At 32.8% G+C, this 288,358-nt stretch overlaps 2 protein-coding genes across 2 annotated transcripts; one reads left to right on the forward strand and one right to left on the reverse strand.

Annotated features, from left to right (window-relative positions):
- Window positions 1–19,707: 19,707 nt before the first annotated feature.
- On the reverse strand, window positions 19,708–138,602 carry LOC128992264 (IDLSRF-like peptide). Its single transcript, XM_054415750.1, has 4 exons — window positions 138,453–138,602; window positions 27,075–27,206; window positions 23,672–23,824; window positions 19,708–22,901 (listed from the first exon to the last, which is right to left on the reverse strand). The coding sequence occupies exons 1-4, from the start codon at window positions 138,583–138,585 to the stop codon at window positions 22,708–22,710; spliced, it is 612 nt and encodes a 203-aa protein (XP_054271725.1). The 5' UTR covers window positions 138,586–138,602; the 3' UTR covers window positions 19,708–22,707.
- A 74,119-nt stretch (window positions 138,603–212,721) lies between these two features.
- LOC128992262 (bromodomain-containing protein 8-like) lies at window positions 212,722–265,267 on the forward strand. Its single transcript, XM_054415748.1, has 19 exons — window positions 212,722–212,845; window positions 214,503–214,600; window positions 215,785–215,981; window positions 217,901–218,033; window positions 218,661–218,760; window positions 219,192–219,318; window positions 219,621–219,704; window positions 233,677–233,859; window positions 236,332–236,414; window positions 239,437–239,580; window positions 241,058–241,147; window positions 245,147–245,329; window positions 247,358–247,484; window positions 249,694–249,805; window positions 250,940–251,033; window positions 251,888–252,012; window positions 260,894–261,034; window positions 261,670–261,847; window positions 263,478–265,267. The coding sequence occupies exons 2-19, from the start codon at window positions 214,509–214,511 to the stop codon at window positions 263,643–263,645; spliced, it is 2,361 nt and encodes a 786-aa protein (XP_054271723.1). The 5' UTR covers window positions 212,722–212,845; window positions 214,503–214,508; the 3' UTR covers window positions 263,646–265,267.
- Window positions 265,268–288,358: the final 23,091 nt, after the last annotated feature.

The following is a 288,358-nucleotide window of genomic DNA, read 5'->3' on the forward strand; positions in this document are numbered from 1 at the left end:
GTGTATAGGTCGAGAGCTGGATCTTTAAAAAAGTGGCCAAAAAAAGCTCTTCCATTTTTTTCTCATTTTTCCCCTATAAAAAGTGCCCTAAAAGTGCCTCTAAAACGCCGAAAGTGAGGTCATATTCTGGTATTACCTCTACTTATTATAACATTTTATAATATTCTCCATAAGAATAACATGGGAATTTTAAAAATTTACCCCTTAACCAATAACCGTACAAAAACACTTTGATATACTAAATTATTCTTTTTTTTAAATGGTCTAAAGGTAAATTGGGAAATTTTGTGTTTTGAGGGTAAAAAATTAGAAAACCCCATTTTTACCTCAAAAACCTCCCGTAAATCCCTGTTCCCATGGCACGATCATGCTGGTTCGCAAACTAATTCAAGTTTATCCCACCATACACATTTAAACCAAATTTAAAATCAAAATCGGAGAAAAATTACTCACGTTATCGCGTTCACAGACACATATAACATTTTGAACGATGCTGTTTTCGGCCTCTGGGGACATGAAAATGAAAAAGTAAATCGGCCCCGGGCCTAAGTATTACCATGAGACTGACGGTAACAGCTACTTCCCTATAGGAAAATTCGTTTAAACTGCTGTGATGTGATGTGTTCCTACTTAGTTTTCTATGGCATCACCCTGTTCTTGGCCGAAATAAATAAAAGAACACTATATGGCATTTTCCAAAGATACGTTATCGGATTTCCCTTAAATCGCTTCCAAAACACCAGGCCATAATTATCATATTGCATATTTTCGATAACTTAGAAAGCAATATTTAATATGTTTGTGACTCAAAAAGATCCCGAAAAATTATCTTTGGAAAATATAGTGTTCTTTAATTGATTTTGGCTAAAGACTATGATAGTAACTTTAAGGTATAGAAGATAGTTTTATGTCAGAAGACCTGTATATTTATTATACATTAATCTCCAAGTGAAGTCATCGAGTAAATTAATAAATTAAGTAGCTGGAGAATAAAGGTTGTATTGACTAGTAGTTGTAGTGGATGTACTTAAAACATGTTTAGCAATGTAGCAACCAACGCAGCCCACATACACAGAGCTAAGTGTTCCAACGTCCATCAGTGTTCTGGATGTATCCTGAACAATCAGTATCACTTTGAGTAACACGGACTTTTGTATCAATATACCTCACTTGGAAGTGATATAGAAAAAAGTATACGTAAATATAGCTTAAGACGTTTTAACCATCAATAAATATAAATATAATGTTGCAATGTAAAACCTGATGGTATAAATATCATTAACGCTCAGCTTCACATGGTAAAATGATGTTAGTAGGAATTCTGCTGCAGATTGTAACAAAAATGTGTTTATTTTTTACGTATTGGATGTGTCCCAGCTTTACCAAGGAAAACTTCAGCCTACTCGAATACGGTATAAATGTCAGATTCAACATATTTACAACATGATTAAAGTAATTTCAGCAAGAGAATGCACGCGATCTAGTTGTACAAGACCACACCACTTTGGAGTATTAATTGAATTACCAAGTCTCAAATCTGTTTCCGATTGTCAATTTAAATGTTGAACCAGCTTAAAATAATTGGCATATTCTTCATTTTGTAAAATGTATAAACAAATATAAATGAGAAGATTTTGTGAACGAAGTTCTAAACATGAAAATACAATTTATCCAGCAAAGTGTTTAAGAGAACAAGCAGAGCGGATAATGAACGAGCCAGGAAATAGAGGAGGAACAATGGATCCTAGAGAGCCCGAGAAATACGATATATAAAATTGGCATGGAGGAGTGTTGAGGTTGAAAGTAGGCTTAGTACGTTAAAAATCAGCAATTAAAAAAAATAAATGAAATCTTTAGACCTGCATCCTAAATAATAACTTGAAAACAGTATACGAATATTCTAAAATATCTAGTGTACAGCCTTAGCGAAACTAAATTTTAATTTAAAGCTCAACCTGTATTTAAAATCAAGAGCGTTTAGTGTTTTTTCTACGCATATATGAATACATGAATATAACAAATGTGTCAAAATTTTCTATGTAAATCTTTAGTTTTATTTCTTGCACTTTTGGTGAGCTGTTGACCCAAATTTTAATTCACAAGGGTAATGATTGTCATGGGCGTCTCTTACTGGTGCAAGGTATTAGTAGTGGAACTTCATTGCATTGGCTAGACTTACTAATGAAATCAGTGTGGAAATGGTTTTCAGATCAGACCAACCTGATCAAGATTTATTATTTTTCTTTCAGCAGCAAGTGCTAAACACAGAATGATCACTTCAATATCCTCTGCTTTCAAACAAAACCAAGGTTCACAAATTTGATAGAAGTCGTGTATTTTATTGTGTTGTTTTGTTAGTTGATTGTTGATAATTTAATAAGAAAATTCACAAAGGGTATATAGTAATTGTTATTTCTAGACTGTGGGTACAGCATTTTACTGCAGAAGGTATGGACTGAATACGACTCAATTCCATAACTACTGTATAAAGAGGTGAGCCTAATTAACGTACCTTTTTCCCTATCACCCTCACTTATGTTATGAAATGAATTATTTTAAAACTACCATCGTCTAGAGGTTTGACTCTCAGAGTTGTTGTGAACCTTTCCCTTGCCTCTCCCTACAGCGTGATTAGAGAGCAATGTTCTTAATTGACAATAGTTAAACTGTTAGTGAAAGATGAGTATGGTTTCTCCAAAAAAAGTCTTGCACAATTTTTACCTTGGGATATAATGAGATTTGAATGCTATAAATGCAATTTTCCTTAACGGGTTTGTGTAATTTCGAATATGTAAAGTGGATTTTCTAAATAAATTTGTTATTTTAGTAAAATTTAGTATTTTTTTCTTAGGTAGCCTAATATTAATTTATAATGCAGTTGGATTTTATTCTTGGATGCAAAACGTTAAAACTTGTTCAGTTATCAAAGAATTACTCTTTACTTGATGAGCTAGTGAAGTAATAACTACGTACGAAGATATTTAAGTGCTTAGGAGGAGGAAAAATGGCAAAAAGTAAAGTTAAATACATTAAAAAATTTTGATCTGATATACAGTATTCAAGTATTCATTTCAGAGAAACCAGAAATTTTGTAACCAAAAACTACGGCAATGGACAGAGCGGGCTAATATAAGGGAAAGTGTGGAAAGGATATGAAGTTAATGAGAAGAAAAGAGATGAACGTGTTATTCCCTTACCTAGGTGAAAACCTCTCTGTTGAAGTCTCTAGCCAAAGGAAATTCTTATATTATGTTGGTTGTAGATATGTCATGTAACTAGTTATTTTATTTGGATATCTAATTAAAGTAGATAATTTAATACGCTTGCTATTACTTTTTATTTGTAAAATATTCATAATTTAGATTTAACATAAATCGTTAGTATGACTGCACGACTTACACGAAAAATACAGGTCACATTGTGTTCGGCTTGGGTAAAATAAAAATAAAAAACAATGCAATATCACAAGATGCACATAGAATATTCGTTGTCACACACACACATTCAGTAATTAACATAAATTAACAATAAGAACACGAAAATGTGTACTCTGAAAATTAAAAAGCTTCTCAATGAAAGTTTGCAGTTGCAGCAAGGAATCTGATATAATAATCTATATTTTTAATCGAAGCATTGAAAGTTTAACACTGAAATATACAACTATACTGTTTACGTAATGTATATTTCGTACCTAGGGCCGAAATTTTGGTTTTGCCGGTTCGAGATAGTTTTAAAGTTCGAGACGAAGTCGAGAACTTAAAACGATCGAGAGCTGCAAAACCATTTCGGTCCGTGGTACGAACGCAATTTTTCACCACAATTTACCCTATTACCACTATTCACTACAATAATAATGCACACTGATAGCCAACACAACTACAACTTTAAGGTTATGCGAATAAATAATTTGAGGATTTGAACAAAAATAATAATAAATAGTTGCTAGACAACGGTGACAATAAAACAATTCTATTGCAATGCTATGGATACTGATTGTGTTTAAGTAAGTAAGCGGGCAGCTGATTTTGCGGCCCTAGGGATGTAAAAACCTGCTCGGTCCCCAAATAACGACGGCAGCTGGCATGGCCAACAAAACGTAACTTTCAGCCACCAATTAACGTATGTAAAACAGCTAAAAACGTCATAGTGTGGTGAAAAATAGGTTATCATTACTAACATGTTCTTTTAGCCTTATAAAGAGGCTATAGTATTTTTTATATTTGAAGTAAACCTGGTTATTCACTGTATTATCACATAGGCATTTCTAAGAGTGGTTTAGTTTAATAAAACGAAGAGTGAAATACATCTTACAAATTCTTTGTTGTTAAATATAACAGCAAACAATTTACTCTAGGAAACTTGTAATCATACACTGAGTAGAACTTTAAAACTACATTGTTGAACTCAATATTTACACAGCCACTATTTTGATTCCATTCCAGAAACGAACAGTTTGTTCAAGAGTGTTGCAATATCGAAACATCAATATTTGGTAAACAAACACTTCTCTGGATGCGCGAAGATTTGTTGACAGATTGCACATGAAATATTAACTAGTAGGAAAACAAACATGAGTTTTGTAATGTTTTGGTGTGTTTGATATTCCTGTGATAAATTGTACCGAACCGTAACACATAACTGAAATAACAGTTACAGAATACTACAATGCCACTCAAAAATGTAGTCTTGCTGGATTAATTATAAATGAACTAAAACAAACTATATTATGTCACATTCCAGTAGGTGATGAATACAGTAGCTTGGGTTGTGAGGATAGGACAAAACATCAGTTAATACATCTATAACTATAGCAACTGTTACTTGCACATAACATGCACTGTATAGCAAAGAATAAAAATACCAAATTTAGGACGAAAACATAGTGTTAGCATTATCAAATAGTTTAACACATTAAGGCGAATTCCATGTGGGTGTGTAAATATTATTTTACGCCCGGCAACGTAATTTACGTTGATGGTGTTCGAAGCTAATGCAAAAGGTTCACAAGCGGCCGGCGTTAATTGCATATTGAAGCCGTTGTAAGGGAACTGTAAGTGCTCTAGGCTCCCAACAGTACTTTCTATAACACGTCTGTAGCTTGTAGCTCCTGTAAAATGGCAAATAAAGCTATTTCAGAATTTAGCATAACTTTAAAAGCAACATATTTCAGTGTCAAACATCGAAGTATAATGTATCAATTTTCTCTAATGTATCGTTTTCAGAAGTAAAGGTATGGAACTGGCTATAGAAGTAGAGACTAATCTGTAGACAGTTTGTGAACTTGAATGTGTTAAAACTAAGCCAGTGCACTAAGCCAATGCACTAAGCCACTGCACTAAGCCAATGCACCAAGCCACCGCACTAAGCCAATGCACTAAGCCAGTGCACTAAGCCAGTGCACTAAGCCACCGCTCTAAGCCACCGCACTAAGCCAATGCTCTTAGTGCACTGATGTAAAATATTAGTTTATACGTCTTTTTTTAAGACTTCATTATAAATTTAAAAAAATATTAAAAAATCAATTACATTGGAACCCAAAAATAAATGAGACAATCGTGTTTTTACTTCACTGCTTGCTGTAAGTGCCTCATTTAACTATCTTAAACTATATTAAACAGAAATATGTTTAAAATAGTTTTGAAAAACGGTTCAGTGGATTAGTAGTGTAGTAACAATCATAAGTTATTGTAGAAATAGCCAATGATATAGCCAATGAAATAGGCGATTATGTGGACATATTTTAAATTCTTCAAACGCTTCATAACAACTGTTTTCCCTATTAGACCTATAATATTTTAATCAAATCAAATCAAAATAAAGTTTATTTCCAACCAAAAGTGAACAATAGAAATCATGAACATCAATTTCTAGTGGAAAAAATACAAAGAAACCTACTTACTATTGCGCAAAAAAATTACTTATAAACTTGAAATAATTCACAGAAAGCAATGTTCAATATAAAAAAAATTGGGAAATAAGCCTTCATGGGCTGGAAGCCTGTGCGTAGGCTCTATCAGTGGATTATTTTTTGTTGGAAAGACAAGAATAGAATGTTCGGTGGAATATTTATGAATGGAATGTGATTTTTGTACGGTTGAAGCTTAATGACTGAATTTTGGCAATTTTGAGGGAATGGAGCAACACGGAGGGAATGGACCTAATTTTCATTAAGTATACTGTATTACTGTAACCTTTTGTTTGGGGCAGGCTTTTCTTAAAAGAATATTTGCGAAAATCACAAGGATGTTAACAAAAAAGCTATAAATATTCGTACGTGCTAAATTATATTTTACGTCAAACTGCGTAGTACGTAATGCTCTCAACTTACAGGATGTTAGTTTCACTCACACGTTTTCCTCGCGTGTATTTAAAAAATCTATAAGAACGATATAGTTGTATTACTCACTTAAAGATCTTCTTGGTAATGCCACTAGTAACAAACCTTTTGGTTCTGTCAACTAATGACATGTTATTATTAAAATAATATTTGCAAAAATCACAAGGGCGTTAGCCAAAGATTATAAATATGCAAATCAACTAAACAACTTTATAGTGATCGTATTTCTATTTGGCCCAAGAATCAATTTTCTTCAACTTCTTTGCACAGCCTCGGTATGTTTCTGACAGTTCAATATTTCACACTGATTCATCTCAGCAACATTCTATCAATCTGTTGGTTTAAAATATGTTTCACACCTAAAAAATTAAACTATCACACTGTGTTAGCAGTATTAAACTGTGTATAGTTTCCAAAAAGGCTTGAATTAAAATAATCCTCAAACATTTTGTGAAGGAAATTTTCTACCGCAGTGCAAAGAGGAAAAAATAAATATTGAATTGGAGAGGAAAGCGTAAATTAGGCCTCCAGTTTTATAAATGATGACAATGTTGTGTATAATTTCCATGTTAATGTTTGAAAATGTTTCCATGTTGTAAATGTTTGAATTAAGATATTACTCAAACAATTCTTTGGAGGAAATTTTCCATTGCAATGCAAGGAGAAAAAAAAGAAATTTTGAAGTGGATAGGAAAACGTAAATTAGGCCTTCAGTTTTACAAGAGTTGACAATCTTGCTTAATAATGAAATCTTGCCATTTATTGACGATCTATTCCAAAAAGATTTACGATAATCAATATCATTTATGTTAAGCAATTAAAAAAATCACTGAAAATTACTTTTGTTGTTTGTAAATTAATCAATAATGTAAATTCACAGTGGTAATCTCATTAATTAGGCCTGCTTGTAAGTTTGAGAAGCTCAACTCAGACAAACAGCAGTGTCTGGAGTGTTGAGTGTTTGAGACAAGCATTTCCCTTAACAATGTAAACACATCAATACCAACCTCATCAATTAACCAAGGCGTCATGTTGTATCGTGTTAAACCCGATCTCTAGCTTGAGGAAATATACTATCGTGGGTGAAAACATTGCCGTGACAAAGCTAGTAATAGAATAATGATTTGTCGTAACAAATTAATGATGCTGCCCGAATATAGGTTAAATGGGGGTTTGATATGATCCATTACAAATTTTAAAACTGCCACCAAAATTATTATACCCTTAGCAATATGGGAGTGCCCCTAAGCAGTATTTTAAATGGTGGTTAGTTGCACTGTATATTGCCAAGGGTATAATTGCGTCCATAAAGGTAATAGTTATGCTAATAGGCATTATTAAGTTACAATAAATGGCAATTTCAAAGGTAAAACATGTTAGAACACAAACTAAGATCATGATGGTAATATTATATGAAATAGTTGTTAGTTTTTCAGAGGATTCTGGATTTGGCAGGATTATTAGTTTGTATTGGATTGGACACGTTTGTTTGTATTGTGTACACTTTGTTTGTATTAGATACCCTAGTTTGTATGTGACAAATCCAGCACTAATGGTAAACATAATTTATGTGTGGCATCATGTTGACCTTGCAAATAGCCAATTACAGTAATTATAACATGATTTTGAACATGCTTCATAGTTGCCTTTTCCTCAATTAGTGAGTTATTTCCTACTTAGGAAAATAAACTAGTACAAGTACTTTTATTTGGCAGGAATGTCTTTATTTTTTTAAAAATAGATGATGCCTAATGATGTCGTCTAAAATGTCAGTATACGAAGTTCTTGTACAGGACAAGAAATTTGTTAAATAAAAAAAAATACAAATTTGAAGTTATCAAGAGATATTAAATATACATAAGTCTCATTCTAGAAAAAAATGCATAACAACCCAATTTTGCTAACTTGTAGCAAAAATATCCCACGGAATTAGTAATTTATGGACATTTTATGTCGTTGGCTACACGTTTTCACATTCACGTTTGATGGCAAAGATTTCAAAATTTCTAGAAAGATTTAATACCAGTTTCGCATACTTAATAGCAATATTAATGGTATTAGCAAATTGTTAAATTACTGGAAAATATCATAAATCTGTAGACAATTTAAAAATGATTCGTAAAAATTTAAATTTCATAGAGACATACGCAAAAGAGAAAAAGTGGTTTCTTACTGTCTTTGTATAATATAAAGATACAAAATTTTCTTTTGACTATACAGGGTGTCCCGGAACTCTCTACCACTATTTTAGAGAATTGTTTCTGAGTAAGAAACATTTATAAAAATATCATATTTAAACTTTCCGGAAGTCCTTAGTTACTCACACAGCCGCCATTTTGTTTTTCACTTGTTAATGTTTTTCAAAAAAATAGTTAATTAAACGAAATTGAAAATTTGCACAATTATTTATGACAACTAGGTAAAGCTACAAAAACATTATGAAAATTTTTCAAATTCATAAAACAAAACTGAGACTATTTAAAATTTTATTTTTCAAATAACTCAAAAACCGTAGATTTTACAAAAAGTTTTAAATGACCGCTATTTTGTTTATGAATTTGAAAAATTGTCTTAATGTTTTTGTAGCTTTGTCTAGTTGTCATAGATGTTTTTGCAAAGTTTCAATTCCGTATCTTTGACCACTGAAAAAAATATTAAGTGAAAAAACAAAATGGCGGCTGTGTGAGTAACTAAACACTTACGGACAATTTCAATATTATATTTAGATTTGTTTCTTACTCAGGAACAATGACCTAAAATATTGGTAGAGAGTTCGGGTACACCTTGTAGATTGCTCAGTTACATCTAAAATGTAATGTATCTGTAAGTATAACTACAAAAATTTTCTAATTCTAAAAGCTACATAAACTGTCAGATCAGTTTGAAGAATCTGATTATGATAATCATTAAAGACTTTAGAGTTACTACATTTCTGACGGTGATATGAGTATGATATGGTATTAAAAAAACTTGTATTACCTTTTAATATGATCTTAAAAAAAAAATACAACACTGCCTAACATAACTTACATTTGTATTACTAAGAAATAGACGTGAATGTTTCAAAGTTAGGAAATATTCAATTTAATCAATGTCTACTTGATTGTTAAAACTTTGAAAGTTAACTTGGAACTTTTCTGGAACTTCACAATCCTACTTTCATGGGATCCAATTTATAAGCGAATAGTTAGTTTTGAATTAGTTTTGCAATAAGTTTTGAAGTTAAACAATTGTTATACTTTTTAATTCGGTAATCATCACTTCGTCTATGTTGATTTCTAGGATAATATCAATAGCTTTATATTTTATAACTGTATGAAAATGCATTGGACCTTACACTAAAGTACTTACAGGGAACAAATTCAACATTTTTTTAGATATAAACTTATGCTTGACGAATAATTTATCTGATCAATTCAAGTTTAAATATGGTAAAAAAACTAAAATAAATTTAAAAAATGTTGTGGTAATATTGTTTGTGGAAGCTAAACATATTCAATTCCAAAATTACTTCCTTCAATTCAACTTCCTCAATTTCCTTATTGTACGTGGCTATTGATATGAAATACCTCTGCGAATAACCTTTGACTAAATTATAGATTCTTTCAAACCACGTTAGCCCACCAGCTTTGAAAATAAGCTATTAAATTCACACAGGGATTAACAGCTATCAACAAATTTAATATAACAACCATTTCAAAATGTATCATAGAAAGAATTAGCAAGATATGTACATGATTGAAATCGATTTAATGATAAATCGTTACCGATACAACTGATATACAATAACTGTTATGATAAGATAACATTTTATTATCAGTATTGTGCACAACCTACCAAAGTTGAGGTAACATAATGCAGGTGTTACTCAGAGGTGAATGCAGTACGTTGATCCCATTTCTGCCCATAATCGTAAACAATAACTCCGTCTTGTGTTCTCTCAGCGTTTAGGATCATTACATTATGACCGCAGTGTGTATTTTCCTCAAACTTGGGTTGTTTGTTTAACGTTTAGCTCAATGTTAAGCTGCTTAGCTTATCCACTAGTTTTAGGTGGACTTTTGTTGAAAACATATTACTAACTATCCTAATTATAATTTTCATCCTGAAATTAAAAATTGGCGGGGAAATGAAGAGGAACTACACGGATTTTATGTTGTATTATTTTCGTTTGTTCGAGGATGGATGCTATATTGGTTGTCGTGTGGTATACCTGTCCTAATGTTTAATTAACTTTGCTCATTGGTTGTATGGTAATACCGTAATTCAGTAGCTTAGCGTCAATCTTAAGGTGTTTGAATTGAAGAGAGCTGCCTCTGATCTCAAACAAAACCTTCAGTAGTAGACACGATAATTTAGAAAGTTATCCAAAAAGTTGTGATTAAAATGTTGCTACAAATTCACAATCGGTCAATATGACTTGCAGGGAATACCGGTTACACAATTTTTGGTGCAGCTGAAAGATATGGTTTTTTTTTCACCGTAGAGGTGGCTTTATCCTGTGTATTTTAAAGCCCTATATTTTTAGCCCAGCTACGCTTCGTTGAAGGCTAATCTGATTTATTTTGGTTGGAAATAAAGGCAAAAATAGATGCAATTAATTTTACTGAAATTGCTTTGTGAAAAGCTTTATTTAAAACTTGTTAGCTAACATAAAGCATTTATTTATAAATTCGTATCTAACCTTGTTTTATTTTATTGTTTAGCACAATGTGCTACTTAGCTTATGCACCAGTTTTAGATGTACATTTGTTGAAAATAGATATTGAAACATCATAATTATATTTATACTCTGAAATTAAATATTGTTGGGCAACTGAAGGTGAATTATACTTTATTCATGGTATATTACCATTATTATACGTGGGACGGATGGTATACTGGTAATAGTGTGAAAACAGCTCACTCAAATCCGGACAATCATCGTTTATGCGTATAGTTGTGTGATAATAATTGGTGATTAACTAGTTTCAGAGTCTATGTGAGAAGAACCATATAAAGTCAATGGTAGAACTGGCAATGTGTTTAAAGATCAACGAAAAACTAAAACAATGTTGTATTATTATATTTGAAACTATTCTCCATCTTTAAGTTCACATTTTCAATAGAAATATGATAAATTATAGAAATAGTATCCAAGTTTTTAGTGGCGGATCTCTAATTAATTTACAAATAATGTAAGTTAACAAGATATACAACTAATATCGATTAAAATGTCTCATTCCCTAATAGTTAATACAACTTGCTGGTAAATTAAAGGTGACGTCATATTTTCTTTCAGCTGATACATAAAATTTTTCTATTTTCACCATAGCAGTGTTATACTCTGTATTTGAATGTCCAATATTTTAGTCCAGCTACGCTTCGTTGAAGGCTAATCTGATTTACACGGGTTGAAAATAAAAGCGAACATAGAAGTAATGTATTTTGACTTAAATTGCTTTGTGAGAAGCTTGATTAAAAACGTTTTAGCTACCATAAAAATGTCCTTATAAACTCTTATCAAACCTTATTTGCATCATTCTTAATACGACTGTCATTGTGTTAATCTTGGATGACGATGAATTTAGATTGACAGATGTGAATTGTTTTTTACATTTTTAAGCCTTATTTATGCAGTCAACCAATTTGAATCATTGTCAAACTCACAGGTTTCTCTGTAAATTTATACAATAATTTCAAAATAAATTTTGATTGCTCTTTTTGGCTATTTAGTTTAATGTCTTAAAGGTCCTTTCAATGATGCGTGTAGTGGGGCTTTACTTAAATAATCAACCGATTTCACAAACCAGTGTATACATTTTAATATCCATAAATATTATATTCCCTCTAAGCCTCAAAGTTTTGTCCCATTTCAAAAACCAGCTTAGTTAAATTTACGCGTTTATCTTTGATTTGAATCCACCATTACAATACATAACCACATTTTGGTAATATGTTTTACATAGAATGGGTATAAAATTGAGATTATATTGAACTGGACTTAATACAATTTCGGAAAATGCAAGTCAACGACACTGAGCCAGAAAAATGTATAGCTGTTATTTATTGTATTTGAAAACATCCATTGAAACTAATCACTACATTTAAGGACAAAAAAGGAAAAAAAGTAGTTCAAATGTTCCTTTTGTGAATACAAATTTCACACATAATAAGACAAATTAATTTTCACCTTAAACAAAAAGAATTTACTACTCCATTTAATAAATTAATCGTTTTTCCATTATAAGTTGAGGTCAAGCCCTGTTATATTTTGCTTGGACTTTACTGGTGATCTAAAATGTTCCATTTGATAAAGCAGAGACAGACTGTCACAGAACAACGCAGTCTGACTTGATTATGAAAAAATAACACACTGCACGGACAAGCTTTGTAGAGGCTTGACTAGGGGACCTTGAAACATCTTAGGAATATATGAGTGTGTCAGTGGGAGGAATATATGAATAATTGAGTTTGTTTATGGCTGAGAAGTTCAAACTAAAAAGGTAAACTATTCGGCTATTATGTTTGATTATTCAATGTCTTTATGTATATTGAAAATAGTTTGGCTTAGAACAACATTTTAAACTGAACTGGTAAAGTATTACATTGAACATAAATCCTGTAACGTTGCAATATTCAAATAAAAACTTGTAAACTACTAATTAAATTTTAAAATAGATATAAGATCTTGAAATGATTTTAAACGGTTTTTAAGATTTAGTTTTGTACGTTAGCCGACGAATTTAACAATAAATGATATACTAGTTTAAATTTTCTTTCATATGGTAACCAAACATTACTCAATTATTCCATTAGGATGTACTATTTATTTTAATTATACTTTAATTTTGATTAGTTCTAAATACTTAACTATTTACATCCTATATGTCTTTACTCTACCTACCTCTTACCTGCATATCACAATCTTATGGGTTATAGGATGAGTTAAAGAATTACTAATGCCATAAAAAAACATTAAATTTTTATTAAAAACTACAGCTGCCCTATGTGTTAAAATACTGAAAATGTTGTGTTAGATGAATGTCAGTAATTCATTCAAATATATACATGACATATTTCTTGTATACTCTATCCTTTTACAAAATCCTTTGGTAAGAATTAATGAAGCATTTAAGGAGAAAGGTCGAGAAATCAGCCTCATCACAGCCTACCACTACGAGTTGCCGCTATTAGTGGTTTCAACCTCAATTCTGTCGCTTCATGTTACCTTGTTTAGCTTAGTGGATGGTTTAATCAATTTCCAGAAATTTGTTTTTTGACATACAGTTGTGTCATAAATTTTTGGTGGTACTGTTTTTATATTTTTTTGCATTTGTAACAATTAAAGTAGTTGTTCATTTAACCAGTAAAGTGTTAAACGATTTAGTTTTTAGTAGACCTTAAGTTTAAATAGTTGTCTGGATTATCCACGAATCTAGAAAAATACCGTTATGGATCATAAACATAAACAAATGACGTTGTTGGCCCGAATCCTATACTATTAGCATTGAACATATGTTTTGGCAGTTCCATTTAAGCAATGTTAAATAATGTTTATTTTCGGGCCAAAACGTCGTTTGTTTGTGTTTATGATCCATACCGGTATTTTTCTAGTAATCGTGGGATTATCACATCTCAGAAGCAAGTAAACAAAAATTTCCAGTTGTTATGTTGGCTCTCATACGCCAAAATAAACTTTGTTGACCCAATATTTCCTTGCAATGATTTTCTGGAACTATCTCAGCGTGAATATCAGGCTATATTTGCAATTCTGATAGCACCTGCATGATATTCCCTATCACGATAATAAGAGATGCTTGTGTGTTACCACATACTGACATATATGACCTCACTAATTGTGGTTAACCACATCCCTTACTGACTAAATATAACCTTGGGTATAGGGTATAAACTGAGAAATAAGCTCACAGCAGGGATGCACGTGTTAAAAAGATACGTTTACGTTACAAAACAACAACAAAATATTTAAAACAATGTATTATATCTAAGTGATGTAATTGCAAAACTAAGCACTGTTTTAGGTTTAGAACAAAAAGTTTCGTACCAAAAGACCCACGTTCAAATCAATGATTTTGCAAAAAAACTATCGAAAATTCAAAAGCAAAATCCAAAAAGCTTGGATGGTTTACAGCTGACTTGTTAACTTATACACTTATCCCTGTTTTTAAGATTTTCCTTATAAATATAAACTTTTGAAGTATTTTTAAAATTTTGTAAAGGTTTAAAGCTTTGCTAGGCATTTTCAAAAGTGTTGGAAGCCTTTTTTGATTAAAATGTTTTTAATTTAACAATTCTGTAACTAATTTGATTTTATTAGAAATAGGAAAGTAAATAAAGATACGTCTTATAACACTTAAAACATATATTTACGCTTATACTGTTACTCACAAGATGGTAAATATACAAAAGATGGTAAGTGGTGATCGATTTCGATTGGACACTCCAAAGCGTAAATATATGTTTTAAGTGTTATAAGACGTATCTTTATTTACTTTCCGTAAATTTAATAACACGTACAATGCTGATCAAGAAGTTATTTAGAAATAGGACTAAAAGTCACTCACATTACTTTAAATACACTTTGTTAAATTAAAACCACATGGCGTCTGTTTAATTCTAACAGTTCTATCTAATATAAAAGTCAGAGAAACACTAAAGCAGCTGAAGTACCTAATCTACCCAAATGTTACAAATGTTAGTCTCCATTACCAAGATATGAATGTTGTTCTTGTTCCATTTGTCTTCATAACAGAGAATAATGCGGTTCTTTCATTTATTTTACGGTCATTTGCAGAATATTTTTACAACAACACTTATCACTAAATTAGGATGGTCCCCATGTTTAGTTTCATTTTTATATTTATTTGTTTAGTTTAGAACATTTAATATTAATTTACGTCTAAATTTTAGTAACATTAACTTTCTATAGAAATATATGGCAGTAAAATATCGTTTTTAGCGAATTTCCCTATAGGGAAGTAGCTATTACCGTAGGTGGCACGGTAAGACCTAGACCCGGGACCGATTTACTTTTTCATTTTGATGTCCCCAGAGGCCAAAAACACTATTCGTTCAAATTTTTATATATGTATATATATATATATATATATATAGACTTATATATATATACGTCCGTGAACGCGATAACTTGAGTAATTTTTGTCCGATTTAAATGAAATTTGGTTTAAAAGTGTAAAGCGGGATAAACTTGAATGAGTTCGCGAACCAGCACGATCGGACCATGGGAACGGGGCTTTACGGGGGGTTTTATGGGGTAAAAATTGGGTTTTCTCACTTTTGACCCTCAAAACACAAAATTTCCCAATTTCTCTTTAGACCTTTTTAAAGAGCTTAAAAAAAACAAATAATTTAGTATATAAAAGTATTTTTGTTCAAATATTAGTAACGGAGAAAATTAAAAAAATTGTAAATTTAAAATTCCCATGTTATTCTTATGGAGAATATTGTCAAATGTTGTAGTTTGCTTGTTTATGAATATATTTTGATGAAACTTGGCAAATTTATTTATTTTGTACTAAGCTATCAATATTTTACTCAAAAACACACTTTATTAGTTTCCTTGTAGCAGCAAACCTAGGTACTCGTTAAACCTAATGTTATTAAAATATATTTAACTGAAAATCAATTCAGACGAATGGAAATTCGCTTAGTCGGCAGGTTTGCTGCGGCGGGGGTATTACTATATTATTTTAGAAAAAAACTGAAATGATTACAGATATACCAAACGTGATCAAATTTAATCTTAAATCATTTATTAAGATAGTTCTAGGGATGATATAAATTCAATAAATGTATGAGAAACCCAAAGAAAAACATTATCTGTCCCTAGAGGAGCGGTCAAGTTGAAACAAGTCTTCCTAATTGTTTCATTTCGGATGAGAAACAGTAGGAGGTGGTGAAATACAGGGTTTAATATTACTATCGCAGGGGTTTTGGCAAGTTTAGTCAAGGAAAGTTCTTTCAATTTCTCCTGTAAGTATGAATTTTTGAATAGTCATAGCTAATAAATGCTATATTACATTCGTCTGTAGATTGTGGTAATAAATGGATTATTATTAATACAACAAAAATTACAATACATGTAATAATTTCATCGTAATTTTTGTTAAATTTGTGTACAGTTCTATAATGTTTAGTTTGTTATAATCTTTTTGCTGGAATAAGAATTTTAAATACGTTCAAATTTACTGAGATTTGAATTACCTTGCAAAGAAAAAATACTTCAAAATTTGTAAACATAGGATAGTGAAGGAAAATTACATAAAACATTTCAGCAGCTTACTCTCGATGGAAGATGATGAATGAATATTAGTTTTATTCAAGCCTTATTACTTCCACTAAGGAAAATATTGCTATTAAAATGTTGTATTTTATTTTCTCTATATACTGGAATAGCTAGTTAAATATGCCCGTAGATTTTTTAAATCCGGAAATTCAGCATCATGAAGATTTACCACAAGTACCTTTGCAAAAGAACATATCATGAAATATTTGAACGAGTATATAACGAATGGATCAGCAAATAAAATAATTCTAACTAGTTGGAAATAAGGAGAACTATTTAACTTGAAGTTTTGAAGAATGAAAAAACACTATCCATCATATTGAAACATTTTGAATTTTAAAATTTGTTAGTGAAAAGATAAACGCAATGTTAAAGGGCCCACTTCTCAAGAGACTGTAAAATCGAAACAAGCCTTGTACATCGTTCATGTTACGTCGTTCAGAATCTGCTGAATAAGATTTAGAAGTGCTATTAGTATTCGTATATTATTTCATAAACTTAGATAAAAATCCATTTTTATGAAATTTGTCTCCAGTTAAAGTATTATAGGTCTACCGTTTTTGAAATTAATATTTTCATTGTATGACATTTCCTATCTAGTCACCATAACATGATAAGTTAACAAATAACTACTTAAGGCAGACATATTTTACCAGAAGTAAGTGAGGGAAATCATAATTTATTTCAAATACAAATAACAAATGTACCCATACCATACATAGAGAATTATTTTCCATAGTTAAAATATCTCTTTTGACTAACCTAAGTCCAAAACAGAAATCCGAAGATACCATGTATTGATGTTATGCAGACAAACAAATTTTCACAGACATTTATTTACTAAGCCAGTTCTTATTGTTTATGTGCCACAGCTGGAAAATGTATTACTAAGCTACATCACTGATCATCTAGGAATAAGTTTAAGTTGTGTGATAAATAGGGTACCAGAATTTTGAAAATTTAAATTCACCATCTCTTTCTTTGTTTAAGAGACATGTAGTAGCGTGGCTTGTAGGACTGAGTTCAGAGGACACCGAGGCTGTTATCGCGTCGGGCTGACCTGACCGTTGACCCTACACTACAACACACAATCACTGATACACCACCTCAATGACTAACTAATACACAACCCGCCACTCCTCTCCGCTCAACCTATCACTTGATTTTTGAGAAGCACTTTAGATTCTACTTAGTTTAAGAGTAATATCGCAGTCCAGTTCCAAGCAAGACAACATTTATTTTCAGACGTGATAACAATCACTTCCAAAAAAAAATTCCCATTCACTAAACAAATTACCCGCAACTCATGTCTACGCACAGGCCCTGCCTATGTTTCATACATTTCCATATAAGTTGATAAGGTATTTTTTTTTCTCTTTGTGCCATTTAGTTATAATATTATTTTGTAAGTTATTTTAAGACAAGGATTAAGTAATTTATTATGTAAAATACTACGAATTGTATTTTTCAGTTGGGAAATAAACATTATTTCATTTCATAAAGGTTGTTTTGTAACAAGGTTGCGTGAGCGTCGTCACCAAAATTAACTGTGTGTAAGTCTCCAGTTAGCCTTTTTACACAGTTTACGCATATTACTCAGCAAAGACCTTGATAACAAAACTGTCGTACCTCCTTGATAGTGTCAATCTGTGATCAATTTGAACAATACATTGCACCAGTCATTGATGACAAGTTTAGGTGGAGCATTCATCGAACCCTTTTTTTGAAAGGCACTGTTAAAAATCCGCAGCTCCAGAAATTTGTTTCCGAGTGTTCTCTGTCTCTATTTTCCCATAGTATGGAAATTTTTGAGGCATTTTCTCACTGCATCTTACATTTCTCGTTAACAAATCAATGAATGTTGTTTACTTAAAAAAATTCTAGTTTTGGCAAAATTAAAATAAATGATGCTTATCATAATCGATTGCCATTATAGTGTAATTATAGAGGAAATCATGAAACTGTCTGATATACATGTTTAAGTTGCCTTTTTTTTATGGATATACCAAAGTTAATATTACTAAATTTTTACTCACTATTTTTTGTCTAAAGATAAGTTACTACGTTAGACCTAAAAAAATCAGCGTTTACTATTTTATCATCTAATAAAAATACCGTTAATGCATTGAAGTACAGTATAACATTGAAAATTATAAGGATCAACTTTTGAATGACAAAGGTATGTAAATGTCATCAACAGAGTGAGCGTTTGTCTCCGCGTATCAATTGAACATTCGTTACACCTCTACAAAGACTTTGTCTTGGTTTTATGAATTCATTTTCCAATAAAAAACTCATGATTTAATTTTGAAAATACGTTATCTGTTTAATTTAGTGAAAAACACAAATAAGTAGCAACACATATAATAAACTTAATGTTGAATGCAGATAGCTAGCTTAGTAATATACGTTTTTGTCGAGTTAGTAATCTGCAGAATATTTATCGGAAGGTTCCTCTTATTCATACAAACAATAACATAACCCTTATATATGTTATTATAATTGAGTTGTATTAGGCTGTCATTTATGACATAGACTAAATCATTTTATTAAAAATTTTATCAAAATAAGCATCAGGTACGCCACATCAGGTTCAATCCAGAATGTGTCGGCATTAAACATAATTGGTTTAATTAACTCACAGAACAAAAGACTTCCTTGAAACTAACTTGACAAGCTCGCTACTCCAGTATTTTTGGCTATAGTGGCTTTATTATTAGAGATGCAGGAAAAAGCTTTGTATATAAAATGTAGTCCATCTAAAAATACACATTTTTGGTATTTATAATTTGTTCCTTGCTTGTGCTAATTTAGTTTTTTGGGGTTTATGGAATTTTTCGCCTATTATTACTGTTCTATACTTCTGAGAATGCATTATCGGAACTTGTTTAAAGCATTATTTATTAAAAAAATAGCTTTAACTCCTTTTCTCTTATCTCAGAACGATTTTTACAAACAACTTTCATCTATAGATGTTTAAGTTTTACTTTTGACACCCCTATTTTCATTGTATAGCTATATTCTGTACAAGGAATTCTAGTAAAATAAAACACAGAGCCTGTAAACATAATGACTTTATTGGCAAAATATACATCGGGTCCACTCTGGGCTACAGATTAAAACTGTAAAATCGAATGCTGAAGGGCAAATGTTGGTGTCTTAGCTAGGCAAGGCCGGCACGGTAGGCGGCCCCCCGAGCCTCAGGCCTTTATTACAAGGCCTCAGGCCTAAACCTTTACCACTACACGTAAAGCGGGTCCCAAGCAAAGGTAAAAGGAGAAAACATTGACCATAATAGTAATATACACAAGTACATATAGTCAAGAAAATAGTATTCTCATATAGTACATATAGATTTCAAAAGCAACAGTCAATATATATCTTATAATATAAAAATACAACAACTAGCCAAGCAATTTTACAGTCAAACTGAATTTGTTTGAAAATATTTCCAAAAGACGTTACCGAAGTGACTAGACAATCTTTGTTTAAAACAATATGTTTTTGAGTTGAAATTTTTTTGTTATCTGCGAATAATATTCATAAGAAATACTCGTATTTATGAGGTGAGTCCTCTATAAACGAAAAAAGTTCATTCCCATGATAGGATAATTGACCAAGTATCACAACAAACTCTCATAAAATATACTTACTGTTGATTTCTTAAATCAATTTGATGACATAAATACACTTCAATTATTTGTTTTAGTTTTATTTTGGGTGTTAACAAACAGATAAATTTGATTATGTTTGTAAAGAAATACAATTGAAATTTTGAAATTTATATTTAAAAAATATTCGTATACAAGTGTGTGTTTTGTTTAATGTAATCAGAATAACAATGATAGTTTAATATTGTGCACAACTCCTTTTGCAATAGATCTGATGCTCATTTATTAATTGTACTAAAAACACACATTTTAATGTTAAAATAAATATCTTAATTATAAGTATAATTTATAATTCTCAACATGAAAAAGTAATACTCCTTTTAACATAGTAGTGCGCTGCAAATATTGTTCGAATATAACAAAATTTAAGCTAAAACACTAGGCTACATCCCATATTTATAAAAAAATGATATGTTCTCCACTTCTTAAACACTAGCTTATCCTATACTTGATATGTTAAAACCACAGACAATATTCCAAAAGTGATATGTAATGATCAGACTTACAGTCAAATGTTTTAAATAAATCCTAATATCCTAACTACACATTAGGTGTGGTCTGCAAATTCGGCGTGCATAGTTGAAATAAAAATCCATTCAAACTTTTGCCTCTAGACCCATTTACCTCTTAAATTAGTCAATACAAAAAGCATGTCTAAACTATGTGAAAACTAGGTTTTTGTGCACTGTTTTAGGTTTCGTTGTAAAACAAATGTACGTATATTTACGAGTAGCAATGGATCCCATCTAACCTGAATATATTACAAAATCGTTTAAACTATAAACACCCAGACGAGTACCAAATACTCCATTTGGCTCCAGTAAAATCAAGTGCGTCACAGTTTTTTAGTGTAAGTGTGATATTTTTCACCAAGAGACGAAAATACGAAAAGTCTAGCCTTAAAAACGTACAGGAGGCACCGTACCGCCCTTGCACCTAAATGTACAGGGAAATACTGACGAGGGGAATCAAAAACTTCCTCCGTAAACTTGGATACACATACAACACGTAAAACTAACTGAGTAAATATATTTACAAAAATACTTTAGAAAAGTGGAATTTTGATGTTTGAAACGTGGAGTGGAGGATGCGGCTCGGCCAAACGGCCATTGGGGCTTTGACCGTGGGGCAGAGCCTTCGCTGCCTGGGGTATACATCAACGCTTAACCAACCAGTAAAATATATGATCCGTTGAAATATCTGTAATACATTGCTTCATATATCTTGACTCTCTAAATGATCTACCATTTGGATTCAAGCAAAATCAACTTGTCTATCAGATTTCGCTTCTGCTTCATACTTACATAATAGTAGCCTAAACGTGTAAGATGCACCAACAAATATAATACAGCTATTTAAATATTATCTGTATTTATATTACCTTATGTCTTTTGCAAGCTATGATATGTCTTTGTTACTTCGTGATATGACTTTGAAGGCGTGTATTTAAACTATTTATTAATAGGCTAGCTCATGGTTTCTTAATATATCTATGACATTTTATGCAAATAGTCTAATGTACCATTATAATGTTGTATAGAATATCTGATATGTTTCATTTTTTAAATCTACGTCCAAGCTATGTTTAGTATAAATCTGTAAACATACTTTATGATATGTCTTTTTACGTATTAACGAGTTCAAAGGCGAGCTTTTTAAGCTAAACGCCTTTTTAAAATTATAAAAAAAATATTTGCAAAGTTTTTATGTACTTTCTATAGTTTACTAATCACTGATGGGTCAAAAATTTACGACACGATCAAAAATTGTTGAGAAATACAGGTTTTACTATCAAATCCTAGGATTTTCAAAGTATATTTTTCTTACAAGCTAAGTGTTGTAAATCAAAGGGATCTTAAAACATTAAAAGCACGATTGCTATAAACCAGAGTAAACAAATGATATCGACAAATGTTTATAAAAACCTACCCTCACATTGATAGTGTAGCCCAAGCAACGCGTTTTATTGCTCTTTGAATCACATTACCATTCTATCTGTAATGTTTTCGTTTCTGTTCCGTTGGTGGAATAGCTTTGATACGCCTGATCATAATATAATACTGTAGTTTTGTTTAAATCTCTTATATTTTTGCTCAAACTCTTCTTAAGATCTCAAAGAAGCGTGACAAACCTCCAAAATAAAATATTTAGTAATTTTTCGTATTGACAGAGGGAAGTCACTGTCAATTTTGGTCTCAGACTAAGCGGAGACTTCCCAAACTCTAGATACCTAAAGAAATTCCAACCCTATCTAGAGACTTTTAAACCTTAACTAAGATGAGCAGACACAGACATGATTATCTCCACGATGTTTCTTATTTTTGTATAAATATTTTATTCTATGTCTAAACCAAGGTAAACTAAGGGCCGGTCTGCTATCTGGTCGTCATCTAGTCCAGGAATCCCGTGTTGACCAGCTTCTCCAAGAAGAACTTGACGTCGCCGAGCTCCGAGTCTTTGATGCCGAGGCTCTTCAGCATGCCGAGGTCGCCATTCTCCACTGCCATGAACACCGAGCGGAGATGCTCCAAGTCGGACCTCATCAGGTGAAGGGCGGCGCCGAAGTCTTCGATCGTTTGTGATTCTGCAACAGAATGGTGTTCGTCATGGTCGGAGATATAAGTATTTTCCATTGTTTGAATGAGTGTGGCCCCTGTCGCAAGAGCACCTTTTCATCTTGTTTGCAATGCCTTGACCAGTGGATACGGAGCTCTTCTGAAATAATCGGAACTAGAAAACTACATGACTGAAAAAAACCATTTAGGCAGAAAAGCATCTGTATTTAAGAATTAAAGTGTATTTGTGAGAACGTAACCTTTACAATGGAAATAGCACATTATAGCAGTAAGGTTGGTCACCAAGATTTAGTTGAATAAACTTGTATCATTATGATTATTGATTTCTATCAGTACTTAGCTGACTATACAACATCAAATATACTATAATTAACTAAACTTGTTCAGTTTAACAAATCGTAACTGATGTGTGTAAGAAACAAACTGTGTTTGACAGTGTCACACTTTATCAGGGTTTGTGACTCTTTCAACCATATGTTATGGTTCTAAAAGTTTAACAAAACTTTACTCTATTGAATAGTGATTTTTTAGGTATAAGCTTTTACTATATCCAATACTGGATATAGTATTGGATGTATATAAATGGTGTATGTAGTTGACTTAAAATTTGAAATAGTTTAACCAACACAGTTGGAAGTTATGTAGGGAGGCACATATCACAGTTACTTATATGATTGAAAACGGATACCGGGTTTTAACTAAAATACGTAACTTTGAGGAGATACGTAAGTTTTGTGAAGTTTTGTAAGTACTAATTTGACTTGACATTTTCATTTACCTGATAAAGTGATGGCCACCTTATCCACCCCGCCTAAAGGAGCCAGTGCGTCTCTTGCCTTGCTGCCAAACAGCTTCTCCAGGTAGTTAGGGCCGTGGCTGGCCAGCAGCGACTGCAGGAAACTTGACGTCTCTTCAACAGGTGGTCTTTTGGCTGTAAAATCACAAACTGCATTCAGTGGTGAATGTTGATTAGTTGATTACATATTGTTCGAAAATAAAACATAAACAGCCTCCTAAATGTATCAAATAAACGCTATATACAGGGTGAGTTTTAAATGAGTTCCCCCCCTACTTTTTTCTACATTTCGTAAGATATCAACTCCGGACCACGTCAGATCATTGTAGAATAGTAAGTACTTCATTTTGGCTGGGTATACATTTTTGGCCGCCATCTTGGATCCGCCATATTAGATACAAAGTTTTTTTTTCAAATGTAAAGGTAGGGTTGTGACCCATCGTTTTAAACTATTTTTTTTTTGCTGAATACGATGCTGCAATTCGTTTTTAAAAATCTTGATCCATTCTAAAGTTATGAGAACTTTGTATAACATTATTTTTAGCCCATTTTAACATTGTGCATTTAGAAACTAAGAACATAATCGCAAAATAGTGCTAGATAAAGATAAGTATACACCACATAATATACATAAATCTTTATCTAGCACTATTTTGCGATTATGTTCTTAGTTTCTAAATGCACAATGTTAAAATGGGCTAAACATAATGTTATACAAAGTTCTCATAACTTCAGAATGGGTCAAGATTTGTTAAAACAAATTGCAGCATCGTATTCAGCATAACAAAGTTGTTTAAAACGATGGGTCACAACCCTACCTTTACATAAAAAAAAACTTTGTATTCAATATGGCGGATCCAAGATGGCGGCTAAAAAAATTTTTCCCAGTCAAAATGAAGTACTTACTACTCTACAATGATCTGACGTGGTCCGGAGTTGATATCTTAAGAAATGTAGAAAAACGTAGGGGGGGAACTTATTTAAAACTTACCCTGTATAATAGATTTGTTGGTTGGTTCGATTCTTGGCGTATGCGAAAAACATTTAATTTTCGTTTGCGATAGAAGAGATTGTTTCACTGTTTAGTATCTCCTTTCCGAGAGTAATTTAGCATAGACAAAAATAATGAAATATAGACCGTCAGCTGTGCTGTGGTTACCATATGTTCTGGCGCACACCGCTTGGAGCGCCATGTAGTTACGGCGTACGGACTACGTAACTACACGGCGCTCCCAGTGGTGTGAGCCAAACCTATGGTAACAATAGTAACCGCAGCACCGCTGTCTATATTGAATTCTTGTTGTCTATGAATTTAGTAACAAAAAAGATTATCATTATATTTTTATAGATAGTAATTAAATTGCTCAACTATAGCTATACTCTAATAAGCGTCTAATATGATAACAACATTTAAACTATGTTTTTCTTCCTCTTGTAAATTGAAGGTATAGTGGTTTGGAAACGGAAACATACATTACGTACGTTCAGTTTATCAAAAGAAAGGTTTTTATTTCATTTTATAGATTCCTGTACTTGGAGAGGTTTAGTAATTTGTACCAAAACAAGGATAGCTGACTTTTAGGTTATTAGTCATCGTTAAAGTATATTTATTACCAGTGTTTATTTGTAATAAAGACACTTCAAAAATTACGAGGAAATGGTTGGGTTGTACGCAAATGTAGTATGGTTTCTGCAAGTTAAGATGTAAGGAGAGGATGTAACAAAGCTACAGAAATACAGACACATTACATCAGAACACAAGGGATCTACATACAAATGTTCACCTCCACACTACTGCTGTGGAGCAGCAGGTGTGTGTGTGTGTGGCGTCTATCTAGTATTTATAGCCCAAGTTGTATAGGTATATAAGAATGGTATTTATTACACCTCATCGGTGTGATAAAAATGCATTTAGTTTCCAAACTGAAAGGTTTACTTGCCACACTTAATGTTCTTTTGTAACAAATTTTAGACAAAAGGAAGTTTCATAATACCTAAATCATGTTTATGTTTCCATAAAGCATTTTTTTAAATAAAATTATCATCATGTGTGTGTACCTATGCAATTTAGTAAGCAGTGTTCGTTTCCGGTGACTTTTGATGTGGCGATCCAAGTAGTTAATCAATGAATAAAGAACTCCTAACACTTCAATATTTAATTAATTCAAAACATTGTTCTTAATTGGAAGAAACAAAATTTGTGTTTTGAATAAACTTCCCCAATACATATCGAAATATAATAATATTTTGTATAAAAGGTGGAGTTAATAGTGTATGTTTGAAAACGGCACTGTCATAATAAGCATGCGATAACTCAAAATATAAAATGTATATTTTTGGTTTCTCACCTTCAATGCAGTTTAAGGAAGTTACCTTGTGGTGAAGTGCAGGAAATAGCAGGTGCCTTTAATCAAAAACAAATCCAAAACACAAACGTACAAAGCAAGATGTATATACAGTAAGATAAGTTCTCTAATGTGTTGCGGAAGTGGGACAAACTACCAACTCAAAATTAAATGGACACAAAATAAATTTAAGTAAATAAACAATTCTTTGGTTACTTTTCTTGGAAAAAAAATTACATTTTGAATTGGTCAAACCTTAAGTAATTGTTATTACGTCTGTAATCAGCTGCTTGTTTACCATTCGAGATACAGTGTTAACAAAACTACGTTAACCTAACGTTGGGTGGAACTATTAAAGCTGTGGATCCAATATTAGTCCAACCACGTTTGATTGATAGTTATTGATGGAATGAGATGATTGGCAATCAATTGACCAATCATAACTCAGGACAAACCACTACGCTTGGTATACATCTGCTAAAGTTGGAAACATTCATTAGGGATTTTCTATGACTTAAAAATTTAAAATCTATTTTAAAATGTTTTGAGAACATATGATATTTTTATTTTATTTATATAAATAGATAATTGTTTATATACTACTAAGTGTATCTACACATTCAATCCGAGGAGTTTAAATTCTCTGCATAATTTATCTTATACGGTATAATAAAACGCCAACAACGTATCATTAAGAACAATCATGGTTGAACAACTATATTGTTATCTACAAAATAGTAATACATGGAAACTACACTAGTAGAGTAATCAGATTATAGTTAGTAACCAGACACAACCAACACAAAGCTAAGTGTTCCATGTATACTAATGTGCTCTAGATGTATCCAGCACATTCGGAATCACTTTGTGTAACAGTGGGTGGGATTTGTATTCTGTGCATGCTCTAAACTAAATGTACATCGAACTAGATCTACCAGTACAAGATACTTACATTATACTTGTGTAATATATTACTTACGATACACCTGAAACCTAGTTTGTACTATTTTTTTAAATTACAGTATGTTTGAGTGGGTTACCAGCGGTACAGAGTCTGGAGTCTTCGTCGTATCCGTCCAGACAGTCAGGGGCACCGTCGCAGAGGTACTGGATAGAGATACAGGCACCATCTCCTGGACATTTGAATGGTTCGTATGGATGGCATGCCTCACCTGGGGAAAACATTGTATGTTAGAAATCATGTCAATCTTTACCTAGCCAAAAAGAGAATCAACATAAGAAATAATGAAACCACGGTAGCCCAAATAGGACGTTATCAGAACGTTTCTGAGTAGCTAATGCCTTCTGTGGTCAAGAAAGTACCACAAAAGTGTGTCGTCAGGACCTACTTGACAGAAGAAGGACTCGGTGACTCAGAAAATTTTGGATAAAGTTATACTCGGGCTACCCTGGTTTCAGGGATTCAAAATATCTTACATAAAGTCCTATGTGGCCAGAAATAGAGTCTAGAATATAAAATACATCAAATCAGGTCCAAATTTGATAGGAAGGACTCAAAGAATAATTATAACAGAGTATCTTAATATATACAAATTGGCACCACAATCATCAAGTAGGTACAACACCGTTGTTAAATCATGGATGGCAATCATCAAGTGAAGATGAAACAACATGTAAGTTAGAGTTGATGTATTGCCTTTGAATGTTTGACTATCGATATCATTATTGCAATGACAGCTGTCCATTGGTCTCCTGTTATGACTCTTACTGTAGGATACTTTATATGACGTGTATCTATGTCCAACTGTATTATGAATTAGTAATATGCCAACCACACACTAACTGTCGTAATCCATTTCTAACATATTTGACTTTCTTAATTATTTTACAGAATAATAGCGAGATCGATAAGTTGTGAGGTTTCATGTGCCATGTAAAAAGTACCATAAAAGTATTAGAATAACACATTAGTGTAATCTATGTTGTTGAAACAGTAATTTATTGTTCAAAACAATGTTTGTATCTAAATTACGAAAAACCAAAGTCTTTACTTTGGATAAAACAAGTATACGTCTTATTCTACAGTAAAATGTAAAATTAAACTTATTTTGGTTTCTGTTTATGTCTAAGAACTCTTTTGCGCCTTACCAAATTGCGTTTGTAAACTATTCTTTCTAATTTCAGGGTACATTTAAGGCGCAATGTTTAAATTTGCTTACAATTCACGAGAACAAGTGGCAATTGTCTTATGCAGTTTTTATGTAACAATTTTAAAGTTGAACATGACCTAAAAATAAAATAAAGTCAACTACAGGGTCAAACATTACGGAATCTAAGAAGACTTCATGATGATATATTTCTATCTATATATTTCTATTAAACTTAGCAAATCTTTCATAGGTTTATTTATCTTAAAAAAAGATGTAGCGTTATCTCGTGTTCCTAGAAATAGAACAACCTATTTAGATCATCATCATGTAATACGTTCAGGGTGGCAAGAGTGATGGGTTCCCTGACATTGAATGATCTGTCTAGAGAAAAGACTAACTCAAGGTATGCTGGGAATGTCACTCACTTCTTTCTCGCCAACGTGTTCAGTTTTTGTAATTTCAAGCTAGCCAACCAGATAGACCAGATAGCTTGATCAGATATCTAGTGTAACTTGATGCACATTTCATTAAAAATAACATATTAAGTAGTTAGTAGATGTGATAGTTAGTAGATATATATTAAGTAACTATATTATCTGGTTCCCACAGTAATTTTAATATGTATTTTTAGAATTTCGTTTCTATTTCAGTTTCCAAGCAAATAAAAACAAATTGCATTTACTCAAACAAAAGAAAGTCATTTGGCAACAGATGTATTATAATATTTACACCGTTTCAAATAAAAGTCATAGCTCGAACATTTTTTGATAAAATCTCTAACCATCCTTTGAATGATAATGAATAGTGATAATATATTAGCAATCAAGTCTTAGTATTATTAGTTTTTGTTCAGAACGTTTGAGTATTAAAGCCATACTGCAATAGTGTAGTGTTTTCTGTTTACAAGGGTTATGTAAAAATTAATACCACTTTAATTACATTTACGACAATAATTATTACATTTGCATTATTACTTTAATACATCGAGGTACCTTAATTAATTTTGTTTGACGCAGAGCATAATGTCAACAAACTCGTGTGGATTACATTCGATTTTCAATAATTAAATGTGAACCTTTTTTGACCATGATAATTATGTTGGTCATAAAAGTGTCGTGTTAAAATGTGGTAACCAAACCCAACCTGTTGCAGTGTAAACACATGATCATTAATGAAACAAGTTTGAACGTTACTTTTAATTACAATGAAAATCCTTCCATATTAGTTTACATGATATTATTATGTATAATATATCTAACGATAATATACTGATGCACAATGTATTTGATTACTAATCATAGTTTAAAATATACTGAGAGTAATCCGAAATCCGATACAAATACCCCCGCCGCAGCAAACCTGCCGTCTAAGCGAATTTCCATTTGGCCGAATTGATTTTCAATTGATCTATTTAAATAACATTAGGTTTAAAGAGTACCTAGGTTTGCTGCTACAAGGAAACTAATAAAGTAGTGTGTTTTTAGTAAAATATTGATAGCTTACTATAAAATAAATAAATTTGCCAAGTTTGATCAAAATATATCCATAAACAAGCAAACTACAACATTTTACAATATTCTCCATAAGAATAACATGGGAATTTTAAATTTACCATTTTTTTAGTTTTCTCCGTAACCAATAACCGTACAAAAACACTTTGATATACTGAATTGTTTGTTTTTTTAAGCTCTTTAAGAAGGTTTAGAGAAAAATTGGGAAATTTTGTGTTTTGAGGGTAAAAAGTGAGAAAACCCAATTTTTACCCCATAAAACCCCCCATAAAACCCTGTTCCCATGGTCCGATCATGCTGGATCGCGAACTCATTCAAGTTTATCCCGCCTTACACCTTCAAACCGAATTTCATCAAAATCGGATAAAAATTACTCAAGTTATCGTGTTCACGGACACATATATAAATCTATATACAGGGTGTCTCAGACCACCCGGCCGGCTTGTATAGCTCCAATATGAAAGCAAATGGAAACCTAATTGCAACTGGAACCCCCTATTTTGACCCCAAGGAATTCAGCTAAATTATTTTCAACCCCAAAAAAGCACCCCAAAGGGCAGATTTTGGGGGGTGGGGGTGGTTTTTGGGAAATTTTCAAATGTAAAGGGGGGTCGTGTTATACCTCTTTTTAAAGGTCCTTTAGTCCTGAGTATTTTAGTGGAAAAAGATTTAAATTATCTTCATCCCTATTTACAGGGTGTTCAAAAACGTACAAAAAATAGACCTTTGAACAACTTTTCACTGTAAAGAGGTGGAATTTTGTGGGTGGTTCAAATTTTGATAACACTTTAATTGCTAAATGAGCTTTCAAAAAACTCTGGTTTCAACCCTTTTGCTATCTTTTTACTTATGTTACGCATTTTCAAACTTTTTGAAGTTTCAAAAGCTGTTATCTCAAAAATTTCAAATGGCAACATGGGTTTCATTACAAACCCCATTGTAGCCCTTGAAATTTGCTATAATTTTTGTATTTAATGTTTTTTGGTATCTTCATTGGTTAAAGAGATATAACGAAATTAATGTATTTTAATGTTTTATTAAATGGTATTCAAAGTGTTTGCTGTTGTAAATGTACACTTCTAGGTCTCAATTAAAACTAATTATGTTAAAAAATTAAAATACTACCCAGATTGTTAAACTTGGAGGATTAATAAAGGGAAAAACACAACTGCAAATATTCTTAGTTATTTTACAATTACAAAGTTCTAATAGTGCTTTGAATGAATACTGTCTATAAATGCTACTGGTAAATAAAAAAAATCATCATGAAATCAATGAGCGTGTGCATGAAACTGGTCACGTTTGATTAGATAAATCAAATGATAAGGAACTTACTGGATTTGTACGAGAGGTGAATGCACCTGCGGTAGTAAAACAGCAATACAGTACCATAATAGTGGAGAAGAAGTACTACATGCATAACAAAGTTGGGGTTTGCATGGAACAAAATGGAAGGCAATTTAAGCATTTGTAGAAGTACATCAGTATGTAGGCTATTAATGCTGATTCAAACAAATTATTCATTCAAAGAACTATTAGAGCCATGGAATTGTAAAATAACTAAGAACATTTGCAGTTGTGTTCTTTCCTTTATCAATCTTCCAAGATCAACAATCTGAGTACTATTTTATTTTTTTAGACAAGATTTGTTTTAATTGAGACCTAGAGGTGTACATTTGCCACAGTAAACACTTTGAATACCATTTAATAAACCATTAAAATACACTAATTTCGTTATATCTCTTTAACCAATGAAGATACCAAAAAACATTAAATACAAAAATTATAGCAAGTTTTAAGAGCTACAATGTGGTTTGTAATTAAACCCATGTTGCCATTTGAAATTTTTGAGATAACAGCTTTTGAAACTTCAAAAAGTTTGAAAATGCGTAACATAAGTAAAAAGATAGCAAAAGGGTTGAAACCAGAGTTTTTTGAAAGCTCATTTAGCAATTAAAGTGTTATCAAAATTTGAACCCCCCACAAAATTCCACTTCTTTACAGTGAAAAGTAGTTCAAAGGGCTATTTTTTGTACGTTTTTGAACACCCTGTAAATAGGGATGAAGATAATTTAAATCTTTTTCCACTAAAATACTCAGGACTAAAGGACCTTTAAAAAGAGGTATAACACGACCCCCCTTTACATTTGAAAATTTCCCAAAAACCACCCCCACCCCCCAAAATCTGCCCTTTGGGGTGCTTTTTTGGGGTTGAAAATAATTTAGCTGAATTCCTTGGGGTCAAAATAGGGGGTTCCAGTTGCAATTAGGTTTCCATTTGCTTTCATATTGGAGCTATACAAGCCGGCCGGGTGGTCTGAGACACCCTGTATATATATATCTATATATATATATTTATATACATATATAAAAATTTGAACGAATGGTGTTTTTGGCCTCTGGGGACATTAAAATGAAAAAGTAAATCGGTCCCGGGCCTAAGTCTTACCATGAGACCTACGGTAATAGCTACTTCCCTATAGGGAAATTAGCTAAAAATAAATATTTGTAAAAAAAATTCGCCTATTGGATCTGATGATGATTGGAGTGTCCAATCGAAATCGATCACCACTTACCATCTTTTTTGTATATTTACCGTCTTGTGAGTAACAGTATAAGCGTAAATATATGTTTTAAGTGTTATAAGACGTTTCTTTTATTTACTTTCCGTAAATTTAATAACACGTACAATGCTGATCAAGAAGTTATTTAGTAAAACAATCTAATTGTTAATTAACAAGAGGTTTATTTTGAAAACGAACTAGATAAAATGAGTTGGATAGCTAAACAGTTATAAAAAGTAACAACATTTACATTCCAAAGTGTAACCGTTGTACATACACTTTGTCTAAACATACGATACAGTGAAGCTTTTGGGTGCAAACAACCATGAATTGCATTGAAACATCAACCAGCTGTTTACACGTGTGTAACACACACACACACACACGCACACACACACACACACACAATGTTTTTGTTTGGAAATTGCATTGTTACAACCATATAATGTATAAACAATTTTCTTGTTGTGGATTTTTAGAACGAATATTCTCCTTTTGAGTTAATTGACAAGATAAACTTATATTTGCAGAACAAATGAACACTTCTTTATCTTATGGTTTAGTTTTGTCTTAATTATTTGTATAAATTGTTGTGACACATTTGATTGATAAACAATATAACTTTTGTAACAAAACGAGAGCTCGCCCCGTGGTCGAAAACTCGACCAAAAGTATGTTTTGTGCAAACTTTTATATTTTCACCCTACGCTGTAAATAAAACATGTAATTGGAATTTCTACCATTTGTTTAGATTTTCTGTTTATATTCTGTTGTTATTCCGTTACCAATAATAAATTAATAAAACAACTTTGGTAACAGTTTGTAGTCTGGTATAGCAATGTTATTACAGTTATTACAGTTAATACAGTTATTCCTGGTAACGCATAGATATAGGTGGTATATAGAATAAATAAGGTTGGACACAGAAGATAGAAGATAGACTGACGTCAAGATGATTTAACATTAGATATGCTACAGAAGTTTGTGCTCATTCAATTAAAAGTTGGGCTTATTTTGACTTTAACAAACTTTTGGCTTACGGCTAACTTAGCATACATATTTTCTGTAATGAGTCAATCATTGAGTATAAATTATGTTGAGAAAGTTTTGATTTAGATATGCCATAGTTAATTTCAATATATGTTTTACCCTATCATTAGCTCCATAAATGATTGGATGCCAATAAACGTTTTGAAAGGTTTTAAAATTGTTTTTACAGTTTGACAACTAATTGATATAGTAGTCTGTGGCAGTAGTTGTTTTCGTAATGTATCAACATGTATTTATCTTTTTATTGGGGATTCCTATACAATATCTTCTTCTTTGATATGAGGTAATTTAATCAGCATTTTGATGCCCTGCAGATTAGGCCCAAAAAACATATTTCACGGCAGAGTAAAAATTACAAGACGTTGAGCAACTTAATTCAATAATGATTACTAAAACATCTAAACAACTTACTTAAGCAATTCTCTAAGAGGATTGCTCATTTCGCTGGCTACAAAATATACAGGGTGATTGATATAAGTGTGCCAGCCGTTTTATTCGAAAACCATAAGACATATAAAAAAAAGTTAAAAGGTAAGTGCCTTGGACTTTTTATTTAAAAAATTGTAGCCAAGTCGAAAAAAATATTTTAGCCACCATTTTTCCAATATGGCCGCCAACTTTGATTTTTCTTATGGAACACCCTGTATTTTATGATGTATTCTGGTAGAAAATATAATTTTAAGACGATTTCATTCTTATGATTTTTTTTCATACACCCAACCGTTTCAAAGATAATAATGGTTTAAGTTGTGAAATTTTGTATGGTTTTCGAATGAAACAGCTGGCATGCTTGCTTAGGCCTTTATCGAAACTCTTTCTCATACAGTAATTTCAAAACTTTAACCATTATTATTTTTGAAACGGTTGGGTTTATGGAAAAGATTACAAGAATAAAATCGTCTTAAAATTACATTTTCTACCAGAATACATCACAAAATACAGTATGTTCCATAAGAAAAATCAAAGTTGGCGGCCATATTGGAAAAATGGTGGCTAATATATTTTTTTTCGACTTGGCTACAATTTTTTAAATAAAAAGTCCAAGGCACTTACCTTTTAACTTTTTTTGATATCTCGATAGTTTTCGAAAAAACGGCTGGCACACTTATATCAATCACCCTGTATATCTCTAGGTTTAAGTTTCAGCTTATAAGAAGTACCAATTGTATACAGAAGTGGTTCCCAAAGGGAGGGCTAACCTAACATCGAACAGTTTAACCTACGTTCAAAGTTGCCTTCCAGGCAACTTTTAAACGATTCTTTGTAAAAATCCGTGACTGTTTTCAAATGTACGAACTATTTAGTTTTAGATATTGTACAGTGTTAATTATTTGATACATGAAAATATATTATACTATACAACATTATTCACATAACTTTGGTTATGACCCTTAGACTGCCTTGTGTTAATAATATCTTGATCGCTGTAATTGGTTAACCACCTTTAAGAATATATACACATTAAAAAGTATCCTTGTAAATTCCTTTGGACACATAAATAACAACTCTTATTGTACTGAACGTTTAACGCTGCAAATATATTGTTCAACAATATTTGAGATAGATATTTTTCATACCTGTAGAACTAAATCTCAAAGAATTAGTAACACGTTCATCCAGTAAGAGAATTTTTACTCGTAATTTACTGAGAAAATCTTTCCACTCCATAGGGTGGAGAAAAGAAACATGTATGAAAAGTCAGGTCATAATAAATTTTCTAAAGTACCAGGGATTATATAATTCATTTAAATACTGAAAAAAACTCGACAAGGTAAACAGAAGTTACCGCAAGTAAAGGTGAGTTTTATAAAGTGTAGTCGAGAAGGTCTAAGTTGTTCTCTTGTCGGAGAGGAAAGGAATTTACGCGGCAATATTTTGGCAGAGTTTTCCCGACGAAGGGAAACAATGAAATGTAATTTGTACGTTTCTGGCCCGGAAAATTGAAAAAGATTAAGTTTTAAACTCTGCAAGTTTACAGTTTAAATAAAAAAAATAAATTATTGTAATGAAATAATATTATAATTCAATATGTAACATTATATGAGTTTGTGAAATAAAATAGTTCGTTTAAAGGTGCTGAGTTAGTATGTTTGCTATAATATTTACAATAGTAGCCTTTTATTTTCAGACGTGATAACAATCACTTAAAAAGAAATCCCATTCACTAAACAAATTACCCGCAACTCATGTCTACGCACAGGCCCTGCCTATGTAGACACATTTCCATATAAGTTTATTAGGTATTTTTTTTATCTCTTTGTGCCATTTAGTTATAATATTATTTTGTAAGTTATTTTTAAGACAAGGATTAAGTAATTTATTCTGTAAAATACCATGAATTGTACTTTTTAGTTGGGAAATAAACATAATTTCATTTCATTTCATTTCATTTTTTACCCAAACAATTCAATATGTAACAAATATTTTTTGAAATTATAAATATTCGTCGAACCGGCTAATCTATATAAATAAAATTAGTATATTTTACTAAAATAGTTCAATACTCAACACAAAAACACAAACACGGATGACGATTTTACAAAAAATGTTTTAGATTGTTTGATGTGTCATAGAAGATTTGTAGTAAACATTTTTCTAGTTTTAAAACCTTTGGGTTTATTTTTAACCCCCATTGGCTCAAACACATATTTTTGAGTTTTTATTCCCTACAGCCAAATTTATGCTAATACAACCTTACCTAGTTTGCAACTACTGTAAAATAAATACTCCAACGAAACAGTAAATACTGATATTTACAGATTCCTTGCTATACTTCAATATTAAATAACAAATCAATAATTGTAAAGGAGAGTTAATTTACTTTACTATATACGTATTGTGCTGGCCAACTTAAATATTCAATTCACATTGTTTACACCATTATAGAGACGATACCTTCAACATTAAAACACATTTCTCTTTTTATGATGTTCATTAATTAAACTCGCATTGCATCACTAATGAGAACGAAGGACATGTGGTTGTTATTGAAATTCATTCATTACTAAATAACCGTGACCAATAGGAAACTCTGTTTAGCTTGATGAATGAATAAATTTCAATGGAAAGTTGTTTTGAATGAACAATTCTTAGCTACAATATAAAAAAAAACCTTTGATTGCCATCGCCTTTATCTGCACATACTTTAGATTCAAATAATATTCTAAGGTACAAGAAAAATGATTATTCCGGATTATTGTCACAGAATTGCATTGAAACCATCTTGTTCTTTAGCATCCTGTTTTTCCTTAGAGGCCCGACCACCTAATTTTCATACTTAAATAGCAGACGTTTGATAAAATAATATACTCGTATTTAATATGATCGTGTAATATAGACGTATTTAAAAAAAATCGCAAAAACATACTAAACGTAGTTTTGTTATTAACTACTAAAACGTTGTGCCTTATCAAACATTTTGACTTAAGTTGACCTTTTTTCTATGTAGAAAATTGTATAGATCGGTTGATTACTAAACTACGTTTATAACGAATACTGCCACCAAAAACATTAAATATTTAGAGAAAGCTACTGAAAGACCAAATAGTAGCCTAATATATTTCGAACGGAAGGAAACAGCCTTAGTTTATTGCCAACGAAAGGTTACAACGGCGGAAAATTAAATTTGCGCGCAGTAAGATAAAACATCTAGGTTTATGAAGTTATAAAATTGGATATTTCTTCGTCTTTGTTGTATAAGGACTGACCGTGTGCTGGTATTGAGTGGGTAACATCTTTGAACTTTATTGAATACATATTGTATTAATTATGAAATCTGTTTTAGAGACACGGTTTTAAAAGGTTTGAAAAATGCTAAACCTTTTACAATTAAAAATTTTCAGGGTTAAATTATTTTTATGAATGTCACACTCAAATATGTCTGTATAAATCAAAGTAATCCCAATTAAGTACTATTTTGTTAACTTTGCTAAAAATGTACATTAAAATCAACAATATAAACCCAACATGACAATGAACTTCATACAAACTGCACTAGTACAAGTAAAATGTTCGATCACTTTAGTTTTTCTTGGAGTATTTTGAACGTCGCAAAACCAGGAATCCATTTGAAACATTTCACTCTTCCATTGCTCCCTAAAGCAGCATAAAACCTGACTCGTGACAGTGGGATTGCTTCAAGATTAGAATGGATTCTCCAAACAGTGACAGTTTGCAGAAAGGTCATACGACAGTCTTTAAAATACTGTAGTTACCAAATCCAAAAAGAAAATAAATTGATCCATACAGTATAACCAGAAAACTGTATTTTTTAGTAGTTTTCAATTTAATTTCTAACTAAACTGCAATTTAATTTATATCCAGAAAAACATTTTACTAGTTGAACTAAGATATCCGTAAGAGTTTAAGTCTTTGAACATTTACAATACATTGTTTATTTTTTATGTAATTACGACCTATCCCATGATTCCGCTTGATACGCAAAGTTTAAACACATTTTTATGATGAAAAATAAAGAAAATGTTTTTATAAACACAAGTCGTACATATATCTTTTATGTGGTAGTCACGTACAACGTACTTTGTGATAACTCAAAGTTTATAATTTGGCATATTAGTGAAGTTTAAATTTATCAACGCAAAGCAATATTACGTTTAAAATACTTATACAATTTATTTTTGTTGTTTATTTTGGCATAATTAACAAAAAATAAATGTACATCTTTTCAAAAAACCACTACTTAAACGTAAAAGGCAAATTCTAATTTAATTATTTACTTAAACATGCTATTTAGTGATTTAGTCTATTATTCTTAATCCAATCGATAGAATACCTTATGGCCGCATATCATCAATTATTTTAATTACGAGTAGGTCAATGATATTTCAGAGCAAAAGAGGTATACGGTTACTATCATTGACTGTAGTCAATAATATAATCTTGAAATAAATCAACGGTGATTTTCTTATGATAAATACCAATTTCACAGTAAAGTAATATGCGGTAGTCAGGTTGGGTTAGTCCTTTTTTCAAATCATCATTATGTCAATAACCCATTATTTTTCAAACTGCCCGTTTTAAATATCTCCAGTAAATACAAAAGATAAATAATCTATACAACCAATAGAAATGGATTTACGTTGAAACGATTATGCCATCAAGCTTTATTCTTCCTTAGTCACTTGATTTAAAACATCTAAAACCAGCAAAAGAGAGGATGTTACAAATTCTAAAGTTAAACAACTTGGGTTTTTATTTTACCCTCAATAGAAGTGGAATTGAAAAAGAATGCACTGCAAGTGGCCAAAGAGCAATGGTGTGTGTTTACCCTTCAGGTTTTATTGCTACATTTTACCTTGCACACTTTACAACGCTACAGATATATGTTTTCTGCTGTTTGCTATGAAATATATAGCTCGTATAAAATGATGGAAAGTTTTAAAATTTGATACTGTAATATAACGTACATTGAAACAGTATTATGTACTATTAAAATTGTATGTTTTATATTATTTAATTATTAAATATAATGGAATTGATTTTATTTTACTCTGAGTACATACTCGAAATGTATACACGTACATAGATGCCAGAGAGAAAAAGATACGATAAAGCGTATTTACACATTACAAACAAATCAAATGTAAGTTATATATGGTCAGACATTTTTATTACATCCGTGCCATTTTTACAAAATGTAATTACTCGTAGAAATGTATTGGCAGAAGCATTTGTTCTTCGTAGCAAAGGCAATATAGCCCTCAAGTCCATGTTGGTGGCGGGATTGAGTTTATCCAGCTAGAATGCTAGATTATCGTAAGTGTAAGTATGTTTAATGATGGTTTCATAAAGCTAGATTTTATATGTGGTTTTAAAATAAACGTGTACACAGTTTCCCTACAACATTTGGATGAACAAAGTTTATTATCATGAACATGTAAGGAAAAAAACACAAACAATTTAATGAAAGAAGTTATTTTGTTGATAGTAATCATTTTTATATAGGTTAACTTGTTTTAGAATTTCAACCATTTTGATCCAGTAATGTTTCTATTTTGTTTTTGTTAGGCCTAACTTGTTTCAAATTCTATTATTTATCATCTAGCCATGTTAAATCTTGTTTCTATGTACAGTACACGTTTTTTTTAATTGTATTTTACTCACATTTATTACAGTGTCTTTCATTTCGTACCTGTCATTAGCATATTTTAAACTAGGCCAGCTTGTCTTAACTTATTGAATTAAATTAAATTTGTTACTGTTTAATGTGAAATATTTAATTACATTTTAATATTATGTAGCAATTTATTATGAAGCAAAATGACGAACCCTATTGCACTGTAAATTGTTTAAAGGGTAATAAAGGTTCTTCTTCTTACAATCCTTATCTTAACTGTTGTCTGGAGATAGTATGTTTCTCATAAATACGGGGTATTAAAAAAAGGCGGAGACATAATTTACGTAGTGATTCCTTGGGTCAAAATAAAGAAAAAATCAAGCCAAATTTTTTTTCAAAATTGCTTCGTTAACCAGTTATCCATCATTTGGATTGAACTTAAAATTTTTAAATGGCGACCATTTTAAATTTTTAAACTTAAATTATTAAAAAAAGCTGATTTTATAAAAAAGTTTCCAAAACATTTTTCAACATTTTTTCCCCTATTAAATGACACAGAAAGATCGAATAAGAAATAGCTAAAATATTAAGATTTTTAGTTGTAAAATGGATAGAATAAGTTCGAAACTAGTCAGGTTTGCCCCATTTTACAACTAAAAATCGTAGTATTTTAGTTATTTCTTATTCGACCTTTTTGTTCTCGGCATATTTTGACAGGGAATTAAAAATGCTAAATAAAAGTGTTCGTGACATTTCTCATTACGTATTATTTGTTCAAAATAATTTCAGTCTTTTTTGTAAATACGTGACAAAGCCACTTCAACTTCTGAGTTAATTTTACGCATGCAAAATTAATGAAAAGAAAACACAAAAAATACACGAAGAAAGTGTCTGGTAAGATATTCAACGAAGAACAATGCAGATCCGATAACATTATTAGTTTGTATTGAACATACAATATTGGATACACTGTTTGCATTTGATACAGAGCGGCACTAATGGACAAACATGGAGAATGTTGGGCAACTTGTTGATCCTAGTAATGACAAATTAATGTAATCATTACACTGTGATCAGTCTTATAGTGAGTTTATGTTTCGTAACAACACTTTGGACAAAAAGTAACATTGCTTGAAGAAAGTTTCCATTTTATGAGTAATTTGATAAGTATTTAGCTAAATATACTATTTATGTCAGAGGTGAATATAAAAATAAACATAATGAAACGTTCTTAAGAGAATAATAAAACTTATTGTAGGAATCTCTCAAACGTTGTAATCGAGTAGTACTTACATAATACTTTTAGAATGTTAGGCCTAATAAAAGTAGATTTCAAAAAAACTATTATAAGGATTTATAGACTATTATGGTAGTTTCTGCTTTTTTATTTCACGTTAAGCCTAGTATATATCGTATGTAGTGTAGATGGTAATAATAAAGTAATACACGTTGTAAGGTGAAATATTTTATGTATAGATTATTATTGTAATTTGTTTGTAGTATTATTTTCAAATTAATTTAATTTGATATGACTGTCGAAGTAATATAATACCGTAATCTTTACAATAATGTGATTAGAAGAAGATGAATCGTTTCTCCTTTTGAACCGTATGTGTATTCTATTGCTGAATTTTAATTGGTTTATTATGGAATGAGTATGTATTTACTATAATATTCTACTTAGCGGTAGAGTACACGGCAATCCTCTACTATTATTAACTATAATGGAACTAATTTAAGATTACAAAGTTTAAGACATTTTTGCCTCCGATGTATATCATATGGGGTTTTATTTACTAAATAGTTAATAATATAATAACAAAATGTATAGATTTATTCTTATCATAAATGTATAACATTTTCAACTAAATCAAATGAAGTATTTATAAAACACTGATTATACTTTCGTACTGTACCAAACTTGGTACAGTGGTACTCAGTGTATGTCAGACTGAAAAAACCACCCTTAGAACAATTTTTGAATTAATATCAACAGCCACAAACGTAACCAATCATGGAACAATTTTACATTAGGATATATGTCTAATTGGACCACTTAAAGTATATCCCCACATTAAAAATATATAATTGACATAGGTTTAAAATGTTCTAGTTATTTATTTTAACTACACCGACTGAAAAGTAGAGTTATATTTTTATTAGAAAAAGAATATAAGTACAACACCAGTTTGAGCAAGTTGAATATCAGTGTAACGTTTATGTCCAAAACAACCTCTAACTACCAAAGTTGGAACAATCGTGTCTGTTAGGCCCATAACTGGCTCTGGAGCTTACGTAAATGAACCCCTCTGGAGGCTATCATGACATGTTTTTACTTCGATATCATTATGTTTCACAAACTTCTTAGTATTCTGGTTTGTATGAACATACACAGACTCTTACAACATTACAAACGTAACAAAGTACAAGAAGGTCCCGTTTGGTAATCAGCAGTAGGTGCATCAATATATTATATACATTTCAATTAATTATCAATAATTGAGATGGAGACTATGTGCGTGTTTTAACCCAAATATGAGTGGAGGTTGAGTATAGATGAAGTGTGATGATCTTTATAGTTTTGTTACTGACTAATATCATCTGGTTTATCAGTCAGGATAATAATGATTCATTCTATAGAGTGAAGAGTGCCACTGTGATAGTAGGGTGATGATAAATATAAAATAAAGGATAAATAAATACATTAATGAATTAATAATGAGAAATGAAAAATAGGGAAAAACAAAGGTTGTTTGGTAGAGGATTGTAGTAGTTTTTCTGAATGCTCAGGTCAGATGTTGACCTTTTGTGTGACACAGCAAGACACAGTGATAATCAAATAATTAACTAGACTTGATCACTTTACATAGCGACTTAATGTACTTTTTAAAGCTGAAGACGAGTGAAGAATGATTGTGGAATGAAGTAAGGTGACCTGTGTTGCTTTGTTTACTGACTATTAATATTTCAACAATGGATAACGTTTTTCTTTATCCTGTGCAGCTAACTATAAGTCCAATGATCCTTGGCATCACAACCTGTTGTTACTTATAATAAGTTTTACCATCAAAAGGGTACATCACTGAAGATAATGGTACATACTTTATATTTGAACATCAATAGAGTGAAACTTTTGTCAAGTTAAATTTAATTATAACTTCAGCTCAATCGATCAAATATATTTGCTGTATTTCAGCTTCTAGTACATAGAAGTGGAATGTCTACTTTGCGCGATTCTATAGACATGGCTGCTTGAGAAGTTCACAACTCGAGTAATGTGATTTGTTCAAGAACAACTTGAAGTTTGATACGTAGTTGCACGGCAGACAGAGGTTCTTAATTAGGTTGAAAATGCTTCATTGTGAAGCTTTACGTTTCAAAAGTTTAGGATCTGTGAGCTATAGCTGATAATGTAAGTTCATAATTTCAAAAGCAAAGCGAGAATATGATTCCATGTCTCAACAACGTTTGATTGTTATTGCATGTACGCCCCTATATTTATGGGTATTGAGTTAGCAGCTACGTTATTTTAAATGTAAAAAATATTATTTAATGTACTTTTCATATATGTAGTGTCAAAAGCTGTAAGAAAATCCTCATAATTTCCACAATGTTTATCAATTGAAGGAAATGTTTTCAAAAGTAATTGTTATGTTGAGCGATCCGATAAACACCAATATTCTGGGGATTGTTGAACCCCTTGTAGCAAGGACAATTCTGCCAACAAAGACGCTGGTATTCAATTCCATCGGATTAATGTTTTTTCTTCAACACGATATTGTGAAAAAAAGGTTTTGAAGAATAATGCGTTTAAATATTATTTTAAATCTATTTTACTATGTAAGATGTAATTACAACATACAGGATATCACGTATATTAAACACATTTGTTTCCACACGAGGTTTTTGTTCCCTAAAAACTGTTTTAGATACATAACAACCACACGCAAAGAAAATGTTAACAGAAATGAATACACGCTCTGTTGGTAACAAAATAAGGGCAAAACTTAGAATCTATTATTAGGTAAGAAAATTGTAACAGAGTTTTCAACTGCCACACATGAAACCAAACTAACTTCTTAAGTATAATTTAATTTGGTTTATTCATTATAAGAACATAGAACATGTCATCGAAGAAACGTGATAATTTCAATTTTTATATGATTGACGAAATGAATATGAATAACGAATCTAGAGGAAAATAACTCAAAGTATTCATGTTCTTTCAGATATCGATAACGATAATTCAACCACCAATAGCGATAATTACCAGTACTCAACACTTAATTAATTTAAATCAATACTGATTCTTCGTTCCCTAATATCAATAATCAATTAACAATTATTTAAGACATAATAATAAGAATAATAAGACAGCTTGAGATTATTTTACCAACAGCTTACTGATTACGATTGAACTAGAAGTTTTACAAATTAATAATTTCATAATTGAAATATAAAAGAATCTCAAACCTTTCAGATAAAAAAAATTATACAATTTTTCTGTTATACCGGTGATTGATCCCGTCACTGTCAAAGTAGTCCCAAAAAACACACACAAATATAGCAATTTTATGTATTTCATTTACTTTTAGCGAATTTCCCGGGAATAAGCAATTACCGTGGTCTCATGGACACCCAAAAACATCATCTCCTGTAGCGCGATATCTTAATGATCTAATTTTGATGTTATTTTGGTATTTACGTGTAAAACTTAGTAAAATTTGGTTCGCGAACCTGCATTATTATTAACATTTATTATGTAACATGCATAATGCTTATAAGACTATGGGTATATAAGGTAAAAATTGGGTTTTCCTATTTTTACTCCTATATTTGTAGTTTGCATGTTTATGGATATATTTTAATCAAATTTTGCAATTTTATTTATTTCCTACTAAGCTATCAACATTTCAATAAAAAATCATCTCAATACCTTCTCTGTAGTACCAAACCTAAGTACTCATAAAAATTAATTTTATTTAAATAAAAAATAAATCTGACAATTTTAATGGAATATTTTGGTAGAAATCCAGCCAGGTAAATGGAAATTCGCTTAGTCTGCAGGTTTGCTGTGGCGGAGTTATTTTAAATCTTATTGTTGAGTTTAGATTCTAAAAGTTCTGTTTGCCTTAACTTCAGTCGAATCTTTACACAACAAACAGTCTGCCTGTTGTTCTTCGCCTCGTGTGACTAAAGCTCATTTATTTCTGACAGATGGGAAGTGGTTAATCTTTACGACAAAGGTTTATTAAGACAAAGATCTGTATAGAGTTTAGGTACAGTGTTGATTATAGTTGCTCGGCACGCTAAAAACCTATTGAGAAACTCACTGGTTAATCAAATTACAAGAAAGATTTACTTCTTGTTTGTTTTTAAAGCAAGCGCACTGTTTCTTAAGTAGTTTTGAAGTAGTAACTCTAAGAAACCATTTACATAACTATTTTATCAAATGCATTATTCGCTCGGGTTTCTTTAAAACTACACATCAGGTACAGCTAGGTAACATGGTGTTGTTTTTATGTAAATTCTTTAAACAATATAAATAATCTTAACTACCTAAACCTAAAAATAATTACAGTTGTAAAGATTAAAAGTAGATTTTCACAGTTCTGCCAAATTTAACAACACTTGTATTGCTCTACTTTATTGGTTACGACCGATCAAATATTTATAGGTATGCAAATTAATAGAGTGTTTTGAAAACAACCAATATTTACATGATCAGTTCAAAAAAGGATAAGTAATGTATAAGTGTTGTCCTTGTATCAATAGTTTACAGTAGTAACTATATTATACATAATTATATTGAACTCAAAGTAAGATTTAACTTATGATATTTTACTGCACTGACTATCAGTGTATACTATGAAAGATTTTAAAATTCTAAAATTTTTAAATTAAAAATATAAAACGAAACTACAGACGAGATTCTGATTCTGTTTATTCTAGCAATCTAGTTTAATGAGTCTGATCTATTTCAGCGAGTAGAAACACAAGCATTGCACATTTTCCATCGTCGAGTTTAGTTGTGCTAAATTATAGCCTAGCTACTTGAATTTAAATGAAAAAGAGGATAATTGTCCATATTTCCATTATAAATTAAGTAGTCTGAACCTCTAACAAATGAATAAAAATTTAATTTTGTAATAACAAATCTATAACCAAAAAGGTATTCTATTTACTTTAGTTGCTAGACTGGGTGAAACTGATGTGACGATAGTCCACATTAGTTTTCAATTGAAATATTTTAAAACTGGATAAAATTATACCAGTGCTTCTCCCGTTGAGTGGTATATCAGTTTTTTCATGAGAAATTTTATTTACAAGAAAAATACTTTATTTGTTTGAAAAATACTTTTTATATTTTGCAATGTTGTATGAATAGTTACTCTATAAAACCTCGAACCAATCCGACTTCATGTTGTATAAAATGACAAAGGGAAATTTGCCATAATTGGTTGAATTTGGTTGATTATTAAGTAAGAAATATCGATGGGTAATCTTCCCTCAGATTAAATTTAAATGTCAAAACCTACTCAAAAATTTGAATAGGCTACAATAAACATTTAAGTTATGTATTTTCTGTTTATAACTGGCGACAAATCGTCTTCAATATGCATAATTTAAGCAATAAACTGAGATATCAACAGCAATACCTTATAATGTGTTCGCATAGGTGAATATAACGTCACTAGTCCCAGCAGTATTTAAATAATTTTTCCTACAGTCACCCGACAAAGTTGGCTTCCCTGTACTGTTTATAGTACAGAAAGCTGCTAATTGCTGCATATTTATACTTTGCCGTACGGTTTATACTTTGCCGCACGGTTTATACTTTGCCGCACATCAGGATTCCAACCAAACAACACAAAACAGCGTGGTTTTATTATGCACGTAATCCGTGTACGCTTGGAAATAGGTTGGCAACACTTAAAGATAATAATACTATGAACAGCTGATTGACTATTATAACTACGATTTAACCTGTCATTTCGTGTTTATAGTTTTGGTATTTCTGAACTTTCTGGACTTTTCTTTTAAACGTTTTTAAAACATTCCTACGGTCTTAATAAACAAGAAAATACCTTTAAAGCCTTTTTTTTAGGCGCGGAAACCACTTCAAATTACAAAAACATACGGAACTATATTCTCAAAAGACGGAGCACATTTCTTGCCGAGGAAAAATAGCGGAGTGATACGGACCACGGGTACTACTTTCTCCAGGGCACCATTTGTGTAATTGTGTCGCTAGCTGAACCTAAAAACGTGTTGTATAGGGTTTGAAAGACTGATTATTTATGTTTTATAGTGACTGTAGGAAAAATATAATGTGTAACACGAGTGAAAAAGGCCTTTGCTGCACTCGAGATCATTCCGCACTCGCCTGCGGCTCGTGCGTAAACATTGCTCTCGTGTGCAGCAAAGTGCCACTTTCACCACTAGTTACACAAATAACTATTGAGATGTTGAGAGGGTGTTTTACATTTGATTTTTAAGTCAGCATTTTCGATACAGACAAATATTTCAAAGCTAAGTTCATCGCATGTTAATCTATATTATAATTGTTTTGGGAGAGGCACAACATGTGTTTCCACTCACAGGTATTTAGACCAGTAGTTGGGGTTAAGACACAAAAAATACCCAAAACTTCGGGATTTTCTCTGGGGCTCTAGACTGTATTTTACACATGACGTTTACATTATATAAATTCGTCGTAGAATGAGTATTTAAGCTGACATTGAGCTAAAAATATTATTAACTCTCTACTCTAGAAACTTGTTTTTTAAATGTTCCAAACTTATAAACTATGTATCTCAAAGTCTATAATACATAAAGAGCTGAAACTGATACCAAATTGTAGGGAATTAGGTTTACTCCAAAACAGGTTATAACGCTATCTTTCGTAAGATAAATGGTTTTCAAGATTTTCTTAAAAAAGGGAAAAATACAAGAAATTTGTTTTTTTCTACCACCAAGCCAACTTGGTTTTACATTACTCTCATGAATCCTAACAACATACTAAACAATTATATCTACGCAACGTTTTACGATCTTTGCCTTTAAGATAATGTTTAAATGTTTTAGATAACTTTAGTATTGCCGTTTTCAGTATAAGCAAGAAATATATAGGAATTGTATATTAATATTATGAAACAGACAAATAGTCGGTATTCTGCTAAAGTCTGATAAAATGAACGCTTCCATCCGCATTTTTATTGTTTAAAGACAGTTCCCTTAAACACAAGGAAAGTTGTAAAAGAAAGGTTGATAGATGAAGCTGTTAAATACGAAGAGCCAAGTTCATTTCTGACCTTTCCAGAATGTTTCTATACTATTTCGTCCCTTCTATTTTACTTCTCGATTTTCCAATGGTTTTATTTCCTACTTGAATTGAGTACCAGGAGACCCCAAAATAAAGTGTCGGTCTCACATTCATGCTATGCAACTATTTACGAATAATTTTGTATAGTGTAACACCAAAGTAATTGTTACAATTTCAAACTATTTGCCCTCTTGACTAGTACTGATTTTACTTTTAGGACTGTTGTAGAATGAATAATCATTCATATAATACTAAAAGTGGATTGATTTGTCTACTTTTTAACAAATTTGTAATACGTTTCATCCAGCCTGTTTTATTTTATTAATTTGTGTCGACTAATATATGTTATCTTAAATGTATTATTTGCACATCAATATCTATTTACCTATATAATATACTGAATCTAAATAACTCAAGGTATAGCTCAAGGCTGAGCAGATTTATTTAAATATTAAATATAGTAGGAAAATGAGTCTAGAATAGTACTTTATTATGATATAGTTAGTTTAAGTGGTTAAAACAAATTAATTAAATACGTCTCATAACAATCCTGAATACAACCTGAATTAGTTATGGAACCAAATACTTTATAACCAAAGTAGTTATATACTTTGCCTTTGAACATGTCCTTTTAGTTTGAATTTGTTGGTAAGAAATACAATAGAGAAATACAACACAATAATAATGTCAAATGCATGGTTGAAATAAACGATTTGTATAACGGTAAAACCCCATCTGCAGATTGCCTTTTATGGACGCCTATCGGCCTTAGCGCTTTAGGGTTTATTTGAATGGCTGTTTTTAGCTTACCTTATTGTTGTTTTTGTTGTAGGTTCCGTTAGTAGTATTGCGTAATTTATGTCTGTTTGTTGAACTTTTATCCATACCATTTGTGTCCTGTTAAGTTGATTCGTATTTTAATTTAAATACAAGTTATTTTTTTTGGAAATTGATTAAAGTATTTTTTTTTATACGAGTATGTCCAAAATATACATATTTACAAGAACAGTTTTACTGGTCTCTTATAATGGCCATAGATTATGAAATTTAATATATTAAAATTCCGCAAAGTGAACAGAATCATAACTCTTTTGTTGTGTACTTTTTATCATGTTCGGTTCTACAGCATGGTTATAAATGTTCAAATTAAGGGATATTGAAAATAGATAAAATAGGTTTATTTAAACAGTTAGCTGTAATATATGATGCAAAACGTATCGAATGGATGGTGTTATACATTCCAATCTCACATTTTAGGAACAATAGCTTATTGGACTCTGGTCATATGTCACTGGTGAAATATCATTTCTGTAACTGATGGAGACACGGTTATCACGTATTGTTAGTGAGGGATGATACATTTGGATTAATTTCAGCCAATAATAATAAAATATCTCAGTGGCATATTCTTTGTTACTTTCTTGTACTTATACGAGATTTACATACAAAAGTGTGATTAACTACATCAGCTGGGTACATTTTATTATTATTAAGAAAATATATTTCCATAGTAACTAAGACCACATTCGAACGAACATTTCTACCGAATTTGCAACTAATTTATTTAGTCATGATTTTCGAAGCTATTTACGAATTTTTTAAGGGTAGTTATGTTCGATCTGGGATTCTGTATGTTGTCATTGACGTGTTGATTGTTGGAGCCATCGTGTATTTCTGCTAGGATTCAAGCGTAAAGGAAAAGAACAGTAAGAGGGAAAAGGAAAGAAGCCTGAAGAAGGTTTCCAGGAGGGAAAAGGAAAGAAGCCTGAAGAAGGTTTCCAGGAGGGAAAAGGAAAGAAGCCTGAAGAAGGTTTCCAGGAGGGAAAAGGAAAGAAGCCTGAAGAAGGTTTCCAAGAGGGAAAAGGAAAGAAGCCTGAAGAAGGTGTCCAGTTTTCGTCCTCAAGGACGAATATCTAAAGGAGTTTGAGGTGCAAGTTTTGATTGAGGCTTCAGAAGAAGGAAATGAAGGAGTTTCTGCAAGGATGTTGGGATGCTGGAGAAGGTGGAGGAAGGAAATGATGGCGAAGCTTTTAAGGATTAGGATGATCAATGTTAAAATTTCTGGAATATGGGAAATAAAATTTATGTTTTTTTTCTATAAAAAGAATTTGTATTTAATTTTTTTCAGTCATGGGTTTACTTTTTAAGTACTAAGTCTTTCAAAATTCAATCTTAACTCCTTTTGAGGTTTAGGTTTTACACGGAAATAAAACGTTTGTATGGTTGAATGACAAAAAATTATTGTAAAACTTATTTTCCTCGTCCACGAATAAAAAAGAGTTAACGTAAATAACACTGGATAAAATCACAAACCCTGAACCAAATTAGTGAGTTACAATGGAAACGTTCTACTATTTGACAATACTTTGTCTTTTGTTCAAATAAATACAAATTCTGTATTTTGTATTGACGCTGTTAATTGAAATACACTATTACTACTGGGACCAACCTTTGTCTTTTATTGCAGCACTTTACCCATAGTCTGTGCATCTAATATCTACAGGTTGAAACACATGAAGATAACACATGATTCAAGCCTATTATTCAAATATGAGAGAAATATTATTTTTCTGTTAACTTAAAAAAAAAATGCAAAACCTAGAGAAGAGCATTACGGTGTGTACTAACAATAATTATATAATTGATGAGTGTTTTCATTTACACAATAATTGACCAAAGGAAAAGCTTTTTTTTCTAATTTTCCTTCCATTCAATGTAATGGTTGTTACATCATTATAGACATCACATTAAATTACCAACAAAAATGTACGTGTAGCTCCTTGTAGCTTTGTTACTTTTTTGTAGCTTTATTCAAGCTTTTTTTTAGACAGGTATATTGACCTTATAATCCATTCCATCAATTGTTAATATCCACACATTTCTGGTTTCGCTAACCAACTCAGTTATCAAGCTAAATCTCTAGTAGTTTAGTTGATTTGTACATGACTCCTTCCTTAATGAACTGATCTTAGTTCAAAAAGATGATCATAGTTCATAGAAATTCAAAATATCACAAAAAATTTAATTATCTCCTGTTACAGCATAAAATGTTTGAACATAAGAAAACGGGAATATGGTCCGGTAAACCCCGACACGTATATTAGGAGTAGGCTGCAAATTCGTGTGTATGGACTGTTAAACAAGTGTTCGCAAACAATGTTGTTGTATCAAGTGTTGTTTTGAAAATATTGGTGAAATTTATATTCATTCCAATATTACCAGTTCTTGGAGATTTAGGCATGTGTTTACTTATCTTTGGCTGAGTAAAATTATTTGATTTTCATTTGATAATATAAATATGTTCAGGAAATGTTATTTAGCAAATACAACAATTTTTACTATTACAAAGCATAATATTAGCATTTCGCAGGGAGATGTCACTTGTACATGTCCTAGTGAAGCTTATTAAAGGGTAGACGGCTCCTAATCCTGCTTAAGCTAATTGGGTTCAGCCCAGCCTGCCACTCCATGTAATGGCCTCTGACTGGGAACAGTTTCCAAACTTTGCTTAACATATGATAACTCTTTAATCCAGTTATCTCAGCCTAACATATACAAAATATAAACTATCTAATGTAGCCTATAATTTTACGGATTTTTTAAGTAACACTTTCTACATTTTTAAATTGAATACACTTTTGACAGTCTTTGAACCTAAATTCAACTTTGGACAGCAAAGTTTTAGCCCTATTACAAGTAGAAAATATTTACAAAATTTGTACGAGCTTTAAATCAAATTGCCAACCAAATTAAAATCATGGTGTTGCGAGTTAAATTAGGGGTTTTTTAAAATTGTGTATTTTTAACGTTGGATATTGTTTAGTATTCTATGGTTTATTTTATTTCAGTCTGGCTTCAACACATGTTTTGGGGGTTTTCAATTTTACTACATGTGATTATTGTTTTGATAATATTATTGTTGTTCAAAATGGTCAAGAAATACATCACAGTTTTTTCCTAATTCATTTTGCATTTATTTGTTGGTGATTTTCTCTATAGATTATGTAATTGTATTTTAAAGTTATATAAAGGACTTTCTCATTCTTCGACAATATTAACCTCAAGACTAAATTCAAGATTGGTAAGATATAATTAATTATTCATGGTAATCTCTATTCAGTTCCATTACATCAAGCCTAAAACTATTCTCTCCACTTTAAATTCCCTAATAATTTCAGGATATATTAGACATGTTGTTCTACATAGAACTGTTTCCATACTAGAATTGCTATCCTAAATGATACAACCTTTTAGACTTAAATGTCAGTTATGTTCATTACAATCGAGTTGAAGCAGCTGTGTGGAAGTGTATGCATTAACAAAATAACAAGTAACATAAAATTATATTGGATTTGTACCACGCCAACACACAAGGGAGTATATTATGTAGATAAAGTCAACTGAAGGTGACTCATATTTTAGGAAGTGTTAAGGAATTTGAGATTAGAGAGTGTTTTTCCCGATAGATTTTTAATTTTAGTTTTAAACATTTTCTTTTCTTTAAGTCTAGAAGTTAATTCTTTGATAAATTTTAGTTCAGTTACTCAAAAAACGAATTTAGGCTGTTCGAAAAAATTGGGTTAGGATAGGTTAGAACAGTGAAACTAAAAATACCCCCGCCGCAGCAAACCTGCTGACTAAGCGAATTTCCATTTGTCTTAATTGATTTTCAATTAAATATATTTTAATAACATTAGGTTTAACCAGTACCTAGGTTTGCTGCTACAAGGAAACTAATAAAGTGTGGTTTTTTGTAAAATATTGATAGCTTAGTACAAAATAAATAAATTTGATCAAAATACAAAATATATCCATAAACAAGCAAACTACAACATTTGACAATATTCTCCATAAGAATAACATGGGAATTTTTAATTTAGATTTTTTTAATTTTCTCCGTTACTATTAACCGAACAAAAATACTTTTATATACTAAATTAATTGTTTTTTTAAGATCTTTAAAAAGGTCTAAAGAGAAATTGGGAAATTTTGGGTTTTGAGGGTCAAAAGTGAGAAAAACCAATTTTTACCCCATAAAACCCCCCGTAAAGCCCCGTTCCCATGGTCCGATCATGCTGATTCGCGAACTCATTCAAGTTTATCGCGCTTTACACCTTTAAACCAAATTTCATCCAAATCGGACAAAAATTACTCAAGTTATCGCGTTCATGGACGTATATATATATATATATAAGTATTTTGTTAGTGTATACATCAATGAGGGCTACTTTAAATGTTACTAAGTAAATTACATATATAAAAATTTGAACGAATGGTGTTTTTGGCCTCTGGGAACATCAAAATGAAAAAAGTAAATCGGTCCCGGGTCTAGGTCTTACCGTGCCACCTACGGTAATAGCTACTTCCCTATTGGGAAATTCGCTATATGGCAAAAACTTAGGTAAGAGCCTAAAAAATAGAGATTTGGGCACGTAACGGACTTTGACCAACTAGTGTATCTTTTTACTTTATTATGTATTCCTCTTTTTATATGTAAATAAAGTGGATGTTTATTTGATAAATACGGGAAAAAATATTAATTTAACAGGAAAAATCTGAATCAAATTTGTAAACTGCACAATTTTGTAGCAATGAAATAAGATAGCTAATTGCTGTTATCGTATACACTGTAGGTGTCGATTAATAGTGTTATTATTGAGTTAAGGCAAGCGGTTTATTTGACAGTCTTGTCTGCCTGTGTAATTTAGCAGGCTGTGGTATGGTGGCGATCAGGCTGTTCTATCATCACTTAGTTTTAATCACTTCAGCAAACTTTGCTAATGACGATATAATAGACAGGTAATGATTGCAATTTGTGGGATGAAATATAAGCTAATTATAAAGTGCTGGCGTTTACTGAAAATCAAATGATCTTACATTTAATACCTAAGCTAAAACTAGCCATACAATAGTTTCAAAATACTATTTCCAGTTAAAATATCAGCAAATATTTTAACTATCCAGTAAACCGTTACATAATTCTTTTAGGCTGAGTTAAGTACGTAAAACATATGTATACTTGTATTGTATGCCACAGTAATTCTAAAAATGCAACACCATTCGTTACAAAAACACCAGTAGTACTTTGTGTAATTTTAAAACCAAGCGCCAAGAAGATTTATGTTAAATTTCCTTTTCCAGTTAGATTAAGACCACGTGTTCTCTCTTATTCTACTCCCTATGCACCTGACAGGAGAATCCTTTTAAAGATACATAAGGTCCCTTGATGTACCTTTGCTCCGGTCGTTCTTTAATGGATTTTAGGATAGCGAGAATGGGGATTAGATGGACTAAGAATGATAACATGAATGATGACTAAGAAGGATAACATAGAATGATTAGAACTGTTCCATTTGCTGATCACAATCTGTTTCTCATATTTAGTGAGTTAAAAATTGAATGTGTCTTGAAAATAGTTATTTGTGCAACTAGTGAGAAAAGTGAGCAATTGACTCACTCGAGAGAAATCCTTACTCACGAGCCTTAGGCGAGTTAGGAATGGTTTCTCGAGTGAGGCAATTGTACTTTGCACTCGAGTTGCACATTATACTTTGCCTACAGTTACCATAAAACAAATAAATTGGTGATAAACATAACCTATTTTTACTCAGAAGTGAACTTTTAATGTGAAGTGACAAATACAACAATACAACAGCTGACCAGCTGATTTACAGCCAGTGCTGCCAACGTATTTCGCGCGCATACAACGTTGCCTGCATGTTACACGCTCACTATTTCGTGCCTTCACGTTGCAAATCAGGAGTGAGACAAAGTAATTAGTGTGAGACAATGTTAAAATTGTCTCACTGATGAGCGAATTGGCCACTTTGCTTTCTCAAATCAGTTAGAGAACATGTACATTGTTAGGTAACTGTAGGAAAAAATATAAATTAAATATTTCATGCAATTAATGGTATTTGTTTCTTGTTAGTGTTTTTATTGATTGCAATATTATGTAGCTCATGAACACGAGTGTATGTTGTATTTTAATACATATTACGTGTATCTTTTAGAATTACTTGTTTAGCTGTTTTGTAGCTGAGATTGAAGTGAGTCGGTGGCTCAGTCGGTAGCGTTGCGGACTTCGGGCCCATGGCAGCGATGTCGTGGGTTCGGATCCTGGTCACTGCCGATAACATTTTATCAGTACAGTTCACCTTTGTACTGTACCGGCTCACTCCTTGCTTTGCTGTAAACGATCCACGCACGGGCGCTTAGTCTATGTGGACGGGCAAATGCAAGGTTACAAGAGGCCGCCAACCTCTTAAAAAAAAAAAAAAATATATATTATTCAGTAAAAAAATTAACGAAAACATACAAAAATCAAATTGTGAGAATGAAGTCAAGTTCTTTAACCAAACTACGGTTCCCATTTGTCAGCTGAATTTACTACAAATGTAGTGACAAATGGTCAGCCTTGGACACGGTTGGTTGATTGAATGACGTCACCAATGTTATTGATTAAACTGCTAGATTATGAAACATTCGACATGTCCCGCTTCAAGTTGGTTTTGCGGAGCACAAAGGTCAGTTTTAATTTGCACGATTTTTATCGTGTTTAACTCATCATTTGTCTCAAATTTAACTATATTTCAGTGGACCTTAGGTCTCTATCAAGGTTTGATTATTTGTTTTGTACACAGTTAATAATAGTAATTAATTGCCATATTGCTTTTAGTGGAGGATGATTTCGGGTGGCAAGACATTTCTCATCACTAGAGGTAGGCCCTCAGCTTAATTTGACCCACAAGTCGTTGTTTGTGGTATTATCACGATGCTTTAAGATATATGCTATTATTGGGATTAGAACCGTAGACTCTGGATTATGAGTCTCGAGCTACCAGACCAGCCGAGCTTCTCCACATTTGATCGAGTGTTTTATTATTTAATGTTTTAGAATTTAATGTTTGACTCTTTTTCAAATGTACTATGCATGCAATTCAACAAGTTTTATAAGATAACGTTTAGTCTAGTGATTGGTTTGAAAGCTAGCTTTCTGTACCACTGGTAGCTTAACAAACAATATACTGTATAGGCTACTTAAAGATATTCTGTCTTACTAAGTGTCTCTTACTAACCACACTAGCTCAGCAACAATACTCACCTAAAAAAAAACAACATATTATTAGAACAAAACAATGACTTTGGTTAAAACAACAGCATATTTTTAGGTAACTATTGACAGTAGGAAATTTATAAAAGAAAAATAAATATGACAGACGTATCAGTTCAATGTTGTGAATCAATTCAAGGCTCTTCTTGACAAGCTGTAACCATTTCCCTTGAGAAATTCTAGCCCGAAAGTGTAAGGCATAATACATAATTCATATGGATCCGTCGTGTAGGTTGTTGTGTGAGAGAGTTGATTTTATTATTATTGTAAAGTCATATAACATATTAATTATTATAAGTAATAATCTAGTCTGTCTCGTCTTTTAACCAGTTGTGTGGTTTGTATTGCTCGCAGATTGCGTATTGCAGTATAAAAAAAGTTAATTAATTATATTATGAATTTTAATCCACACGTATGCTCCGGTTTATTTTATTTGTTTGGGGTTAAATTTTTTTTTCAAGGTCCAGTATGCCATTATTTAATATTTCAATTTAATATTTTAAGAGCTTTGAGATTCAAGAATTTACATTCTATTATATTAGTCACACTCTAATGAAAATTCCAAAAAATAGGATGCTATGGAAAGCGTATTAAATAACATAATGAAATAAAACCTGAGCTTTATTGTATTAACCAAGACGTATGATTGTTATTTAAATTTAAGTCACGTAAATATAACACAAAATTGCAGCGGAGGAAGAAAATATTGCACAAGACGTACGTTTTTATAGTAGGCTAATAATTTGATTGATAGGCTACTATAAGGGGTCAGTATTAAGGATGATCAAAAATAGGTAGTATTTTGAATATTTAATAAATTAAATACTTTATACTTTGTATGTTAGTAAAGTTGAATTGATGTGATAAAAAAACTGGTACATTTTCTAAACTGTTATGCTATAATACATACATGTTTCAATAAAATACCAAGTACACAACTAAAGAGGGAATAAAAAACGGGTCTCTTATTTGAGAGCTGGTTATTTGATAAACGTTGTTTCTCTGTTTAAATTTGTAACAACGAGCTATTCTTAATCATACAACCTGACGTCTAAAATTGTACTGGGAAATTACCACCATTGAATAAATAAAAGGAATGAATATGTTAATTAAATGTCAGGTCCAACAAAGTATGTAGGGACCTTTACTGGCGTTGACATAAAAGCATTAAGTCTTTTATAGCAGTTTATTTTTGAAAAATATAAAGGAAATGGTAGAATCCGACTTAACCATCTGAAAGGTTTTGAACATATTTAAATGATACTTTCATAACTATGTTGAAAACCTACGAAAAAGTTGAAAAAACCTTGAAAGTCTAATTGTTATTTTATTAAAAACATGAACTCAAGCACTAAGTGTGAATTATAAATATAATTTGATAGTCAAGATTTGGACCTCAGGCTTTTGGTAACTAGTAGAATAATTTTTCAAATTTTTATCTGCATTTTCTTAGATGAGTATTAGAACTGATGATTAAAGAAAAATGATTTCTAGATTCTTTTTAAATCAATTAACTAATACTATTATCGTCAAAAATTTTACGTAACAAATGTTATTTAAATTAGCCCAAATGAACTAAACATTTATGTGTAAAATTAACGTAGACTACATGCTTTAGCTTTTATAATTTATTAAATAATTTCAAATTTATGTATAAGAGAGTGAACAAAACAATCTTTAATCATATCCAAAAAAAATCTTTGAATATAAGAATTTACCTTATTTTAAATTAATCGTTCCCTTTTCTTGGTGTTAAAGAAGTTAATTACTAGAAAGTTGAGATTCTCTAATTGTTATTATTGTGAGATTTAATTTTTCCCCATGAGTTGGGGAATATTCAATTTTGGATATTCAATTTTCCCGAGGAAAATACTAAACATTTCATACAATTGTAACTGTAGTCTCTGAGGGTTGCTGGGATAACTTGTAGCTGACTGTTGTAAACTAATAATTGAACACGGACAAGTTCCACAGGAGATGAGTTAATTCCACATAACGCTATTGTGGTTTGACTTGTTATTTCTACAACGTTATGTAACTACTTTGGCAGACACAGCAGCAAAGTTGTCCAACTACTTATAGAAATAAATATTTATTTTGTACACTTTTATTTTATGTGTTGAAAAAAAAATAAGTATGATTCACATTTATTTAAATTTATTTTAATTGAGAAATACATACACAAACCGGTTCTTTACTTAGTAGTGGCTTAGCGATAAACATGCAAAATTATCTTTTGAGAAAAGTTTAGGATTCCATTAGATATTTGGACGTAAGATTTGTTGCAATATACAAGGTCATAAAGGTTCCCGGTGGAAATATTAAGGATACTTTATGTAGAAACTTTATGGTTTATGTATCGAGAATAACATAAAACACGTAACCTGTTACATAAAGTTAGAATAGTGTAAGCTTAACTATAACGTATTTAGTTTTACCACGTAGCACAATTACTAGAAAAATACCGGTATGGATCATAAACATAAACAAATGACGTTTTTGGCCCGAAAATAAACATGATTTAACATTGCTTAAATGGAACTGCCAAAACATATGTTCAATGCTATTAGTATAGGATTCGGGCCAACAACGTCATTTGTTTATGTTTATGATCCATACTGGTATTTTTCTAGTATTCGTGCGACGTAGTTTTAAGTAATTTTATACGTGGTCTAACCTCGTCAATCGTATTCTAAAAACAAATTTTGAGAAAACAGAAAGAATTTAGGTTGCTTAATAAAACACATTTTTCGATCATCAACAAAAAGGTTACAGATAAAGGGATTTATTCGTGTGTCTCAATTGAAACACATGATTTGGCAAAGCCACACAAAAAGGCTTTGTTCCTAAAAAGGCTGTTTAACTGTTTACGACAAACAGACTTTTATGGCTCAAACTATTTGATTTGCAATAAGAGAACAGTACAGTTTCAATCTAAATAAACGTGTTGATTTATTTACCATTTCCCGTTCCTAAAACCTTTTATGTATTGTTTGTTTGATTTTATTCCAATAAAAAAAATCTTTCAGAACATTTAGTACAGCCATCTCTATAGTAAGAGTTACGAATGGTTACATTTGCTTAATACAGGCTATCTTAACGGTATATTTAAATGAAAGTACTACTTCAAGAAATTTTAACTACTGTAAATATAACTGATATTCTATGATTACAATCAACTGCTTAACTCATGAGTAAAACTATATTTGTAACTCTATTGTGTAACTTTATTTGTAAAACCCATATTGGTATATTTTTCATAGAGCTACCCTATCCTTATGTCGTTATAGCAATTGAATTACGTTATTAAATTTCATTGGTATTAGTCATGCTAATAGTATGGCATCATATGAACATTAATAACGGTTGGTAGGTTCATAATCCCAAATCGTTAATCCATTTTATTTGCAAAGGACTAGTAACCGATTTCAACATTTCATCGAACATAATGTAATTTATAATTTCTGATAAAAAAAACTGAATCTATTGTAAAGAATGAATTTTTTTGAAAGACACTATTACCTGTATATTCGTAGTAAGGTTTAATTACTAAACAAATATTATTTTTCGTAACCTTATACTTTACTTGTATGTTAAGGTCGAAATGGGGTACAGTATTCTGCAAGTGGATTCAACATAAAAGAATACAACAAAAATATTTCCAGGATCTTCTTCTGATGATACTATGGTAGTATAACCGAATGTATAGACCCTTTTTTCGTGACAGCTACAGGGAAATTTACTGAGTCTATTCGGCTAAAAATAAATAAATTAGGGATTTCTGTATTTCCAAATTGTATTGCCAAAGTTTTTTTTTAATAGGAATGTACCTATAATTATTTGATTTATTGAATGCTTGTCGTACTACTACCACCCCTAATGTTAATGATCATAATACAAGCCCACGTCGTTCGTACAGGTCAATATGAGCTCTGCTTCTGAATATTTCATTCCGTTAATGATACCGGGACGAATTGTCATGTATTTGTTGTGTTGAATTTTGCTCCAGCCCCAGGGCGTTTTGGTAAATATCTCGACAGCGATGTGCAATGTTTAATTTGTTATTCGCTTGTGTAAATATTTAGTAGTTCAGTATTCAGCCAAGCATGCGTTACCCTCAAAATATTATTAAAGCAATGAAATGGTATTAGTTAAGCAGGATTGAAGTAATTTTCTAAATAAAATAACATTTAATAACGTTAATTTATCATAAACATGCCATGATGAGCTAAAAAATTACATATGTTAACGTCCTTTAAAGTTAAAAATTAAACAACCAGAAACGTAAATTTATCTGTGCTTAAATGTAAGAAATCTTGTATGATGGGCAATTTGCAATAGATATACAAGATATGGCTAAGAATAATAACGAAGAATAAAATATAATTTATCGTATTTTAATACGTGAGTTCTTATAATATTAAAAATATCCATAGTTTATTGATGAAGTTAAACTCAAAATAAATTTGGTGTTACTCACGTGAAGGCCAATTGTAAGAACTAACCGGTTTGGAAAATAATTGATGATTTGTGAGTTATAATTGAAGACTTTTCAACTCGTACCTAAAGCGAACAGAAGGTAATTTTCGATTCGTCTACAACAATATGGTTTTACATTAGGTTAATATTGAATATAATACTTACAAACATGTACTAATACTTAGATACAGACATAACCGAGTTCTACTTCGAGGTAAAAAGTTAAATTTAATTTTTCTTTATCTTAAATTATCGTGATAGATAACTTTATATCGTTTGATGAAATTGTCCGCCACGTAACAACAAAGCCAATTGGAGTGAAGCAAGACAGGTTGCAATTGCCATTTTCTGCTACAAACACAATTTTATCTAATCCTTTCTACCCTATTGCTTATACCTAAATCTCTTTTATTATTTTAAATTATTTTTCTTACAGCCATCGATTGATGATGGATTTTAAATTATTTTTGATAAATTGGGCATAGAAAATAAAACTGACTGATTTTTTTATATACATTATGAACACACATGGACGTTAGTCTATATATTTTATATAATCGAGATTTATGAAATAATATTAGTCTTTAATTGAACACAAAGTTGAATGATATGGCAAATCATATAAAAAGTTCAAGATAACAATAATTATTATTTGTAATTATAAGTAAACATTTTATTTATCCACTTAAGTGTCATCAGTTTAATACATATTGAAAACTAAACTCATTTGATTAACAAATTCAAATTCAACCATTTTCTTAAATCTCATAATACTTTAACGAACAACGAATTTTTTAATTGGAATAATTTAGAATTGCTTTAATTCTAATAATATGAACATGTGTTGTATATAAACTCAATATATTATATTTGTACATAGCCAAGAAGTATTTAAATTATATTTTATGATAAAAGAAACATAAACGTCAAGTGGAGCTATTCAAAGCAGTTTAATTCCCTGTATGTTTATAAACATACAGCATTACAGCCTGGAATTAAAATTATTATTTTTTACAAGATTTTACACTAAGTAACAACATCATATTTTTATAGGGTACAACCTAAAACATTTTCATCAAAGATTAAATTTTTACACAGTTTACATTAATTTTCCTTTACCTTCTCGCAGGCATGTGTTGGCCACGGGAAGGGACGAGTGGTAACTTAGTTATGTCTCGGGCAAAATTGAACCTTTTGGAAGCAGCCTAAATCCAACAGCCACCGCAACTGCTTTGCCTGAGTTGTGTTAACTTGCAACACTTCTCGTAACGCCCAAAGTGAAAGTAATATCACCTTGTAAAACTTTATAGTAATATTCCTTTCCACAATATGTATTTATATTTTTTGTTCATTTGGTTAACAGTTGACAGGCATAATTAGTTTTGTGTTTCATTTTATGCAACATGAAAAGTAAAGATTATCTTGATAGAAAAATATTTATAGTTATTGCCTTCAAATCTGAAGGTCTTTGGTTAATTTTAAAGCGTGGTTGATTTTCAGAGGCCTTTTATTATATTAAGAACTGTCATCAAGGAATGATTTTTGACAAAGTGTTAAACTAGGATTATTCCCTTAAATACTTTTACAAGAAATTTGTTTTATGGACTAGGAATAAATCAACGATATATCTAACATAGGTACTCATAAGTAGATTCTAGATAATTTAAAATTAAAATAAGACATAAATTCTCATGCGTTTTTACATAAACATAGTACAATTATATTATCCTTTCCCATTATTTAAGCAAACGTATGTCGAAATAAAAGATAAGTTTCCTCATAAAATAACGCCTAACGGAACAAACCCGCGTCAAGAATAACAAATGGCATGTCAATTCTCATAATATTTGCATCCGTTACAAAAACATTAACAAAAACGTCGACTGCACACAATAGCTGAACAAATTAGTCGACCGGGAAAGAAAAATGCTCCATTGTATTTCATCAGCAAACAAACATGATGCATTTTCATTAAGTTGCTATTTGTGTTAGTAAAAAAATAAATTCAATAAATGTCAATAAACTCTACATTAAACTATTGTTAGGATATCAATGCAGAAAACACCTTTTAAGTAGTGACAATAAGAGAAATGCAATAAGATAATTTATGGTGTTATTCTGCTCATAGGCATCTAAGGGCATTTATTTGGTCTAATCAAAATGTTACCTAAACACGTTGGAACTTTAAAATGGACGTTAGTAAGGTTTTATGAATTTATGAAAACATTATACAAACGTTTTACTTTTAATAATTTTAGGTTTGCTAAGAAGTGATACCCTCATCTGAGTAGTTTTCTCAACCAACACTGGACCAACCCTACAAGATCTGTAATTTCGTTGTTTGCACCATCACGTACAAATTAGATCTTAGCTCTCCTGCTTCCAACTTTCGAGGGAGGTCGTTAGGTTGAGAATTCATCTCATTGTTTCCTTCTTTCATACTTTAACTTTTCTGTGGAACAAACAAGCTTTTTTCAGCATCCAGTAAGCGGACTTTGTTCTATACTTTTAATTTGAGTAAATAATGTATTGAATATATTACATTTTTATAAAAATTATGTTGATTAATTTTAAAACAGTACCTGGGGACCGAGCTTTGCTCGGGGAAAATCATTAGTTCACTCTGAAAGCAGTCTTAGTATTGGAGATACATAAATCCATTCCCAACCTCCACACGGCTCGCCTTTACTACGTCCTACACCATTTCCTACGTCATGGACCTGTTTCCCTCCATTCCTATAGCACTTTAGGATTGTAGATACCTTAATCTAATCGTTATTAACAGTTCCCACACTCTGGACAGCTCGCATTGACTACTTCCTTCACCACTTCCAACGTCGCGGACCTGTTTCCCTCCCTTCCCATAGCATTTTAGGATTGCAAATATCTTAATCTAATCGTCATAAACAGTTCCCACACTCCAGGCAGCTCACATTGACTACTTCCTTCAACACTTCCTACGTCGCGGACCTGTTTTCCTCCCTTCCCATAGCATTTCAGAACTGCAGACACCTTAATCTTATCGTCATAAACAGTTCCCACACTCCGGACTACTCGCCTTGACTACTTCCTTTACCACTTCCTACGTCGCGGACCTGTTTCCCTCCCTTCTAATAGCATTTTAGGATTGCAGATACCTTAATCTAATCGTCATAATCAGTTCCCACACTCCGGACTACTCGCCTTGACTACTTCCTTCACCACTTCCTACGTCGCGGACCTGTTTCCCTCCCCTCTAATAGCATTTTAGGATTGCCCATACCCTAATGTTATAGTCATAAACAGTCCCCACACTCCGGACCGCTCGCCTTTATTACTTCCTTATCACTTCCTACGTCACGGACCTGTTTCCCTCTATTCCCATAGCATTTTATGATTGCCTTTACTACTTCCTTCACCTCTCCCTACGTCGCGGACCTGTTTCCTTCCCTTCCCATAGCAATTTAGGATTGCAGATACCATAATCTAATCGTCATAAACAGATCCCAGTCTTCGCACTGCTACCCTTGACTACAATAATATCGAGTAATCTTCAGTATAATCTTTGCTAAATATTAACAAGGGATTATTTTCCTTTTGTACTGTATTTATAATTTGCTAGTATACTGTGGGTAGTTGGCTTATTACGAACACATGCCACAACTTCAAGTCTTTTGTTTACTTTTTCCTTGTTATTTAATTCAGCCAACATGGTTACCTAGCAACCCATAAGACTAATGTTAAAAAAATGTGATTTTCAGTTTCATTTTTCTACGTAATTAGATTTTTGTTGGCAGTTCTAACTGCAGTAAACTCGTTTTTAGGCCAGAAATAAACTATTTACAACATTTGAAGAAAATCGTCGGAGCCGTATTCGAGATCTTTTTTGCAAGCAAGCAAGCAAGCAAGCAAGCATACATACATACATACATACAAGCAAACATTGCTCGTATTAGAGTATAGGATTATCAAGACATTTTTGTAAAATCCAATAGTGTTTCGTAAGTTGTATGAAAATGGTTCCAAACCTTATTTAATAAAATTAAGAAACGTTAAAACAAAGCAAAGGTTGGAAAATAGCTTTATACAAAGCTATGCACTTATAAGAAATTTATCAATAGCAGCGTTACAAATTGAACTTAGATATAAAACAAACGATAAACAGTATACCAAAACGTAGAAATAGAAAAATAAAAAATAGATAAGCCGGAGTAAATTCGTCCTAAAAGAGTTTACACGGCGACTTAACACAATTAAAATGCATAACCTCTCCAGCCGGGCTTGAAAGCAGAGTTGTGGGATTTTATTGACACCGAGTTATTTTTTTTTTTTTAAATAAACTATCCTAAGGTATAATAAGTTTTCGTAATAAGTTTTCTTAGTATAAGAATTTTTCCTTCGTTCATAAATGTTATTTAGCGTTGGATAGGAAAACGGCAATGACAGAAATAATTTAAAACATTTATTCAGTTACAAACAAAATTTCATATACAGTAAAATAAATAACGTTAAAAAAAGGTAATTTCCCCACTAAACAAGACAAGGTAAGATTACAAGGTGAGACATTTAAATTTTTAACACATATATAAACTATACTTGTACATAGTAATTTTGCCCAACACAAATAAACTAAACATTTTTTTTTTCTCAGAGTATGAGTAAAGTAAAACAATGTGGTTTGAATTTCAATGAAATTCGTGGTGCTGAAAGTAAAGTTTAAAGTTTTTAGTTTTGATATGAGTAAGGGAATAGTAAAAAATGAAAAGTACATTTAAAATCTATATATATATTAGGTTTGATTTCTTGAGAGTTAAAATATCATTTTTGTTGCAACTCTTCATCATAACTAATCATGTTTTTAACAATGTTTATTTCGTAATTTTACATGTAATATGCATAAAAAATAATGAACAATTCCAGGAATCATTGATGTTTTTGGTTGGTTTTTTGTTATAGCAAAGTGTTCACCGTTTACTTAAAGATTAAAAATATTAAATTTAATATATTTGAAAATGGAAGATAAACTATGGAAAAGCATTCATTGTTAGATCTCCAGCCTATTAAGAAAATACTTAATAACATTGCCAACAAATAGTTATAAATGCATTATTATTGATCATTGGTTAATATAATAAAACAAACGAATTGGCTGAGAAATTAGAGAATTATATTGCTCAGTGATGGAAATATCGGTGATCACGTCCGACCAAGCCTGATATTTTACTTCTCCCCTAGAAAAAAACAAAAAAACTGTTTACCTTGTCTAGTAGCAAATATACAACCTTAACCTTGTTTAGTTTTTCTTTAAACTACAGAGGGAAGACCTTGATACCTTACATTTGGCCTTACATTTACCTTACATACATTACATTTGTATCTAAATATCTATTTATTTTTAGAATACATATTAGACGTTCCAACATTCATAAAACAGGTGATTATTCACTTACATTTAAACATAAATAGTATCATGTGCACACAGAAAAATTACAAACGATGAAGATTGATTTACCCTACTGTCATAATATTTTCACTCTCTTTTAGTTTGTGCTAGGATGATTAATCTTTTCAGTGTTTATGCTCCCCACGTGGTCCTCTATTGTCTTCGGGTAAAGTTTATATTTCTAATTTCATTAATTAAATATTTTAAACTAAATCCATAAGTCCTAAAGCGTTGAAGGAGTGGAAAAAGGTGTTCACGATGATATTGGCTAACCGAAAAGATTTATCATTTTCTACACAGATTAAACAACTTGACTTAGTAAATCCAAATAGGAAATAATTGATAAAAGATTATGTATTCAATAAAAAAATGTTTGGGAAGGGGTTTTGAGCTATTGTTTACTGTATTCACATAATTTTCATAGCAAAATAAATGTAATAATGTTATGTATTTGTTTTGATAATTACTTCTCTATTTTTGCAATGTAAAAGTTGCATGTAGTGAAATTGTATGTTGGTTCACGTGAAGCTTATCATTTGAAAAAACAATAAACGTAAAATATGTCTAATTCCAGATCAAATTAGATTGCTTTCATCTTAAAATCTGACTAAAACTAAGTTCATCATAGTTCACAGAACTTTACTCGCATAATGTAAACGGTACAACTCATTGAGTGCGCTTTTGAATATTAGTATGAAGTAAAAACCAACCCCGAAAATTGAGGGATTTGAAGTGTATAGTTTGGTTTTAAATTTGTTATAGTTTTAAATTATATTAGTTGCGACTTTTTGAGGGTTTATGATATTTTATACGTCCTACATTAATAAAAATCCACCACATGCGCTGCAAATGCCAGAATCTTAAGGGCAACACTGCGAGTTAATAAATACGATAGCGACGTTTGTATAAAAATAATCAATTTCATTTGGTTGTTTGATTAATCCATAATCAAAATCCATATACATCCACGTAACATTACAGTTTTTCATATAAATTAATAGTCGTCTCCGCAGTAAAATGTACGTAATTCTGATCCAATTTTAAGGATGGCCAAGTGATTTAATGAAGTTTTTTGTGATATTGTTCGTGTTAATAATATTTGCATGTTTATATCTCAATTATGTCAAATATGACAATCGGTTACTTGACCCACAACTCGTAATCAAGTAGATAATTTAAAAGACTGAAGACGGATAAGGTATTAATGTTTAAACATTTACATTTTTAATTCGTAAACAAGTAATAATAATATACTAAAATCCCATTTTTGAAACATTTTTTATTTTACTATAGATACTTGATTTTTCCAGTTATACTTTTTCAATCATCAAATAATCGAAATTTTGTTACTTAAATACTTTACATATCTATGTAGTGAATATTTACTGACTTATAAAACTATTGGTATACATACAAATAAACCATTTTCATAAATGCATAAATGCATGTATTGAAAATTGAAAAAAACCATACCATCGTCCATAATAATTGTTAACTGAACAATTTAGTAATCCTAGAGTTTCCTAAACTATCGTTAAATGTCAAACCTTGAACGATTTCATAACCAACCCATCTCAATGTTTGAAACGGAACACTTAATCATCAAGTGCCAAATTATAAAATCTTTTATAGCTCAAACATCTAAGAGTATAAAACGGAATGCTTCATACAAAACATTACGTGTTAATGATGACAGAGAAAAGCTTTCCAGCTGGTCACGTTGCTTAGGTTAGGTCACGTACTTTGCTACGTGATCTGTAACTTTTCTACTAACCTCTTTCAGTATTTTTAGTCTCTTGTCAGCCCTTCTTAATCTGTCTAGTCCATATTGCTTTTTGGTGTCGTTTTATCAAATTATAAAACATGTTTCATGATAAGCTTTTTAACTGTATGTTTCTTAATACAATTAATTGTAAATCGGTTTCATAGTGGTGTTTAAAATAAATAAATAAATGGTCTACTGGAAATTGGTTCGTCAAACTAAAGTAATATTGTAAAGCAGTTAGTTTTGTCAGCTATAAAGGCTCTGGAATTAAAGAATAAGATTTAAAAATTACAATTTTGTTTACTCCGCATTGCAAATCTTATCACACACATGTGTGTGTGAATAAAAAAATGAAAATACTACTACTAAATAATAATAATAATAATAATAATACTATTGTAAGCATTCAATTACGGGAAACATTATCACCAAAGTAACTTTGGCCATAAATAGTAAGTAGGTAAAAAAGCGTTTTACCTAACATATGTTTAATTAATCCGTTTATCTGATCACACAATATGTTTTAAGAAGCAAGATATTTAAGAGTTCTACAAAGACATTTTTTGATTGAACTAAATGATTATACAACACATTTATACGCAAGACTACATTGTGAGAGTAAATATTTATGTTCACTTTTCACAGTGAAAGATTTGCGAAAAAACCGAATAACTCTCCACAAAAAACTAAAATGATATTGTCAAAGTAACTTACATAATAGATTGTAATATTTAACCATTATTATTGCAGAGAGAATACACCAAAGCAATACACCGTGCAATAATAGAGCCTGTAAATCTCTTACATTCGGTTATTTTGTAAAATCTACAATAACCCAAGAAAAAAATACACATCTTGTTGAAATAAATTCTTTTCCATTTCTTTCACAACGTTGGGTCTGTTTTAACAATATCCAGAGAACAACGTATCTGTCATTTACGCCCACTGGATTCCTCCTCCCAGGCCAATAAGTTGGCTTTCTCTCTTATTTTATCTTTATGACTACAAAAATGTTGTAAACAATTACCTTCTCCGTGTCAATAACCGAAAATGTAACATGGAACTTGAGTTTTGCTAACAATAAAGATGTTTATCTAATATTCTCAAACAGTTAACGATTTTGGATTGAAATAAGAAATAATAAGGCATACATTTGATTAACTTCAGTCAATACTCGTAACAAATCTTAGTATTCTTTATCTTATGCATCTTCCTAAGATTTATTTGTCATAAATAATGCATCGGAAGTCATAATTATAGCATAATGATTATAGATAGACGAGTTTGAGGAGAAAAAAATAAAACTTGACCTGTATCATCTTCTTTTTATAGTTTCAAAGATATGGTATTTTGTTTCCTAAAGCTAGGCACATGTTTTTACAAAAACTTAAAAAAACATAATTACTAGAAAAAAAAACCCTATTACATCCAGTATATAGACAAGGCTCCTCCCTTACTACCGTACTACATTGTTTAGCCTAATCAATATTGAACAGTTTTGATTAAATAATAACAAGTTTGTAAATATAACTAAACAAAATACTTACATCCACAACAAAGAAAGATAACAAATTTGTTACAAACTTTCATGTACGGTTTAATAACGATTAATCGCACGTAAAACGACTGTTTCCCCAACCAAGGAATAAAGACAAATTAACGTAGAAAAACGCTGGCTAAAATCACAAACCCTGAACCAATTAGTGAGTTACAACGGAAACGTTCTATCATCTGTCTGACAATGCTCTGGCTTTTGTTCAAATGAATACAAAATAAGTGTTTTTTGTTGGCGCAGTTCAGACAAAACCAACTATTGGGACATATCTTTTGTCTTTTTTACACAATGTTGCTTTCCTGTAAATAGTTTTACGCGTAAACGTGAACTAATGCAAATTATTGACCATACAATCTATACTGTCATTGACAAGCACAAAGGATTTAGTTGTTGTATCGAACGTTTTATTGTATTCATGTAAATCAGGATTTAAATGCACGCATTACTGGAATTCGTAATTTGAGATAATGGCGTTCGGCTTTAAATCGTTATACAGGGAATTGCAGCAAACCCAAGTACCTATTAAATTTTATGTTATTTTACAGAGAATAAATCTAACAATTAAGGTCTTATTTGAATAAAATCCCTATTATGAAATTGAAAAATTCACTTTTGTAAGTCTATAGGTTTGCTGCGTTGGGTGTATTTACATTATACTCTGATATATTAATAGCACAAAAAGCACACAATCATTGGAAACCGATTGGTTTTAGAATGTTGTAGAGCTTTTACAATAGAGGCGTGTTTAATGCCAAACTGTTTTAAAACATATAATCCGGCATCTTGGATTGACATTTAGTCTACCGGGTAGAACCCTTTAAGTTGAATATTGAATGAATGATAATTTAAGAGTATGGGATTGTCAAAGATAAATTTACATTTTAGAGTCAGATTTTTAGAAATGTAATATTAATATAAAAAATGTCTAGCATTCAATTATTTTATTTCATATGTTTACATTTGGAGTTTGTTTGACTGCAATAAAAAAATACTGGTAACATACGAAAAAGACAAAAAAATAAAAAAATAAAACTATTAAAATTATTTTTGGTAAAACTATTGTGCATTTAGTATTACCCTAAGTCTTACTAGCAACTGACTTTTGATAAATAACTTCCATCAATAACTTCACTTTTTGTTTGTCGTCACAAATCAGGCTAAGGCTCTTATTTGTTTGCGTAAGTCTATAATATTATCATGTCTAAATAATGTTTTGTATAATCTCCGCGATAACTCTAGATACTCCTAAACAATTATCGTATAACTTTACGTAATTTATCAAAGAACGTTTTGAAAATGTTCTCATACATCGAACTTATTTAAATATGGGTGTAAATATCGAATAAAGGTGGTTTTCAAGCAGCATTCTAGTTCTAGTATAGTTAAATTAATACATATGCTAGTCAAGATGAATCAGTTAAGAAAATATGTTTTAAAAAGTTTAGCAAATCGATGATGTATAAAATAATTATTAACTCGAAAAATAAACCAACTACTGATATTAATTTTTTCTCGTAAATTCAAAACGGTTGTGCAAAAGCTACACTGGTGATGAAAATGCTAATCTAACTCATAAACACTATATGAAATTACAATGACTAGCATTATTGTCAAGAAATATAGCAAAGGTAATCGATCAATACAATTCACCGTATGAATAATTTACTTAAACATTACCCAGAATAACGTAAACGATGTGATGCATAACAAATGAGAGAGGTCTGTCATTACGACTGTATTTTGCCGGTAAATTATAAGCAATTATCCAAACAGATATTTCTTGAAGAATTTTTTGCACAGTATTACAATTTTAACTGAAATTATAAAATCAAGAATTATGTTTAATGTAAAGGTATTTCACCTAGTAGCCTAAAGCTATGTTTGAGGTTTGTCATTATTTGGTTTTTATTTTTCTACTACTTAAACAACTACTAACCGATTAAAAGATATGAACTATCTGTAAAGAATATTCATGGTAATAATGGGATTTTGCTTACAAAGTCACTACTGTACAAATAAGGGTACAAGCAGACAATTGTTGTAGTATTCTTATGGGAAAATAGAGTGATTTATTGATTGTTTTTGTTTGTTTAATTGGTGATTATAGATTTTTTATGTGATCAAGAGAGGATTTAGTTCTTTTTGTTTCTCGAATATCCAGCTTAGTCATAATTGCAACATCATGCAAAACAACTATTATCTTTTACAGTGCGTGGCAAATATATAGGTTCAATTAATTTATGCAAAATCCCATTTTATTGCCTAAAAATTATGAAAAAGAATTATTTTTTAATCTAGGGTGTTTGTACGCTATAAAGACTTGACATTTCCTCAAAACGTAAGTATCTAACTCAAAATTCAATAGCCAGTAAGATCTTTGTTATGTGGATATGTGTTCTAAATTTGATATCATAGAAAAACCCAGGTGTTTGTACTTACAAGCGGGACAGCTGTACATTATCGGGTACTTACCTGAAAATATTACATAATAGTTTAGAAAAATGGGAAAATTAAAGTCCAAGCAATATTGCATTGCAGAAATACATTTATGAGCAAAAGGACGTTGTAAGATAACCAATTTGCATAACATAGTCTGATTTGACCTAAAGATCTGTCTAGTTTAGTTCTGATTGATTCATAACGTATTGGAGAAACGGTAGTATACATTCCAATCTCGCAAATAACTAGTGGCAATGGCATATTGGATTCTGGTCATATGTCACCGGCGAAACATGATTTCTGTAACTGATGGAGACACGGGTATCACTGTGTTGTAGCAAGGGATGATACAACTGTATCCATTTCAGCCAATAATTGTAACGACTCACGGTAATGTATGTTACTTTAAAAGAAAAGTTTGAGAAAATGATGGTTAATTTACAACAGAAATAATTATTATACCTTTATCTACAAACATACAGGGGGATTAAAAAAGCAATAAACAACTTTGCTGATCTTTTATAGTTATGTTTAGACGACAAGGTTACTACTATTCACATTTTCAGAAAATATAGATTTTCAAGTGTTTTACCATGTAACAAAACTGTTGATCGCCAACAACCAAACTCACAACTGTCACAACTCTGTGAAGTTAAGTAGGCTTGTCAACACTCCCCACTGTAGGGAAAGCCCTTTATTTTTACTGCAACAGTTCAGGAGGGAGAGGTGATACACATACTTCAATGTTAGTTTCTTGTTTACTAAATAGTTTAATCACAAGGAGTTGAATCAGGGTTACACTGAGAGCATCGCAACATTAGGTGTATGATGTCAGTGTCAGTCAATCCAGCGCGGTGGGAAATTCCAATCGAGGTATTCCCCTACACCATGGTACAAAAAATAGATTGTAAGGTAAATTTTCCATCTGTTTTCTCATAACTTTCTAAACCATCGATTCGGAGTTTGAAGGTATTAAGTTACCTTTTTTCTCGACTTATTTAAATTAGATGCAACCGTTGTACGAACTAACTTCACTTGAGCATTAGTTAGCGAAGGCCTCCCAGTGTTACGTCCCCAGTTCAAAAACCTGTTTGGCTAAACGAACCATACCACTCATTCATAAATTTCTTTTTAGCACAATAAAATTTATACATTGACGGATCCTAAATCAACTTTGAAAAACATTAGGTAAGCGAGTGTTTTTCAAACTCAAGGACACAACAGAATTTACCCTAAGTGTATGAGCCCTCTATTATAAAACACTTAGTAAAAACTTAGTAATTTAACACGTTGATTGCATTTTGGACGAAAACCTATTTCAGAAAAAGATATTAGTTATTTTACTGTCCATAAGTAACAAAACTATTAGTTTTTATAGAGTGATGTATACATTTGTTACAAGCGTTTAGGCATCCAGTGCAACTCCGAGGATCGTGTGTCAGAACACCCCCCTCCACCGCACTATGACGTACGCTTCCGAATCATACCGGTGCATCAGCGTAGCCTAACCGTTGGCGGAAAATTGTTATCCCTATCACTGTCGCTGTCAAAACGTATCTTTTGTAGATTAAATAGTTAAATATAATTAAACTGGCATAACCTAACCAAACTTGCTGATAATGAAAAACTCGAATGAAGGTTTACTAATAAAAAATGTCTCAAATTCAATTTTATATTTTTTTAATTATAAAATTAAACCGCCATAACCTAACCAAACCAACTAAACTTGCTGATATGAAAAAAAAATGTAGACAAAAAGTTGGTGCTACCAGCGGGATTCGAACCCGGCACCTACAGATTATCAGCCCGACACACTCTCCATTACACCACCATGGCTCATGAATCAGCTTCGTATCGTTGTGGTATTGGTTGACGTCACGCCATCGGCACGGAGCGGTGGTGGGGGGTTTTTCCGATCTAATCCACGATCCTCGGAGTTGCACTGGCTGCCTAGACGCTTATAAATTTGTTTAATCCTATCTATGTATTACCATAGTAACAACAATCACAATTACAAAAATTAAAATTCCTAACTGGAGGTAAATTGATCTGTTCCGTCATGATTTTTGATATAATAATCGAATTTTTGAATGGAAGTTATGTAAGATCTTGGCTCTGGTATGGTATAGCTAACGTAGTGATTGTGGGAGCACTTGTATACTTTCTGTAAGAAGAGGTGAGAGGGAAAGGAAAAGAAGAAGGAAGAAGGAAGGTCTCCTATCTCCCTAAACAAGGATATAGTTGAGAAGTCTACGACGAAGGACGAAGATTCAGAAGGAGGTGATAGGACCAGAGGATGCAGGGATGAATGAAGGAGGTGGGCGGGGAGTGATGGCGAGGTTCTGAAGGAGGAGAAAGAGATATGTGATGCTGAAGAATTTGCAGTAGAAGAAAGTAGTTGGTGATGACGGAGCTTTAGGAAGATGCATGGATGAGATGACCCTTGATGTCTGCATTTATAAAAATGTGGAAAATATATGTGTGCTATCGATTGAGCTTATATTTATTTGTAATTGTTCTGATCTGTTAAATACAGTAATGCTCTAAGACTACACTTATAGCAGCATAACATGATTAATCATTCCCTCAGGAAACTTTATATTAATAATTGAATATTCTGTAGCTTATGGGGAAAATTAAAATCTTATAATAATAACAACAACAGAGACTAAATGTTCTTGGAATATACTCAAAGAGAAGAGGAAAATTTATTAATAGTAAAAGAAGCATTCGGGTATTCAAATATCTTAAACATTCAAAGTAGATTTTCCTTAAGTATTTTAAAATCATAGATGATTTAGTATTTTATAAAACACTAACCATGTGGACTTAACTAATAAATATACTAATCTTACACTTTTGTACATGTAAAAATATAATTCAAATTTCAATTGTATAAATTTGACACCTTGATTTTTGTTACTTTATTTTTTGTTGATTTTAGCTTCAAACTTACGATGAATTTGTCGTAAGTAGTTAATGTTTAACAGCTTTAAATTGAAGAGTTAAAAGAATAAACAAATCTGTAAAAAAGTAACTATGTGATTATTTGTGAGCGTACTTTCGATACGAAGAATGCACTTTTTGACATTTCGAGGAAATGTGTAGCTTCATCCTACCAAATATGTGATTATAGACGAAATCACAAACTAAAATAACTTACTTAGCTAAGGACAACATTTTCTTTTATTATGAGGTGAATATTTACATTTAATTTTATTTTGGGTAAATTGTGGACAAAATTAAATAACTTCTGTTTGGTGAAATTGTCGGCCACGTAACAGTTACAAAGCCAATCTAAGTGATACAAGACAGGTTGTCATTGCCAGTTTCTACAAGAAATACAATCGTATCCAACCCTTTTCTCTCTATTTCTTCTTTAAAAATGTCTATTAATGCCTTTATATTACTTCACCTGCAGCTATGGATTGTTAATGGCCTGTGTTTGTATGGTATTGGGATAGTACAACGGTCGTGGCTGTATAATTATTTTTTTTTATTATAAGACTCATAAGAATGACAAATCACATATTTATTCATCGCTGTAAGGAAAACAAATATATGAAGGTTAATCGATGTATAATTTATTAAATTCGATTAAATTATACAGGATGTAAATAAAAAATACTAGAAAATGATCTTAACCATTCAAGGTATCGCCTGAATTATTTGGAATAATTTCAGTCATCAACTTTATTGTCATCAGTTTTAAAGCGTAAACATGTACTGTTTATATACTTAATATTTTATATTTTTACATTACCGTAACTTCATATTAGTTTGAATGATGCATACAAACTATACTTCTTGTCAAGCAAAACTGGCGAAAATAAATCAAAATTTTAAATGCGTTGAGTGTTTATTAACATACATGATAAAACAATTAGGTATTACTCATTGTATTTTTTATACAACAAAACAACAACCATGCAAAAAAATCAAGTATATATTGTATAGGGAACCTAAAACCTTTTCCTCAAAGATTTCATTTTCCACACAGAAGTCATTCGATTTTCTCCTACCCTGAAGGTATACATAAGGTAAACCTTCTCGCAGGCATGTGATGGCCACGGCAAGGGACGAGTGGTAACTTAGTTATGTCTCGGGCAAAATTGGATCTCTTGGAAGAAGCTGAGATCCAACAGCCACCGCAACTGCTTTGCCAGAGTTGTGGTTTAATTTCAACTTGCAACACTTCTTGCAACACCAAAGTGGAAGTCAGATTGCCTTCTAAAAGTTATTAATATTCTTTTTCAAGCATGGTGTGTTCAACGTTTTGATATGTCTAAACAATAATTTGTATCTTTTTTATGTTAATTTAAATGAGAAAATTGTCTGTAAATCAGTGTTGTTGTGATTACCTTCTATCATAAAATCCACTGGTTATAATCCTAGATTTTTGACCCATTTGTTTGTATGAATGTGACAACCTTTATACAATGCTAGAACATTAAAGTGATAACGATGAAGATATTTCCAATCGTTACAAATAACTTAAATAAAACCATTGACTGCACACAATTGCCAAACGAATTAGTAGATCGGGTGAGAGAAAAAAATACTCTTAAGTTACATGACAGAAATATCCATACAACACAGTAATAACCGTGTCCCCATCCAGAAATAATATTTCGCCAGTGGAAAATGAAAAGAATTCAATATTGCTACGAGTAATGTGCTAGGCTGGAATGTATACTACCGTTCCTCCATTACGCTTTGTAATAACCATATTAAAACTAGATGAAACCTTGTGAAATAAAATTATGTCATGCGAATCATGTCAATACTATGCAACATTGAATTCTCAGTTAGATTTTCTTACAGCTACACAGACTGTCCGTGAGTATGCCTAGAAGAAAGTTTTATTGGTTAGTAAGCCTACATTGCAGTGTAGGAACTTTCTGCAAATTCTTATATCAATCGTAGTTCAATATTGTCTAGTCCATTCGTAATTTCTCTGTATTGATACTCTATCTTGGTCAACAGTTAAATTACACAAGATATATATATATAAATATGGCAAAAGTTACAATACTTCCGGATCGTTTATTAAAATATAAACGTTGACAATAAAATCCCACGACTCCACTTTGAAGCCCGGTTGGAGAGGTTATGCATTTTAATTGAATTGAGTTCCCGTGTAAACTCTTTCGGTACAATTATACGCCAGCTTATCTAAGTTTTGATATTTTATACGTAACTTTATGTCAAAATTGTAAAACAATTTTCATTTTTGCTTTATGTGTAGGTTCAATATTATTATATTATTCATACATTTGTTGTAAAAAAACATTTTTTAATAAGGTATTGGCATAAGAAATCATTAAATGTCATGTTTTTGTTGTTTTCCTGAATAACTGATGATATTATATGATTGCCAAGTGATTATATTATGGTTTAACAATTACGCTTTGTCGTTGAAACGCGTAATGTTGTTCTTTGGACTACAAGAATAACATGGTGACCAGAGGTAATATAGCCTTATATATATATATATATATATACAGTGTGTAAATTAAGTATTGAAACCAATCTATATTTTTAAAAGAGAAATATATAGAATTATTCTGTTTGTGGCAATAATTGTTAACAAAGGTTCCGCAATTTTGGACATCAAAAATATTTTTTTACCCCCCTAACAGGGTAGGTGGAAGGGGGTGACATACCTTTTTTCAAATAGCAACCCCCCTCATTTTAAAGCGTTTTTCAAAAGAAACACAATGACGCAAATCCGAGGTGAACATCTCATAGCTGGTGAATACCCCTATCCAAAATGGCGGATATACCAAAATGGGTGTTTTTTTACAAAAATTAAATTTACCCGCAATTTAGACTGGGGGTGAGATATCCACCTCAGGTTTGCTTCGATGTTTTTAATTAGAAATAAACAGTAAAATAATCGTTCTTATAATTATATGATATTACAAAGACTAGCTGACATACCTGCAGGTCTGGCTCATTCTAATTTGTCTGATTGTTTTTTTTTTTACTAAATATGAGACATCTGTAGACATAAAAATATAAAGTAAATCATTCCTGAGTCTAGTAAACCTTTGATAATAGCTTTGGTTCTGTACGGGAATTTCCTTAAACAATATACTGCTTAAAATATGTTTTGGACAGTCATTCTAAATGTGCTTTATTTATATTATATTCTTTGACAAAATGAAACCTGATAAGAGACTAATATTAGTTTTATTGTTAAATTAAATTGGCTCTTTTAGACCAGATCCTTCTGTAATCCTTCTGGTTCATACTCTTTAATCCTTTAAAGAGTTTTTTATCTTATAACTTTGGTATATGTTAGTTTATGTTTACAAGAGCCGTAGCTGAATTTACAAATCAAGCAAAACTAAAGTTTCCAGTTGCACGGTAATTACGTTAACTACGCAGCCGTTATCGGATGGGCGTAGTTGTTAAACAACTCATTAACCTAAGAGCTGTGATGACCTTTCATCATTGTAGTAACGCTACGACATGATGTAAGTGGTTACAGTAGGCCACATATGTCTATACACGTACTGTAGATAAATGAATATAATTTATTTAATATGCAATTCTATGACATTCATCTAGGCTATTTACATTACAGTAGGATTTCAAAATCAATGACAAAAGGATTCACAAATACTACCATATTGAAAAAGTTTGTACAAAACAAATTCTTCATACTATTATTCATATTATTATTCATACCCAAATATTTGTAATGTAAAGATCTAATGTAACTTAGTAGAAGAATTTTATCTTCCCCCATTGAAAACATCAACTCAACATGAAAAAAAAAAATAGTTTCACAAACGTTTTTACGGTTCATTAACGAAAAACGGACGGTAAAACGATTGTTCCCTCTTCCACGAACAAAGTCGAAATAACGTAAAAACGCTGGCCATAATCACAAACACTGAACCAATTAGTGAGTTACAACGGAAATGTTCTACATTTGTCCGACAATGTTTTGTCTTTTGTTCAAATGAATACAAATTCAGTATTTTGTGCCGATGCAGTTCAGCCGGATAAATAATTACTATCGGGACCAACCTTTTGTCTTTGGTACAATACGTCGCTATACTGTGAACGGTTAGAGTAAAACGTTGATTGATGAAAACTATTGACCGTATTTGCACTGCCGATTGACGAGGTAGAGGTTATTGAATGCACGTAAATCAGGATTTGAATACAATCATTACTGGACTACGTCGTTTTAGCTTAATGAATGTGGGATTTGAATCGTTCAACACGAAATTTGTTTAATTTATGACCAGTGCTGCAGTTTATTTTTTACACGGTGTATTTAGTATTTTTTTCTTTTGCACTGTAATTCGAGTCCAGTTTTATTATTTTCGTTTAAAAGTAAACAAACTGATTCATATTTTCGTCTCTAAATATAACACGGAGACCTGTATTGCAGACTCAAACTTTAGCCTATTCACAGGCTTGACAATACCATTCATAAAGTTCATCCACAGTTTGAGTTGATCAGCCAAGCGTTATGCGCACAGTTAAACACTCGAAACTCAAGATTTCTTAGACAGGTGAGATTATAATGTAAATCATGTGCATTTTACGTTGTCAGTGATAAATTGAGAGAGAACCTTTATCTTGAAAGGCTATTAATAATTACAGTTCCACCTTTTGACCAGTGCTTTCAACAAAAATTAAAATTAACTACATTGAACAAATAATTGTTTAGAGATGAATTACTCGAAACTAGCCAGGTAAATTATTTTCTTGAATTTTACCTTCAGTATCCAATAGTCAACGATTTTACTAAATTCGTTTTGTCACTTGTAAACTTGTAAATGAATTATTGAAATACAGGTGAATATAATTGCTAGTTAGTATCTGTTGAGGATTGTATATAGTATTGCTTTGCTTGTGCTATATAATCAAATATCTTTTATCATGTATCTTTTTATATCAAGTGCTTGATAATGTTGTTGTTCTAATATGTTCACAGTGAAGTGTTGTTTTAATACTTTTAAAATTTTCTTTAAATGATTAATAAAGTATTTTATGCATTTAATTCCCTCGTTTCATCGGTATCTAAAAGGTTGGTCCATGTAAGATGTTGTCAAGCTCAATTATTGTTAAACGTATTATTTTTACGTTGATTTTTTTTTAGCTTGACACATTACAGAAGGAGATAAGAAAAATACATCCATCAAAGAAGATTATTTAAAGTAAAAAACTAATACACATTTCTAAAACTGAAATTTATAGGTTCGTGTGGAAAATGGAAACACTTTGGACGTCCGTTTCAAAGAGGTAACTGTCACGTAGTCAGCAAAAGTCTTGAAAGCACGTTTTGTCTTTTCCTCTTTCTCTATTCCCTTCAACAACCATTCAACTGACATTATCATTGTATGTGTAAATTTAACAGGAGCTCTCGTTGAAATATGTTTGTTTCACAATGTTAGCTAAGTTAGCTTTGATTGTGTAATTCAAGTACTAATTCATTATTATAACAAATGGATTACACATATTGTTTTAATCATTTACAATTTTTTAAGCTTTATTTTCCACTGACTCAAAAATTTACATTTGAAGGTTTGAGGGATATTATTTTTTTTTTCTAAACTAACCATTTTTAATATTCACTTAAAACAGTTGCAACCATTTTCGTTGCAAAGGACACGACTATCAAGTAGCCTAATTAAGCACCAGGTTGAAATTCATGTTTATGTTTATGACTTGGGGCAAAACCCGTAATCAAGATTACAAATATTTTAACGGTAACTGTCACTCGTCGCATTGCTACATATGTTTGACAACTTTATTCAAGGTTCATCTGTTGAATGGACGGAAGGAAAATAATTCTTTATTACTATACATATTATATTTTTCAGCAAAACATACCAAAAGTTACTAGCTTCTAATTCATATTTGGTCTAGAACTTAAAACCTCTGTACGCAAATTAAATTTCCCAAATTATTTCTTAACTGTCTTCAACCACGCAAGAACATCGTGGGTGAAAGTTTACGCCCAACAACTTTGACCAAACTAGTTCAAGTATGTTTGTAGAAGGTTTCATGAAGTAGTTTGGAGGCAAAGAAAAAATTATAAGTGATGGTTCGTGCACTTGAATTTCTCTATAGGTTGGTACTTTACCTTGAGAGACTGACAGAATAAACTGTTATTGGAAATTTGGTTACTATCATTGACTATACATAGAAATTAATTGAATCTATTATTACTTAAAACATATTTTTTAGAAATGTGATATAAAAGTTACATTTGCAAAAATGGGTACTTTCCTGTCAAAGGGAACATTCATTATTATCGATGATTTTTCTCGATGTATCGATATTAACAAATTAAAACATATCAGCTGACAACTACGATAAATATTGTTCAGTACAAACGAACAATAATGAAATGAAACTGTTCTAAAAATATAACCTAACAAAACTAACCAAACTTGCTGTAACATTTAAAAATTCCGTGTTTGACTTGCCTTTTCAGTTGCCAAACGGAGTTTTTAAATGGTACAGCAAGTTTGGTTGGTTATGTTAGGTTAGCTTAGAACAGTTTCATTTTTTAATTCATATAATAGACCATTTTAGCTTAAACAATATCAGTTGTTAATTTGTAATGTATTGGAAAACAAAAATAGGTACCGGTATCGATATATCAAAAAAGTTCTCGATAATAATGAATGTTCCCTTTAACAGGAAAGTACCCAAAAAGGTATATCCCCAATGTATATTCCTGCAATGATGTAAATCCACCAATCCAAAATCAATCTACGACCATAAATTTGACAAAACAGTTTTACTGCATTATGTTTTCTTGATTGATATCTGAATGTCCATAAAATTATATATAAATACTTAAATATTATATTGTTATTTTGAAAATATTTCAATTTACGTTCAGCCTGCTACTTATACATTATGCATAAGGAATGGTAGTATGACTTAACCATACGACGAACATAATATAGTAATCGACTAATGAGCTTATGCAATATGTTGTTTGAACTGAAACCCATATAAGCCTGTGTATTATTGAATAATTATATTTTACGTCTCCAAGGTATGATTATTAACTTTTTGTTTACAAAATTTAATTTTATTAGTTTTTATAAATTGGCTGAATTTATATTGTGGTAATTATGATCCAATTTAAATAAAATATTTTACAATGACTCAAGCATAAATTCTAAAACGATGGAATTTGAATATGTTTAAACTAAAATACTCGTTTTACTTGTAATTTGTCAAAAAAAAAAAAAATACAATTTGAAGTATACATTTCGTTAGTAAATCGATTTATGTTTTAGTTGGTTTATCATTATTATATTGAGAATAAGCTATTGATATACGATTTTAAAAATGTATTCAATGCAGTTTGGTCTACTTGATCTGTATGCAGCGAAATGTCCAGTCTCTTTGTATTCTTTTATTTTCTCATGGAAATCGGTTTTCAAGATTCTATTTCTAGCAAAAGTACATATCTATATCTATAAAAGAGGAATATACATTTATATTTATTGCTAATAAATCATATTGGCAAGTTATATTGTGAGTATATTTTACCATCGAATTCTCAGTACGCAGAAGGTTAAAGACCAGATTTTTATTTTGCCTCAATTCACCTCGGTTTAGAACAAGAAATAACAAAAGAAAAAACTGTTATTTTAGAAACTTAAATTACATAATAAAACAGATGTATGCAAAATATCTTTTTCTTCTTTTAAGCTTATATAAAACGTTGTATGTTGGTGAAAGAAAAAGTAAGAAAATATTTTCACACATAAATCAACTAGGAAGTTATAATTTTTTAATTGGAACAAACATAAAGTTAAATGAAAATATAACTAGAGCAAACCCGTTGACTGAGATAACTACAGGTCACCTTCATGTGTGTTAAACTCAAACAAGTTCAAAATAACAGCCTATAAAATCACACTTTAGCCAAGCCAATGCTAAAGCCAAGTAAAAAGACCCCGCTTCAAAACTTCATGTTTAATTTAATACTAAGGTTGGCTGCTACGAAAAACATAATTGCAGTCTGGAACAAGTTAATCCATTCTCCAAGGAGAGTGAATCTGGAAACGACCAAAGATGGCATATCTAAAACTCATTTAAAATTTGGAGGGTTGCTTCAGTTTTACTTATTCACAACAGTACGGGCACTTAACTTCTCAAGTCACGCTCACTCTAAGCATTCACTTAAAGAAAGAAACGTTTCTAAGTAAATTAGATTTTCCAAGATCGCTTTCTTGCAAAGAATTTTGATTATCTCCCATTCATACCCTCCAATGTTTTTCAAGTTTAATCAAGACTCAAATCATGTGTTGTACAACTTAAACCTTAGGCAAATGTAATATTTAGTTATACATTTCTGAAAACAGAGCCGTAGTAGTCACAGTTATACCTACTAGTCAGAGGCTATGGCAGTCCTCAGATATATTTGGTGCCGTTCTCGAACCAATATTGTCCGCCTTTTCTGTCCAAATTCAACAGCTGAACTACCATGTTCAGCAAAATCTTTAAACCTACAAAACTTGTGTAGTATCGTTTTAAGCGAATTATTGGATAACTAACCCCTCGATTTTCTGTATTAGAAACCTAACTTAAGTATTTTCATCAAAAATTTAAGCTGTCTCTATGTGCGGGTTGGGTAAAGTACGTTTTTCATTTGTAGTTGTACACTAATATATTATATTATTGTATACTCATGTATACTAATATACTGTATACTAATATTATATTAGTTGTTTCATATAGTATCTGAAACGTATACAAAAATTATAGAAATGAAATAGGAGTAATAAGATTTAATTTACTTTATTTATATTCGAAAGGTCGGTGATGAAATTAATATGGCTTCCACTATAGCATTCACAACACACACTATAGTCATTAGCAACCAAACCTAATTCCTAACAAGTATCTTGCATCAAAACTCAGCCATATTATAATTTAACATTGTAAACATAGTAGATAATAAATGAACCTCTGCCATATTATAATTTAACATTGTAAATAGTTGATGATAAATGAAGCACAAGTTAAACATAAATTCAGACAGTCTAATTAGGAAATGGCAATTTTATTGGAGCTTTGTGACATTATTAGCTAACGAACTGTGCTATCCTCGCTCGATTGAGTTTATTCATTCTGATGGAAAGAAATCACTTGAGGGTTTCAAAATGAAACTTTTGGCGTATGGAAAAATACTAATCAATGCCATTAAAATACCCAAGGGGGTATTTATAATCTAACTGAATGTGACATTAGGGTGGAACAAAGTGGAATTTACGGTTCCAATAAATATAACGGAGCTACAGCGGGTTCCGTGGCGAGTCATGTCATAGTAAAATATTGTTCAATCTCCCTAAGTATCCTTCCGTCAAAACACACCAAACATCCACTCTTTTAAAGCAAGGGATAGAGAAAAACTATCAAATAAATAATAATTTGATATATTTGCAATCAACTTTGTAAATACACCCTTTGGCAAAACGTTATAAAACTTTATAAACACGTTAAACATTAACAATTATTTTAGAACAAATACCTACAATGGGCATGATCTATTGATAACGAAATGTAAAATAACACCTGATTTATGCTAAACTCATAGAATTTGTAATACTTTTCATAGTAAAAAATTGCAAAAACTTTACCTTTAATGAATTAAATAGTATCACTTTATATGTTTTATTCACTACCAATAATATTAAAAGCTAATCAGTTAGAGATCAAAAATGTATACCGGTATTTTATTGTTATATTATTCAATCGCCTGAACTAAGAATATGGAGAAAAATAAATCTAAAAATGTCATACTATTCAGACATCAATACAGTGTCCAGTTCTTCCCACCTCATTGATTTTTTTAAATAAATTGTATAATTCTATAATAATACTGTTTAAGTATGTGTTACTTTTATTTAAACATGCTCATGATTATCGAATGAACATGAACCATACACAGCAGTATTCCTTGGAGGTCACCTCGTGTGACTAAAGTTAATTTATTTCTGACAGATGAGATGTGGTTAATCTTTACGACAAAGGTTTTAAGACAAAGATCTGTATAGAGTTTAAGTACAACGCTGATTATATTTTCATAGCACGCTGAAAACCTGTCCAAAAACTCACTGGTTAATCAAATTAGAAGTAAGATAAACTTCTTGTTTGTTTACTGCAGTAAGCGCTTTGTTTCTTAAGTAGTTTTAACTTGAAGAAATTCGTTTTATTATTCGATAATCAAATACTTAATTTTAGAGTTTGTAAAAAAGCTTAATACCGGTAGAATTGGTTAATGCATATTATAAAACAAATTAAATAACACAACGTTACTAAACAAAGAATAATGTACTATATAGTTTAATCAATAGGCAAAAAAGGTTCATAAATTATGATTTATGAAATCAAACACTTTACAACTTGAAGAACCTTTTACAACTTCCTTGTACATAATGTTGTCAAAAGAATACAAACAAATAACAATTTCTTCCTATTCACTACGTATAAAATAACATAATAAATATAAAATGTGCATATTCAACATGCAGTAAAATATCACTATACTATTATTGCCGTAACCAATTGGGTAAAGTTGATAAAATACACATAGAAAACATAGTCAAAAATAACAAAAAAGTAATTATTTTTATTAATTATGTACATACAATTCTATTAAACTAAGGTATACCTGTTTCGATAACAATTCTTATTCAATATGTTAAAATAAAACTACTTTAAAACTAAAATGAATTATTTCTTTTAGTACTTTTTCTGTTAAGGGATATAAGAAAATACTACTTTTCGCCAGAACTTCTTGCTGTACTGGTTAGAGTTTCAGAAATTGTCTTTTGGGAAATCTACAATTGTTTATTCTCCTACCAGCAACCGGACTTAAGTAGGGTTTGGGTATTTGCATTATCGTTAGGAAAAGTAATGATAAAACGTACTACCCACCCAAAAATAAAATTACAACGACAAATCTAATGCTGGAAAATATTTTCCTTGGCTGTTTTGAAAATAATAATTATAAAACACTCACAGAAAATACCAAACTGTTTTTTAAATGAAAAATGAAACATTACAAGTTTTGTTATGTAATGTTTATATTGTTCAAGGGTAATATATTAATATACTACTATGAGTTTTGTGTGAATGTTAATTCGTGTGTTTATTATACGAAAGTATTGTGTATACAATATCATCTCTCATATTTTTCTTTTACTATTTTTTCAACGAGATGGAAAACAAGCGCTGATACAGGATATAGGTCAATGTTTTTTGCGTGAATTTGAAAGGAAAATGCATTTTGATGGAAGCAATTTCCCTTTACATTTCTAGTATATCCTACTTGGATGAACGGTTTTCATACCATATCCGGTTTTCATACCATATCCGGTTTTTACCATATCCGGTCTCTGATGTCTTAATATTACAAAAAAGTCCTATGCACAAAAACTAGAGTTAATCCTAAAGGAGTATTGTCACCCCATTTTAATGGATTTTAATAATTTTAACAGTTAATTTATATATCTATAATATAATGTTAACTGGTTAAAAAATATGGAATCCTAGGCCACAAGGGTTGAATATCATAATTTTGAATCTAGAAACATACATCAATTTGATATACCCCACGTTAGACTGAATAAAAAAAGAGTCAGAAAATTCTGGGCCTAAAATGACTAAATAAATTGCCCAACAAAATTTGTATCACTTCTTTACAAAGTTGTTTAAAGGAAAATCATATCTGGCTATTAAACAACCAGTTCTACAACCTTCTCGAATTTCAAAAACTCCCTAGACCTTTAAATATTGAGTAATGTATGTGTATTTTTCTCTTGAAGTTATCCTCATCTGCATGTATTTTTTATTCTCTTTGTATTTTTTGTTTTGACCTGAAGTCTTTGACAAAATGTAAACCAACGTATTACCTTTTTTGACTTTTCCACATGCATTAGTATTATATCAACTGGAAATAGACATTTTATTTTTCATTCTTGATACAAGCAAAAGTATTGCATTTGGTTTTTTAGTGTTGTGCAACGTTAAGCGTTAAAAATTAATACAAAATCACGCCAACTTTGACTTGGCATTGTTGTACGTATGTTGTTCCACGAATTGCAATGGACATATGTTTAATTGGTTTAGTTAGATTTAAAATGCAGGTACTTGATTTTTAATAACCACAAAAATTAATATGATATTTAGTTAATTTGACATTTATACATTTTTATTATTTCCTTTTAATGAATGGTAAAAAGTCTTCATCAAAAGTAAAATTCACAAAGTAAAATTATATATCAATGAAACCCCACATATGTTGATCGTAAACAGAAACATTATCCCTAGTTGTATCTCAATCAATTCGGATTTACAGTTTTTCAAATTGTCATGATAAAAATAAAGAAAGTTGCTCTTTTATCTTCGATGACTGTAAAAGTTTGCTGTGTTAAGTTTGGATTTTATCGTCAGTATACACAACACAGACAAATATTTTGAAGGTATGCTCAGCTCAAATAATTGAACTAAAACCTTTACTATATTATGAGATACATTACTACTACTATTACTACAACACAACCGTATTTCGTGTCAGTTATACCTAAAGTGATACACACAATAAGGATAAGGAACTAATATATTATTTATCGATAATTTGTCTGAATTGGATCAAATAAACGTATCTTTTAGTGTTTATATTATTGAAAACTATTCATCTTAGCACGAGAAATGTCGTAAAAGAAAGGATTATAAATTAAGTTATAAAATATGAAAAACCAAGATCATTATTGACCTTTCTTGAATGTTACTGTTTCGTCTCTTTATTGATTCTTTTGTTCTGAGTTCCTCATTACAGTTGTATTTCCTATTTGAATTTCAAACATGCCAGTTTGACCTTATACGAAAACATATTTCTAAAACAAAGTGTTGGTCTCACCTTTCTATTATGCATCTCTTAATACACTCTGTATAAATAAAAAAAAAACCTATACAATTAAATGAAATGCTGTAGGTTCAGAATCTTGATGACTGAAAATGGTATTCATTTCATGAAATTTTTTCCCCTAGGTCGCAAGGCAGCCTGGGATTTTGTTCACATTGATTCAGACTAGACCTAGGGGTTGTGGCATTATCAGTCCCCATTTTATGACAATAGGAGGAAAACTTTATATGTTTAACAATTAAAATTTGTAAATTCAGTTTTGGTAATTTTGTTTAGTTTTGTTTGTGTCAACATTGTTATTTTGATGACCCTAAAACACTAATATACCACTAAAACCAGTACTCCACTATCATTACTACTACCTCAACCTATTCTACCTCTATAATTGTTTTTGCGATAACATCCAAATAAAATATTACATTTCCGGTTTTGATATTAAAGCAATAGAATTAAAGGCATATAAAGTATGGAAAAGAGTCACGTGTAATTATGGTATGGTTAATATAATTGTTATTTCCTACGAAATTAATAGCATTTTACATTTATACGTATAACTAAATAGTAATCACGAAAAAAATAAGTTTTTGTAAACAATATTATTTTTAAATTTTCTATTGAACACGTTAATAAAAAAGTTATGACTTGCAAGCAGAGAAAATACAACAAAGACCAAACAATAAAAGCCAAATGAAAATTGAAATAAATGCTTTGTAGCACCGTAAAGGCACATCTGGGATTGCCTTTTACAGACATCCATTGGGCTTTGCGGTGTAGGGGTTAGTTCAAATGGTTGTATTTAGCTTAGCTTGTTGCTTAAATTGTGGATTCTTTTTGTAACATTGCATGCTTTATGTATATATTTATACTTCCACCTCTAAAAAATGATTTGTAGCGTTTCCTGAATCTACAAAAATATTCGTTTAAAGTTCTTTGAAATAATTATTTTCGATAGCTCCCTTTATATAGTAGTAAAATTAAACAATACATAACAAAAATAATACAAATAATACATCAAATAACACATCAAATAATACATTGGCAATTTTGTTGTCAGTGGTAAGGATACTTTTCACCAACAATAAAATATAGTAAAATCTCAAGACGAGTTAAAAATTTACTATGAATGTTTGGTAAGCATAGCTAAAAATTGGTTGAAAAATATGTTCTCTAAAAACTATGATGTTTAACACTTACTAGTTAAATTTATAATATTACTGATGCTGTGATTACCATTTGAAACGTTACACTTGTATTTTCCTACGCATAAACAAATCAACTTGAAACAATTTTACAAAAACCTACTATATATATCAATCTAAAATATAAACCTTTTGAAGCACATTTTTAGTAAGATAAACCATATTTTCAAGTGCACTAGTTCCGGAATTTTTTGTTTCGCTGTGAGCTGTATATTCGTAACTGTAAAAAAATATTAACATATATCATGCATTTATAAAGTTGTTTAATCTTTTTCAATGTTACTATAGTAACCACAATCACAATTATAAAAAGCAAAATTCCTAACTGGAGGTAAAACTGATCTATTCCGTCATGATTTTTGATATAATAATCGAATTTTTGAATGGGAGTTATGTAAGATCTTGCCTCTGGTATGGTATAGCTAACGTAGTGATTGTGGGAGCACTTGTATACTTTCTGTAAGAAGAGGATAGAGGGAAAGGAAAGGAAGAAGGAAGGTCTCCTATCTCCCTAAACAAGGATATAGTTGAGAAGTCTACGACGAAGGACAAAGATGGTGAAGATTCGGAAGGAGGTGATAGGACCAGAGGATGCAGGGATGTCTGAAGGAGGTGGGTGGGGAGTGATGGCGAGGTTCTGAAGGAGGAGAAAGTGGTATATGATGGTGAAGGTTCGGAATGAGGTGATAGGACCAGAGGATGCAGGGATGTCTGAGGGAGGTGGGTAGGGAGTGATGGCGAGGTTCTGAAGGAGGAGAAAGTGGTATATGATGGTGAAGGTTCGGAATGAGGTGATAGGACCAGAGGATGCAGGGATGTCTGAGGGAGGTGGGTGGGGAGTGATGGCGAGGTTCTGAAGGAGGAGAAAGTGGTATATGATGGTGAAGGTTCGGAATGAGGTGATAGGACCAGAGGATGCAGGGATGTCTGAGGGAGGTGGGTGGGGAGTGATGGCGAGGTTCTGAAGGAGGAGAAAGTGGTATATGATGGTGAAGGTTCGGAATGAGGTGATAGGACCAGAGGATGCAGGGATGTCTGAGGGAGGTGGGTGGGGAGTGATGGCGAGGATCTGAAGGAGGAGAAAGTGGTATATGATGGTGAAGGTTCGGAATGAGGTGATAGGACCAGAGGATGCAGGGATGTCTGAGGGAGGTGGGTGGGGAGTGATGGCGAGGTTCTGAAGGAGGAGAAAGTGGTATATGATGGTGAAGGTTCGGAATGAGGTGATAGGACCAGAGGATGCAGGGATGTCTGAGGGAGGTGGGTGGGGAGTGATGGCGAGGTTCTGAAGGAGGAGAAAGTGGTATATGATGGTGAAGGTTCGGAATGAGGTGATAGGACCAGAGGATGCAGGGATGTCTGAGGGAGGTGGGTGGGGAGTGATGGCGAGGTTCTGAAGGAGGAGAAAGTGGTATATGATGGTGAAGGTTCGGAATGAGGTGATAGGACCAGAGGATGCAGGGATGTCTGAGGGAGGTGGGTGGGGAGTGATGGCGAGGTTCTGAAGGAGGAGAAAGTGGTATATGATGGTGAAGGTTCGGAATGAGGTGATAGGACCAGAGGATGCAGGGATGTCTGAGGGAGGTGGGTGGGGAGTGATGGCGAGGTTCTGAAGGAGGAGAAAGTGGTATATGATGGTGAAGGTTCGGAATGAGGTGATAGGACCAGAGGATGCAGGGATGTCTGAGGGAGGTGGGTAGGGAGTGATGGCGAGGATCTGAAGGAAGAGGAAGTGGTATATGATGGTGAAGGTTCGGAATGAGGTGATAGGACCAGAGGAAGCAGGGATGTCTGAGGGAGGTGGGTGGGGAGTGATGGCGAGGTTCTGAAGGATGAGAAAGTGGTATATGATGGTGAAGTTTCCGGATGAGATGATAGGACCAGAGGATGAAAGGATTGTCTGAAGGAGGTGGGCGGGGAGTGACTGCTATATACTGAAGGATGAGATGTCTGATAGTGATGTTTCTGCAGGAAGAAATTTGATGATGATGGAGTTTTAGGATAAGACTTTGTTGGGATGATACTGTATTTAGATCTGCATTTAAAAACTGTGGAAAATATATGTGTGTTATTGACTGAACCTACACTTATTTCTATTTGTTATTTTACGTCTTAAATATTGCTCTAAGACTACATTTACAGGAACATAAAATGATAAATCTTTTACTCAGGAAACTTTATATTAATAATAGAGTATTCTGTAGCTTATGAGGAAAATAAAAATCTTATAGTAACACCAAAAGTGGTTAAATGCTCTTGAAATGAAAAAAAAAACGTAAAGATAAGGAGAAAATGAAAGAAGAATTCAGGTATTCAAGTATTTTATCACTGAGACATGGAATTCAACAAACTATGTTTAGGAAAGCGGCTGAGGGGAGCCTCTCGGGATGAAGATGATGACGTCATTGTTTCTCGTGTAGTTAAATTCACCTGCTTCTTTGTTTGCTGGTCTGTGATGTCCAGCCATCGGACCATAGGATAAATGCTTAAAAAACCTTTAATTAAAATTAACAATAACACCACGCTTACGAACTACTATTTATTTGTATGGAAGATCATACCTTTGTAATGTATATTAATTTTTCAAATAGCATTTCGCAGGGAGATGTCACTTGTACATGTCCTGGTAGGGCTTATTAAAGGGTAGACGGCTCATAATCCCGCTTAAGCTAATTGGGTTCAGCCCAGCCTGCCACTCCATGTAATGGCCTCTGACTGGGAACAGTTTCCAAACTTTGCTTAACATATGATAACTCTGTAATCTAGTAATTTGAACTCAGCATCTATAAAGCCCTCACTGACTCACTCACTCACTCATCACTAATTCTCCCACTTCCCATTTACCTAGGAGGCTGAAATTCGGTACACCGATTCTTTGGGCATTAAATAGGAAAACTAAGTAGTTTTTATTTTGATCGGGCTTTCGGGCTCCGCCCCAGTGGCTCTGGAGTTTCCCATGTTAACCTTATGATTTTTCATATTTAAAAGGTAATTATGAATCTTAACAGCTGTTTCAATTAAACAAGTTGGTTCTGTCCTATGATTTTCAATAGCATTAAAGTTGCAAGGATTACCAACAGGGTGCAGCACTATTATTTTTTTAAATTTATGACAACAGCTAATTTGCAACCAAAAGGTGAGTGAGCGTAGCGAACGAACTTCAACCTGGAGGCGAGTTAGCGTAGTTAACGAGCTAACCTGAAGGCAAGTGAGCGCAGCAAACGACCTCCAACCTAAAGGTGAGTGAGCGTAGCGAACGAACTTCAACCAGAACGTGATTGAGCCATGAGAACGAGCTCACGTATGAAGTTAAACGGGGCAAAGCCCGAGGGTACAGCTAGTACACTTATAATCGTAGTTTACACATAACAGAAGTTTAGTCGATATGTTAGGTAAAGGCCTAAACCTCTTTACTATATTACATATTGGAGAAAGGTGTAAATATATTCTAGGTAAAATAATCATGACATTGGAAGGCACGTGATGCGTGTGTGTGTGTAAGAGAGAGGAAGTCACGCAACACACGTCACCCACTTTATCGATTATGTCGTCGACTTCAACCACTGCGTAGCTAAAAATGACAACGTATGAAAGCCTAACTAATCCTTTTTAAATCTACCTTAACATCTACACATTTACGTCTTTAATAAATAGTATCTGTAATTTTCAAGTAAACAAATCAAAAAAAGTTTGGTGTTCGTTTACTGTTTCACTCGTTGCTTCGATGACACTTCTAAGCATAAGTTTGTAGTGTATACAATTCGGCTGCACTTTACTTTAGGTCCTACACTCATTCGAATGAAAATATCGCTTATTCGATTGTTTCATTCGATATATCGTTTGGTTAATTAGGTTAGGTTAATCTTACCTAACTAACCAAACGATATATCGAATGAAACAATCGATTAATCGATATATCGATATATTTTCATTCGAATGAGTGTGGGACTTAAAGTAAATTGCAGCCTACAATTCACTCCCTTGTGCTATCACGGTTGAATCATCATCTGTGAAGGTGGCGATTTGAGCGGTGTTTTCGATCAGTATCTTTCGTATCTATGCCTTTCGGACTAAAGCCGGGATCTCCCTAGATAGGGAGGGCCGGAGGTTTGGTCGAAAAAAAAAGACTGAATGTCCGATTTACTTTTAATGTTTAATGTTTACTAAATTAAGTATAAAATCAATAATATGATTCGTATTATAAATTTTAAGCATATTGATAAAACTTCCCCCGTAACGGATTCCGAATTGTTCGAAAAAGAGTGAAAAGTATGATCCTTACCATTTAGTACTATCTTGGCAAATATTCGATATTCTGGTAGAATTCAAAATAAAGGTGAACTAGATGTATACTGAACCATGCCAGATAGTAAGTATAATTGTTCACACAAATATTAAATTTGAGTTGTAGTATATAGCCTACTATTGTATCAACATAAAGCTATTTACAAACTGTAGGTTACACAAACAATAATAAAAAATAAAATAATCAATTAACAATGAAGATGAGTATGAGTTCATATTTTGGTTTGTTTTGATTTTGAGAAATTTATCTTTAACTTATAAGTTTATTCAATGCATAAATGTGTATATTTTCCACGATAGTATTGTTTTTATTATATGTAAATAAATAGAAAGCTTTCGTGACTAATCTGGGAGGAAAAGAAACTGTTAATTTAATAAATACAATAAAAAAATTAAACTCTTGAAAATAATGAAAGAGGATACTTAACTGTAGACACACCAGATATAACGATTAGCAGGAGTATTATTGAGTTAAGGTAAGCAGTTTATTGGACAGTCTTGTCTGCCTGTGTAATTTAGCAGGCTGTGGTATGGTGGCGATCAGGCGGTTCTATCATCACTTAGTTTTAATCACTTCAGCAAACTTGCTAATGACGATATAATGGACAGGTTCTGCCGGCAATTTGTATAATGAAATAGAAATGGATACTTAAGTAGATGGGTTTTATTGAAAACAACATTTTTTCATATTTTAAAATCTTAAAGAATGTTAGCTATACAATTTCCGATTGTGTATTATTTCGATTTTCGATATTTACTTTAAATATCTTTAAAAACTTTTTCCAAAAACGGTTTCATATTGTTAAATTTGTAAAAATTCCAATTGTATTGGATGACACATCTGTCTAGCTTGTGAACGCATAACAGTGCAAAACTAGTCAGTTTAATAATTAAATGCACTTTACTTCATTTTATATCAAGTGTTAAATCCATGGAACCAGGTGATAAATAAATCACATAAAACCCGGTTCTTCATCAGATTAAGACTACGTGTCTCCTGCTATTCCCTATGCGCCTGAAAGGACAATTCTTTTAAAGATACATAAAGTCCCTTGGTATATCTTAGCTCCAGTCGTATGTTAATGGGTTTCAGAAATAGCAAGAGATAAGTAGGTTACAATGAATTCTATTTGCATTAAAGATAATATCTTTAACGAGGGAATGAGAGTTTTTTAAGAACATGATATACTTTCTTCGTGCATTTACATTACTACTTTTCTATACTTCTATTTATGTATTACCTCTTTATTATTACTTCCTCACATCATATAGTGTTTTATTAGTTTTGCTGAATAAAGCTGAAAGGAACAGTTGAAATATAAAAAATAGAGTGGTGTGCTTGAAAAAACAGCTAAAAGCCTGACAAATTCTTCCACTGAAAACTTAATGGTTGTTATTATTCAATAATTTCAGTCTATCATAAACTTAGGTTACTAAAGCTATCACGAAAAGATTAACATACTATCATTAACCTGTATTTAATTTTACAGTTTGTGAACCTATTCTAATGTTAAAAAGTTTCTTAGAATTATAAGCTTTACAATTAATATAAAATAAAATAAAATTATTAAAGACATTCAAAATAATTTTGTTGTTTGTAAAGGTTGGATTAAGCAGGTAAATTGAGGATCCCATTTTCTAAGAACGTAATATTAGGTCCATAGTCCTATATACATATTTAAAAAAACTAAAAACTTCTAAACGTAAAACAAAATCTATCTTGAGTTTGTACATATTGATTTAGTTGATAAAAAATAAATTCCAAATCACAGTAAGGTTTCTCAAACAAAGCTCAGGCACTATGTACAAACTGAATTTAGACAAATGTAGTGACAAATTGTCAACCTTGGACACGGTTGGTTGATTGGATGACGTCACCAATGTTATTGATTACTTCGTCAGCTTATGAAACATTCGAAACCCAAGTTCCAACGTCAGGCTAGTTTGGGTGACTAGTTATAATTAGCACGTTATTTCATTCCTCCATAGTCGTTCGTTCGGATTCAATTACATTTTATTAAAGTGTTTGGTACAGTTACCTAACAAAAAGCTATTCAAGACAATGTTAAATACGTTTAAGTTAAACGGTGCCGTCAGTTAGTGGCAATATCTCGCAGCTTAAGTCATTTGTGGTTATCAGGATTAGAATCGGGGACTCCAGATCATGAGATTCGTGCTCTAACCATTATACAGCAGGCTCTCTGAAAATTGTGTCCTGTTTTAGTACCTAGTACCTAGTACCTAGTACCTAGTACCTAGTACCTAGTACCTAGTATCTAGTACCTAGTACCTAGTACCTAGTATCTAGTACCTAGTACCTAGTATCTAGTACCTAGTACCTAGTACCTAGTACCTAGTTCTTTAGTACCTAGTACCTAGTACCTAGTTCTTTAGTACCTAGTACCTAGTACCTAGTACCTAGTACCTAGTACCTAGTACCTAGTACCTAGTACCTAGTACCTAGTACCTAGTACCTAGTACCTAGTACCTAGTACCTAGTACCTAGTACCTAGTACCTAGTACCTAGTACCTAGTACCTAGTACCTAGTACCTAGTACCTAGTACCTAGTACCTAGTACCTAGTACCTAGTACCTAGTACCTAGTACCTAGTACCTAGTACCTAGTACCTAGTACCTAGTACCTAGTACCTAGTACCTAGTACCTAGTACCTAGTACCTAGTACCTAGTACCTAGTACCTAGTACCTAGTACCTAGTAAATAGTACCTAGTACCTAGTACCTAGTACCTAGTACCTAGTACCTAGTACCTAGTACCTAGTACCTAGTACCTAGTACCTGGTACCTAGTACCTGGTACCTAGTACCTAGTACCTAGTTTTAGTACCTGTTTTAGTACAAGCTAGCACACAACATGCATACATAAATGTTACCTTACCAGCCAGGGTGAGGTACTTAGGTTGGGTGTGACAAATCACATTTCGTCAGCAACAGTACTTACCTAAAACAAACCATTATCAATAAGTAACGGTAACAATGGTCGAAAATAATGACGTTCCTAGTGACTATTTGCAGTAGAAATTGTTTTTTCAACGAACGAAAAATCTTGAAGACGTATCAGCTCACTGTTGTGAATCAATTCAATATTCTCTTCGACAAGCTGTAACAATTTCCCATGAGAAATTCAAGCCCGGAAGTGTAAGGCATATACATAATTCATATGGATCCGTCGTGTAGGTTGTCGTGTGAGATGGTTCAGCTTCCTTCATGTTGTTTTGTGATTATTTAGGAAAATATTAATACTTAAGTATATAATAATCTCAAAGATCCTGCCAACCTCGATGTTATAATAAACCTAGATCTGTGGTGATGTTAGATTAGTGAAATGTAAGATTTTAATTGTTTGGAGATTGCATATTGTAATTTTTGGAAAGTCTTATTGGAAAAGGTTTGATATGTTATGATTTTTTAATCCATACTTAACTGGTGTTCCATAAGTTTTTCCCATTGGCTGGAAATTATTAATAATTTAAATCTTTCATATTTTTTTTGTTCTGGTATTGTTTTGGGATTAAAGAGCTTAGAGAACAAAAGCATAAGTCTGAAATAATTATCATTCTTCTTTTAGGTTATTCATTATTCAGGTGTTACTTTAGAGGGTGAATAAAATCATTTTATGAGTTCTACGTTTCTATTTCATAGACATAGTGGAGCAATAATTCAATTATGACTAAAATAGTGCTAGCATTTAGGTGATATAAATACGTAGAATCTTTCATATGTTTACTATATTTACCTTGTGTGCTAATAAAAATTCATTGACTTGCTAATACATTTTTGTACAGAATTTATTTTATAGCTATTTCATTCATAATAATAATTATATTTCCTTTGTAAAATATTAACTGGCGAACTCATTTAGTTACAAATAACACTCAGGAGTATATTATTCGTTAGTAAAACATAGCCGGTTATTTGATGAACAATTCTTTCCATGTTCATATTCGCAACATGAGCTATTATTAATCACAAAACCTGACGCCCAGAACTCTCTGGGGAAATTAACACTGTTGAATATATAAAAGTAATGAATATAGTGTTAATGAAACGTCAGTAACGGTAAGTAAGTAGGGGACCTTTACTGGTGTTGACATAAAAGTGTTTAGGCTTCAAATAGCAATTTATTTTAGTACAATTTAAATGTTTTAACATTCTTTCACCTTTATTAAAGGAATATTATACCATATCTTGGATTGAACTTGGATTAGACTTGGATTGAAGACGTAAATGAAGTATTTAACCAATTATTATTAATATTAGACCCTAAGTTTTCGGTAGCCTAGTTAGTAACGTTATTTTTAAAATCTGTTATGGGCATTTGGTAACGTAAAAGTTATTATGAATAGATTATACAAAATACTAATTAATCAACGCGAACACAAGTTATAATCACCAAACATTAAGCCATATTGCGAAAAACGTCCTTTTTACCAATTTATTACTTTAATCGGCATACCTTAGTTTTCAATAGCTTTTATGAGCTATTCAATCAATTTATTTTAATATAGTTTTTTTATATTGTAATGCTGCATTATTACTTGTTAAAATAAAGATAGATTTGATTTGATTCGATTCAATAATGTCTAACCAAAATACAGGGTGATTTGTACTCAGTGTGACAAAAAGTTTTTGGTGTAAGTACAAAGTAAATGAAGTGTGATGATGCATATCAAATGTTCCAAGTCTAAAAATTAGCTTCCCAAAAAATTATTTTATGTTTTTCAAAAATAACCATGTTTTTAAACTTAATACAGCGATTTCTCAATTACCTGTATATGGATTTGAGTAGATAATGTAATTTTCGTGTTCTACATTAAATTTTGAACAAGAATAATAGAAAATGACGGAGGATCAGTTGTAAAAACTCCATTGTAAATAGATTCAAAGATAAAAATTAAGATGTTTGAAAAAATTTTTAAAAACAATGGTCTATTGCATTTTTCACACCCTGTATACAAGAAAGTGTCGGAATATATTAAAAACTGCGGCATTTTATAAGCTTTCCAACCATATGCTACACTAATGAGGTTTAGAAATTTTTTTGTTTGTTTTAGTGGTTTGAATACCAGAAAACAGGGAACTTTTTTACTGTTTTTACTGTTCAAGCTGAATCAAAAATACAACTTTTGCTTAATACATGCCGACTTTCTACGTTTTAAATGTTAAAGACACCATGCTTTGTAGTCTTCAAACCATTAAAGCGTACAAGCAGACATAAACCTCTTTATCCGAACAAAAGTGAGTTAATAAAAAAAACTTAGTTTCTTGAAATAAATACCTGTTACTCTTCTGTAAGGGATGCAAATTTTTATTCCAATCAACCTTAGTTACTCTAACTTTTATTATTTCGAATTGTTGCTTTTCTATAAGTAGCAGAATATTAATTAAGCTTATGTTTCCCAAAGAAAACATTTAACATTTAATACTACTGAAACTGTAGTCTCGGTGGGATACAGGGATAACTTGTAACTGACTGTTGTAAACTAATAATTGAACACGGATAAGTTCCACAGGAGATAAGTTAATTCCACATAATGCTATTGTGGTTTGGGATTATTGTTCTACCGTGTGGTGCCCATTTACCAATGCTTAAAAATATTACCTCTACACTTTTGGATTTATAACTGCACAAAAATATTGAAAACTAAATATCTTTCAAATCTTTTTATGAGAAATGTACAAAAGAACCGGTTTCATAACGAGAAGTAGCATATCTATTGGCAGTTAAAGTCACCTGTTGAAAATTATCAGGTTTGGGATGTCCATTAGTTACCCGCAAGTAACATTTGTTTCAATATACAAGAACATAAAGGTTCCCGGTGGAAATATTATGGATACTTGATGTAACAATTTAAATAAAAACATCTCAGGCTTAGGGAAAAACATAAACATGTAGCTCTTTACCTGAAACTAGAGTTGTGTAAGCATAAGTTTCTACGCATTAAAGATTATCCAATGTAGTTCTCATAAAACTTATACTCAGTCTAAATCAAATAACATGCATATTGAGATTTTTTAAATAATTAATCTTTTGACTGAAGCAATAGAATGATGAATATAAAACTGATATCATGTTGTCAACAGTATGTACTGTATATAAATAATAAGGTTTATTCGTTTTAGTAAAATTAATATCCTAAATCACGTTTTGTCAATTCTATTTAAGTAGGCATAGTTGATTAAGTCTGTATGGTTGTATTCGACAAAGATAATTTTATAGCCCAAACAATTTGATTTACAATGACAGAATAGAGCTGTTTCAATTGAAATAAAAGTGTTAATTTGTTTGCCCTTATCTCGTATTTTCACTAACACTTAAATGCCATTTATTTTTTACTTTTTCCTCACAGTTTACTTTACATTTCTCTAACCTTAAAGGAAAATCTTATCGTAGGTATATGCTGACCACGGGAAGGGACGAGGGGTAACTTAGTTATGTCTTGCACAAAATTGGATCCTTTAGAAGTAGTCTAGATCCAACAGCCACCGCAACTGCTTTGCCAGAGTTGTGGTTTAATTTCAACTTGCAACACTTCTTGTAACACCAAAGTGGAAGTAATATTGCGTTGTTAAAGATATTGATATTCCTTTCTACATGTTGTGTTTGTTGTTTCGATTCGGTTATAAGTTGACAATGATGATGATTTTTTATATATTTTATGTAATTTTTTTGGAATTTGTCTGAACAGCAGAATAATTATAATATTTCCTTTAAAATCTGAAAGTCACTGGTTCGAATCCAAGCAAAGACGTTTCATTACACAAACACCTTTTATTATATAGAAATGTCTTCAGGATATTTTTTTTACAATATTTTAATTCCAAAAGGATAAAATGACAAAGTGCTTTTGTTAAAACTATTCTAATGGCCTTAAAACTGAAAGAATCCAGAAAATCTACATTAAACAAAAACTATACTCTATTGCATTACGTAAACTTAATTTAATTTACAATTCTTAAATTAAACTAATGCATGTTAAAATTACTCTATTATTGTATCTATGTAAAACGAATAACTAAAAAAAAACGCGTGGAGAGTGACAAATGGCGTTCTCTTAATATTTTCATTTCAATAATATTAACAAAACGTCGACTATTCACAATAGCTGAACAAATTATTCTACCGGGAGAGAATAATACTCTATTGTATTTTATCAGTCAACAAAATCGAATGGTGTTTCATTCAAGTTGTTTTTAAAGTTAATAAAAAATGACGAATATATTACCTTCCAAATAACTTAAGATTAATCTATAGTGTGGAAATTAATTAGGCCTACGCTTATAATAAGGAAAGATTTGCTTCATTACTTATGTTAAAGTTACCTTTTAAATTTTTACGATTTATAAACGGTATCAGTAAACTGACTCATACTTCTCACATTATGTGTCAACAATCCTTATAATAGGTAAGTGATGGGAATAAAATGGACATTTTAAGGGTCTAACCACAAAAATTTCTTTACATTTTGATTCGCAATTGTTATTCGTAATTTTTAAGGTGTATAATTTATTTTAGGGTTAAAAGGACTACAACTTTCTTAATTAAAATTAAAGTCGTTTGTAAAGTTTTTGTATTTTATAGGTTTAATGTGAAAATCTCTTTAAAAAAATTAAATAAATGAGAAAAAATGTCAACAAAATCGAACCACAGATCGTCGTCTTTAGCTCTGCAATACACCTTTACATATTCATACAACACAAAATTCTCTCTGTCGAAAACAACCATACAGACCTTAATCAACAATGCCTACTTAAATAGAATTGACAAAACTTGATTAAGGATTTTAATTACAAACACACACTACACTTTGAAACCAACTTTTTTGTGTCCGGGAAAATATTTCAAACTGATATTTAACCTCAAAAATAATGCTGACAAAAACATCATTTTCATCATACTGTCCGGGTAACAGCAGTTATTAGTTCTCTTTGTCTCTAAATTCTCTGGTGAAGAAAACTAAAATTCTTAATATACTTGGGGGTGAAAGTAAAAATGTAAGCAGGTAATTTATTGCATTTATTACCAATTATTACCATTTATAACCAAACTCAAAAACGTTATAACCAAAGTTCCTTAATTGGATTTTCTTCTTTTTAATATTATGAAAACGTTTTATTTTTGAACTATTTAAGGATATTACAATTGTTACCCCATATATGTAACGTATGAGTAGTTTTCTCAACCAACACTGGCCCAACCCCACAAGATCTGTAATTTCGTTGTTCACGCCATCACGTACAAATTAGATCTTAGCTTCCCTGCTTCCAACTTTCGAGGGACACCGTTTGGTTAAAAACTTATTTCCTAATTTTCTCTTTCTTCCTTAAAATTTTCTCAGTAACAAACAAACTTTTTCTAGCTTTGAATTTACCTTTCTTTCAATGCTTTACAGCACCTTAGTAAAAATGTTTCACTCGATGAATGTGTGAACTTCGGAAAACTTATATATAGGCCTACTTGGCATTGGATATAAAACTATAATTTTCTCACAAAAATAAGTTTTTTTTATAACAGCCAATCATTTTCCAGTGATCACATGTATATAATTTCATAAAAAGCTGCAAAGCAGAAAATAAGGCAACGAATGAAAAATAACTTCAGCCACGTTGATCATTAAACTTAGATATAAATAAAAATATATATGAACCTCTAATATAAACGCGAAGAATGAAAGATTAAAGCCGGATAAGCCAGTGTATATTCGCCCTGAAAGAGTTTATGCGGTGACTTGAAACAATTAAAATGCATAACCTCTCCACCGGGGCTTGAAAGTGCAGATGGGGGATTTCATTGTTAGGCCTACCGAGTGTTTATTTTAATCAACGAACCTGTAGTATCATACGTGTTCTTAATTTATTCTTTGACGCATGAATATTATTTTGCGTAAAATGAGGTTCTAATAAACTATTTTGGAATAATTAATACTCATAATAGTATAACCAAAGTTTCCAAAATAATGATTAACATTATTTTTATAAAAGTATAAATTATATTGTCACGGCCTTAAAAATAAGATTGGTATGATAGTCACATTTACACTGTTTTGTTGGCCTATATCACGTAAAATTGTTGTGGATACATGGTATAAAATATTCGTCATGCTATTAACGATTTTTATTTGGGTATCTAATTTCTAAATAAGCCTAATCCCGAATCCAATTTTATTCTGTTATCTCAAAATCTGACTAAAGCTAAACACTGTGGGTTCACTGACCTTTATATGGTTTGTTTTTAAATTTGCAATACCCTAAAAGGGGGTTGGTTGACTATTAAAACGTTTATAAAAACTCAAACGTCCCACACGGCACTAGGTTACCACCCACATGTGCTGAAAATGTCAGAGATATTAGGTTAACATCGCAAGTAAACATTTACTGAAACAACGATTTATATAGAAATAAGCTACTCTATTGGGTAGTTTGACATCACGTATCTGCATCAGACGAATGTTACAGATATTATAGTTATTCATTTATGTTTTAGGTAAAAAGGTTATCACAATTCATGGTTAGAAGTTATGTGACATGCCTCCCTCTCTTAAAGATAAGTCCCATATACTTTTATAAACATATTTATCTCTTACTAATTATCCTTATTAGATCATTCAGCCAGACACATTTTAGTAGCTTGGGATTTAACAATGTGTTTCGAGTGAAGAATATTGTTTGCAATACAAACTTTGATATTTTCCAAGTCACTTATGGATACAAGCAAAATGTCATTAAGATGTATTAAAAAATCAATTTTTACGATTAACTGAGTGTCTTTGAGGCATATGCTCCTTGCCCAAAGGAGAGTAGAACCTTAAAAACCCCCGAAGCCTTTTTTGCAGTTAAATAACTAATCAAGAGGCAATGCCAGCATGTTAAATACTAGCAGCTGGATTGATTTTTGACCATTAAGACCCACTTCTTATTACCCATTTCTAAAACCCCCATTTTCTTGTATCAACACTGCCTTAGACAAAAGTTGAGTGGTAAATTTTACAGTATACGCAATTTCTTAAAGCTTTGCGTCACAAAAATTGTTCTAACTTGTGGTATGAGCTCATATAGCACTGTAGTAAAGCTTAAGAAGTCAACCTTTCTAAGAAGTGTTATTCAACAATCTCCACGAGACATACAAAATCTGTAAAAAAATGTTTGTCAACATAAAACGAGACTAGCAAAGAAGCAAACGGCTGTTGTAAGATAGCAAAGTAATTTGCATTAAATACCCTAATTTGAGATAAGCATCTGTTAAGTTTTGATTCCATTGATGCAAAAAATAATAAAGGGATGGTAGTATAAATTGCAATATTACACATCTAGTGGCAATGGCTTATTGGATTTGATCATATGCCACTGGTGAAATATGATTTCTGTAAATGATGGAGACACATGTTATCACTGTATTTTTAGCGATAGATGATATATTTGGATTAAATTCAGTCAATACATGTCCCAAACCACAGAATTCTAAGTTAATGCATGCACCTTTCAAATAAAAGAGTAAGAAAGTTAAAGGAATAAAAGTGGCATTAATAATATCTATTGTGATAACTACGATTATAATTATCAAAACTAAATTTCTATCTGAGGTTGTAAATTATTTCTTCCGCAATGATTTTTGATATTATCTACGAATTTCTTAACGTAAGCTATCTGAGATCTCGTATTACGTACATTAATGCTAACATTTTGATTGCAGGAGCAATCGCATACCTCGCGTAAGTTTTAAACTAAGAAAGGAGATAAGAGGGGATAGGAAGGTTTCCCGTTTACCTACTCAAACCGAGTTGAAGAGAAGTTTGAAGTTTTGAAGGAAACTACAGAAGAAGGTGAAGATTGAGGTTTAGAAGGCGATGAAAAGACAATACGATGATGGGATATCTTAAAGGGGGTGGAAAAGTGATGACAAGGTTGGACAGGAGGATGAGAAAAGTTGGTGGATGTTGTACAGGAGAGGAATGTATGGGATGGTGGAGGCTTTGAGGAAGAAGCCACTAGGGTGGTCTAATTTTTTAAAAAGTATAAAATATATGTATGTTTTTTTATTGGGCTTATATTTATAATTAATTTTTCACGAATACTGCTTCTAGATGAACTCCGTGGGTTTGATAAGAAATGTAAATTAAAAAGTAAAATATATATTATTGTAAACATAAAATGTTGAGAAAATATCCTTACTACAGCAAACTTACGGACTAAGAAAATGTTTTTCTTGCCTAATCCTATTGTACTAATGGGAAGATATTTAATATGTGTAGTAGTCCCTATATGAGAAATTCACTACAAAAGACAAACTTACAGTAGAAAACACCTCTGCACAACTGACATTATATTTATTATCTCTCTTTTGTTGCATCTTTAAAATTAATAAGTTGTTTTAGTGATTCTGTTTTCTCATGTGGACAACAAACACAAAAACAACTCATCCATTAAACAAAATTATGTTTTAAATTCCATTCCTCCTAAGTTGTAAACTGAAAGCTTTAGTCGTAAAGCATGGAAAAAATTATATTTTTAATCACTATTGGATTGCAATCAATTCATAGCATAATATAGTTCAAATATTCAGAAGTTTAAATATAACCTTGAAGTAGCTACATCTGTGTTGAAAGAGAACCTGGTTAAGTAAATAAAAAAATACTTATACAAACTTAGCATGTTTAAAAAAAGTATTTGAAATAAACCTAAGGGTGTGTTCCATTTACCATTTGTTTACTGTATTAACTTGACATTCAGTAAAAAAATAATATAGTTATACTTTCGTCTTAAGAAATATATGTATGGTTTCGCATTATAATTGTAATATGTAGTTGCCTGCAGTGAAGTTGTATGTTGAGTCGCGTGAAGCTTATCAGTCGTAAAAACAATCAACGTAAAATATGTCTCATTCCAGATCCAATTTGATTCCATTATCTTAACATCTGAAATATATTCAGTAATGTAGGTGTCGGTTCAACGACATTCATGAGAGAGTAAAATTTATTGTATACGGTTAATAATATATGTACGAGAATCAAAATATTTTGGCCTAATTAGGTTTTAATTCCATTAGTTAAGAAAACACATTTGTTGTAACTAGTAAAGTGTTTTTAATACCCATACACCACACAGAAAGCTAATTTACCCCCCACATGTGTTGCAAATGTCAATGATATTGGGTCAACACTGTAAGTAAACAAATTCGATATCGACGATGTATAATTCCAAACGTTTTTACTTTGTAGTTTGATACCCTAACCAACACATATCATATCCATCACATTCACGACGTGTATAAAGAGGTAAATGATTATTGCCTTTCATAGTTAGAAAACTATTGGGCATGCATTTTAAATAATCGTTCATATTATATTGATATGGTTAAGCTAAGTACCGTCTTTTAACTAGGCACTTAATATACATACAGTGGACAAGAAGTGGTTTATAAAATATGGGAATTTTGTACATATAATCCATTTTCATGGAAAATAATAATTTAAACTTGCTATATTGCAGCCTAGACTTTCACAAAATCACCGTAAAACTTCATAATGTAAATATTTTGTGGTAAAACATCTTAGCGTTTAAAATGACACACCTCCTACATAATTAAATGGCAAGGTCTAAAATCTTTTTTAGTAAAACATCTTCGCTTAAAACAGATTACTTTACACATCACCAATACGTGTAAATGATGACAGATAAGAGCTTTCCAGCAGTAGGTCACGTTGCTTAGGTTAGGTCACGTACTTTGCTACGTGTTCTGTAATTCTTTCTACTAACCTCTTTCAGAATTTTCTAGCTTCTTGTGCACCTCATTTATTCTTCCTCGTTCATATCATTTTTGCTGTTGCTTACTTAGGAAAATAAAACAGTTTTATAGCTAAAAAGACAATATTCTAAGTACAGGGTGGCGCAGATGGATCGGGTGATTTTAAAATACTTGTCAAACTGTCAACTTTAAAGGTATTGGATTGAAATAAAGTGCAAAACGTGTAGTTACAATGGAAGTTTATTGACAAAAAAAATGTTAAGTTAGTTTTTAAAAATTACACCCATCAAATCCTTCCTTCTCGAGCGACGTATTCTTGGAGTTGGTCCTTGAGGTTCCGCATTGCTCGCTCAAGCACATCACCAGGAATTGATGTGATTTCGTTGTGAATTGCAGCCTTCAACTCCTGAAGCAAGGGTCTACATGAACAAACCCCGGACCATTCAGGAGATGAAGGCTGCAATTCACAACGAAATCACATCAATTCCTGGTGATGTGCATGAGCGAGCAATGCGGAACCTCAAGGACCGACTCCAAGAATGCGTCGCTCGAGAAGGAAGGCATTTGATGGGTGTAATTATTAAAAACTAACTTAACAAATTTTTTCAATAAACTTCCATTGTAACTACACGTTTTGCACTTTATTTCAATCCAATAACTTTAAAATTAACAGTTTGACAAGTATTTTAAAACCACCCGATCCATCTGCGCCACCCTGTACCACTATAAAAGCTTTCACAGTAGTGGTTTAAGTCAGTAAATAGTCTTTTGAAGACTTTTTGTAGGGAGAGGTGGGAAATTGCATTTATGCAAACAGATGGCCAGCCTGTATTGTGGGACTCCAATGGGCTTTAAGGGCCAGAGACTACCCACTAAAAACCTCCTCTACTCTCCGGACACTAGCCTGGGAAAACCTGGGAAGCCTTGTCGCATTTCATCAAAACTAGGCCTAGAGGACTAGACTAGAAGTAGAGAGGACTAGGACTAGAGTTTGCCTACGCCCAAAGGGCTTACTGTCTAGCCGTCAATTTCTTACACGATCTATACTGTGATCCGATCTAGATCGTTCTTTTTTACTTTAAGAATTTTCCAGACAAAGGGTGTCCAGCAGTCCCAGTTGTTCTCACCCTCCATCAAGGTCTCACAAATCGATTCAACCGACAGCACCCCAAGATGTTGGGTGGCCTCCCGTCATATTGGGGTGCTGCCTTTTGAAGACTAATTAACCAGTCTACGTTAGTACTTTAAAGAAGTATTTTTAGTCTTTTTTTAATATTTTAAAGAATTGTGGATTTTCCAACGAAGGACACGACTCTAATGTCTGCTGTAACGTTCAGCAAACAATGAAAAAACTTACTAATGGTTTTGGAAGAGCTAAGAGATAGGGCAATACCAACAATTTTATTTCAGAATGAAAATATTTTTCTTTCACTTACGACTTCTAAGATATTCAATCTAAAACATATTAATTGTTAATGTGTGAGGTTCTTGTTATTTTTCTAAAGTAAAAATAAACATTAATTTTACACAATTGAATAGGCTTGAACTTTAGCAGTTTGATCGACTATTTCTTGTTACGACTCTGCCAAATTTACTTACAAACCCCATTTACTTGCTTTAAACATGGACTTCGACATAGCTAGTTGTACAGTTAGTTATGAAATATGTTAAGGAATGTCGTTGCGATCTCGGTATTTGCAGGAAAATACGAAACAAACCATATTGCAGGGTTGAAAGAACCAAATTTTCTTCTTGACTTATGAATAATAGTCTGTAGAGAAGAATATCTATTACAATGCAAACGGATATTGTAAAATATTGACATAATTTAATTTGTAATTCATAACCTCACTTAACATAAGATTTAGTATAATTGTATTATGATAGATACAAAAAGGAACTGTATTATACATTCCAATCTCGCACATTATCCGTGGCAATGGCATATTGGGTTCTGGTTATACGTCAATGGAGAAATAGAGTTTATGTAACTGATGGAGACAAGGGTCATGTATAGGTAATGAGGAATGATACCATTGAATATAATTTTTTTGGATTAACTTCAGCCAATAATCGTGACCCATCTCATTAGCCTATTCTTTGGTACTGTATCCATGATGTAATTAATCAGTTTCAAAGGAAAGTCATATTTAACTACATCAGCTGAGTCAATTTTATATTATCATTAGGGAAATATATTTCCATAGTAACTAATACCACATTTGAACGAACATTTCTACCGCATTTGCAACTAATTTATTTAGTCATGATTTTCGAAACTATTTACGAATTTCTTAAAGGTAGTTATGTTCGCTCTCGTCTTCTGTATGTTGTCATCGACGCATTGATTGTTGGAGCCATCGTGTATTTCTGCTAGGTTTCAAGCGTAAAGGAAAAGGACAATAAGAGGGAAAAGGAAAGAAAGTCTGAAGGTTTCCCGTTTTCGTACTCAAGGATCAAGATCTGAAGGAGTTTGAGGTGCAAGTTTTGATTGAGGCTTCAGAAGAAGGTAATGTAGGAGTTTCTGCAAGGAATTTGGGATGTCTGGAGAAGGTGGAGGGGGAAACTGATGGCAAGGTTCTAAAGGATTAGGAAAGTCAAAAGTTTGAATTTCTTGAATGTAGGAGATAAAATTTATGTTTTGTTTCTATAAAAAGAATTTGTTGTTTCAATTTGTTTGTTCAGTTATGGTTTTACTTCTTAAGTACTAAAAATTCGTTATTTACTTCTTGAAATGTTAGGAGTTTACACAGAATGAAAATAAAAAGGCGTTTTTTTGGAAACACAAAAATACCCTACACAGGATGTTTAGTATTCTATGGTTTATTTTATTTCAGTCTGGCTTCAACACATGTTTTGGGGGTTTTCAATTTTACTACATGTGATTATTGTTTTGATAATATCAATGTTGTTAGAAATAGTCAAGAAATACATCACAGGTTTTTCCTAATTCATTTTGCATTTATTTGTTGGTGATTTTCTCTATAGAATTTGTAATTGTATTTTAAAGTTATATAAAGGACTTTCTCATTCTTCGACAATATTAACCTCAAGACTAAACTCAAGATTGGTAAGATATAATTAATTATTCATGGTAATCTCTATTCAGTTCCATTACATCAAGCCTAAAACTATTCTCTCCACTTTAAATTCCCTAATCATTTCATTGGTCCTTCGAGCCGGATGAAAGAATCAAGAATATGGATATTCAAAACTACTAATAGTGTACATTATTATTTGTTATTTCATCAAGATATTTAAAATTCAATCTTAAAAATCTACTAATGTACTCTGAAAAATTGGAATGTTTGATTCTGTTGCCTTAGTAACAATATTACTACCCCTTTCTATCTTTGCCTTTACAACCACATTTTTCCAATCAGCTCATTAGTACATTCCTTTAATATACAAAATGAAGTATCAAACCTTTGTCAGATTTTCTAACCTAATCAAAGTTCGTCTCAATAATATTCTTTCATTTATTGACACTATATCAGAAAATGATCATGTTGAATTAGTTGATCAACAAAAAGTTAATTCCTATAAAAGTGAAGTCAATGAAAAGCGTTGTGAATTTAATGAACACATTAGAAAATTACTGGACGTGCCGAATCTGCCTGGTGACTATGATGAACAAGATCTAATTGATCGACAGGAGGAAATAAATGAACTTTGTATCAGCATAGAAAGTAAAATAAATTCTTATCTTTTGGAAAGTAAAGGCAATGATGGCAATCAATCTATTACCTCTCATCTCAATGAACGGGAACACTCTAACATGTCTGTGGTGCGCTTACCGAAAATAGAATTAAAACACTTTAATGGTGACTCTCAAACTTGGTTAGCCTTCATCAACCTCTTTGATACCACAATTCATTCAAATTCATCTCTCTCGAATGTGGCTAAATTTCAATATCTACTTAGTACTTTATCTGGTGAAGCACTCAATCTGGTCAAATCCCTACCCATCTCTGAAGCAAACTACACCATCGCGTACAACATGTTGCGAGATCGTTACCATTCAGTGCGAAGGCTTTCATCTCTCCACATCAATAAAATCATTGATTTGCCTAGTGTTAGTTTTTCCTCTACTAAGGATCTCAGAAACTTGCTAAACTCTTTTAATGAAAATTCCCAAGCTCTAACAGCATTAGGCTGTGATGTAGTGGAAAACAATCCTCTCTTAGCATCAATGCTATTACGAAAACTAGACTCAAAATTGTTAAATAAATATAAATCCTCAAGAAAAGACTCTGAATCTCTACCCTCAGTCAATGAGGTAATAACTTTTCTGTCAAATCATTGTGCACATGCTGAAGATGTTTCCATGCACTCACCCAATAGTAGTAAATGGGTCAAACCTCACTCAAATATACCACCTTTGTCCAACTTCAACCGCAAAAATGAAATGACTCATCCCAGACCATTTACCCTAGCATCAACACAAAGCTCCACTGATTTCCCTTGCTTCGTTTGCTCTAAACCTGGACACAAAGTATATTCCTGTACTTTATTCAAAGAAAAATCTCCTCAAGAACGGCATGAACTAATCAAATCCAAGCAACGTTGTTTCTCTTGTCTTGGAAATCACAAAGTCAGTATCTGCAAATCGAAAAACTCTTGTTTTAAATGTCATAAAAATCACCACACCCTGTTACATTTAGAACCATCGAAAAACCTCACATCAAGAAACTCAGTATCAAACTCTCCTCTCACCTCCATGTTAACTGTCTCTGATTACGATCATCATTCCTCCTTTCCACGGTTTATCAAACAAGAAGAAACTCCCTCATTTTCTAAACAAACTGAAGACAACATTTTGAGAAAAAGACATTTTGTGAAGACTTATTCTAGACAACCCTCTAGTATATACCACGTAAAGGGTTGTCACCCTCCTCCTGAAGACTATTGTAACACCACTAAAACAAGATTTTTCCCACTAGAAAAGAAATTCAAACCTCGACTGTCTTATAAAGAAGCAATCCAGAACTCTCAATTTCTAGCTCCTCTCTCAGCAGATCCATCAGACCTATCTTCACCAACACCTGAACACTTTCTGCATAGTACACCTCATGCGATAAAAGTCAAAAGATGGCATCGATGGAGACTACCTTCATCTTGTTGTGATTCAAGACATCCTTACACCTCCAATGTGTTGGCCACTGGCTAGAATTGTTGAAACACACCCTGGTTCAGATAACATTACAAGAGTTGTCACAGTGCGTACGAAGAGTGGACTTCTCACTAGACCGGCAATCAAGGTTTTCCCACTGCCTGTACTTGAAGACTAAATTTTATTACAGTTCTGCCCCTTTTGTTGCTTTAACTTTCTCTGTTTTAATTAGGCCTACTGTTTCTGTACTCACTTGTTAAATTAATTAATTGAACCTGCGGTTCAAGGGGCCCGGCATGTTTAGTATTCTATGGTTTATTTTATTTCAGTCTGGCTTCAACACATGTTTTGGGGGTTTTCAATTTTACTACATGTGATTATTGTTTTGATAATATCAATGTTGTTAGAAATAGTCAAGAAATACATCACAGGTTTTTCCTAATTCATTTTGCATTTATTTGTTGGTGATTTTCTCTATAGAATTTGTAATTGTATTTTAAAGTTATATAAAGGACTTTCTCATTCTTCGACAATATTAACCTCAAGACTAAACTCAAGATTGGTAAGATATAATTAATTATTCATGGTAATCTCTATTCAGTTCCATTACATCAAGCCTAAAACTATTCTCTCCACTTTAAATTCCCTAATCATTTCACAGGACATATTTGCACTACGCAAATATTCATTTGCCTGATTGGTTTTTCAAAAAATATTTTATACAAAACATGGAACTAATAATTTAAATTGCTGTTCCAAAAATTAAACCTAACACTTTATCAGTATATGTTGTAGTTCTTCAGAACGAAACGTAACATGTTCAATCGTTCATCTCTTTTGAAATAGATTTCTGTCAATATTTAACTATTTTATACTGTAGAATTGATTTTTAATCTGTATTTATAGGCGTTAAAGACAGATTTAAGAGGTTCAAATTTGTTGATCAAGGGGTGTTAAAAAAGATGCAACAATGATAAAGCAATTTAATATATACAGGGTGTTGAAAAATAAATTAAACAGTTTAGGAAAAAATTTGGAAACTTCGAAATATCACTATAACGATAACTTTTACAGCTTTATGCAAGAAATACAAATTTTGTCCCCTCCCCTTTGTTGATAGATAGGGGACAACTCAAATTTTTCAAATGTAAAGGCACATGTTGTGACCCCTCTATTCAAAGGTCTTGATGAAAGAAAACGTTTGACACGTTAAACTTTTTTTAAACGTTAAAAGAAAACCATCCTGAAGATAATGACGTACTTAAATGATTTTAATATGCAAATAGGTCTTTATGGTTAAATGACAATAAATAGGTTATAAAAAATTGTTTCCTACTTCTACGAATAAAGGTGAATCAACGAAGAAAAACACCGGATTAAATAACAAAACCTATAAAAATTATGAGTTGCAACGGAAAATTCTACTATTTGTCTGGCAATGCTTTGTCTTTTGTTCAAATGAATACAAATTGAGTCTTTGTATTGACGCAGTTTACTCGAATATATAATTACTACTGGAATCAATTTTTAGTCTTTTATTGCATCACTTTACTCTACTGTTCTAAGTGGAAAATTTTAAATAAACGGTATCAGCAATCTGACACATACTTTCTCCTGTTAGCTTGTAAACAACCTTAATCATTTTATAGGAAAAAATCACAAAAACTGCAATACATTTTGAACCGTATTTTTTACAGCAATTATGTTTTAAGAATTATAAGGGATGTAACATAAAAATTGTTCATAAAAAAAACATTTTTTTCGAAAACGTGATTTCCTGTTATTTAATGGGTTTTTATGAAAAACTATTTTAATAGTTAGAACCTTAATTTGTACAGCAATGAGAGGTATACTACGTTGTTACAGTTCAATGCTCTAGCATAATAGATTTTGATCAAAATCATTAGTGGTGTTTTCTAGAAAATTAGATTTGTTCGTTATATTACGGGTTTTATAGAAAAATCACCATTAAAAATAAAAATTAAATTTTTTTTTATCCAGGAGATACCATAGATTAGTAGGCTACTTACATTCCAAATTTTATCAAAATCAGACTACAGGTGTGGTCTGAAGCTTTGTACACATCTATAGACAGACAGACACGCACACAGACGTCACTTCAAAAACCACTTTTTCGGATCCAGGGGGCCCAAAACGGAAATATTAACTTAAAACTAAACTCGACATTTTTGAATACTTTCTCCATATACTATATGTATAGTCTAGAGGGAGAAAGTCAAAAGCTATTTACTTTAGCCTACATAATCTGCCATTCGACAAGCATAGAGGATTGACAAGTTGTGTCGAACGCTGTATTGAATTCATGCAAATCAGGATTTGAATACAAGCTATAATAGAATACGTAATCTGGGCTTAACGGCAATGGGATTTAAATAGTCCAACACGAAATACGTTTAATTTTATTGGTATTGAATTTTGTCAGTTATTTGATTTGTTTATAAATATTTCGATAAAACACTTTTTAAGCCCTGGATATCTTTAACTAAGATCTTTCTTACGATAATACATTTATTATTGTGTCTTACTTCTTGTCTTACTTTTACACATTTATCATAATTTTATTGTATGTACGTCTATCTGATCAGTTCATTATTTTAAATATAATTTGCACCACAAGAGACTTCAATCCCTTTAGCAATTCATTTGAAGGACTTTTGAAACTAGTTATAAATATTAAGGCTTGTTAGTTAAAAAGAGAGGTTGTCAATTATTATTGAGTGTACTGTACATTTTATATTTTTTTTTATAAGTTCTTGTTTTTTCACAAAACGATCGTTGTAGTTTCAGACAATTTTAAAGAATCAGTATTTTTTAATTAGTATCTAAATGGAACCAAACGAATCATCGCAAGAATATTATGTGGTTAAACATTCGAATAGAATCAATGTCAAAATAAAATTGTCATCCACTAAAAATGTCCTCCTACTGTTACTAAAATTATCGTATTATTTATTATTTTATTATTATTTACTATCGTTTTATTTATTGTATTATTTATCGTATTACTGAGGAGCCTCACACAGAACTATAATGACTAAAATTATAATAAAAAATAATAAAACGAAACCAATCGATCAAAATAGTTAACCGAATTGATAATTTATTAAAACATTAATAAGAATTACGTTCAGTATGTCTGTCTCATAACAAAAGACAGACATTTTCAGTAAATAATGTTTTCACCTGTAAATTATAGTCATTCATTCAAAAAAACACTTGTAAAAAAGTATCTTAATGCTGTGTAGTTAACCACGATTTAAACTAAAACAGATGCCTAAAAAGAAGTATTTAAAATTAAAATCATTGATATGCATGTTGAAATATACCACAGGTACAAGTTTAGGTTAGATGAATATTTTGTTCACTATTTAAACTTATATAAATACACTTTTACTGATAAAAACTACAAATAAACGAGAAAACATTACATAGTTATGAGATACTGTATAGATATAATTTGCAAAGTTTATTTATATTTGTAGACAGAAAGTGGATACCTTTCAACATTTTGTGGGTCAGTAGATCTACCGATTGGTTTTGTTGTTTGAATTTTATCCTAAATATAATGTTGTTTGGTATTATCGTGTGTGAAAGATCTACAAGAGATGGTGGCATTTATACCAAGCTTGTTTTAACTCGAAATATCGCGTTTCATCATAAAATGTTTACTGATCCATGCCATACAAATTTAATACAATTCAAGTTTTTGTACGTAGACAATATATTCGACTACACGATGTTTAAATTCATTGTTATGTCCCAAGAATGACAGGAAAGAATATTTGATACTGGGGTGTTTGACCGATGATACAGGAATGATATTTTCTCAGCACGTATGTATCGGACTCAGCATTCTTCAGCCACTCAGGCTTTGTTACGTGAATTGTATCTTTATTGTATATTTGATAATATAGGAAAACAAACGTGGTTGGACTTACGAACAGCTGTTCATTTCTCTGGTACTTACCTGAAAATAACACATACAAGTTAGAACAAGTAATATTACAAATCCCAGTTGCGTCTTTGTTACTCAGACTACAAGGAGTGTTTGGAGGCTAGCGGCCATCTTGGATAATTTAAAACAGCTGCTGAAGAGTTATTTATCGTCCAGAAAATTTTTTTACGCCACACAACATTATTTTGACGAACTTCCCACGCAAGTATTCAGTCCAGAAAACAGCTGTTTGCCGCCGGCTTATTTAAATGGGGTTTCATTGCGTACTACAGAGGTGGCTGTGGTACTACTGTACTGTAATGAGTTTTACCGGACACCAATCAGCTGATTATACTGTATTTAGATGGCAATGAGTGGTTATAAACAAAAACATAACCTCTCTTATAGGTTATGACTAGTGTTTTTTAGTCCTTTAGTTGGTGGAAATATATAAGGATTTGTACAGATTTAGTAGTATGGCGTAAACTATCGTACGTTACTCGTCCAAAATGTGTGTACCGGACTCGTATGGTAATCCCGTACTCGACTTCGTCTCGCACGGGAACGACCACAATCGTCCGGTAAACACTTATTTTCAGGACTAGTAACGTAATATACTATTTCAAATAAAAATTGATTAAAATTTAAATATCTAGTATACTGTGAGATTAGAACAAAATGTTATTTGTAGATTTGAATTGTTCTCCAAAGGAGTTCATGAAAGCTAATGACCATCTTGGATTTGCCCACCATGAAAGCAATGTTAATTTCGTTGATTTCAAACAGCCGCTGTAGAGTTATTTACCATCTAAAAATATTTTTTAAACACCAGAGTGATTGTAATTTAAATATCTAGTATACTGTGAAATTAGAAATTTGATTTTAGTTATTTAATTGTTTTATGGGTCAGACCGTCTAGGCTCTAAGGATTCTACAAGCAATTATCTACTCTCTCTATGCTAAAACTAATCCTGTAACTCAGCTCCTAGGAGGATTAAACATTCCTAGCTCAGCTCTTAGTTCATAAACACATTAAAGTAAAATAATTAATAAAGTATATACCGGGCAATAATGTACAATCCATAGTTTAATTTTAATTTCCAATAAAAGCTAGTGTTTCACTAAATTGCTAGGGTGTTTATCTTCTGATAGGGTGTGTTGTTTAGTGGTTAGTCGCTTGGACTTCAATGCTGAATGAAAGGGGTTTGGTTCCTGGCATTACCACAAAGTTTTTGAATTAATTTCATACGAAATATCCCTGGCGTAGACATACAAAATACCACCTATGATTGAAATATTATTGAATAGTGATATCATTAAAAGATTCTCAATATTTCAATTGTAATTTAACTCAAGATTTTAAAAAAGGTAATATAAATTGGTTGAATACCAATAATTTGTTTCATTGTTGTTCATTGTTCTTGTTAAATTAATATTTTACAAATTGAGTTAAACATCTTTTAAGCTATGGCTATTAGTTAACCATTAGGTATGAAATATAATTTTGGTTTTGATAATCATCGTAACAAATCATTTTGTTTTACTTCCTATCGATCGTGCCTACAATACAGATCTATCTTTGGTGCTCGATAAAGATGTCCCATCATTAAGGTCAACTCTACCAAAGCCAAAAGTTTGGGTCTAGCTTACAATTTAATATGGCACCTGTTACACCATACTGTGGGGAAATAAAAAATATCAAAATCCATTTTTCTGGCCTCTGGACTATATTTTTAAGACAATAATAGTTTTTTCATGCCTCAAAATAGTTCAACGATTAATATTTGTCTGCTATTAATATTATTAAATAAATAAAATTAATTATTAAATATAATACTATTGAATATTAATATATGAGTCTGCTACCAACCCCAAGCCGCACCGGACTAAATCAGTATTATTATGATAGCGCCATCTGAATTTTTTTGTGTACGTAGCATTTTTATGGGTTTTTCCTTGTCGTCTTTGTTTTAATTGTGTTTATGACGACTTGCAAGCTTTGAAAATGTTGTCTTCGCAACGAAACATGTAAGCTGATGAGCAATATTAATCGTATGACTATTTGACGGAGGTATGTAAAACCTATTATTGTCTAAAAGAATAGTTAAAATATCAACTCCGTCAAAGTGTAAGTATGTTAACTTTGTTAACCTAGTTAACTAGTTAACCTTTTTGTGTTTGTTTTTTCTTTTGGATTTATAAACTCCAAGCAGTAAATGATATTTAGCAATGAATGTTCTTATAATTAAAAACATATCAATTGTGCGTGGTTTGGTTATTTTTCAAATTAAATAGAACTTCCTCTAGATTTTGGTGCCATTGTGAAGCATGGGAACTGTTAATAAAACCTAAGTACAACAACGCCAGTATTTTGCCCATTTTTAATGCAACAAATATATTTTTTACGAAAATGAAACTGAGAAATAAACCTAACCATATTTTGGTCTCAAAACATAACTCGGAGACCTGTATTGTAGACTCTAACTTGAGCCTATTCACAGGCTTGACAATACCATTCACCAAAGTTCAACTACAGTTTGACTATTCAAGTTCTGCTCGGAGTTTAACAGTTTGAACTGAAAATTTCTTTAATAGTTGAAATTGTAATTTACAAAAAATATTTAATGCTATCTAGTGTGATTTACATTCAATGTTTAGCGCCATTTTGTTTTTGGCAAACTTGTAGCATTGTAGTATTTTTAGGCTACTAATAATAGTCAAACTTAACAAAAGTGAAACCTTATAACTTTTCCAATTGACAACAATTGACTTTCACATTTATTTATATTAGTTAAAATTTTTGATCTATGTGTTCCTTTCGTTTAAATGTTTAATGTTTTTAAGACTCTAGTCGAAGGAGTTATTCTAATGATGAAGAATATGATCCCAAGTTCTTACCTCTTAGTCTATGTAAAATGTAACAAAATGTGTAAATGTGCAAAATGTGTAATTGTGTGTCTATGTAAATAACTAAAAAGTATGTTCTTTTTTTTATTTAATTTCTTGTTAGTTTAAACATCGAAAAGGGAAATGAGGACCATCAAAGGTGATAATTTGCTTAATATTGCCTAATTTACCCAAAGAAACTTAAGGTTTGTAAAATCTCAAGATCTTAAGTGCTTAGTTACCAAGATTAATGAAAACCAAGAGTTAATGTATGATTGAAAACTAGACATGTACAAGATGATAGGTTTGTGCAGACAATGGAAACACTTTGGAAGTCGATTTCAAAGAGGCAACTGTCACGTAGTCAGCAAAAGTCTTCAAAGTACGTTTTGTCTTTTACTCTTTCTCTTCAATAACCTTTCAACTGACATTATTATATTATGTGTAAATTTAACAGGAGCTTTCAAAGAAAAACGTTATTTTGACAATATTAGCTTCTAGATGCTAACATTAACTAAATTTATAATTGTTTTTACTAAAACGTCAGTTAAACACGTCTTAATAGTTGCTCTACTGCTTTAAACGTTTATTTCATCACTCACTTTGCTCAGATTGATTCTTAGCCTTCTTCAGCTTTACAAGATGTGGGTGAAAGTTAGCCTCCAAAATCACCCTAAACTATTTTGATGATATGTATACGCAGGAGTGATTCACCAATATTGCTTGGAGTAGAACACTATACATAGTGGGTTCCCACCGTTGGGTGTCCTTAGATATTTGGACTTGCCTTCGATGATGGAATGATGAGTGATAGGAAAAAGAGTAACTACTTAAAACAATAATTACCTACTGGAGCAAATAACTAAATGCCCTCTTTATTTTCTTGATTTTATTTTAAAAATATATTTCCACCAAGGAAGAACTCTTCTCCAAAAACTACTTTAGTAAAAATGTGTCGCTAATTGCAATTTTAAACCTATAAACCTAGTTGATCGACTGTAAATTTTACAAAACAATATCATTAGTTTTCTCTATTAATGCCTTAATGTCAATAACATGTTATACACTTGAATACTGTTAAGACAGTATTTCGGTACAAACCGAAATACTGTTTAAATAACGGTAAGAGAAGCAACCTGTATACAATTACAGGTTACTGATACCCGTACAAATGCAGCATTGATATGTATTATAACATTTCCATATCCAAAACAAAGGTTATGTACTATTGAGCTTGTAAAGGTGTATGTTGTTTGACTTAAATACCGTACACATATTAATTAATTAAACTATACGTCTACTACCTACAGGTTACACACAAGTATCCGTTTGACAAAAAGCAAATATGTAATTGAAAAAGTTGCAATAGCAAATTTGCTGTAATATTTATAAAATTGACATAAACTTTGTTAATAGCTTGAAATCTTTAACCTTTTTGTTTTCGTACGGCACAACAATGAATTAAAATCTCTGAAAACTTTCAACATATAAAAAAAATCATTAATCGTCTTATACAAAAACATAAAGGCCTCCCTTTAAGTACTTGTTTATTTTGTAACAGAATATAAACGATTTGTTATATCAGCTATATACAGGGTGTCCCGTAACTCTCTGGACACTTGTATATAGCGTTATTCCTTAGGTCAAGACAAACACATTTCACCATAGGAGCATGGGTCTGTGGTGTCTAGTTTACCGACTGTCGGCTTTTATGTGTTTTTTTATATAAACTCCTAAACGGTTTGAGATACAGCTTTGATATTTTGCAAAAATGTTAACATTATTAAGACCTATTATCGTTAGAAATTATACTAAAAAACCATTATCCGTTTCAAAATGGCGGCCATTTAAAATATTTGATGCCAAATTTCACGAAAACCAATTTTAGGAAACAAAAAAGTTTGTAAATTTGATGTAGTTTTCAATGACACCTTATTTGTTAAGATTGGATAAATAACAACAGAGAAACGTGTTGTTTTTGTAATGTATGACCACTTTTCTCCATTTAAACAATGCTAAACAACGTAAAAGGAGTATTAGCATTGTACCTAAGGAATAACGCTATGTACAAGTGTCCAGAGAGTTACGGGACACCCTGCATAGTTAGAAAATGTCTACCCAGGTTATGACGTAATTTTGTAAATAAATGTATTAAATAGAAGTCCTGTCCTCTATATATGATTAATTTTTACTACACGTAATTATATAAATCTACCTTCACTGAATCTCTTATGGAAATCAGTGAAAACAGTTGACGTTTATGAAAGAGCAAACGTTTCTCGCTGCTGAGAAACTTGCCATCGCACAGAATAAATCATACCAAGTTATATTGTGACTCAATTTTACTTTCAAATTCTAAGTTTGCAGAAGGCTACATCATCGTTTTTCCTCGTACAGCCTTAGTCTTAAACGAGATTCAAAGGAATAACAAACTTGATCTTCGAAGTGGTATAGTGACTAAACGTAAAATTAATAATTAAATTTTCCTAATCGAGCAATATATGCTTAATCAGGATAAAACTACTATGTCAACGTAATAAATAGCGCTCGCTAACAAAGTAGTATGGATAAAAAGTGTAAAATGTATCAGTCATATACAAATAGGATATATACATTATTTCTCATGGTAAGTAACAAATATTTTTCCATTTTGACAAGTTTAACATTCAGTAAAATTGATACATGGCCACCAACTAAGTAAAAATAATGAAAAACGTATATATATGAGAAGATGATATTTTATCCTCCTTTAATTCGAGAATCACAATGAAAATACACCTTTAAATAAATTACATTTATCTGACAGTTCGTAGTATATCCGATCAAGCATTGTTAATGTAAGCTATTGTACAATAGGGTTAATGTGCGATGATCGGGATATCCTTTGACATTTTAATGCCCTCTTTGATTTATATGGTAATAACCATGAAACCATTCCGTTCACATTATCACGTTTACGTTATCGCTGATTATTTTATGCAGTCCCGGTTTTCTCTTCATGTACATTAATATTGACATAATGTTTCCAATGATTTATACAAAAGAAAACCACCTGAAGTATTTTTCTCATTTTTTATGCATATAAAATAATTATTCTTGTTTGTTTGAAATAATAATATATCTTTCTGTATAGAACCGATAATATTGTTTAATTAATTGAAATGAAGAATATATGAAATTATTATTGCGCCATGTATTAAATTATAAAAAACAACTTAAGAAAGAATTTATACATGTATGTAAAGGTATTTAACATAAACATAAATTTACATTTTTATGAATACTTGAAATGTATTTCTAGGTGTAGTATTGTTTAAAAAAATATGTTCGGGTGGTTTAATAGCACATATTTTTTAATCGTTTTAAGTTCCAAACTAAATACGGATAGCCAAGTCATGATTTATCAAAAACAAATAAATCTATGTTTGATAGATTTATATATTTTGTTAATTTCCTCGATTGTTAGTTAAACGTTAATTAAATTAACCTTTAGTTTCGTTGAATGTTGATTATGCACTATATAAAGCTATTTTAAAAACTATCTGATTTTCATTTGTAGGCTTTTCAAAACGTGCGTTTCGTTACGACGAGAAGAATTTCTTCGTAAATTCGATTTTCAAAGATTGTTTTCTTGGAAATAATTCTGTTGGTGACAGTAGACAATTGAAATGTACACTTCCATAGGCCAACTTATTTCAGCCATAGCCTGAACGATTAATGTAAATGTTGTATTATCTTTCGATTGTTCTTTTTATTATGCCTTAGGTTAATCTTCACTCATATTTAGGTTAAAATACACTCATAGTGGCGTCCCCATCTTAAAAAATAGATTTAATTGATTATTACAGGAAAAGAATACTTAATTCACAAAACCCCTTACAATAATAGGCTACTACATTTATTTAAAAATACCATTCAAAGATCATCTGGTTTTTAATTTAAAATTCTGAAAATGGAAAACTGTTAGTAAAAATTATATTTTTTAAGTTAGAATACTCGATGATTCAATAAACGCTCCTTCCTAACGTATTCATATTTCTTTACATACGTGTTTATAAATCAATATAGGTACATCTGAAGGTGTTTGTATTGTAATTCGTTATGTTCAAATGTTTATTTGCTGAGATCGGTCATGTTTTTATACTTTGTATAAATGTTTAAGGTTATAAAGATAGTAACCATAGAATAAGAGATGTTTGAATTTACATTAGTAAGGCTACACAAGGGTTTATTATATTATCAGGAAAGTGTTTTCTCTATGGAATCTGTTGCTGGTAGTTTGAGCTAGAGTTAATGTTTGGTCGTACATCACGGAGTTATCAAGGCAGAGTCACGTAGCACATGTTCAGGAGGTCCGTGACTCACAACTCATGCTTTTGTTGTGTTGAGCTCAACTTTTTACATTTAACACATTCAGCAAAAAAAAAAAAAAAAAATAGTTGTGAGTCATTATTATAAACAATTTTTTGTCCACCAGTGGTGAAATTGTAATCGTTATTTGGTTAGTGTTTAATTTATCTCACTTTAAATCTTCATTCGATATGGCATAAAAGTACCAATTTTTGAAACATTGAAACCTAATTATGATTTATCTTTGGTCAGATTGCGATAATTAGTTAGTAGTTTAGGTCAGTATTTAGAGCATTCCATAACAGTTTGAGCTAAGTAAAAAGACCTGATTATAAAAAAAAAACAAAAAAAAACACTGAGATAATGATTGTAAGTGCATGAACTGCTTCAATGTAAATGGTATATAACTGTATTGAAGCATATCAATAAAAAAATAATATATCTTGTAGACCTATTTCTTGAGTACGGTTTGAATATCATTTTCAAGGTCTGATATTTTTGCAATGCAAATTCCAAACAATAAAGCAGTTTGAGGTCACACAAGTCAACTAATGTAACCTCGTAGGGTCTAAGTAATTGTATTATTTAGTTAAAATTCGAAAGTCGATTTCGATCTTAATAGATCTATCGTTGATAAGAATCGAGAGTAGACGAAGCTGCGCTTGTTCATACCAAGTGGGTAGTTGGTTTGTTTTCCATCAATAAGTCATTATTATCTCATTAAAGCAACAAACATATTTAATTCTTAATATTAGCCATAATTTTTATTCGTCTAGGTATTACAACGACGAATAAGCGAATGATAAAAATACCTTCAAAACGGCAGGCGTATTTTAAATATATAATTGTTTGGTGACTACTTTAAAGAATATACGACGAATCACCTTGCAAAACGAACAGTTCACTTAAAAATATCCTATATCAATCTACATTCTACCGAAATTGAAACTAGTTAGTTTTTAAAAATTACAGTTGTAATATTTACATCTCTTAAATATAGACGAAAACATAAATTGTCTGAAATATAATGAGATGTAGCTATAGCTATGTGCTCCCAGCGGTGGACGCCAGAACCTTTGCTGTATACTTATGTTATACAAAGAATAAAGATCAATGAAGCACTACTGATATTCAGACAGTACAATTAGAGAGGGCAAAATCTTTCAAACATTCCGATATTATTAACTAACGAACTGTACATTTCTGATATAACCCTTCTAAATTCATTCTTTCTGATGAAAAAAAATCCACTCGAGTTTATCAAAATGAACTTGTAACGAATGCAAACTAAACATAACAATGTCAGATCTTTCAATTGGTTATTTTCAAAGGACATACTTATAATATAACTCGATGTGATCTTAGGATTGAACGAAGTAAGATTTATAGTTGCAATAAATATCAGGGAGCTTCCGAAGGTTCCGTGGCGAGTCATGTCATTTTGAAATATTGTTTAATACTGGTAAGTAGGTTTACGTCAAAACTCGCCATACCTCCAAGCCATCTCTTACGGTATCATGTAAACTAATACACTCTACTGTGGACAGCAGAGTATAAACATATGGTTTCCACTGCTAAACATTAACAATAAAACACTTTAGATGATTACACATGTTATTTTAGATAAAAGGTATTACTATATAACTCCCTTTACAATAATTTCTTAAGCACGTCACACAAAGTCAGTAATGTGTCAGTGTTTGTTAATCGATAACTGCATATGTGTTGTAACTCAAATTAAAAACATCGGCTATGCAATTGATCAAGATCACATATTGTAAATGTTAAAACAATTCGACTCAATAGGACAAGTTGTTTTCTATTTCGATTTTGCCAGAAAAATGTATAATGGTAACAAGCTCATATCTGGTAAATTAATTAGGAAAAGATTTGTACCAAAATTGCGAGTTACCCCAAAACTCACTAAGCCTTGGCAGACCGATGCTTTTAGATATCAGAATGCTACGGAAAAAAGCCCTCAATAAACAAATCACAAAAAAAAGCAAAAACATAATACCGGGTTTCCCAAAAAGAATGAAGCAAAAGTAAACTGGCATAAATACATAAATTTATGGCATAAGAGGTAAGAATATAATTTTATATAACATTTTTTCCTTAACTTCCTAAGTTTTTGCGACCATGCTATTCCACTGCTTAACTTCTTCATGTTCTCAGTTATTAGCTCAATGAAAGTCAAGTCGGTGTTCTAGCTCAGACCACACATCGTGGTGCATTTCATTAGGCATTTTAAAAATGCTAAAAAACATACTATCTTATATTTGCTGTAAGTGCATGTATAATTGCGATCGTTGGGCAATAGTATAGATAAAACGGCAATATTTTTTATGGCAATAGATACACTTTATCCTTTACAAACCCCCAGACGAAAAATCACAGCATAGATTTCGTCTCTATACAATAAACCATTCACTGTGCTTTCAAATGTGCCTACAAACTGCAACTTTAACTTTTGAAAATCAAAGCAAAAGCAGATTACTGTTGAAGGGTACTTAAAACAGCTTTAAAGTTAGTCATAGCTGACTTGTCTACGACCCTTGATAGCACGTCATTAAGCTGTAGTTTGGATCTATTCTTTCGGGGCACGGTGTATCTATATTAAACACTTCCTAAAAGCCCTAAGACGCATGAAGGGGTGGAATTTACTGATGTATTAAAAATCAAAAGATTGTAGTGTCTGTGTTTCGTAACTACTGTTTAACGTTAGTTACAGGTCACGTAGTAGTTATCAGTAATCTGATCAACCTTGTTACTTCAGCTGGAAAACTGACATGAGTCAAAGTTAAGCTCATTAGTCTCATAAAGCAAAAAAGCATCGCATAAAGCTCATGTATAGTAAAGCAATTTAATATGTGGAATACTCTGTTCATCCGGGATTGGATGAAGTTCGTAACAAGTATATTAACCAAGATAAGTTTTGTGAATCAAGAACGAAATAGAATATTACTTCATATTTAGGGCCATGGTGTGATGCCACTTAGTTTTAACATTTTATTGACATTTGACTGAACAGTATGATATATTTAATCTTAACTATCACAACATTTAATTTTACTCGTCAGATATACGCATACTGATATAAGACCAGTAAAATAAATAAACCCTTTTATTAAATTGATATCATTAGTTACTAATAATACTTATTAAACAAAACAAAAGTTAGAAACTAAAAAAATCATGACAATGCAAATTTCTATATTACATCCAATAAATTTTTGTTGGGGTAAATATTTGTGTAGCCTACGGTCTAGTTTCAAATACATCTTTAGATAATAGATCAAATTAATTCATAAATATTTCTAAAATCCAACTAGCCTACTATAGGCTACTATAGGGAGGCTCGGAAACCTGTGGGGGTTCCTTGGGCACACTTCCTCAGGGAAACCAGAGAAAGGATAAGGTGATTAACTGTCTCAAAATAGCACATCAGAATATTAGGAGTCTAATGCACAAAGTAGATCTGCTAGAAATATTTATTAAAGACGAAATTCCTGATATTCTGTGTTTGTCCGAACATTTCTTGAAAGAGCATGAGATAGAAAATTTAGTCTTAGGCAACTTGACTTATGTCTCTGCTTTTTGTAGAACCAAAATGAATGGGGGCGGTGTGGCAATATGGTGCTCCCCTGGTATAAAACACCGACCACTTGACTGTAAAGCGTTTAGTGTAGAAGGCGAGTGTGAACTTTCTGCAATGTCAGTAGAAGTTAGTAAAAAAAGTAAAATACTTGTTGTAGCAGGCTACAGACCACCGTCAGGTCACCATGATCACTTCTTTGAATTTATGAACGACTGTTTAAATGAATATGCAGCTAAGCACAACAAGGTTTTTGTTCTTGGAGACTTTAATATTGATCTATCTATTGACAGCTTTTCTGGTAGTAAATTTACTGCCATTATGGCGTCATTTGGTCTGTACAACACTATCCACTCGTATACAAGAGAAGCCTCAGGATCATGCACCTTAATTGATCATATATTTACAAACGATCATGATGGCACAAAGAGTGAAGTTATTAAGACTATACTGTCTGACCACAGTGCCCAGACTATAACAACGAACATAAATTTGTCGAACAATGACAGGCAAGTCAAGTTTAAGTATGGACGGAGTTTTAATACCTCTAATATTGAAACGTTCAAATATTATCTAAAAAATGAAAAATGGGATGAGGTGTTCCAAGTGACAAAAACAGAGAATAAGTACAATGCTTTCATAAGCCAGTTTAAGTACTATTTTGAGATATGTTTTCCAGAAAAATTAAAAAGACATATAAAAAAAATCCAATTCACACATTAAAATGTCTGACGAACTTAAAAACTTAAAGGAGCAATGTTTCATATACCACGAAAAAACAAAACATTTACATTCGAATCACTTTTTAAGACAATACTACTTTAGAATAAAAGATAGATTCAGGAGAATAATAAGAGAAGAGAAATCAAAGGCCGTATTAAATATCATCGAGGAATCCGACAATAGAACCAAAGGAATCTGGAAAGTTATAAATAATAACAGACGGAAAAAAGGTGAAAGGGGTATAGACAGTATTCATTTAAAAACTAGTTTTGGTGGCATTGTTTCTGAACCCAAGGATGTTTGTGAGAAACTCAATCAATTCTTTATTAAAACGGTTGGAAGTCCGTTATGTGTCACAAACAACGTCCAAAACAATAGTATAGATAGAAATACAAGCTATCTTTTCCTAAGACCAATTAATCCAGATGAAATAATAAAAATTATACAAAGCCTTAAGAGTAAAAGGTCTGCTGGAGTAGATGGGATATCACCAAAACTAATCAAGTCAATCTCAGACTTAATTTCAACACCGTTAAGTCACATAATAAATAGCTCGTTTGCCGAGGGAAAGTTTCCTAGCCAGCTAAAATTGTCTTTGGTAAGGCCAATCTTTAAGAGAGGAGATAGAAGTTCTTGCCATAACTACAGGCCTGTAAGTCTTGTTTCGACGTTCTCGAAGGTTTTTGAGAAAGCAGTAATTAGTAGGCTGTGCGATTTCCTAGAGAAACACAATATATTAGTTGGAAAACAGTACGGCTTTGTAAAGAACAGTTCCACAACAAAGGCCATACTCAGCCTCATAAATAAAGTAGTCAAAGACATTGATTCGGGACAGTCTGTGGCTGGCATGTTCATTGACTTGAGTCGTGCTTTTGACTTAGTTGACCATGGTCTACTTCTGGGAAAAATGCATGATGCTGGCATTAGAGGCATTGCTCTTGATTGGTTTACATCATACCTTAAAGGAAGAAAGCAGTATGTAGCAATCCCTGCCATCGATGAAACAGGTCTTCTAAAGTATCATCGTTCTGCTGACGCCTCAGTCACGAGAGGTGTGCCTCAGGGTTCCGTCCTCGGACCGACCTTATTCCTTCTATTTATAAACAACTTGCCCACTTGCGCAAACAAGGCAAACATTTGTCTGTTTGCCGATGATACATCTCTTACTGTATCCAGTCATTCTACAGAAACACTTGAGCAATCGATTTTTCTTGAATCTAATAGCCTGCTCCAATGGTGTGAGGATAATCATCTTGTCCTAAATGCAAAAAAACCCAACTTCTCCAATTTAGCATTTCAAATCATCAAACAAACAAAAAACAAGGAACATTTAGCTTACTGTTGGGTGAAAATGAGATCCATCCCTGTCAAGAGGTTAAGTTCCTTGGTGTGGTCCTTGATGAAAATCTTAACTACCACAAACATACCAAACATGTCACAACAAAAATATCAGTTGGTATTTCCATGCTACGTATGCTTAGCCAAACAGTAAATTCAGAAGTCCTCCTGTCTGCTTATTATGGTCTTGTATATCCATATTTATCCTATGCTGTCCCTGTTTGGGGTAGTGAAAGTGAAAAGACGAAGTTTCTTTTCCGACAACAATTGAAAGCCATCCGCATCATATTTTCCCTACCTAAACAACAATCCTGCAAAGACATTTTCCAAAAATTCCGAATTCTAACCTTCCCATCCATATACATTTTTGAAACACTATCGTTCACCAGAAAAAAATATATCTTCTTTTTGTTCACAGATCAACAATAGATATCCACTTCGTAATTCTTCCGACCTTGCAATTCCTAAGCACTCAACTTCCTTCTTCCAAAAAAACTTTCAATACAATGCCGTCAAGCTTTTCAATAACCTTCCTCCTTCCTTAAAGACCGAACAGGATTTAAATAGATTTCAGAAAAAAACTAAAGAATTTTTTGCTGGATAATGCCTTCTGCAGCGTTCGTGAATTTCTTTGCCCTAGAACTGGTGGGGTGAATATGGTAGCATAGTTGACAGTTTTAATTTATACAAGAGAGTTTTTTTTGTTATGTAAATATTGTATTTTATTTTGTTTTGTTGACGTAGCTAATGCATTTTATGTTAATTTTGCTGAATAAACGACTTATGACTTACTTATGACTTATAAACTAGAAACCTATTGAATTCACTCATGATCTAACCGTGTTGCTAGAATATATTTTGCCAGCGAGCCAAAGGCGAGTTGCTGAGATATATTTTGCCATTCGTACTGACAACTTTAAGATTAAATTACAAATGAAAATACAGTGGGTTTTTCCAACATTGGTTTTTACTCTAAGTAAAAATAATTAGTAAAGATTTATTCAGCAAATGGTAGAACTCGTATGATGTTTTTCACGAAGGAAACTAAAACCACCATATAAATACTTGTTATTAAATTGAACTATGAATTCCTTTTCAGTTTCATTACTTAATTGTGTATAATTATCCTTCCTAGCCTGATTGCTGTATTTCTAAAACCGTTTGAGATATTATTATGGAATTTTCACAGCCTTACATAATACAGCTTTGGACCTAAAATTATTAAGATTAGGCAAAATTTGTGTTAGAAATAACAAATAAATAAATCTAAAAGAAACAATTTCGTTAAAAAGTTTGTTTTATTGTCTGATTGAGTATGATAATAGTTTTACCTCCAGTTGTTGAATCTATATCTATAAAAGAGGAACTATGTATGTGTGTGTGTGTGTGTGTGTGTATATATATACGTTATGGACTCCGAAACCACTCACATCTTTCAAGTATGGTTCGAGTGAAGTTTGGTGCAGATCTGTCAAAAGGGCTCTGCCCCAGAGGGTTTTATGTTGGCCAATGTCAGACTTTTTGATCTACAATGTTTACAAATAATTATAATTTAAAAGCGGATGTTTACTTTCACCAACTGCGAACGAACTTCAACCGGGACGTGATTGAGCCATGCGAATTCTTATGAAGTTAAACGGGGCAATGCCCGCGGGTACAGCTAGTATACCATAATAAACAAGCATGCAAAGTTTCATTGTGATAAGTCAAGTATTGAGTTATAGGTACCTTAAGTTTATCAATTTAACATGCGTAGTATATGTACGTTGGGCTCCCCTTTAAATTAATTTAAACAAAGAAAATTAATTAAATTGCCAATTTTAAGTATCCAAAAATATTTAATTAGAGGCAGAGGAAAGGTAAAATTTTGCAGGATCAGCTGTCATTGACCACAAAGGAAAACGCCAATGGATGACGTAATAGTCCAGTAAAAGGGATGTTCAAGTTGGTCATGGTTACTAAATCATTACTTGGTCTAGTCAAGGACATAATTGAGTTATGCTTGGGATAGTAAGTGTTTTTATTTGTAGCTTTGTTTTAATGAGTAAGGGTAAATTGCGAAATTTAGTAAGAATGGCCGTGATCCTTTGTAGTATTCTGTGAGAAGTCTTGTATGATGTTATTCATTTAAGTCCACAATAAACACAATTTTATCCAAATTGAGCACTTTCACGGCCATTTTTAAACTCCCTAGCCTGTTTCTGCAATTTTTATGGTATCATTACATCAGAGTTATTATCCCCGTAATTAAAACACGCGTCACTGACTTTAACTCGGACGCGTCGGGAGATTCGATTGTTTAAACATTTTTAAATGATAAAGCAAAGCTATATGTCTATATAAAACTACATGTCAGCTACATAGCTGCAAATGACGTAACTCTGGTCAAAAATGATGCCAGTAAAGGGTGAGGAGCCTGGTTGCGGCAAACGTAGTTTAAGCTCATGTAGTTTGAAGTATTGGTGGTATTATTCTTTTGTGAAAAAATCCTTGGATCGTCTACGGGTTTTTTTGTGATGGCGTGAATTTTTTAAATTTGGATAGCTAATTTGTTATAGTATTACTGTATTGTTTATTTAACGCCAAAACTTTTATAATTTACTGTTCTCATGTTTAAGAATAAAATAAACTTCTAAAGCTTGGAATCAGTTTGTTTTCTAGGAACGAATAACTAATATAGGTAAATTAAAAATGATAACTACGATATTCTTAATTTCTAATACTGAGAATTTTTAAATTTAGTTTTGAGTATACCTTAAAATGTAATCCAACTATCAAAAAAGAGGATTGCACTCTGTATGTGAGGACGTTTTAACTGAATATAAGAACCGCATCCAATAAGAACTGGATGAAATGAAATGAAATGAAATGAAAAATCCTTTATTTTTTCAGGCAAAGTTAGGGCCACATGGCCCTTTCTTACACTTAACCTGACATTAAAAATATAACAAAATAATGTGACATAGGGATAACTTAATCTAATTAAACATAAAATATTTAACAATTCAAGTACAGTACCTACATATCTAAAAAAAAAAACAACATAAAAATTTAACAAATAGAAAAACACATTCACACACTCTCGCATACACGCATCAGCAAACGCGCAAGGTAACAGCAGCCCTAGGACACGCCAGCCGAGACCATCTTCTCAAAATAGAGCTTTTTTTAGTGCCGCCACAAACTGGGAACGTTTTTCAAGGGTCTTAATGTGTAGGGGTAGGCCGTTCCACAGACGACAAGCGGTAACAACAAAAGCCCTGCCATAAGCTGTGGTCACATGATGAGGTATACGCAATGTGATCGAAGATGATGATGAGTGTGTCGATGATGATTGATTTAAATATAGCTTATTTTGTGCTAACTGCTAAATGCTGTGTATTACTGATCTGCTAATAAATATCTCTTTTAGTAATTTTTTTTTTATCCCGATGATAATATCATAACTGCATTCTCATTTAATTTGTATTGAAATAAATGTGCTAAAAATATGTACTTACACATTATGTAATTTCATTGAGTGTCTAAAACTTGTAACATACTTTAATCATAAAAGAAAGCTGATTGCAGAATAAACTCAGAGAAAAAGAAAACTTTGAGGATAGAAATCGTATGAAAAATGGGAGGCAGCAGCACATATCCTGGATTTGACTTCCGTAACAAACCAATGTTTCACAAAAGACAATACTCAATACTTTCAATACTCAAATAGACATATAATACTAGAATTACCTATTATACGCATCAATGCTTGTTTTGTTCAATCTGGTAAATCTTTTTAAAAAAGCATAAAAATTGCAGATGTTGCATAAACAACAATTATTTTATACAGTTATTAATTGATTAATAAAGTGTATACCAATTCTACTTCAGGTTTTGTAAATATAACCCTTTAAATATATATAAATGAAATATACTATTACACTGTTAACAGAGGTTTAGCATGGTTAATGTCTCATAAAACATAGTTTAGATCAATATTAACTAACCGGATCAATATGAAATCGGGTTGTACATATATACATAGTTAATTATAAAGAACGATAAACTAAAATCTAATATAGTTCTGGCATTTCACTACAGTAAACCCGTTTAGTTAGCAAGAACCATGCATGTTTTACAACTGTATTGATTGCAGCTACAATTGGAAACTAGCACGTCACCAAGCTACCGGGAATACGGAGCGCACGCAATTACTACACTATATTTATAGTGTAGTATATTGACTTCTGAGAAGTGTATTTGCAATATAATTATTCCACTATTCAACCGTATTTAACTATTTTCGATTCACTAGTTGTAAAAACAGCTTATAATAATATTGAATCGCTGCTAGTTTACAAAGATGTTTAAAAAGCTTTTGAGCCTAGAATTATTTTTAAATCCCCTCACCATGTCCAATTCTTTTACGAAATAAAAATTTATTCTAAAAAATGTGTAAATCTTTGTAATACAGAGGTATTATCTGTTTATCCGATCTCCCAAAGTAAGCAAAACAACGGTTAAATCATATTTTATAGGAATCCACATTTCCTTATTTGCATGGTATAAATTGTTTTTCCGCGATGAGTAGAATCCGTAAAACTATTATATAGCTCACCAAAAGAAGATTTAATATAAAAATAAATGAATAATATTACTGTTAAATAGATCCTAAAGCGAAAAAGCTTTTTCCGACGAGAGGTTTTTAATCGTAATTCGTAGCCACCTCCACATTAATAAATTCCGCAGAATGCCTCTGAAACCTCAACGCGTTGATTTGGAAACCCATCTCGCGTTGTAGCTCTAAGTTGGATAAATTGTGGTTTCTTGCTAACAATTTTACAATTGCTTTACTGTTTACAATGAGACTACGGAAAATTCTGATATTAAAAGAACAATGTTTATGTGAATTATATTTTTAGCGTTACTTCAAATGAATGGGTGGACTCTATTTCCAAATTCCAGTCATGTAAACAATATGGACTAGAACTAGTGTTGTCCTTATTATTAGCTATCATTAAGCTTTATTTTAGATAAACATGGAATTTTCACCACGTACCTGAAAGTAAAGTATAAAAATAACACCATATTCGTGTTTTGTATTTTATTTTATATAAATTTTAGTGAGTATAAAATCTTTCATCTTAATATGTATTTATTCAATCGTGGAAACTAAGTCAACAAATTATGATCATATTAAACGTTTACTTCACTTATATTAACCAAAAACCTTGAAGGAGAATATACCCTGGGTAATTGTATGAGTTTCAATTAAAGAATCCACAATTCGTTTTTGAAACAATTTGTCATATGTAATTTTAATCTGGTTTATAAAGAGTATATAGTTTAGGTTGTCATAAGCTAATTAAGCCCTTTCACAAGTTTTCCGGATTTTTTTTAATTATCACGAAACCTAAACTGTTGATACCTGTTAAATTTTTAATACTGTTTATATTAATTTTTTGAGTACTAGTAGGTTGTTAGTTAAAGATTGGCGAACAAATAATTTTGGTTATAAAATACACGTCTAGCTGTTGTTATGCAAAAGACTTATCACAATGACAGTTCATCAGTTGTTGACTTATGATGTTGTAAACATCATTAATGTTTTTGCAATTAGCAATGCTTGTCACCAGCAAACATCACAATTAGCATAAAATTGCCTGTCAAGTAAAATAATTGAATAACAACATTTTCATAATGATTTAAAAACAAAATATTAAGGCTAGTGAAATTACTAACAGATTCTCTTCCAACAGATCTGACTTTAATTATTTCCGTCGTTTTATTACAACTAAGTTTGCTCACACAATATTTAGTGGTAATATACCTATACAAATTTAGTTTATAAGATAAAGGAACTTATCTATGTATGTAAATGTATTTTAATTTGTTTCGAATAATTTACATAACATACTATTCAATATTGAATTCTAATATTAAAATCAATCTTACAACTGGTTTTTTTTCTTACAATCATTATCTGTAAAGTGTTCTCTTAAAATTGGTTGCTTATCAAAATATACTTAAACATTGCCACTTGTCATTTAAGTTTTCACTATTAAAAGAGTGATTTTTAAAATAGTATTTAAAAATGTAGTGATGAGTATTCAAACTATCATTAAAATAAATTAATAATGAAAACCGCATTTATAGTCTTAAAAATATCAATTGGGGTTACCTATCCTATAGTTGCATGATTACAAACAGTAATAAACCCATTACATAGACAATTGTATAGGTTTAGCACATTTTATCCCTCATATATATTTATTAGAAGCATCACTAATACACAATCAACATGTTTACTAACCCTCATTCAAATATTGAATATCTTATTAAATGTAAAGTAATCACTAAACAATGATGCAACAGATCTTAGTAATTAATAAAATTAGAATAAAAAATTGATATTTTTAGCTATAGTGTTCGATTTCCTCGATTTATTGATATTTATTTTGAAACTGTGGACATAGGAAATTGATCTGGAAATATTCAAATATAACTTCGAAAGATTAATTTCTGCATTATTAACCAATCTTTTTGCATTGCGGTTTTTATAAAATGCTTATGATTTAGTCATAAAAAGCAACAATTAGTCGCACTGTTCTAAAACTGCATCGATTTGTGTAAAATAATATTTATCCATCAACATTTCCTTCTACAATAAAGTGATTTATGCTAATACGAAACAAATTCATTCGCCCTCGAGCTTCGTTGTAGAAAGCTCTTAAGAAAATTGGTTCTTAGAATTCTCATCAAAGGATCTTTCAAAGCAAACGGAATATTTGACAAACGATTATAGTTGAAAAGTCAACCAAGTAATTTATCTTTTCAAATCATATTATACCTGACTTCAGCCCGTAGCTATTTGAACATTTAAAACTTAAAAGTTTTAAGTTTCCTTCCAATATAAATATTTTACGCTTATTAAGCATAATCATGACCTTAAATCAAATAAGTTGACCCGATGGTTTAACTAAAACTCTAGTATCTTCTTTAGTAATAATTATAAAAAAAATGTTTCCTGCTTATATTCTGGAAACTCTAAATTATGTTATGCTGACATAATCCAAACGGGTAAATCCAATTCAAGCCTAGATTATCACAATATAAACTTCTGTTATCACTTAAAAACTTAGCTCATACATCAAAAGAAAAATTTAATGTCAAAAAGTAAACTCTTTTGGTGTAAGGTTATTTGTCAAATTTTTTCCATATTTATCATATTTTTCCTATTTTCTATTTCTTGTTTAACCAAAAAGACTATAAAAATGTAGTGCCTCAAAATCCTACCTATATACATATATCTGCATAATATTCGAATGCAAAATTCATTGATTTAAAAGGGCAGAGCTGCAAAAAGTACGAAATGGCCCTAATTGGAATAAGACTCAAGGCTTAAGATGCAAAAGTTTTCCAATTTCCTTGAAGTTTTCCTTCACTTAAGAAAATTGAATGTTTTAACAGTACCAGAACCAAATTTCAAAATGTAATAAACAAATGTGCATGAACTATTTAAAGAAACTATGAACAATCTAATACAGTACAAATAAACACCTACTTTGCATAACGTGTTGGTGAGCTACCAGTTTTAAAAAGAGTGTTTATTTATATACTGACTGTTTTAATCGATATTTTTTAAATTTCCGGTTAACTTTTATTGATTGTTTTAAAAATAGTTTAAATTGGTAAAATCCATCAGTTCTTTTGCTTTAAATAGTACATTAAAACATTTCGGGAATGTGATTTCATATCCGATTTCATATAATTGGGACTAAACACAGAACCATAGAATTAAAATAATTCACCTATTATGACCCGGAAACTGAAGTCTTACTAACGTTTCCAGTATGCAAATCAACTAAAGAAAGGTTTGTTTATTAGTATGGACTGAATATTTTCGTCACACTTTGTTATATATATTTTCTTGTTGACGATTCAGTAATTTATACAGGGTTGAAAAGATTTTCAGGACGGTGAAATATTAAAAAAGGAATAATTAATATAGATCCACAAAACTTAGTAAAAAGCTGCAGGGCATTACAATAATTTTAACACATTATTCAGTGTTACACTACCTCCTTCAGAGGGGCCCGCTAACAGTCAGAATACCATTTTAAAACGTTACCATAGGTTGATTTATACTTAAAATTAAAGGCATTTACTATTAGAATACAATGACGCAAATTTAACTCAAACATAAAACCGAGTAAAAAATTGCAGTCTTTTAAATATTTCTTGAATTCAACGTTTTTTACTCAGCTATATTTTTAGCTTAAATTTGCGGCATTGTATTCTGCTAACAAAGATCTTTAAGTTAATGTGTGTTATTATCCTATGCTACTTATAATTTTCTTCCAACTCCTAGCGGGGACCTCTGAGAAGGTAACGAATAAGCATTGCAAATTCAATGGAGTCATTTTTACTTTCTCCCCTATACCATAGTATATGGAGAAAGTATTGTTTTCGTCAAAATTTTCGAGTTTGAGTTCTGAGTGGATATATTCGTTTTGGGTCCTCCTGGACCCAAAAACCCGGTTTTCGAAGTGATGTCTGTGTGTGTGTGTGTGTGTGTGTGTGTGTGTGTGTGTGTGTGTGTGTGTGTGTGTGTGTGTCTGTGTGTCTGGATGTGTACAGAGCTAGAGACCACACCTGTGGTCCGATTTTGATGGAATTTGGTATGTAGGTTCTAATCCATGGTATCTCGAGGCGTTTTTTTCATTTTTTTGAAATTGTTATTTTTAATGGGGATTTTCCCATAAAAACCCATAAAAAACTGGAAAAATCGAATTTTCTCAAAAACGGCCCGAACGATTTTGATAAAAATTTAGTATGTTGTAGCCCTTTCAATTCTGAATAAAATGGTACCAATCCCATATCTGTAAAAATTATGGTTCAAAAGTTATGGTCAAATATGTTATTTTCCCATAAAAACCCCATAAAAAATTAAAAATAGGATTACAGAAAAAATCCAGCTTTGATTTAACATTGTATGTTATAGTCCTTACAGTTTTAATAGTCTTTTTTAATTTTTTAGAAATTTTTATTTTTAATGGGGATTTTCCCATAAAACCCCATAAAATAACGGAAAAATATGATTTTCCCAAAAATGGCCCGAACGATTTTGATAAAATTTAGTATGTTATAGTCCTTTATATTCTGAACAAAATGGTACAAATCCCATTTCTGTAAAAATTATGGTTCAAAAGTTATTGTAAATTATGTCATTTTCCCATAAAACCCCCATAAAATAACAGAACAATCGGATTTCCCAAAAATGGCCCGAACGATTTTGATAAAATTTAGCATGTTATAGTCCTTTAAATTCTGAACAAAATTGTACAAATCCCATTTGCGTATATATACTCTCACTACTGACACATGATAAAGGTTGTTGACAAACTTATGGGAGAAAGTATGTGTCAGAATGCTGATACCGTTTATTGACTTTTCTGTCCGTTGGGATTGTGGCATTATATTTTAAAAAATTATATCAATTTCCAGTAACTGTGTACCAAGTTTTGAAGCTATATCTTGATAATTTGTTGAAACATTGTTCCAAGACTTTTTCCCACCCTTTAAAAAGTCCATTACCACCGCTTTTGTTAAAACTATTGTTTGTGCGAGCTTATGGGGTTGTTGTTTATTGTTGTTGTTATTTAAAAACTTTTTATCTAAACCCGCATCGAACAGGTGGCACAAACTTGTGCATTCCACATAATGCAGAATGTCTTGAAATTACTTAAATATTTTTAAATAATGTTTTAATACAATTTGTGACTATTACAAACCTATTAGGAGTACCGGTTTATTAGGCTTAGCAATCCATTCCCTACATCAATAAACTAAATTAATCAGTTTTGATCTTAATGTCCGTATCAGAGTATTTAATTGTTATAATAATTATATGCGTTGACTTTTTGTCTGGTTACATAATGTTTCTTTGTACTTTTAGTAAAAAAATAAAGAAAAATAATCATCTGATCACTGATAATTATGTAAATCTTTTTCTAAAAAAATCTACATTGCTATAAGCTTAATCGTCTTAGAACTAATAAATTATATTACAAAAGTGATACGGTCAAATTTGTACTAATTTTTTTAAGGCTATAAACTAAATACAAATATCGACATATGACATACAAAATAAAGTTGAGAATGCGTAGATTTGTCGAAAAGTATTGGTATGAACGAATTGCCTAAATACTCTGAAGGTGGCATTATTTCGCTTATGGGAAAAGAAAGTTTTGCTAGTAATATAAATAATTAATAAGTACAACATAAAAAAATAGAAAAACCGCATTATACTCTTTTGCGTGCTCTTCCTGTTGCGAAGAACGGGTATAAAAGCTTGTATTTTAGTTGCTTAAAGATTTTTAAAATTTCTATTTACTCTGAACAGACAAAATGTATTACGTAAAAATAAGGTTTTCGAAAGTACAATCCTCAATTTTAAGAACAAAGAAGTCATTTATGGAGTTGCAGATGAATATATAATTTAATGCTATATTTGGGAAATATAATACACATTTAACACACTTGGAAAACTTACAAATAGTTTTTATTCCAATTACATTAAAGCTGCTGTAATTAGTTTTTGCTTTGAATATGTTCATACTTTTCAGTTCTTCAGTGAAAAAATCCATTTTTAGACTAATTATCAGCTTTAATTATTTTTCAAGTCACCTTAAATCGTTTAACCCTAAACAAAAAAGTTGAGTTCAAAAGAAAAAAGCACATTTTGAGAACAAAGAAACCAAGTGCAGTTACAGGTAGGGCAGGGTTGTGCAATGCGAGGGGTGTTTTGAGGGGGGGGGAAGTGTGGTCGATGATGGACGCCACAGGTAGCACACAGGTGCCTCTGGACTTACTGTTTCTCTTGGCGCTCATGTGGCCATACAGACGACTCAGGTCAATCGCCATGACAGTCTGCGGCCAGGCGACACAGGCCACTGCCAGGACACAAGCCACCATGAGGCGCAGTTGGAGGGACGCGCGGGCCATCTTCACGGGATCCTGGAAGCGACTGGACTGACGAGGCTGGGGGCCGCGGAGTCTGCGCGTGTACTACCCCCTCCCCCGCCCACGCTACCCCCGCAGCATCATCTGCATTTGTCACGGGTGTCAAAGAAACAGCGAGATCCAGTGGCAAAGTGGAAACTGGAAACTGGAGAGGTGTCGGTTACAGAAGATATCTTTGTCGCAAAGCGCGAATGCTAAGATTCCTGGTAGAAGGGTGGGTATTCAGATAAAATGTATAAAATAGGATCTCTCAATCTGTTGTAAGCCCTTACCTCCAGTTGTTTAAATGATTTATGGAATTTATAGTGGTAAAGGTTCAGCGTAAAATAAAAATAATTCTGATAATTGCTTTATATCATGCTAAAATGACCATTATGTTAATTATTGTACCACATGTAATCGTTAGAATATTAGAATTACAACTTTTGTATTCATAATGAGAGATCATGACACCAGCGGTTAAAAATTGTAATTCATAAGAAAGAAAGAAAGAAGAAATTTATTCATAGAAGACAAGTACATGTTAGTACATCAAGGATGTCTTTCTTGTGATATATTTATTATATTTTGTATTATCTTTGCAGTATTACTCTAAATTAAGCTTATTTGTTATGTTGTAATTTTAAATTCAGATGTAAATATTTCCAATTCTTTAACATTCTCATAGTTTTAGACCTATAGTCGGACAAAGGACATGACAAGGGACTGGGAAAAGACTACATATTTAGATCATTCAACAGAAGTGATTTAAACACTTTGTTTCGTATAACATTTATTAAATGGACTGAAAATAATATGCATTGTCCATTTATTAGTGTGCCTACCTAGACATTCCGTCTACCTAAACAAGAATTTCTTTCAGCTTCCGCAAATTGGTTTCCTTACAGTTTCTTTCCGGTGTTGAAAGTTTGAAAATTGAAATCTTTGCGTTGTATGAAATTACCTCGTTTTACACAAGATACGTATAGTTTACTGCAACAATATTGCGATTATTACAATTTATTAGTAGTGCCTTTCTGTACATTAAGCTTGTACAGAAAGGACTAATCGTTACTCTTAATATTATTTAGAGCATAATACCATACGACCATTCAATAAGAAGAGAAACAAATTACAATTGTTAGTCGAATGGTTAGTCCATCAGATGCATTGGGAGATAACTTTATGCAAGTATCAAATATCGACCATAATAAGTATGAAAGGTTAATGTTAGTTGTTCTTTAAATAGCTGTTCAACCATTCAACTAAGGATAGTCTCAACTCTTGGACCTTTGTCATCTGCAAACGTTGGCGTTGAACGGTCGAAAGGTAGAGTATTTCCTCATACTGTAATAAAAAGATGTTTTTAAACATTATACTTATCATAAAAGTTTTGTAACCGTTAGAGATAAATCGTGAATCATGAGGTGTTAAACTGACTAAGATTAAAGCAAGGATCACCTCATCCCGAGAAATGTAAAAACTTTCGTCTTTACGGTGGTAACAAACTTTATGACTTGACAAGTAAGTTTAAACCTACGCTTTAACATCACATCACCCTATACGCTCGACCTGGGCCTGATTGGCTGTAAGAGTTCTCTCTCTCTTTTCCTATAAGAGGGAAGGTCAAATATGATGTTTTAATTTTGAGTTAAAATATTTGATCGTCTCCATCATTTATTGATTAAGGACTTTTTTATATAAATGGTGGATCATTTATATAAAAAAGTAAATCCCTAGTAAGCCCTGGGATTTACATCAACCAGTTACTTACTTTGCTACTTAGGTCTGTTGTGTATCGTCTGTCTGACCTTCCTCAGGGGGATTTTGATTTAAGAAGACAATAGAGGACCCATGCTTCTCCGCAGCGTTAAAATAAATATAATATCCGAGAAATAATTAAATTTATTATTTTTGATTAAGTAATACAGTATCTTGAGCTTAACTGATATGATTCAAATGAACAATAGCTCAAATTAAAGCCTAGAATTTACGTATATTTTGAGTCTAAAACATAAAAAATTCGAACATAACTGGAGCTTTAGATTTTTAATCACAGAAAAAACCTTATGAAAAATAGGTTTTATGTTGGTTGTTCACCTTGCGTTTGCTTGAAACTTGTCCGATTTGGATAACTAATAGCTTAAACGAAAGCCGGTTTTCACTAAAAGGTTCTTAGAACAAAATGTATTTCGTTTACGTATAAGCCGAGTGGGATTATAAATAAATATATGCCGATGCTTGATGGCAAATCTGTGCGTGCATAACCTTAATTTGAGACCTCGGTCATGAAAATCGGTCAGGTAGCAGAGACAAACGAACTCGCAAAAGAAAAACCAAATAATTGTTTTAATATACGAGATTTCCACAGTAACCAGATGACATCTACTTGTTTCAGTTAATTTGTTGATGTCTCTAAATTGCCTGCTTCACTGCCTGAAATACTATTTACTTCCTATAATGTGATCCAATAGTTATGATATTGTAAGTTATGGAAAGCGTTATAGTAGCACAATGTAAAATGTCTTTATTACAAAACACTATACTTACATCTTATAAAAATGTTTTGCTTACTTTTAAGAACTAAATCTAATGATGTTCTCGATATAAAGCTCTCATAAAACTATAAGAAAACTTTAAAAAAAATGCAATTAATGTAGAGACATTTTCGCGTTCATAATATATTTCTTATCACGTAATGATTCATCTTTTATCATTCTAATTTAACTTAAATTAATCACATTTAAAATCTAAAATACACTCTAACTCTTATATGGTTTTGACTGTTAAAAAAAATCAGATTTTACTTCGTTGAACAAATAAAGACAAGAGCAAGCACCTGCTTGGTTTGATAATTTGGAATACTTAATGTTTAGCCTCAAAATAAAACTCTACAAGTCGTCGATAAATCGGAATAAACAGTATATTTTTTCACAAGGTCATTATAACACTCTCAATATCAAAACCTCATAATAAAGAGAGGTCTGAACTCAGTAGGTTGCGGTGGGGAGGGGGTTTCTCTAAGCTCCTACTTTAATGTCTCGTTAAATGAAATAAGACCCAGTCTGATCCCTTTGCAGAGGTTTTAATTAGTGTAAGAAACACCTTTTTATTTCTAACGTTTAGGTATTTAAATGATGCTTGTTAGTATAGTTTGATTTATGAATTAGATAAATTGGAAGGAGTTGCAATTAGCAATATAATAAAAAAATATTAAAAATGACTACCAATGCTAGGAAACAATAAAATACGACTATGTACCTACTTTTTATAAATGTTACTGGGCACACTGGGACCTTATACTTGAAGGACCTCGTTTGCATCACGTAATTTAATAAAGAAAGTTAATTTTTACATGATAAAATCATGTACCCTCCTTAGGCTTTAGGTCAAATTACCAAGTATGAGATTGTAATATCATATCATATACCATAATATGTGCTAATTCTGTTTGTCTGTCCGTCTGTAACATATATCTTGAAATCCAGCGGAAGGATTTTTACTAAGTTCTGGAACTAGAGACATATAGCCCTAAAATGTGATTGGTGACAGCATAGTGACAGCAACTACCTCAGGAAAATTTGTATTTCGCTACACACCTAATTTGAAAATTTAAAAATTTAACATTGGCCTTATGGGTTGCTAAGTAATTGTGTTGGTTGAACACACGTTGAACGAAATAACAAGGAAGAAGTAAAATAAAATACTTGTAATATGTGTTTACAACAAGCCATCCACAGTATACTAGCAAATTACAAAATGCAGTACAAAGGCAGCGACATGACACATACAACATTGACATGACATGTACATTGAACAATGATTAAAGATTACTCGACATTGGGAAAAATGTGTATTGTATTGGTGATGTTTCATTGCACTGGCGTCAACTCAATATCACTTTTATTTAAGGGAAGATTTTTACAATGTTTATTCCCTTTTTTACTGTTTACGTAATTTGAACGTATGTATTCAGTTTAATTAGTATTGATGTTAATTGTATTACAATAATCTTTATAGAAAGCAATATACGCTTGAATCGGACTTATCTGTCTTCAGCTAATCCGTTATATGATATTATTTTAGAGAGTATACTCATGCTGAAGAACTTTTACTTATACTTAAAGAAATATTTAATTTAGTACAAAGAAATAAATCACACCCTTAAATACGCTGCACTATGCTGTATTGATGCTATTGCAGCTGATTGCTACTGTATTAACCTGCCTACTCTAAGAACTGATACTAAAAAAATACTTCTTTAATTTTTAACATTTGTTTTATTTATTTATAACGTAAGAAATGTGTAGGCCAACAAAAAATCTATCAACATAAATTAATGTGTTGGATTGCCAAATTAAAATTTCCATCATAGTAAATTGAAATTCTACTGGAACTTAAAAAATAAAAGCCGAAAGTAGTTAGAAAACGAGAGTTTCCTTTATTGCTTTTACAATCGAAATAAACATACCAAGCCATGGCTCGGTCCCCCGGTACTATTAACTAATAGGCAAGCGTTTGTAATTTCGCTTCATAGAACATTGTAAAATAATAAAAATTACAATCTTCTTAAGACTAATTTGTTGCTTAACATGCCATTAAAAAGAACATGATGTTTTTGTTCTGGTATTTGATCATTTTGCATGCATGTTGCTCACTGTAGTTTATATTTTTCATACATGTAGAGGTAGAATTTTATTTGTTTTTGAGGTTTTAAGGGTTTAAAAAGTTTAATATCAAATATATGTATAATAGTATTATACGAAATACCTTTTAAATCTGAATTTGATATCAGTGTCCCTCTGAACTAACGACATCTTAAACTAAATTATCATTTTAAAAATGGTAATTTTAGAACAAGGTAGATCACTATACTTAAAAAAAGTATTGATAGTAATTGAGCTTTAATTGTAGTATTTATGTAAGGTAGAAGATAAAAGGAAGGTAACACAGGTAGTGTAGGGTAGGTGGGGGGGGGGGGGTGAGAGAGGGGTGTATAATTGGTTCAGGATGTAATCGATTCTAAGTATGCGATAACGCCACCTTTGTTTAGATTAGTCTGTTTTCTCCTTCGGTCACCTTTTGTTATTTGAAGTTATCTAACTTTTTTAATTCTTACTGAAGTCATCTTTGTTCGTTTACTCCTTCAATGTATCACTTTGGTGAATGGTATCACCAAAAAATATATTCTTCTTCGCCATTCTTTTACTTGGTTACTTTATTTATGAATAAAGTTACATATATTTGGGACAAAACCATTATTAAATTACGTAAAACATGTAAAACAGCTATTTATTATGGTTAAGGATAAGTCAAACCTCATAAGTGAAGTTTAGCCTTGCCTTTTGCTGAATTTTAACAAAAGACTATCTCGAATCATGTGATGGGTTTAGGTTAGGACAAAAGTAAGAATGATACATAATCCTTTAATTTTGACCAATAAAAGCAGAGTTTAAAAATTGGAAATTGGAGAGATGGAAACTTTGTTTATGTGAAATGTAAGTAAAGTAAATATAATACGGTAAAAGTATAATTTAGTAGAACGTTTTTAAAATGTGGTAAATAGAAGAGCCATTTAGTGACTGCTTTTAAAACTTTGAATTTAAACGGTACACACAGGTTGACAGGGCGTAAAAACTACACTCTTCAGTGTTTTATTGTTGAATAAAAGCGTTTTAGATAGAGATTGATATGAACATAACTTTTGAAAATTCAGTTCGGATGTCATGTCAAACAAATCTGTATGAATATCGAGGCCAGTAACAACAAAGAGAGCCTGCCTTGACAGCTTCTGATGAGACTGTCTATAATGTTGGTTTTGTTCTGACGTTTTTGACAGAATAGTAGTTCGTACAATTACCTCTATAAAATTCCTAAATGTATTGAAACAAAAATAAAACCACTAATATTGAAAGAAAAACAATTAACAAAAAATAAATATAAATGCGTTTTGGAAGTGAGAGCATCTAACAGTAATTTCTAAACGCTAAAAGGTTCTTTCAAATAAATATTAATGTATTTTTGATTAGATTTATTTTTAAAGTGATACATTTTAGGGAATGATTTCACGTAAAAAATAGATATCGTAAAGACATAATACGAGCAGTTTGTTCAATAAAGGATTAATCTACATAAAGAAAATATGATATTCTAATATAAATTTAAATGTACTCTGTATTACATATTATTGACCGATTTAGAGATTTATTGTATTCAGAATTAATTAAGTTTATTTTTTCTCTCATATTTATGTATGAATCTTTATAAAAAGGGTTGTGTCTGATCAAATTTTTATCGTTTTTTTTTAGTATGAACACACCCTATATAAGATTTCGCACGAAGAGAGTGAAATTTTTGATTCATTGTAGCAGATGGATCTAACACCATACAAATTTGAAACTTTACAACTAAAATCAACACATATGCAAAAACACCTTTGAGTCTCATTATATTCCAACCAATCCAAAAAATGACAGGATATAAAAAAATAACTAAAAACAACTGTCGTTTATAAAATTGTATCTTCAACAAAATTCCAAATTCATTCTTGATATTTTCAAATGTTTTATAGGGAAGCAAAATTAAAGATATTAAAGAAATAGAATAGTAATTATTAACCATAAAACTTTTGAATTCAATATATTTTGAGTCAAAATATAGGTAGATATGTTTAATCAAATATTTTCTTACTACTTTACAACCAATGCTAATTTTACTACGATTACTTTTATAACGAGGGATTTATACATAAAGAGGGATAAGTGTTCAAATACAGTTAAAATATAGTTTGTTTCAACACATAAATACGGGTACGTTTCACGTGGCGAATGATGTGTTCAGTTCAAAGAACGTGTTATTCAGTTTGTAGCATTACAGCTAATTGCAGCTAAATATTTCATAACAAGATTATGCTGGTAATTATCGTCCTCATAACTTAAAGGAGCACCTCACACTGCCTCGCTGTCAGCATTAAATGAGATGAGTCATTTCCACGATAACTTGTATTCCCTACTTATTAATTAAATTTGAATGTCTTTACACTAACTCGTGTTTAGGATATTTTAATATTTACGAGTGTTCTATTAATCACTATACTACTCAACTAGACTAAAGCTAATATCTCTACATATCAGTGACTGTGACCATAGACCACATGGTGAGAACTGGTTCTGCACTGATGCCAGATTGTATTGTCCCTTGTAAGTACCGATCTAAGTTTTTATCCACTGGTAATGATATGAAGATTTCTCACAATGGAGTTTAATAAATTTATAAAAGTGCATGATTCTATTTTTTTTTAGCGAATTTCCCTATAGGGTAGTAGCTATTACCGTAGTGGCATGGTAAGACCTAAGCCCGGGAGCGATTTACTTTTTCATTTTGATGTCCCCAGAGGCCAAAAACACCATTCGTTCAAATTTTTATATATGTATATATATATAGATTTATATATATATATTTATATATATATATATTTATATATATATATATATGTGTGTCCGTGAACGCGATAACTTGATTAATTTTTGTCCGATTTTGATGAAATTTGGTTTAAAGGTGTAAAGTGGGATAAACTTGAATGAGTTTGCGAACCAGCATGATCGGACCATGGGAACAGGGCTTTACAGGGGGTTTTATGGGGTAAAAATAGTTTTTTCTCACTTTTGACCCTCAAAACACAAAGTTTCCCAATTTCTCTTTATACCTTTTTAAAGAACTTAAAAAACAAATATTTTAGTATATAAAAGTATTTTTTTACGGTTATTGGTAACGGAGAAAATTAAAAAAATTTAAATTTAAAATTCCCATGTTATTCTTATGGAGAATATTGTAAAATGTTGTAGTTTGGTTGTTTATGGATATATTTTGATCAAACTTGGCAAACTTATTTATTTTGTACTAAGCTATTAATATTTTACTAAAAAACACACTTTATTAGTTTCCTTGTAGCAGCAAACCTAGGTACTCGACCTATAATGTTATTTAAATATATTTAATTGAAAATCAATTCAGACAAATGGAAATTCGCTTAGTTGTCAGGTTTGCTGCGACGGGGGTATTTTTTTTTATTTATAATCGTTATTATGGACAACTTATGCTATGAGTAAGGCTATATGTAGAAAACACTACAAAACAAGTTCAGCTTTTGAAACATGATAAGTTATTTACACGAAATGTTGATTATCGATCTGTTATGTACATATTGAGTACTTCCAAAATCTTTGAGTCGAATCTTAAGTTATCAGAAATTATGACTGTTATTCGTTTTTAAATAACGTCTGTAATACTTATAAATTGCTCGAATTCGAGCAACAGGGACACTAGTTTGATATAAAGCTATTCATTAAATAGTATTGTGAAAACCAACAATACGCTTAGCAGTTGAGTTGAAGCTTGTCCGTGAGTCGAGTTCATTTTTCAAGATAATCAACGCACCCCAGGTCACCCTGTACACCATTTGTCTCTGCTGATTGTATCAGGGTTTACATTTTTCATACATATTTTCTGCAAAATACGCCTTAAATTCGCGTGAGGAAAGTTGAAAAGTCTTAAAGTTGTTTAGGGTGTTAGCTGTGTTCAATTACTCACGCTAAAAATACAATACACCTGCAAACGAATAACGATGTAAAAAGACTACTATTTTCTAAGTACTGAAAAAAAACTTCATATTAATTTTATCTAGCCAATGCACCAATTCATAACAGTGGCTAGTTTATAAGGCTTCTATTGAAATGGTTCTTCTTGCATAACAAAATGTATTTTAACTATACTATAAATGGTGTTTTATAAATGGTTTAGTTAAAAGTGGGATAAGTGGTTTTGCCAGTAAACATATGTAATACTTGTAATATATCCTGCCAAAGTTTATTTGTAATCAACCAACATTTGGCGTTTTTTGTTTACAATTTGTTATTTCCGTTATTTAAAACCTTATTTAACGAAAAACCCGATATAATTATAACAAAAATAACTCGTCCTCTAGTTAAATTGCCAAGCAGTAAAGCACAAATCATGAAATTAACCCAAAAGTAATAGAAACAAGATTTCGTTGTTTAGATACCAACATGAACCTAGACACGAAAGATAAGCTTCAAATACAATGGGATGAGAAGTCGACTTTTGCTTGTTTTAAGCTGTGCAAGGCAAACAGCTTGGGTTACATTTATTATACTATGGTTTAAAGCAATGATCCTAAATGCTGAGAGAACACAAGACGGTGTTATTGTTTGTGATTATGGGTATACATGGGATCAACGTGCTGCATTCACCTCTGAGTAACACCTGCATTATGTTACCTCAACTTTGGTAACTAATCCCAAACTTGAGCAAGGTTATGGCGACTGCTAACTTGGATGTTTTTATGATTGTTTAATTTTTCTCTATGCCATTATTTGGAACTGTTATGATTAAGATATTTCTTGTTTGCTTGCTTATATTTTTGTTTGAGTTTATGCCAGCTTACTAGTTCGGAGGTTTAAGAGTAGAACATATTCACCAGAATTTTCAATTTGTATTCAACAATGAATTTTAAATTCTACCACTTGGAAAATATATTGTTCAAAATACGTACAAAATTATCAAGTTAATACAGACTCACTGAATTTTTTTTTTTTAAGGTAAGTAAAAGTGCCTTGTTAAAATACTTATATCCATATTTCAAGACTACCATTGAGTTAAGAATATTAACAGAAATAATAGAAAACATCAATGCGAATCCACGCGTTTTCAGTCACGAATTACTTCAGTGCTTTAATTTTACTTAATTTCGATGGAAGGATCACCCTGAAAATTAAACTAATTAAAGTTAACTTGAGGTGATATCATTATTAGTTGATAGTTTTATGACTCCGCTTGGGGTTGAACTCGCAACCTTTGTAGGCAAGCTATACCACTCGGCTATGCAAGACAACCAAAGGATACGAAACTGATCGATAAAAGATGTATTATAAAATTAAAATCACCCATCACTTGTTTTTAAACAATTTAGTAGTTTTATTTTGATTTATTTGTGGATGGAACTAGTCTAAATATTGGGGTCTTATTACTATAGTCCCAACCTTTCCTTTGATTGAATCATTAACTGATTGTCAAATGACAATTGGCATCTTGATCATAAATCAACACCGCTGAGAATTGAACCATTCCCCTTTTACGTGGGTGTAGAGAGCAGGACTACAAAACAGATTCAGATGAAGGATAGGAAGCAGCTTGAACAAAAGTGAGTCCACTACGCTCACTATCATAAGCATTTAATTTCCATCTAAATTAATAGTCAGGTTTCAAAAGTATATCTTAATTTTAATTCTCATGTTGCTATGTCTTAACCCTTGGTTGATATTATTCAGCTTTTATTCATTTTTTTTCATTACACTTAAGACATATTCCATGATATTTTTTGGTTATTTAATTTTTGCTTGGCTAATAGGTAATGTACCAAAAGCATGTTAATGAAACCTATATACAGCATAGTTTTATTTATTCCCCCAACATAATGTTACCCCAAGCTGCCGCTGCTGTTACAGCGCCTGTATTATCTACATTATGCAAGACCAGCACCACGCGGCTGTACCTCTTTTGCATGCAACGCCGGCGTATTCCTTAAAAATACATTTTATTCACAACGTTTAGTAGTTGAATAAAACTAAAATTACATTTGTAAACTAAGATAATACTGAACTAAAAAGTAACAATGTGTTATGTAGGAAGCTCCGCACCTTGGGTTAATTTGTTTAACATTTTTTTTCTGTGGTGCACGTACTAAATATTTATCCTGTGTAAACAATTGTATTTAATAAAACAGAGGAATATTTTTCAACGGGCTTAAAAAATATATTAAACACCATACGATATAATGTTTTTATAGTGGTTTAGATAAAATGGGATGAATAGTTTTACCGAAACATAAGCTATAATATCCTAACATTTATTGTGATTAACTAACCCACTGGGTTGAGTTTAAAATTTTGTTTTACCGGTTTTGAAAATAATTTGTAAAATACAGTTCGGCCTCGAGCTCAGCGCCTGTTGCTTGCTTCTCTTTCACTTGTTGCTCAAAAACGTTTGTCTTTGTCACTTCTAGCTCCTTCTAATGGATTCAAACAATATATACGTCTCTCTCAATTGATTAAATTCCCAAACACTCTTTTTTACAATTTTAACCTTTCTACTTATTAATACCAAATAAGGTTATCTAGTTTGAAACAGTTGATAATGGTTTGAATCCACCCAATTAAAAGTATTATACCAAGTTATGATACAAAGTACGTGCTGTAAACGTGGATCAATAAATGTATTTTTATTAAATACAACATCGTATTCTTAGAAACCTTTGTAAAACGCTCTGGCAATGGACTTCACCACTATATAATAAAGTTCAAAGGAAAAACTTAACTATTGTTGTTTTCTATAGTAGTACAACGTAGGGTTATTTTCATCATGTTAATGTGTATGATTGTTTTTGAACTTTTATAACGGTTCCAGGTTGAAATTGGCAGTCGAAATAATGCCGAACATCTTTAAAATGCAAACATAAATATTGGTACACTCAATTCATAAGGCTGTGTGTACCGGAAAGATAATAGAAAAGGGACGTAAATACAAGATACTGTAGACGGTGCTCTACCCGATACAGTGGGTAGTGAAAGGGGGTATTTGGTATTTTGGTGTTTGGGGGGGGTAGTGGGGGGGGGGACATTTCTATGTAGATCCCTTGTGTTCCGAGGTAATGTGTCTGTATTAAGGTTACTACCTCACCTTACCCCTCAACGTTTGGTATGGTTCGTTCAGTAAATATCTTTGTTAGCAATTCATTGGCATTAAAAGAGTGTTATGCTAGACGTAAATACGTCCAATCATTTACTCAACAATTTATATTTTGTAAAAGTGACATTGAATGATATTAAAGCAGTTTGAAGAATCCTGTTTCACTGAGGGTTGTTAACACTTTACACTACACCATCTGTCTCATGTTTAATTTGAAATCTTCATTTGTAAATGAAAGAACCTGTTAAATAAAGTATTCGTGGTCATGATTACTTAACACTGTAAAAATTTATCCTATAATGTTTATTATACAATTGTGTATCATAACCTTTTATAGAGAGATTCACATAACAATAATCTGTAATGAGATATGAACGTATAAATAATATTAGGTTGTGATGTGTTTGTTTAGTGTTTGTATCCTTCGTTGGTTAAAGATGATCGCAAAAAATACTTAACTGGCTGGGTTTAAATTTCTGTATAATGTAGATTATGAATCTAAAAGTTTCTTGGAATATAAATCTTGGGCTACGCTAAAAAAAAATGTTATACTCTATTTAAATTATTTTTATTGTATTGCAATACGGCTATTGCTACCACTCAGCTATATCATATGGTATCAAAATGATATTGTAAAAACAATATAGCTTATTTCCCGTATTGAAAATTCGCTAAAAGTGGTACAAAAACTTTGAGTTTTAATTCTAAATTAGTTTAACTATAAAGAGTATAAAGAGTACTTTCAGTCATATTACGCATTTGGAAATTATGTCAGTAATAAATTGTATTAATATTTTATATATTACTTACTGTGGAAATCCAGTTAAAAAAAACTGCATTTACAGGAGTTTTCTGTTAAAAAATATAAACACACAAACATTAAAAAACTCGACCATATCACAAAAATACTAAAGATAATAATTGTGTTTTAGAGCCGACCTTTAAAAAAATTCACAACGACTCACAGTCGCATTTCATTTTATAAGATGGTCGTCAAAATGTGGTAAAAAAGTCTCTAGAAAAACGCTTTTTGATTTGGCAAAAATAAAATAATTTAGATACAAAACGGTAGGGACTAATACATTGTATCAGTTACACAAATCCTTAGTTAAGATTTGGCTTAGGACGAAAGATAACGAGGGGTTCAAGCGATAGATCAACAATCCAGGGATTTGGACGTGAATTGTTTTCTCCATGTTTCAATATCCACTTTACTTGTCCAGTTAAAAGTTTTAGATCGAAATTAATCGTATGAATAACTGTAAGTCTAAAAGTTAGTCTCATACAAAATTGGAGTAGCTTAGGCTTTTTGTTTTGCGTTTTGTTGTTCTGATAGTTACAATTGATAACAATTTTTAATTACAGGGACTGATAAGCAGCTTGCTTTGCTAATGTTACTCTTCGGAATATGATTAATTAGTTGTTCATATTCATCAAGAACGCTTATATTAAATTTTCACTGTACAAGGCAACTGGTTGAGTTAAAATATCCATAGATTTGATGCTCGGAACTCTTTATTGCTTTACTTTACTTTCTCGTTGGAATACAGTGAAATTCCCGGATTGCAATGGAAATATGGTACAAATTATTAGCTATTAAGTAAGTATCAAGAGCATGACAGTTTTAAAGCAAGTGAGAGGCCATCATTTACTCTCCTTGAAGTATGAGGAGTACACCTTAAATATACATATTGTATATATACAGGGTGATTGGTACTCATTGTGACAAAAATTGTTTGGTATGGTCTACTCCTTTTATCTATGGTATAAGTACAAAGTAAATGAAGTGTGATGATGCATATAAAAGGTCCCAAGTCTAAAAATTAGCTTCCAAAAAAAAATTTTTTTTTAAATATTTATGTTTTTAAACTTAATACAACAATTTCTCAATTACCTGTATATGGATTTGAGTAGATAATGTCATTTTCGTTTCAGCTTGAACAGTAAAAACAGTAAAAAAGTTCCCCGTTTTCTGGTATTCAAACCACTAAAACAAATAAAAGAATATCGAAACCTCAATAGTGTAGCATATGGTTGGAAAGCTTATAAATTGGCGCAGTTTTTACCATATTCGGCCACTTTCTTGTATACAGGTTGTGAACAAATGCAATAGACCAATGTTTTTAATTTTTTTTCAAACATCGTAATTTTTATCTTTGTATCTATTTACAACGGAGTTTTTACAACTGATCCCCCGTCATTTTCTATTATTCTTATTCAAAATTTAATGTAGAACACGAAAATTACATTATCTACTCAAATCCATATACAGGTATTTGAGAAATTGCTGTATTAAGTTTAAAAAAATAGTAATTTAAAAAAAAAACATAAAATAATTCTTTAGGAAGCTAATTTTTAAACTTGGAACCTTTTGTATGCATCATTACACTGCATTTACTTTTTACTTATACCAACACATTTTTCTCACACTGAGTACCAAGCACCCTGTATTTGTAACGTACATTTTTGTTGCATCACATTTCAACCGCCTTTTAGGTGCCCCATAGCTACATTGTGACAAGGGTTGTGGGTTGTAGTGGTGGTGTCTGTGGTTAGGTAGGGGAGGTCATCCCAAACAAGATAAATAACCTTGCCACAGCTAACTCGGGACCTTCCATCATCTAGTTTTATCATCTAACAACACAGGTTCCCTCTTCTAAGATAGTGATTATTTATAATGATTTGGTTTCACTTTTGAAAATGTTCTAAAAACTCAATATTAAATTAAAAAGACATTTGGGAAAGGAAAAGGTCATCTACCCCACCATATATTTTAGCAATCTTCCTATACTAATACATGAATGTTTTTTCTCAAATATACCGTACATTTAATATATTATTTTGATATTTAATGCCAATTATTAGAACAAACTTTGTAGAATACTAATCAATAGCTTCGGAGACCTGAGCTTATGTATTTTTAACAACGCAGTTTAAGATTTACAATTATAGGCTAATAAATCTGTTTATAATCTGCATTATGCAATGTAATAAATATTATTTACTATTTATTGAATAAATTGAAATAAAATATATACCTGATAAGTTTATTTATTTATTTATTTTACAATCATTATTCTTACAACTATATTCTAGAAGGTGGAACCGGAGTCTGATAAAATCCGTTTTCAACAGCTTCAGCAAACCTTCAGAGGCGACGAAGAACTTCACTTAACTATTCACACCCCACGTCCGATCTGACTTGGTGTTTGCATAACTCTTTAAATAGTTCCGACAATCTTATTAACAAAGTTCCAGTGTAAGACCTGCATATAAGCAGCAGGGTCAACAAGCTACGTTTATAAATTTGCATTTTCTACACGTAATTAATTCATAGATTTACTATCAATCCCTATTCTTATTAATACGTGCATATTGTTGTTGTTTTGGCCACTTGTAATATATACGAATAGTCTTTGTTGCTTTAAGAATCAAATTATGCTGACTGGAAATATTTTATGTTTTTTACAAAAAACTGTATCGATTAAATAAGAAGGGCTTAAAGTAATGTATATCCTAGAGATACGTGATATGCTTGAAAACGAACAACTGATTGTCAGTAGATCTCCTTTCTGTTACCATGAGCTTAAAGGAACCAAGGATGACTCAAACAACCACTTAAATTCATTGTTTAAACATTGTTAGAGAAACTCATGTGTTCCATAGTACCGCACAAACATCTATCTCTTTTACTATAACTGGATCGCTCGGTGGTCCCGTAAGTAAGTGAATGGCTGCAGCGGCACAGTACTCCACTAGGTGGAACAATACGATACTACGGAACATTACACTGCGCAAACCAGTTGAATTATTATAAATCTATGAATCAAAAATCCCCCTTCCCTACCATTCCATCACGTCAGCCTTAACTTCCACGCCATACAGAAGTTAAATATCTAAAGACTAACTGCGTTTAGTATTAAACGAAAACGACCAAGCGAAGAACCCAAATCAGCCCAATGGGTACCGAACCAGAGATGTGGCCCCCCTAGTTTAGCTTACCATTTACCACGGTAGAGAGTGGTTTGGAGGGTATGAATATTACAATTATTTATTTTCAAAGAAACTACAAGAGTATTTGGGACGTTTTACTTTACGACGAAAATGAGGAATACATACAAGTGTGACGTTTTCTTGAAAGAGTCTAACATACCACAATGGATCGCAGAGTTAAATTTGTTTCGAAAGTCATACGTGACAATCATCACTACCAAATCCGATTATTGTATCTGTAAGCTCTCCGCTCACCTTAACTCCTTGGTGCCCACTATTTACCGCATTCCAAAGCCGTAAGGTAACAGTTAGCAGGTCCCCTTAATCTTATAAAGAACTTAGTCATCCTGTCTTGCCTACCACTTAGAAAAGCCGGTAGCACAATTAATTGTAAGTCAAAATATCCTCTTTACTATTTTAAATCCTAACATCACGAGACACGTTATAAAGATGTTTTGGGATGTTGCATAAATCTAAAGAAATATTGCAATTTATTGGAACGTATATTATTGCTAATATGCACTGAGGTATTTTCTTTGTATAGCAAGCAACAACAGTGCGCATGTTAAAGCTGCTCTGTTGACTGTATTGTTATGCATGTTAAGCCTCATTGGCCATTCATTTGCTTCAGTGTAAGCTTGTAGGGTCGGGATTGCTGTGATATATACCTTAATAGGTCATCAGGGCTTGTCCAAATTGGAACGTCGATTAAAGTTGAATTAGTAATTGTTGTAAGTGTGTTGTTAATTTTCGGAAGTCGAATCTTGCAACGTAAGATTATTGACGACTGGTACATAAAAACTAGGATAAATCGGATACCAAAGGAATATATATTAGGATTGTAGAATCTAACAATAAAATATTTAAAACCCCATTCATTAAAAGGTAACAACGTATCAATTAAACCTGTTCTCAAATTTTGGTCAAATGAAGTTCAATGTCAACTATTATCCAACATTAACGAGCAAAAAAGACAAAAAGAGCGAATCATAATTACTGATTCCAATAATTAATGTCAATGGATATTTACTATAGATTATCTAACTAACCAACATAAAACATATACTGGTTGTAACAACACTAACTAACCCACATAAAACATATACTGGTTGTAACAACTATAACTAACCCACATAAAACATATACTGGTTGTAACAACACTAACTAACCCACATAAAACATATACTGGTTGTAACAACACTAACTGACCCACATAAAACATATACTGGTTGTAACAACACTAACTGACCCACATAAAACATATACTGGTTGTAACAACACTATATAACCCACATAAAACATATACTGGTTGTAACAACACTAACTGACCCACATAAAACATATACTGGTTGTAACAACACTAACTGACCCACATAAAACATATACTGGTTGTAACAACACTAACTGACCCACATAAAACATATACTGGTTGTAACAACACTAACTGACCCACATAAAACATATACTGGTTGTAACAACACTAACTGACCCACATAAAACATATACTGGTTGTAAAAACACTAACTGACCCACATAAAACATATACTGGTTGTAACAACACTAACTAACCCACATAAAACATATACTGGTTGTGTGGTGGTGGGTTTGATCCTATGGTGATTATTTAATCAATACATTTGTTAACTAAGCCACATCAACACAATTACGTGTTGTAACAACACACAGATGTACAGAGATGCAAGTACTCTAGGGTTATGTTAGGTCCTGTGGTGATTATTTAATCAATACCTGTGTTAACTAAGCCACATCAACACAATTACGAGTTGTAACAACAGACAGATGTACAGAGATGCAAGTACTCTAGGGTTATGTTAGGTCCTGAGGTGATTAGTTAATCAATACCTGTGTTACTAAGCCACATCAACACAATTACGTGTTGTAACAACATACTGATGAACAGAGATGCAAGTACTCTAGGGTTATGTTAGGTACTGAGGTGATTATTTAATCAATACCTGTGTTAACTAAGCCACATCAACACAATTACGTGTTGTAACAACATACAGATGTACAGAGATGCAAGTACTCTAGGGTTGTGTTAGGTCCTGGGGTGATTATTTAATCAATACCTGTGTTAACTAAGCCACATCAACACAATTACGTGTTGTAACAACAGTTGGATGTACAGAGATGCAAGTACTATTGGTTTGTGTTAGGTCCTGAGGTGATTATTTAATCAATACCTGTGTTAACTAAGCCACATCAACACAATTACGTGTTGTAACAACAGTTGGATGTACAGAGATGCAAGTACTATTGGTTTGTGTTAGGTCCTGAGGTGATTATTTAATCAATACCTGTGTTAACTAAGCCACATCAACACAATTACGTGTTGTAAGAACACACAGATGTACAGAGATGCAAGTACTCTAGGGTTGTGTTAGGTCCTGAGGTGATTATTTAATGCATTTGTAATTAAATCAATTTTAATCCAAAGTTTTTTGGTGTTATTCAACTATATGAGGTTACATCGAGTTTTGTAAAGTTAAGAATGAAGGTTCTTCAATTTTGTACATCGGACTGGTGATAAAGAGGTAATGTTTTAGTTTTATAGAAAAAAAAACAATTAGATTTTGCTACGTTGATGATAATACATACGGTAGAAACATAATTATCTTAAATATATTATTTATTTTTTAAGCAAAAAGGGTTTCTGATCTTTATATATACAATATGTGGTACAGAAGAGAGAATTTGTTTTCACTAATTAAACCAATTCATTTTACATAACAAGATATTAGGCTGGGATTTAAATTGCTATTCGTTCCCAAGGGATACCACTAATGAGTGACGACACTAATTTAAACACCGTATATTATTTAATCAATGGTTACGATTTACTTCACTTGTCCTGCAAACAGAAATCTTTTGATTATTTAAATGAAATATATTTCTTAAACACATATCAAAGGTGTAAACGCAATTATTATTCACTGCTAATATTTTTAACGATTTCAATGCTAAAACTGTTATAAAAGGTTCCATAAACTCAACTATAAACTCCGTCACAATAAAGATAAACTTTTCACATTGCTTACGCCCGAGTGATCCTTGCCATAACCGACGTTTTATAGTTAAACCTTATAAAGAGATTAATGTGGTAAAATCATTGTCATACACGAAGATCAATTATTTTTTTCAGATTGTGAAATTAAATATTAACATCATGTTAAATTGAGTATAATTTGTAAACTTTTGAAAACAATCCAACTTTTTGATTATGATATGTTAATTTAAAATTTATATAAAATTCAATGCCACGGAGGAAGGCAAAACTGACAAATATAACTACAACGCATTACTAACAACACGGGAGACATGGCTTTCTACTTTGCCTAATGCATGTTGCATCACCTGCCTTTTAGACCCTTTATATGTGAATAAATTACGTTTTGATTAAAACTAGTTAAGATTATGGATAGGATAACTTTTGGCTACTGGATTGATATTTTCCGGATTGATATTTAACAGCATAGACAGAATGGATTGAAGACAGAGAGGTGGCGATTTGCTGTTGGTGAGAACCTACTGAAGGTTGAGTGTCCACATAGGTAAGGATTGCTATTTTTCATTCATGCAACATTTTATATCTTTATATGTATTACGAGAAGGAAATTTCTACGAAACACTACTTTTCCATTAAATGGACGGATTTTTACAAACGATGTGTCAAAATTAGGTATTTTTTTGTGTGGACGCCCCCTTTTACCAATTCCTGTAATGAAATTTCTCAGGGTTTTCCCTACAGTCCACCAAAATCTGAATGTAGGCCTATTTCTTACAAAGAAAAGATTTTGTTTACTTAAACAGACGAATAATTTGTATTAATTACAGCTGTTCATAGTAAACACATGATACCCACAAGGGTGTTCGTTTTCAGTTTCGATTACTGGAGTGGAGTGATTGATTACATTATCTTTACTTAATGTAATCGATAACTTATCGATTACATTATCTTTGAGTTCATTTAAGAGTTAACTCAAAGATAATGTAATCGATAAATTTTAAAGTAATTAAAATAAGTTTCAAGTCATCGGAAATTACGACTGTTATTAGTTTTTAAATAACGCCTGTAATACTTTGTAATTGCTCGAATTCGAGCAACAGGTGGACTTGTACAAAGTGAATCCCATAGGTGTGTGTCTACTGATAACTTCTTGATCAGCATTGTACGTGTTATTAAATTTACGGAAAGTAAATAAAAGAAACGTCTTATAACACTTAAAACATATATTTACGCTTATACTGTTACTCACAAGACGGTAAATGTACAAAAAAGATGGTAAGTGGTGATCGATTTCGATTGGACACTCCAATCATCAGACCCAATAGGCGAACATTGGGTGGCATTCACCTACATTCGCCTATTGGGTCTGATGATGATTGGAGTGTCCAATTGAAATCGATCACCACTTACCATATTTTTTGTATATTTACCGTCTTGTGAGTAACAGTATAAGCGTAAATATATGTTTTAAGTGTTATAAGACGTTTCTTTTATTTACTTTCCGTGTCTACTGATTTCAGACAACCCGTTGGTCCTTTGTGATGTTTTTGTGATTTGTTTAGATTATTGTTATATTGTATCAAAGGAAATTTTAGCTGGAATGCAACATTTTAATCAGAGTAGAAATGTTTGTATTTTTGAGAAAAATATAGATTATTCAAAATATACAAATGTTTCACATAAAGAGCCGCCATTTTTGAACGAAATAGTCAAGTTCTGATTCTACAAAATGTTTATATTGACAAGAGCTTTAACACGATTTTTAATATGTCTTGTGTATGTAGTTGACAGTAAATTGTTAGATTTGCACTAACAAATCTCTGGCTTTGGTACATCCTTGATAAAAAAGTAAAATATTTTAAAGTTTTTTCTTTTGGGTTTGTATGTGAAAAATAAGTCATCACTGTAGGAGAAACGGTTTGTATGAAGAGATTTCTATATAACTATACAGCCCGATGTGTAACTCACTCACGGGGGATACAAATTCTAAACCACTTCTAGATGAGCTAGAGACATGAAATTTTCGGCGTTTTGTAGGTCTAGTGCCCAAACCCTTGGGAAAATTCTGAAAAGTCGCATTTTTTTATTTTAACCCCCCCTTATTCAAGATTTCCCCCCCCCAATGCTATTCTTATGGGAAATAGCATTGAAAAATGCCGACTTTGGTATGCTCATCTGAACCACTTAGAAACGTGCTAGAGACATCAAATTTGCGTAGTATTGTAGTAAGGGATCTTACATTACCGGTGGAATATGCAAAAGTCCCATTTTCAAATTTTAACCCACCCAAAAATCCAAAATGGCGGACCTCTGAAAACGAAAAAACACTTTTTTTTCAACCGGATGTAGCTCGAAAACGGTAAGAGATAGAAAAGATTTGAAAGTATATCCAGGAACAGGAATTAAATTTTATTCAAAATTCCCCTGGGCGTTTTCCAAAAATCGGACTCCTTCAGCTTCAAAAAACGGCCTACTTTCAAAATTTTGTAAATTTAATTCACCTTTTTTACGGTTTTCGCTATTTTTTCATATTTAAATAATTTATTTTTGCAGATATTATTAATGCTCTGTATTTGTCTTACTTTACTTTATATTTTACTCATTTAATGTTTTTTTGTATCTTTACTCCTTAACCCCCAAAACTTAGGTTTAATGTCAAAATTTAAAGGTTTTTTACAACTTTTACAAGCCCCATGTTATTGTTATGGAGAATAACATTGAAAAATGCCGACTTGCATTGAAATATAATGACTTTTGTATGGTCATATGAATCGTTTAGCAACGTGCTAGAGACTTGGAATTTGGTACTATTGTAGTAAGGGTTTTTTAAGGTTATGGTGAATTTTGCAAAAGTTCCATTTTCAAATTTTAACCACCCTAAAAATCCAAAATGGCGGACCTCTAAAAACGACAAAACACATTTTTTTCAATCGCCTATAGCTCGAAAACGGTAAGAGATAGAAAAGATTTGAAAGTATATCCAGGAACAGGAATCACATTTTCTACAAAACCCTCTTAGACGTTTTACGAAAATCACACTCCTTAACCCTCAAAAAACGCCCTACTTTCAAAATTTTGTAAATTTCTTTCAAATTTGTACCGGTTTTCGCTATTTTTTTATACTTCAATAATTAATTTTTGCAAATACTATTATTGCTTTGTATTCTCCTTCCTTTACTTTAAATTTTACTCACTACATGTTTTTTCGTAACTTTACTCCTTAACCCCCAAAACTAAGGTTTAATGTCAAAATTTGAAAGTTTTTACGAGCCCTATGTTATTCTTATGGAGAATAACATTAAAATTTAATGACTTTGTTATGGTCATCCGAATCGTATAGAAACGTGCTAGAGGCTTGTAATTTGGTAGTATTTTAGTATGGGATCCTAAATTAATAGTTAAATTTGCAACAATATCATTTTCAAATTTTACTCCCCAAAATGTGTCAAATTTCTTTCTAACCTTTAACAGTTTTCTCACTTTTCTTTCCTCCGTAATTTTTTTTCTTCAAATATTATTAATGCTTTGTATTTTCCCTAGTTTACTTTTAATTTTACTCATTTCCGCCCAAAAATTAATAATGGCTGATTATTGGTAAAGCAGTACAACAAGTTGGTTCTCGCTCTTATTTTTGCTACCAAATTTGACTATACCTGGTCGGTAATGCAGTATAATAAGTTGGTTCTCGCTCTTATTTTTGCTACCAAATTTGACTATACCTGTTAAAGATTCACCATCACTTAATCCTATTTGGACTTGTGCTTTTTGCCAATTTGCGATACACAATTATTTGTTTTAAATTGGCTTGAAAGCATGGATTACACTTGTGTAGCTGCTGGTTCTTTCCATCAGGGAGATCCACGATTCACTGATAGTAATTAACGCTCAGTGTGTGGCCAATGCAGCTTGTGCCCTTGCCTGGCAAGTGTTCTGCGGAGGTTTCAGTTCATCCGCCATCGATGAAATACTCATGGCGGGCGATCGCCTATATGCGAAATCTCGCCGTGAGTATTGTGTTGTTGACAGGTTCCTGTTCCCCGAGGAACTGTCCATGACATTTGATGTTGCAGAGAAACAGATTTCCATTGAGGAAATTACGTATGTTTCTAACGGGTTGTACCCGACTTGTGTTGATGGCTTGGATGAGGCGGTCAAGTCTTTATCATCCAGTTTAGAGAATGCCATGCCCGCTGATTCTCTCGACGGCGGGTTTCTTTTCACGGGGCAACTGGTGACTGTTGCATTTTGGCGTCACCAAGATCATTTCTATTTATTTGATTCACACGCCGTGAATGAAACTCGCCGTAGAGATATTGAATCGGATAAAAATAAGGCTAGGTTATTCGTATGTGGGAGTTTCCCTACACTAGCCTCACTTTTATTGGTGAATTGTGCGTTCGTCGGCGGACAGTACAGCATCATGAAACTTAGGTTTTCAATTCACTTCACTGTCCGGTCGATCGAACGTATCGATGATCCACAACCTATCCCCAAACTACTTTATTATGGCTACACAGTATTCAGTGGCGGTTCTATGTCAAGGAGGGCGTCTCTCTAATATAGTTCCCTAATATTAATTATTTCAGCTTAATATGTAAATTATACTTTTGACTATAAAAAGGGTTCTGAATTAGATCATTATAAAATATAGCCTTAAATTTGTTAATTGAATGAAAATTTATATTATTTTTTACTGAATTATACACTTTAATTGATAAAATTATGTGGCAATTACTAGTTTTACTAAGACGATGGGATTCTAACAGCGCAGTATTTTTAAAACGAGTGTTGTGACTGTGATTACTAAATTGAAGATATTCAGGGTTTTTTAATATATAAACAATCAGATCATAAATGAACAAATTTACTGCAGTTTGAATTTGCAGATCTATAAAAAGAGGTTTGCAGTGATCAGGGTGTGTCCCTGTCATAGCTCTTAAGGCCCTTTTTTGGAGAATCAAAATTTCTTTTATTCTACCACTACCACTCCATATTAGTTTAGTTAAAACATTTATACATACCTTAAAACTTACAACGAGTTGTCAAAAACTTTCTATTTTTTGGACCAAAAGGGAAGAAATTTACGGATCCAAATAAAGGGACCCTCTTCTTCCTCCTGGAAGACAGCGAAAGTTAAAGAATATTACGGCTCGTTTCAACAACACAGCTGCAACTATTTTTATTTTACCGCAAACATTTGACTGTACCGATTTTGTACCAAGAACAAATATGTAAGGTCAAAAATATATTATAAAAGCTTAACTTTAACATTTGTTATTGTTATTGTTTGTTGTTGTTAATGGCTCAATAAATGAAAACTTACTTTCTAAACTGCTGACTGTGAACCAGAATGAACTTATAACCATTAGATCTCAATTAGCATACATCCTAAAAAACAGTGCATACCTGACAAACGATGATATATGTTTTTTAATGTCAACTACAAGTATCTTACCTAAAAGTACAATCGAATGCCCCGAAAGTGATAAAATCAAAGAGTGTAATGCACACTGGACAAGAGTGAAGCACAGAAAACCAGGCAGCTCATTGGTGATTCAACCTCAGCAGCATAATAGCCAGAAAACCTCTACCAGAAAACCTAGCATTATACTAAGCAACCGTTTCACAGTACTGGATCAAGCAAATTATAGTCTTACTTATAATGAGGAACATCATCATGTCCATTATGAATAAAAATAAGAGAACAACTACTTCAAAACTGAAAAATATTGCAAAAATGCCACATATATCAAATCATATAAAAACAAGAGTTACCATCTGCACTGACAGCCAAGGGAAAAATATGGCCTGGAAAGTCGATGAGCTTAGTGAAGGAAAAGTAAATGCATTTGGTTATGTAAGAGCAAACACGACTCTAATACAAGTTCTTGACTCAGCAAACATAAATAGTGATAACAACCCAGTGCTGCTTCTTGGAGGTACTAATGACAGCTTAAATGGGGATTTCAAAGCTATTTATAAAAACTTAGAAAACAAACTAAAAATACTAAGTGAAAAAAAAACCAGTGTTCTTGTGTACGATCCCGACAAGATATGATAAGAACCTACACCACAAAGAAAACCAAGAAATAAAAATGGCAAATAGCTATATAAGAGAACTTGTTTTAAGAGTCAAAAAAGTAGTTTTAATTAACCTTAACCATCTGAAGAGGATTCATTATACTACTCACGGATTACATCTAAACACTCTTGGTACAACTGAAATAGCCCGAATATTTCTGAAAGCCATTACTAGGTAGAAAACCCAAGATATGGAATACCAGTACAAATCATTTCAACCCCCTATCAGAATAATTGAAACAAATATGAAAAATGAAATCAATAATTGTAAAAATCAAGAAAAAACTGCGTTCGCTCATTGCATATCGGGGGATTTTGGAGCTGATAGGCAAATGACCGCGGGAGTAGCAGTGACTTTTAAGCAGAGGAAAAAAGTTTTGACGTTTTTAAAAAAAGATTGAAAGATTATCTCCTTTCATTGTCTTTGTATTCTTTGGATGAATTTTGGAATTCAAGAGAAATCATAAATGATAGTTTAGAAAGATGATTTGATTTAATTTTGTTTTGTTAATTCTTCTTAAGCTTAAAATTTGTTTTGAAAAGATAATAATTGTTTTAGCAATAAGTAAAGCATAATTCATCTTTATACAGGGTGTTGAAAATGTCTGGAACCAACATTATATCTGGTGAGTGGTTAAAGAAAAACAACTGATATTTTGTGTACGGATATACTATGGTTTTGCCTATCTTTTGGTGCCTTATGCAATTTTTTACCACTTATAGGGAAGGTCCTGTGGAGGATGCAGTAAAAAGTTTTAATGGAAGCCTATGGTAAATGGTACATCATTTTAAAGGCCATTTTTTTCTGAGTAAGGAGCCACAAGTTTCATCTCAAAAGGACCACTCTAGCAAAAATGGCGACAGTTTGAAATTTAAAAACCCACTTATAGGGAACGTCCTGTGGAGGATGCAGTAAAAGGTTTTAATGGAAGCCTATGGTAAATGATTCATCATTATAAAGGCCATGTTTTTCTGAGTAAGGAGCCACAAGTTTCATCTCAAAAGGACCACCCTAGCAAAAATGGCGACTGTTTGAAATTTAAACCATTGCTATTTAATTATAGCAACATCTTTCAATTATTTTCAAAAACTTCAAACAGTCGCCATTTTTGCTTGGGTGGTCCTTTAGAGATGAAACTTGTGGCTCCTTACTCAGAAAAAATGGCCTTTAAAATGATGTATCATTTTTTCATAGGCTTCCATTAAAACTTTTTACTGCATCCTCCAAAGGACGTTCCCTATAAGTGGGGTTTTTAAATTTCAAACAGTCGCCATTTTTGCTAGGAAGGTCCTTTTGAGATGAAACTTGTGGCTCCTTACTCAGACAAAAATGGCCTTTAAAATGATGTATCATTTACCATAGGCTTCCATTAAAACTTTTTACTGCATCCTCCACAGGACGTTCCCTATAAGTGGTAAAAAATTGCATAAGGCACCAAAAGATAGGTAAAACCATAGTATATCCGTACACAAAATATCAGTTGTTTTTCTTTAACCACTCACGAGATATAATGTTGGTTCCAGACATTTTCAACACCCTGTATTTATTTTACGCTATTCATTGTATAAAACTTGTACCGTACTGTGAATGAATAAAGATAATTTGAATTATTACTCCTGTTTGTGTTGCCATGCATCTAGTCATTGGTTCATCTTCTGTATGTGGTATGGGGTGCTCTTCAACTTGACCAGGTTCTTGAATCAGAGGTTCTTGAATCTGAGCACCTGGTCCCTACAAACATTGTTGATACAAACATTAGTTGTTGAACAAGTACTAGACATCCAGCTGTACAGGAAAATAAATTTAAACGCAAGGAGATGGAAACCACGTGGTAAAGCCATCTTCAAAGTCTAGATTCCAGCCCTAGTTTTTAAACCTATAGGAGTGACTAATATTTAAAAATATTATGAAGTATTCAATTTGATTTGATTCGAATCCAAAAATCACTATTTGCATACCCCTAATTAAATTATTTGCATTTAAATCTATACTTATTTAATACGCAAGCAGGTTTTTTGTGACAATTACTCCTCCGAAACTACTGAACCGATTGACATGTTTTTGGAACGTGAAGTTGTGCAGGAAACTTAGAGAGTGAGGCCCTGGGGCTCTTTAAAGTTTCATATTTCTCCATAAGATTAACATGGGAAACAAAAATTAAAAATTGTTATGAAACTCCAGCTGTTGTCAGAAATTAAAAGTGATAAGAAGAACATATTTTAATTGTAAACAGTCAATAAGTTATCTAATTTAGCAGTTCGCTACATCCATTTACTGACTTGGTTGAAATTAAATATTTACTATTTGAATTTGGGTTGGCGTAAATATTACAATGGAAAAAAGCGAGAGAGCCTGGATAAATTGATATACTAAAAAGACAACTGAATTAACACTGTGCTGCATTTCTTAGTAATCATTGAGAGAGCCGATTTGCAAACTATGGAAACATAGGAAAGTTATAGAGCACTACCAAGGAGAAGAAATTTAATAGAAATAACGTTTTTTAGCGAATTTCCCATATAGGGAATAAGCTATTACCGTAGTACTCATGGTAAGACCTGGACCCGGGACTGATTTTTTCTCGTTTTGAGGTCCCAAGAGGCCAAAAACACCATCCGTTCAAATTCATATATATATATATATATATATATATATATATATGTATGTATGAATATAATTTAAGAATTCATACATTAACGGGGTTGTATATACTAGAATTATTAAATTACATACATTCAGTTAAAAATGAGCTACCAGAAACAATACATTTTAATCACAGGTATGAAACCAGAAATGAAAATATATTTAGACTTCCCAGACACCGTTTGACCCTATATGAAAAATCTCCATTGTACGCTGGGCTGAGATTGTACAATGTGCTTCCGCCATGCTATAAGTCACTAAGCAAAACCAAATTTAATATGTTCCTAATGTTATTCTTACAGGTGCATAAGTCTAAATCACGTTTACCCATTTCTAGATTAACTGGATATCTGAAATTTGACATGATTGTTGATCTTGCACCCTTTTCGAAAATTTTTCAAAAATTCTGTTGTAAACATACTTTACTAACATACTCTCTTGCCGCAACTTTAAAATTGATTTTTTATAATGGGTTCTTTAAGTTGGAGGTTAAAATTAACTTGCCAGCCTCATCAAATATATTCGTGAAATTGTTTTGATATAACGCAATATTGACTGTTTCGCTGACTGCTTTGTTACCCGCTTTGTTGCAACTAAACTACTATCCCCTAATGACGACTAACAGCTAGGGGGCCTGGGGGCGGAGCCCCCAGCGAGCCAAAGGCGAGTCTCATGTATAGCATTATATCCTAATGCTTACAAAATGCATCTTTTTACTACATTTAGTAACATAAAAGCAACCGTACTGTTACCTTTAACCGCAGTAACTTATATTACATTTGAACAAATGAACGTCTTACAAACTTATATTTCGTTAAATTAGACTTAAAGATTAAGTCATCCAATTTAAATTATATGAGATTTTGTACTCATTATAGATGACGTGTCTTACGTCTGTAAGTGGACTTAATAAATCGATTACTTACTTACTTACTTGTATACTTGAATTCTTCATCTTTGACAGAACCAGTCTGATAGATTGCGTTATATTTATTAATGATAAAAATAAAGACTATTTACATTATTTACAGTAATTATACTGAGTCACTAAACTTAACTTGGCCGTTTACTATTGGCAAGGCGGACAGAAACTCATCTAACAAGGGGCTCATCCTCAAGTTCCTTTAAGGAGTACAGCGGCCTTTTAATCAATGCGTCTTTTCGTGTCTTCTTAAAAGAGGGCGCATCCATCTCCCGCACTCGAGTGGGCAGCGTATTGTAAATTCTTATGGCTGAGCGTGGATATCTACTCGAGGTATGGCTGAGACGACAGCGGGGAAAATCTATGTTTTGGGCCCTCCTGGTGTGGTGCGCATGTACTTCTTCTCTCCTAAGGTGAGCCTTTAAGTTGCTCTTCAATAAGGTCAGATATGTCCATGTGGTTAGATGTATTAATACAATTGCGGTTTCAACTCATCTTTAGCTTTTCTTGGAACATTCCGCATAGACGAGGGGCTTTAATATGAACGTTATTACCACAAGCCTCTAACTGGAGGTGAGGACTTCCGATGTTGAATTTGTTCATAATGCAGCTAATATTATTTATTTAACACCGTATTGTAACTTATTTAACACCTTTGTTCACATGATTGAACTAATGAACAATTCCACAGAAAGAAATAATAATTTATAGCAGTAACTTAATTTAATTACATATTTATTTGTTGTTTATTGAACCTATGCATGATGGCACTAATGTGAAGGTATAATAGCAATTTTGTTTTGGTATAATAGCATACAAATTGAGCAATATTGAATGGTTTACCTATCTCAAATATACAATTTCTGTTTTAATTCATCGCAACAGTCTTCTAAAATCTGTGTGTTTCTTAATTATTCAAATTTGCACTCTGAAGAAATACGCTATATGAATCGTGGTAAACCCGTTCCTCAAGCTAATTTAGTTCTGGCTTTGCTCCAATGTTTAGTATATATTTCCTTGTAGTTCGAAAGCTGAAAACACAGATTCTGGTTTAAATTAGAATTTTGCATTAACCTTAACCAGTTTCCGTTTACAGTGAGCACTGAACATACTGAATTTACAATCATTTCGCTACTCATTTTTATTTTAACTATGTCCATCAGGAAAATGTCAAAACTTTATTAGTTTGTTCTCATCCTTTCTAAAAGTATGATTTGTGGTAAAACCTTCAGGGAATGAAAATTTTGAATGAAAACTATTTAATGTTATTCAACGAAACAAAAGTTGTTTAACAAAAATTTTAAAACAACTACACGAACAACAATGACGGCAGTGACAACAACAATAAACTAGCAGGAACCTGATTCTATAGGAATTGTTTAAACACAGCGTGAATGAATGTATTACAAACCCCTACCGTGCAACAAGCAAATGCAATTAATAAATGCTTACGATAGTTCAATATTGTGATTTTATAATTGATGAAACTCAAAGTAGCAATTCTCTAATTCAGGATTTAAGCTAATCATTATCACGATTGTAAGGTTATCTTGAGGTGTCCCTAAGGATTATCTACGAGCGAAATATCAAACCGTTAACATATTTTCCACCGCACAACGTGTTTTCAGTATCAATTACAGCAGTGTTATACTCAAAATATATTATATTTTATTAATATTTTCCAGTAGCAAAAACAACAATTTCCTACAATTTAGAGTTTTAGGGAACAATGAGAATTTGTAAGAAAATATTTCCTGCCTTAATAATTAACTAACTAAAAGACTGTCAGTAAACTAGCTAACGTTTCCTATACAAATGGGCGTTTTTTTTATTTTATTAGATGCAAATTGTTCCCAAATTATCTTGCCTCAAGAGACTTAGTTGTATTCCAGAGTTATTATCAGTAGAGTTATCGTGATTGGTAACTAATGTAAACCCCTGAGGTGGGAGGGTCAACCTCACTGTACTACGACACGGACAGTGTGTTTCATCCCTTTGGAGATTTGGGCTTCAATATCAGCTTTTATAACACATTTTTCATTCGTAGGAACTAATACGTATTAATAATAATAATATTCTACCCATGTGATGAGGTATATTATATTTCTTTATACAATTTTGAAGTTTGAAGAGCTTGCAGTGTAAGACACCGATTACATAACAATATATTTAACAGTTGTGTTTAAATGTTGCTGCAAATCAAACATATATTTATTTCAATATTCCTTTTCTACTTTATAGCTTGAAATAAAACATGAAGATGAACTAAATAAAAAGCCTGGTTGGTTAAAAGGCAAATCAAATTGCTAGAAAACTATATTCGACAAAGGTAACAACGTTCAATCATCTAACTATACCCAAAAGTATCATTGATTCGAAACTATTGGATACGAAAAGTGTAGGTTAAACAAATGTTTAAAACTGAAACGATAGAGAATAATTATAACTGTAACCGCCCCTTATAACAAAGATTAAAGTATTATTTTACTGTGTGTTGTAATACAACATAAATCTATTGCAAACTCAGTTCCCTGTTTGGATCCATAATCCCCACATAACAATTGGTTGTTGGGACATTGACGTTGTCGATTAACCTAAATTGGTAATTTATAAATCAACCTGTTGGTGCATTGATCTACAAGTAGATAAATATTGTAATGTATCAATTACCATTGAAATGGGGACTAGGAGCGTATTTTAACCCAAATATGAGTGAAGGATGAGTGTGGCATGGTGTGAGATGATCTGTATGGCTTTGCTACTGACTAAGATCAGCTGTTTCATCAGTCAGGATCATTTGCAGCCCAATGATCAGGGACAGCTGGGTCAGTTTCGAACCATCGAAAAGTAACTGACTTTTCTCAGGATCGAACCGTTGATCTTTTGATTGTTAGGCAAGCCCTTTAACCACTCAGCCAACCAGCCAGTCGTTTATTTTAGTGAACTATACTCTTAATTAAAAATAGTCAAATATTCAAAAACAGTAACAAGTGGTAAATTATTAAAACAGAAATGTAGACGAATTAGATTGATAAAAAGTTGTAAGGTCTGCAGTTAGTTTGGTCAAACTAAACAGCAGCAGAAATGATAAACAACGCTGCATTTAAGTAATGGAATAACTTTACGTTTTGTTGGCTGAATATCGTTATACGTACACACTGAACAGAGAAAATTTACTGTCCAAATCTGAATTCTTGTTATTATTTATTTTATAAACAACTTATTCCCACTGGAACCTTTACTCAAAAGAATTCCAGCTCATCCCTCGAGAGGCAAATGTACATGTGCGTCTTTTGTACAAGTATTCTAACATTGCGGCCCATCCCTACCCCACAACCCTTATCAGCTTATCACCCACCACCCTGAACATTCCCCTTCTCTTCCCTGCCACCACACTAACAACTTTAACCCTCTGTTGGCCTCTTGGCATTGACTTTGAACTTGATAATGAAAATAGTTTTGACAATATATTTCTTCATAGATATAGCATTGAAACAAATCTCTTTCTATAATACGTGATGCCGTTTTTGTGAAAACTACTCATCACTTATTTGGGTACCAGTTTTAGGGGTCAAAACATTTTTTATTTTGCAATAAGGTTTTAAAAGTTTAAATTCTTACCCTTAAGGGCGTGAGGGGAACTCAAATAGATATTTCCCCAATGAGAATTACATTGAAAAAATAAAACAAAAGACAGATGTTCATAAATAAACTCAGTAGCTTATTGGGGGTCAGATATTGATTTTTGTAATATTCAGCAGGTTATAGATCAATATAAACACTTAATCAGTTTTGTTGGAAGAACCTAATAATAATGAAAATAATGTACAATAGGTCAAACTAATATAAACCCACTAGAAAAATTTTATAGCGCTAGGCCAATTGAACAATGTATGTAGTATTTTTTTCTCACTCTACATCAATTGAGAACAAAGCAGATCGATTGTATACTTCTTACAATCATAACGACAAGGTAACGTTGCCAGTTCCACAAACAATCGAAATTATATAGATTTTATTGACTAGAATTTACCAACAGCCAAGACATTTCAAGTCAAAAATAAGAAGCTATAACTCATTTGCTAAGGCAAGTGTTAGTGGCAATATTTGACCAAACAATAGAGAATGACCTCATTAGTATGTATTCAACGTTCAAAATTATCACAGAATTGGAATAACACCTAAAAGTTGCTGCGGTCAAGTTTATTTTATGATTCAGAAGAGAAAAGTAATATACGCTGTTCAATAAAAGAAAATAAAAATTCTTATCCAAATCTAATGCAAGAGTAGTTATCTAACCTATTTAACTAATAGATCCATACTTTTAAGCTTTCGAAACATTGGGACAGGTATAAGATAAAATCCACTTGAACCACTTGAGAATGTGCGGATGCTGGACGTATACTCTGACGGACAACAAGACAAAATACTTAACAATTTACCATCTTCCAATGATGTTTCTGCCATATTCAACGCAAATGATGGGTGTCGAAGAGTTTGGTAACCAAGAGTTAGTGGTATATAAAAAATTGAGCTCCTGAAACGGTTGATAGAACCCCACTGTTTACGATTAGATCCGATGGTCAATAGTCTACTTTTACCATGCGGAGAAAAGATTTTGTTACGTGGGATGTCTAAAATCAAAGAGAGAGCTAGTGCTAAAAAATTTAATTACCCGACTTCAATTTGCTTCACACAGATTATCGGTAATGTATTTTAAGGTATTTTGTCTTCTGTTCTTCATACTGTAAAAGCTTTGTTGCAATATATTAAAGACAAGTTTATTTTAAGAGAACGTTTAGCATTTATTATAAGCAATCAGTAACACTGATAACAGAAATGGACGTGAACCTTCAAGACGCAATTATAGATATTCAAACTCAATTTCTATCAAGTTTTCAGACAACTCTAATAATCTTACTGTAATTAACTTGAATTCAAGCAGCAGGTTTTCCATGGCGTATTGTTTCTGACTATGCGGCTCATTGAGCCGTGCGGGTTCCCTTGTTACACTGATTATTTAATTCAATTACGCTATCCAAAATGTTTGACCATAATGACCATACAATGTTATAAATGATGAACACCATTACATTCACTACCAGGTCACACGAGAGTCCTCACTCAGAGGAGTGATGAAATTAATAGCACTTGAAATACCCATTACTTCATAGTCACTCAATGGCATCACAGTTATCAATTATCTTTATTTCTCGAAAGATTCAGTGCAAAAACACATTACAATCATTACTTTAAGTATGTTTTTGAATTATTCAACCATAACAATAATACTTGTACCCTTTTAACAAAACACACATTTAAATTTGTGGAGTATAATGAATAAATGAAGTGATTTAATCTAGTTAAACTAATATTTTACAAACATAGTTCCAAAACAAAGATACATTGTTATGTTTATTTCAAACCTCAAACATGGAAGTGATGTTCTTCGCACACCCAACAGCTGATAAAGGTGGGAGCATTTGTTTGGCTTAACAAAAGCTTCAATGATTTACACTAGCCCTTCTTGCCTCTTATCTTGTTAACACTTCTGAAGATGTACTTTGCTCTTGGTTCTCTCCTGTTTAGCAATAGTCTAGCAATCAATCTCAAGTGCTGTGACCGAGTAACAAAATTACCGTTGAATCTTAGATATTGAACACTATGGGAGTAATTATAAGCAGTTCAATTCTATGAGCCCTCTTATTGCCCTTTTTGTATTTTGTAGAAGGTAATTGAACTAAAAACTTACCGAAAAGTTACGGATTGAATAACCTATTCGAATGATTTCTCATGTTGAATATTTTCAAGCTTAAGAAATCGTGTTTACTATTTTCTGAATACTAAAGAACGTTTAAATACATAGATAATATCATTTCAAAATTAGTCATTAAGGAATCAAAATTTAAGAAGCAGTGAAAGTGATCCCATGTGTTCAACAATGAATGATGTGAACATTGAGATTGAAAGAGAAGGAAGCCATTGGAGAAGTTGAAACTGTTAGTTAGAAGGAGTCCAAGTTTTATATAAATCAAATTCATTCACGAAGAAGACCAGTTTATATCAAGTTATATCACAGTAGCCTAAACCTCAAGAGGACTCAACTCCGTCATTGTTATCTTCAAAATTAAGTATAAACTTTCCTTTAAACTCTTTTAATTCAGTGCTAATTGGACTTACCTTTTGGACAACAACAAAATTAGATTTTTCATTGTTGTGATTTGTAAGTTTAACACCTTAATTAGGCCTATTTGGACACTATTAAATTTATTAATTCTTAGCATTCAAGCCAGCACGACACCCTACCCTGAGATATATCACATCTAAATTATTTGAACCTTTATTCAAACTTATATTATATTTAATTTTAATTTCACCCCACACACCATTGTCAATCCTTTCATTGTAACGTTTTAAGCCTTTTATCATTGCATGTTTGTTCATTTGTTTAAATAAAACACCTTTTGTAATTCATATATCTTGTTAACTTATTAACTTTAAACATTTATGGAATAGGCCTAGCCTAAAAGGATATTATAAGGTGAGTTTACAAATTGGCTTATAATGGAAGGGAAATTTTTATATATTTAAAAAGTTTGACTTTCAAAACACTCTTGAATGGATAAACGTTGATAATTTACCACTTAGGCCCCGGCCACACGAGGCGGTTCAACCGCGCGAAGTTAAGCCGCGCGAAGTTAAGGGCTTCGACAACACATTGAATCAAATGAGAGTGGCCACACGAGGCGAAGTTTAGCCGCATGTGCGGTTGAGCCGCAACATGTCGTCCCCCGACCGCGCGAAGTTAAGCCGCGTTGGAGGGGATGACACACGTAGTCTTATGAGAGTGGCCACACGATACGGTTCGACCGCGCGGCAGCCGCGCTTATTGGAGATATTCTTCGGACATTTCCAGTGGTTTTTGAGTTTGTTTTGTGTATTTTTTACCGGTTGTGTGGTGTTCAAACAATGTTTGATACATATGAACTCCGAACTATGGTTTCGCATGTGCTCGTAAAAGGTTTGGAACACAAAAAATTGTTTTTCCGTTATGAAGGGATGGACCCAATGATTTATGTTAACGTTCCAGATCACCACACGCTTTTAATGCACAAACTAACATAAGTGTTTCGCCCATGACTAAAAAGAGTGAACTGAACTCTGTTTTAATAGAGTACTGATACTGGGAAACCCCAACAGGAAGCGGTTCATCCGCCCCGTGTGGCCAGGCACTTCGCGCGGCTTAACTTCGCGCGAAGATAAGCCGCGCGGCTTAAATTCGCCTCGTGTGGCCGGGGCCTATAGAATATTTGGTAGGCAGAGTTGAACACGAGCGGTAATTTGATTGCCAGTTAGAAACCAGACAATTAGTGGTTAGCGGTCTCTACCGTGTTGATTTCACTAATCGAAAACAGGTGTTGGCTTGGAATGGTTGAAAATTGTTTTTTTATGCACGCTATTCTTTCAAAATATTTGTTAAGTGCGTGAGAGAATTTTTTCATAACCAATGCTAAAAATACAATGATTAAAAAATTGACGAAACTCAAAAAAGTCAGTAAGTCTAAGATTGTCCGTGGCCCCACCCCTCATAAATTTAACCAGATAAAGTTGTTAATACGTAACATGGATGTTTTACAATATGCAGTTCTAATCTGTAACAATTCCGTTACACGATTCGGTGAGATGCCATCGTCAAAAAATTCAGCCCAGGAAATACATTAAATCCACTCATTTGCTCCGATGGTTATTTAAATGCAGGCACACATTCAACACATGACGCATACGACATAGTAATAAAACAGTTTATAGGAAGTTTATGGGCCTAATTACGGAAAATAAAATTGCCCGTGCGCAAGCAGGAACAGACTTTCGGAGGCGTTAAGACAGCGCTGATCCAAATATATTAGCTAGTTCTAGTGAAAAGTTGAAAATAATATTAGACTTGAACTTCCATCTATGAATATAACAAATTGTACTTTAAAAATTCAAAAAATACGAAATATCTATTTACTTTAGCTTATTATAAATTCGTGATTTGCACCTAAACAACTTTTAAAAATAGCATTTTGGTTTTGTGCCATCCATCAATTTAAAAAGAAACTGTAAGACTAACAATACATTTAGCAGTTGAGTTAAAGCTTGTCCGTGAGTCGAGTTCATTTTTCAAGGTAATCAACGCGCCCGAGGCACTATGTACACCGTCTATTTCTGCTGATTGTATCGAGTTTTACATTTTTCATACATATTTACTGCAAAATATGCCAAACTAATAATTAAATACCCTACTTAAAATGAATCCAGGAACAACCAGTAAAAGAAAAATGCAGGCTTAGCTATTAAAACAAATAATAACTTATGTGTCCCAGTTATTATATTCTTCAGGAACCGTTGATGGATTGTATGAAATAACATGTAATAGTATAATAACTTTTACCTACGACCTTTTTTATATTAGCCGTTTCAGTACAGTTCTTAGAATTGGAAAGTTTCTCATAACAGCATAGTTTTACTCATAACAACATGGGTAACGGGCCAACGAGGTTCAAGGATTGAGAGAGAAGAAGTAAATTTGTAATGATTCGAACTTCAACTAATCAGCTGTTCAGGCCAATTTAATTGTTGAGTGGTGCAATTAGTGTTTGGTACAATGTTTCGTTGCATCAGTGGCAATGAGAGGTTATAAACGAAAACATAACCTCTCTTAGAAGCTAATGAGAAGTAATTTTTAGTAATTATTTAAAACACTGTCATAGGTAAAGTAGTGTACGCAACTCGCGTAAATAGTGTTAACGAGATACGTAGAAGTTTTTAAGGCACTCGCCAAGGTCTTCAATACAATTTCAAAAGTTTCAACCATGCAAGTAGAGAAAATCGGGTTATACTAACATTTAGTAATACGGTTTTAATGTAATGCTTCTAAATGCTGAGAGAACACAAGACGGAGTTATTGTTTACGATTATGGGAGGAAACGGGATCAACGTGATGCATTCAACCCTAGGCTAAGGTTTCATTATGCTACCTAAACTTTGGTAGTCAATCCTAAACCTGAACCAAGATTCAGCGACTGCTTTCTTGGATGTTTATATTCTTGGTTGAATGATTGATCAATGAATTTATAATTGAATGCTTGCTTTGATGTTTGCTAACTGTATAACTATCTTGCTTGGATGTTTGCTTGCTGTTATTTATGCTTACATGTACGCTTCCTTACCTGCTTGTAGGTTTGAGAGCAGGATTTATTTACCTAAATTCATAGGCTTGAATAGTTAATATTTACAAGAATTTGGCATCTAGTACTAAGATTCCATTTAAGATCTGCCATTAGGGAAAGATTTACCAAATCATCACGTTAAAACTGTTGTAGAGAAGAATCTTCAATTGGGGTCTCTATTACTGTAATGAAATCCTACTGGCAACCTTGAAGGTGAGCTCTAAAACTACTTGGCTAGCCTGAGAATAAATTATTTTGACACTGGGGTTGAAAAACACATAAAATAGGTTAAAAGTAGAAAAAGGATCAATAACTTGCATATGTCTTGTTAAGGATTTTGTTTCAAGATATAAATATGTTTTGTAATTTCAAATCCATCGCTATGCGCTAGAAAGAGAGGTGAAGCTTCAATCCACGAAAGTCCAAAACCGTAAAAACGGAACCCGATCGATTCCCGCTCTCCTATTGTCGAGACAGAACTTTTCTATTTTCGTGGTGTTCCCTTGCGGGTGCAATAGAGACGCTACAGATTTTGCCTCAGTGAAGATCTCTTGTGTTACACTCCTAGCGTTCCATCGCGAGTTATTTATGGCTAAAATTTTACTATTTTACTTAATTTAATTGATGCACCTAGTTGGCCTTTATGGGCCTCTCTTTTAAAGTGTAAATCAACCAATTTATTCGTAACTTTATGTATTGACCCCTCTTTCAGTGTTCTCAGTGTATGTGCATTGACTTGGCTGGGCAACCGTGTTAAATTCAAAGACTATTTTAGAAGACTTTTGTGTGGTATCGAACCCCAAGACATCGTCCCTTAGTGATTGGATTTCCCAATATTTCCCTTCACGAGCTGTGTTGACAGCGTCCTCAGGCCATGGCGTCTCTAGCCCCTGGCGTCAAATGGAGGAAAATTTGGGATACCACTTACAAAACTAATGGTTATTGAGTTAACATTCATGTTGGTACATTTGGTACCTGGTCATTCGAGTTGATGTTATGTGGACGTTTTTCAATGAACTACCTTTTTGGAACACTAATTTACCCATAAAATTAATTCATTACCAATTTAAATTCTCATTAAGTTTAAGATCTCTATTCAACATGTTTAACTCACTAAGCACACTTTCAGGTCAATTTGCACCGTAAAAGATTATTAATTGTAATAATGTTATATTCATATTCTTAATTTTAACGAAACGAAAACCCATAGATCACACTTTGGTCCCAGGACGTTGTAGGAAAAGTACAATGTAAAATCTTAAATATAACATTAGAGATATACTATCTTAACATATGTTATATTGTTGGGTTGTTCCCAGGCTGCTGCTGCTGTGACAGAGCATGTAATATATACATTATGCAAGACCAGCACCACGCGCCTGTACCTCTTTTACAAGCATTGCTGTTGCATCTTTAATAAACGGTATCAGCAATCTGACATATTCTTTCTCTCTTTAGCTTGTCAACAACCTTTGTCATGGGTAAGCGGTGGGAGTAACGATGATATTTTAATAGGTAAAATCACAAAAGTTGCATTACATTTTGAATCGTATTTTTTTTTACGGAGGTGGTGGGGGGTTGCACTTTTTGTTTGGAATTATTAGGACCATAACAGAAAAAATTCAATCATAACAGGTTTTTAAAATATATTTTTTTTCATGGGGTTTTATGGAAAAATAACATAAGTAAACTTTTGAACCGTAATTTTGACAGAAATGGTGGTTGCACTATGTCGTTAAGAATTATAAGGACCATCTCATACTAATATCAATCAAAACCGGATTTTTTTCAATGGGGTTTTTGGAAAATGACATAAGTTAGAATACCTTTTGAACCGTATTTTTTTCAGGAATGGGATTTCTACCATTTTGTTCAGAATTCAAAGGACTACAACATACACAATTTTTATCAAAATCGATTGGGCAATTTTCGAAGAAATTTGATTTTCCGTTATTTTATGGATTTTTATGGGAAAATCACCATTAAAAATCTAAATTTTTTAAAAATTAAAAAGACACCTAGAGATATAATGAATTACTACCTACATACCAAATTTCATCAAAACCGGACCACAGGTGTGGTTTGTAGTTCTGTACACATCCACTCATACAGAGAGACATACATAATACACACACGGACAGATATCATTTCGAAAACCACTTTTTTGGGTTCAGGGGGACCCTAGATTAGTGTTTAAAAACAGATATATACACTCCAAACCCAAACTCGAAAATTTGACGAAAACAATACTTTCTCCATATCTATGTATAGGAGAAAGTAAAAATACACAATTTTAATTCCAACACAAAGTTAAGTTTAACATAAACGTGAGGAAAAAAGTGTACTTTTTCATCAAAGGAATTGTATTCAAATTTTAAACACAACGCAATTTCAATAGTAAAATATTATTGTAAAGTACTACAGTAATGTCTACCAGTATGTAGGTATTTGGTAATGTTCTGATTTTTTTTATTATATCTTATATATGTTTATCTTTGTTGTATGTACAACTACTATTGTATGGTTTTTAACAACCAAAAGTTGTTTTTTTATTTAAGGAAAACTTTATTTTAGATATTACAAAAAGTATATAGATTATAGGTACATATTTAAAATCTTGCTAAAATGTTGTTGCTTGTATTTCTCTCCCCAAAAAGGGGTACGTATTTTATGAAAATCCTTTAATATTTATAACATTTTATCATAATTCAGTGATTGTTTCTCACACCCATTGCTTTATTATTCAACCTGTTTCAGTGATGCAATGTTTTCTAGCCACAGTCTACTCTGCTGCCTTTTAGTCTGTTGCTTGTTGGTTTCTATATCACTTGTTGCTTGGAATTGTTTTTCTTACTCTTATTGGCTCACTATCAATTCTTTAAATTTTCTATTAGTTTGTATTTAAAATTAAAACTTTTTAACTATTTTTACCGGAAAATTATATTTAGTTTGAAGCAGTTAAAAATAATTAAAATTGAACTAAGTCAAAATTATGTAATTCTAAGATATTATAAACATTGCTTGGGCATAATGTATTAATGTATACATACTAAAGTGTGTAGTGGGTCTTGGCTTGCAACGCAAGATATTGAAGAGCTCAAGTGGTGGGTCAACTATCTCGGGATTTGGACGTGAATTGTTTTCTCTGTTTCAATCTTTACTTTACTGGGCTAGTTCCAAGTTTTTCATCGATAAAAATGCATAGAGCATTCTGTATCTTGAATTTATTTTATGTTATGATTGTAGTAACAGAGGTTTGATTTATTTAAATTAGTCCTTTGAAAATGTAAGTTACAGAAGAGTGTAAATTATTTTACATGACTACTGTTACTATATTGTTCTGGGTGGTCGATCACTTATCAATCATGAATACTATCTATTTTAATGAAACTCAATTGTTTTTAACAAATATTTATGCCGAAATATCAACATAACCGATGCTAGGAACATTTCAATGTTCAAGATTGCCAATCAGGTATCATTCCATGACATCCCACACTTACAACGGAGACATCTTATCAATCCGACTCTCTGTATGATTCATTCTGGGTAAGATTCATGAACTCGGAATTTTTCTTCATGGCACCAGTATTATAGGGAACCCTTGAATATGGGGAACTCCCTCAAGGGCGATCCTTAATTTAGGGAACCTTTGTATGGGAATTGTAATGATCCCTTATCTAAAATATAGACCAAGTGTATATTTTCTTACAATTGGTCTATATTTTAGTTGTATTGTAACATATTTTTGAGGCGAAACTTAACTCTTAAAAGCTTTGTGTCCCTTCCTTTGTTGTTATTTAGATTCTATACGTAACAAACTTAACCTTTTTACCCAATTATAGTGGGATAGTGATTCTTTTTTAGGTTTGTGCACCCTAAACTGTATTACGTAGTAAAAGAGGTGGACTAAAAAGAGTTATCCTTAAACTATAATGAAAAATAACTCTTTAAAAATTAGATTTAATCTTAAATAGTGTAACTGGAATGAAATAAATCTGATGTAAACAGAAAATCCTCTAGAGGCGACGAAAATCTTCTCTTAACTATTCAGATCCCACGTCCAACTTCACTTGCTGCTTGCTTAACCTCTTTGAATAATTCTGAGAATTTTATTAACAAAGTCCCGGTACAAGAATGCGCCCGGGGTCAAAATGTCGTTAGGTTTGTTATAAATAAAGTATATACAAAAAAATTCTTGTAAACGTTAGTCTTAATTAATATTTGCATAGTGTTGTAGTATTGGCCAAACTCGATATAAAATATACAAGGTTTCAGTAGATTTAGTAAGATCACTATTGCTTCTTTAAGGTTTTATTGCTGCTGTTGGAAAACTTTTTAATTTTTTTCTTTCTATAAAACCCCCTTCTTTGATCGTCTTATCGTCGGGAAAACATTCCGGGCTGTGAGCACAACGTATGAATTCAGTCAGGACTTTGGTAAACATTTTATATCCTAATTATTCACCTGTCGTGGGAAAATGCAATGATATTTGTAGGCTTTTTTCCCCCTCACCTAAGGTTACAAGCTTAGATGTATTCCAACATTAGAGAAAGGTAAAGTTCCCTAAAGACAGCTCCAAATTTTATTATAAATTTGATTCACTAATTGAATCCCTCAATCTCTTTACTACTCTATATTACTCTCAACCCCCTACTAAGCATGACCGAGCCACACATAATAATCTGTGAGCGAGACCTTTACACCGTCAACACCAACAATACTAAACCAACAATACTAATATGTATTGTTTAAAATTTATATTCGAATCAGACCAATTATAAGGATGGTTTAGCTGTAAGGTACATTTGAATATGTATTAGGAAATAAAATATAGTCTAAAACCTTATTAATAAACAAGGTACTTATTTGGCAATGTGAAATGTGCATTATTCAATAGAACTATTCAGTTAGAACAGGAAACTTAATGTGTTATTCCTTATAGAGTGAAACACTATTACAATTATATTTTACAATAGAATAGTGAACATTTCAATATAACCCTTTAATATTTGAGTGTATACAACTTTTATCGCACATGTTTAACATTGTAGCTGTGGAGAATTTAACCACAACGTAGCACGTGACTCAAATATTTACAGAGGTATGTTTTTCGAAGCTGGCCACAACTAGTTTATGAAGCATGGAGAAATCTTTCAATAAAATACTTCGATGAAGACCGTTTTAGGTGTAAAACAATGGTTTATTTTCATTAATTAATTCTATAACCACGCTTGATTTTTATCTTTGGCTAGGCAATTTTGAGTATCCATTTTTTATTTTAAGAAATTTGGAAATATATTATAGAAAGCCCTAATAATGTTTTATCATTGTGTAATATTTAACAGACCAATTAACTTTGTGCATGGTTTTGTTCATTATATTGAACTAAATGGTTGTTCTTGTAAAAAATCATAAGGAAATCAAGTTCCTTCAATCTGTGTATATTTAACACTACGTGGTAATCTTAACAGTTAAGCGTGTTTGTTTATTTGCTGATGACATCAATATAAAAATATCCGGAAATTCAAATTCTGATTTGGAAGTCTCTTTTGTTGAGCTTACCAAATGTAACCATATTTAAATGAAATAAATTTATTACCGAATACAATAAAAACTAATTATATAATTTTGTCTTCAACGAGCAAAAATTCACCTTAATATTTTTATGGACACAATTTTACTAACTAAATTTAAAAAAATAAAATTTCTTGGATTGCATAGAGATGATAAATTCAACTGGGACAGTCATGTTGAAAACGTTTGTAATAAAGTCAACTGAGGCATACATGCATTAAGACAGATGTCAAAATTTAGTAGTTTGAAAACCTTAAAAATAGTATATCATTCCTTAATTGAATCACATATTTTTTTTTGGGTTGTGTCTTTATCAAAAGTTTAACCTCAAATAGCATTCTGGAACTTCAAAAAAAAAAAAAACAATTCGCATCATATTAGAACTGAAATCAAAAACATCCTCAAGAGCATTTTAAAGAAATAGGAATTATGACTGTTTTTAGCTTATACATTTATCAAATAGCCCTTTATATTAAATCAAACCATGAAAGATTGCCGAAATTGAACTCTTTTCATACGTATTCAACCAGAAAATATAATGAATTGGGGTTCAACAGACATAATTTATCGGTTTATGAAAAAATCCCATCTTATAGTGGTGTTAAATATTTCAATAGCTTACCTGACAATATAAAAATATAACTAATTTTAATTCATTTAAAAAACGTTTGAAATTATTTCTCAACAACATACCCTTGTATAAATTAGAAAATTTTTCCAACTTCCTGAAATTTGATTTTTTGATGATAACAATATTCTTTGTAAGTAGTCTTAAGTTTAATATTGTGTTTTTATAACTGACGGTTTTCTGTACAAAATGTGCAATATGAATAAAGTTATTTTGATTGATTGACTATGACCTTAGGCATTACCTAGAGGTTCTTCAGGATGTAAAATATAAAAATAATCACCATATTTCTTAGTGTTTAGAATCAAACCATAACTTACTGCTGCTTGGATGAATTTGGTGTAGATCGGAAAACGGCTAGAACGGCTATGGATTCTGTTTTATTTACCAACAGAAGCTACCACGGCTAAGTTGGCTCTAGTTAGCAATACGTTGAGGTTCATTGGCCATTCATTAGCTTCTGTATAAGCTTGCAGGATCAACCCTCAGTGATGCATAGCTTAATAGGTCATCCGGACATGTTCAAATAGGAATGTTGATTGGGGTTGAATTAGTAATTGTAAAATTATGCAACTTTTTAACAGTTTTTAGTTTATGATTATTTACAAGGACTATAGTGAAAAAACTGAGATACGTATTTCAAACTTATTGAAAGATCATAAATTAAAAATAAAACATGAAAATATATAAAATAAAAATATGTCGACCCAAAACGGTGTTTATAACAAATATAATTATGTTTACAAGGATTATTATCCAACTTTGAGGAGTGTTCTTTAACTGGGTATAATATAAGTTAAACTGCTTTGAGTGTAATTGACAGTGAGAGATTCACCTACTGCAGAGTAGGAAATATAAACATTACCTATTACCTATGATCAGATGTATCCAGATGTATCAGATGTATCCAGTAATACGTTCTGATAATCTCATTTAATTAGTTTTACCATCATTTAACTAACCCACATCAACACATTTACCAGTTAATGCAACTCACAACTGTGCAGGGAAGTACTCAAGCTTGTGTTCGGTTCCAATATAATTATTGTGTTAATAACTTTGTAGTTTAATTAATTCTGAACTCAAAGGATACCTGTGTGTTTAACTGAGGACGTAATTTTGACTGTTGTTCTGTGAAAGGAATGTATGCTTATACATATTTTTGAATGGAATTTATTTTCTAAAATTAACTATATAATAAGAGGGTCTTTACCTGTATACGTTTTGTTGGCACGGCTTACACATCATTAATGTATTAGTACAGGTGCTTTTGAACCGTTGTATGTTAAAGAGATGTGTCTTATACCAATGAATACAAACCTTATACTGAGACTAAAGTTGTATTTTAAAATAAAGATTACACCATAGACTAACCAACAGAAGGTTACAAAGTGTGACCACTAAATAGCATTATTGTGATTAGGTCTGAAGGCAAATTATACTTAATTGTGCATTTACCTTAATCTAAAAAAACCCGCTTCTAAATATTAGGTTTTCTCTCATACTCGCCAAAACTGATTTGTAATAGGTAAAGAAGTGAGTAATAAACATTCGTTCATAGTAATATTCATCGCAAACCTGTCTCAAAGTACAACTAAAATAGCATATTAGTTAAATATATCATTTCACAGATAAAATCAATAACAAAGTTATCATAAGTTCAACTTGAAGCTACTAGATGAAATAAACTTCGTAACAACAGAGTTAAAACTTTTCACATTGCTCAAGCCCAAGTGATCCATGCTGTAACCACAGCCAAGTTTTATCTTGAAACTCCCCAAAGTGATTTATCGAGTTAACACATGTTATTATACATCTTGGTTGTTCATTCATTTATTGTAACAAATGTCAAATTTTGCAAAACTGTAATTGTTGAACGGGTTCAGACATCGTGTTAGCTAAGCTTATTTTATCCCTTAGAGATTGTATTGTGGCTTTCAAAATGATTCATGTTTTTAATTGAAGTTAGCCTGATTCTATAGTTATTGGAAATAATATCTACCTTCATGTTGTTTTGTTTATTTGATCAACGCTTGTATAAAATACAATGCCTCGGAGAAAGGTAAAACTGTCAAATATAACTATAACGTATTCCCAACAACACGTGAGACATGGCTTTACACTCCGTCCTAATGCGTGTTGTACTACCTTTTAAGCAAATAAACACTTTAATAGTAATTAGAATGTTTTTATGTAGATAAATTACTTTTTATTGACAAACCATACGGATGACACTTTAATTCATAATTAAACTTTCCTTCACACGCAAAGTTGATTTGAAACAGTGTATCTATTAAGTTTGTATTGCACCTTTGGGCACACAGAAATGAAAAAAATCGTAGTATTTTAATGTCGAACATCGGAGAGTAAGGTGTTCTGGTGTAACGCGCGGAAATTCAGTTTTGAGGTTTACGGTTCGAGCACGACCAATCGCAATGGCCTTAGACATGTGTTCAATCCGAGACTCTCTAAGCATAGCCTAAAGTATTGTGTAAATAGGTTTTATGTTGCAGCCTAGCTTCCAGGGATGTGATGTTTGGGGATGATAAATTCTCAAATCCATTAAAAACGAGTCCCATTTGGCTATCTTCGGCAATCTTCGGTTCCTCCTAAGGGTCTATCTATCTATCTATGATCCATCTATGATCACTCTATAATCCATCATGATCCATCTATGATCCATCTATGATCCATCATGATCCATCTATGATCCATCATGATCCATCTATGATCCATCATGATCCATCTATGATCCATCATGATCAATCCGTAACATATAAGAATAAAAAAATATACTACTTGTCATTTTATTGGAAGTAAAATTTTCGAATTTTCCAATCCTAAATTTTGATACCAGTAGACGAGTAGCTGCAAAAATTAAGCTACTAATATTTATAATCGTAACCCCCGTTAGTACATTTACCAAACACACTTATATAAGTTTTAGCTTTTGTGTTTAAAGCAATGAGTAATTCAAGAAAATGTGTTTTACCACTTCATATGTTAAAAAACAAATTGAAAATGTTGGGATAGGATGGAAAACTTATAAATATAATGCTTTACGCCCTTTGAAATACTCAACTTTTGTTTGCATAAATGGTAAGACTAAATACACTTATAAGTAGTAAACTGCATCGGATGAGACACTTAGAACTCTGTTGAGTTTATATAGCCTGTATTATGGTAATTTTATTCTGACTTTGCTTTGTTACTGCTTGAATATAAATCTTCCCCGTGTCTGTTTGAGGACAGGTATGATAATTTATGTTACTATCATCCTACGAGTTACTCCTTGAACAGCATTTTTATCTAAAGGATATCTTATGCTTGTTTAGAAAGGTTGGACATAGATTGGTTCCGTAAATATTTAATGGTTGAAATGTTAAACACTTTCAGTGCCATAAATTAAAAAAAAAACAAATGAAAACAAATGTTAAATCAAAAACTGCGTTAATTTTAATCATAAGCCCATTTCCATAGAGTTATACTGTAAGAAATGATGATAATACTGATGTAAACTAATTATAAGGCTGTAAAACAATGAGTACACTTATAACTTTCATATTTTTAATAATACCACTATAAGAAAAGTTTATTCCAAGTAATTTCTTTTTACTTTATTACCGCATTTTTAAATGTATCATAATTTGCAGTCATAAGGATCATTTAAGTCGACGAGGCTTTATAGATAAAATAAATATTACTGTAATGGGTCTCAAAATTAAAAGTAACATAATTAATAGTAATAATAAAACGTATTTAACACATATATATGCGAAAAATCAATGATTTTATCATATACTCTATGCTTTACAATATTCATCGTCGCCTACAAAGGTGGCTGTGCTACTAGGCATGTGTTTTAAATTGAGGAACGAGAAACAACTGTGTATAATATAATATGGTTTTAACATGACTTTTGTTTGGGTTTATACTATTGTTGCCAGTTAAAGTTACCATGTAGCCTCTACTGTTATGCATGTTGAGCTTTATGGGATATTCATCAGCTTTGGTATAAGCTTGCAGGACCAACCTATGATGTTACCTCGCTGAGCCGGTCTTGTCTAAATTGATACGTTATCTGAAGTTGAATTAGTAATGGACAAATCAAGCAAGCTATCAATCTGTAGAATTTCCTAGAATAGTTACTAACTATATTTCTACAGGATCTGGAAATATTTTATGGACTTGTTTCCTCCCATTGTTGTAACAATTATGGTTCAAAAGTTATTGCATTTTTTGCGACTTTTAACTACAAAATATCATATTTACTCTCACCACTTACCCATGATAAAGATTGTTGACAAGCTTATGGGAGAAAGTATGTGTCAGAATGCTGATACCGTTTATTGTTTATCGGTCTGGTTGTGATCTTTAAGAATTATTTTATAACTTGGGCATTTTTCAAGATATAATTTTAAAAGTTTGTATAAATATGTAGTTTAGAAGGTAAACAGAGATTACAAAATTTCGTTCCAATATATTGAACCGTTTCAATATGGCGGACATTAAAAATCTGTAATGCCAAATTCCATGAAAACCGTAAATATTAAGAAAATTGTTTTAAGGTAAAAAAAATTTTTTTAAAATAATTCCAAATCAAATGAGACCTTGTTTGATGAAATCGGATGACAAACAACCGAGTTATCAGTGTATTTCTACATTCGGTTAGGCAATTTAATAGGACTATGTACAATACTGCTCTGTAAAATAGCTATAATAAACCTAACCTAAGAACAGTATGATAGTCCTATTAAATTGCATAACCGAATATAGGAAAAAACTGATAACTCGGTTATTTGTAATCTGATTTTAACAAACAAGGACTCATTTGATTTAAATTTAATTGTTTTACCTTATTGATATCGAAAACAATTTTCTTAATATTTGCGGTTTTCATGAAATGTTGCATTGAAGATTTCAGAAGGTCGCCTAATTGAAGCGGATTGAGATATTGGGACAAATTCTTTTTAGCTCTTTTTATCTTGTAAACTACACATGTATACCACTTTTGAACTTTCTATCTTGAAAGATGACCAAGACATAAATAATTCTTAAAAATCACAAAGAGACCGATTAACAGAAATCTAGGCATTTTAGACCCATAACGTACTTATGCGGCAATATGTTTGTGTCAGCCCGAGGAACAAGTCCACAAATATATGTGCAGACAATTTGGAAACAACCTGTATATTGATTAAGAACCTTTTTTATATAACCATAAAAAAGAGTCTTCTTTTATGTGATAAAACTAATTAAATTGCAACAATTGCATTAAACAGCAACAAATAACAAATCACAGGAATTAGTTTGACATTGGATGATAATTATAATCCAGTTTTGTATGAGAAAAAGATACAAGCTTTCCCTAGCTATAGCAGGATTAGACTATGTTTGGAACGGGTCTAAATCATTAAATTATTTATATACTGTGAAAACTATCATAAATCATAACGTAAATGTCATAACGTAAACTACGAGAAAACGTAAACCTACAATCAACGTGACATTCTAAGTTACAACCTCTCATCAATAATTAGGTACTAGTGCTGCTAATTAATGCCGAACTGTGTTTGTGGAATTGTATCCCGAAATCATATCATCAAAATTGTTAACTCTCTTTGTACTGTGGACAAATTCGTTAGGAAAAACTTAAAAAAGAGTTTTGACTGAAACTAAAATCGATAGGCCTAATTATAATGCCCTGTCACAGCAAACCCGCAGACTAAGCGAATTTCAATTTGCATGGTTGTTTTAACTGAAATATTTTCTAAAAATTTTCAGATTTATTCCCTATTAAAATAACGTTAAAGTGAAAGATTACTTAGGTTCAATGTTACAGGGAAGGTAGTCAATTGTAATTTTTTTTTTTAATGTTTAGAGCTGAGAATAAAATGAATAAATTTGCCAAACTTTATAAAAATATATCTCACCTTAAGGTAATCTAAACAGAGATGTATATATTTTTGGATTATACATAAATGATTTTAAATTGGGTCCATTACACACACAAATTGTCAGACGAAAAAATTTACACATAATTACAACACAAGGAGTATATTTAATTTAAGATTACCACGTCACAAGTTGACTACATTTATGACCAGCTCTCAATATATGGAACTAAGATTGTACGACAAATTGCCCCTGTATTTAAAATGTTGAATGTTTTAATTCAAAGATAAAATTATCAAACAATTGGCAAACCTTATTCGTTGGAAAATATTTGGAGAACCCTCCAAATAATTAATAAATTATGAATGTATGGTTAAAAAGTACATTGATATCCTTTTATAAATCCATTATAAAACCTTTTGTGTAAATAAAATACGAATTTTTAAAAAGATCAACAATAACAGCTTATTCTCTATACGTAAAGTAAACACCTCATTTTGTATTTAGTTTAATCCGTTCGTTTAGGTGCCGTAGGTACAAGAATAGTAATAATTACACATATTGACTATATACGTTTAAGAGATAAATGAAAGGCATATATTCTGTGTGGATTTGCCAAATTATAGGCCTCAGCCACTAATTAAAGTTCCATCTATAAAATGCCGTAGCAAAGAAATAGTTTTCCCTTTATGTACCATAAAAGTTACTCAACGATTAAATGTTTAATGGCACTCAAATGTTTTGTTTTATTCCTGGTTTCAGATTAAGATGAGAACACCGTACTCCAGCTCTCCACGGGAGCGTCTGTTATGCTAATTAAATTCTCAGCCTGCTTTGTTATGAAATAGATTTAATTAACTTAGTGTATATGACTCAAAGGATTAGTTTCAAAGTAAAATTAATATAATTATACTAAAACTTATAAAAAAAGTATTAAGTTTTGATCAATAAATAAGGAAACTTCTATAGATCACTTAAGAGAAGCTCCATCAAGATATTTTATCACTAGGTGAACAACTTATTATAATAATATGTGTAATCGAAAAAAAATATTAAACCCAATCCCAGGACTAAATATTGGAAAAGCAAAGTAGTTAAAGTGCATGGCAAGGTTACAAGTAGCACGGTTGAGTAAGTTTTTGGTGTTCAAAATAAATGTCCTTAGTTTGTAATTGCAATGATGTTATCAAGTCTGCACAATAAATACCAGTGTATGAGGAAAGTTTGCTATTGTTGCTAGCATGTAAAACACACCTGATCCCACTAAATATTGTGATAGTTGTTGTCTAGGGCACACTAGTAGCACTAGTCTTAAGTACAGGTTTATAAGTTATTAAGTACAATATATGGTAGCTTCTAATAGTTAGTCCATGAATGTATTAATCCTTAAACTTGAAAATATGATCACAGCTCTTTTGAGCTGCAAATCAATCCATTTTGACAGATATAGGTTTTTACAAAGATTATCCAAGCTATTAAATTTTTGATTTAAATCTAAAGCAATCTTTGTATTTTAAATTCTTAAGACTCGGCCCATTTATAACACAATGTACTACGAAGTGGATGTCAGATCAGTTAATCAGACATTTTAGTTTTTTAGCTTACACGCTTGACTCGTACCTGTATGGCAAAATGGAACATAATGGCATATGACATTACTGGAATGGATTGTAAGTGAATTATAAGACAATGATATTGCTTTACGTCGATATTAGTTACACGACTAAGTATCAACTGGAGATTTCATTGATTGTTAGAATGTAATTAACTTGATGGCTCTAGTCAACCTGACGCACGCTGAATAGCTTATTTTTATTTCCTAATAAAAAAAATTTAATTTGTTAAAGGAAATGTTAAAAGAAACATGTCCGCCAAGATTATATTATCTTGTAAATCAAGAATTTTTTTACAAGTCATTAATTTTTATTATGTTATTTAAAGTGGCTCCTTTGGCTTTTATTAAGAATAGTTATCTTTGGTTTACATGGAAAATGTTTTATATTAAAATTTCACAAACTAAAAATTTGACCTACTAAAATATTTTATTATTAAGGAAAAAACACTAAAGAAAGTATTTTTTCCAAATTGATTTTCCAGCGAATGTACCATGTTCCAATATCACCTATGTTTATTAGCCCTAATGGCTTTCATCGTATCCCAGAGTTATTATAGGCAAAGTTATTGTGATTATTAACTAATTAAGCCCTAGAGGTAGAAGGGTCAACCGTACTATGAGTTACGACACAAGCCGGTGCTCTACCCCTTGTGGTTAAAATATCAGCATTGTTATACATTTGTATTAATTAAATTATTTAAGTGTCTTCATAGATTTCCCCTCCTCATGATATAGTTACATGAGGTTAGTATTTTAGGAACCTGAAATAGTTTATCGACTGCACAGAGATGATCTGTTGCTAATACTATAACTGTTATGTAGCTGGTAACAGCCAACTGAACTTTAATTATTTGTCCTTCGCTCCGAAGGTCTCATGGCAAGAGATAGACCGCAATCAATTTACTTTTTCATTTAATTGTCCCCAGAGGCCAAAAGCAACATCAGTTTAGAAGCCTTTGTTTAACATTTATATATATATATATATATATATATATATATGTGTGTGTGTGTGTCTGTAAACACGATACTTCGAGTAAATGTTGTCAAATTTTGATCAAACTTGGAATGAACACGTAGGGTTGAATAAGTCTGATTATGATCTACGAACCAGTAGGGTCAGGTAATAGGAACAAGGTGTTTTAGTTTTCAATATTTTCAAAAGCGGTTTTTTACTTTTAAAACATGAAAACTTTTTACTCAACTCATCTTGTAGATATTAAAACAACAACAAATTTTCTATCCTAGCGTTGTTGTTAAATAAAAAGTTACAGAGAAAATTAAAAAAAGATCTGTACATTTATAATTTCCATCCTATTCTTATGGAGAGAAAGTCAATAATTGTAGTTCGCTTATTTATATCTGGATATCTTAATGGAAATATTTTAGTAGAAATCTATATAGAAAAATCTTTATTTATCTAGTTAGGTTTACATCAAGTTGCTGAGTAGAGGATATTTAGGGTATGTTATGAAGTAGAATATCCTACTAATCATACAACTGTGCATTATAAACATTGACAAACAAACCAAAACCACCTCTGGGACAGAGATAAAACTTACTTATTTCCCGTTTAACAAACTGCGTGGTTTTAGTTACATTATCAGATTACGATGATTAAGTGGACTGTTTAAACTTTACGCGAATTTCCCTATAGGGAAGTACCTATTATTTAACATAGCTAATAAAATATGTGCATACGTAAACTGTTTTGGGTGGCCAAACGAAAAAAAACTCTTCTGGTTATCCTATTCATCAAAACTTACACAGCTGGGTAATTAAATAAATGTATTTTTCGCCACAGATGGTTATCCAGAAAAATAAATACTGCTTAGCGACAAAACTATTCAATAGCAATTCCTTGACTTAAAATTATTGGGCAACCAATTTATATAGATATCAACACTACTGGCTGCAACAATAATAGGCCTAGTTCAATAATTTTTTCTTGGTAGCCTAGTTGTAAAATTGCTCGCCTTCGAATCTAGAGGTCACTGATTTGATTATTACCCAGCTGGTTACATGCAAGACCCATTCTCGACTCAGATTTAATTAGTCAATGAGGTATTATTAGTTGATGCTATCTAGCAAAAAGTCAACTTGTAAAGTAGGAGCACGCCCAGAGCTGTGTCCTTACAAAACAAAAACCCTACAGCTAACTATTTCATATCGTATAAAAATACCTCTAGTTGGCTGATTTCTACACAGAGTAATTATAAATTGCATAGCAATTGGGGACTTAGTGAATAAATTAATTTCCCTGTATACATAAGTCCAACCAACGCTTCTTAGTGAGCTAAGGCTGAGTTAAACTGAGTTTTTTGTTTTAAACATTTATAAACGAAGCCAAACAACGTATTTACTTTGTTTTGGGTATGTGTACACCAAAAGATTATTCTTAATTTTGTTTATATAATGTAGTTTATTTTTATATAGTTTAAGAAAAGATTATTAAAACATGCAAAATAATTTGAGTCAACAATATATTTCTTTACATTTGGTTCACGAAAACCTATTCTCCTCTTGAAACCAATCATATTTTAAATAAAATTTTAACTTTTTTCGGTCAGTGAACTTGTAAAGCTTGCTCGAGGTGGTACTCTCACGATTGTTTCATTCCGCTGAAAAGGCTGACGGAGAAGGTTACTCTTTCGCCAGCCAGCTTTTGCTAACCTAATTCGTTAATTTTATTTCATGTTACCGTGACCTTTTTCAGGAATCTATTTTCAAACTAACTTTTACAACTTGAATTTTTAGGAGATTGGTCTCTGATATAGGCTTACATAGTTTACTAGACATTTTAATTACTTAAACTGAATCATTTTTTTGTAAATGTGATAACCGTTTCGTCTCGAGAGAAATTTCCAACTATATCAAAATCAGCGAGTTCATACAAATGAGATTTAAAACTGGATGCTTTCATTCATTTTTGTTTGTTTTCAAAACTATGCATATTCATATTTTCTATTTTTGCAACTATATTTTGTTATTTTGTTCACCTCGAAATCTTTCTAAAGAACCTTCCAATGTCCAATGTCCAATCTTCGAAAGCTTCCATGTTTTTTATTTGGTAAAAATGTTCATCTAATTTTTATTAAGGTGTCGAAGGTTTAATATCAATCAACAACTAATTATCAAACTGAATTACAAACTTATCAACAACTAACTACATAGTGCACACGAGGATAATTCATGCCGTGCTACAGTTAGAAACTATGGTGTTATTCACTGTGTTTTATTTTACCTAACATATTCTCAAAAACTTTCATAAAAAATGTATAAAAAAACTCGATCAATATAATTTACATTGTACTTAATCAGCAAAAGAAAGTGAGTTCTCCTAACCCAAATATAACTTCCCCCGCCTGCTACAATAATATTATAACTACAGAATACTGGATTAATCTAATGTGTTTTAAAAACACATGAGGTTAAATAGTACAAAAATGCTAGAAGTAGATGTCCCTCATGTAATAAAGATGGATTAATTTTGTTTTATGTATGAAAATGTATTCAGGATATATATGTTTTTGAGAGGTATTTTAGAAACAACAATTTCAATTTAAGCCTGTAATCAACATTATAAAAAAAATGAGAACGGAACAATTTTTATTTTTATTTTGCAGGCCTTAAAGAGCATTAACAATCTGATTTGTTCTACCTTTAGCAATCTATTTTACAACCAATAATTTGTAAGCTATTCAAATGAGAGAAAAAAAGGTTTGTTATATTTTACGAAGCCCTGTCACAAACGTATTTACCAAACAGAAACAACAAGTAACACTGTGCAATAATCAGGATTAAGACATATTCTTGAGACGATTAGTTCGTTATTCTTTGTGAAAACAGTTGTATCTAAGATCTACAGTTTTCCGGAGTAAGCAAATTTATACAAACAAGAAATACGCCACTCTTAATATAGACCACAGCAGAATACCCGTTCCTTATGCTAATTTAGTTCTTGTTTAGCTCATTTGTTAGGCATTCAAAAACATATTCATCAAAACCCATCATTGTACATAGGGTAAAAAGGTTGCTTCTCATTAAATTGAAATTAGAACGGTTTCTTTTAACAATGATTAAAAAAATAAACTCAAAACTGACACATTAAGATGATTTATTTATCACATCTAAACGTTATATTGGCAGAAATGTCACCATAATTTTACAACTGAATGTCCTAGAGAAATTAAGATTTAGTAATTTATAAAAAATGTTAATGTCTGACACCCAAAAATGAAATGAAATGAAATGAAATGTGTTTATTGTCTTGTGAATTTATACAAATTATTGACAATGTCCGAAAAACTGCTAAAACTAGCATAGTCAGTTAATGAATACAATATACAATATTTACAAGAATACTACACACAAGGAGACATGTTACAATACATACTTTATATTACAACCAAATAATCTTATTGTTCAGAAAAATGCAAGGCATTTAGAATAATGAAAGTTATTAAACCCCATAACCAACTAAATCCAACAGTAATTTGATAAATTTGCTAGCTCTACTTAAAAATTAATAAAAGGCATTTCAAAAAAATCTTTTAGTGAATAAAAAGGGTTGTTCAAAAGCCATTTGTAGAATTTAGATTTAAAAGTTTTATTAGGATATTTTGTTATTAAATGTATTAGCTTGTTGTATATTTTTAGTGAGATTACAATATGACTTTTAAGAGTTTAAGACAGTCTAAAAAAATCTATGGTAGCAACGTTTTTATTCCTTGTATTATGAACGTGAGAATTTTGTTTGATAAGGTTGGGATTTTGTAGAATATATGATACAGAGTCAAATATATAAATGTTAATTACTGTTGGAATTTGTAGCTGAATGAACAGGGGTTTACAGTGTTCCTGTTGGGGTTCACAAGATATGATTCTAACTAACTTCTTTTGTAAGACTAAAATTTCCTCTATCCTACTGCAATTTCCGTAAAAGATAATATTGTATCTAAAAATGGATTGGAAATAAGCAAAGTAGGCTGTTTTAATATAATTTTGATCTATACAATGTATTAGTTTAGTTATAAGACAAATTACCCTTGAAAGCTTAGAACTTATGTAATCTATATGAATAAATGTCTATACGTAAAATAAAACCAACCGAAATATTCTATCGATTGGAAATATATTTTTTTCTAAATCGCGTGAAGTTTTTAACAGGATACGTCTTAGATTATACTGTACAAGTATAACACAACAAATGCCACCTAAGTGTGAGCCTGAAGTTTAGGGAACACGTTAACAACAACTACTTCTGCATCAGCAACAACAACAATAGCCCTAAGGGAATCCTGGACCCTCTGGGATAAATTAGTGGGGCACACATAGTAGTTACACCGAGTATGCTACATAAATGCTTTTTAACCCTAACCTACGAGTAAAGTTAAATACAGTAACGAGTAAAAGTAAAAAAGCTGTCTCAAAATCAAATTTCTTTTCGGTCACTACAATTGGTAATTTTAATAGGAAAGTTACAATTCTAACTTAAAAAAACGATACCTGGCCAATGACGTCATTGCAGGGTAAGGAGGTGAGACGACACCAGGGATCGTTTACGACCAAAGTTCTAATATCAGCCCTTCCCATCAGACTTCCCACTGTGCAGCGTGTCTCTGAACATTTATCAAGAGTTAGGATTCGCAACCATGTATTAAACATAGATAAAGGTATCACATTACTGAAAATCTACCCTATTTTTATCAAAATCGTTTTGGGCCATTTTTTAGAAAATCAGATTTTTCCAGTTTTTTTATGAAAAAATCCCTATTAAAAATCAAAATTTCAAAAAAATGAAAAAAACACCTGGAGATACCATGGATTAGAACCTACATACCAAATTTCATCAAAATCGGACAACAGGTGTGGTCCCTAGCTCTGTACACATCCAGTCACACACACACACACACAGACATTACTTCGAAAACCACTTTTTTGGGTCCAGGGGGACCCAGAACGAATATATCCACTCACAACTCAAACTCGAAAATTTTGACGAAAACAATACTTTCTCCATATACTATGGTATAGGGGGAGAAAGTAAAAACGATACCTGACCAATGACGTCATTGCAGGGTAAGGGAGGTGACATGTCCCTAGGGATCGTTTACGACCAAAGTTCTAATATCAGCCCTTAATAGACTTCCCACAGCGAGGCGTGTCTCTGAACATTTATCAAGAGTTAGGATTCGCAATCATATATACACATAGATAAAGGTATCACATTTACTGAAAATCTACCCTATTTGCAGTTCTACTTGTTGTATTGGGTTTAAAATCTGTATTTTCCAGATTTTTTTGTTTATAACGAAGGTAAATGTAGGAAAGTAATGTAGAGGTTAATCCATCTCTTGCAATAATTGCAGTGAACTATACATTAAGTTTTATCGATTTCAAAGCTGTGTTTCTCAACCTGACACTTATGTAATTCAACTACGAGATTAAAAAGGTTTTGCGATATTGAAAAGTGAAGGAAATTAAACAAGTTAACTGTCATATTTATTGCATTCTCACACCTCATGACACATTTTCTAACAAAGATACATTTTCGCCTAATTCTTTACATTTACTTTGTTTGAAATTCATCTTATATTGTAAGATCAAGTTATTTGGGAAATGACTGTGAAATTTACTGTAGAGTTTTATAAATATACAGTACTATAAAATCGTACTTTAGATACTCCATTTATAAGAGCACTATTAATAAATGGCTAGCATAAGAAGTAGTCGAAGAAAACATTGTCCCAGAATGTATCATCAAAACGGTATACCTAAATCTAATATTTATCTATAATATTCCTCGTTGCAGAACAAAACAAGAATATCGTAGCTCAGGATGCAGCGAGAGAGTCTGCTATGCTAATTAAATTTTCAGTTTGCTTTGTTATTACTCGTACTTTAATATACAACAACCTTTAATATAGGTGGGTACCTCAGTGGTTATAATGCTGGCTTTGTAATCAAATGGTCGCTGGTTCGATCCTGGGAAAAAGTGTGTACCTTTTTGATGGTTCGAAACTGGACCCATCTGTCCTTGATCTGCCCTTTAATATCTGGCCCTGAATAATGAAACAGCTGGTCTACGCTAGTAACAAAGCTACACAAGGCATCACATTCCATTCTGCACTCATACTTCACTCATATTTGTGTTAGAATACGCAATTAACTGGCGTCCCCTTCTCAAATGATAATAATAATATGAACTAATAAATAGATTAAATTAACTTGTGTTGAAATATCATGGGATTTTCTTCTAAAACAACTATAGTCTGGTATTACATAATCGTGTGGATTTCTTTAGAAGGTGGTTCGTCTTAATTGTCATTCTTAAATAAAATCACCGGGATTACAGTTGTATGTCTCATTAAGTAAGTTTGAAAAAGTACAGTATTATATATATAAAAAAAAACTCTTTATCCGATGAAATTTAGTTATGAAACTAAACTCTATGTTGTTCCACACTATTATATTAGTCAATTGACTGAGGAATAACGGTTATAAATATTATCTACTTTTCCAATTCTTGATTAAAACACGGAATATTATAAAGTAGATTCCTGCATGTTAATAAAATATAAATATTAGTTTTAAACACCTGACAGGCGAGTGACGGTACAAACTTTGCCTTTTTATTGTAGAAATTAAAATGAACCTATATAAGACAATAAATATTCCTTCACGTATATGTCAGTATTAGTTAGCACGACGTAGTATTAGCTAGAGATCTCATTCAGCACTAGCATTTAATTAACTTAGAGATCAGTGATGTGACACACACTGAGGACCTGAATAGACTTGCAGATAACAATGCTTTTGGAGAAATGTTTAAAATCAAAAACTTTTCAGGCATGTAATTTTCCTTTATTTACTGTTTTACCAACATCTTATAGGAATAGTGTTAGTCTGTTTTCAAAGATATATTTATTGTAATTTACAATAAGAAAAAAAACAAATTTATAACGTGCCCGTTAAGATATTATAATATTTTATTAAAAAACCCTTAATGACAATGACACATCAATCTTTTAGTTTTCATAGTTTTTCCTGCTTAATTTAATGCTTTTAAATGTCTTTGTCACTTTTGATTCTGAAAACTACTTTATTAAGCATAGCTTACAATGTGCGTTTAACTTGACTAGAATTGTCATAACTCTGACTTTTAACTTCTGAGCGTAACATACTGTAAGTAGGACTTTTTTTTATCATAGGTCTGGGTTCGACAAATATGTAATTAAATATAAAATAAGGGTAAATGTTATAATGTAGCACCCGTTTTTGAAATGAAGAATAAAAAAGATTCAGTAAAATATTTAAAGAAACTTAATCCACAAATGGTATTAACTCACGAAATCTTTTGTGCATCGAATTTTGATGTTATGTAACGTGCTGTAAACCAATCAGAGATTTTACTGTTCTTTCTTCTTCCTCATAATTTGAGAATCAAATACTAATGATTGATGCATATAATAATGGTTACTTCAAAAGTAAAACTAAAATGCTTGGCTAAATTTGAACTTACCTAAGATTGATAATAAGGTACTATACTGCTATACTGTAAGCATAGTATATTTAAAAATATATTAAAATATTACAAATTTATATATAAAAAATATTTAACATTGAAACGACCAAGGACTATAAACATTGATAAAAACTGTAAGCGCTCCTGGGGTAGAGATAAAACTGACTTAGTAACTCTTTATTTATAAGCTATGGTTGTTTTATGCTACATTAAAGATTGAGATGATCTAATAGACTATATAATCTTGTTTACAAATTAACTTGCAATATCCATAAATGAAAATTAACACGGGTGCCGGTTTTATACGAAAACGAACATTGCTTGTTGGCCGATTATTACCTGATCTTAGTCAGTACTATCAAGATATCACCTTACTCATTAAACACTCATTCTTAGTCATTGTTGAAACCCTGAAATATTGATAGAGTAAAGATCTAATAACAACACTTTTGGCCACCCAATAAATACACACATCAATAATGGTAAGTTGTTGATTGTTGTGTAATTCAATTCCTGTCTAGTTATCCGAAAGGTTATATTGAACGTATACAAATCTGAAAGTCGTTCGTATGCTAGATTCTTGACACAGGCTCAATTTGTTATTAGTATTGACCACAAATTAATAATGCTATCTGACGTTGAAATAAGATTCAGCAGTTTCCTTACAAAACGTGGAAAATGCCAAGAATGTAGATAGACACCATCGATATCATAAATAAATATAATACATTTCTGGTTCAATGATTATTGTTTACATCAACTATAATCAGTATTTAAAACAATAATTAATTCATAATACAATAATTCATAACAATATTCAGGATATTAGTTGCCTGAAAAATATAAAATACATCTATATCTTAAAATATTATAGATAACATGATATTGTTAACTTCATGAAAACATTATTAATCACCAGAGGTGCCTGGATAGTAAAGCTATAGAACAGTTACATAGTTCCAGTATGCCTTGATAAATATTTTTTCAGTCAGCAAACTTGGTAAGCATCCTCCAGGCGAACTCTCAGGATTGTTACATTCCGGTGAAAAGGCTAACGGAAGTAACTTGAGTTGAATACTAACTCTTTTACCAGCCAGCTTTTGTTTGTAAACCCCATTACGTTATTGTATTTTATCACTAAACATGTTTAAAAACTCTTTCAAACTCATTCCTACAACTAGGAAAATTTAGAAAATATTTAGAAAATAGAAATTTTAAAACTACTATCTAAATTAAAAGAAAATAATTTCATTACATTAAGCGGTAAAATAAGGGGATGTTTCTTAAATGAATAATACTTATGTTACTACATTTAATGTAGATAAAAAAGGGTTATACTCTTTCGCGTCCTCTTCCGGTTGTGAAGCACGGGTAAAACAGAGCGTTAAAAATAATAATTATTATAACAACCACGGGGCAATACATACGATGCTAACTTTATATGTTGTGTAATTTATGTTTTATGTGTTATATTGTATTGTTTCCTATATATGTTGTCAGACACAGTACTATAATGTCCTTTAAGCCTCTACAAAGCTTAACTAACAGTGCAGCATGAATACAAATTGATAAAACATGTATATCATTGATAAATTACAAAAATACAAATGATAAAACTAATGATTCTAATGTATTTTATTTCTCACTCTGATCACCACTGCGATCAGAGAAATAAACGTGATATTTTTGTACTATTGTATTGTATTTTATTCCAGCTTTCACTACATAAAATTTTCTTAAACAGTTATAACAGCTAACATAATGCAAAGATAGCATCTGCTTATGTTTTTCAAGATTGGAATTGCTTGGAAAAGCCACCGTTTAAGTTCACCATAGAGTTAAGGGTAAAAATGACTCTTGTTAATTTAAAGGGTTTTAAGATAACCATAAGTTAATAAGTTTTAATATAACCGTAGGTTTTAATATAAGCATATTACTAAATGTAGACAAAAGTCTCCAAACGAAAATACAACAATGACATATTAACGAGCAACCTCCATGGATTAATTTAGCCTTATCTAGAATCCTGGCCCGAGAACCTAATTTGATTTGGAATTTAGATCATTTCATGGGTGGTCTTTATTAACCCCCTCCCCCCCACGATTTCCTCTTAAGTCATAGGTCGGAACCCTTTGACCACAGTATTTTGGACTAGGCCTTAGGGTTGCGACATTATCAGTTGGATAAAAATCTACTGGTGATTGGCAGGATTCGGACCCAGGACCTCGGGAACCAAAGTCTTTTGATCTATCCCTAGACCAGTTTGATCCCCTCCATGGTTAATTGCATGCAGTAACACTGTTGGTAATTGTTAATTTCATCAGGTTAAAGGATTATAATTCAACTTGGTTTTAAGTTGAGCTGCACTGTTAATTGTCAATCTACTTGATTGTCAATGATTATTCTGGGTTTGAAATCATGCTCCAAACCATTACAGACCCAATAAAACAAAACGAGTAATACTAGTGTGTGGTTGCATATATTTCACAACTATCTAACAGTACCAAAACACTTCGCAACCCCATCTTACACCGCCGTCTTATATCTTCTGTCTTCTGTCTTCCTCCTTGTATCCCTCCACGTGGGCCACCGTCGCTGCCGTCTTCTTTCTTCATCCCCGTAGCTCTCCACATGGGCCACCGTCGCTGCCGTCTTCTGTCTTCCTCCTTGTATCCCCCCACGTGGGCCACCGTCGCTGCCGTCTTCTTTCTTCATCCCCGTAGCTCTCCACGTGGGCCACCGTCGCTGCCGCCTTCTTTCATCCTCCCCGTAGCTCTCCACATGGGCCACCGTCGCTGCCGTCTTCTGTCTTCCTCCTTGTATCCCTCAACGTGGGCCACCGTCGCTGCCGCCTTCTTTCTTCCTCCCCGTAGCTCTCCACGTGGGCCACCTTCACTGCCACCTTCTTTCTTCATCCCCGTAGCTCTCCACGTGGGACACCATCGCTGCCGTCTTCTTTCTTCCATTCCGTAGCTCTCCATGTGGGCCACCGTCGCTGCCGTCTTCTTTCTTCCATTCCGTAGCTCTCCACATGGGCCACCGTCGCTGCCGTCTTCTGTCTTCCTCCTTGTTTCCCTCCACGTGGGCCACCGTAACTGCCGCCTTCTGTCTTCCTCCTTGTATCCCCCCAAGTGGGCCACCGTCGCTGCCGTCTTCTTTCTTCATCCCCGTAGCTCTCCACGTGGGCCACCGTCGCTGCCGTCTTCTTTCTTCATCCCCGTAGCTCTCCACGTGGGCCACCGTCGCTGCCGTCTTCTATCTTCATCCCCGTAGCTCTCCACGTGGGCCACCGTCGCTGCCGCCTTCTTTCTGCCTTCCCGTAGCTCTCCACATGGGCCACCGTCGCTGCCGTCTTCCTTCTTCATCCCCGTAGCTCTCCACATGGGCCACCGTCGCTGCCGTCTTCTTTCTTCCTCCCCGTAGCTCTCCACATGGGCCACCGTCGCTGCCGCCTTCTTTCTTCCTCCCCGTAGCTCTCCACATGGGCCACCGTCGCTGCCGCCTTCTTTCTTCCTCCCCGTAGCTCTCCACGTGGGCCACCTTCACTGCGCTCTTCTTTCTTCCTCTTCGCTGCTTACTCTTTATGGTGGATTGCTCTTCACATGGGCGTATTTAATTTCGTTATGCCACCACACTTCATTTTGGATTAATTATTTTAGATTTTATAAATTGCTTAGCAACAATCTGTTGTTAACGTATACATTTTTTTAAAGTGAGAGAGTGTTATCAACAGAAAATAAACTATCAATATTTTCTACTGTTAGCTGATTAAGTCTCATAGTCCTAATTCTCCATTGAAATATTTAGATAAATCTTTTATATTAAAAACGTCTCATTTATAGCTTTTTATATTAGACTTCGAGATAGGGTTCTTATGTTGATTTCAATGGATTTGGTAAGACGTGATATACCACTACATATCAAATCTTAAATCACTTGAAAGACGTACGCAAATATTTTAAAACTCAATACAAAACCTCTTTTGTTGTCTGAGATACATAATTAATTAAAATTATTAATAATAATAAATGCAAAAATGCCAATTAATCTTCGTTATTTAAAATATAAAATTGGAACTATGGTAAAAGCTACAATTTAATGCATTGAAAGAAAAAATATGTTATAAAGTGTGTGTAAACAATCAATAGTAAACATACTAAAGACTTTTAAAATAAAAACAACACATTTTATTGCCAATGCATGAAACTAATTTGCTTTTAAAGAGTTTTTTTTTTTCAGGAAAGATTAATTTTGGATCTTAGTGTTCATTATGTAGCCAATACATTTGTTTATACTATACTTTTATTAATATACTTACTTACATACTTATGTTATTATATATACTTGAAATAATATCATATATCTGTCTCCAAACAAATTCTAGAAACATTCCTTCATAAATCATTTTAAAGTACATAGATTGATAGACTCATAAATTACATAAATAACTCATAAATTACCTGTCCTCAAAAAGACTTATGAAATTTTAGATACAACAAAGCAAAATCTAAATAAAATTAGCATAGTTTATGCCTGCATAATTCAGCAGTTTTCTTTAGTTTGAATATATTTTTCTATATTCTAAACTCTAAATTCGTGTTAAAGCAAGCTACATACATACTATGAATGGTAGAAATTTGTATTTTTTTCATTTATTTGTTTATAATGATGATTTTAGTTACAAATTTTATAAAAATCATAGTTATGTAAAAAAATCATCATTTAGTTACAATTATTAATGTTAATTAATAATTGTAAATAAATTTGGTATGATCCATCAAAGTAGTTACATTTAAAAGTGATTTTAGTTAAAACAAGACGAATTATGTTTACATTATTTTTGCCGTCAAACGTATCAAGATTAAATATGTACGTATACTAACATGCATGTTTGTAAAATTTTTTTTTCTTTTTGGACCATAGGTAAATTTATTATTTTAAAATGATGATTTACACGTTGCACGAAGGTCACGTTATAATCAATGTTTATAACCCTTTAACCAAATAACTATATTAAAGCTAGGAAATATTTATAGGTGATTAGAGATGGAAACTAAAAAAACACAAAACCGAATTGTTAGAAATATTTTGCTGTACTTTAAGACCAAATTAGTTGTTTAACACAACAAACATTGCAAAGACCTGAAAGCATAAGTGTTTATTATGGTTAAGGCCAAAAGACATGCTTTCGATTTATTGAAACAAACCCGGTACAAAACGCAAACCGCACATAATTTGATTTGCAACAGGAGAGCAGATTACAGTTAATTTTCAACACTTCATATATTTTATTTTATTAGTATTAGTAGCTTCAAGTGAGTACACTTGGGTAAGATTTAGTAACCTGCATTGTTCCATTAAAACTATTAGGGAAGTTGCGAATTCATCAATATGCATTGGTAAATCCTCATGCATACATGGACATCCACAGGCATGTCGTCACTATTTGTAAAAGAACTATTCATTATTCATCTTCATTCAGTAATTATAAAAAAAGTTTCTGCTTTGTTGCACATAATAAATATCACGAGTTTGTTGTTCTATTCTTTCGATTAAATGAGCTGAAGGTAAATGTGTGATCCTATTATAAAGGTAAAAATATTGCAAAACATTTCGCTGCTCGTAGGATCCTAAAAATATTCGATAAATAATAACTTGGTTTGTTAAAGTTTGCATTGCACTTAACTAAAAAAGATTAACAGACTCTTGATCAAACTGAAGAAGAACCAAGAGCAAAGTACATCAACAGAAGTGTTAACAAGATAAGAGGCAAGAAGGGCTAGTGTAAATCATTGAAGCTTTTGTTAAGCCAAACAAATGCTTCCACCTTTATCAGCTGTTGGGTGTGGGAAGAACATTACTTCCATGTTTGAGGTTTGAAATAAACATAACAATGTATCTTTATCTGGAAACGAAATTGGTAATATCTAAGGGAGTATGTTTTATCTATGGTCATATACAGTATTAGGTTGACTCAAAACGTATTTATACTTGACTGAATAGTAATGTTGTAAACAATGACTGTCAGATGTGCTGTATTTGACTGACTATTGTGATTGTATTGAATAATTTATGTGACCTATTGATTATGAAGAGTGGTAGTATGGAAGTGTTACTGCAATTGAATTTTAAAACGGTGCAGGTGAATTTATTTGTTATTTTCATGAAATGGTGGATTAAATGATTTTGGACCACTACGGTATTTTATGTAGGTACTTCAAATGATGATCGAATTGGCACGAAATTAATGTTGTTTATAATGAGTGACACGTTTCATCGCTTTAAAACAGAGAAGTGAACACATCATCATTTGATTAAAGATAGGTAGGGTAATACTTGTGTTGGGAATAATAACGGGTGGTTTTAATATTAGTTTTATTTTCACAATAATATTGGTAATTATAAATCTTAAACCTTAATGTTTTAGATAGTAAGAGGTGACCTCAAGTTAACTCTAGGTAGTAAATTGTCTTCCTGACAGTCAGGTTAGCTTGATATAATTGATTTTGAACACATGAATTTCGGTTACAATATGCATAGTGTTTAAACAATTCCTTTGAACAGAATAGGGAGAAGAAGAACCAATAGGTTTTAAATGCTCTTGAGTTTGTACTCGAAGGTAATTATTGCCTTTGTCTAACAAACTTTGACCTTTCCGATCCGCCCTCTCTGGAGATCTACTTCAATATCAAAGAACCGTCTGTAGCCCTACAAAAATACACGATTTAAACAGTTTGTATTTTGCGATAAAAATGTGGTTTGCGAATTTGAGTATGGGATTAAATCTTATGATAGCTGGTAACTGAAAGTGAAACTAATTCTTTAATTTATTTCTGACAATTTCTTAAAGGTTTTTACCTATAAAAAATATATTTGAGCGATTTAATTTGTGCTCAAGACAAATTTTTATCTTGTTAACACGAAATTAAATTGAATGTAGATATGTTGTTTAAAATGATAATTTCAGACGAAATTAGCATTCATGTTCAATTTTACATCCGAAACTGTTCTTAAAACCCAGGTAACATTAAATTCCATAGAACATCTAAAATAATGTTAGGTAAATTTTTATCTCAAAATATCACGATTCTAATCACATCTAACTGTAAATAATAAAATTAACATCGCCCTCTTAAAAAAGTGTTATATGGTTTTTTTTTCAAGTATATAAGTAAAGTCCCACTACAATTTTTACCGTGCTATGCACTCTAATTTATAAAAGAGCAAGTAATTTATAAGAAAGATGTGGTGCAATAAATAGCCCAATTAGAGTCAAAATAATATTGATTGACCTACAAACCATGTAGCCAATATATGAATGGCACCGTTCGGTTATTACCGAGAGGTATCGTAGGATAAATATATCCGATACAAGATATTTCATGTAGGAACTATTCTGAATCGACTCTACTTCTTAATATTTCGAATGGTTTACGTGTATAATAGCCATTTCACCATGGAGAAGAGTAAACATGTATAACTCAAGTCGTTATAATGCATTGTTATTGTGTTTGGTTTAATCTTTGTGACTGCGAAACTTGCTGAACGTTATCAAACATTAAAGTATTCATTCTAAAACTTTTCTCGTTAGTTGTTTTCTGGAACTAGCTGTACACCAGAAACCCACGACTTTTACACTTGTTACTCAGTCTTTGGTTAGTCAATTCTGTCTTACTCCACTAAACATGTACTTCCCTTTATATATATACAAGAGCCATTAATATTGATTGGTATGATAGAGCCTTTTTTATTTTATTGAGAAACGAATATGATTTTTAGTTTAAAAATCCACCAAAGTAACACTTGGTGGCGTCGTATTTAAAATCTAACTGTTTAAAGTTTTGGATTAATTGCATTAAAACTGTTTCACATTAGTACCACTATACCACTCATCCCTCAGTGACACAGGAGTGTGACGGTCGGTAGGGAACGTGTGACGGTCGGTAGGGAATGTGTTAAAGCACACCTCTCCAAAACCATTGTAGTCAAAAGAATTGTCTCATTTATACCTTATAAGGGAGTATGTTTTATCTATGATAATATCCTAACCCCTCTTTATGTTTTTGCTGAGAGGAGTTTTGTATTTATCGACATATAAAACTATTTTTATTCAAGTTTTACCTCATTCACACTATCTCATTGCAACTAACTTACTTATTGTTAATGCATTTTTCAACACTTAATTTTACTGAGAGGTAAAATAAAATTGAAATTATCAATCACGAAGCAAAAAAGTCTGTCATAATTTACAACTCACAGTGTCCTATTAGTATTGGATGACATCATCAAAAATTGTGATCCGCAGGAATTCAGTTTGTAATGATGGGTCATTAAATAATGCAAAAAAATTAAGAGAAGAAATAACCTCCAATAATGTTGTCTTTATGGGGAAAAATTTAGAATGATATTTTTTGTTGTATGAATATTAACTAACAAAATATTCTCCCAAATAAATATAAACATATTGAACATACACATACACCCCCGATTTAAATTATCTGAAACTTTCTAACAAAGTAAAAATGTATGAACTCTTTTAGTACCAGTAGTGACTGTTTCAATAAATTTGAAAAATACTAGATTACTGGAAAGCATGTGCTTTCCATCATCAGTCAAACATCAATAAAAAGACTGTCACGGGGACTATGAAATGAGACCAAGGTTGTTATCAAGGTTTACTTCTTATCGAGATTTTCAATAGTTTTGTTTGACTCATTGGTCAACCTAACATTGCCCTAGACATAATATTAAGCACGAGGTATAATGTTAAATATGAATATTTATATAATACAGTCAGAAATTATGGTACTTTGGTATCATACCGACCACACCTAATAACTATAACCTAATCTAACCTAACCCAAGGGTGGACTATGTTTTAGGTCAGGTTAGATTAGGTTAGGTTAGCTTAAGAGAGAATGAAGGAAGATTTTGTTATTTAAACCAATTAAAATCTTATTTGGAAGTCAATTTATTGGTGTGGTCAGTATAATACCAAAGTACCGAAATCTCTATAATTTTGTAATACCAATTTAATATAATTACTTCCAAAGTTTCCTAAAAATGATGACAATGCGTGTATTGTCTAGGGAGAACGATTCCTAAAATACAGTTTTAAGTTCAAGTTCAAAGTTTCAGTCATCAGGTCAACACAGGGTCAAAGCTGTTAATGGTGGGAGGGTAGAGGAGGGGAATGTTCAGGGCGGGTGATAAGCTGATAAGGGTGTGGGGTAGGGAAGTGCCGCAAAGTTAGAATACAGATACTCAAGGGTGTATATCTATCTCACGAGGGATGAGTTTAAAATCCCTTTGGTGCAGACCCTGGAACGAATGTGGTCTACAAGAATAAAGTAACGTCAAACTCCGTTAGGATCTTGAAAACTAAGGTTTCACCTTTTAGTGTGGGTCTATTAGCTATTACTAAAATCTGAATCAATATTTAGATCATCAAAACATCTTAAGGACTTTCCATATTTTATGCTTATTTTATACCTGGCAAAGTACTATGTCGTTAGGTATATTGGGCTTTGTTCGTTATACAACTACCACTATATTTACAGGCTGAAATATATAAATGCTGTTTAGGATAGGGTTGTTTTAGGTTTGGTTTGGCTGGTACCAAAATACAGTTACAAAAAACCTGTGAAATCGTACGAAGGACGGTTGCTAGTATTTTATAAAGTCAAAAATATAAAAGCTATAAAATTAGTATTATGTCACTCATTTCACTTTAAAAAAAAGAATGTACTACCCTTCACTTCACTTGGGCGCGATCACCGACTGACCACGGCATAAAGTGCTTTCATAAAAAAATTGTTTTTCTAAAAAAGAAAATTTATCGTAATGAATCTATGTGTTTTTTTATAACAACCTTACATTACATTACTAACCCCTTCTTAAAATGTAGTAGAATAAGAACGGCGTATTAAAACACAAATACTGCAAACATACTAGTAGGAAATAAGATCAAACGCCAATTCAACACAAACATTTAAAAATATAAAATTAATACCGAGAAAATTTCAAACGGAAAAATCATCGTAAATAGGTAGGAGCGAAGGTTGCTAGTTAATGTTCTTACCAAGATAAATGTTAATCAATTACGTGCAGTTAGATGGATGGATAAAACAAACAATGTATATTATGCGACAGTAACCGTCGCATCGCAGACTAAACCTCCCTCAGGAGTTATCAAACCTGATAGGCCATCACGCCCCCGTCCACACTATATACTGTTGTCGTTAAATTAGCCTAAAAGCTCTCAAAAGTGGCTTCATCACCAGCTACTACCCGTTATCTTGGCTGCAGAAATTGTTTGCCGTAGCATGTGGAAAAGAATACACAAATGTCGACTGTGGGGCCTAATGGTGTGAAACAAATAATTTACGTGTTTTTAAGGAACGACGGTGTGTGTATGATCCGCAGCACTGAGTAAATTTAAAAGTGAGGTCATAAAATTGACATGAACGCTCAAACAGAAGATTAATTATGTTTAAATCCAAGTGTAGATTGATGCAATATAGGATTTGTAGTTACAAATAAGCTAGACAACTGTGATATAAAATGAAAAAAATCTTTGTTTAAACCAAGCAATAAAATTAGTTTAACTTTTCAATTTATTCTATGCATTTACGTGTGTTAAGTCCCAAAAAGAGTCCAAATAAAAAAAAAGTTTATATATCAAAATATCCTTATCAGTTGTAGCCATCCCCCAAGGCCAGGAGCGCAAATCCCCCCTCCATTTCATACGACCCCTTTTACACCCCTACGTAGCTTTAGCAAAAAGCACCCCAAGATAACTTCGTTCTGCATTCATATTAATATGCTCTCTTTATCATCGTGCCATCATCAATTCATTCCCCATAGAGAAATGCAGTGTTTAACGGGAAACTTTATTACAAAGCATCCCTAATCTTAACTTAAGCTTTGTCATTTAATTAAAATCATTTTTAAACCATCAAAAGGGTAACTAAACTAACGGTAATGGGTAGTGGAATATGAAGAATCTTGGAAAAACGAAAATATACAGGAATATGAATGATTTTTACTCAGCGAAATTGATATGTGCTTGATGAGTTTTCACAATGACGGGTATTGAGTTAAATCCACCACAGTGTATCAGAAGACAGGATATAAGCTTTATGACTCTTTGACAGTCACACAACGTGAATATTCATCAGGCGTTCTAAAGCTAAGTTTTCATTTGTAAGGCTTAGTAATGGCAAGTAAAGGCAAGTAATGTGGAATGATTATTGATGTTTCGATTTCAATTACTATTCTGTCACTAAAATACTGAAAATACATCCCCATAAATAAAGTGGAAATATAGGTGAAAACCCGATACGGCCATTAGGCGTAAACATTGATTAGTTTAACTTAACCTGAAAATATTAGCTGTGTGCCATATGGTTCGAAGGCTCAAGTCAATTGTTGATAATGATGTTTTAATGAAAATCTACTTTGGTTGCTTTCAAAGTATTGTCAACTACGGAATCTTATTCTGGGGAAACAGTCCTCTCGCAAGCAGAATACTACTTCTTCAAAAAAGAATATAAGAATAATTTATAATGCTCCATACCTTGCCCATTGTAAAACCCTTTTTGTTGAAGCAAAAGTCCTTACGGTGCCAGCAATATTTATTTTGGAATCTGCCCTAATAGTTAAGAAGAACCCGAACACGTTTCCACAAAATAATACAATCCACTTATACTCAACAAGGCAAAAACACAACATTCATCTAAATCAAGTCAACTCAAGTTTAGTAAAGGACGGACCAAAGTTTTTATCAAGCTTAATCTACAACTTGATCCCTCTAAATATAAAAAACATTGAAGATCAAGATGAATAAATTCAAGAGGAAATTTAAAGAATATTTATTGAAGAGGCCATATTACTCTGTTGAAGAATACCTAAAAGAAAAATAGTCCAAAAAAACTGACGACCACGGCGCAGCTGCGCTACCAGTGGGAGATCACCAAGTATCAAGTAAGTAAGTAAGTAAGTATCAAGTATTAAAACGGAATTAGGATTTGAAACGTTCTTTTGTATAAGTCTCTAACGACATCAAGTGTTGGTCCAAGAAAATTCTCACACGTAAAGAGTACTGTACTAAACTAGGCTACATTTTTGTCAAAACGGTGGTCGCAAACACAGTACCAGTTAAACTATGGTTTTATGCAAAAAGAAAACGAAAAAATCACAGGAATTAACGTATATTTGGATTATGGCTTAATACCATTCACATTTCAGTGAACTTGATTCGTAAAAAATACAAAAATCAAAATCGTTTTGTTGCAAAAAATACCAAAAGTACAGGGCACAAATCACTGAGGCTAAACTAAAACATTCACAGTCAACGCTAAAACTGAAAACCGTTTCAAGTAATGATGAGAGACTAGGCCCTACTCCAAGGCTACATAGCACCAATCCTTAATTTTTTTCTCAGCCATGCCTCAATATTTACAAACCATTTTACTCTTAAATTTATCAGAAAGAGAATGCAAGAGAAAAATACAAGAAAGGCAGTTTTTTTATGGAAAAATGGCATTACTGCATTATTAGATCCGATCAAATCAGATATAAGACTGTCTATATCCTATTTTGTGATAAAATTAATTAATCACATGATATATATAAGTTTTTTTGTTTGTTTGAATATTCTCTTATTGTAGTTTGGAGGTTGGCATTGCCCCATACGGGAACACAATATGCGAGAAATAAGAACACATAAATCAATTTCGACGGTATAGGACCGAGGTAGGCACTTACTTCAGTCAGCCCTGAGTAAAGAAACCCCTATAGACGATAGCTGGGTTGTCCCTGGGAGTAAATCCCATTTGCTGCACCTCACTGAATACACCATTTGAAAGTAAAATACAAAGAACATATTAATTTGAAAATATAAATAATTTATCATTTAAGACAAACACGAGATACTGTATCCTGCATATATTACTGTATCTTAAAACAAAGCAATGTGTTTGATTTTTCCATTTTAATTAAGCGTTTTCAAAAGTAAAATATAACTGTATATTTTTTTACTACAGTAAACCCTAATAAAATTGATATCATTATATGTTCATATTATATAACCATGACTGGCCGCTGTAACTTACCTGTTTTGTTTTTCTCAATGGGGGAGAGGACTTTAAAATAACAAGTTTTCATACAAGTTGTAAACATAAGTTTAAAATTGTATTATTACGGTTGGTTAAATGTTGTACAAAAACAATTTTGATACAAGTTTAAGAAAGGTTTGATACAAGTTTAAAACAATTTTAAAACCAGTCACAAAACTGTATTCAAACTGTTTTGATACAAGTTTTAAACAATTTTGATACCAGTTTTAAACAATTTTCATACAAGTTTAAAAAAATTTCAAAACCAGTCACAAATTAATATTGTTTTGATACAAGTTTGAAACAATTTTTAAACAATATTACTACAGTTTACAATTAAGTACAATTAGTCAAAAATTGTTTGACAAGCTTTCCAATCTGGGATGCCAGATCTGAGGACCTGCCTTTGATATATATAGCCCCACATCATTAACTGTAACAATTCTGACGTAACAATGAGCTCATATCACTCATTCTAATGGACCCGGAGCATTTTGCTTCTTTCGGATCTAAATAGATGTTATGATGAGATTCAAAATACAGCTGTGCAGATTTTATAATAATAAATACTTCACCAAGTCTCTTCGGTAGCTGATGTTATACTTTATATTCAGTCCAAATGCAACATTTCAATTTAGTATTTGGGGCTATAGCATGGTGGAAGGAAAATACATATGTGTTATTATTCCCGTCATTTGCTGACGTCACCCAGATTGTATTGCAAACAGAAAATCGGCTATGTATTGCCATATAAGTATATATTTGTTTTGATTTGGTTGTTATTGTTTTTTTTATAATTTTTGTAAAATGGTAAAATGGTGTTTGCAATCTTAGTTACGTAAGCACACCTGACGGGAATAGCACACCTATGTATTTTACTTCCACCATGGTGCTATAGGAATTGAAATTGTTAGGAACAACTATTAATTTATGAAGTTCAAACATTGATTGATTATATCTCCTTTCGGAGCTATAATATATTCGAAGCTATAGGACCTTCTCGAACGTGAAAACAACAAAATCAAACAGCTTCATGGTAAAAAATGCGTCGACCTAGGCCAAGCATCAACTGGCATGAACCAGGGAAGAAGAAGTATGATTAGTAAATAAAGAAAAAGAACTGCAGCTGCTTTGTTACCCCTCCTCTTGCTTTTTCTAAATAAATAAACATTTATGTTATTAATCGTCTGTGAAGTAAATAAATACTTTAGTTTTTGGTTATATTATTCATCATAACGTCTAGTTTTTAACTATAAGCAATTGGTGAGTAAATTAATTTTTTTTCAAAGAACTACTGTAGGCCCAGGTATTTTATTGTCGCCGGTCTGTTGTACGCTTAGGCTAACCATTAGATTATTTCTTGGTTATAAAAGGTCTGAAGCTCAACTCTTTAATCGTGGGGAATGGGGACTATTTGGTTGAATTAAATATGCCTATTTTCCATGTTTTTTCTCCATCTCAAGAGTATTAAACCAACTTGATGTAGCTTAAAGCTCGGTAGGTGTATGGCCTATATTATGTTGTTGTCTTATAGCCTATGTGTGTTGCCTAGCCTATAGGCCCTATTGGACATGGACATGATTAAACATTAACTTAGTTAAGCTATGTGTGGAAAACAGAATGGTAACTATAGGCTAAATGGTAGGCCTTTGCCTGTTTCTCGAGGCTGCAAAGATCCCTATTAACATGTTGATTGCTAAAAACCTTTGCACAGGCCCTCCTAAACTGAGACGAGTCCCTGGCGGAGCCCTGGCGCGCTACTGAATCAGCAGTCGCTATTGGCATAAAAATATCCCAGTTAGACGAATCACAAAAGAGCAGTGGTTATTGTTCTGTGTTACCCTGAAAGTGGACGTAGTTCACTGAAACACCCAAAGGTAGCAGCACTGTCTGGATCAACAACCAGAGTCTTTGTAATAATGGCTCGAATAGAGAAAATGCCCAAAAACAGGACAAAAGCATTGCCATGATTGGATTTTACGGGAACGTTTAGTAGGCTACCAACCTACACCTAAATAAAGCTCGTAGGCTATTCTAAGGTACAGCCTGGCAACAATCACATTGTCGCCGGCCAAGTGCTGGGCTCAGACCAGGGTTGCCACCCGTCCGGATTCTGCCGGGACATTCCCGATTTTGGTTCCTTATGTCCGTATTTAAGCCTATTTTAATCCGGGAGGGAGGAGGACAATGTCCCAATTTTTTTTTCTGACCTAAGGTGGCAACCCTGACGGACGCAATATTTGGCAGGCGAGCACACTACTGATATAGTAGCCTAGGCCGTGAGCAATGCCAGTGCCGCGCTACTGCTATAGCAGAAGGCCGCAGTCAACGAGTTAACCAGCCTGTCATACAGGGCTGTCTTAAAGTCATTCAGGTCCAGGGCACGCACATGAACCCGCAAGGAATTAAACAGCTTTATCGCAGACCGAGGATAACTCTTCAGTGAGCAGGCGAGGCGAAATCTCGGCAAATCAATGTCACAGGCGCGGCGGGTATGGTGGCTATGTAAGTTGTCTTTGTCTATAACTACAAAATGGTAGCCTAGATATTTATTTTCAGTAGGGTCAAGATGTTGAGGACATACTGGCTGTAAACTGTCAACACGCCTGACTCCAGGAAGATGGGATGACAGTGTGCTTTGTAGTCAGAAAATGTTATTTATTTCCTCTCAACGGTTACACCATTTTACAGCAAATACATGATATGTTATATGATGTTATGATATGTTATATTATCCTCAACACCTTCTTCTGTAGGCCTATATAGTATTATTGCCTGCGTCACTGGTGTGTGGCCCCACACAACCAGGTCAAATGCGATGAGACTGTGAAACAGAGTGTAATACACTGCTAGCAAATACGGTCTGGTAATGGTAACCAAAGTTTACCCCAACAATAATTTAATTTATTTTGTTTTTCAGTTTAAGATGAAAAGAGGCACTGTAATTCTAGAGCCATGGTCTACAAAAGAAAAGCTCTGTTTAGCTTCTGCTGTATTACGGAGTGGAGACCAGAATTGGTATGTATCAATAATTCCCTCTTGCTTTTTCCTTTTAACTTATTGTAAGTCCACTGACTTATGTAATGCACTCAAATGTTAGCAGCACATTGCATTTAAATAATACTAGGCCTCTAGTGGATTGATCCAAAAGTAAGTTGGGTAACCATAACCTAAGTTTAGTTGATAGTTACAAAAATCTAGCAGCCACACATCCTTTGGCCTAGGTCTGATTAATTAAAATAAGACTGTCAATTCTAAGTATTTATGGTAATTTCTTGGTGGTACATTTAGAGTGATAGACTACAAATATCAGAGATAGCGACATCATGAGTTTGCATCCTGGTGCCACCAATAAGAAAAAGTCTTAGCATGTTTAGCCTCTGGATCACGTAATTTACTAATAAAAAGGTTAAATACCTGTAGTACTGTCAGTGATCCTGGAATTTAGGTCAGCGACCCAGGTTTCGAACCTAAAGGTTCATTTTCAAGCAGGTACCAGTTAAAAACACATAATCCTCTTCATAACTGTGGAGAGTCGTTATAACACGTAAGACACGAACACGAAAACACTAAACATTAAACAAAATTGGCCAATTATAATACTGGTACGGTAGCGTGCGTGGTGTAGCCGGCAAAAGATGAGTCATGACTCTCACTGACAGTACTACAGGTATTTAACCTTTTTATTAGAAAAAGTCTGTTATAAAAAATTGGATTATGCAAAAAAAGAGGATCTTTTTTAATGAAAACTAGATTTAAACAGGATTTTAAATGAACAGATAAATAGAGGACTATCTCAATCTCTGGTTTTGATCACGCCTAAAACTCCTAATAACCAGGTATTGCAAGTGCATGCCTTTGCTTGTTCGGATTTTAACTTATTTAATTTTCTTTGAGCTAATCTATTTTTAGGCCTACTTAGATTACCTATCTACATATTTTTACAAAGATTTAGCTCTACTAAGAAGTATATTTCTGTGATGTTATTAGTAGAGAAGTTTTTTTAAAATTTTACTCATAAACCTGGTATTTTTTTCAACATTTTAAAAGTAGGCCTACGGTATTCAAACAGTTGGAGCCACGAGGAATATAGGTTTGCACTAACCTAGTGTGTAGATGTAATATAGTTCCCTGCTAATTATGATTACAGTACATTTGAAAGTTTGTCAAAGTAGTTGTAATGTCTGGGTGTGGTACCGTAGGATGTCGGTGAGCAGAGTGTTGCGGGTGTTTGGTGAGCCAGATCGTCCCTCCGAGTGGTACTCACAGAAGCAGTGTGCGCTCCAGTACGAGGCTCTCCTCAACAATGTGGGCACGACCAAGCGCAAGAAGAGAAGTGAGAAGGGGGTGGAGACAATCGACACACCAAGCGAGAGCATCGTCAGGAAACTTCTACAAGGTGCGATTGTCGTGCATGTTGACTTTATAGGTTTGAACTGGAATATGTTTTGTTGCAAGTTGGGCTTCTTTATTTGTTTATTTATTCAAGGCAATGCAACATTTTAATATTAGGGTAGCAAAATGTATTATTTGGTAACAGAATGCATACTGGTACCTACATATAAATTACAAACACAAGTAAGGTAATATGAATAATGTTATTGAGGCAACAAATTAATAATTGATACTTACAAGTTACTTAATACTTTTCAATGAAATGGCGACCATAAAAAGTAGGTAAAGTATGAATGGAGATGAGTGTAGGATAAGTGACACGATCTTGTAGTCTTGTTAGTGACTAAGGCCGACATATTCCTTAGACATAGCTGTTAATTAATAGCCTATACAGCTAATGGCAACTAAGGACCTACAGTTTATAGTGGAAACCAAACCACATTTTTGCCTTGGTAATAACAAGAATTGGTCAAATTATCAGGATAGTCGTAGAACTTACTAGTGCGAACGTTAATCCACACCAGGGAGTATCGTAGCCACAGTGCATGTCTATAAATATCAACAATAATGGAATGACGACAGATTGATACCGGTAAATTGAATGATGCAATAATAAAAAATTAATAAACCAAAAAACAACATTGTTTACTAAGATGGTTAAACGTGCCTGCAAATTTTATCTGTGCTAGTAGCAACGAGACCTCCACTTCCACACTAGGCCTAGTTCTTAAAATGTTCTGACTTACAAAATTATTTGTAAAAGCTAAATTGTATTTTTCCCCATATTAAGCTGGAAGACAAAAAAAAATCATAAATCGTTAGGTCTGGCTTTATTTTTACTTAAACTAGGCCTATACCTGATTACTTATTAGGTACGATTGAAGAATGTCTCCAGTTATATTTGATATTTATTGGTACATGATAGTATTCTCTATCAGCAACTTAAACTTATTAATGATTGGCTGGATCAAATCTAACAGGTTAGCATTGAGTCACACTGTATATCCAGGGCCTGTACCTGTCATACGGTAAGGCCTAGATGTTTTACGATACATAGACATAGGTATTCTACTTTCCATCTTTTAGTTTGAAATAGTTGGTATCTTAATGTAAAGGAGAGTATACAGGGTGTTAAGTCCCACACGGGCTTAATATTTTCTAAACGACAAAAGATAAATCAATAAGATTTAGTACATCAACAACACGACACCCAAAAATACATCAGCACCACACCTAAAAATGGACTTTCTTAAAGGAGCTAGGCCTATCAATTTTCAATTTCAATCATTTTTTTTTAAGGAACTATAAGTTTTCTGTCATATCATGGGGACTTCCAGCAAGGAGTCAGAATGAAATCTTATGAGCATAGGTTGATTTGTACATGGAATGAAAAATACAAAAATTAGCAAAATACAATGCCACAAATTAAATTTGAACTCAAACGGACAACCGAGTCCAAAATAACAGCCATTTAAAGAGTTCTTGTTTCTGTCATTTTGAATCTTTGAATGGCTGCCATTTTTTACTCAGATGTTCTTTTGAGCGCAAATTCGTGGCATTGTAATCTAGGCTACTAATAACAAATACCTTTAAATTGATGTGCATATCGAAATATGCTTACGTTACGTTTAAGATTTTCTTCAGATTCCTAGTGGCTGCCCCCCTGAGGAGGTCTCGTGTATAAGCATAGCAAATTCAATGAATCTTTGAACCACTGTCATTTTTGACTTCATCCCCATGATATAACAGAAAATTGATTGCTCCTTAAAAAAGTCCATTTTTAGGTGTGGTGTTGATGTACCGAATCTTATTGATTTATCTGTTGTCGTTAAGAAAATATTAAGCCTGTGCAGGACGTTATATACACCCTGTATTTAAATTTAGTTCCTATTAATTGAAAAAAAAAATAATGTCTTTTCACAGAACGGCAAGAAGAAGTGAACAGACTGATCGAAGAAGACAGAAAGGCCTATTTGCGTCTCTTGAAAGAAATAGAAGACATTGAAAGTGGAAAAGCTGATGACAGACTTGATGAGTTTGAGCTGGAAATTGAAGAGTAGGTTTTTTGTTAGATAAGTTACTTTTTCAAAAATAGGCTAGCTTTTACATGTTGACCAAGATTAAATTCATAAAGCTGATGTACCGGTACACATTTTTGGTCAAAAGGTTGTTCTTTGAATATTTGATTGGAGCTAATTTAGTTAGGATAAACATTTGGGGTGTGCGAGTACTCAAGTGGTTTTCCGAGTGAGTGTTTCATTTCTTGGCTCAACTCAAGCTTTTCAAGAAAACTCAAAGAGTCAAGCGATTTAATTTGTCTGCTTGAAGCATTTGTATTTGCAGGCCAAAGTATAGCAGAATCAAAGCTCGATCTTTACTCTGATAAGTTATTGTATAAATCTTATTATCAACTGACCTTAAAATACCGTATACTGAAATAAGTTGTTGAAATAGAGAATAGAAGTAGAAATTGTTTGGTTTTGTTTGGTTTTTGTTTGGTTTTGCAAGTGCAAAACTTTCCAGGAGTGAAGATGGTAACTTAGGCCTAATTAAAATAAAATGTTAATTATTGTTGACAGGCCTACTTTACATTATGCCATTTTGTAGATGTGCATATAATACTTTAATATGTTATCAAATTTCGAAATTTGTTTAAAGTTATTATTTTTGACAATTTGTACAGAGAGAAGGAAAAGGAAGCTACAAGAGGATCAATCCTACGTCAACATGAAGAAAGAAGTCGTCTGGAGGGAGGACGAGTTACTCCTTATTCAGAACCTCAGGTGACATAGTTTTCAAAGTACTAAACATTAGTTAATTTCTATATACACTATACACTACGATGAAACAAGTCCCAGACACATTTTGCATGGTAGCCATATGGTTTGGAACAGATACATGCTACTTTTACATCTTGTCTAAGGTGGCCAAATCATTTCCCAAAAAACACCGAGGACAGCTATATTGGTTCCTCCCTAGGCCCCCTACACCCCGGTCTGAATGTGCCCAGGTAGCAAATAAATTATTATAGTCCTTTCCCCCTATAATACTTGTATATACTTCCATAAATTTTTAATAGCCTACACTCCTGGGACTTTTAGCGTCCCTAGAGACCATGTGTGATGAGGAAAAAAATAGAACGATCCTGGTTCCCTGGGACATTTGGTTATCCTAATCTGGGCACATTTTGTTGATAGCATATAATCTGTTGCAGGAGACTAAAGTAGCGACTTCACCACTACTGACGAGCCTCCTGCAGAGTCCCAGTAGTTATAGGGGTGGCTCTATACAACACCTCCTCAACCCTCCTCCCCCGCCTCCGTCATACTCTACTACATCAGGTAAAGAGTAAAATTTATTTTAGAATAATCTTATTAAAATGACAAATAACTTCTTAGGTAAAGAAATATTCAGGTAGTAGACAATGTGCACACCAAGTGATTAATACTTAGTTTACTGCTGCAAGAAACATAATAAAAAATATTCAATTCAATCTTGAAGGGCAATAGTGAAGTAAAGTGATTTTCCAAATGTTATTTAACACATCAAGGCCTACAGTTATAATTTTATCTTCTAAAAGAAAAAATGGGAGATTGAGTAGCCTACTGCATTTAGCATTTTTTTATTTAAAATTCTGTTGCAGATTCACCTACGCTCTCAAGACTTCTGGAGTCCCCAGCGAAACAGATTGAACCAACAGTGCTCTTCAGCTCACCTGTTAAAAAAGGTACTTGTATTCTAAGCCTTAAAATGCCATCTGAATACAAATCTGCCTTAACAAGATACTATTTCTGAGTTTTAAAGAACACACTTGGTTTTGTCAACAGTTTATCTCGTTAAAGAATGTAATCATGTAATAGGTACCTATTACAATGAAAAAATGAAAATTTTAATTGAGACACAGTAAGTCAAGGCCATTTTCTGGTACAGACATACTAGTGAAAGAGTGATTCTAAAGCTACAACTGTAAATTACAACTGAAATTGGATCCACAAAACACCAGCTGATTTTGTAAAATCAGCTGGTATCAATTTGTTACAATTCGTCTCTTGCGTTGGATCATTGTATCATATAGTTCTAGATGATACTTAGATTGATAGTGCTGTCTATTCTTAAACTCTAGGTTGAGCTTTGTAACTTCAGCTACCTTAAGGTCATGCCACACCGAGCTCGCTACCGCGGTGGACGAGAAAAATCGCTCACTACTAGAATCGTTGTCCACCCACGGAACACTATTTCGTTGAAAATTGTGGTTGCACCAAAATGTACATCGGACGACATCTTTTTATCCTCGTTCACTACTTACTACCAGTGGCCAAGATTTTAAGGGACAGTGCTGTGATCACCGAGAAAAGCTTGACCCCTCCTACCTTAAAACTCCTACACCGGTGCGATAATTTCAGTGTGGATTGGCTCGTCGTAAAACGTCTGCTCGCTAACGTCTCTCGGTGGTAGGGGCGGATGTCAGTGTTACATGACCTTTATTTGTAGTTCAGAAACATAACCAAAGAATCATTGTTCACAAAATGTAATATGCAATGCAAAGTTTAACAAATAGATAAAAGGTACAATCTTTCCACCCAAGACGATTTTTGACTTTCGACTGTTAAAGAAATCGTTTGCTGAAGACTTTTTCTACAAGAGCAAGGTTGGTCTATTATAGATACAATATGTAAGACTAATTGATCATCTAATTGAGGATAAATGTATGTTGATCTACAATCTGTTTCAGTATGTGGGTCAACTGACTTTATTGAAAAGTGATAGAATTCTCATAAAACTTGAAAAAGCATGTATCATGAAGAACTTATTTTAATGTTTTTGTAAAATAATATGTTAGAAAAAGATATTTTTTATCTGTGTGTGTGTGTGTTTTTTTTTATAAAATTAGTTTTTTTTACAAACTTGTTATTGTTTGTGAGGTAGGCAAACTTAATAGTAAAGAATACAATACGTACATACACTTCCTCAAAAAAGTTGTGTGGGCATAGCCAAGAGATCCATCTATGATCTCTTGGTGGATTTAATTTTACATTTTGTGATCTCTTTATTAAATTTCTAATTCTAAAATTTGTTAGTGAAACAACGAACAAACCAACCAAAGATTAATGTTTGGACAAGAAAGTGAAATAGGACTACATTTTTTATATGTAATTGTTTTTTTTTTTTTACATATATATAGTAACATAGCCTATTTTTATAAATAGGTTCAGTGCGTATGAATCGGGCTAGGCAATTCTGGTTTCATAATAATCTACTTACGGTTCAGGGTTGTGGTCTATTTGGCATCATACACAGTGTGATGAACATAGTGCAAAATTACCTTGTAGGTACCGTATGTTAAGTATAAAGACCAGGTCTATATAACCATTGCATGGCATAAGAATAGATAGTGCGGCAATACGGCATACTTCTACTCACCTTGTACTTACTGAAACAACTTCACTGGTTTTTTTAGCTTAGTTAAGCTTAGTTAGGTTAGGACAATTTTTTTATTAAAGATAATTAAAATCTTATTTGGAAGTCGATTTATTGGTGTGGTCGGTCCTAATACCAAAGTACCAAATACTAAATCAGGTCTAAATGTTAAGTGCTTGAACACCACTTTGACAATACAAATTTATTATTGCAAGTTTTTTTTCATCTACTTGGTTCTAGCCTTAAATGCCGTCTTAAACACTGTAGCAATGTTATATATTGAAACAGTATTGAGCTCACGTTTGCGGGACTGAAAATAAACTGGCTATCCAAGCCTCAGACCATTCCTGCAACAAAGCACCCCATTGCTGCTGCCGCAACGGCTTAAAATTTCAGTCCCACAAACATGAACATCGTAAAGTACGTCAGTAGGTTGCGACGCTCTTTTCTTGCACTGGAAAAAAAATATTAAAAGTGCAGTTGCAACCGTTTGCTGGGGATAGCTCAGCCTACAATGGCTGGGTAAAGTTCCAGGGTCTGCGATAAGGTCAGGGAAACCACTAGGCCAAAAGCCGGGTCTAACCAGTATAGGACTGGCTGATACACGGGCACTGTGAACAAGTCAAAAACAAGTCACCAAAACAAATGTGCAATAATCACCACCAGACCTAAGCCAATTCTCCACTCTCCTAGGGGGTCGTTGCTGACTACGCAACTCGGGCTTCGTCCTAACTAACCAATAGTTAAGCCCAGAGTGCCTAAAACACCGTGAGTTACACGACGACTTGCCAATAAAAACCACAACGCGAGTTATCACCAGGCGGGGTCTACTAGGCCACTATACTGTCCGCGAGAGTAAAGAAGTCCCTTGAGCCAGAGCAATACGCAGCTATGTTTGGAGAGTATCGCGCACTATTTGCAGGCGCTAAGCATCTGGTCGCCTCGCCTCGATGTCTGTCTGTAAACAACTGTTGTAAACATAATTACTCATATCTTTGTTTTGGTAAGTGGATTATCATCATGTGGTCACGTAATTTGATTCATTGCAGTCTCGTGTGTTCGCGTTTTGTTTTGGACGGTCCTTGTAGCTATTGATTATGTATATAATTGAAATTGAAATGCAGCTATTGAAATATAATAGAAATAATAAGTTGTCTATTGCGATGAATGCTATTGAAACTGCTGTACTTGTGTATTACCGGTAATATGCATTCACCATAAGTATATTCATGGATTAACTAATTATTTGGGTTTAATGCTTTCAAACTCGGATTTAAAAAAGATTTTATTGTATTGTATTTTATTGGTATTGTTACATTTAACTAAACAAAAATCATAAAGTAGAAAGGTTATTAATTTGCCTTAGTAACACTAGAAAGAATTTCCTTCGATTGTATGACTATGCAAAGAAATATTATGACATAGATTTATAAAAATCATACAGATATTAAATACAAAAATTAAGCCTTAAAACTAGCAGAGCAGCGTCAAGACGGCTCTACAGTGATTGTCGCGCGAAACGTTCAAGCGTAACACCTTCAAACTACGAATAGGCCGGAGCTCAGGGGACTTCTTTACTCTCGCGGACAGTACTTCAATACACAACTCTAATGCCCAAGCTAAGAATCAAACAGTTCACTCAGTAATAATACCATAATAGTACAAGTATACTATAGGCAGAGCGACTACACCTCTAATAGCTGGTCTCAATAAATACCAAGCCAAACAAGCAAAGCTAAATGTCAATTGCACTACTATTAAATTATTGAGCTACTTAGTAGCAGAGAAATAAATATTAAATACTTTCCAAACACTAGATAAATATATTATCTGATAGCCGGTACTCCGCTATCCAAGCTACCAAGACAACGTGTTGGATTACTAAACAAGCTGTTCAGGTTGAATTAAAATAATTAAATGATTAATCAATAACAACCCTACTGCTCCTACTGCTACTGCTACTATATACTATATACAACGTTATACTACTTAGCTGGGCTTCTGTTAATCGGCTAATAAAATTAGCTACTAGCCTACTGGCCACGTGCTTCCAACTACGCACGCCAAATTGTGCAGCCTAGGTTTGTCGGGCCTCACAGTTATTAGTAAAATAACTAACTCTTGTAAAACGCAAAATAATATCTACTACAGTCAATAAAATATATTATTTGCGATTTAGCGCCTGCCCAGAACCGTCAGAAATATTCTTAAATATTATTCCTGGCACCTGTAAATCCTAACTACCGTCAGGCTTTGACCAGCACGGTTACAACTCAACCAATAAAATCAGAGATGAATGTTTTAGTAATAACTATCAACTCTTAAACCAAAATGTAAGGAACGTCGTCCACTCACCAATAGTGGATCTGTTCCCAACTTACACCAACACTCGGCGCAATCACACCACCAACGTACTCCGACACCACTGTCACTCGTACACTCCTCTCTAGGTACACCACCGACGTATCCCAGTCGTCTCCACAGACAGACACCAACACTACCTCTTCCTCACTGTACGGGATCCACCACTAGAATGTCCGTCCTATACTGTCCGGTAGTTCCAGGATACCCAAGCTTATCCAAACTGATAAGCCGGGTCAAAGGGCGCTAGCCAGGTTCGTCGCCACCACTTGCTTATCTCAACAACCGGTGCGCGGCCAAATAGCGAAAATTTACCCCCCTAGGAAAAATAACTCGTTACACCGTGATACAGTCAATAGTCATAACAAGGATTCAACGTAAGCCCTACTATTTATTCTTATGGATCAGCTGAAAACAATCCTATTTCAGTTATTTTATACCTCGTTTAACCAAAGAAAACAATCTCATCATACAATTGCTCAACCCCTGGTTATATAGCAAGAAAGTACATAAATAGATAGTAGATAGAGCGTTTATCTAACATTTTGTCATGTAGTGAACAAACGATTTGATCGCGACATGAAAAAGGCGCAGCAGCATTTCATATAAAACAGTATAAAATATTTATTTATTTATATTTGCATTTATAACCATATTTATTCATGTAGGGGAGTCAATTCAGCCTACTTTTAACATGACTAGTTAACATATTGCATATTGGTTTAGTTTGTACAGAGTGTCCATAAAAAACGTTTCAGGACTTTGGGAAATGAATCCCCATACTTAAAGGAAGAAAAAGGTTTATGGGAAGGTATGTCCCAAAATGCATATTAAACCAGATATCCGCCATTTTGTTTTTTATACATACAAAAATATTATTATCTGTGAAGTTTTTTATTCGATGATTATGAAATTTGGTAAGAATGTTAACATACTTAAGACCTATAATAGAAAAAATAATAAAAAAGTAGGCCTATCCTTGACATTTTTTCATAGAATTAGCCGTTTTTGAGTTATTTAAGTTAAAAAAATTCAAACGGCCGCCATTTTGAAATTTACAATCGGAACAACTTTATTATTTTTTCTATTATAGGTCTAGTGTGTGTTAACATTTTACCAAATTTCATAATCACCGAATAAAAAACTTCACAGATAGCCCTAATAAGATTTTTGTATAAAAAACAAAATGACGGATATCTGGGTTAATGTGCATTTTCGGACATACCTTCCCATAAACTTTTTTCTTCCTTTAAGAATTGGGATTTATTTCCCAAAGTCCTGAAACTTTTTTTATGGACACCCTGTATACATTTTCAAAAATATGACTGCAAAATCACCAAAAATGCCTTGCCACTAGAGTTTGCACATTGCCAGTTGGAGGGTTAACTAATACAGTAGACCCCCTCTTAACCAACCATAATGGGACCGGACCTAGGTCGGATAACTCAAAAGGTCGGATAAAACGGGCAATCCCTAAAATCATAACATAATGAAGTGCTATTCATTTGGAATTATATAATCATTATTTTGAAGTCATACTTGCATTATTTATAAAATAAACTACTCTTATCTCCTTTTTCATATTGATAGAAGTCACAAATAAACACAAAACACGGTTAAGTCAAATATGCCTACTTTCAGTGGAATATATTATAATACTAGACAAGAGTCAATAAAATTCCTATTTTAATAACTTTAGTACTGTAATGGATGCTTTCCACAAACATCGTAATTCAGTACAGAACCTTTTGTCTACAAGCGACCATTTTGTTACAAAACAGGATGTTTATTTATAGCCTCTCACTGGAGGCTTGAGGCACAAAAACTATCTTGACCTTGGAGTTGTTAACCCCCTTCCCTACCTTCCCTACAAGTTGCGTTGTTTGTTTACTCCGGCGATAAGATAATCAGTAATCAGTTATCAAAATCGTAACGCACTTTATGATGTTATAAATTTGCCGCACAGATAACAAATCAGATCAGATGTGCTCGAGCTACGAACGATGATGGCAAACTAAAAATAGGCTATGCTATATTTTTTGTGATCAACACAAAATAACTTATTGTTAGTCATATCCTGTGGAGATAAGCGTATAGTTCAGTTTCATCGCCCAGCGTGGGAGCGGAAATGCCGAGATTCCTAGAAAGCGGCGGTTAAACCGAGCTGCTCTCAAAGCAAGGTCGGTTAAAACAAACTGTATTATTTTACGATCGAAGGCGGATAATCCGATTATCGGTTAATACGAGGTCGGTTAAGAGGGGGTCTACTGTAACATAGAATAATATCACAGTAGATATAATTAATATCACAGATTGAGAGTTGCCTGCATTAAATTAAATTGTAAAAACATTCAAAACATCAACAAACATTAGACATACACAGTGTAAATTATTGATAACGGTAATAGAATTTGTGAAACAAACTACAATAGTTAGGTTATTAATTATCAACGAGAATAAACATAAACAATTTTAAATTTAAACGAGGTGTTAGCCCGTCCTACGTACGGTAATTCAGTAGTCGGTTAAAACCGTGTACAATTCAGATCAGCTAGTTTATAAAGACAAAGTTTCTTGCAGTCTTAATGTGAAAAATCATCTTGTAAACAAATGTTGTGTGACCTAATATGTTTTTATTCCATCATAGGCCTATACGATATGCATTTTAAATCCGATAATTTTACAATAACAATTTTTTGCAGCAATTCTGCAATTTTTACGATGTGAAAAACGTTGAAGTGAGATTTGCAGCCGATTCGCACAGACGCACACTGATTATAAGTAGCCTACAGTAGAGAGAGTAATAGTCAATTGAGAAGTGTATAGACCTAGTCAACGATACCACCTTCCATAGCATACCTGCCTCTTCCTTAATTATTATCACCACAATACAACTACTATACACAATTCCCAGTAGGTCTGAATAGAAACAATCAAAAATAAAACGATAATATCCAATGAATCACAGTACACATAAATCGTCACACCTATCCTTTATATCAATTTCACTGCATTAATTGCTAAATAAATAAGTGTAAACAAAGAAAAGTAAAAACAATAACAGTTTGTTTTGAAACAGCTGTTTGGTTCAAATAACATTCATTTGAAAAAAAAGAACTCACGATTACTAAACCTCAAATAAAACGATAATATCCAATACAATTCACAGTACACATAATTTAACTTTGGTGTCCTAACATCAAAACTAATCGTCACACCTATCCTTTATATAAATTTCACTGCATTAATTGCTAAATAAATAAATGTAAACAAAGAAAAGTAAAAACAATAACAGTTTGTTTTGAAACAGCTGTTTGGTTCAAATAACATTCAATTGAAAAAAAAGAACTGGTCACATGTAGCAGGAATATAAAAAGTAAACACGCTAGTAAAGCTAATGACGTAATTGTCAATGTTTATTATCCATACCGTTATCAGTTCTATCCTTAATAATTACCCACCCTCATTGAATAAGTGTGCATCGTAATTTCCCATATTAGTTAATTTAAACTACAATATATTCATAGTTGAAATAAAAGTGACATTTTCACGTTTGGGGCGCTGATAGGCCCCCAAACGTAAACACACTGAACACGATTTCATAAAAGGATGGTTTGTCTAATTGCAGTATCCTAGGTCAATGTTGACGTTGTGTTCAATCTTTGTATAAAACTCGGCTGAGGTTGTGGTGGTAATTTAAAATCGTGATTCCTGATTATTCTTGATCTTCTTTTTATGACATCAATATTTCCGGACCTAATCCAAACAAAGTTAAGGCAGACAAACATTAATTATAAACAAAAAGCTACCATGAAGAATTAAAACATGTAAACATTGTTATTTTTCTATTCTTTCCTCAAAAAGTGGAATAGTAAAATAATTTGCATTTATCCTTTTTTATTAAGACTCGTGTACAGAGCCTCGATTTGTACTGTGGTTTAATTAATTTTGGTCTAAACTATTTTAAACTTTGGTCTAATTATCTCTAATAATCTTACTTATTTTTCCTATAATCAATGACAAAATAAGAGTAAATAAAATAACCTCATAGTTCAATAGTTTATATTTAACCAGCTGTTAGTTAAAACAAATTATATTGCTCTAAAACAAATCGAAGATTACAAAGATTGCTTTAACAAAATTATTTGAACATTCTTGTATTTTACTATGTATAATTTAATTAATCTGTCATCCTCTTACAGAAGAATTGAACGTATCAATGATTTGCATTACACATAGTATAAATAAGTCAACCCTAAGTATGTCTTTACATTTTTATCCAAATGCTGAATCTGTGACACAAAAGCTGAATGTTTACAGCTGTTATGTTAAGCAAATTATTTTATGCCAAAAGCTAGTTTAGAATCTTAGCGTCGGCTGCTAGACTTTTTAAAAATTAAAACTTAATTTCTAAAAAACTGGGACCCTAAACTAAATTTATGGCTTCGACATTCCCTAGTTCTCAAAATTATCTTTCTTTCAACACAAAAATCATGAAAATCCGTCGAGTGGTTGATTCAGAATCGTGAAATAAAAAAACACTGTTTCGTTTTAATATTATAGATTTATAGAACTTTTACTAATCCCAGGGAATTTACTAGAAGCCAATGGCAATATTGAGACTGAAAAGCAAACAAACAAATCTGATCCTGCCTCAAACATGCAGATGGAATGTGAAAGTGAACAAACTATTGACATGACCTCTTGATTGTTTGGCTGAGCCTCTATAACCAATTAATTAGTTGTTGATAAGTTTAGGCTTTATGGTAAGTGATATTTTAATTTAATCCATCAACAAGATTTAGGACTGGTGCGTTAAATTGTACAGTAACTTCTCATACTATTGTAAACATGAAGCTTGTTTTTATGTTTTTGAAGTAAGCACTAGTACCGACTAAAATCCGACTACTCTTATTTCAGGGTTTTAAGATTTGTGTTTCATTCTGTGGTCGTAATACCATTGGACAATTATTGATTTTAAATATAGTTTTATTTTGCTAGAATATCTTTCAAATGGGTAAAATAAAATAAAAATCTGAAAATATTAACAAAATCACAAAAACAACTTATGCTTGTTTTATAACCAGACCTAATTAACATTAAATCACGTTGTCTTAAGCTGTTCCATAAGGAAGAAAGATCTATAGAGAGTATTTCCATAGAATTAGTTAGGTAACAGGGAATTTTATAAAAGGTGTAAAAGTTACTAGCTTACTTTGCAGTAATTTTTCCTTTGGACTGTTTTTAGAAACCTCCATGCACACAGGTGCATGTAGTTGAAGATACAAAATTAATTGTTGTTCAATTTTCCAACAGGCCCTACATATGTTTTTACCACACTATGATGTTTTTGGCTGTATTACATACGTTAATTGGTGGCTAAAAGTTACGTTTTGCTGGCCATGCCAGCTGTCATCGTAATTTGGGGACCGAGCAGGTTTTTACAGGCCGGGGCGCAAAATCAGCTGTCCGCTTACTTACTTAAAACATGAATGCATTTTAAATACACAATCAAAATCCATAGCATTGCAATAGAATTGTGTTATTGTCACCGTTGCCTAGCAACTATTTATTTTTACTTTTGCAGATTCCTCAAATTATTTTTTAACTTAACCTTAAAGTTCTAGTTGTGTTGACTATCAGTGTGCATTATTATAGTGGTGAATAGTGGTAATACGGTATAGTGTGGTGAAAAATAGCGTTCGTACCACGGACCGAAATGGTTTTGCAGCTCTCGATTGATTTAAGTTCTCGACTTCGTCTCAAACTTAAAAACTATCCTGAGCCGGCAAAACCTAATTTTCGGTCCTAGGTACGAAATATACTATTTAGTTCACACTTTATTTCCCTTATTGTTATGATTCATTTTGATAATATCAAGCTTTGTGACACCATCAAACTCAATTATGTTGTTCTGAATTTATATTCATTATTTCAAATGTGTGGTAAATTTTGTTCGTGTCATTGTACATAATAATTACAAATTGTTTAGAAAAAAGACTGCAATATGATAGATTTTGATTGTACTTTTGAAAGGAGCACCAGGCTTACGTGTGCAGTCGGTGGGTCTTCTTAATAGGAAATACATTTATATTTAAATACACTAATGACATTTTTCTGTGTGTATCTAATTGGTGAGAAGACTGTCCCACTGTACAGTCAAACCTGTTCTTCCCATCGAGAACAAAATCAACCGAGCCCTTTAAACGAAGAATTACAGTTATGTGAGTTAGGTTTAATTGCTCAGTGCACATTCTTTACTTCATTAAAGGTTTTAGCGTCAGTGTATAGAAGATAAACACAATTTGAGTTTTTATTCAAATGTACACTTTATATTCCTAGCCAAATGTTGCCAAACAATTAACTAATTAATACTAGTGAACTTGTAGATCAAATAAATTGTTGGTAAACTTTTGGGGTAGCAGAATTTAATACCCCTGGAATTTTACCCTCTGAGCAAAACTGACGCCACTAACCAGGGGGTATAATTCCGGTTGCGAACTTTTGAGTTGCACAACATCAGTTCAATATATTAAAGGTGGAAGGTATATTTTCACGTTTGTGAATTTAAGCAGAACACATCAAATTATAAAACCGGGACTGTGCGGGCTGGATTTTTACGCCCTTCATGAGGTCAGCTCAAAGTGTATTGCCCGGATTTTTACCCCCAGAATTTTACCACCTGGCCAGATATAGAAATCAGTGAAAATAATTAATTTTCTTATTTCAGTTTTAATTTAATGGTAAACATTTTATTATTAAGTAGGTAGCCTATCTTTGTAACCTCAACTAATGAAAGAGGTTTTGCATTTTAATTTAGAGATTCGAGCTTCAGGATTTGACTTTTGGGGCCAACTGTTGGTCAATATGTATCCAAACAAACTGAGTAGTCTATATGAATAATAATTGTTTCGAACATTTGTTTAACGACCGTGGAAAAACAATTTTCCTCGTTTGTGTTTTAACAATAACAAAATATGCCTCATTATTTCTTCAGGCACAAACCATGAGCTATTGATAGTTAGTACCGTACTAAAAAGGTCATCGAAAGACCTGTTGTAGTTGTAGGCATCCGGTACAAAGTATTGATACATAGTATGAAGAAATAAAAAGACAAAAAGACATTGTGCTATAGTACAACAGAAACAAAATAAATTGTTTTTCTACGGCCATATAATAAATCGTTTAAGAAATGTTTACCCAATTATCATTCAAATGGGCTACTCAGTTTGTTTACATACATATTAACTCTAACGGTTTGCCCAAAAAGTCGAATCCCGAAACTCAAATATCAGAATCAAACAGCGAAACATGTTTACTTAGTTGAGGTTACAAATAAATTGAGATAGGCTATTTAATAATAAAATGTTCATTATCAATCAAAACTAAAAATAAAATAAAATATTTAGTTAACTAATTTCTATATTTGCACAGGGGGTAAAATTCTGGTGGGTAAAATTCCGGGCCGTACATCTTCAGTTGCCTAAATGCTAGTTATATGGACAGGGGGTAAAATTCTGGTTTTTGTTGCTACCGGTAATCTAATTTATGACACTCTGTCTATTTTCATTAGACTCCCAAATCTGCGTGGATAAAATTCCGCCCATGAACAAACTTTAGAGAGCTCAGGTTCATACCTACTGACGTCTGCTTTGACCAGGGCGTAAAATTCCAGGGGGATAAAATTCCAGCGACCCGAACTTTCTTCATAGGTCATATCTCTATCTATCCAACTATCTTAATCTATCTATATAATATTATAAAATTGAGGTGGTGTCTGTCTGTCCGGCTGCCACGACTAAAATACTAAACCATTACAGCCCAAATTAAGCACAAAGATTGTCCACATACCTAGGAATGTCATAGGACTATTCACTTCCCTGAGTTCCTCTCGGGCTCCGTCCCTTGGATGTCCAAAGTTTTGAGGTGAGGTTCTCAAAAGTAAATATTAATTGTAATTGGTCTCCATGGAAGCACGAGAAAATTCACAATATTTGTTTATCCTTTCTTTGACACTTCAATGTAAACAGTTAGAACTGCTGAATGCTTATTTCAGAATTTCAGATAGCTCATCCAAACAAATAAAATATAGTTATTTGTGTAACTAGTGGTGAAAGTGGCACTTTGCTGCACACGAGAGCAATGTTTACGCACTCGCCTGCGGCTCGTGCGGAATGATCTTGAGTGCAGCAAAGGCCTTTTTCACTCGTGTTACACATTATATTTTTCCTACAGTCACTATAAAGCATATAAATAATTAGTCTTTCTAACACTAACACGTTTTTAGGTTCAGCTGGCAACACAAATGGTGCCCTAGAGAAAGTAGTACCCGCGGTCCGTATCACTCCGCTATTTTTCCTCGGCAAGAAATGTGCTCCACGTTTTGAGAATATAGTTCCGTATGCTTTTGTAATTTGAAGTAGTTTCCGCGCCTAAAAAAATGCTTTAAAGGTATTTTCTTGTTTATTTAGATCGTAGGAATGTTTTAAAAACGTTTAAGGGAAAAGTCCAGAAAGTTCAGAAATACCGTAACTATAAACACGAAATGACAGGTTAAATCGTAGTTATAATAGTCAATCAGCTGCTCATAGTATTATTATCTTTAAGTGTTGCCAACCTATTTCCAAGCGTACACGGATTACGTGCTTAATAGAACCACGCTGTTTTGTGTTGTTTCGTTGGAATCCTGATGTGCGGCAAAGTATAAACCGTACGACAAAGTATAAACCGTACGGCAAAGTATAAATATGCAGCAATTAGCAGCTTTCTGTACTATAAACAGTACAAGGAAGCCAACTTTGTAGGGTGACTGTAGGAAAAAATATTTTACATAACTATGTGGTAGGTTTATTGATATCATTGATTTTGGAAATAAAGAATGATTGTATAACCGTAAGTTAAGAAAATTATGTTATTGATATATTTTAATGTAAAAGAGTAGGACATTTACTATGTAAGTCATACTTTTTTTTGTAAAAAATTGGTGGCTTTTTCTTTATAATTCAATCTACTTAACAAGTGTTTGGATTAGGCGGAATAGTACATCTTTCCGTTGAGAAGCTCAAATATGTGACCCTTACATTGTAAAATTCCAATCTTAGAAAAAATCTAATGGATGTTTCTTCATTTTTATAGCCTGAAATGGTTTGCAATAGTTATTTGTGTAACTAGTGGGCGAAGTGGTACTTTGGTGCACATGAGAGACATGTTTACGCACAATCCGTAGGCAAGTGTGGAAAGTTTCTCCAGAGTAGCAAAGGCAGTTTGCACCTGTGTTACACATTATACTTTTCAAATAATTAGTCTCTAAAATATGTACAACACGTTTTATGTTAAGTTAAATCCAAACATTGAACAAATTGGGAAACACTGCACTATCTGATCATAGTCGTAATCACAGAAAACATACTACTATAACCCAGAATGCCAACCGTATGGTAAAAAGCATTAAGTGTTTTGAGAGAACTTTGCCTGCCAATTGGAAGGCAGCGCCACCAGCGTTGCTATGCTGAGTGCATGGCAACGCTGGTGGCGCTGCCTATGAATTGACAGGCAAAGCTCTCTCAAAACGCTTAATGCTTTTTACCATGCGGTTGGCATTCTGCGTTATAATAGTATGTTTTCTGTGTCGTAATACAGTATCTTTAAGTGATGCCAACTTATTTTCAAGCTTACACTCACCTGCCTATAAACACACCAGTGTGTGTTGTTTGGTTGGAATACTGGAGTGTGGTAGAAAAAGTGCAGCAAAAGTAAAAAGAGTGCGGCAAAAGTAAGTAAATGCAGCAATTATGAACTTTCTGTGCTATAATCACTGCAAGGAAAGCCACTTTGTCAGATGACTGTATGAAAACAAATTATTCAAGAGTTTTAAAATAAAAGTCTTGTTATGGATAATTTGAATGGGATTATGGTTTCAGAACCAATTGAAGAAGATTCAAACCCTGCAATGCAGCCTGAACCGGTTTCTACAGTAGAAATATCATCCACTGAGGTAGTGGAGGAAGTGGACAGTAGCAGCATTAGCCTAGGAGAGATAAAAGAAGAAATTCCCGAGGAAAAGGAAGAAAATAACGTGGAAATGGAAGAGCCAGATATGTCCGGTAATTTAATCTAGTTTGCTTGGAATTAAATAGAGGTAATTTTTTAATAAAAACGTCATTCTCAAATTAAATTGACAAAAAATTACTTCAGTTTGTTGGAATAGGTTATTGGTAAAATTTATCAGAGCATTAGATGAGCAAGTTTAAATGGATTTATATTTGGCACTAGAGTGGGACATGATTTTGTATACCTTTAGGAGTTCAATGTTTACAAAATTTATATTTTTATCTTTTGCTGTCCTTACATTTGCGCTTGCAAAGGAAGATAAACATTAGCTCATACATATATCCTATATATTATTATATATGATATATAATAATATATCCTATAATATAATTATATTATATAATAATATATTCTATAATATAATTATATTATATTATACAGGGTGTCCATAAAAAACGTTTCAGGACTTTGGGAAATGGATCCCGATACTAAAAGGAAGAAAAAAGTTTATGGGAAGGTATGTCCGAAAATGTATATTTACCCAGATATCCGCCATTTTGTTTTTTATACAAAAATATTTTTATCTGTGAAGTTTTTTATTCGATGATTATGAAATTTGGTAAACATGTTACCATACACAAGACCTATTATAGAAAAAATAATAAATTTGTTCCGATTGTAAATTTCAAAATGGCGGCCATTTGAATTTTTCTAACTCAAATAACTCAAAAACGGCTAATTCTATGAAAAAATTTCAAAAATACTTTTTTTTAGCATTTTTAATTGCCTATCAAACAATACCAAAATCAAAAAGATCGGACAAAAGATAACTGAAATATTACGTTTTTTCTGTAAAAATAAGGCAAAGTTAGTCGGGGAACCCTTAATTTTTGCCTTATTTTTACAGAAAAAACGTAATATTTCAGTTATCTTTTGTCCGATCTTTTTGATCTTGGTATTGATTGATAGGCAATTAAAAATGCTAAAAAAAAGTTTTCTTGACATTTTTTCATAGAATTAGCCGTTTTTGAGTTATTTAAGTTAGAAAAATTCAAATGGCCACCATTTTGAAATTTACAATCGGAACAAATTTATTATTTTTTCTATTATAGGTTTTGTGTATGTTAATATGTTTACCAAATTTCATAATCATCGAATAAAAAACTTCACAGATAAAAATATTTTTGTATAAAAAACAAAATGGCGGATATCTGGGTAAATATACATTTTCGGACATACCTTCCCATAAACTTTTTTCTTCCTTTTAGTATGGGGATCCATTTCCCAAAGTCCTGAAACGTTTTTTATGGACACCCTGTATAATAATATATCCTATATATTATTATATTATATATATATTATATATATATTATATAATATAATAATATATAATAATATATCCTATAATATAATTATTATATCCTATATATTATTATAAAGATAAAAGTATTATTATAAAGATAAACCTTTTTTATATTGACTTAAGTGGTCCAATGCTGGCCATAAAATAATAATAATAATAAAGATAAAAGTACAGTAATAACATTTTTTTTATCAAGCCAAAAATGACATAAGTTTTAAATACATTTTCAATTAAAAATAGGCTATAAAATTCATTTATTTCAGCCAAATGGATTGAAATTACCTGAAAGTGGATTGATATTTATTTATATTATCTATCTAAAACAAGACAAGTGAAACTATAGGAATATTATATTTATATAATTATACATAAAAATTTACCATTGAAATACAAATACTCAAGGACACTGCACAAAAGATAGGCTACTGCATAGGTGGTGTGCTATTCAATGCATAACATTTTCATTTATATAATGTTCCAAGGTACCCACCATCCTAAAAGTTAACACTGCAAATTGAATCAACTTGGCTATATTTTATCAATTTTTATTCAGGCCTACGTTATAAAACCTCTACCACATAATTTAAACAATAAATAATATAAAATTGTTTCTGTAATAAGTTGTGTTTAAAATATAAACTATCTCATCATCGAACATCTAATGACTAAATAAAGTATTTAATATTATTTATCTATTACATCCCCTGATTATAATGTCGGGTTTATAATCAAATGTGATTGATTCCACCATTGACTATAAATACATATAATGAATCAATTATAATCAATAATTCTACTTTTGCCCCGTCACCCTATTCTGTCCACTGTATTCACTCAAATGTCAAAATTTCCAAGGACAAAGAAACACAATTTTTGTTTGTTATACTTAACTAACTTTTTTGGTTGGCCTTAAAAGAAACTCTGTTATCTGCTGTTTAACCTTAATTAATTGTTGCTTATTGTTTCTTGTTAGATTAAAGATTGTGCTTCAATTCTGCCATTCTGAAATTCTCTCTTTGAAAATCTTGTTCACTCACGCACCCCTAATTTTATACAGAGTACTCATTTAAATTCTCTAAATACAACGTCTTACATTTAGCCACTTATCCATCCCAATTTTTACTTGTTTGCGCAAACTTTAACCATATTTTATGTGTTTCAGGTATACATATGCAAGAGGTGGAAGTAGAGATGACAACAGATGGAGACAAACCCTCTGTGGAAGTAGCTAGAACTGAGAATGAGGTTGGTTGATTATTTATTAGGGCTCTGTTGGGAAAATCATTTTTACTTCAGGTTGGGTAAAAAATTCTTGCTTTGGAAAGAATTGATATAAAAACTATAAGTTTTTGAACTACAATATACATATAAAGTATAAAGTAATTTAAAATTGTCTCTTGAGATTGCACATGGAGTCATGAAAGTCTCGTAAGGTTGCAGCAAAAGCAATAGCGTCCTCTGTGGTTACAGTAAAATCTAGAAAATTTGATCATACAATCTTAGCAGACACATAAGAGTCTTCATCACCCTCGGTGTAGTTGCGTTTTGGGGATATGACCTTGGGGGGAAGGTGTTGAGGACAGACGGGTTGCGTGGGGTCATTATGCGCGCCATTCTGAAAACATCGTAAACACACGACTTTGAAAATGAAAAAAAAATAATTAGTTTAACAGTGTTTAAAAGTGATCCAATTTATGTTACTTTAAGATTTTTCTGTACTTATACTATATATTTTCTTGGATATTATCATGTATGAAAACCAACATTAATCTGGAAGGGAATAAAGTTTCAACATTATATACTTACATCCCATCCGGAGCGAGGGACATCCAATGCATGTTTTTATTGTTTTCATAGAGGTGAACAAGATCCTTGATCTAAATTTATCACTTTGATACAGAAAATTCAAAACAATCGAATGAAATATTCTGTTAATCCAATCCATTTATTTATGGTGATACCATTGAAACTAAAAACTAAGCTTTCTTTCTACTTCTTTTTTTACATGGACATCGCAAAGGAAAGGAGTAATTTATATGTATATGTAATTCATATCCTGTTGCAAAAAAGGGGTGGGAAAACTAACTTAATACAAATATACTAATTATAATTTAGTCCTTATTCTGTGTGGAACAATTTTTTACCAACAAATGGAATATTCTTTTTTACAGTTCATTGTTATAAAGTAGCGATTAAAAATTTGGTATTACAAGGTGGATTGGCTAAGCTTTTGTCACTCTGGATTATTTCTTGGTTATTAAGTGGTGTTTGCAAATTTCACCACAATATGGTGAGCAGTGTATTTTGGCTTTTAATTAATTAAACTAAAATAAAATGTATTAAAAATAGGAATCTCGCAAGCATTTGATAAAACCCAGAACAATTATTCCTGCAGAGGTAAGTTTATTCATAAAAAACTGTATTCATTATCTGTAAACTTTCATTAAGTGGCAACAGTTTTGTAAAGTTTAAAAAAATTACATTTTTCTTTGTTTGACCAGGAGCAGGATGGAGAGCAGGAGCAGAAGTCATTGACCAACCTACAAGACGCTGACACCATGGAGGAGCAGCAGTCCATCACGGAGCTGGACAGTCAGACAGTCGACATGATTGTAGGGGTCAGTATTGTACAGTTCTACAACCTTGAATGTTTCTTTGTTTGACCAGGAGCAGGATGGAGATCAGGAGCAGAAGTCATTGACCAACCTACAAGACGCTGACACCATGGAGGAGCAGCAGTCCATCACGGAGCTGGACAGTCAGACAGTCGACATGATTGTAGGGGTCAGTATTGTACAGTTCTACAACCTTGAATGTTTCTGTGTTTGGCCAGGAGCAGGATGGAGAGCAGGAGCAGAAGTCATTGACCAACCTACAAGACGCTGACACCATGGAGGAGCAGCAGTCCATCACGGAGCTGGACAGTCAGACAGTCGACATGATTGTAGGGGTCAGTATTGTACAGTTCTACAACCTTGAATGTTTCTGTGTTTGGCCAGGAGCAGGATGGAGATCAGGAGCAGTCGTAATTCACTAACCATCAAGACCCAGGAGGAGCAAAAGTCCATTACTGAACTGGGTGATCAGACAGTCCACAAGATACAGTAGACTCTCGTTCACCCGAATCAGCCTTGTCCGGACTTCCGCTAGTCCGGATCGGCAATCGTGATTTTTTTTGCGGTAGAAGTCCGATTATCCGAGCTAATTTCATCGCCCCCACCCAGCATCAACACCGCAGCGTTATCTCTGGGGCGATACAGTAATTTTTTGTCATCATTTATGAATGTGCACTCCTATATACAGTACTGAATTTGCCTCAGTTTATTCGGCGGCTTGGATAATCAGACCACGGATAATCACATTTTGCGACCTCAGGTGTTCTTTGCAATATCTGTAGCAATAATCACACAATACAGTAGCCGACTGTAATTTATTACGTTGTGTTTTAACTTGTTTTAGACGCTCCCGTTTGTATCAACGTGTGTCTTGACAAAACTGCTTGCCGTAACGACAAAATGTACCAATATTTGCTCGACTCTCTATAGTCCGAATTTTAGTAATCGGGTCCGGACGTCCGCAACATTAGTCCGAATGAGCGAGAGTCTACTGTAGTAGTTGTTGGTGGGGTCAGTATTGTAGATTTCTATAACATTCAATGTTTCTTTGTTTGACCAGGAGGAGTCGTCATTGAACAACCTACAAGACTCTGACACTATGGGGGAGCAACAGTCCATTACTGACATGGACAGTCAGACAGTCAACATGATTGTAGGGGTCAGTATTGTAGAGTTCTAAACCATTCAATGTTTCTGTGGTTGACCAGGAGCAGTTGTCAATGACCAACCTACACAACTCTGTCACTATGGGGGAGCAACAGTCCATTACTGACATGGACAGTCAGACAGTCAACATGATTGTAGGGGTCAGTATTGTAGAGTTCTAAACCATTCAATGTTTCTGTGGTTGACCAGGAGCAGTCGTCATTGAACAAACTACGAGACTCTGACACTATGGGGGAGCAACAATCCATTACTGATCTGGACAGTCAGACAGTCGACATGATTGTAGGGGTCAGTATTGTAGAGTTTTAAACCATTCAATGTTTCTGTGGTTGACCAGGAGCAGTCGTCATTGAACAAACTACGAGACTCTGACACTATGGGGGAGCAACAATCCATTACTGATCTGGACAGTCAGACAGTCGACATGATTGTAGGGGTCAGTATTGTAGAGTTCTATAACATTCAATGTTTCTGTGTTTGACTAGGAGCAGGACGGACAGGACGGACAGGACGGAGAGCAGGAACAGTCGTCATTGACCAACTTACAAGACTCTGACACCATGGAGGAGCAACAGTCCATCACTGAACTGGACAGTCAGACAGTCAACATGATCGTGGCTGGTGGTGGGGTCAGTATTGTTTGCCTTGGCACATGTTTAAAAATACTCCTATATTGGTTTATCTTCCTTAATGATAAGCTAAAGCAATCTTTAATCTAACAATTAATTAATTTAATTTAAGCAATCTTGAATGAAACAATTTTCAAAGTTAGTTTTATCCGGTTGATGTAGATTGAGTGGTTTTGCTTACCACTAGTGTATAGCTCGTGACATCTAAGCTGTCACTTGGTCGATTGGTACCTATGTCAAAAACATTATGTCCGATCATGCGGGTTGCATCAACTGTCCTAGCGAGCCATATAAAGGCGCTCAAATACAAAATACAAGGGGAGTCAACCCTGTGAGGCAGCGGAAATGTTTGCAGTCCAACACTGCCCGCGCTAAGCCAAGTGCCAGCTTAGGTGTCACGAACTGTACATGTTGCTCGATTTCGATCAATTGCAAAGTATTACAGGAGTTATTTGAAAACGAATAACATTGATAATTTCCGATAAGCTTAGAACTAAGGTAGCTACGATAAGGCAGAGCCCAAGTGACTTTTTCAAAAATTTAAGGCCAGTTTGAAAATTTACGCGACACCCTCTTTCCAATGAGAATGGTCAAAATCGGTTAAGAAATGACAGAGGAGTTCAAAGGAGAATTTTCGTGTTGGCATATTAATTACAGTGGAACCTCGATAAGAAGACCCTCAATAACAAGTCACCCTTGATAACAAGTGTAATTTTTAAATTCCCTTGATTTTATTTTATCCATAATCACATGTTATTGCAAACCTCAATAAGAAGTCAACCTTGATAAAAAGTCTTCATTAATAATCCCCACGAGAGTCTTGTTATCAAAGTTCTAGTGTATATAGATAATTATTCTATAATTCAACTAATTTAAAAACTATTTTATTTCAACCAAATTGGCCTAAAACAATCTAAATATATAGGTACAATTTGAATTTATATAATCAGTAGCTGTTCTTTACAACCGAACTGAAAGCACAAATCGTAAAATCTGCCCTATAACCAGTGAAAAATCTTTTCATCAACACAAGCGCTCAAAGTGAAAGTATAACCTTAACACACATAAAAACTTTTAGATTTTACAATAGGATTATAAGTCTGTGTACAGGCTGTGATTTGTTTGTTTGTTTATGGACAATAATGTTCCCATTTTCTAGTGTGTGTGTCATACACAATTGGCCATCAAAAATATCCAAAGTCTGAATGAAACTTAATCAAAGTGAGAGCCTAATGTTATGTCTTTTAGACATATTACCAGGTCTACAGAGCGTGTCTTCAAAACGCTTATGTTATAAAGAAAAAGAAGTTAAAACTTGTACTAGTAAATGGAATATTATTTATCAGTGGAGAAATAAACACTATCACCTAGTGTGCACAGAACAAAAACAACACATTGAACAATCATGGTGTTTGAACAAAAACGATGCCATTTATTTTTGTAATTTAATGTAATTGAAGTAAATGTGATGTTTTAGGTAATATCTGTGAGTCATGACACTTCTGGTGAACACTTAGAAGAGGTTACATCTTCAGACATACAAAACAAAGACGATTCCGAGGCTGCTGTAAGTTTTAGAACCACATTTTCTAGCTTGCAAGGAAAAGACCATAAATGTAAGGCGGATAATTATAGGAGGGGTTTGCATTGCAGAGTGGGCTTACAGAAAGGGGACTTAAGATTCAAAGGATGGGCTCAATTAATTTAACCGTACAAGAGAGGGAAGCTACAATTTGTATTTATATAGACATAGGTCTTGCTACTTAATGTATGAAATGTAGGGGTCTGCGGTACAGAAAATTTAAGGTCGGTACGGTTCGGTACGGTACAATATTTTGTACCTCGGTTCTCGGTACAAAATCGGTACGGTACGCGGCTACCCGTATTTTTGCGGTTTTCTGCTCAGAACTGTATTTAAACCATTATTTTTAACTTTAATACATTGACATTACTATGAAAATTGATAGTATCCTACTTTCCTGGTATTCTAACAACAATTACTGTACCACACATTATTAAAACAAAACCTTTTACTACTACGAGGATTGTGTCAAGAAAAATCACAGTTAAGATAAAGGCTTTACCTATTTTACTCTGAGATACTTTGAATAGCCATGATAAAAGTGGTTTTAAAAATAGGGTAAGAGTTTTTAGGAATATACATGTTTGAAAATTTATTGGCAAGATAATTTCACACAACTGGTAAATTATTTCCAACCAACACAATGTCTTAGTTGTTTTTTAGATTTGTAAAAACATATAAAAGCATTCAGTACAAAGACAGTGCAGTTGCCAGCTGTTCACAGCAGACAACAATGAACAACTGGAGAATATGATGAAGTAATGGCAATGAGCATCTTTTTTTATCAGCTCCAAAACTAGTAATAAGATTAGAGGTGTGCGGATATCCGAAAAATCGGGTCGGATTCGATTCGGTTCGGATACGGATATCCGACTTTTTCGGATAGACAATATATTTTGACGTTTTGGACAGAAAACTAAATCTCCATAGCCACCATTAGGTTCCCAGGATAAAATTACAGCAATACGTTTCCAACGACCTAACAGCAAACGGCAAAGAAGCCGTATGATGCAATACTGATAACTAGTTTAGTCGTTATCGGCGGTTTTGCTTTACGATTAGATTCGTCTGGAACGAACAGACATAAAGCAGAAAAGAACTACCGGTACCATGGTCAAATGAAAGTCAACTCGTGCTTGTCTCGCTCCTGATACTAGGGGCGCTGCGTAATAGTTTTTTTTTACAGTACTGTTTCACAGTAGAAAAATCTAGCCTACTACTGTGATGTTACGTAAACAATAGATTTAATGTTTCCCGAAAAAAGTCAGAATAGAAAGGCAACACAATAGAAGGGTGGGAGGGGTTTGGCAATGACCTCGAAAGGAGCGCGGGTAGTGAGTCAAGTAGGACCGGAGGGGGAAGGGGTGGGTAAGACCTTGAAGCTATATATAGACTTGCACTACTTCCCTAAACCTAAAGGACTGGCCGGCGAGTGGTATTCCAATCACAGGACAAGATACGTTGTTTTTTGGGTATTCATTGCCCGGTTTGACTTTGGATTGTCTTACTGTGTAAAAACTTTGAATAATAAAAGATAAAGTTAGAACTAACCACGATTATTTAGCATTGATTGTGTACATATTAAATGATTAAACTATAGGGACCATGGATATATACAAACTTTTGTCAACATCAAAATACAATATTGCACAATCGTGATATTTTAGGTCATTGACCTTTATTATGCATCCGGTATTGCTGTTTCAGAAGAGAAGCACGTTGATAAATTATAAATTGATATTCCCGTAGTTAAAAAGAATTATTTTATAAACCTATAAAACAAAATCATAAAATCTTACATAAAGATAACAATAACGGAAATTGTAAAAAGGGTATAAAGATAACAACGTCATTCTTTCTCTTTGTTCTTCTATTCTTGGGTTTCCCTTCACACGCATTCAACAAGTTGCCATGGTTACTAATCACCCATGTCGTTATCAGCTTTTGGGGATAAAACTTGACGAAAATCGGTTAATTTTTACCTATTATTTAATTACCAATGAATGTACTACTTTATTGGTATTTGGTACTGTATTAATAATCGGTCAAAAGGGCCGATTTTTGTCAAATTTTACACCAAATTTATTGAAATTTCAAGGTGAATATTAATAAAACAATTATTACCAAATATTTGTATTCATTTAAAAGATTGATTTGTGGTATTGGGTTCCCCACTGAGTGCAGCCGAGCGGCACTAATGAGGGTCGGACCTTCTTGGGCATGAACAATAGACGGCTTATCAGACCCTCCCCTCCCCGTGGTCAGGAGAAAGCTTGTAAACAAACTATTGCACAAGCGTGACTTGACATTGGGCTGCTTCAACTATAATTTTGCCAAATAAACTGTGATGTTTCAAAATCAAAAACAATAATTTAGGACCATACTGCTTAACAATAATGGACTGCAATTATTGTTAAACATACAATCCATTTTTAACAAACTAAGATTATACGATTCAAATACAATTATAAAAATTATCTTGGTATTTTACTTGGGGTAATGAAGTTATGTAGGCTAGTGTAATTCTCGGTTCATCAAGGTTCTACTGAATTATGTTTGGCAGTGAATAAGTGTAGAATGCAATTTATAAATTCAGGGATACACACCTTTTACACAGTTATAAAGTCTAATTTAACCGCCCAACATCAAATCGTGAGCTAGAGCCCATCTTAGTGCATTAGTGATGTTTTCTAAACTTGGCAAACCCGCAAAATGCCACTTAAGGCCAATAATCCGTTCCAAAAACGTAAGGAAATACAATGTGAAAATAAGGGACCGCGCCGAACTTGGACAACGACACACGCGGACAACGTTAAGGTTGGACAGATTAAGTTTCCAGGATTGTCGTTTGCGTGCAACGTTAAACTTGGACACATTTGAATGTGTCCAGATTCGTCGTGTCGAGCAACGCCACCCCTGGACAACTTATAATCGCGTCCAGGTTCGTCGTTTGCGTGCAACGTTAAACTTGGAAACATTTGAATGTGTCCAGGTTTGTCGTTTGCGTGCAACGTTAAGCTTGAACACATTTGAACGTGTCCATGTTCGTCGTTGTCTGCTTTTATCGTTGTCTGATTGAGGCGGTGTCTGCTTTTAATGTAGTCCACGTTTAACGTTGTCCAACTTCGACATCGTCCCGAAAATAAACTTGAGATCGAACTCCTTGGCTTGTGAGAACCAGGAAACAAGATAAAACATTAACCTCAAGTAAACAAGCCCAAACGTTTGACATCAGTCCTGCTGAGCTAAGGTGTTGTGTGAAGATTTCGGCTGCTAGTGTACTTAATTCAAGCAACCAACTTTTGAAGATAAATGTTGTGAATTGTGATTTTGAAGAGACAGAAAACTGTGGACTTGGCTAATTTGATATTCTATAGTTCAAAATTGTCATTTAAGTTTATTTACACAGCTTTACATTGTTTTATAGGTTAAAAATACATATTCAGCTTATTATTAACCACGCCAAACTATCCGAATCCAAAAATATCCGAATCCGAACCTCCCAATATCCGAACCGAGCCTCAACTATCCGATCCGAAATGAAATTTCACTATCCGCACACCTCTAATTTTACTGTCTCTTGATTTAGAAATGGGTTTTGTTCTGTTGAACATTTTAGATTTTATTCTATAACTAAACTTTAACTCTAGTCTAAAACATTGAATTGTATGTCAACAATTATTTTTTTCAGTCATAAATCATTCAAAAAAGGATATGACATTCGCAGTTATTTTTTTTATCCAAACCAAATCTTGTTCAATTGATTTTTTTGGGCAATTAGAATTATAATTTACACACTGTAACAATAGTTGTACAACCCCTTTGTAGGCCCACACATTTCACTCTAGGGCTTTGCCATGTTGCCTTTAACAGCTCCTCTTCCATACAGGCACACTTGGTTATCTTAGTTTCTTGAGTCAATCATTGATTTAATCTGTTTTTTTAAACATGTAGCCACTGACTATTTGTTTGTTTGATCTGTAGGAATCTTTGGACGGAGCCAGTGACAATGGAGAGATCAAAGAGACAGAGGCAGAGGTGGACAACTTCATCATCGGACCAGAGACTCCCAAGAACAACTATGTGGTTCAGCTGCTGTATTCCACTCCTGACAACTCCATGGAGGAAGAATCCAAGACGCCAGAAGTGAAGGGATCGCCAAAAACAGTGAGTGGTCTACCTTACTCTAGGATTTTCAATCTAGAGATAGAAAATGTGCCCAGTTGTCTAGGCAGCCGCATTCAATAGTAAGAGGCAGACAACTAGTGGGCGTAGTCATGGATTATAGACAGGGCGAGAATGTAATGTTAAGGTTGTAGCGAAATTTTGATAAAAATGAATGTAATTTATTTGATCTACTTACATAGTGTGCTGATATCAATTATTGATTTGTGATGAATATTGATTTCTCTTTTGATGGCTCATCTACAGACCAAGCCCTTTCTTTAGAGACCCCTTCCTGGTTTGTACGCCCAGCCGTTCTCTGAAATTAGCTGTGACAAAAACCCGTTTTTCCCCCATAGGAATAACATGGGATGGGAATTTAAAGGCCACTGGGGCAGAGCCCCAAGGGAATTTACCACGTTTCTCTTTTGATGGCTCATCTACAGACCAAGACCTTTCTTTAGATACCCCTACCGAGTTTCTACGCCCAGCCGTTCTCTCAAATTAGCTGTCACAAAGAAAAACAGTTTCAAATTAATATATAGACTAGTGTACCTGTTGCTCGAATTCGAGCAATTTGCGAAGCATTACAGGTGACTCACGAAGATTATGGTAATACTCACGATCTACACAACAGTTAGATATAATCAATATCTTTTGTAAATATCTTGTCTTTTCTCAAAAAGCTGATCTAGTTTTTTAGTGTTTCTACAATTTTTTCCCTCTCATAGCCACATTAAGTTGTCTTTGTCTATAATAACAATTATAAATAAAAAAAAATATATATTTCTTTTCTTTTACTTGGTTGTGTTCTATGACTTTTTTATGTTTCCATTGTTTGCAAATCGGTCATTTCAATGATTGCTCAAGAAATGTAGCATATTGTTAATTTAGTTTTATTTTTAGCCTATATCAAATTGTCCAGGATTTCTCGCTTTTTTCCATTGTAATAATTTCACCAACCCAAGTTTCGTCTATAGATGGAATACGCCAAAGAATATCACCTATGTACAATCTCCAAGAAGTGGTAAAAAAGGCAGAAACCAAGCCATACAATAGATATAAGTTAACTCCATAAGAAATAATTTTAAGAGTTACTGTGATATTAGGATTTTCCACTGATTTGGTAATAGAACATTATATTGCAAAACATGACACGATGCAGAATAAAATCGATTTTAAAATCAGAAAAACCCATTGCAAATACTTACTTCATTTTGAAAAATTCAATAAATCACAATTTAAATATTAACAGCTGTTTCATTAAAAAGTAGTGTTAAATTATGCATATGGTAAACAAATTTGAAGATGCAACTTTAAAGGCTTCTGGGGCAGAGACCCAAGGGAATTTACCTCGTTCCTCTTTTGATGGCTCATCTATAGACCAAGACCTTTCTTTAGAGACCCCTACCAAGTTTCTAGGCCCAGCCGTTCTCTCAAATTAGCTGGGACAAAAACCCAGTTTTCCTCCATAAGAATAACATGGGATGGGAATTCAAAGGCCACTGGGGCAAAGCCCCAAGGGAATTTACCACGTTTCTCTTTTGATGGCTCATCTACAGACCAAGACCTTTCTTTAGACACCTCTACCGAGTTTCTACGCCCAGCCGTTCTCTCAATTTAGCTATGACAAAGAAAAACAGTTTCAAATTAATATATAGATTCTAAATATTCAAGCTAAACTGAAAGGACAACTTTCCATAAACCCCAGCATCTTTGATATCATATCAACTATCACAGTAAAAAAAAAAAAAAAAAAAAAAAAAAATTAAAATAATAATAAAAAAAAAATCAATAGTAAAATAATCAAGGGGGAAAATATAGCTTTTGACTAGTGATGTGTCAATATAAAAATTTATCGATTCTCGATACCGATACTGATACCTGAAAGATTGATTCTCAATTTTCGGTACCGATAGCACTTTTAAACATATTCAATATGGGTTGATTATTAATAGTTTGTGCCGCAACATCAATATTTGATCATTTATTTATTGGTTATTGCTGTAAACCTGATAATTGTCTCTGTAGCCTGGAGGGGCCGTGCTGGAAGTGGGAGGCGAGATGGTCAGTCTAGGAGGGGCTGTGGTGGTGGAGGAAGAAGTAGACACTACAGTACATGAGGTGGAGGTTCTAGTGTCTGATCTAGACAATACAGGTTAGTATCTAGCCTTCATATTCTGCATAGGCCTACAGGGTGTCTCAAACATGCGTGGCTGACTATACAGGGCCCTAGTGATGGTCAAAACCAGAAATTTCAAATCTCAAAACCAAAACTGAAACTTAAAAAATCAAATCCCGAATCTAGAATCTCAAAACCTAAACGCGAAAAATACACATAATCATAAAATGTTGTATGCAATCAAAACAGAAAGAGATCGACTCCTGACCAAGACATAACATAAATATGTGAATGTGACTGATAATCTTAAAACCCAATACAACATAACTTTCCATAAACAACCAAAAAAAAAAAAAAAAAAAAATACGTTAAACTTCTAACCCCAAAATAAACATGAATATTAGATTAATTAGAACATTTAGTGGTCAATATTTCTTTGTGTTTAGTAAATATTGATGTGAAACTGAATTGTACCAGTTAGGCTATAGTATTTAAGATACCTTTTGAAGTTCAGGATAAAATTTACTTGTTTTATAACTGTTTATGGTGAGGTTTGCTCTGTTGCTACCTGCTTTTTTGGAAACAGTGTTAAAAACAATAACAATGGCACAAACAAATTTCAGCAGTTTCAAAAATGAAACTAAAACTGCCAAAATCTTAAATTTCGAAACTTTTGAATCTCGAAACTTGGTAATCAAATCTCAAAACCGAAACTTTTCCTTAATTTTTGATTGTTTTGAGACTTGAGATTCGGTTTTGACACATCACTACAGGGCCCAATTGTACATACCTAAATAAGTTAAGGATTTTCAGTAATTTTTTACATTTTGGAATAACTTATCCATAATCTGTCATAAAAGATTCAAAGCATGTTGGTGATATTCGTATGATACTTGATATTCACGGTAGAGTCTGTTATTAAATGTCTCCACAAATATTTTTACCTAACTTTATAAACTTTGAAATGGCGGTCTTTTAAAATGTCCAAAGTTTGATAACGAGTCTCTAAATAAAAATTATACACAGTAGAAGGAAAAAAAAATCATGGTCAATTGTAATAACACTTTGATATGTGAGAATTGGTTAGTAAATAAAAAAGTAATGTCAATTAATCTATAACATAAAAAAATTCTAAATGGCGGTCTTTATGAACTTTTAAGTAATATCTCTCTAAATCGAGGCTGTTCTATAAATTTACTTTCCAGAGTGTGTAGAGTTCAGGTTTCATTGATCACTTTAGGCCAATATGGACATCTAATTTATTTTACCAAAAATCATCTCAGTATGTCAAAACTTAAATTTATTTACATTTGTTTTACTGTCAGAAGTTGTAAGTGCTATACAATCTTGTATAGTTCAGCTAGCATAAACTAGCTTGTCAGCTTCTACTACACAAAAGCTGCCAGTTCCTTGTAATATTCTGATTCAGGACTGGTGATTCAGAGTAGGGAGACAGCTAGCTCAGCTGTTTTGTGTTGCACTGTCCACGTGCGAGTTACATAATGTCCTCTAGGTGCTACACACTGTGTTTAGTTGTTTGTCATGTAAATAATATTAAATTGTAATTTTGCCTGTTTTGTTGATTATCACTTTGTTTTTGTAGAGATTGTTATTGATTTATTTCTTTAGGCGTTTGCAAGAATCATTAAGAAATATGAACATACCAGGTAAAATTCGTACTATGGTTATCTAGCCTTATTCATTAATTAATTTGTTAATTCTTTCATTCATTCATTAATTTGTTAATTCTTTCATTCATTCATTTAGACAAAAATATTATTGATTTTCCTGGTATTGTGTTGTGGAAGCCTATTTTTCATAGCAGATGATTATCAGGTTAGGTCGTTAGGTACAATTAAAAAAAAATTATTCTTAGATATCTGAATTAAGAATTTGAAATTGGTGTTTTCTTCCAGAGTAGGTGTGTGGCTCTTTCAAAAGTGCATTAAGTTTAACATTTCCTTGAGGATCACTTTGTGGGGATGGTTTTAGCCGACAGCCATTTGGTTTTGTGTGTTAGTAGCTTAAATCTGGCTTGAGGACATAAACAACATCTTCCCACATAAGGAATTGTTCGTGAATTATATCTTTTATTTCCTTAAGTAGTGCTCAACAAATGTTTTCCTGTGTATACAATCCTGCCCCAGTTGTTTTACTGTTTAAACCATTAGTATTCTTGCGAAGACCTGAATCGCATGCTGGACTTGACCTAGTATAGATTTTAAATCTTTAGTTTTGTTTTCAGTCAGCAGCAGTCACAGGATGGAGGTGACGGATGTGAAAGAATCCACCATCTCCAGTACCAGCAGCACTCCAGTCTTGGAGGAGTGTAATGCCATTTCTACACCTGTCACCAGGTAAACATCAGTAGTTTTGTATAAAAATGACATTATGAAGCTGCAACTTTTAAGCTACCGTCTTATCAGCTTAGCCATTTCACCAGCTATAGCCTCGTTCACTCCGGGCGAGTTTACAAGCTACTCGCCAGCGTGTTAGAAGCCAGCAAGTCGGCGAGTGTGCTAGTATTCGTTCACACGGAGCTTGTCCACTTGTCAACTCGCAGAGGTGTAGAAAGACGCCGGCGAGTGCGCTTTTAGTCGTTCACACGATGCTTTTCCAACACGCTCAGTAGCTAGCTTGAACCAAATCCTCCGACATCTTTGAATAACATTCGCACAAGCACAAGCAACTGTGTTCACACTGGGCTACTTTACACGTCTACTCGCTCAAAAGCTGGCGATTTGACGTGTAAAGTAGCGGCAGCGTCAACTTTTTCCAGACCTTTTTTACAAGCAGCTTTTGAGCGAGTTCGTCGTTCACACTGAGCTATTTTACTAGCTGCGTGTAAAAAAGCCGGCGTGTAGCTTGTAAACACGCCCCGTGTGAACGGGGCTTATGTCTGTAATGACAACAGGCTGTGAGGCTTGGTAAGTTTAACAAGACGGAGGGTCTTGTTAAATTCCAGGATCTTCTAAAGACGGAGGTGCTTGTTGAAACAAAACCTTTCTATACAGGCTCCTGGAATCAAACGGTCTGTTTGAGCGACAGATCCAGCTTCTAAAACTGTTTCACTTGGTTGAAGTAGCAATTGTCACTACTTTCACCTAAATTAAAGGATTTACACTTTTCCTACATAGCCTAAGTTAAAGGGTTTACACTTTTCTTACATATGAAAAAACTGTAAAACTGGAGTAAGGTCTTAAACTGCATCAAGTTTGTGTTAGTAGTAGCATAATAATAATGAATTATTTTAATGGAAACATTACACTGACTGATAAAAAAATAATAAAAAAAAAAAAAAACTTAAGTAGACCGCATGAAAACAACCTGATAGAAATTTTAGAAGATTTTTGTTACAGCTATCGTAATTCGACAGAAATAAGCAACACTGATTCAAATACCAACAAATTGTTTCCCTGTAAGTTATTTCGGCTTTAGTGTAAGTTATAAATTTATATCTTTTATACTGAAAATGTTTTGTTATTTTCAAGTAAATATGAAAGTGAGGTTGAAGTGAAAACTGAAGATGATAAACATTCAAAAGACAGCCCTTCCACATCCTACCAAATGACTGCAAAAATTATTGTAAGTACCCTAAAACTTGGCTAGAAACAAAAAAGATAAATGTTAGGTTAGATTATGCTCTAGAACGCATTCTTTGACACATATTAATTATTTAGATCTAGGGGTTGATTTCAAATACTAGTTAGGTAGTTGATTTTTGGTTCCACCTGATACTTCATTTTCCTTGATTTTGGCTATCTGTGTTATTGGGAAATATACAGAGAATAAAATACAGACTTCGGTTCAGTAAAGAAGTTTTGTAAGTTGGTAAGAAGGATAAAAATATATTCCTTGTTTAATTTGCGAACTCCTTTTTCAAATAGACGTAAGCAAAGTCTGCAAACTTATATCATAATCCTACTGTCAACATAATTAACTATGTACAATTAGGAATTGGTAGATTGTTGATATCACTTATCCTTGGACATTAGTAGGCTACTAAGATTCAATCCCTAAGTGTCAATTGATACTAACCATAATCTGAGATTTGATACACAAAATTTGGCAATCAAATTGTTTGAAAAAAATTGCTGCATCTAGAATCAATGAAAACAAGGTCAGCGATATATTTACTTGTTTTAACACAAACAAAACACCGTTAGCACATTCCAACAACATTGGAGAATTAACAAAGCGTCAATTCAAAACTAACAATTTTACAGTCGAAAGTCAATTAGTTGGTACCAAGCAATTAATTACACTACTAAATCAACTAAAAGTTATACTTAATTCCGAACAAAAATAGTAGGCCTACAGTAATGTTTAAGCAATTTTGTTTTGTCTTTACCCATTCTGTTTACAGTATTAGTAAGTCCCTACTAGTTAGACTTGATATTTCACTGTGTTATTTTCGCATTGTATCCTGTCTTGTGCAGGAGTCCAAGCCTGCCTCTCCTTGTGTGGAGGAGGAAGACGCAGGCAAGAGACCCAGCAAGAAGCGTCTCATCAGCGGCAGTGTGTGTTCTGATTCTAAACCTAGCAGCCCTGCTCCTCAGTTGCTGTATGTAGTATACTCATTATCTAACTGTTCCGTTTTGCAAAGGAAACAGTTTTTTTTTAGCCTAGTAGTGCTCTACCCGGTTCCAGAATGTTCAATTAACATGGGACAAGTTTCCAACCTGTAGATAAAATGGAAATGAATGCTGGTAACGTTATTGTGAATAATACTTTTAAGTTGATCATACACTGTAACAATTTTACAGTGGACTAGCACTTGGGTTTTAAAGTTTTATAATATACTAGCTGTGAGTACCCGTTCTTCGTACGGGTTTATTCAAGAATAAGGTTACAAACTTTTTGTAATAACAATGATTAATTTATTTTAACATAATTTAGTACATAAAAATACATTAAAAAACTTAAATCTTAAAAAATATTCGAAAGTTTTAAATAACAAAGTTGGCAAAGATAGCAGAGTTGAAGCGCTTAACATTTGTCACAGCGAAATTACAATATCAAAATTTCAAAAACAACAAATGACATACATTGAAAATAAATATTAAATAGTGAAGAAAAACAAAAAAACACAAAAAATTAAAAGGTTGCCTAACTTAATGCCTCTTCATATACTATATTAGTGGTTCGACCGCCTGGGGCATGTATGTAAAGGTTGGTTGGCGATCGCACTCGGCTGCACGCCACGTACAGCTGTCCGTGTGAAAAACATTGCGCGTCACCTAGTTCAATCCCTGCTGTTGACAGTGTCTGACCTTGCGATTTGTTGATCGTCATGGAAAAACATGGATTTAAGGGAAATTGCAGGCGCTTAAACTCAAAGGGATAGTTGCTTGGGATGAGGGGGATCCGGGGGACAAACACCACTTCTCCCGCACCACAGCCTGTTAGAATTTCGGCTTCTATGACATTTCGCTGGAGACTTCGAATTCGAAGCCGAGTCCCATTGCATAATTTAGGAGGGTTTAAATTTCTTAGAAGCATAACGGGAATACCAATTTTAAGATTAAGTTCGTGGGCGGGTAGTCCAGGTGCTGTCACCGAGTCAAGAAACTCTGCCGGGTAGTGCACTGCGTCATCATTTCTTAGAACTGTGTTCACCGACAAATATGTCTTGTCCTCGCTTAGGAATAGGGACATCACTTTCTTATTTATCTTTGTTGAAACTTCATTTTTTGGAGTGAGAATAGCCCTATTGCATAACCAGGCACTGCTCTTGTTTGGGAGGTCTTCAATTCCTGGATAGACTTTCTCGATGAGTTCATCTTGGGTTTGAACAATAACACCAAGAGAAGGTGGTATATCGATAGTTCCATCAACGTTACCCAGCTTTCCATCTCCCAACTTTAACAGAACATTGGAGAATTCTTCCACCTCATTTCCAATATTGGCCCGCATGTTCTTTGTTAACGCCAGTTTGTTCATTATTGGCCATAGGGTAGATCTTTTAGGCGTTAATTTCATCCGCCCTTGTGCCTCTCACTACAACTGGCAGAGTTTGGCGGAAGTCACCAGAGAACAATACCGTCACTCCACCCATGATCTTATTACTGTTCCTCATATCTTTGAGTGTTCTGTCGAGGGCCTCGATTGTCAGTTTATTGGACATCGTACACTCGTCCCAGACTATTAAGGAGGCTGCTTGTAGAACTCGTGCCATGGGAGCGCTCTTCGATATAGAACAAATCGGGATGTCCATATGCTCTACATTTATTGGGATTTTGAACATGGAATGGGCAGTTCTTCCACCTGGCAGAAGGGTTGCTGCAATGCCAGAAGAGGCCACAGCAAGAGCAATCTTACTGTTTGATCTAACCTTTGCGAGAATCAGCTTTATGAGGTAGGTCTTTCCAGTACCTCCAGGAGCATCAAGAAAAAACATCTTGTTTCTTTGTCCATTTATGCTCGTCAAAACTTGCTCATACACTTGGCGCTGCTCCTCGTTGAGAGTTGGCGTACACTGTTCAATAAACCTAATGAGTTCGGGATGGTCGTAACTTGTCTCTCTGATATAATCATGGTTTAACTGATTGACATCTATGGCTGGTACTGGTAAGTTGTAGCTTTCGAGCCCAAGTCCTCCCATGCGAGTGATTGTCTCTTGAATGCTTGCTAGGCACTGGTCATATATGATAGGATTGTTTTCAAAGGTGGTGTTAATGTCGACTTGATGTGCAGATCTCAAAAAGTCCTCTGAGAGGGAATCTCTGAATCTGATCCAGAGCTCAAGAGGGTTGCTCACATTGCAAAATACTAATAAGACACTGAAGAGATCCCTCAACTTGGTGGGACTGTCAGAAACAGCAGCTTCTGCAAGAGTGCCCTCCCAGCACGCATCATCCTCTAGTAAACCAAGGGCACGGCATGCGGATTGGAAATTTGGATGGAGCACACCATCAACAGTCTTGAGATCCTCAAAAGATGTTGGACCTCGAACAGTGTGTAGGAGGAGTCGGAGATGGTAACGCTCACTGCAGCTTGGATGGACAGTGTACACCCTACCGATGCACGGATCTTGTCTCACGTCAGGATGTCCTGGTACTGGTTGTCCTCTCCGCCTCCTGGACCAACCTCTTTGTTTAGAGTATGTGTAATAATAGGGCAACTCGTTGTAGAGGAGGGTTCTTGAAAAGGCGTCCGTCTGGCAGAGATTGAAGAAGGCCAAAAGAGTTGTACTTTGGTCCATTCTTTCCCGAACATTGCCTGGCTGGAAATATACTATTTGCTCATTTGGAAGGTGGACCTCTAAATGCAACACAGCGGGAAACCTCTCATGTATAGGAAATGATAAAATTCTCCATACCGCCTCAGATGTGCATATATACCGACCACTTTGGTACATTTTAATTTCGTCTGTGTCATTACTTACTGCAAATGTGGCCTGGTCACTGCCCTTGTTTATGTACTTGCAGATGTACTTTATAGATTTTACACTGCTACAGTACTCAACGTTAACATGTGTTAGAAATGTTCGGGACAATACAGGCGAGTAAGGTACTACCCATCGGTTGTCCATAGGGATTTCATCGTTACCTACTCTGATTAGGACATGATGGCCTCCATCATCTGGGGAGCGCCTTCTGTATGTTGGGTATCCATTGTCTCCTGTTGCCGTTTCATTGACAAATGGTCTAGGGTATCTTTTGCTACAGTGACCATCCTTCATACAGGGAAGCTTGCGCTGTCGCACATTAAAAGCTCCGCATGGTCCGTGCAGCATGTGAGTCTTGACTATATCTGCAAGTTCAGGATCAGTTTCAGGATTTGGAAGCTCTGCAGAAATGACTTGATCTATTCTATTTGGAGGAATGGATTCTTCAAGCCAAATCAGGATATGAGCGTGTGGAAGACCACGTTTCTGCCATTCAACAGAGTACATGTAGCAGCGAACTGAGCCATAAATCTGGCCTTTCATAAGAACAGCAATCATACAGTTAAGCTTCAAATGAAAAACTCGTGATACCACATCATACCGGTCGTGAGCAGACTGCCTTTCTCCAATTACACTCGTGATTTCTATCCATTTTGGATTTGTTGTCATTGTTATGAAAAGTTCTGGACGACCAAACTTCCGAACATAGCAAAAGGCGTCCTGTGTGCGAGAATGCATATATCTAGGACCTCCAGTGAAGGTGGCAGGTAAAATTATCTTTTGCCCCATTTCTTCTACGTTGTCGTCTCGTCTTAAAGCGTCTTGAAGGTGTATGTAATTCTCTGCTCTCAGTTCCTTTTGGTGCGTACGAAGATACAGCAGCCTTTCACTCTCAACTTTAGCGTACATGTCCACCAAGTACTGGTTCAAAAGCTGTTTGAATTTATGAATGTGATTTGCTTCACCTTCTCTAACCATAATGCGATAGGCGTAAAACTCTCGTGAGCTAGTTTTCTTTGTGGTTGGTTGTTTAGTAACCGGGTTTACATGATATAAATTGAAACTATATCCATCTTCGCCTCTACAAAACATAAGGGGATATTGTAGGGCATCATAAGATCGGTGGGTTTCATATATTCGTTTCAAACCCTGTTCTCTTGAATTTAAAATGATGTCTCGATGGTCACTTGGATCCCCAATCATCAAAATAGCAACCTCATTGACTGTTGGTTCATTGTATCTACCTGGGTGGTCCCCTGCAGGGCGTCTGTCGGCTCTAATAACAATTTTGAAATCAGGTGAATCTACAGGAAATGTTTCTAAAGTAGTTTTGAAGCTGAGCAAGTAGGCGTTATTATTCTGAAGCATGTTTTGCAAAGCGGCCAACATGTCATGATCAAGGTCTTGAAATAAACTTTGCCTTCTTTGAAGCTGGACTTGGTCATCCCCAACAAAGTAAATCTGAAGGTAAGACGGCGGAAGTCCAGGGGGTGGCAAAAGAGAGCCGATCAAATGGTACACTTGTCCTTGAACCTTAAATGTAGGCATATATGGTCCTTCACGGATTTCATTACCTCCAAAAGAAGTCATTTGGAACGCACTATTGTAGGCCCTGATATGTCTAAGAAAATTTCGCGATTGAGGTGATTCGTCCGATATCCATGTACGTAGCGGCTCAGGTGCTTCCAAAATAGACGGTATGGACACTTTACCAGAAGCACAACATATTCCACGTGGTTCCTTTGACCAACTCAAAGCGTGACAAAACCTACAAACTTTATCAAAATCTCCAATATTGGCAGCTTCACTGTAACGTGTAAAAGGATCATATTGGAATTAGGGATGGACGAGATTGGATTTTTAGTTCGAGACGAGACGAGACGAGATTTTTTATTTCTCATAAAATTTCGAGACGAGATCGAGACGAGATTTCTCTTCTCATACAAAACGGGAAATGCACGTTCGAAATTTTTACCTGATTTTGTGACATTGTTAGATGACTGTTTAAATACTAAAATAATGATAATAGGCAAGAATATTTACAATCTTTCATTAAATAACATCAGCATAACATTTTTTTATTAATCACGCCTAACTTATTAAAAATGCCTACGATTAGGAAACATGGTGATATCAGTTAGGATAGAGTTCAACTTATCCTAAAATAAAATAAATCATAAAATAAAAGCAATATTAATTTTTATAAAATAGTTACTTGTTTTGACTTTTTTTATAGTAATAAAACATTCCTCACACTGCTTACACTTAACAAAACTTCTCAAATGTTATTAAAGTAATATTATTAAAATAATGAAAGTAATATTTACATTAAAAGAATTAAAGTAATATTTACATTAAAAGAATTAATTAAATAAGAACGCCTTCGAAAAGGAAACGCAACTACAACACGCTCCTGTATTGCGGGTATTGCATTGACTTTCTGCAGGCGTTTTTAATTTTTTTTTTTTTTTTTTTTTTTTTTATTCTCGTCTTGATAAAAATCTCGGCCAAAAAGTAATCTCGTCTCGTGTAACGAGATTGAAAATTTCCCGAAAATTTCCCGAAATTTCGAGACTTGACCATCCCTAATTGGAATCCACTGTTGTGTGTGTCTCGCCATTCTCTTAAATTTCTTTCGACATGCCGAGTTCTTTCCCGCGCGATCCTAGTTTGTCTTTCTGCGTCGCTCTCAACGACTCTGTTCACCCTATGTCTTTCAGAATCAGCGGCAACACGGGCATTTCTGTCAGCAATGTCCTGGCTTGCTCGAAGTTCCTCCACTCGGGTCGCCTCGTCATGCAAAAGTAGAGTTTGCTCTTCAACAGTGCGACGGTACCTATCATTGTCGATTATATGTCTAGCTTCCCGCTCTTCAGGAGTTTCATTATTCCTACGTTGGTTTTGCCGAACTCTATCTCGTTCTTGCCTACTTTCTCTCTCTTCTCTTGTTTCATTTTCCCTCCTGCGAACGTGTAGGATTCGGTCACTGTTTCGACGTGCTCCTCCCTCCTCCACTGTCTCGTTTTCCCTCCTTTGAACATGTAGTATTCGGTCACTCTCCCGACGTGCTTCTTGCTCCTCCTCTGTTTCGTTTTCCCTTCTCTGGACGTGTAATATTCGGTCATTGTTCCGACGTGCTTCTTGCTCCTCCTCTGTTTCGTTTTCCCTCTTCCGTACGTGTCGTATTCGGTCACTGTTCCGACGTGCTTCTCGCTCCTCATCTGTCTCGTTTTCCCTCCTCTGAACATGTAGTTTTCGGTCACTCTCCCGACGTGCTTCTTGCTCCTCCTCTGTTTCATTTTCCCTCTTCCTTACGTGTATTATTCGGTCACTGTTCCGACGTGCTTCTCGCTTCTCATCTGTCTCGTTTTCCCTCCTCTGAACATGTAGTATTCGGTCACTCTCCCGACGTGCTTCTTGCTCCTCCTCTGTTTCGTTTTCCCTCCCCCGAACGTGTAGTATTCGGTCACTGTTCCGACGTGCTTCTCGCTCAACCTCTGTCTCGTTTCCCCTCTTCTGAACTTGCTGTATTCGGTTGCTGCACCGACGTGCATCTCGCTCCTCTTCTGTCTCATTTTCTTTTCTCTGGACGTGCCGTATTCGGTCCCTGTTCCGTCGAGCTTCTCGCTCCTCTTCCGTCTCATTTTGTATTCTTTGGCTAAATCTTAAACGTTCAGTGTCTCGCCTGCTTTCACGTTCTTTTTCATTCTGCTGAGACCTAAATAGGGCGACACGCTCTCGACTGGTTGAAGGTCGTGCATAATCTTCAACCACAACGGAACTTAAAATTGTCGACTCATTATTGCTATGTACACCATCATCAGAGTCCGAATCATCATAATCAACTGATTCCGTGGATACACACAATTTTTGTCTCTTGGCATTATTTGTTTTTCTACCCAAAATTGCTTTTTCTCTTGCGAGGCATACTCTTCAGGACATATTTATTTAGAAACAATAGAAAATATTTCAACAAATAATGTATTAAAGATTAACTTGTAACCTCTCAACTAAAGCAACAAAAATATTGTCCATATGTTTAGTTGTAAACAAATTTAATTTGTGTTTGACACTATGTCAACGAATATCTCTACTGTACAGTATGAAACATCTGATTGATGCAAATTCATATGGGAATATGAACTTTTTTAAAAACATTACCTCAAAAAAAAATAAATTAAAAGAAGAGTAGATTTTCTTTTATTTATAAACGTGAAATAATTTAGGACATTATTAACTATTATAACTTTTATTTTGGTGTAAAGAGTAATGAACAATAATAAACTGGTCAAGTTTGTTTGCTGGTTAGTAGCGCACAGATATTAAAGAATAACAATCAGCTGATCGTAATTTTGTTATCTAAAATGTTTAACTTTTATATTGAATACTTTGTATTGAATCTGTAATTTGAATTAAATTTACTTCTAACCAATTAATGTATTATTATTTTAATTATTTGTACGGTAATGGATGAAATGTACAAAACCCATTGTTATAATTAGCAGAACTGGTGTTCAGTTATATAATATAGTATACATTTCGTATGGTTTTTAAGTTGTGTGAATCGATAAGGCTATGGTTAACCTTGAGTTCAAATAGGCTAACGTTTTCTAATCACAGCTGTATGCCAATGTCAAAATTAAGATTGTATTTCAATTAAAACCATGTGCATATGATTAGTTGTAAACAAAGCAACATTCTTCCAGAAATTCCACGTCAAAAATCGACAAAAACTTGATTTTCAAGGGTTTACTGTTAAATATCTAACTGTCTCATATTCGATGAAATACGTCTAAAACCATCTCATATATGTATAGTATTTGGAAAATAAGTTTCAGGCGGGACAGTGCTATAGTTATTGAGGAGTAGTTGTAATAAAGTGCGTATTTTAGCGTTACCAAGAGAATGACAGATAGACAGACAGACAGACAGACAGACAGACAGACAGACAGAAATTGAGATAAGGTTTGATTCGGTTTCTCTGACCTATGAAATGTAAAAATAACCAAAAAGTTCATTATTCTAAGCAATGTACAGACAAAACTCTAATTTTATTTATATAGATGGATGTGGTACGGTAATAAGCTAAAGACTCTACTTCAGTAAAATTACAAGTTCAGGATTAGCTAACGTATTCAGAAATATGTAGGCTACTTAGTCATAAATGTCCTGGAAAACTAGAGTACGTATCACTGTTGCTGCAAAAAATCCGTAAAAGCAGTTTATTATACATCAAAAATACTTAAATGAAATCTGTTCCTTAAGTTTTATCAAATAGGCCTATACTTGTTAAGAGTCAGCAGGACCGCTGACCATCGTGGATTTTCTGCTCATAACGACAATGTTAATGGTTGAAGCTTATTACGGCATTGTTTATTAAGATAAAAAGTTGCAAAATATCTAATTTTAAAGCTATTGAAACTGCAGATGTGATTTGCCATCTACTTTTTAATTTTATTTGTTATTATTTTGTCAAACTACATAAATATATTGACTTAAACTGTAATATTTTTCAACCTCTAAAACAACAGTTTTGAAATCCACAAAGCAATTCACACGGAAAATATATTTAAGAATTACATACAATTTTCTGCTCGGTAATCAAGCTTACGGTGTATGATTAATATGATTCAACGTGAACGCATGTTATGCTGTTTGGTGCTAGGACAACCACTATTTAGTCCGGCTGATGGTCAACAACAATGCAAATTATTGACTCCCGCCGACTCATAAGCCTGTGTATTACAATTAATTAATTATGAACCATGTCATGAACAGCTGGACCTTTTTTACCTTTTTTATTAAAGCAAGGATTCTACCTTCTAAGTCTGTATTCTTTAAGCCTAGTTTCACTCGATGCATCAAATTCCAATTTACTGGTGTTCAAGTTTGTTGTGGCAACTTAGTCCTTGCTTAATGTATGTTCATTAGCCTATGTAATTTGTTTTTATTCTGGTAAAACTTTTACAGTGTAGGCCTAAGCTAATTTATATTGCTGAGTTCTAAAATTGTAAGTCTAAAACTATCCAATCTAATCTAGAAATTCATCTTACAGGGAAGACAGCAAAGATAACCGCGCTTGGAAGAAGTCCATCATGTTGGTATACAACCGGCTGGCAACTCACAAGTACGCCTCCATGTTCCTGAAGCCTATCACCAATGAACAGGCACCTGCCTACGATACTGTGGTTCACAGGTACCAGCTGCATGTTAAATAGACAACCGGTTCCGTGCCCTCATTGTATCAATGACCTTTTTGATGGTGCCAAATTAAAGATTATAAATAGTTTTAAAACATGTTTAAAGATGCAAAGTACAAACGCACGGTCAAAAGTTAGTAAACGGTTACGTAATGCAACCACAATGGTTGATTTTTACTTTAGCAGATAAAAGCGTAAACTTTGACAGTTTTTTTTTTTTAATATTTTACTTTCAACTTTACTACCACTTCAATGATTTCCTAAATGCTAAATTTAGGTAGAATTCTGTTCTATAAAATGTTACAATAACATTCTGTTCATGTGAAAACCTGATGTTTAAACTGATTTGTTAGATAATTTCCATACACAGCCCCATAGCCCTATTCCTTGTATCTGGATGAAAATGTAACGGTTAAAATAAGCTAACATGTGCTTTTTGACCTGTAGAATAATCTGTCATAGAACAAGCGCCTAGAATTCAACCACACAAGTTAAACCTTGACAGTTAAGTTTGTTAGATTTCGTTACAAAAAATATGATTGTCTTGTGTTAGGACATTGAAAACCCTTATTTCCCAATCTAACTTGGAAATACCAACCCTTCACGATTTAACACATATTTTTGTGTGTAGGCCGGTAGACTTGTTCACTATCAAGAAGAGAATAGAGGTTGGAGACTTGCGCACTACTGTGGAGTTCCAACGAGACTTGCTGCTGATGTTCCAAAATGCCATCATGTACAACAACAGCGAGTCCCTCGTGTATGAGATGGCCAGCATCATGCAGAACGAGTGTTTGCAACACATTGAGGTATCTTGTCCACTTATCCACATTGATTTTTAAATCAGTTGAATTCCAGTTATCGGCATCATTAGGACCGTGTCCAGATAATCAAAAATTAGTTGATGATTGGATTTTTCAAGAAAAAATATACATGGCAGTGGCACTAGGCATCATATATAGTCGCTGCGTTATGAACATATTCTACACACATTGAAATATGTAATGGATTCCTAAAAACTGCAAAACACTGCAATGAAGTAGATTTTTGGAAGAGTTTATTACAGTAGAATCCCGCAAACTCGGCTCTCGATAACCCGGCAGTCTGGATAACTCGGCCATCACCTGACTCAGAAAATTAGTGATTTTTTGAGTCAGAGTTAAAAATCAACTCAAGTCAAATCATTTGCAACTCATATCAAGGATTTGTTGTACTATATCTGATGACTTAACACTGACTTGTAGTATCAATATAAATAAAAAAAGGCGGTTAAAAAGCTTAAACATTTTATTTTTCTTTTTTTAAACCCTAGTTCCTGGATAACCCGGCATTTCACAAACTCGACACCCTTCCAGTCCACATTACACCGAGTTTGCGGGACTCTACTCTATATTTATTTTTGTCTCCCAGTGGTTACCCAAATAATTGGCCATCTGGATGAATGGAGTTTGGTAGTTGGAGTACTTCTGTAGCCTACTTAGACGGGATTTGAGAAAAAAAATGAAGCCTACATGTGATAGAGCTAGGGTTGAAAGAGATCCTAGCAATGTGCTAAGCCAATGACATTGTGGCTGCAGTCAATAACTTTCAACCTTATCGACTCTTCATAATTGAAATAATTACTACAGTATGTATACAGATTTTTGTCAACAAAGAAGCATAGCCTACCCTTAAAAAATGGAAGTGCTCACTCTAAAAGAAAGGCATAAGGCTGTTGCACTTTTAACTGAACAGGGTCATTTCAGATAACATTTTCAAGTGTTTCAGACTTGGTGACAGTAACGCTGTCTGTCCTCTTACAGTTTGATGAATCCGTCTAACATCTTGTAGAAGTAGAATGTGATATGATTAGAACATTGAGTATGCTCTGTGGGACCTCTGAACTAAGTTCACTAATATAATTTCCCTACTTCTGTATATGTTATTTCTTGAGCTGCAGAAAGGTACAGTTTGAAGCATGACTACTAGACATTAGAATGGCTCAGAAGGCCAAAAGTCACAGAACGAGGAGTCACTTGTAGGAGTTGTTGTAATTGTAAATTTAATTTATTCTATACTACAGGCCCATCACACCTAGTACAGGTTGTCAATAAACGGTGACCATTCGCCAATAGCTTTGGGTAAACAACTGGTTAAATGCCCTATTTAAAATTGTCTGCCTACTAAACTTTTGCTCAATTTGTTTTTGCATACTTGGTGTTGTTCCATAGTGAAAAATGAAAATAACTGGTAAAGATTGGATACTATTAGGATGTATTATTTTTTGGATGTTCAATACTGTAGTTGTTTTATTACTGTTTTAATTGTAATTTTTGCTATTTTACAAGTGTTAAATAAAAATAAGATTAGATTTAGATTACAGTTTTAGATTTGTTTATTATTCCTTCTCAGTGATTCTTATTTTTATAATGCTAATAATTGCATTTTTCCCCTCTACAGCTGATGGTGGAAGCAATGGGCGAAGGAGTTCCGTGGCGCAAGGACCCAGTCAATGTAGACAAGCTGCACACTCGGGCCCGTAGTGAGGCACCCAAAAGGAAGAGAAACTCTCTTGAAGATGCAAAATCTACCTTCACTCCAAAAAGAAGAAGAGACAACTCCACTTAGGTTAGAAAGTCAACATTTTGTTAAACATTTTGGCCATTTACTGCAAGGCCCTTACTTCATAAGCATTATTACTCTCGTTTTGACTTGTAAGTTTCTACGGGAAACATAATGTCCAGCTAACCTGGAAATTGTACTTAAATTTGGATGAGCAGGAAAAATCTGTGAATTTTGCTCCTATTTTTTATGGCATGAAAAATGTTATATCTTAAATGATCGCCAATATAATATGCCAATAATTTTGTCAAGTAAGAAAATTACGATTGAGGATGATGATCATGAGTTCACAACGTTGCTAGGCTTGTGGAAGTCACAACAATTGTTAGAAACAATCATAAACATGGCAGCGATCGGTAAATCTTCATGGATGTTGCTATAATTAAAGATGTTGCCTCTATCACTACAGTTCAATAAATCAATACAGTTATTGATATGACTGCAGAAGACGATCTTGGACATTGTCAAGATGGCTGGAGATAATCACTAATTTTGCTGAGTTAGCAGTAAACTGTCCCAAATTTTGGAATAGTTTTGAAAGTCGATTTTTTTCAGTCCATAAGTGATTTAAAATAAATTAAATAATAGTGATAATAGATGCTTATAGTAGGCTACCTTATTTGTATTTTGTAAACCTGGATTCAATATTTGAAACTCAAAGTTTAGGACAGATTTTACCATCACAAATTTGTCTGTCTTAGCAAAAAACTGAAACACAAAACCTCGATTGAATCTCAATTATTCGGTTCATAAGAATCCGTGAACAATCGCTAAATACAACATGAAACATGCATTTTCTTATTGCCCATTGCAAATAAGCTTGTCTTGACTTATAGGCAGTAACCTTTGATGTGTGGGCCTTTAAGATATAACGCTGTTATCATTGGACTTATAATTAAACTTATGTATGGTTTATGTTTATACATTTTAGCAGAAATGTAAAGAATCAACTTAAAATGCTATTACAAAGGCTAAACACAACAAAAACCCAATAGTTGATAGTGGGGGATCACTGATATCAATGAATACAAACCCCTATAAGAAGCGCAATGCCTATGTTGAAAATTTAGTTGATGAGACACACTTTCAAGAAATATGAAAATTTAGTCGGGGAATGTTTTTATTTTGGATAGTTCAGCGCAACTATCACGAGCGCGCTACCAAGTCAGCTGACTGATGTGAGAGAGAGTGAGACAAAGAATCAGCTTAGAGAGAGATAGAGTAGTGCGGCTGCCGAGTCTAACTATTCTCTATAAACATTTCACTTCTTATAGGGTTTATGTTCATTGATGATATGTTGGAATATATAAGGAATGGCCTAACAATAACTCTGTGTTCTGTAACAATCCTTTTAAAAACATTATGTTGTATTAAAATGAATTTAACCAATATCATAAACACTAAGTCAAGTTTTTATCATTTAATTTTTTTGGCAGTTATTAAAAGAGTTAATTTTTAGGGGATTGTCCTGTTTAACTTTTGAAAATGAAACTGTCATATTATCAAGATTACCAATATTTCCATAAGAAATATGTTTTTTATATGTTCTCAGGAGGTAGAAAAGAGATTTTATGTATAGTTATTATAGTTTTTAAAATAAGCTAAGCAATTTTGTACAGTATTTGTAAATGTCGTGAATAAATTGAAAACTATACTTGATCTGGAGCGTTTTATTTTCAGACCAAACTTTTGAAATGTAAAACAAGCATATTTTATTTATAGAGATAGATTATGCTTGAAAATAAAATATTATAAAAAGGATATTTTAAACTACAGGATTTATAAGCTATAAGTAATATTTGTTTTACATTGAACATTGAATGCATACTTTGATATTCTAGTCTAGAAGACAACCTAGTTTAGAATTTCCAATGCTCATCAATAGTATTTTGGTGGAATTTTAGGTTTTCATAGGTAAAATTGTATTAAAAAGATTGCTGGTTTCTTAATTATCAAGCTATTTCTGCTAAATACTTATTCCTGCTGAAATTTCCCTAGCCTAAGATTTTGCATAATAATTTGTAAACAATAAACGTAATAGTATATTACGTTACTAGTCCTGAAAATATGTGTTTACTGAACGAGTGTGGTCGTTCCACTACTCATATCCTCTAAGAGGTTATGTTTTTGATAATAACTCATTGCCAAATATAATCAGCTGGTTGGTGTGCTATAAAATCTCATTACAGTACAGTAGTACGTAATGAACCCCCATTTGATTAAGCTGGCGGCAAACAGCTGTTTTCTACACTAAATTCTCCTTGCTTGGGAAGTTTGTTAAAACAGTGTAGTGTGGCGTAAAAAACATTACGCTTCCAGTAATTGTTTCCTCACTGAAAATCAGCATATTTTCTGGTTTCTGATTTAGACATCACCATTTAATTTTGCTAAAATATAGAGTTGTTTTCAAATGACAATGTCCATGATATGGTGGATTTTATAACAATTACCATAGAATATCTAATACAAAGGCTGCAGCATGTGACAACCCCACAGTCCCAGCCTACCAATCAAGCTGTAGCACTAAAAGCCTGTGCTCACCGAACATGGGAGCAACTCGAATTTTCTAGCTCCTAGAAATGTAGTCACGGGAACTGTTCACGCGGGATTTTAGGTGGCGCAAACACAAAGCAAGAAGTTTTGCGGCGAACTCAAATTCAGTTGGTAAGGTGACAGTGTTGTGGTCAGTTGTACTTACCTTCTCATCATTTGTCGCTCATCAAGTCATCTGATGAAGAAGATGCTTTGTTTCCGTTTGCCTTGGCCGAGGTTGAAATATGTAAGAAGACGTGGGTACACACTATTAATAAAGAGAGAGAACTGTATGAGGAATATCACACAAAGATGTCGCACCTCGGAATGGATGAAAAAAAGTTTTACATTTCTGTTAAATTACTCTTAGTTAAAACTCTAAACACTCGTCTACACAAAAATGGTTTGTGTTTTTTTTTTTATTAAAAATGTGAAACTGGAATTGGATCACCATTTACTTACTGTAAAATTACGTAGGTATGCAGTTTATTTAACCAGGGCTATGAGAGTTAAATTTTAAATAAGAAACATAAGCCTGAAAAAAATGATTTCCTAAAATATAAACAATCGTTAATTTGATGCAAGTTAAGTTAAAATTTAAGAAAACCATCACTGCGATATTTAATTGGAATGTTCCAAACGAGTTTTATTTACAAATTCAAATTGACAGCTTCAATTACTCAAAGAAACTCTTCACGCTTTGTCTGAAGAAAACTTTATAATTATCTCTTGCTCGGTTTGAGTTTAGAAGTTCTGCTTAAAAGATAAACTGGGATTGAATCTTAACTAAGGATCCAATTTTAACTTACAATTAATTTTACAGCTAAACCACCGCTTAACAATTAATGGTGTTGCTAAGAATTGTTACATTCTAAGTGTAAATTTAACATTTGATATTAACAAAATAGCATATTTAAAATTTGACATACTTTGTTTAGACAAATTACTCATCCTTATTAGTTGGAGCTTAATATTTTTTATTTAAATAAATAAAAAGGTATTCAAATTTCTCTTCTCTAAATTAAAGTTATTCCCAAATTAAAGAAAACCAACTTATAACATACACTTCCACGGTCACCATTTCAGAAAAAGGTATTTAAAGTATAAAGTATTAATAAACGTTAATTTAAGACTAATTAGATTTAAGATTAAGCACATTAGGTAAGAACATTAATTAAGTAAATAATACAATATGTATTATTTTGCTTTTATTAACTTAGTTTCCATCCATCAAAATTTAAATGAACAATTTAAAGTTTGTTTATATATCTTTTCAATATATTGTGCAACTTAAAAAAATAAAAGCTACTATACGATGCTTTACGGCTCAATAAATTTTTCTGACATTAACTTATAAAACTCATAATCTTAAGAAAAAATAAAAGAAATAATGCTTTTCTTTCAACATTCCTATACCTAGTATTGTTTCATAAACAACTTTTTAATTTCATCTCAGCTATTTGTTTAAAAAATAAATGATCTGCAAAAATAGTGTTGTATGAACAAAGTTATAAAGTTCTCCAAGCTCAGCTAACTTGTCTTAGTGATAGTTAAACCAACTGTTAAAGTTAAGTTAAACTAACTTTGTATGGATAATGTTCATAATGCCTCAACACTTCAAAAAGTAATGTTTTTAATATAAAATATTACTGAAATGTGTTTAATTGCATAGTACTTGTATGATACATATTTACTAGTGGAATGAGACACGCCTAATTTTTATTTCAATTGGACTTCCGGCATATAGGGCGAATGGAGTCATTTGATTGGCTGATCCAAAAGTCACAGATGGCAGATGCAGAAATTCAATATTTTTAACTACAATTATAAAATGAAACTGTTATAACCTAACCTAACTAACCAAGCTTGATGTTAATGAAAAAATCAAATGAAGGTTTACTAATGGAATCAATATTTTTAATCAATATTAGGGTAGCCCAGTTAAGAAACGGATCAGCCAATTGAAAGACTCCATTCGCCCTTATGCCTCAACTCCAATTTAAATCAAAATTGTGCATGAGTCACTGTTTAGTATTATAAAAAAATAATGGCTTTAATTTACCCAGTCCTTAATATTACACTCTACTGATCAACTACATTGTTTACAACTGGAGATCTAACTAGAGGGATCTAAAGGTAACTAAAATAAGTAAAAATATAATAAAGTAATATTATTTATTGATTGATATATTCTAGAGTACAATCAATAAGCTACATACATAGTCTAGTTATTAAAAAAAAAACCTTATGTCTAATGTTTGTTATATTAGCAACAAATATTGTAGGAATGAGAAACAAAAATTACCCTTAACTTAATACCTGCTTTTACTGGTTTTATTGCCCAGCAATTTAGGCCTACTTTATTTACCAACCATACAAAAAAGTAATTAATGACCTTATAAATAATTTTCCATGGATAATAATTTGAGAATATAACATTCAAATACTGCATTGAGGTTTTCTATTTCAAACATTAATTTTATAATAGTGTGTGTGTTAAGACTGATGGTTATATAGTTCATCTAATATCAGAGTTCAATGAAAAATTATTAGTTAATTTTTAAACTAAAACTAATTGACTCATGAGGGTGGTTTTGTAGGCTGGTGTTTTTATACCAAGAAAGTGCATTACTTTTATATAGAAAGTTTGATAAAATTACAAAAATAGCTTATAACATATTCAGTTTCTGTGACAAAATCCACTCTATAATTCATATCATTTAATTACTTTAATAAACCTACCTATCAAATCGACCTGAAATAGACTATCTTAAAATACATGAAGGTCCTCAGGACAATAAAGTTAAAGCACTTAGTATTTCTTAAGCACTATACAAATAAACAACTTAAATTATACTGTAAAAATACAGTTTGGCTGGATTTAATAAGTGATGTAAGTTCTCCCTAGTTCAACTGACATAGGTGAATAATAATAATAATAATAATAAAATAAAAATCAAAGAATGTTACCTGAATGTGTTACCTGTACCTCTAACCATCAAGTTAAAAACTCAATATTTCTCAAGTGACCCTACGAAAACACCGAAAAACTCTCTGTCCACACTTAAGTTCCTTTATCTCCTGACGAAGTACCTTGTCCTAAGGCTAGCGCCCTTAGATTTTCTCTGGACGATGATCATTCGCTAAGTCCATCACCTTAGAATATTCTTTGAATTAAATTCTTTCCTCTAAATTTGCCATTATGGGTTCTCTTCACTCTCTGAAGCTGTCCCATATGAATTTTCTTCAGATGAATTACCTTCCATTGAATACTCTTCAAATAAAGCCCTTCGGAAGTCAGTTCCCGGTATAAACGGTTCTTGTCTCATATTTTCTTGGATTGACGTTCCATACGATAAACAAATTTGCACAAAGTTTCCTTGAAGCAAAGTTCCTGGTAGTAAAGTTCCTTGAAATGAAGTGTCCGGTCTTAAAGTTACTTCCCTTAAACTGTTTCCCAATACAGTCCCTCGTACCCTAATTCTGTCCAATAATGTTCCTTGAAACAAGTTTCCGTGCAGTAGAGTTCCGTGCAATGAAAGCCCTTCAACTAACGTCCCATGTAATACCGTTCCATGCAAAAAAGCTCCCATTCTGTTTTCTTGAAAAAATGTCCCTTGAAACACAGCTCCTGGTGTGAAAATGCCTTGTAAAAAAGTCCCTTGGATGATATTTCCTTGTATTAAGTTTACTTGGAATAAAGTTGCTTCCAAAAACATCCCTTGTAATATAGTCTCTTGCAATAAAGTACCTTGAAATGAAGTTCCTTGCATTACGGTTCCATGCAACACAATTTCTTGCACAGTTCCATTTACTGGTATTTCTGGTCTGGGATTTCCTTCCTCCACATTTACCTCTTCCATAAGTGTTTGCTCTGATGAAGCACCATCCACTGAAGTTCCACGCCCTGAAGATGAAGATTGAGTGGTCACTGCTGGTGTTTCTTGTATTGAATTGCCCCTTTCCGAATGCACCTCTACCAAAGTTGTTTGCTCTGTTGTTGCTCTATCCACTGAAGTTCCACGCGCTGAAGATGAAGGTAGAGTGGTCACTGCTGGTGTTTCTTGTATTGAATTGCCCCTTTCCGAATGCACCTCTACCAACGGTAATTGCTCTGGAGAGGCTATATCCACTGAAGTTCCACGCCCTGAAAATGAAGGTAGAGTGGTCACTGCTGGTGTTTCTTGTATCGAATTGCCCCTTTCCGAATGTACCTCTACCAACGGTAAGTGCTCTGGAGAGGCTATATCCACTGAAGTTCCACGCCCTGAAGATGAAGGTAGAGTGGTCACTGCTGGTGTTTCTTGTATTGAATTGCCCCTTTTCGAATGCACCTCTACCAACGGTAATTGCTCTGGAGAGGCTATATCCACTGTAGTTCCACGCGCTGAAGATGAAGGTAGCGTGGTCACTGCTGGTGTTTCTTGTATCGAATTGCCCCTTTCCGAATGCACCTCTACCAAAGGTATTTGCTCAGGCGAAGCTCTATCCACTGAAATTCTTCTGTCGTTTTGCCGTTCATCAATGAGCAAGATGCATTTCCAACATACTAGAAAAAAAAAAAATTATATTGATCAAAGTTTTAAATGAACTTCTGTATGAGCTGCTAGAAATGTAACACATAATAGCCTACATTAGGTTATACAACAAACAAGATATCTATGGCCTATGTAGAAAACAACTAGGATTAATATTGCTAATAGCACTTTATTATTTACAGTCAATTATATTACCATAGCATGAATAAATTAGTCTGGTTTCTAGGACACTCATCAATTCCTCTCATTACTTAATGAACCATTCATTACCTGCATAATCATTTATTAAATACAATATAGTACTGATATAAAATGAACACTTGGATTTTGAGCATTAAAATTTTGATGTGAAATTTAATACTCGTTCTAAACTCAAACTCAAACTCAAATATCTTAATTTATTTGACAGTCGTTACAACTGCATAATAGCGCCAACCAAATTTCTCTTACAATTAAAAACAATATTTCTTATAAATAAAAACTAAAAACTAAAAATCATTGATTTTTTAAGAAGTCTTCTACACTGTAACAACAGCGTGACAAAAGAAGACTCTTAACCCCTGCTTTGCCAAATTTGTCCACACTATTTTCCATCTTCAGGGGAGCGGGCAGTGCATTGAACAGTTGAATGCCATTGTAAAATAAATGATTTTCAAAAAACACAGTTTTGTGCTTTGGAATGTCCAAATCGGACCGGCTTCTCAGGGCGAGACTGATTTTGAAAAAGGTTGATATTTGTCTTAACGAATACGAGACAGTTTAAGATATAGATTGACGGAAAAGTAAGAATTTTATAGTTAGCAAAAAGTGTTTTACAGGAAAATCGACATCGCTTCGTAAAAACTGTTCTGATGGCTTTCTTTTGTAGTTTAAAAACTCTTTTAGAATTTACACACTCATGTCCCCAAACTGCGACTGCATATGAAAGGCAAGGAAAAACCAGTCCGTAGTAAGCCACCACTAGAACTTTAGACTCCAAGAATGTTGCCAAATTTCTTAATAAGAATATTCTAGAACTCAATTTATGACAGACATAATCTAAGTGGGGTGTGAATTTCAACTGGAACTGGCTGTCGATGTGAACGCCCTGGAACTTAGTTTCTGAACAGGAGGGAATGAAATGATTGTTGTCTATGGAAATTGACAGGGGTGCTGTGTTTTCTTTGTTTCTGATATGAAATTCGATCATTTAAGTTTTGGCACTGTTTACAAACAAGTTATTGCAGCTAAACCAATGTAATTGAGCTGATCTGACCAATCGCTTTCCTTCTGAGGTTGCGCATGCATGTTGCAGTCAACGACAATGAGGTGTCATCAGCAAACAAACATACCCTACCCTCAGACTCAGGCACACAACTTGGCAGGTCATTAATAAAAAGGATGAATAAGACAGGACCAAGCACCGACCTGAGGAACCCGTGCAGTGATTGCCAGGGGAGGTGAAAATGCAGACTTTGAACAGTTGTTGTCATCAATGAAATGAATTTGAACTGCCTGAGTTCTGCCGGTCAGATGAGATTCTATCCAGGAGTGAGCCACACCTCTTATCCCGAGTGAGCAAAGTTTGTCTAATAAGAAGCCGTGATCTACCGTATCGAAGGCTTTGCTAAGATCGAAGAAGATTCCAGCTGCAGCCTTATATTACCTGAATCAAGGGATTGAGTCAAAGATGAGACTAGAAAGTGAATGGCATCGACTGTACTTCTATTTTTTGTGAAGCCAAATTGATTCGGGGAAAGAGTATTGTGTTTATCAATAAAAGATATCAGTCTAGAAAGAAAAATCTTATCAAATATGTTCGAAAAGTTTGAAACAAGGGAAATAGGACGATAATTGTTTATATCAACCTTTTTACCTTTTTTGTGGAGGGGGCCTTTTTTCTAGTAAACGGTTGTAATTTTTCATGATTTTTATAAGCCTTATGTAAACAAACGTGCAATTTTAAGAATACTGTACGTCATTTACCGTTCAATTAGATATTTGTTGATTATTTATTTTTACTACAAAAGGTGTCAAACAATTTTTTCAATTGGTTTAGAATACTGTATACATCCATCAGTGCCAATATATTCAATTTTATTTAAATAACAATTTATAATTAATAAATTTAACAATTAATAAATAAACAATTATTGTTTTGCCACCATACATTTTAGTTCTTAATTTAGTACAGCTTTGGCTTTTGATATTAAACAACTTTTAAGATACATACTGTATCAAGAAGAAAAATAAAATTGTTGATATTAGTTCAAATCTTGTCACTAAATAATCATGAAATGCCTACAAAAAGATTGATGTTTCACAGATTGTCCTTATCTGAAAATAGTGCCACATCAACACAATTACGTGTTGTAACAACAGACAGATGTACAGAGATGCAAGCACTCTAGGGTGTTGGTAGGTCCTGAGGTGATTATTTAATCAATACTTGTGTTAACTAAGCCACATCAACACAATTACGTGTTGTAACAACACATAGATGTACAGAGATGCAAGTACTCTAGGGTTGTGTTAGGTCCTGAGGTGATTATTTAACCAATACCTGTGTTAACTAAGCCACATCAACACAATTACGTGTTGCAACAACACACAGATGTACAGAGATGCAAGTACTCTAGGGTTATGTTAGGTACTGAGGTGATTATTTAATCAATACCTGTGTTAACTAAGCCACATCAACACAATTACGTGTTGTAACAACACATAGATGTACAGAGATGCAAGTACTCTAGGGTTGTGTTAGGTCCTGAGGTGATTATTTAACCAATACCTGTGTTAACTAAGCCACATCAACACAATTACGTGTTGCAACAACACACAGATGTACAGAGATGCAAGTACTCTAGGGTTGTGTTAGGTCCTGAGTTGATTATTTAATCAATACCTGTGTTAACTAAGCCACTTCAACACAATTACGTGTTGCAACAACACACAGATGTACAGAGATGCAAGTTCTCTAGGGTTATGTTAGGTCCTGAGGTGATTATTTAATCAATACCTGTGTTAACTAAGCCACATCAACACAATTACGTGTTGTAACAACACACAGATGTACAGAGATGCAAGTACTCTAGGGTTGTGTTAGGTCCTGAGGTGATTATTTAATCAATACCTTTGCAACTAAGCCACATCAACACAATTACGTGTTGTAACAACAAACAGATGTACAGAGATGCAAGTTCTCTAGGGTTATGTTATTTCCTGAGGTGATTATTTAATCAATACCTGTGTTAACTAAGCCACATCAACACAATTACGTGTTGCAACAACAGACAGATGTACAGGGATGCAAGTACTCTAGGGTTGTGTTAGGTCCTGAGTTGATTATTTAATCAATACCTGTGTTAACTAAGCCACATCAACACAATTACGTGTTGCAACAACAGACAGATGTACAGGGATGCAAGTACTCTAGGGTTGTGTTAGGCCCTGAGGTGATTATTTAATCAATACCTGTGTTAACTAAACCACATCAACACAATTACGTGTTGTAACAACACACAGATGTACAGAGAAGCAAGTACTCTGGGGTTGTGTTAGGTCCTGAGGTGATTATTTAATCAATACCTGTGTTAACTAAACCACATCAACACAATTACGTGTTGTAACAACAGACAGATGTACAGAGATGCAAGTACTCTAGGGTTATGTTAGGTACTGAGGTGATTATTTAATCAATACCAGTGTTAACTAAGCCACATCAACACAATTACGTGTTGTAACAACACACAGATGTACAGAGATGCAAGTACTCTAGGGTTATGTTATGTCCTGAGGTGATTATTTAATCAACACCTGTGTTAACTAAGCCACATCAACACAATTACGTGTTGTAACAACACACAGATGTACAGAGATGCAAGTACTCTAGGGTTACGTTAGGTCCTGAGGTGATTATTTAATCAACACCTGTGTTAACTAAGCCACATCAACACAATTACGTGTTGTAACAACACACAGATGTACAGAGATGCAAGTACTCTAGGTCTATGTTATGTCCTGAGGTGATTATTTAATCAATACCAGTGTTAACTAAGCCACATCAACACAATTACGTGTTGTAACAACACACAGATGTACAGAGATGCAAGTACTCTAGGGTTACGTTAGGTCCTGAGGTGATTATTTAACCAATACCTGTGTTAACTAAGCCACATCAACACAATTACGTGTTGCAACAACACACAGATGTACAGAGATGCAAGTACTCTAGGGTTGTGTTAGGTCCTGAAGTGATTATTTAATCAACACCTGTGTTAACTAAGCCACATCAACACAATTACGTGTTGTAACAACACACAGATGTACAGAGATGCAAGTACTCTAGGGTTATGTTAGGTCCTGAGGTGATTATTTAATCAACACCTGTGTTAACTAAGCCACATCAACACAATTACGTGTTGTAACAACACACAGATGTACAGAGATGCAAGTACTCTAAGGTTATGTTAGGTCCTGAGGTGATTATTTAATCAACACCTGTGTTAACTAAGCCACATCAACACAATTACGTGTTGTAACAACACACAGATGTACAGAGATGCAAGTACTCTAGGGTTACGTTAGGTCCTGAGGTGATTATTTAACCAATACCTGTGTTAACTAAGCCACATCAACACAATTACGTGTTGTAACAACAGACAGATGTACAGAGATGCAAGTACTCTAGGGTTGTGTTAGGTCCTGAGGTGATTATTTAATCAACACCTGTGTTAACTAAGCCACATCAACACAATTACGTGTTGCAACAACACACAGATGTACAGAGATGCAAGTACTCTAGGGTTGTGTTAGGTCCTGAAGTGATTATTTAATCAACACCTGTGTTAACTAAGCCACATCAACACAATTACGTGTTGTAACAACACACAGATGTACAGAGATGCAAGTACTCTAGGGTTATGTTAGGTCCTGAGGTGATTATTTAATCAACACCTGTGTTAACTAAGCCACATCAACACAATTACGTGTTGTAACAACACACAGATGTACAGAGATGCAAGTACTCTAAGGTTATGTTAGGTCCTGAGGTGATTATTTAATCAACACCTGTGTTAACTAAGCCACATCAACACAATTACGTGTTGTAACAACACACATATGTACAGAGATGCAAGTACTCTAGGGTTATGTTATGTCCTGAGGTGATTATTTAACCAATACCTGTGTTAACTAAACCACATCAACACAATTACGTGTTGTAACAACAGACAGATGTACAGAGATGCAAGTACTCTAGGGTTGTGTTAGGTCCTGAGGTGATTATTTAACCAATACCTGTGTTAACTAAGCCACATCAACACAATTACGTGTTGCAACAACACACAGATGTACAGAGATGCAAGTACTCTAGGGTTGTGTTAGGTCCTGAGGTGATTATTTAATCAACACCTGTGTTAACTAAGCCACATCAACACAATTACGTGTTGTAACAACACACAGATGTACAGAGATGCAAGTACTCTAGGGTTATGTTAGGTCCTGAGGTGATTATTTAATCAACACCTGTGTTAACTAAGCCACATCAACACAATTACGTGTTGTAACAACACACAGATGTACAGAGATGCAAGTACTCTAAGGTTATGTTAGGTCCTGAGGTGATTATTTAATCAACACCTGTGTTTACTAAGCCACATCAACACAATTACGTGTTGTAACAACACACAGATGTACAGAGATGCAAGTACTCTAGGGTTACGTTAGGTCCTGAGGTGATTATTTAATCAACACCTGTGTTAACTAAGCCACATCAACACAATTACGTGTTGTAACAACAGACAGATGTACAGAGATGCAAGTACTCTAGGGTTATGTTAGGTCCTGAGGTGATTATTTAATCAATACCAGTGTTAACTAAGCCACATCAACACAATTACGTGTTGTAACAACACACAGATGTACAGAGATGCAAGTACTCTAGGGTTGTGTTAGGTCCTGAAGTGATTATTTAATCAATACTCGTGTTAACTAAGCCACATCAACACAATTACGTGTTGTAACAACAGACAGATGTACAGAGATGCAAGTACTCTAGGGTTGTGTTAGGTCCTGAGGTGATTATTTAATCAATACTCGTGTTAACTAAGCCACATCAACACAATTACGTGTTGTAACAACAGACAGATGTACAGAGATGCAAGTACTCTAGGGTTGTGTTAGGTCCTGAGGTGATTATTTAATCAATACTTGTGTTAACTAAGCCACATCAACACAATTACGTGTTGCAACAACAGACAGATGTACAGAGATGCAAGTTCTCTAGGGTTATGTTAGGTCCTGAGGTGATTATTTAATCAATACTCGTGTTAACTAAGCCACATCAACACAATTACGTGTTGTAACAACAGACAGATGTACAGAGATGCAAGTACTCTAGGGTTGTGTTAGGTCCTGAGGTGATTATTTAATCAATACTTGTGTTAACTAAGCCACATCAACACAATTACGTGTTGCAACAACAGACAGATGTACAGAGATGCAAGTTCTCTAGGGTTATGTTAGGTCCTGAGGTGATTATTTAATCAATACTCGTGTTAACTAAGCCACATCAACACAATTACGTGTTGTAACAACTCACAGATGTACAGAGATGCAAGTACTCTAGGGTTGTGTTAGGTCCTGAGGTGATGATTTAATCAATACCTGTGTTAACTAAGCCACATCAACACAATTACGTGTTGTAACAACACACAGATGTACAGAGATGCAAGTACTCTAGGGTTGTGTTAGGTCCTGAGGTGATGATTTAATCAATACCTGTGTTAACTAAGCCACATCAACACAATTACGTGTTGTAACAACACACAGATGTACAGAGATGCAAGTACTCTAGGGTTGTGTTAGGTCCTGAAGTGATTATTTAATCAATACTCGTGTTAACTAAGCCACATCAACACAATTACGTGTTGTAACAACAGACAGATGTACAGAGATGCAAGTACTCTAGGGTTGTGTTAGGTCCTGAGGTGATTATTTAATCAATACTCGTGTTAACTAAGCCACATCAACACAATTACGTGTTGTAACAACAGACAGATGTACAGAGATGCAAGTACTCTAGGGTTGTGTTAGGTCCTGAGGTGATTATTTAATCAATACTTGTGTTAACTAAGCCACATCAACACAATTACGTGTTGCAACAACAGACAGATGTACAGAGATGCAAGTTCTCTAGGGTTATGTTAGGTCCTGAGGTGATTATTTAATCAATACTCGTGTTAACTAAGCCACATCAACACAATTACGTGTTGTAACAACAAACAGATGTACAGAGATGCAAGTACTCTAGGGTTGTGTTAGGTACTGAGGTGATTATTTAATCAATACCTGTGTTAACTAAGCCACATCAACACAATTACGTGTTGTTCCAACGGACAGATGTACAGAGATGCAAGTACTCTAGGGTTGTGTTAGGTCCTGAGGTGATTATTTAATCAATACCTGTGTTAACTAAGCCACATCAACACAATTACGTGTTGTAACAACACACAGATGTACAGAGATGCAAGTACTCTAGGGTTGTGTTAGGTCCTGAGGTGATGATTTAATTAATACCTGTGTTAACTAAGCCACATCAACACAATTACGTGTTGTAACAACACACAGATGTACAGAGATGCAAGTACTCTAGGGTTGTGTTAGGTCCTGAAGTGATTATTTAATCAATACTCGTGTTAACTAAGCCACATCAACACAATTACGTGTTGTAACAACAGACAGATGTACAGAGATGCAAGTACTCTAGGGTTGTGTTAGGTCCTGAGGTGATTATTTAATCAATACTCGTGTTAACTAAGCCACATCAACACAATTACGTGTTGTAACAACAGACAGATGTACAGAGATGCAAGTACTCTAGGGTTGTGTTAGGTCCTGAGGTGATTATTTAATCAATACTTGTGTTAACTAAGCCACATCAACACAATTACGTGTTGCAACAACAGACAGATGTACAGAGATGCAAGTTCTCTAGGGTTATGTTAGGTCCTGAGGTGATTATTTAATCAATACTCGTGTTAACTAAGCCACATCAACACAATTACGTGTTGTAACAACAAACAGATGTACAGAGATGCAAGTACTCTAGGGTTGTGTTAGGTACTGAGGTGATTATTTAATCAATACCTGTGTTAACTAAGCCACATCAACACAATTACGTGTTGTTCCAACGGACAGATGTACAGAGATGCAAGTACTCTAGGGTTGTGTTAGGTCCTGAGGTGATTATTTAATCAATACCTGTGTTAACTAAGCCACATCAACACAATTACGTGTTGTACCAACGGACAGATGTACAGAGATGCAAGTACTCTGGGGTTGTGTTAGGTACTGAGGTGATTATTTAATACGTTTGCAATTAAATCAATTTTAATCCAAAAGTGTTTTGGTGTTATTCAACTAAATGAGGTTCCATCGAGTTTTGTAAAGTTAAGAATGAAGGTTCTTCAATTTTGTACATCTGACTGGTGATAAAGAGGTAATGTTTTAGTTAAAAAAAAAAAAAATATATAGGTTTTGCTACGTTGATGATATCACATATGGTAGAAACATAATTAACTTAAATATATTATTTATTTTTGTAAGCAAAAAGGGTTTCTGATCTTTATATATACAATATCTGGTACAGAAGAAAGCATTTGTTTGTACTAATTAAACCAATTCATTTGACATAACAAGTTATTAGGCTGGAATTTAAATTGCTATTTGTTCCCAAGGGAGCTGAGTGACGACATTAATTTAAACACATTTAGTCAATGGTTACGATTTACTTTACTTGTTCTGCAGACAGAAATCATTTGATTATTTAAATGAAATATTTCTTAAACACATATCAAAGGTGTAAACGCAATTATTATTCACTGCTAATATTTTTAACGATTTCAATGCTAAAATTGTTATAAAAGGTTCCATAAACTCAACTATAAACTCCGTCACAATAAAGATAAACTTTTCACATTGCTTACGCTCGAGTGATCCTTTCCATAACCAACGTTTTATAGTTAAACCTCATAAAGAGATTAATGTGGTAAAATCATTGTCATACACAAAGACCAATTATTTTTGTCAGATTGTGAAATTAAATATTAACATCATGTTAAGTTGAAGGGAGCAGTATTTGTAAACTATTGAAAACGACCGAATTCTTTTAAAATTATATGTTAATTTAAAATCCATACATAAATCCAAAAGTACCCATGAACCTTTAGGAAAACTACAAGTCACCTCCCATAAAGCATAAACCATATACTTAAAATATTCGTAATGACGAGAAACCTTGCACAAAACTATCCATTATTTCATAAATTGCCCTTTAAGGTCGTAATTCCTTTCTAAAGGGAACTTTCCAAGTACCTAATGTAAAAAATACCTCAGCTGTACTTATTTGTTTATTATTCATTCAATTTATTACCTATTAGTACCTAATTATTTGTTTTCTATATCTGTATTCTGTTTTGTTTATTTTATCTTAAATTAACCAATCAATAGTTTTAGGGTGAAGCCCATGGGTAACAAATCTATACTTATAAAAGGCAAAGCCCTCACTGACACACTCACCCACTCACTCACTCACTCACTCATCACTAATTCTCCCACTTCCCATTTACCTAGGAGGCTGAAATTTGGCACACCGATTCTTTAGGTATTAAATAGGAAAACTAAGTTATTTTTATTCTGATCGGACCCTCGGGCTCCGCCCCAGTGGCTCTGGAGTTTCCCATGTTAACCTTATGATTTTTCATATTTAAAAGGAATTAATGAATCTTATCAGCTGTTTCAATTAAACAAGTTGGTTCTGTTCTATGATGTTCAATAGCATTAAAGTTACAAGGATTACCAACAGGGTGCAGCACTATTATTTTTTTTTAATTTATGACAACAGCTAATTTGCAACCAAAAGGTGAGTGAGCGTAGCGAACGAACTTCAACCAGGACGTAATTGAGCCATGCGAACGAGCTCATCTTGAAAATTAAGAAGTTAAACGGGGCAAAGCCCGCGGGTACAGCTAGTAGTTTATATAAAATTCAATGCCACGGAGAAAGGCAAAACTGACAAATATAACTACAACGCATTACTAACAACACGGGAGACATGGCTTTCTACTCTGTCTAATGCATGTTGCATCACCTGCATTTTAGACCCTTTATATGTGAATAAATTGCTTTTTGATGAAAACTAATTAAGATTCTGTATAGTATAACTTTTGGCTGCTGGATTGATATTTTCCGAAATGATATTTAACAGCAGAGACAGAATGGATTGAAGACAGAGAGGTGGAGATTTGTTGTTGGTGAGAACCTACTGAAGGTTGAGTGGCCCATAGGTAAGGATTGCTATTTATTTATCTATTTATTTATTTCCCAACGGTTTACACCAGTTTACAAGAATATATACAATGTTGTGGATGGCAAAAATCATGCAGTGAAGTGGTAGTACAGTGAATGGTAACAGCAAGAACATAATATACTAAATAACAATTAACAAGTTATAAGTAAATAGATACTAAATAAATAAAATCTTGAATAACAATAACAATAACAAAAATAACAAAAGCGACAAAGAATAACGATGACAATACAAATTAGAAGCAGTGAAGATAGTTTTGAATAATTAATACAATGTGGCAAAAAAATTTGATTTGACAAGAACATGGCATAAGTGGTGATACTTGGCAACAACAACAGGAACAATTGATTGACTAGAGCTAGGGAAGGTAAGATTCTACAGTAGTGACTATTATTATTATCATTTAAGCAGGGAGGCGACCTTTCTCCAGAACGCTATTTCCCATACGTGCAACATTTTAAAGCCTTAAATATAATACGTGAAGGCGATTTCTACGAAACACTACTTTTCCATTAAATGGACGGATTTTTACAAACGATGTGTCAAAATTAGGTATTTTTGTGTGGACGCCCCCTTTCACCAATTCCTGTAATGAAATGTCTCAGGTTTTTCCCCACAGGCCACCAAAATCCGAATGTAGGCCTATTTCTTACAAAGAAAAGATTTTGTTTACTCAAACACACGAATAATTTATATTAATTACAGCTGTTCATAGTAAACACATGATACCCACAAGGGTGTTCGTTTTCAGTTTCGATTACTGGAGTGATTACATTATCTTTGAGTTGACTCTTTTATGTCATCGGGAATTATGACTGCTATTCGTTTTGAAAGAACGCCTGTAATACTTTGTAATTGCTCGAATTCGAGCAACAGGTGTACTAGTACAAAGTTAATCTCACAAGGTGTCCACTGAGTTCAGACAGTTGGTCCTTAAGTGATGTTTTTGTGATTTGTTTAGATTATTGTTATATTATATCAAAGGAAAGTTTAGCTGGAATGCAACATTTTAATCAGAGTAGAAATGTTTGTATTTTTGAGAAAAATATAGTTTATTCAAAATATACAAATGTTTCACATAAAGAGCCGTCATTTTTGAACGAATACAAATAGTCGAGTTCTGATTCTACAAAATGTTTATATTGACAAGAGCTTTAACACGATTTTTAATATGTCATATGTATGTAGTTGACAGTAAATTGTTAGATTTGCACTAACAAACCTCTGGCTTTGGTACATCCTTGATAAAAAAAAGTAAAATATTTTAAAGTTTTTCTTTAGGGTTGGTTTGTATGTGAAAAACAAGTCATCACTGTAAGAGAAACGGTTTGTCTGAAGAGATTTCCCCTGTATAACGTTATATATATAATGCATACAAAATACATCTTTTTACTACATTAAGTAAGATAAAATCAATCGTACTGCAATTAAAAATAATGTTCTTTAACAGCAGTAAATTATATAACATTTGAACAAATATACGTCTTACAAATTTATGTTTCTTTAAATTAGACTTAAAGATATAATCATCCAGTTTAAATTGTATAACATGTTGTACTTATTATTGATGATGTGTTTTACGCCTGTAATTGGACTAAATAGCTCGATCAGTTGTAATACCTTGCGATTTCGACTCATCCTTAGCTTTGCTTGGAACATTCCACATAGACGAGGGGCTTTAATCTGCACGTTATTGCCACAAGCCTCTAAGTGGAGGTAAGGACTTCTGATGTTTAAATTTTTCATAATGCAGCTAATGTTATTTATTTAACTCTATATTGTAACTTATTTAACACCTTTGTTCGCAGGATTGAATTAATAAGCACTTTCACAGCAAGAAATATTAATTTATAGCAGTAACTTAATATAAATACATATTTATTTGTTGTTTATTGAACCTATGCATGATGGATGTCACTGTGAAGGTATAATAGCAATTTTGTTTTGGTATAATAGCATACAAATTGAGCAATATTGAATGGTTTACCTATCTCAAATATACAATTTCTGTTTTAATTCATCGCAACAGTCTTCTAAAATCTGTGTTTCTTAATTATTCAAATTTGCACTCTGAAGAAATACGCTATTTGAAACTACGTGGTAAACCCGTTCCTCAAGCTAATTTAGTTCTGGCTTTGTTCCAATGTTTAGTATATATTTCCTTGTAGTTCGAAAGCTGAAAACATAGATTCTGGTGTAAATTATAATTTTACATCAACCCTAACCAATTTCCGATTTACAGCGAGCACTAAAGATACCGAATTTATAATCATATAGCTACTCATTTTAATTTTAACTATGTCCATCAGGAAAATGTCAAAACTTTATTAGTTTGATCTCATCCTGCTTTCTAAAAGTATGATTTGTGTTAAAACCTTCAGGGAATGAAAATTTTGAATGAAAACTATGTAATTTTATTCAACGAAACAAACATTTTTAACAAACATTTATTTTAAAACAACTACACGAACAACAATGACGGCAGTGACAACAACAATAAACTAGCAGGAACCTGATTCTATAGGAATTGTTTAAACACAGCGTGAATGAATGTATTACAAACCCCTGCCGTGCAATAAGCAAATGCAATTAATAAATGCTTACGATAGTTCAATATTTTGATTTATAAGTTTATAATTGAATCTCAAAGTAACAATTTTCTCATTTGGCATAAAAACTAAACAATAACACCATTATAATGTGAACTTGAGGCGTCCCTAAGGATCGTTTACGAGCGAAATATGAGACCATTTAATATATTTCCCACCGCACAACGTGTTTTCAGTATCAATTACAGCAGTGTTATACTCAAAATATATAATATTTTATTAATATTTCCCAGTGTCAAAAACAACAATTTCCTACAATTTAGAGTTTTAGGGAACAATGATAATTTGTAAGAAAATATGTCCTACCTTAATAATTAACTAACTAAAAGAGTGCCAGTAAACTAGCAAACGTGTCCAATACAGACGGGCGTTTTTATTTTATTAGATGCAAATTTTACCTTTATTCTCTTGCCTCAAGAGACTTAGTTTTATTCCAGAGTTATTATCAATAGAGTTATCGTGATTGGTAACTAATGTAAACCCCTGAGGTGGGAGGTCAACCTCACACTAAACTACGACACGGACAGTGTGTTTCATCCCTTTGGAGATTTGGGCTTCAATATCAGCTTTTATAACACATTTTTCATTCGTAGGAACTAATACGTATTAATAATAATAATATTCTACCCATGTGATGAGGTATATTATATTTCTTTATACAATTTTGAAGTTTGAAGAGCTTGCAGTGTCAGACACCGATTACATGTCAATATATTTAACAGTTTTATCTAGATGTTGATGCAAATCAAACATATATTTATTTAAATATTCCTTTTCTACTTTTTAGCTTGAAATAAAACATGAAGATGAACCAAATAAAAAGCCTGGTTGGTTGAAAGGCAAATCAAATTGCTTGAAAACGGTATTCTCCTAAGGTAATAAAGGTAAAATATATTTAAAACTATTCCCAAAAGTATCATTGATTCGAAACTATTGGATACGAAAAGTGTAGGTTAAACAAATGTTTAAAACTGAAACGATAGAGAATAATTATGACTGTAACCGCCCCTTAGAACAAAGATTAGAGTATTATTTTACTGTGTGTTGTAATACAACATAATTCTATTGCAAACTCAGTTCCCTGTTTGGATCCATAACCTCACATAAAAATTGGTTGTTGGGACATTTACATCGTCGATTAACCTAAATTGGTAATTTATAAATCAACCTGTTGGCTCATTGATCTACAAGTAGATAAATATTGTAATGTATCAATTACCATTGAAATGGGGACTAGGAGCGTATTTTAACCCAAATATGAGTGAAGGATGAGTGTGGCATGGTGTGAGATGATCTGTATGGCTCTGCTACTGACTAAGATCAGTTTCATCAGTCAGGATCATTTGCAGCTCAATGATCAGGGACAGCTGGGTCCATTTTCGAACCATCGAAAAGCTACTGACTTTTTTCTGGATCGAACTGTTGATCTTTTGATTGTTAGGCAAGCCCTTTAACCACTCAGCCAACCAGCCAGTCGTTTATTTTAGTGAACTCTACTCTTAATCACAATCTTGATCCAACCCAATTTTACGGTATAGCTGATTTTTGCTTGATTATTGCTGATTTTTTTCATAAGTATATCTCCAGTTGCATAGTTAGTAATCAGTGTTTCGATAAAAGCTGTAAAAATGTTCCATTTACTTCAAAAATAAATACACAAAGTCAGACACAAAATCACAGTAACAAGTGGTAAGTTATTAAAACAGTAATGTATAGCCTATCTGACGAATTAGATTGTGCAGTTAATTCGGAGTGCTGAATATCGTTATACGTATACACTGGCCAAAGAAAATTGATTGTCCAAATCCGAGTTCTTGTTATTATTTATTTTTATAAACAACTTATTCCCACTGGAGTCTTTACTCAAGAAAATTCTAGCTCATCCCTCGAGAGGCAAATGTACATGTGCGTCTTGTGTACAAGTGTTCCGACATTGCGGCCCATCCCTACCCCACACCCTTATCAGCTTAGCACCCGCAACCCTTAGTCTGAAAATTCCCCTTCTCCAACCTCCTCCCACCACACTAACAATTTTAACCCTCGGTTGGCCTCTTGGCTACAGCTTTGAATTTCATAATGAAAAAAAATTTAAAAAATTTTCTCCATATATGTGGCACTGAATAAAATCTATATATACATATGCATGAAGCATTGTTCGTTAACACTTACTACTCCTCACTTATTTGTGGACCAATTTCAAAATGTTGGGTGGAAAAAAATATCTTTTTAATGTTTTTAAATATTGCAATTAAGGATTTAGAAATTGTAAATTCTTTTGACCTTAAGGACGTGAGGCGAACTCAAAGGTAGAGCTTTTCCCCATAAGAATTACATGGAAAAAAAAACAAAAAAAAACAGCTGTTTATAAAAGAAACTCAGAGATTTTTGGGGATTAAAAATTGATTTTTGTAATATTCAGGAGGTTATAGACCAATATAAATAGTTAATCAGTTTTCTAGGAAGAACCTAATAATAATTAAAATAATGTACAATAGGTCAAACTAATAGGACCCCCACTAGGAAAATTTTATATCTGTAGGCCAATTGAACAATGTATGTAGTTTTTGTTTCTCTCTCTACATCAATTGAGAACAAAGCATATCGATTGTACACTTCTTACAATCATAACGACAAGGTAACGTTGCCAGTTCCACAAAAATCGAACTTAAATAGATTTTATTGACTAGAATTTACCAACAGCCAAGACATTTCAAGTCAAAAATAAGAAGCTACAACTCATTTGCTATGGCAAGTGTTATTGGCCATATTTGACCAAACAATAGAGAAGGACCTTATTAGTATGTATTCAACGTCCAAAATTATCACAGAACCAGAATAACACATAAAAGTTGCTGCGATCAAGTTTATTTTATGATTCGGAAGAGGCAAAAAATTTACGCTTTTCAATAAAACAAAATAAATATTCTTATCCAAGTCTAATGCAAGAGTAGTTATCCAACCTATTTAACTAATAGATCCATACTTTTAAGCTTTCGAAACATTGGGACAGGTATAAGATAAAATCCACTTGAACCACGTGAGAATGTGCGGATGCTGGGCATATACTCTGACAGACAACAAGATAAAATACTTAACAATTTACCATCTTCCAATGATGTTTCTGCCATATTTAACACAAATGATGGGTGGCCATGGTAACTAAAAGTTTTGTGGTATAAAAAAAATAGCTTCGTAAAATGGTTGATAGCACTCCACTGTATCACCCAACAGAAATAAACGTGAACATTCACGACGCAATTATAGATATTCAAACTCAATTTCTATCATGTTTTTAGACAACACTATTAATCTTGCAATTGACTCCAATTCAAGCAGCAAGTTATGCTTGACGTTTTGTTTCTTACTATACGGCTCATGAAGCCGTGCGGGTTCCCTAGTTACACTGATTATTAAATTCAATTACGCTATTCAAAATGTTTGGCCATAACGTCCATTCAATGTTATAAATGATGATTTAACTCGATACACGTTAAAAATTATAAGTGCATGAAATTAATAGCACTTGAAATACTTATATTACTTCATAGCCACTCAATGGCATCACAGTTATCAATTATCTTTATTTCTCAAAAGATTCAGTGCAAAAGTACTTGACACTAATTTCTTTAAGTAGCCTATGTTATTTGAATTATTCAACCATAACAATAAAACATGTACTTATAACAAAACACACATTTAATTTGGGGAGTATAATGAATAAATGAAGTGATTTAATCGCGCCAAGTTAAACTAATATCTTACAAACATAGTTCCAAAATAAAGATACATTGTTATGTTTCTTTCAAACCTCAAACATGGAAGTGATGTTCTTCACCCACTCAACAGCTGATAAAGGTGGGAGCATTTGTTTGGCTTAACAAAAGCTTCAATGATTTACACTAGCCGTTCTTGCCTCTTATCTTGTTAACACTTCTGCTGATGTACTTTGCTCTTGGTTCTCTCCTGTTTAGCAATATTCTAGCAATCAAGTGCTGTGACCGAGTAACAAAATTAACATTGAATCTTAGATATTGAACACTATGGGAGTAATAAGCAGTTCAATTCTATGAGCCCTCTAATTGCCCTTTTTGTATTTTGTAGAAGGCAATGGTACTAAAAACGTACCGAAAAGTTATGGATTGAATAACCTATTCGTATGATTTCTCATGTTGAATATTTTCAAGCTTAAGAAATCATGTTTACTATTTTCTAAATACTAAAGAACGTTTAAATACATAGATATTTAATGGAAGGGAATTTTTTATATATTTAAAAAGTTTAACTTACAAAACACTCTTGAATGGATAAACGTTATTCATTTACCACTTATATAGAATATATGGTAGGCAGAGTTGAACACGAGCTGTAATTTGATTGCCAGTTACAAACCAGACAATTTGTGGTTAGCGGTATCTACCGTGTTGATTTCACTAATCGAAAACAGGTGTTGGCTTGGAATAGTTGAAAATTGTTTTTTTATGTACTGAATTTCACGTTATTCTTTCAACATATTCGTAAAGTGCGTGAGAGAATTTTTCATAACCAATAATAAAAATATAATTCTGCCACAAGAAGTACAATAAAAAAAGTTAAAAAGTATGTACCACGTAGTAAAAGAAAATGGACGAAACTCAAGTCTAAGATTGTTCATGGCCCTACCCCCTCATAAATTTAACCAGATAAAGTTGATAA

This window comes from Macrosteles quadrilineatus, unplaced genomic scaffold (assembly GCF_028750875.1).
Source record: "Macrosteles quadrilineatus isolate MER2022 unplaced genomic scaffold, UCM_ALF_1.0 Scaffold_4__1_contigs__length_99947679, whole genome shotgun sequence".
NCBI lineage: Eukaryota > Metazoa > Arthropoda > Insecta > Hemiptera > Cicadellidae > Macrosteles > Macrosteles quadrilineatus.

Coding starts and splice junctions, on each gene's coding strand:
- LOC128992264 (XM_054415750.1), bottom strand. CDS start 138,585: ATGGCCCGCGCGTCCCTCCAACTGCGCCTCATGGTGGCTTGTGTCCTG. Junction 23,825..27,074: donor CTCCAGACTCTGTACCGCTG/GTAACCCACTCA, acceptor GTGATTTTACAG/CCAAAAGACCACCTGTTGAA. Junction 22,902..23,671: donor GGTGGCCATCACTTTATCAG/GTAAATGAAAAT, acceptor ATTCTGTTGCAG/AATCACAAACGATCGAAGAC.
- LOC128992262 (XM_054415748.1), top strand. CDS start 214,509: ATGAAAAGAGGCACTGTAATTCTAGAGCCATGGTCTACAAAAGAAAAG. Junction 241,148..245,146: donor AAGACGATTCCGAGGCTGCT/GTAAGTTTTAGA, acceptor TTTGATCTGTAG/GAATCTTTGGACGGAGCCAG. Junction 247,485..249,693: donor GTCTGATCTAGACAATACAG/GTTAGTATCTAG, acceptor TTTTGTTTTCAG/TCAGCAGCAGTCACAGGATG.